At 39.6% G+C, this 248,081-nt stretch overlaps 1 protein-coding gene and 1 long non-coding RNA gene across 9 annotated transcripts; one reads left to right on the plus strand and one right to left on the minus strand.

The window, feature by feature from the left end:
- Window positions 1-5,961: 5,961 nt before the first annotated feature.
- LOC128851320 (uncharacterized) lies at window positions 5,962-12,510 on the minus strand. Of its 3 annotated transcripts, XR_008448660.1 has the most exons (5): window positions 12,118-12,255; window positions 11,471-11,951; window positions 11,027-11,306; window positions 9,200-9,365; window positions 5,962-8,026 (listed from the first exon to the last, which is right to left on the minus strand). It is a non-coding gene; the product is annotated as an uncharacterized LOC128851320 (long non-coding RNA). The 3 variants fall into 3 exon arrangements; XR_008448659.1 differs by lacking the exon at window positions 12,118-12,255 and adding an exon at window positions 12,374-12,510 and having other exon boundaries at window positions 11,027-11,951; XR_008448658.1 differs by having other exon boundaries at window positions 11,027-11,951.
- On the plus strand, window positions 12,131-212,006 carry NOL4 (nucleolar protein 4). 6 transcript variants are annotated; one of them, XM_054059343.1, is made up of 12 exons: window positions 12,131-12,266; window positions 49,847-49,996; window positions 61,078-61,189; window positions 61,700-61,812; window positions 65,766-65,898; window positions 124,544-124,827; window positions 159,527-159,706; window positions 160,462-160,653; window positions 171,181-171,294; window positions 195,128-195,308; window positions 197,309-197,389; window positions 203,369-212,006. In XM_054059343.1, the coding sequence occupies exons 2-12, from the start codon at window positions 49,925-49,927 to the stop codon at window positions 203,560-203,562; spliced, it is 1,656 nt and encodes a 551-aa protein (XP_053915318.1). In that variant the 5' UTR covers window positions 12,131-12,266; window positions 49,847-49,924; the 3' UTR covers window positions 203,563-212,006. The 6 variants fall into 6 exon arrangements, with proteins under 6 accessions (XP_053915318.1, XP_053915314.1, XP_053915315.1 ...); XM_054059339.1 differs by lacking the exon at window positions 12,131-12,266 and adding an exon at window positions 12,311-12,580; XM_054059340.1 differs by lacking the exon at window positions 12,131-12,266 and adding an exon at window positions 12,311-12,523.
- The last annotated feature ends 36,075 nt before the right edge of the window (window positions 212,007-248,081 follow it).

The raw sequence follows: 248,081 nt of genomic DNA on the forward strand, positions 1-248,081 counted from the left end.
ACTATTTTATATAGCAATGTATTTTGTAATGGCTTCAGATGAACTATACGGAACTGCCCAGAGCTACACTTTGAAGTAATGTTTATTTACAGTTCTCTGTATAGTTGGTCTCCATGACTTACCATCAAAATATAGAAAGGGTTCTCCTGTTCCTTGTAAGCAGTAATTTTCTAGGTCAAGTAACATTTGCATTGAGCACTGCTCAGAGACAGACACTCTGCTGGATTTAGATAGTACAGTTTGATGCAGTGGCTAGGAAGACATTGAACAAGTGTTGAAACAAAAAAATCTCTGCCTATTTTAAAGTAAATATTTCCTTTTTGTTTTGTACACTTCAATGAAAGGTGATCAGGAATAGAGAGGTCCTGGTCACAGAGGTCCAGTTGTGTCCTATTTTACATTTAGTTCTGCATAATAAAATCCATGGAGAACTATTAATTGATATTTTGGCAAATGCAGCATCACTGTGGCTCATCCAGTGGAATTCACTGAAAACCATGTCAAGGTGCCTGGTGGCTTCAGCTATGGCAGAACCTCGTTCTTTAAATTGGATTTGGGGTGTAATTTACAAAAGAGGATGGAAAAATCAGGAGCTCACATTCCACTGAGAGAGAGAAGGAGTGAGGCATTCGGCTTCCTCCTGCACCTCCGTGGCAAAATATAACCCACGAACCCTTTGAAAGTGGCTGCCATCAATTAGAGGTCAGATCCTCAAGTAGTAGATGAATGGTGGGGTAAAATGTGATGCTCTGTGCTGGAGGGACTCAGACTAGATGATGACTAGGAGTTTCCCAGCCTTAAAATCTTTGAATCCATATGACAAGCAGAATGTCCAAGATGAACAGCAAGCACTTATGAGGTCATAGTCCTTCACTGTATATTTCCCAAGCAAATGAAAATAAAGGGAAAAATGTTTGAATCATGTTTACTAGTTACAGTAGGTGAATATAGGACATAGATAGCTATACATTAGCTATGTGATCCAAGTTTATAGATCATAGATCTGGAAAGACAATTTGTGATCATCTATTTTTTTCCTGTATTACACAGGTAACAGGACTTTCTCAAATTAACTCCTATAGGAACTAGAGCAGTTCTCTGAGAAAATCAATCATTTTCAACTTCAAAATGGCTAGTGATGGAGAATCCATTACAATCCTCGGTAAATTGTTCCAATAATTAATTACCTTCCGTGTTAAGATGTCTAGTTTCAAATTTCGCTCTTTCTTGTCAGACTTTTTCCCACTTGACTGAAATGCTATATATGACCAAATTCCTACTCTTGTATTCTACTTCTACAGGGAAATGAGAAATTTATAAATTATAACCAATTCTCTCCTCAACCTTGTCTTTGTTAAGATGAATATATTGGTCTACCCAAGCCTCTCATTGAAAGACCTCCCTTTCCCTCCTGTAGCCCTTTTCTGAACTCAGCTCTGTTGGCTACCAGTCCCCGGTGGTGGACTCAGAAGTGAACACTACTTCAGTCACCACTGCACCTCTGACCATACAGAGCCAACACAGCTTTACTGTGAAAAATCCTGCAGCAGATATGGTGTGTTGACCCTTCGACTCACATCCCTGGACTGAGTATTTATGTTTAGCAGATTATTCACCACTATGCTTGATTCTTTTTTTCTTTTTTTTAGAAAGCCTTTGTATATATGGATAAGATTCAAGTACTATACATGTAGATATCAAGCCCTGACATGAGTCTGGAGAGCCTAAGCATAATTCTGCTCCATCTGAAACAGGGCTGATAACCCTCCCCATAATGCAGGAGGAAGCAGCTAATGGCCTGCTACATACCTAGACACTCACAAGTCTATTGGGCTGGGTGAGATTCACCTGAGAGTACAGAGTGAGCTCGTGAAGGAGCTTCCCAACCCACTTTCCGACATTTAGCAGCAGTCTTGGTTAACAGGAGAGGTCCCAGACATCTGTAGGCTTGCCAGTGTGATGCCTATCTACAAAAAGGGCCAGGAGGATCTGGGGAACTAAAGGCATGTTAGGTTGACCTCAGTACCAGAGAAGATTATGGAGAGGTTCATCTTGAGTGTGCTCACCAGGCACTTGCAGGACAACCAGGGAATCAGGCCCAGCCAGCAGGTATTTATGAAAGGTAGGTCCTGCTTGACCAACCTGATTCACTTCTATGACCAGGTGACCCAACTAGTGGATGAGGGAAAGGCTCTGGAAGCTACTTACTTGAACTTCAGTAAAGACTTTGACACTGTCTCCCACCACATTCTTCTGCCAGAGAAGCTGGTAGCTCATGGCTTAGACAGGTGTAGACCTTGCTGAGTTAAAATACTGGCTGATTGGCTGAGCCCGGAGTGTTGTGGTGAATGGAGCTAAATTCAGTTGGCAGCCAGTTCCAGAAGCATTCTTTCCCAGGGCTCAGTTTTGATTAATATCTTTATCAATTATTTGGATAAGGGATTGAGTGCTCTTCACTTCTTTGATGAATCCAGATATATAAATAAAAATGATAGAAAAAAGCACAGTGAAAAATTGGGCCAGCCAGCATGAGCTAATGTATGATGGACAAGTTTTGGTCTAGCCTATGTTCTTTTTCTGTTTCCTCTGATTAATTAGCAAAATGAACACACAAAATAGAAAGTCAGTAATATGCCACCAGATAGTTTTCCGCCCGTGCTAAGCACAACAGAGCGGGTGACTACAGTAGGGAGTCTTGCAAGTTTGAAGGCAAAGGTTGAAATTGCATTTTCCTTCCCACAAGAGACTGAGAAATACCATGGCCATACTTGATCTTACAGACAGAGTAAACATCTTTTAAGAAAACCAAAACCAAACAGTGGAAACAGTAGCATATCTTCCTAAGCTACCCTGCCTATGGCCATCATGTTGACCTCCCCAGTCTCTGGTATGACTGAGAGTACTGAAGGCAAGATGTTGCTTTTGAAGTTGAGTGCATTATGCTATGAGTAGAATTCCCCTACTGAGCCCTCATTTCTGTAGCATGTAGTGTCTGTATAACAAGTTGGCCAGAATTTCAACACCGCATATGGCTTTTTCACACATGAACACATTTTTTATTGCATATTTGTTTGAATGAGGATATCAACTTCAGAAAACAGAGTACACCTCTGGTTCAAAAAATGGCTGTGGAAAGTACGAGGAGCTTCAGTCTTACTTTCTTTCACAAGAACCACGATGCAAAGCTCAATTAGAAATGTATGAAAATACATAAAGCTTAACACTACAAAGTTCATATGTGTTAAAAAGAATGAGGACTTTGCTTAGGCAGCATTGTTCTCTATAGGCTAGAGGTCATAAATACAAATATTCATGCAATCCTTCACATTTCAAGCATACTGCTGTCACTACTGAGGTTCTTCGCTAGCCATTCTTTTCTGTTTCAGAGCCTTAAAGCATTATCCAATTGGCTGGGTTTTTTCAGATGGTCTTTTACTTTTGGGAAGACAGAAACCAAAATTATATACGAGCAGGCTGGTTCAGGTGAATTCCTCAGCCTTTAGCAGTGGTGGACGAGCCTTAGAGGTACCTTGGAAATGTGTAAACATCTAAAAGATAAGGCATCAGGATCAATTTTGCTACAGCCGCTTTTGCAATGCTTTATATACTAAAGAGTGGTCATTAAATGTTTGAGGACAGAAGGTGGAGAAATGTCAATGGTTAAAATAAGTCCTTCCTGAAACAAAACAGGCATTTTTGCTGCCTCACGCTCCATATCTACCTCTCTATTTCCCAGCTCAGCATGAGGGGCTCTATCAAAGGGCAGAGTGATCACAATGATGTTTGGCTCCATCTACACTGTTGTAAGCCTGTGGATTTCATTCTCAGTAATAAGAATATGGGAATAAGAAAACACACAGGCACACTGAGGTCTAAATAAACCTGCTTCTAACAGCAAATAACCCACAAGGTTTGGATAAATGCTGTGATTCTGGCAGATCTCCAGAGATGGAGCACAGGGGGGCAGTCCTGGCCTCCTATCTCATTTAATTCCTGAGTGCTGTCATCTTTCATACTTAGTGCCTCCTTGCTAAGCTGCTTGTGGTATGGCACAGCTGGTTAGAAATCAGAAAGCCACGACTATTTCACTGCTGTTGCAAACTACTGTGGATTTTTGTCTCCTTCTGCAGGTTTTCAGAAGACATCTCTTGGGAGAGTCCTGGAGTATGGGGGAAACATGGAACAGGTGTTTTGCATCTTTGACTAAATGTTGCAAGGTACTTAGAGTAGGTGGGACCAGTGAGGAGAGGTCCTGTCCAGGCCTGTATTCCTAAACTGGGAGACATGTGGGACACAATGACAACTACCCTTGGGTCCCTATCCTGGGCATCATCTACATATAATGCCTCAAAATTCTCTACCTAACTGATTTCTGGTAGGGGACTCAACCTATAGGTGACAGGGACCTTCCTAGGTCAGAGTTCCTCTCCTCACTCCTGAGGGGTGAGGGATAACCCATTCAGGCAGAGCACACAGAGAGTAGCAGACCAACAAACAAACCAAATCAACCAGTCAGGAGAACACTCTAAACCAAACCTGCTCCTTGGGTCTGAACCAATTGTATTTGCCACAAATTAATGGATACCTGCACCCTGCTTCTACTTACAAATCCCTAGTTGTTCTGAGAATTTTTTATTTAATCAATTCAGTTGTTTGTGTTTGCTTTTTAAAATTAGCGATCTTTCTTCTGTTGTTATAGTTCAGAATGGGATTATACTGAGCAAAATTTATTCAGTATTGTAACAGGAAGAGAGAAACCAGTGTAAGGAGTGTGCAATAGATAAACAGCATTTGATGAGTGGGGAAAAGTCACATGAGAGCAGATACTATTTGTACTGCTTAAAGTTGATGCTAATGGCACTGACCTGGTGTTTCGGTGATAACTTTATTCAGGACATTGAAACAGTGCACGAATGTTACCAAGTCAAAAGCTAACAGTAATGACAATTTCTGAAAGGGCACTTCTTTAACGATCATTCTGGAACCCTACACATATCACTGCAAAATGTGCATGGTGTTTTCATTTAAAGAGAACAGCTAGCTTATAGTAAAACTACAGTGGTAAAAATCTGGGAAGTACTTTGAGCAAATTTCACTTGTGAAGCAAGATCAATTAGGTTAAGGAGCTGAAACCCATAAAATACTCAAGGAAATGAGGAAATAATATCTGCAATGGGAGGTAACACTTCTGTTTCGGTCTTTAGCTGGCAATCTCCTGAACTTTTTGAAGTGGCAGGAGGACTCCATGCTGCTGATACAGAAGTAAAATGTGGATTTTACTTTTACATCAGATGCAAAATTATACTAGGGAGGGATTAATGTTGCATTTTGCCAAGTATTTCAGATTGACTAATTCTCCTCTTCCTTTTTTTCCCCCTTCCTCCACAGTTTCCTCCTGTCATAAGGACAGTGCCAGCTGGTTAACCACACTCTGCTCCACTGTTGGCTCTGACTAGTAGTGCCTGACACTACTAGATGGCTGTAGAGATGGACCTGGAACTTTATGGAAAAATTTCGAATTATCACATTTTCCTCAATGGCAATAGAGTTGAGAATGCTTACGGGGATAGGCTGCTAGCATTTTCAGCACTGCCTCACAAGTTCTGGCTTGGTTTAGACAAGACACTGGGTAATATTACAGTAGCTGGTTTATTAGCATTGCCCTAGCTGAGAGAGATACACTGCTTGTAGAAAGAATAAGAAATCCTACATGAACACACCCCAAAAAATCCTTTGTGCACACCTTCTCTTTTAGGATAAAAGCAAGAAAGGTTGAATGTAAGGCATCATTATAACATTAAAAACCATTCAATGCCCATAAGTAAGCCTCAACACATTTGAAACATACCCTTTTTTCCACTGTATGTCACATATTTACTCCTTTTTCCTTTCTTTATTACTAACAAAATGAGGGCATTTGCATGAAAACAAGAGCTTAGATTCTTAAAAGTTTCTCTATTCCTGCTTATATTTTCCTGCTCTGAAGGGATCAGAGCCTTCTGTAGAGGGTACTGTAATTGCTTCCAACCCAATGAGCTGTGATGAATAAGAAGCAGGAACTTTTAAACAAAGATCCTGTTTTCATGCAAATATTCTTAGTAATAAAGCATAAAGTAAAAGAAATATGTGAAGTTATGGTTTGCAGAACTGCTACTTAAAGCAAAGCAGCTTTGTAGAATGAAGCCGAGACTGAATTTTTTTAAGTGCGGTAAGGGAGAGTGAGTTTGAGTATTTTCCATAAGAGATTCCAAATGTCTCCAAACAAGATCGTTAAGAGGCAAAGATGGAATATATCCCAATATTACTCTCATCAGCATCACCAAGACCACTCTTTGTTCAAAGATCCTAACCAGAATTACGTCACCATGCTTCCATTTCTTTATAAATCCAGGAACATACAGCCTCTTTCCCCCAAAGATTTAGCAATCATCTAGTATGTTCCTATAATCCATCTTTGAGTCACTGCCTTGGTCTACCTCTTCTTAATTTTCCAAACTCCAGCAGTAACTGACCAAAACCTGATGAAAAAAATAGAGAGGAATATTGGAATTTGAAACAAAAGAAAACTTGCAGGAAACATTTATATCCAACAATAATGTAAAGTTTAGGCTTTGCTCCATGATAATTCACTCAGTAGGTAAATTAAAAATCAAGAGGTGTTCATTTGCTTGCAGTTTTCATACATTAACACTACCAAGTATCCACCTCTAGTTTCTGATCTTTTGAGCAGCAAACACCTTGGAGTTAATATTAAGAACATCTTTCTAGAGTGATCCTTTGCCAGTAATACTAGTAGATGGAATGGTGACTATTTTCTCATGAAAGCTGTGTCACAGCAGAGTCCCACCTCCTCAAACGTAATGAGGTGACTGATTATTCAGCCAGTCAGGGGATTTTGTCAAGCATGTGAGACCAAGGGAAGGCAGCAGACAAGCCCATGCAGTGCACTAACATTGACTTCTGTCTCTACCAGCATTAAGGCTGGCAGTACTCCTTGGCGCTGCCATCACAGGGCTGTAAAGAACGCGACAATAGACTTCCACTGAAATTCTCTCCAGGAAAGACAAAAAGTGCTAGCAGGCACACAGTTTAAAGTAAATCATTGGGAGCTGTGGTTTCTTTATCCCTAACTGCATCTTCTCTCGGTTCAGCAAGGAAGATTTTCAGTCTGCACAGAAAGCGGAGTTGTAACTCATGCACATGGCAAGTTAGAAGCATCAAAATTATTTTTCTAACTATGTCGGAGAAAAAAAACTACTGATAGAAAATTCTTACCCTCAAAAGCTACTTTCAACCATCCAACAACTCCATATCAAACACTATGCTGAAATGCGGTGCACATTTTCTCAATATTCTTCTTTGCCAGAAGTTGAACGATCGATTTCAGCCCAAAGCCTTCTCTTTTTTTTTCAGCAAGTTTTAAAAACTTGTGTCTTCTCAGCTTTTTCTATGGACTCGGTGCTTTGTCATCAAAATACTGTAATTTCATCCAAAACCACTGGTAACTTTAACGGGAGACATCAGGCCACTTTCTGCCTAAGCTTTCGCTTTCTGTTGCCAGTGGACTTAAAGAGCTGATAATTCCAAAAATACAATATTTATAACTTATTCATGATTTATTTTAAACCTCTTTCACAGCCCGATGCACATGAGGCAATTTAAATCGACAAAATTCTGTTTTGCAACTAACACTTCATTACACTGAATGGAAAAGTTCACACATCTGTTGGTGGTGTATTGTTTTGGGCTGGCTGCAGAGCAAACAATCCAGCCAGGCACAGATTTGCCATAGTAAGGCTGTCTCCAAACCCGAGGACAGAAACTTTCATTTCCTGACAAAGGCAAGTGGGTTCTGCAGAATGCGGAACAGAAGAGTCTCAGTCCATGGCACTGAAGGACCGACACACTCCCTTTCTCTTCAAGCTGAGTAATGGGGTGTCACTGGAAGTCTTGACAGAAGGAAGGTCTGTACAAGCCTTTTTCACTTCAAGGAGATTCCAGTCTGTGTAATTAAACCCTGTCAATTCTGATACCAAAAAAAAAAGACAGAAAGGTGAAGCTAACCTCATGCAATTTTCCTTATTGAAATATAATCTTATGCTACTGATTTCAGAATCTCAGATGACTTAAAAACTGGGGATTAAAAGTCTGCATTCTAAACTCTCCATATCAATTCTGCTGAAATTACTGTATACATAGAAGACATATTGAATGAGTACAGGTTACGCAGATATATCCTACAATGTACATTTATATAAGAGCGAGGTTATGCACCATACAATCAAACTTATTTAGATCACTAACTCTTTATGGTAAGCATCATTTTCCTGTCCTGCACTGAACCACTGCCCAGCACGGTGGGGTTCCAGGATGCTCCTGGGACTTCTGGCCAAGTGGTTAATGGAAGCAGTAATATATACCCGTACCTTTCACCAAAGCTAATAAAAAATCCTAACCGTAAAACAAAGAGACAAATCCAGCTGAGTTAAATATTATACTAATTTCTACTCTCCATCCCCACTCCCCACCACAGTTGGTTTTCATCCACTTTTGTTTGTTCTGTCTCCTGTCATTAAGTAGTTTGAAAAAAATAATGAGTATTTCTGGGTTTTTTTAAGGCATGGTTCAACCTCTACTGAATTTAAGAATTTGTCTCTGCTGAGAAGGCATATAGCTCTTCACACGGTCCAAAGTGGTACTGCTGGATATGGAATTGTTTTCTGAAAGATTAAAATGCTCCTGCCTATCTCAAGCATTTCACTCATCCATGCTCTAATTGTCCGGATCACCATTCCAGGCTACATCACATCTTCCTTTTCCCCTCCTTGTTTTGTGGGCTTACTTTGGATTCATGCATAGCATGGTAGCAGTGTGATATGGAAGTGACTGAGACCCTCAGCGGGAGCCTGGTTTAAAAAACAATTATCTGAGAGGATTGTTTAGCGGTGCAGCCCAATCTGTGTTACAACTCCTTTTCTAAATGTATGTATAACGGCACATTAAAGTAATGCTACAACTCATAAAGCCTGCTGGGTGAGGGTTCAGAGAGGTTCCCCTTGTTTCCCTTCTCCACAGCAGTTCCTTTGTTACTGCCTCTCCTCCAGATCCTGTGATGGACAGGAGTCCCGTGCTCCTCAAACACCAAAACAGAGCTGCCAAGATAATTTATGGACCCAGTGGCCAACAAAAAGTCTCAGACCTGCTTGGGTTATCTCTAAGTCCTACTTTTCTCAGCCTATTGTGCCAGCTTGTCCTCTCAGATTTTACAGATGCCGGGAAAGGTTTTGGCAACACAAACATCCTTCAGCGGGCTGCTTTTAAACAACAGTCGTCTCCCAGCTTCGCTTGCTTCCGTGGCGGTGTTTCTAGACAGAAAGCAGAAAAACAGAGAATAAACACAGGACCAGGGGGAGGGAGAAAGGATGGGAGAGGAGCAGAGCAGCGTGGTGGTGCGTGCGAGTCAGGGGTCAAGCAGGGAGACAGATGGAGGCCGGGCTGAGGTACAGCCCGATGGACCAGTGTGGTCTGGCCGGGATGCGCAAAGAAGGGCTTCTCCCAGCTCCATTGGCACCTTCCCTTTTAGCATTAGAAATCCAGGCTCGGCAAACACCGTTTTCTTGGCACCACAGCCCACGACAGCCTTTTCCTGCGGGCTGCAAGGTGATGCAAGCAGAGGGTGCTCATCGCTGCCCAAGCCTGGGCAGCAAAACCCCACAGCTGCCTTTTGTACCGGGTCCTTCCAGGCCCCGCGCGGTTGGAAGCCCAGGCGCAGGCGAGATTTCTGCGGAGGACACCGAGCTGAAGCCCAGGAGCCTCGCATCCCCCCCCTGGTTTCCGCGCGGAGGATGAGCCAAGGGCACGTGCCCGGGGTTTAAGCCCATCCCGGCCTCCCGTTCCACCCTCTGCCAGCGCTGCCCGGGCTGCGGGGACCAGCGATGCGCGGAGGCTCCCGGGGGATGCGGGGAAAAGACCCAGGATGCGGGGGAGGCGGCTTCGCTCTCCCGTTTCCAAGGGAAAGCCCACCCCGGCGGCGGCCACGTGTCCCCGCGGGGACCCCCGGTGCGGCGCCAAGTGCGGTGGGGACACGCATCCCATCCCACCCCATCGCATCCTATCCCATCCCACCCCATCGCATCGCATCCCACCCCGTCCCATCCCCCTCCATCGCATCCTATCCCATCCCACCCCATCGCATCTCATCTCATCTTATCCCATCCCACCCCATCCCATCCCCCCCATCCCATCCCACCCCATCCCATCCCACCACCACCCCCCACGCCGCGGCCCCGCGCGCGCTTCTTGCTCCAATAAGCAATAATTAGGTCCTAAGCTAATGATGCGTCAGCTGATCCGCTCGCTCCGTCTGCGCGCGGGGAGGGAGGGAAAAGGGGGGGTGGGGGGGTGCTGCTCCCGGAGACATCGCCATGGAAACGCTGCCCTCGCCTCTCCTTCCCCTTCCATCTCCTGCCCCTCCACCCCTTCGTCCTCCCCCCGGCAGCCCGCGGCGGGGTCCGCGCCCGCGGAGGCGGGGGCGCCTGGCGCGCCATCCCGACATGGGACAGCGCTGCCCGTCACCGCGCCGCGCCGCCGTCGCCACAGAAACTTTTGTCCCGGCGGCCAATCAGGGCTCGCGGGGCGGAGGGGGGTGGCGGTGGTGTCGGGGCGGAGGGGAGCGGGGTGTGTGTGTGTGTGTGTGTGCGGATCGCGGAGAAGCCGCTGGGGCCCGGCCCGGTGCGCGCCGCAGCCGCCGCATCGCAGAGCGCGGGGGGCGCCGCGGAGCGTGGGAGCGCGGAGGCTGCGCACGGCGGAGGCGGCGCGGGCGGGCGCGGCCGCGGACACCCGGCCAGGAGGAGCGGCGCGGCGGGAGGCACCGGGGACAGCGCGGACATCGCCGCCGTGAGCGCAAACCGCCACCGGGAAGGGGACAAAAATCAGGATTGCTGCCTTTTTTTTTTTCTCTTTTTTTTTTTTCCCCCCCTTTTAAAAAAAAGGGGGGATTTTGCTCAGCATCCGCACGCAAACTTACTTGAATGCCTTGTAGCCAGTTTAGCCCAGAGAGCAAAGGATACCCCGCACCCGAGGAGTCCTACATGTGTGAGCACCATCATTACACTGGCAGAGCGACCGAGAGCCGCCTCCTTTCCTTTACCAACATCCTCCTGGGACTGATCTCTCTCTCCTCTGGTCCAATATCCGAGCCTGTCGCCTACACAATCTGGTGTTCCTTTTTTTTTTTTTTTTCTTTTTCTCTCTTCATCTGCTGGGATTGCTAAGTAAATAAACAGGAAAAAATCCTAAAACGGCATCTGAAAATTTAATGGGACCGAACATGAGGAATTGAAATGCTCACAGACCATTTCCCCCTCACCCACCCCCCCGCCCCTATAATTAAAAAATATGTCCTTAAAACCCGGATCGGATGTATTAGGCTTAGAAAATAGCAGGTAAGAACTTTCTTTCTTTCCAGTACCTTCATGCCCGGAGCGGGGATATCTAAAGCAGAGCCGCCCAGCCTTGGAATAAAGGGGGAGCAGAGAGACCCGTTTGCCCTTCAGTGCTTCCTCCATCCTGCGCGGCGAGGCGGCTTCAGGGAGAGGCGCAGCCCGCCAGGACAGAGACAGAAAAGCCTTCCGAGCAGGCAGCCGGGGACGAGGAGGGGGAGCTTTTTTCCCCCTCTTTCCTTTCCTTTCGCCCCCCCACCTTCACCTGCACTATCCAGAGCGAATCCGGGTGCAGCCGATGTATGGAAAAGAAGAAGGATCCGAGTCAATATTTTTCTTCTCTCTTCGCTAAGCCAAGGGATAGGATTTTAATTATTTATCCGCCCGAACCCTCTCCGGGTAAGACGCTGCTGGAGCCAGTGGGATAGTCCTGCCTTGCACAATTATTAAAGAGACTGATCACGTACAGTGGAAGGATAAGAGGAGCTTCTACCAGACTCGTTTTGCCTCCTGTGGAAAAAAAAAAAAAAAAAAAAAAAAGCAAACAAAACCAAAATAATGAAGAACATTGCCACACTATCGAATTGATCGCTGCCCCCCTCATCCATCCCTCTCCCGCCCCCCGAACCCGCCCGAACCACCACCACAACAACAACAAAAAAAAGCCCCAGCAGACCCGCTGGGATCTGCCTGCACCGGGACCTCCTTCGCTCGGGCTGGGAGCTGGATGCATTTTTCATGAGCGCTGGGTGAACAGGTGCAAAGTGCGGCGGGGCGGCCCCCGGCCCCGCACCCGGGCGCGCGTGTCCGTCTGTCCGTCTGCGGGTGAGTGTGAGTGCGTGTGCATGTGTGCGTGTGGGTGCTAGGAGATTATGGAGAGCAGCGACCGGGACATGTACCGCCAGTTTCAAGACTGGTGTCTCAGGACTTACGGGGACTCAGGAAAAACCAAGACGGTGACCCGTAAAAAATACGACCGGATCGTCCAGCTCCTGAACGGCTCCGAGTCGAGCTCCACGGATAATGCCAAATTCAAATTCTGGGTCAAATCTAAAGGCTTCCAGCTCGGCAACTCGGACGAGGTCAGTGGTGGTGCTGGAGGAGGGAAGCAAGTGCTGTACGTGCCAGTCAAAACCACGGTTAGTAGAGAATTGTCTTCCTTGTTCTATGTCGGCCGCCGCAGCCCCGCTCCGGGAGCGAGAGGCACAGGGGGAGCCGCAGCCACAGTTGGCTCCTTCCTCCCTCTTCCCCCCCCCAAGTCATCATCACCATGTCGCGTTTGCCTGTCACATTATACACCGCCGAGCTCTTTGTGGGTCCTTTCATTTAAAGCGATCGTGCGCACAAACACACCCTGCCGGGGCCGTGTCGTTCTCCTCCTCGCCCGTGTGTGTGTCTCCCCCCCCATCCCCACCCCCGCATCTCCCCGAGCCGCCGCGGCGGGGCCGCGCTGGGCTTTGTCCCGGCTATTGTGCCGCTCCCCGGGTACCGCTCGGTCCCGCACCGGGGGAGCCTCGCCTGGCGCTCGGCCAGCCCGGCGCCGGGCGGTCATCTCTGTGTGTGTGTTTCCTCGGGATATCCGTTGTTTATGCTGGTTTTTTTCCTCCCTCCTTTTAAGATATATTTATTATTATTATGGTTATCCCGCATCCCCGTGCGGGCTGGCTGCGATGGTAACGGCGGCGGGGAAGACAGGATGCTCAACAAAGGGAGGGAGAGAGAGAGGGAGAGAGGGTTCCGCATGACCGAGGGAAACGGTGCGCTTGGTTCTTCTTTCTGGGGGATGCACCAGCCTCGCAGCCATAAGGCTGGGAACTCCATTCCATGGGCTGAGGCAGCGGGGCAACCCCCGGCGGGCGCTGGAGCCGCGGAGCTCGGCGCGGGTCTGGCAGCTCTGGTGCTTGGTGGTGGCAGGAGCGACAGATTTTCTTATCTGAGAAGATGGGGACTGTGGGCTGCAAGTAGGTTTTGGCTATTGAACTCTCTTCGTGTATCATTATTCTTACTTCTTATGGTCTGGGTCACGCAAGCTAAGCTTCTTTTGTCTGTGCGTGGGGTGGGAGGGGAGCGGGAGCTGGGAAAGGAAACCCGGCAATTAAAAATATTCGTACTTGGGCATTTGTCTTGGAGGAGGAACATTCCACCCCTTTTTTTAAATTTTTTTAAATTTTTTTATTTTTTTTAATTATTATTATTATTATTTATCTTGTCAGCTTATTCTGCCCATTGCAGAGGGGATGATCTTTAAGGTTCCTTCCAACCCAAACTATTCTATGATTCTGACCTAACGGGAAGGTTGCTGGGTGGCGCAGCAAAAGGGGCTTCTTGGAAAGTATTCTGGGTTGGGTTGTGACGTAGGCTGCCGGGGAAATCTGCCTCTCTCTGCCTTGCTGAAGTCATAAACCTGGGCATTCCCGGGGGCCGCCTCGTATTTGCCCCCTTGTCATCACCGCCGTCGTGGCTGTGGGGAGGCAGAGGTGGGGAATTAATTTGAAGGAATTTACGAATATGAAGACTGAAAGTGAAAGAGCAGCCCTGGATAAAGCTTGTTCCCTTCTCTATGGTTTCCGTTCACTGGAGTGTTCTAGGTCTGCCTATAGGTTCAGGTTATTCAGGTTATTTATTTGGGAGATCCCTTTTCTGCCTCTAGATGACTGATTGCTAATCTCTGACCCCAATGGGTTATGTAGATACAGTTTATAATGAAAATGTAGTCTAAAGCAGAAGTCTACAATGAGGTCGGTATTTTTTAATATTTCTTCTGGTTACTGGAATAATAATTTTGGAGAGGCAGCAGGCAAGATTGTTCATCCCTAAAAGTATCCTTTTCACTGCAAGTTCAAAACTGTAAGCAAATAAAGTATTTTTTAGAATGACACTGACTATGCTACTAGATAAAAAGGCTAACCTTAATTTTACATGCTGGAATCTAAAAATTAAGTGCCGTTCTGGGCTTTGAAACACAAGATTCAGTGATGATCAGCTTGTCTATTTTCTCTCACCTTCGCTAGGCCATGAAAGCCTGATGTCCCACCTTGCATCCCCTCCTCTATTTTATTTTCAGATCAAATAATCAAAATTTCTCTCTCTTTTTTTTTTTTTTTTGACTTCAGAGATTTCACTCAGAGGTCAAGCACCTTGCTAGCCTTACCTCTGTACATTTGGGGCAGTCATACCCTCAACTGTGAATGTCTCTGTATGTCTCTATATATGTATTTATATTCATATAGAAGTAACTATCTTTAGCTTAAGCAACCAAGCCAATATCCTAATAAAATAAGGATGTCTGCTAATAAAATCAAGAAAGGCAAGGTAGTATGACATATCTGTAACGAATTCCTGAATATCTGTGCATTACTCGAACAATGACATATAAAGCCTTGCAGAATAGGTCCTGTATGTAGGTAAAAATTCCTTCTACTGGCCAATATAAATCTGTTGTCTAACATAAATGAGAAAAGGTGATATTCAGCATCTTTATACAATACTCAGCTCTGAGAACAAATGTTTCTTAAACCTATGAATCTGGTGTCACTATCCCATCACAAAAGGCAGAGGAGTATTTAAGTAGACGTGTAGGGTGGCAAGGGCTTGTATGAGCTATTGGGGCAGCGCCTGCTCGGCTCTGAAATCACCTGTTTGACAGAACAGGGATGCAGCCCCTGGCCTGGAGAAAGCCAGTGGCAAAGCTCGTATTGACTTTAGGAAGCCTAGGATTTCAACCAGACAGGAAAGATAAGTTGCAGGGGGAAAGATGGGATTTTCCTCAGACAGTAATCGTTGGTAGGCCTTAAAAGCCCATTCTCTCATGTCTTTTACTAATTATTTAAGAGTTTATTAATTTGTTACTGTTTAGAAACATACCCACTGTTGTTATTTCTCTCTCTCTTGTCGTTATCCCATACTATTCAGCTCATCCAGTCCACAGAGAGAGCCATAAACAACAATAGATCCCCAAACTGTGAATCTCTCCCTCATCTTCTCCCTTTTCTTGTCCATCACTTGATCTCACCATAGGTAAAAGTAATTTCAATTTAAAATTAATCACTGCTGGCAGCATGAGCACTCTCTCTGCAGTAACAGGATGGATGAAATTACAAGTTGGACCCTGCAGTCACAAGCTGGTCAAAAATAAGCAAATATTCAAATACTTCATTAGGAATTATTCTCTCCTTGAAGCTGTAAGATTTGCTGCTCAGCTTTGCTGTCAGCCAGAGAGATTTGCTCCTGATGGTGCTGTAATCCACTGCTGCTGGTAATTAGACATCATTACTGCTGCGTTAAAGGGAAAGAGAGAAGGAGAGAGGACAGGCTGGGGCTAATTAACTACTTGATTCTAATGAAAGAAAGAGAGCCTGATAGCAACTGGGAGGTTGCACTGGAACAGGATAGATGTACAACACAGACTTAATTGAAGCAGGGGTGTCTTGCAGTCTCGCAGTAGCTGAGGCTTGGTCTACTTTCATATTCTGTGGGCAGTAGCGTGTGAGGCATTATTCTATTTTTCTCTTGCCTGGTTGGCAAGTGGCTCAAAATCACAGGCCTATCTTCAACATCTAGTTTAAGCATGCCAGCAAGGAGAATGCATAGATCATTATGTGCTGGCTTAAGCTGTTTTATGGGTACGGTCTCCTCAAGAGCAACAGGAACAAATCAATTTCTGAATGTTCACATCCCTCTGTGGCCTAGGAGATGCACTTCTGGTCACCAAGCGACAACAGCCCCTGCAAAACAGCCATTTTAGGTTGTGGGACAACACACCGTAAGGTATTCCTTTATGCAGCCCAGAGAATATTTCACTTCTGCAACTTTTCAGATTGCTACGATTATCATCCTAAAGTCTTGTACTTTGTGAAAGCAGCGAAATTATGCCTAACCTAGATGCACTGTGGAAACACATCAGGCCGAAAAATATGTCAAATGGCTGACAGTATTGACTTTTAATGGCTGGTACTCACAATCCATAAGGATGTGTGGAACTAATATTTCTAGTGTAATATCTTTTCCAATGATACACATGATTTTTATGGTGGTTTTTTTTTGTGTGTGCATTTTCTGCGTAGTTCTTTAACTGGAACTATTTATTGATTGGAAACTTGAAAACCAATTTCTTTTCACTGCTTTTCTTTCTCTTGCTTGATGTTGTCTGTAGACACAAATATGGCTCTTAAAAATCAGTCTTGATTTAAAAAGAATTTATAAAATAATGGCCCAGGCTGTATCAGTGGATTGTAAGTATAACTTTCTTTTACAAGAGAAGGGCCAAGATAACTGCAGGATACGGCTCAAATATAGAATTTACACGGTATTAGCAAATTAATAGAATATAACCTCAAAGGCCAAGTTCAGATTGCTTTCATGTCATTATTAATTTGGAATCACTCCCCTGACTTTAGTGATATGACAAGCATGAATTTTCCTGTCTTTTTTTTTTTTTTTAATATTGTCCGGCTGTAGGCGTAGAATGAACTCTCATTCAGAAACCAAAATTTGTTCAGGTTGGTTAAATCTTTACCTTCTCTATGAGGATCTGGTAGTTCTTGGATCACCACTAGCAGAGCAGTGAGGCTTTCTGCAGGTGCAGGGCTGTACTACTGAATCTGATTACAGGATTTAGGGCTTAAAATTATAGGCCAGTCATGTCTATGGAACAGGCTATATCCCAGCCCACCTCTTATTCTGTTGGTGATGAAGAACAGTAGATGGACATACGCGTTTATGGTTAATTTGATTTTTATTTAAATTATTTTATGAACAACAGAAGAAACATCCCGGTACATATAGCTTATATGTCAAAATATGGTGCTTTAAATTATCTTATGTTTTAAATTGTTCAGTATTTTGGGGCATTTTATAGCAATCTGAAAATATGCAGGTTTGATTCATTGCGTTTCTCCCCATTTTTGTAGCTGCCAGTATAAAAAATGAGTAAAAGAGTTTGTCAAATATATATTGGTAGCTCTGTAGCCTGCTGAACTGCCAACACATAATGGCATTAAGTACCACAGAAAGGTGATGCTGAGGGTGAACTATAATTCATCTCAAGGTACAATTCTGCGGTAGTTTACAGACCCATTAAATGCATCTTCCAAGCTCAGAGCTGGTGTTCAAGCCCTGCCGTGTCCGTCTCTTTTAGCTGTCCGTCACATTTTCCTTAACCCCTGTTCAGGTCTGCAGAGCTTTGTCTCCTCCCATCACCGGCAACCTCTGCCCTGCTGTTTGCAGACCTCCCGGTGGACTCTGTGAGGAGGGATGCTGGTGAATCAGAGAGACTGTGCTGGAAAATGGTCATAGCAGATGGAACAAAACTGGTTTAGTTGGCAACTCTTAATGCAGGCATTCAACAAAGCGTTCATGAATACAGAGGATAACTCTGTCCTGCAATTTAAAAATGTTAAGGTGGCCATATGTAAGATGCCATCTCCACATGCATGTGTGAGAGAGAGGCAAAGGGAGAAGAGGATCTTGAGATTCTTAGTAACAATGTTGAGCTAGAATTTTCCGAAGGAATGTGAGCCAAAGAGAACAATTTTTTTAAAAAGGCACATTTAAAAGTAGTCCTCTGTGAAACTAGAAAATGTCACCATTACTTCAGAAAGATTAAATAGGTGTAGCAATACCATAACAAAAATTACTGCTGATACATCCATCCCATATATCATAGAATCATAGAATAGTTAGGGTTGGAAGGAACCTTAAAGATCATCTAGTTCCAACCCCCCTGCCATGGGCAGGAACTTCCCACAAAATATATACCCACATATAGCGAGAGACAGGATGACAGATTCAGTAGTAAAGGCCAGGCTTGTAGCTTGAAACCCTGAATCTTTTCCAGTGATCCAAAATAAAACTTCCCCCTTTTATTTACCTGCTCTTGGGAAGCTTTGCTGAGAATACTGAGGTGAGAGTGAGCTTGGTTCTCCAGTGCCTTACCCTCAGCCTCTCGTCAGTGAAGCTGCACTGTATTCAGTCATGATGCAGCAAGGTAGGGACTCCTGCTCAGACATTTCAGCCAAGATTTTCGTCAAAGGTACTGAGTGTTTTTTTCTGTGGCTGCACAGCTGTGTGATCAGTGAGAAACACCCAGGCGTTTGCTAGCAGGTTACTGCTATATGCTGACAGGCTGATATACTTCAATACAGCATAATGGGACTGTTTCTGATCTTTGAGATAGTTTCTTCTCCTAACTTTTGAGGTGATCACCATTGCTCTTGTTTAACACTGAATGTGTGCCTGCAGCCCAGAAAGTCAACCGTATCCTGGGCTGCATCAAAAAAAAAGTAACCGGCAGGTCAAGGGAGTTGATTTTCCCCCTCTACTTTGCTCTGGTGAGACCCCACGTGGAGTACTGTGTTCAGTTCTGGAATCTTCAGCACAGGAAGGACATGGATCTGTTAGAACAACTCCAGAGGAGGGCCAGAAAGATGATCAGGGGGCTGGAGAACGTCCCCTATGAGGACAGGGTGAGAGAGCTGGGGTTGTTCAGCCTGAAGAAGAGATGGCTTCAGAGGGACCTTATAGCAGCCTTCCAGTACTTAAAGGGGGCTACAGGAAAGCTGGGGAGGGGCTCTTTCTCAGGGATCACAGTGATAGGATGAGGGGTAGTGCTTTTAAGATGAAAGAAGGTAGATTTAGATTAGATATTAGGATGACATTTTTCACTGTATGGGTGGTGAGGCACTGGGTGAGGATGCCAGAGAAGTAAGTCATTGATGCCCTGTCTCTGGAGGTGTTCAAGGCCAAGGTGGATGAGGCTTTGAGCAACCTGATCTAGTGGGAGGTGTCCCTGCCCATGACAGGGGGGTTGGAACTGGGTGATCTTTAAGGCCCCTTACCACCCAAATCATTGAATTATTGTGTAGGTTGACCCTGATCAACACAGCCTCCAAAATAAATAGACCTTTGTAGGATGTAAAGATGTCTTTATCTTGTAGATGCCGTTTTAAACCTAACTGAAGCCCCTCTGACTTTACAAAACTCGTGAGATGTTAGCTGGTGCATGAGAGTTGTTTGCATTGTCCTGCAGCAGCACTGAAAGTGCTTTCTTAAATTACCTTTTTGTTCTGTTTAAATAGATGAGCCTCAAACCCTCGCATTTCCACTAGTGAGGTATTTTCAAATGTTTTATAAACCTAAAATATCCAGATAGGCATTGTCAATATCCAGGAAAGACTTGCTACAAGTTACTATGTTGAGGGTTCTTCTGTATGCAAGGGGGTTTTCTTAGTGATGGTCAACTTTATCACAGATAGTAGTATAGGCTTCTAACTGCTTATTCAATAACTCTGCAAGCTGCAAAGCCTGACAGTTACTATGTGCATCTGCAGGGATTAAAGCCAGTTGTTGAAATTGAATCGTAGGGTTTGAACGATTTAGTTGTATATGTGGGTACTCTTCATCTTAAGGGGCTATCTATAGTGAACGTTTTACTTAATAAATCTGATCTATGTTATAGTTAACCTCAAGGAAAGACTTTTTCAGTTATAAATATTCTGTATGGACTTGGAAGGACGAGTTTTATTAAATGACCTACTTGAGCCTAGGATGAAACGCATTCAACCTTTTTCACTGGAGAGCCTATAATTAAGCTCCTCTGGGAAATGAGAGGTTGTATATATATATTGCCAGTAAGGCCTGTGTATCTGGAAGCTTTGCAAATTTCGTTACCCCAAAGTTTTTAATACAACAAGAGATGCATACAATAGCCTTTTGCCTGTATTTAAAAAAAAAATTAGGGGACGAGATCATGTGCACTTGAACAATTTATGACTCTAAGTCACTATGCAATTTTAAATGAGTACATCTTGTGATTTCTTTCTTTGTTGCCCCTGGACCACTACGGATACTGCTAGGTGGACTGTAGAAAACTTTTATTCAAGGCAGATGCAGAACTGAAGTAGCTGCTGCTAAATCATGACCTGTCTGTAGGGTAGAGCAGCATTGTGTTGGCACGTGGGAAATCAAACTCTTGAATGGACTAATGCTCACTTCCCTGAGCTGATAGAAGATAAGTAACAAGCAAGCAGTTATTGAAATACATAAAGAGAACAGCTGAAGTATGGCCAGAGGTTTCAGCAGACAGGAAAGAATAAGGAGTGTAAAAAGGTTTCACAGATATTGTTTTTCAACATGTGTTTTCTCTGTTGTGGATGATGAGGAAATACCCATCCTTGGCTTTACATTTTTCAGGTGATGAAAGTGAGGAATGGTCCTATCCCTGCATAGGACAACCCCCAAATTTACACCGTGTGTCTGAGTGCACTTTCCAAATGCTTCTTGAATATTGTTAGGCCTGGCTCCGTGACTGCTCCCTTGGGGAGCCTGTTCCAGTGCTCCATCACCTTCTGAATGAAGAGCCTGTTCCTAATATCCAACCTAAGCCTACACAATCACCAAGACTAATACAAATATAATAATGCAAAATAAAATTAAAGAGCAGTAACTAAAATATTACTACAATATATTATTTGCCACCATATACAGTGGCAAATAGATACTGGAAGATTGCAAAAAATGTACTGAAAAGAGAAAAAAAAGGTAGTAAAGATAGTTCATAGAAATGACAGATCTGTGAACCGTATTTCAGCACTGGGGGAAAAAAAACAATAAAAAATTAAAAATTGAATTGTTAAGTGTCAATATGAACTATGCCTGGTTGGTGCAAGAAGTTTGGATTTTGTAAGGGTTAATTATGTTCCTATAACCTGTCATGTTCAGAAGTCTTTTAGGTAATTTTCAGGTACAATTTTGGTTCTGGCTTCCTTCTGGAATTAAAAAAATCTACTACTGACTTTACTAAAGCAGGGTGGAAAGTTTGGCTAGAATGCCAAATTAAAGCTGGTGAAGAGTTAGGAAATCGTAAGAAGTGTTTGAGACCCATATAAATGCAGTCTAATGTGTGTACACACACACAGATAAGTATATATGTACACATAAATATACACACATATGTACATAGAAAACACTAATGAAGGGGTTTCAATACTGGATGGAAATGCAAATTAATCAGGTTAAGCAACTCAAGGAAGAATTGGGAGGGAAAATAGAAATATCATAACAAAAGAAAAAAAGGAGAAATCATGGCAGGCAGACCATTGCCAGATAATTTACATTTTATGCCATTGTGACATTAGCTTAGGAAAGGAGGAATTCAAGCTTTTCCATCATGTTTAAAATGTATAGAATTAGTATAACATCTCAAGGGAAACATTTAGGAATAATTTCAAACAAATCAATAAGTGTATCTTCAATAAGCATAGCGGGGGTAATAACAATCATCATTAGGGAAAGTATAGAGAATAATATTGAAAACTTATCCTTCTCATTAATTAAATGGTATGTCCTTTCCTTTAATAACATGCTTAGAGTATTTACCTCCTCTCTAAAAGGTCACAACAGATGAAAGGTCCAGGGAAGGTAACTGAGCTAATTAAAGAGAAGGGGGTACTTAAATGAAAAATAGATTTTAATGGTTCTATCACCCAGAAAGATGAATGTTAAGAGAAAATGCATAGTAGAAAAGAGACACGTAAGGAGGGATAAAGAAGCTGAGAGAAATGATGTGGTGTAAATACTGGTGAACAGCACAGAGAGATCACTGAGCAGCCACCCTTTTAATCATATTCCATGTTCTGAGATGCTTTTGACAACCATCTCAAAAGGTAAATTCAAAGCTAGGCCATTGCTTTATAACTCACAGTGTTGGGAATGGAAAGTCTGCATTGCAGCCCCTAGAGAAACTCCAATTGATTCAGCCAAAATTTCTGCCAAGGATTTTACAAGAGAGTCATAGCTCTGTGGCTCTCCTAAGGATATAGTATACTTTTTACATCAGTCCAGCTTTGCTGGCGGGCAGAAGCGAGGACAAGGTCACATTCCTGCCCTTCCTCCTCTGTGCCCCTGGGAGCATGGGCATTGGTGATGGCACTTACCTGCCTTGCTGTTACCTGTTTTCTTGCAGCATCTCCCCAGGTATTTTCCCATAGAGCATCTGTCAGACTTATTCACGTTCCAGCCCATAAAGTCAACACAGGGAAAGACTTGTGAAGCGTGGTGAAATCCCAGCATCTTCCCTTCCCCTCTGTACTGAATTTTAGTTTTGCTGGTGATCTCAGTCTTCATGCTCTTGTTTCATGAATAGATGGTAAAGTTTTAGGTATGCGTTCTTAGGTTGGCTGAAGCTAGCAGAGGAAAATAATTCGGTCATTATTGAACCATGCACCTGGATGAGCCATATTTTCTTTAGAGATTTATTTGTTTAATTACTGAGATCTGAAACACGTTTTGCAGACTCTGAAACGTTTTGGAGACTGGGGCTAGATGGTTTGTTGGTCAGTTTGACTGTAGCACTTTCTGTGGTTTATTGCTGTAGTGATATTATTAGTCTGTAGGAAGCAAGGAGACCATTAAGTTTCTGAGCTCTGTGGATCAGTGCATGAGATTACAGTGATTTAAACGGGAAGTTTGTGATGAACCACCTCTGTTTTCCAATTTATTCCACTTGTCATGTGAAGTAATGTGCTGTTTTCACCTCCATATTTTTGTCTGCTTGTGCGAGGATTGTAATTTTTTTTTTTTTTTAATGCTTGTTGCAACTACTACCAATCTCTTGCTGTGGTGGGAAGAAAAGAAAAAAAAGAGCAGAATTAGTAGAAAATTAATTGCAAATATGAGAGGAAATTAGCTCACTCAACTGATGACACTTTCTGGAAGACTTAGCTTTTGTCCAGTCTGACCAGCAAAGGTGGGGTATATCTAATTCGATGACTTGTCCCATTACATATCTCAAGAAACAGCAGTGGAAAACAAGAAAGAATGCAACTTGTTCTTTTCTCCCTTAAGCTAGACATAGGCATATATTTTTTTTATGACATCTTTTGATAACCTTTATCTTTTTATATTTTGTGAGTTCAGCAAAGCCCTATGGCCATGGTTGCTATAATACTACAGTATTTCATTCGTAGCAAGCAAACAGCTCATCTTTCTTTTAATGAGTGCTTGTATTCCAATTCCTAGCATCTGTCTAAAACCTGTATTTCAGACAGACCACATCTATTTACCCATTTTTTGTTTCCATTTGGGCTTATCCAACAAGGAGATGGGATAATTAGTTCTATATCTACCCAGCAGCAAATCCCAGAACTTCTCAAAAAGACATATATCGTAAACTCATTGGACTCATTAACCCTGCTTTTTTAGAAAACCTACACAAATCCTTGGCTTTTACCAGTGCCAAAGGCCTGATTATCATTGTTTTGGTGTAACTGGGACCTGAATTTGGCATATTGAGCTTCCAAGGAGTTAAATTTGAACCAAAGCACTATAAATAAAGCTAGGTCTAGAGGCAAATAAAGTTAGTTAAAATAAAACTATTTTCTTCCCCTTTTAACTGCCTTTTTGCATCGCAAATGCTAATACTATTCTCTTCAAATCCGCCCAATTTTGGCGAGATACATTGGCCTTTGAGGAGACTGTGGAACTTAAAAGATTGTTTTACCCATGTTCCTGCTCAAACCCCTACATTTTCAACTTGAATGAAAGGGACCATTTTCAAAAACTGAGTAGGAAAAAAGCATTCTTAAATAGGTGAAAGCGGGTCAAATTTTATTAATCATAATAATAATAAGTAGGACAATTTAATTAATAGAATTCTAATGAACAATGTCTTTTCTGCTACTTATCGTTCAACTTTAATGAATGTATACATAATTACCAGATTTTTTTTTAAATTTAATTTTTTATAAACGTAAAGTCAGGAAAATTTTCACATGGACAGACTTGAAAAAATTTCACAAATTTGAATTACCATTCTTGTTGTAATTTCAAGGAAATAAAGTACAACATAGATGGTTCTGTGGTAGTATTTTAAAGTCAATTGTTAATTTGTCTAATAGATACAAAAAGTGAACTAGCAGACCTACAAAAGAGCTGAAAAACTGTAGCTGTAGGAAGTTGCAATGAGTCAAGCTGGTGAAACCTTTGAAGCTTTGAAGGACCAGTTCTGTCATCCTAAGTTTTTCTGGATAAAGTCCCTTCCTGGGATGGGACCAGCAGAAGGTCTGAGAATCATTTTTTAGGACAGATTATGCCCCTGTTTCGAAGACATAATGCAGTCCTTGGGTGATGCTCAGGCTTCATAATGGGCAGTGCCCAGATGGGGAGTCCACCCACAAAGCATCCACCATGAGTACTCAATGCCCCAACCAGTTGGTATCGGTTGACAAGGTGGCGATGACAGAGTTCTCGATAGGGTACATTCAGAAAAAGTTCTTTTATTTGTAGAGAATAATGTACCTGTAACTGCTCTCTGGTTTTGCCACAGTGTATTCCACTTTAGACATGTTTATAAAATGTGAAAGAATATCTACAGCAAGGACAAATTCAGCTGTTAAAATAATACTGGGAGCATACTGCTCCCACCTCTTTGGTTATAATATTCTGCAATGCCAGAGCTGCAGTCATCACAATACTCTGTACGGACAGCTTCCCATTGTAGAAATCCCCATATTCCGAATGTTTAGGGAGGGAAAAACCAAGCTGCAGAATGAGCTTGATCTAAGTCCTTTAAACTCTCTATATGTTTAAGTCAATTAAAAGCGCATCTCTCATCTTTTCCTCTTCCCAACGAAACATGCACAACAGATATGCTTACCCTCAGTTACACTCTTGAGGCCATTTTTTGCTCAGTTTTAAGTATCCTTCCCTTTCTATGGTTACTGCATTAGAACAGCTGTTATGGGGAGAATACAGAACTCTTTCCCTTTTCCCTCTCTCTTTAAACTATATTTGCATTAGAGCAATCCTGCTTCTAATAAGAGTGGAAGTGAGATGAGAGAACAACTGGAGTGAAGTGTTAAAGCCAATCAGGTATAAACAAACTTTGCCTTAATAGCTCCCTATGAGCTCATCCTAAAGTAAGAAAGTCAGCTTTGGGAGAGGTGGAGGCTGAGGAAAGTAAAATAAGCACGGAAAGTAAAATAAGAAAACGGATATTACATGTTTTGTAATAATAAAGCTAATGGAGTAAACCAGGTAAAAGAATGCTGTTTCCTGTTAATTTGGAAATAAAACTATTACTGATCTTCAAAACCAGCGTCTACGCAGCTAAGCATATCTGTTGACCACCTATAAACACTGAACAACCTATTAACTACCTAACAATTCAAACTGTCTGGAAAATGTGAGGAAGATGAAATGTGATGGTTTAGTTTAATTTCATTTTGCTGAATTTAATTGCAGCAAATTTTTTAACAAATTCTATGTATATTCCCCGGCATTTATTTCAAATTGGAGTTTATTCCTCAACACTTAATTTGAGTGCACGCCATGATATAGCAGACAGTAGCTAAGCAGGATCCTGATAGACACTAAAAAACTTGTCTTTATACAAATATGCAAACAATTAATATAGGTGCTAGATACACCTTGCAATTTGAATTTGAATGTGTTTGCCATTGTGTCATAGCCCCAATATCTGTTTGTTGTCCACACCACTAAGCATTTTCCTCAATCCTTGTCATCTGTCTTTGCTGCTGCAGATTATTATTTACTAATAGGCACAGAACAGGATTTTTCCTTGTGTTGCCTTTATTTCCAGACCTTGAGGCCTGCTGTTTCTCATTTTGAATTCCAATCCAATGGCAGGTGCCAAGATTCAAATGTGTATTATCTATGGGCAGTAGGATCAGCCTGCTTGCGTAACATTAGTTGAACTGAACCACTCACTGTGCTGGCTGCATTTTAATATATTTAGTCTTTCTTTGGATACGCATGCTATTTTGGTGAGCAACCAAATGCAGTCTAAGCTGCACACAAGAGGAGATCCACAAATGGATTTCTAAATGTAGGCTTCTGTAAAATTAAAAAGAAAAAAAGCCCTACAAACAAACAAAAAAATCCCCTTAAAAATATGAAACTGGAGAATCTATTTGGTACAATCCACCCACAACCATCCAGAGAAATAAGTTATCTATTGTATTTATCCAAACAAAACTTGGGACACGACATGAGCAGAAATGAGGTGAATAAGTTGAGCTGAAATAATTTGTACATTAATCTTTAAAACGTCCGAGGCTAAGAAGGCCGATTTTGACATTACCATAATAATGTGAAATAGACCATTTTAACGGCAAAAACCTCTTCCCACTGAAGTCAATAGCAAAATCCCACTGACTACAATAGTAGTGGGATTGGTCCGCTAAGTAGCAAACCATGCTTTAAAAAAATCAATACTTCCATTTTACAAGGTAATATGGATAGCGGCGTAGTTGCCAATTATCAAGACCCATAGTCTCTGGATTTTATCTCTCTAATAACGCCGAGGTTCAGCACCCATCTTATGAATCATTGAGAGGGAAGACATAAGCCCGTTCAAAGCATTTCCCCTGCCTCTCGCTGAGAAGGCTCTCCAGAGGCAGGATGCGCTGCACAGAGCGTGCCTCCATCAGCGCCGCGCAGCAAGGATTACTCTGAAATGAATGACTGCCTCACTCGAATAAAAAAAAAAAAATAGCATTAATCGCTGTGGATCTCGCCATAGCGTTTGATGCCCAGGACTTCAATTCCAGCTCTTAATACATGTCAACAATAAACAGAAAATGCCCTGAAATGGGTCAGGTTTTCATCTCAAACCAAACGACAAAAAATACTGGTGGCGTGTATTTTTCTTTGGCGTTTTCTGTTGGATTCGAAATAGAGATATAGTCCGTATATTGCTCTTGACACAAAGAAGATACGTAGATTTTATCAGAGAAGGACTTGAGGGAAGGGGATGGGGTTTTCCTAAGGGATCCAGGCTGCTCTTTATTCCCTGGAGCCACGGAGGGCTTTCGGGCCCGCTGTACCGCAGCTCTGTGCGCGGTGGGAGCGGAGGCGGCGGGATGCGGCGCGTGTCCCGCCCGGGGAGGCGGCGGGATGCGGTGACCGTGACTCCATCGGACATAATGAGCGCAGCGGCTGGGCAGACATCGCCCTCTCCCCTCCCCCCGTGGCCATATGGTGCCGGGAACAGCCGCGGCGCCGGGCGGGGACGGCGCTTCGCGGTTCCTCCCCGGTGTCTCCCGGGCGCACCTGCCCGAGGAGGGGACGGAGAGCGGGGAGCGGCGCGGGGTGCGGGGCTGCCCCGGAGTATGGTCTCTCCAGCCCGGAGGCGGCCCCGCTGCGGCTTCATCGATGGATGCGGGGCTCGGGCTGGCATCGAGGGCACCGTGGGGAGAGGGGGCGGCTGTGCCGCCATCGCCCCCCCGCGCGTTCCCATGGAAACCGGGCAGTGCCGGAGGGGGGCACGCGCGCGCTTGCACACCCTCGCACTCTTGCACACACACCCGCACATGCTTGCACACCCGCACACGCAGGCAGACACGCCCCCACTTGCACACCCGCACACGCGCTCTCACTCCCACACACAGACGCACACCCGCACACACATCCACACACCCGCACACGCATGTACATACACCAGCACACACTTGCACACTCGCACACACATGCACACCCGCGTACGCATGCACACAGGCACAAGTGCTCACACGTCCACACCCGCACACAGACGCGCACCTGCACACTTGCACACCCGCACACACTTACACACCCGCACACAGACGCACAGTTGCACACCCATGCGCACGCACCGCACGCACTTGCAGACACGCGCGCCCGCACACAGTCACACGCGCTCCCCGTCACACCTGCACACAGACGCACAACCTACGCGCGCACACGTGCACATGAACGCCCACCCGCACTCGCACACCCCCACCCCCGCCTCACTCCCATCGTCCGGGCTCGACCACGGCGCCCTGGGCACCGCCCCCCCCGCGCTGTTCCCATGGCGACGGGATGCAGCAGCACCTGTGCCGCCACCGCCTGCCCCCATCGCCTCCCCCTCGATCCCGCGGGGCCGCTGCGAGGAACACCAGCCCTTCAGGGAAAGGGCCGCGGGGGGGAATGCATCCCTGTGCCCCGCAGCCAGCATCCCGCGGCCTTGTGCTGTGCCCCGCACTGCCCTGAGCCAGCACCTGCAGGGTTAAACGTGTGGGTAGCTGATAACATGGGGCAAAATAGTAGCTCCGGTGTATTCAGTGCAGTGGTGGTTCCTGCTGGCACTGGTAGCACCCAGAGTGTTGCTAGTGCTGGAGATAGATGGGGATGCCCTGCCCTAACTGGAACAGCCGAGTGGGTGGCTGTGGGTTGATTTCTACCCTAGTCTGCCTTGTTCCAGGTAGAGGGATCTGGACAGGCAGGATCGATGGGCCAAAGCCGATTGCACGAGATTCAAAAAGGTCAAGAGCGGAGATCTGCACTTTGGTCGTAACAACCCCATGGAGAGCTACAGATTTGGGGATGAACGGCTGGAAAGCTGCCCTGCAGAAAAGGACCTGAGGTGCTGGTTGACAGCTGGCTGAACATGAGCCAGCAGTGTGCCCAGGTGGACGAGAAGGCCAACAGCATCTGGGCTTGTATCAGAAATTTTGTGGCCACAGGAGCAGGGAAGTGATCATGCCCCTGTATCCGGTGCTCGTGAGGCCTCACCTTGAATACTGTGTTCAGTTTTGGGCCCCTCACTCCATGGAAGACATTGAGCTGCTGGAGCATGTCCAGAGGACAGCAACAAAGCTGGTGAAAGGTCTGGAGCACAAGTCCTACGTGAAGCAGCAGAGGCTGTTTAGTCTGGAGGAGAGGAGGCTGAGGGGAGACCTCATTGCTCTCCACAACTACCTGAAAGGAGGTTGTAGTGAAGTGGGTGTCAGTCTGTTTTCTGAAGTGATAAGCAATAGAATGAGAGGAAATGGCCTCAAGTTATGCCAGGGGAGGTTTGGATTGGATATTAGAAAAAAATTCTTTACTGAAAGAGTGGTCAGGCATTGGCACAGCCTGTCCAAGGGAAGTGGTGGAGTCTCCTTCCCTAGGGATGTTAAAAAAAATCTGTAGACGTGGCACTTCAGGACATGGCTTAGTAGGCATGGTGCTGTTGGGCTGTTAGTTGGACTTTATTTTAGAGATCTTTTCCAACCTTCTGTAATTCTGTGATTACAGAGGATGAGTGCGGTTGTGTGTATATGTGATAAGGCTGGTACCTGTTTCATCAAGGCAGTCCCAGATGCCTGCAGCACACTTGCCCTATGGCCTTACAGCCCATGGCTATCACAAGCCTCCAGGAATTAATGGTTTAACTTAGGGAAGCCCTTATCTTTGGAAACAACTATTAAATAAATTCACCGTGCCATGACGTGATGCCACATGAGACTTTGCTGGCAGATGTAGGTCTGCCCAACAGCAGGGCAGCTGCAAATACATGCTGTAAATAGTGACATGCCATGGTTGGCAGGACTTGGAGTGCAAGGATGGAAATAGAACCTTGTGCCACTGCCAGTGTTCAGCCTTGCTTTCTGCTTTTGCTGGAACCCAGTGCTTGAGACACCTCTTGTTTACCAACCCTGGCACTCTGTTACTGTGTGTAGGTAGCTATATGGTATGTGGTATAGTATATAGGTATAACTGTTGCTGAAAAGTAGTTCAACCTTTGGCTCAAAAGTGGCTCAACCTTTGGCCTTTAAGGTGCTAAACTGGCTATTACAGGCAGTAAAAATATTTGCATGTGTTTATGAAAAGGTGTTCTTGGGTCCCTGATGTGCAAGTATTAATCTGATGTATTTTGAAGCTGGGTCTGTCCCTCTGAAGAAAGCTTGTGACTTCCTTCCTCCAGGTAGATTAGTGGGGTGGCACAGGAGGTGGGGAGAGAGGGTAAATAGGAGAAGTGTCCTTGGCCCCAGGTACTGGAAGAGGTTTTTCTTTTAGCTGTAATATGAGAAAACTCTTTTTTATCGGCTTCACTAAATGCTGGATTGTGTGTCATCCAATACAGATGTTTAATAGAACACAGCTGAAACCTGAAAAAAAAGTAAAATACCTGACCGATAATAACATCATCCATGAAAATAAAAATTGAATCCCTTTGTGAAAAACTAACCACAAAACATCTTTGTCTGTGCTGTTAATGTAAAAAAAAAAGAGCAGGAAGCTTTCTCTTTCTTTATAGATGTTCAAATAGCTTAAAAGTGGAGTGTTATCAACTGTTACTATTTCATTGTGAGTCTCAAGGTGTTTGTCATATTTTCTTGAGAAGTCCCATCTCCAGTCAAATGCTTGTGAAAATTCTGCTTTTGTGTTAAAAAAATCAGACAAAAATCATTAAGTAATCCCATCGCTGTATAGAAGAGATTGTCAGTTTTAGCAACAACTCCCTGTCAGTTCTCAAAAATCTCTCAAGGACCACGGGTATTTCATTATCAGCCTTTTGGCTGATGAGTGTATAAAATGCTAGTGGTTAGTGTGGTTCTGGAGACTGATACTGCTGATTTATAAACCCTGAATGATCTTGCAGGCTGCTGCTTGAGAACTTCTACTTTAAACTCTGTGAACATCCCAAGTGGAACCTGTAGACTTAGAAAGCAGGAAACAAAGGAAGTGTGGGGTTTTTTTTCCTAAATCATATAATTTCCCAGACCAATTTAAGGATTTTACATACTGTATTTCACGAATTCAAGTGCCAGTTAAATAATTATTCTTAAAAGCTGTAAATAAAAGATGAGAAAGCAAAGGACAAAATGTCAGTAGAATCCTTTCAATGCCTAGGAAGTGCTTCGAAAAAAATTTCAGAAGGTGCTCGAAACAACAAAAACAGTCTAAAATTTTGTTACAGAGATAGGAGCACTGAATACATCTTAGATTATATAAAGCTCAGCTTTATAATAGGGGAATCTAGAAGCTTCAGTTTCTCAAGTTCACAAATCAGATTGTAAAATCTTAATACAAAAAACCTGCGTGAATATACTGCACCATAAGCTCTGGAGAAGGAGAGCATTCTAGTAAATGACTGGCTGAAGACGGTATTTCCCAGGTGCCATCTCACCACAACCAGGAAGCATTCTTTCTGCTGCAACACAGAAGCGCAGGAGGATGAAATGTGAAAGCAACATCAATGCTGTTATTTCTTGACCCCATGATTTAATCCATAGGTTGACTTCTGTAGGACCAAAAATACAAAATACATTGCTACAATACCTGCAGCATCAATAATTTGCAAGAATTAATTCAGAGAATTTGTATGGCTTGAGTTATACATAACATCAGTTAAGTTGATCATAATAGTTCTTTCTAAACCATTATATTCATCAACACCATAAAAAGAATTATGGTCAGAAGGTCAAGGCAGGTCATTCTCCTACTTTACTTTGCACTCCACCTGGAGTACTATGTCCAGGTCTGGGGTCCCCAATACAAGAAGGATATGGACCTGTTGGAGCGGGTCCAGAGGAGAGCCACAAAAATGATCAGAGGGATGGAGCACTCCTCCTGTGAAGACAAGTTGAGAGAGCTGGGCTTGTTCAGGTTGGAGAGGAGAAGGCTCCAGGAAGAAATTATTGCAGCATTTCAATGTGTAAAGGAGGCTTTTAAGAAACATGGAGAGAGTCTTTTTGCCAAGTCATATAGTGACAGGACAAGGGGTAACAATTTTAAACGGAAAGAGGGAAGATTTAGAACAGACATACAGAAGAATTTTTTTGCGATGAGAGTAGTGGGACACTGGCACAGGTTGCCCAGAGAAGTTGTGGATACCCCATCACTGGAAGCGCTCAAGGCCAGATTGGACTGGGCTTTGAGCAACCTGAGGTAGTGGAAGGTGTCCCTGCCTATAGCATGGATTTTGGACTAGGTGATCTTTAAAGGTCCCTTCTAACCCAAACTGTTCTATAGTTCTATGAGTCTCTCTCTGTAACTCATGATAATGAATGTAACCGAGTTCTGGGAGTCATAGAATAGAATCATAATGTCATTGAAGTTGTAAAAGACCTCTAAGATCATCAAGTCCAGCTGTCAGCCCAGTAACACCATGTCTACTAAACCACATTGGCATGCTTTTTGATCACTTCCAGCGATGACGACACCACCATTTCTCTGGACAACCAGTTCTGGCACTTGACCACTCTTTCAGTAATTAATTTTTTCCTAATATCCAATCTAAACCTCCCCTCATGCAACTTGAGTCCATTTGCTCTCATCCTGTCACTTGTCAAGAGAGACCAATACTTGCCTCACTACAACCTGCTTTCAGGTAGTTGAAGAGAGCAGTAAGATCTCCCCTCAGCCTTCTCTGGTCCAGACTGAACGACTCCAGTTCCTTCAGCTACTCCTCATAAGACTTGTTTTTCAGACCCGTCACCAGCTGCATTGCCCTTCTCTGGACATGCTCCAGCAGCAAAATGTCCTTCTTGTATTGAGAGGCCCAAAACTGAATGGGAAGGATGAACGCAAACAATAGAGTGCTAGACTGGATGCTGTCATTTTAATAGATTTCTTTATTTCAGTGAATATGTGAAGCTGAAACAGATACACTGAATGGAGAAGGAATATTTGTAAGCTACAAGTAGTAACAAGGAGACAAAAAAAAAAAAGCCAAGGAAAAAATCCCCAAAAGGAGCAGCTGAGCAGAAAATCCAATGGGAGAAAATGAAATGGACCAACCCTTTTTGCTTCAGCATCCAAAATCTGAGGGGATTTCAGAATGATTTTTTGAGGTATCATCAGAAATCATAATATATCATTGTTAAAAAGCCTGAATTAAAAATACACCTGACCCTTGGAGAAGGAAAGTGCTGTAATGGCATTGTGTCATGAAGTACCCTCAGATGGCAGATTGCTGTGAAAAATGACCAGGGTAGATGGGAAATGGGCTTTAGTGATGAATAGAGACATGGGATAAAACCCTAGGTACAGAATGAAACCCCACTCTAAATGAATTGTACCAGCTGGTGACACGTACCTTAAGGGTCTGTTTTTCTTAGTCAATCTTTAGCCAGCTTTTCATGCCAGTAGAATGTTATTGAATTGAATTGAATTGAATTTCATACACACCCATACAGAAAAACCAAATACACTTATTTACCAGACATGCATCTGTGTCTGATGCCTCCCCAGAAAGTGAATTCTACGATACATGCAGGATATCCCCAATGAAAAGTTATGGTAGAAATTATTTGATTTGATGGGAAATGGCTGTGTCATTTCCTTTTAAAGACTGCAGAACTCAAAATACAGCACTGTAATAGGCTGCTGGCACAGAACAGGGCTTGCCTTTGTGGTCTTCTTAACACATTCTTGGTGATCCATGCTGATTTGGCAATTGTAGACATAGGGTTTTGAACTTAGAGTTTTTCTAGGGAGATAGAACTGGCCTTATGTATGGTTTGCTTAGCAGCATGCTTATCTTGGGCTGCATCAAAAGAAGCATGGCCAGCGGGTCGAGGGAGGTGATTCTGCCTCCCTACTCCATTCTGGTGAGGCCCCACCTGTAGTACCATGTCCAGCTTTGTAGCCCTCAGGGCAGGAAAAACATGGACAAAAATGATCAAAGAGATAGAACACCTCTCCTATGAAGAAAGGCCGAGAGAGTTGCAGTTGTTCAGCCTGGAGAAGAGAAGGCTACGGGGAGACTTTATTGCAGCCTTTCAGTACCTAAAGGGGGTTATAAGAGTGATGGGGACAAACACTTTAACAGAGCCTTTTGCAACGGGCAAGAGGTAATGGTTTTAAACTGAAAGAGGGTAGATTTAGACTACATAAAAAGAAGACTTTTTTACTGTGTGGGTGGTGAAATACCGGCACAGGCTGCCCGGAGTGATGGTAGAAACCCGGTGCCTGGAAACATTCAGGGTCAGGCTGGACTGGGCTCTGAGCAACGTGATCTAGTTTAAGATGTCCCTGCTCACTGCAGGGTGATTGGGTATTTAAAGGTCCCTTCCTAGCCAAACTGTTCTATGATTCTATTTCTCTTAGAGCAGACGGGGTTTAAATGATGTAGATAAAGTATGTATTCAGTCCACGGAGCTGACTCCATTTCTTGGTGTAAATGCTGCAAAGCCCTTTAGGTTATTTGGAGATAGTGGTTGCCATAAAGTGCAAGCAAATAAGTGATTTTGATTTTACTAAATCCTTGATTTTACTAAATGTTTCATACAAGATCTCCTTCTGCAGTGTGTCTTAGGAAATATAGTCCAGGGAGGATCAAGCCTATGGTAAAGAAAAGGTGAAGGTTTGAGAAAAGCAAATTGCAACTTCCTGTAGGCACAGCAGCATCTTAGAAGGTGCAGTTTAATATTACATTGTTACAAAAAAGAAACAGAATACTGCAAGGTTCAGTCCTCGTTGAAGTTTTGTTCAGCAGAATAAAATGTTGTTGTTCCTGTTGTCAGCAAGACGAAAATAGATGTTGGCTGTCCTTGTCACATGGATTTGAAGCTTTATTCCCTTAGCCATCTCTAATGTGTATGTCAAACTGTGATCTCCATATCTGTATCAGCTTTGCTGAGGAACTAAAATTGGTGATAGTGTGTCCCTGGTCCTTTGCAGGCAGAGCATAATTTTAGAGTGAATAGGACAGTTTAGAAGGTTGAACCATGGTTTATTAAAATCAATGTGAGTCTTCAATTGGATTTTTAATTATGTTATTATTTGTTAAGGAAAACTTTGCTGGAGCCCTTGCAAGGGAGGCTGGTTTTGGCAGGAGCAGAGCAGGAATTGGGAGCTGTGCTAGAAACAAGTCAGTGATCTGCCGAAGCTTTAGGGAAGTGATCACCTATTTCTCACTGCCGCCGAGAGGCCCTTGCTAACTCTTTCTCAGCAGACATTATCTACTACAGCAGAGAGACTCTGTTCCCCACATGAGTCCTAGACTGTTAGTGTCCTGTCTGTCTTCCAAGTGAACATAACAAAAGAACAGCAGCACAGCACTCTGCAAACCTTTTTGTAGCAGGTGGTTGACATAGGCTCAGCCAAAGATTCTGCATTCACCTCCACTAGTTGTAAAATAGTCTCTCAAAGGCAGTGGTAGAAGCTACCTCAGAAGAGTCATTTAAGACAAGATAGAAGGAGTACATCATGAGCAACAGAAGGCAGTACCTGTACTGTCAGGGAATGGGCTAATGGACCACTTGATTTTTCTTTAGTCTGTAGTATCCCTGATTTTGTATGATACTGTTCATCTCCAGAGATCCCATAGCACATTGCAAGCTAAACCATGCCTTACAGCTAGCTCTGGGTTGGATGGCTGTATCCATCGGACAAACTGTATACTGCATGTGTATGTAGTGAGAGAAACATCATTGTTATTATTACTGAAGACATTGGAGTGCTGTGTCTGATTATCTTAATAGAGCCAGTACACACAGAGGAGCGAGAAAATATGCTTAATATTGGTGAATTAATAGTTTTGCTACCGTTCGAATGCCCTAGTTTAAACTTAGACATTAGAAGACAGAGCACCAAATTCTAGTAAACCAGTTGCATAATATAGTTATTCTACTGTTTTTAATACACAAATGAATTCTAATATTATGTTTCAGCTTTTCTTCCTGTTCTGGTAAACAACAGAGAAATTTAAAACTTTATTCTTTTTATATAAAGAGAGAAAGTGCAACTAAGGATATGTACTCGAAGGGCAAAAATGTTAATAGTGTGCTTGGTTTGTGTTTTGAGCACAGAATTGTACTGATAATTACAAAGAATCATATAGTTTTAATATAAACTGTTACAGATATGAGAGAATAAACATGAACTTTAATTATACAGAGCAGACTATTTCATAGAATCATAGAATGATTTCCTCTTCATCTTTCATTTTCTTTCATCAACTGTGCTTTACATATACTAATATTAGCATGCAAAGCAATACTATGTGGTGGTAAATTTATGGGCATGCCTAGATTAAGTCAGAGACTTGCAAACATCTAATTAATAGGGAGTCTAACTTGCAAATACTCTGATTTCCTATCTTCTGTCACGCATTCAATGTTGGGTAAATCTGGTTACCTACTAATTCAAAATATCTGGTTTTGCAGTGCTGTTGAGGAAACAGTTTTCCTCATTATTTGGCTGGGTTTTTAGATTCTGTTAAAAAACAAAAAGGGGTGGTGGACAGCATCATTAGTGGTCAGAACCGGGGTGTACTTTTTACTTTCACTAAAAATTTAGAAGCTGATATTTATAAAAATTAAGAAGCCAAATTTACCTGGAAAAACAGCATTTGCAAACTCAATATAGTAATCTACAATTACCATTTATTTGAACTGTTTTCTGCTCCAGATTTGATGACGAGAACGAGTAAAATTTGTGTAACTGAAGATCTAATGCCTTTCTCCAAGGAGTTCAGGGCTCAGATTTCTATGTCCATTTCAGCTTCAAAGGAACATAATAATAAAATCATAGCATCATAGAATAGTTTGAGTTGGAAGGGACCTTTTAAAGATCTTCCAGTTCCAACGTCCCTGCCATGGGCAGGGACACCTCCACCTGACCAGGTTGCTCAAAGCCCCATCCAACCTGGCCTTGAGGGATGGGGCATCCACAACATCCCTGGGCAACTTGTTCCACCGTCTTCCTATTTCTTCCTAATGTCTAATCTAAATGTGACCCCTTTCCAGTTTAAAGCCATTCCCCCTCATCCTATCACTATTTGCCCTTGTAAAAAGTCTCTCCCCAGCTTTCTTGTTCACCCCCTTCAGGTACAGGAGGGCTAGGAAAATACTTCCATTTACTCTCCTGCTTTGTAATCAGTGATACATGTACATCTTAGGTAAGATTGTAATACGTTTGAAAGAAAACTCAAATATCTTTGAAGCATAGGCTTTAAGTGCAGGCCAATATTTTAAGTACAGGCTTTTGAAGAGGGGGGTGTCTATGAAGTAAAGGTCTGAGCGAAGGACATAAGAAGCATAAACCCACTGAATTTCATTGCCAGTGGCAGAACAGACACAGATTTTGATTTCCAGTGCTCAGATGAGTGGTGCCTGAACATGCCTGAAAGAACATGCACACAGTCCCTGTGGAAATTGATAACCATAAATCTGGTTAAGCCCTGAAAAATTGTTTGGACTGCATGAGGAGCTGCAGATAGACTGAGAGAGGAGCAAGGAGGAGAAAAATTAAAAAGTATTGGGGAAAATGCATTTTGTTTTACTGTTTTTGTAAGAAGAACCAATATTACACCCACAGACATTTAAATATTCTCACTGCTTTCAGAAGAGTATTAATTAAATAAAGAAAAACTCACATTCTTATTGTGCTTTTAGAAATTATTTAGAAAAAAACTGAGTCCAGTGGGTCTTCAAAGGAAGTTCAGGAGACAGTTTTAGGTGGTTGTATTCTTTTTGTGCATAAATGTACAGTCCAATTAGAGTTTGGTGGGCTTTTGTGAAGGTTCATCGTGTGTTACATTAGCAAGTGTTTTCTGTCACACAAGTGGCTTCAATATAATATTTCATATGGAATTATTTTCCTCCTAAAGGAGATTAGATTCGTAAAGGCTCCCTTTTTCAATCAACACCACTATTTCTCTCTTAGGTTCTTTTTAGATGTATGTTTCATTTACGTCACTGTAGCAAAAATTAATTGGCAAGGTGAAATTGCAGACCAGTGTTGAAAATTTCTCCTAAGCAAAGTCTGGCTAATATTGACTTCAGTGTACAGTAGCAACATGTTTGTGCTGAATGGTGATATGAACTCTCCATCTGCAGATGTCAGCCTCTAAACTATCACGCTGGTCAGGACTGAACATATGGTTGAGCAGTGTTTTTCAAAACTTGGTTCTGCTGGCAAGGATTGGCCTCTTCATGCTGTGGACTTTGTTTATGGTTGGGGAAGGGAGGAAGAAGAAAAGGAAAAAAAAATGCTGTAAATGATAATAACTACCTGCAACAGTGCTTCCTCACAGAAACACAGGTTTTTGTGTCTGGCACTTGCTCTTACCCAGGCTACCCAGGAGAGAAAAGTACTGTTGTAGAGTGAAAAAAAAACCCAAAGAAACGAGAAAATGTAATTTAATTCTAGAAAAAGGTTACTAATAATTTGTTAAAGAGCCTCACATGAGTAGGCTCAGATAATTTTATTTTGTAAAACCTGATCTATGCGGGTGGACACACATGCACACAAATGTTAACAAAACTGATACAAAAAAGGGCAATATTCTTGATTTACCAATTAATTTAATTTGATGGTACTTTGAGGGCATAAGCCCTCCGTCAGGTCTGAGATTCAATAAAAAACCCTGTTTTTTTAAGTGTATTTTTAGAAAGATAAACTTGGCACCCCTCATAATGAATTTTCCTGAAGAACATAGACGTTTGGTTCATGGCATTTGCTGGCTACACCAAAGACTTATTGCCAATACCTGACATGACATTTGTTATTTCTGTTTCAGACCTGGTGGAGAGATTGTGGATCCAATGTTTTGCCTGATTTTTGTAGGTGCTGCATTGCTTCATCTGAGAACAGTCTCTTTATTATCTCTACAGTTCCTACATTGCTTATGTTCATATATTGTCTGGGCTGTAACATCGCTACTGCTGAAACTGCCTGCAGACAGAAGTCAGTTTGCCAAGCACAGACCCATGCATTTAGTTTTGTACTAATCTGACCACTGAGTCCCCTATAGCCTGTATCCCTGGTCAGGTAACATTAGCTGTGCAATGACAGCGATCCCCTTCATGATCCCTGCCCGTTTGTCCTTGTAGAAGTCTAGTGGGTTCTCCTTTAGGGGCTCTTAGTTTATACTCCATGAGTATTTAGTTTTGGAAGTGCCTCTTAGTCCCCTGCAACAAACACGTTTCTTCCAGTGTGGGAAGTGCATTGGTAACGTGGTCAGAAAGGCAGGCCATGTGTGGAGAACAGGGTGCCCTGGAGACTCCCATCCCTTTTGGCACTGGAGCTGGGGACAGTTGTTGTTATTCTGTGCTTTGCCTTGCAAGCTAGGTTGCTGAACCAGCACATGGATTATATCAGCGCTGAGGTTTAGTACGGGTGATGCAAAGCCACTGATGTTTTCTCATCTGTCCCTGCCATAAGCTGCCTGTACAGCACCAGTGCAGCTTAACATCTGATCCCCAGTGTCTTTACTGATGTTGCTAATGAGGTTACCAATTAATGGCACCTAATGGTCTGTTGTAGCAGTGGTTTGGGTGATGGAGACAGCTGTCCTCTGGGAACTGTGCTGAGACCATGAACTCATTTTGTATAAGCAAGTGAACAGCTGTTGCAGAAACATCGATGGGAGAGATTAAGTCACACACTTCATCTCTCTGCCACCCCAAGTCTCTTCCTTGCAGTATGCAGCAGGTGGAAGGTGTGAGTAACTTTCAGGGACAAAAGCCCTCGCTGGAGTTGGACTGAGAGACCTAGGCACAACACTGTGATGTCCCATTAGCAGTCTCCTAATCAGTCCTGTTCTGCTGACTATTTGAAGTATTTGACTAATTATCTAGAATTTTGAAACAATTTAATATTTTTTTAGAAGTTTTGTCATTAAGCTGTGCTGATCCATGGTGCGGTATCTTCCTGGAACTTGATTATAATTTGTAACTCTTAGCACTTGCTTATCACGTTATTTATCAAAAATGTTCTCTCTGCGAACTTGCCCTTGCATCTGAGGCTTATGATTTTTTGGAAAACAATTAAAAAATATACATTTGATTTCACAGGCAGCACTTTGGGGTATTGAGTTCTCGTTGTTTAAGCTTCACTTTAGTCCTAGGTTACTTTTGGCATAGAGTAGTTGCATTTCATCGGTCTGAAAAAAGGTGGCATTATAGATCTACATTGCATTCCTCTAGTGCGTGAATACCTGTGAAGTATAGCACACTTAAAATGTAATTGTGACATTGTTCAGTTTTGGAATATGACAGGAATGTTAGGAATTAAATTTTAGTTTGTAGCTCGCCCATTTCTTTTTGCTGAACTGATGACAATACCAGATATTATAATTCAGGAAAAAACCCCAAACATACCAGGCAGGTCCACTCTAGGATTCACACCCACTCATTTTAAAATCCCCTGCAGCCAAAAGTATTTGAAGAGAAGTTGTTGTTTTATCCTGCTAATCTTATTTGGGAAAAGCAAATCTTTTCATGCTCACTGGAATACTGTATAGATACAAAGAACTGCCTGTTTTGAGATGAAAGTAAAACTAAATTTTGTATGTATTGCCATTGCTAGTAAATTTTCGAAACAAAGTTTGATGGAAATGAATGTACAGTGCCACGAGCTGTCAGAGTGGGCAGCTGAAGTCTTCTTCCCTTCAAAATACTCAGCAGAAGATTACCTGTGAGACTGAAAAGGCAGTTCCCTTGCTAAGCATTTAGCTTGGCATTGCAGTCTTCTCTGGAAAAGTCTTGGAGTGATTGTTCACAGCTTAGCAGATACAATTGTCTTATAAAATATATGAAGAGTAGAAAGACATGAAAAAGTATTTAAAGGGAATCTAATTCAGTATTTGTACACTTAGTGGTCACTTGTACTTCACTGAGTTGTTATCCTTCTGTTATGTGGCTTGGCCTGATGGTGTGTTTACAATTTTTTTGGACAACTAAAGCAATCTGCACACAGAAAGAATACCACCAGCCTCAGAATCACTACTTTGTACTTTTTTTGGTGTCTCTTAGATAGGAGAAATCTTATCTATCCTAATCCTTCTCTCTATGTTCAGTTTTATGTTAAGTAGAAGAATAACATGTTACTTTAACAGGATGCATTTTCACACACTTTCATCCTGTTTTCTAATAGAACTCAAGTCTTGGCAGCTTTGTAAGTTTAAAAATCTGCAGTTTCTTAGAATTCACACAATTACAGATAATTCTGGTAGAAATTCTTCATACCTAGATGAATCCTCTAATGAGTCATCGAGAAGGAAAAAATGCATCAAAACTTTGATCATTAATGTGAGCTCAAACTAAAACTTCAGTTAAATTTGGCTGTGTTGCATTACTCCGCTGTTCAGTTATCCTTCATGTCCTGACTAGGTTTATTATCTTTCAGCTTCTTATCAGACATAGATTTTGAAGTGGACAAGTGAAGTGTCCTGAATATTTCCAGAAATGTAGTGGATATTTTGAAAAAAATAAACTTCAAAGCGAAAACTTAATTATTTCTGATAGAAAACTAACCCACCAGAAAAGAGACGGCATCCTTTAGGGAACGTGAAATAATACAATCTGGTTATGAAAAATGGAGAAATAATTATAGTGCTTATCTTTTAAAATATAGACTTCTGAACAAACTAGTCAGAAATGGCCTAAAATCAAGAAACTATTTTCTAGATTTTTTAAAAATGATGAATTCATTGGTAAATTATAGCTAAGTTCAAATGAATCATGGAAAAAAATACAATTTGCTGAATTATTTTGGGGGGTTAGTGTTAGAAATTGACTGAAGTTGTTCACTTTTGAAGTGCAAAGTGCCGTCTCCCTGCAGGTTTTATGTATGCTCTTCCTTTCTCTGTTCAATTCTAGCTTTGGTTCAATTGGAATTTCTCATACTTTGTACGTAATGCCTGGGTTAGTTGTTCCTACATTAAATATGATGACCTAACGTACTTTTGAGGGCAGAACAAAGCATTAATTTGAAAAAGACCCAAACGAAAAAAAAAAAAGCAAAACAGGCCATCTGTAATAAGACTGTGCATCTCATGATGGAAAACATCATCTATCATTGTAATAGGCTAAGTAGGCAGGAATTTCTGGAGAGGAAGGCAGGTTGGGGGGTTTAATGTGGCATATATGGTTTCCCGGTCAGACGGTGTTTGGCTTCTCTCTGCTCTCTGCAGTCACATCAGCACAGTGTGTGTCGCTGAGCTGGATACCTAAGTATCTTCCTCATTGTTTTGGATAATGCTCATCCTAATGTGCCTGTGTAAAAAAATCCCATCTCTTTGCTTTACTAAGGAAACTGTGACTGCATCTGCACTGACATTCTAGTTTGGAAAAGGAATGTGGCTTTGAAACAAGGCTCCTGCCAAGCTCACTGTGCTCTGTTTCACATTGAGGTGTTTTTTTAGTGCATGAACCAAATTCCTTTTGGTGGAACAGAACTGGAGTTTCAGGCACACACCTACTGGATTGCAACCAGAAATGGGTGTCCAGTAGAGGGGATCTGGTTAGAACCAGCCTGAAATACGTATAATGTGGAATCAGCTCCCTGATATCAACTACTTTGCTCAACAGATCTGCTGCTCCTGTGGTGCCCTGCTTGCTCATGTAGATGCAGCTCATGGTGTTGGGTTAGCCTGCAGACACAAGCTTCATAAATAGTGAAACCTGTCTCATCTTGTGAACAGTTTTTGTTTGGGATGGTTGTGTAAATGTTTAAACACCTACGGAAAAAAATAATCAGTGTGCAGAAGGAAAACGATATCGAGACCTCAGTTACGAAATGACTTTTGGCTATGAAGAGTAAGCTGCATCCAGGGCTCTGCCTGTCTTGTATGCCTCACTGGGGTCTTCCCTGCCATTCCTTCAGGGCTCTGAGTGCATTTGATCTCGAGGTAGCTTTTTGAAATTGCCTCTTGCTTCCCACATCCATGCTTATTTTCAATAGGAAAAGGTAAGAGTTAGTAGATATGTTCAATGTTTCATTTCAAAGCTCTTAACCTGCACCGGCACTGATGATGACGGGTCTGCCTATCTATCCACACTTCTGAGGAAGATTGAAAAGGAAAATTTTCACCCTCTGCAATATGGAAAGAGGTTTAACTGTTATCTCAGAGACCACTGGCTAGGTTATTATCCTGCTCATGCCAAAGGGGCCTCTGAAGGGGCCTCTAAAGGAGTCTTGTCTAACATGAAATAATTTCTAGGCCCACTTTACAAGGAAGGAAAGCTGACAGATATTCCCTTTGCAGTTTCGCAAGAGAGTTTCACAACCTATTCTCTTGAACTGCTTGAGCTTAATATAATGGAGCTAAGGATTCACACCAGGTGATGGCCTCTCCTGAAATGACTCAGTAGGATACTCATTTTAGGTGGGATCTTTTAAACTGACATGACAGTGAGCCTTCACATCTTATTATCTGTGGACAGAGATTTTGCTTTGGTGCTTTGTCATCATCTGGGCTGGTCCAAGAGATAGAGTAGAAAGGAACTTCTGCTCAGCATTGACTTGGTCCCTCTTCCTGTTTGTTGAGTCTCTTGTACTCCATCAAGAAAGTCAGAGGACTTTTTCTCACCCATGGCTTTCATAAAATCCTCAAACTTTGCATCCATTATTTAGTTTTAGTCTCTCATCTCAAATGGCCTATTAATTTGCCATTTTACTTCATGTTATTCTCTTTATTTTCATGATCTATTTCCGCAATTAGTTTGACTCATTACTGCCATATCTTATATCCATAGCCAATACTATATAACCATATAGTAACTATACAACCAATAACCATATTGGTTTAGTCCTTTGTAGGTTTTGTTGCTCCAAAGGTTCCAGAGAGAGGACTTGTCAGCTTGAAATGGTTCTGATGTGTATCTATCTGCCTTAATATAACTCCGATTTTTGCTATCTCCATCTGCTGGTAAAAGATGAGATTTGCTGTTCAAACATAATATAATGAGTAGTAGAAACTATAAATATCAAATAATAAATGCTTCTTTTGTTGTTATAGACATTTTTACATTAGAAACTGGATAGAAATAATCAATTTATTTATTTTTAGGCTTCTTAATGATAGCTATCAAATGCTAATAACTTTTGATCTGCTATGGATTTGTACTGCACTGACAGGAATTAGTTAGACATTCAAATGGTTGTACTAATAACCTGGGAATTCAAATCAGTCTGCCGATGAAGCTAAATTTATTCATTTCTATAGGAGTAAAAGACATTCTAAAATGGTCATCCCTCTTTTAAAATATTAATGTTTTACAGTTACTGACACAAGCAGATAGAGGAAATAATGTATAATGGGATTTTCAATCTGATCATTTATTTTAACTTACTTTTGTGGACAGGTTTATAAGGCTTATGTTATACATAAGCTACCATTGGTTACTCCTAAGAGTTACAATACAAAATTTTCCAGTGTTGAATCCAAAGGGAGTAAAACATCTTCATACAATCATGTTGGGAGCTCACTATGTATAAGCTAACAAAGCAAGGGTTTACTTGTAAACCTTTTGGTAAGGATATAGTTCGTTCAGAGCCCACTATTTAAGTCAGCAAAAGACACTGCTTCCCATCCTGGGGAAATGCATGTACAGGACCACAAAAGACAATGCTAGTCAGCAGAGGTGCGGTGGCACAAATGTGCTATATTTCTGCTGTAGTCTGAACTAGTTATTTCAGAAGGTTGTTACATATCATATTTCTGCATTCAAAGCAAACTTACATTTCTGTGTAATTTATGTTATGTACTGAAATATTTAGGTTCATTGTTATATCCATCTACTCCTAATGTTTTGTAGATGCTTTTGGCTTTGATGTTTTCATAACAGGGGTTTTTATAGACCTGAACATTTTCTATAAAGCCGCCAACCGAGCCTTTACTTTTATTTTCTATTTCCATCTGTCATGTGTGTATAGGAATATTTTTCAAACACTGTAAAGATACTGATAGTTGTATTCATTCATGAATCAAGAGAGTGTCTTACGAGACCTGTTTTTCCCCGAGAAATTGCAACATGAGATGGTGTAGGTGTTCTCAGGCAAGGAACTGCAAGCACTTTTGTTTCAGTGGCTTTAATTTTAAAGGCTTGTATTATTTTTTTTCTCCAAAGTAACTATAGAAATGACAGACTTCCATTTAATAGATCTTTGTGCTGTCTTGACTAAGAATTTTATCTGTTCCCTTCACTGGCAAACTTTTTGCCTTCTTTACTCCCACTAGCTCTGTAGATTCCTCCTTGGTAAAAGATACTGACTCTCTCCTCAGCAGTCCTTGTTCAAAGGGATCCTTAGCACATTCTGAGAGGTGCACGACTCTGTAAAAAAAGTAGTTTCTGTTCAGAAATATATTCTTTGTGTAGATATCTGAAAACAAACAGCTTCATTCTCAGAGTTCAAATGAAATTTGTGTGGCTGAAAATGAAAAGAAACATGTATTTATTTGTATCCTAAGAACATCAGAAGAACGCTGAATAAACATGAAACCAAGTGTAAACAGGAAACCTTGCAATGCAAATTGTAAAAATAAATAACTTCTTGCTAGTAGAGAATGAAACCATTCCTGTAGCTCTAAGGATGACTTGTGTTTTGCCAGTGCCTGTCTTGATGCCGACCAGGGAGCAGTCTGAGACAACTGGTTTAGGATAGGGGCATACCTCTGTGATAGTTGGAAGAAGTGGGGTCAAACTCCACCTAAAATATTTTAGAGTCTTAAGTCCAATTTTTGAAGTGAAACATTCAGTGAGGCTTCTATTCCTAACTGATTTTTGAAAGTGGAGCTTTGACTCTTGTCATGACGAGTGAAAGTCCTAAAAATACTCCAGTGATTTATAAATATCCTCCTTGCTATTTCAGAGCTGTTAGTACCCAAGTTGCCTTGAAAGTGGCATTTAAGCTTTTCAGCCATAGAGTTATCAAAAAGGAACTCAATATCAAGTCTGTCCAAGACAGGATTTACTCTAACTGTCCCTGATAGATATTTGCTTAACTTGGTCTCAAAATCCTCCTGTGACAGAGATGCCACTGCCTCCCCAGGCAAACTATTACTGTACTTGACTATCTACATCAACAGTTTTTCCTACTGTATAATGTAAATCTCCTATGCTGTGGTTTAAGCCTATTAAGTGTCCTGTCCCTTGTGGACATTTCATAGCCTTTCAGACATCTGAATAGCTTTATCATGTATTCCCTCATTCAAATCTTTTTTAGCCTTAGTTGAGGCTAAAAAAAGTGTACCCTTAGGCACTGTGAAAATTTTTACCCGAAGCCGGCTTATAAAGTAGAGCTACTTTGTTAATGCCTTTATCAAGTAGAAATTTCAGGGTAAAAGTGTAATGTAATGACATATATCAGGAAAGGCTGATACAACTGTGTCCACTTCACAGGCTTTATGATTTAAATGGAGATTTGGGGTTGTATCACTTGCCCAGCTTTTTACATATTGGGATATCTGTATTGGAATATCAAAGTCTCAGTAAGTAGCTGCCTTATTCAAGTTACTCATCTAGTTATTGCTTCTGCCGCTAAGGGTTACACCTCTGAACAGCACTGCATGTTGTCACATGGGCTGAACAGCTTACTCACAGCCACTCAGCAGCTTCTGCAGCACTGTAGGCTCTCTGAAACATGGTCTACCTTGTTGCCTTATGCAACACCAAGCAGAATGAAGCCTTACCTAGTCGGGTCCAGGCCCACAGGCAAAGTTATGATGAAGTATAGATGTTACGGAATAGTACTGTCTTCTCCTCGAGCAGTTTCCACTCAGTGTAAACCCTTTTTTCCTTCCCATTTTGGAAAGTTTGTATTCAGTTTCTGGCACTTCAGTTAGGAGACATGACAGAGAGTTTGTACAGGTTTTACTTCCGTATATTTTCAGAAGTAATACCAGTGCTTACTGTTCCATTCAGGTGGATAGAGAAATGCAGCTTCATGAACACTCCCACATCATGCCTGTCTATCTTTGGGTATCAGCGTCCAGAAAGAACGCTGGTTTGGCGGTAGAAGCGCCACCAAAAAAGACCTCTGCACACTATGGTAACCAAAAGCAGCAGAATGAGTTTCCTTTGGAGTTTCTCAAAAGGGTGATTCTTCCCCTCTACTTTGCTTTCATGAGACTTCAGTTGGAGTATTGTGTTCAGTTCTGGAATCCTCAGCACAGGAAGGACATGGATCTGTTAGAGCGAGTCCAGAGGAGGGCCAGACAGATGATCAGGGGGCTGGAGAACCTCCCCTATGAGGACAGGGTGAGAGAGCTGGGGTCGTTCAGCCTGAAGAAGAGATGGCTTCAGGGTGACCTTATAGCAGCCTTCCAGTACTTAAAGGGGGCTACAGGAAAGCTGGGGAGGGTCTCTTTATCAGGGATCACAGTGATAGGACAAGGGATAATGTTTTTAAGCTGAAAGAAGGTAGATTTAGATTAAATATTAGGACGAAATTTTTTACTGTCAGGGAGATGAGGCACTGGAACAGGATGCCCAGAGAAGTAAGTAATTGATGCCCTGTCTCTGGAGGTGTTCAAGGCCAAGTTGGATGAGGCTTTGAGCAACCTGATCTAGTGGAGGTGTCTGTGCCCATGGCAGGGGGGTTGGAACTGGGTGATCTTTAAGGTCCCTTACAACCCAAACCATTCTATGATTCTATGATTCTTGAGCTTATTCCTAATGCTTACAAGTGTCAGCTCTGCTGAGGTGGCATCTCAGGTTTTAAATAAATATTGTTGTTATGCATTGAAAAAGAGAGCTCCCCTGTAGGAAATTTCCTAAAACAAAACTCATTAGTAATAAACAGATTAAATCTTTGTCAGTTAATCAACACTATAAACTTCTGAGTGTTCAGAGAGCAGCATGAGATAACACCGTCATCATCATAATAAGAGTGTTTGAAGTCATTAAGAGTCCCACCATGCCATTTGGGTGGTGAGAAAGTAATGATTGAAGATGCGCCCCCCTACAGAGCTCACGTAAATTCCCCTAAAGATTAAAACTGCAAAGATCTGGATTTTATGTTGGCTGCATCTCTAAAGCATTTTTTTAAATAGTGGGCAACGGTGGTGGGCAGTACCAAGGAAATTCTTAGCAATGCTGATAGCAGAACCTGTCATGATGGTACACAATTTTTGAGCTGATAGTTAGTGAAATTTTAGGGACTATTCATGGGATGGGAGACTGATCACCTACTCAGAGCAACTGTTCCCAGCTGAACTCTCTGAGGGTTTAACCTGAGGTGGAGACTGTGTTGCAAATTCCTCACCTTCCTCCACCATTAATCCTCAACACAGTCACTTCCATCAGGACTGTGTCAGTCCTCTCATCACACATGTGCAGGAGTTCTGCTCTGGTCCAGCTGTCTCCTGGGGCACAACCTGTGCAGGTGGGAGGGACCATGTAGCTTTGGGCAGAGACCTCTGTGAAGAAGGTTGGGCATAGTGGAGCTGGACAGGATGAAACTTGTCTGGCTGGTAGCGTATCAACACCTCCTAGCCTGATACAATTTGGAGTCATGGACATTTAGAAAGTGATGCTATAGAGGCACCGACATTTTCTCCATAACTGCTGGGAATGTCTGCTCTGTGTCACCCTGGGGGATTCTTGGAGACATTGGCATTATTTGGGTTCTTTCCAGTAAGTCGGTTGAAATAAAAATAAGGGCAGTGAGAAAAATAGATCATGTTTGTCCACATCCAGTAAACGTGCTGGAATAGGTTAGCAAGAAGTTGTGGGCAGGGGGATAGCAACTAAGTGTCATACATAATTATTTTCTTTTTATTTCTTATTTTTTGTCTTTATTTGGTTACTACAACCTTAATTGCATGCTTTTTGTCACAAAAGGTTCAGTGTAAATCAGTTTTGCTGTGGCACAAATTACAGCAGCAGTAATGGTATTATCAAATATTTTAAGTTTAGAGTGCCCTTATTGCTTAAAATAAACATTGAAGATTAGGTGGCACTGCTGCCTCCAGACGTCTAAATTCAAATACTGTGTTGGAGTACAAGTGGATTTGCCATTCTTATCTTATTCTTTATATACTTCTGTTGTATTACTAAACACAGCCTGCTTGATAGTTGCATGCACTGGAAAACCAAGGGTCCCAGTTCCTGCACCTTCATTAGAACTGAATCCATAGACAGCTATAAAACAACCCCCTGCCCCCCATATGAATGATCCTGTTTAAAAGGCAGGAAGTGAACAGCACTGGTTAATTTCAAAGACATCGGGGACTGTTTCGCTTTGTAAGACTTTAGCTACCATGGCGGTATCACTTTTGAAAATCAGATGGTAGGTGTCCTCATTGTTCTGTCACTAGTTCCAACTGGACATCTGCATGCAAAATTCACAAATTTTAAAAACAGTCCTTTCTTTTATTCATGTAGTGTATTTTCAAGCAGGTTTTGCAGGGGTAAATTGTTTGTATCAGCTTCCATTGCATTCATAATTACAGTCAGCTCTGTCACCTGTGAACTAAAACCTTTTATTAAATACCTTTATGAAATGCCAGGTATAGATTTACTGGGAGGGGAATGAGAGAATAAAAGAACTGTTGCGTTCCTATTAATGACTGCATAATGCATTTCTGTGCCGCGTGCTTGGGGCTGCTTTTGCCTTTAAATCTTGTTTGTGCATTTGAAGAAACAAACAGATAATTTTTGTTTCATTTTTTAAATACTGGAGTGAAAAACCTCTTTCTGTCAGTAGACCAAATGCCCATGCTTGGCGAAATGAACGGCTTGCAAGGGTCCATGGGATCCATCTGATCAGACAGCTTTCCTACAATACTGTTTCTGTCATTCACAGGGTGGGTGACCTTCAGGTGTCAGTGGAAGGGTCTTTAACTCCCTGCTAGAAAAGGAGAATGCGTCTCATCATTATCATCATTTATCTGTTCATCCTGTCCTCCTTACTTTTTTTTTTTCTCTTTTTTTTTTTTGTCTCTTCAGGATGGAGTAGGTGTAGATGAGAAGCTGTCTTTGCGGCGGGTAGCCGTCGTAGAAGATTTCTTTGACATTATCTATTCCATGCATGTTGAAACTGGGCCTAATGGAGAACAAATCAGAAAACATGCCGGACAAAAGAGAACGTATAAAGCAGTAAGTAGTAAAAACTATCAAATAACTAAAAGTGAACATCAGTCTCGGAAAGCGTAAATTGTTTGGGTTTAGTCACATGTCATGCTATTTATGTTTTTTTCCTAGCTGTTTAGTACCATAATCCTCACCCTCAAACTTAGTTCAGAGATTTTTCAATAATGCATGAAAACATACAATTTAGAATTCACATTTTTTGTGTAATAATGGCCACATCCTTTGACAAGCAGAGAATTTATCATTTCTATAATAGGTTGACAATTTCTTTAACAACTCTGTATTGGTTAATTGTTATTAAATGGGTGGAGTCTTAGAGAAGACTTAGAAAATATTGCCACAGATTTGCTAAACGAGGTGCCATACTTCAGCATATGAGGTTGCCTTATGGTTTGTTGCTGGAGGCTAAATGTACTTAAAGGTTTGATGGTATGAAAACTTGTAAATATCCTAAATTCAAAAGGCCAGAAAGCTACTGGGTACCATGAGAGAAGTACTGAGTGAACACTTCTCACTCCTGCATAAACAGCTAAGTAGAAAGACGTGATTATTTCTAAGATTTTTAATTACACATTGGTTCAACTTGACCTAACCAGTTCAGCCACTGCCTTAAAGCAGTTATAAGTAGCTTTTGTTGTTAATTGCGCAAGTATAACACTTTTCTTATGGAGAACTAATGAAACATTTTCTGCACTTCCTGAAGTTGCTTAAAACACATCTGCTTTCTTGGATTTGGATGGTGAAATTTCCATATGCAGCGCTGTGATAGTGCCAAGCATGCTCAGCAGCTGATCCACCTGCCCAGTTGTTTCCAGCTGCTGAAGCACTGAGGGCTCCACCAAGGGAGTAGGACAGGAGCTCCCAGCCAGGGCCCATCCCACCACCCCAGCCAGGGAGCAGGGCACCTGGGGCACCTCTCCCCATGGCCCCAGCAGGACACGTCCAGTGGGGGGCTCTGCACAGGGCTCTGAGCTGACTTGTCACCCTGAACAGTGTTCCTCACCTTAAAAACAACCAGTAGTTGTGTCAGGCATTTTTCATTAGAGGTCACCAAAATCTGTGGGAACTCAAGGTTTCTGGTTCCCACATCTGCAATTTTAGCCATAAGGAAGAATTATTTTTCTATGACTGGTGTTTTTGGGTTGTTTTTTTTTTTTTTCAGGTATATAACAGCCTTTACTATGTATCTATGAATCCCTTCACGGGTGTTTTATTTATAGGCTATTTCAGATGGTTTGTTGTGGGATAAGCTCTTGGCAAAATTTCTTATAATTTGTTCCTGATGGTATTGACTACAAGATAGATGTATGAAGGAAGGCACCAGTCATCTGGATGTGCTTTGTAAGGCTTCAAGTAATATTTCGGGGACAACAAACACAAGCTGTCTAAATTAATTTAATCTGTCATCATGACCATTTTATTACTTGGTCTTCTCTTTTAGAAAGCATTAGGAAAGTAATATTTTCATTGATCTTTCAATTTTGTTTTACTTCAGTAAGCTGCTCAAAGGTATAGGTCACAAACTTTGTAGAATAATATACAAGTATAAGGAATGCTGCCAACTATAACTACAATACTTCAAGTCATCATCCTACAAGTATGTGCCTAGTATAATATTTACTAGTATAAGAATCCCGTGATTGCAGGTCAGATAAGAAATCTGTTTATTGTAAACAGCATGAAAGAAAACTGGTGTCTTTTCTGTGAGGACAGCTATTGGTGCAGATTCAATAGCCTACATGAGTTTTATTTCACTGAATCGCAGAATCATTAGGTTGGAAAAGACCTCCAGGATCATCGAGCCCAACCATTCCTATCTACCACACAGAATCATAGAATCACTATGTTGGAAAAGACCTCCAGGAACTTGATGCTAACTTTTTTTGTAATAGAGACCTGAGCTTATTACATTGTTATGAGCAGAAGATAAAGAGGCCCAAATATAAGTTTGTGTCATTACCAGAGTCTGCAATATTTGTGCATTCATTGCATTGCATATTGTTTGTTAAGGGCATTGAGTCGTATTTCCCAAGGACAGGATTCACATAGATAGTTTTTAAAGATTTCCCTAGATTAAAAAAAGAATCATAGAGCAAAATCATAGAATTACTAAGGTTTTGAAAGACCCCTGTATCATCCAGTCCAACTGTCAGCCCAACACCACCATGCCTACCAAACCATATCCTAAGTGCCATGTCTACACGCTTTTGAATGCCTCCAGGGATGGAGACTCCACTACTTCCCTGGGCAGCCTGTCCCAATGCTTGGCCACTCTTTTGGTAAAGGAATTTTTTCTAATATCCAATCTAAACCTCTTCTGGTGCAACCTGAGGCCATTTCTTCTTGTCCTATTTCTTCTTACTTGGGAGAAGGAAAAGGAAAAGGAAAAGGAAAAGGAAAAGGAAAAGGAAAAGGAAAAGGAAAAAACCACTATCTCGACATGACAATTAAGTTGAATAAACTGGCCTCAAACTCTACTAGACTAACTGGGGAAATGCATGCTCCTTTACTGGACGTGCCTGTGAAACTACCTTCACTAAAAATGAAGAGCTGTATTATTGGTCTGCTCCAGCAAGCCATGCAGTATCTATCTCCTCTGTGGCACTGTGGAAGGAAAGAGGTAGTGTCTCGGGTAACAGTCTCACAAAATGTTGTACTCTAAAAGCTTTACAAATCAAACTGAAGTACTTTGGTGGAGTTTGATTTTATTAAGTGAATTGGGAACACGATTAATTTAGTCTTGTTCTTTATTCACGTGTCAAAAGTGAATCATCCTTGAGATCTGTGAATGTATTTGTCATGCATAAATATTCACCAAATAGTATGAGTGAATAATTTTTCCAGGAAGGATGGTTCACAAACTGTATGCTACAACTCCTATTTGTTATTCATAATTCATGGCATATGATGATCACTTTGCTTCTGGTCTCTGACTGGATAACCAAAACATTTTAGCAAAGAAATAATGTGGAAAAAACCACAACAATTTTGGTACAAAATGGCTAAATTTTTGAAGTTCATAAGTACTGTAATTGATTTTCAGTACCTTAGTACTAAAAAAAATTAATGCTGCATCCCTAAGAACTGCAACACATTGATTTCAAGTAATTAATTTGCTTATATATGTTAGTCTCTATTTTCAGTAGTGAACCTGCTCCACTCAAAATTCTGAATAGCACTCAAGCATGATTAAAAGGGTAATGAAATTGTCAAAGGTGGTTTAATTAACTACTGTTCGCATTTATATGGGGTAATAAACTTGGAATAGGTAGGATTTTTAAAATTTTTGATTGAGTCACCCCAGATGCTGGAGTGCTAAAATACATCAGTGTGTCTCTCTGAAAGCATGTTCAGAACAGCTTGCAAACTGAATTAGTGAATATGTGATCTGCACTGCCTTGTTCATGTTAACTGCATGGAAATGAATGGCATTTTTTACAACTGATTCCTGTGGGACTTCCTAGAGCGGTGCTGCACAGGAAAACAAATAGGATGTTATACTTGGTACTTATAAAAGAGCAGCGTATTGGGAAAAACTCTTTATATTTTGATTGGGACAGGAGAGTACCAAACTCAAGCTAAAACTTTATGGTTTCTTGGCACAAACTCTGGAGATTAATTAGGAAAGCATCTGTGCTTCAATATATAAGTTTACTATAAGGTTCCATTTTCTTGTTGTCTGCACACTAGCAAATGAGAAGGGGATTGCATTAAGTCTATGTAGATTATGTGCAAGAGTAGCTTTGACAATACGCAAAAACAGAGTGAGCTTCCTGTTTAACTGAGAGGTTTTGTGCTCATTTCAAGTGACCGACTTGTATGCAATATAAGATTGATGCTGGCAAGGAACACAGCCCATAACTGTAGGTAGATCTACACGAGCAAAAAAAAATAAAAAAAATGACCTGGCTTATATATTTAAAATGAAACCAAAAACTTTAAATCATAACTGGAATGTTGCAGCACTGACATACAAGTACACCAGACTGATGGAATGCTTAATATGACGTTTTTAATCCCAGCTAGTTGCCTGGTTCCCAGGGAAATTTGCAAACAAGGAAAACATTGAGAGCCTTAATCTGGGAGACAATTCCTTCACAAAGGCAGGATGTCTGCAAAATGGCCCAGCTAAGTCGGTTGCTCAGCAGGGTCACAGGTGACTAGGAAGGTGCAGAACGACCATGCTCCTTGGTTCCAAGGAAAGCAGCAGTGCCCAAACAGGCCCCTGTTTGTCCTGCATTCTTCCCAGGTCCTCTGCCAGCCTCCACAGGGCATGGGGTGAAATATGCTGATGCAAGGAATTGGTTAAGTAGTTGGGAGAAAGTGCCAAGGATCCTCGTAGAGGTGATTGCTAGCACTCACTCCTACAGCTCAGTGTCCTAGAGGAACCGCATTGCTTTGGGATGGTAATTTTCACTCTGTTTCCTAAAGAACTTATTTTCAAATAGGCATCCCACCCTGAAAGGAGAACTGCGATATCAAAGTGGAGACAGATGCACAGGAGAGAAGTGTTCAGGAGAAGAATCTATCTGGTGTATTCGGAAAGGTGTTCAATAAGTGGATAGCTGGCTTTCTGTGCCTTTGCAGAGCTGCATTTCACAGTTTAAATGTTCATCTGTGTCTAAAATGTAAATTCGAGTGCTCAGAGATATATCAGAAGTGGGAGTAACTGGGAGAAGTTGTGGCTACAGTAGCAGCATAATGCAACAGGCTCAAGCTGTTAGGACAATTCTCTGTGATTCAGTGCGAATCAGGAAAAAAATTATTACATTTTTCAAGAAACTCAAATGGTCTGTGATGAAGCTGAAGATGGAAAACATCTCTGTCTTTTCTCAGGTCCAGCTATGGGTACAGGTAGGCCAGGTATTGCAATCAAGCCACATCTTTCAGAGCAGATTTTATTTTCCTTTAGTAGTCTTAAAAAAAGATGTTAGTTTTTCATTCATTTAAATAACAGACTATGAAGGGTAAGTATCTCACCTTTGTAAGTTATATCTGGACAAAGTTACTAGTAGCTAAATGAATCATCTGTCTGAGAAGTGTTTGTGTAAGTCCTGTAGCCAGCCTTAAACACCTTAAATTGTATGTGAATATTCTACTTGCATATTTTTACTTGTGAAGGATGATCTAATATCTGCCTGTTGAGCCTGTGTATCTGCTGTGCAAAACCTTGAAATGTTACAGCAGTGAACTTGAGTTGTGAGTGAGGGTTGTGATGTCTGAGCAGGAGAAATGGGTCAGTTAATAAAACTCCCAACCCATGAATGAAAAAAGAGCACTGGGCTGATGAGCTGGAAGAGAAGCAGGCTTGTAAAACATGAGGGAGATATTGATGTGTCAAGGGAAAGTAGCTTGAGGCAAGACTCTGATCAGATAGGTAGTACATAAATATATAACATCTGAGGCATAACAGGAGTCTATTAGGTGTAAGGTAGTATCTGGGGCCCTGTGCTTCATCCAGCTATTGCGGTAGTAAATGTTTCTTGGTTTGGGAAGAAGCTGTGGGATCGCCTCTCTCTTTCCCATTCCCCTAAGAGAAACCTTCTTCAGATTGCGGAACATGCTGTGATGTTTTTCCCCTCTCAAAACAAGAATGTGCAAGTCCCCTCTGAGCATCACAATGAATGTGTTTCCTTGGGAAAGAATTTTTTGACAGGTTGCACTGTGCAATAGTATCATCTCTTTCCAGTAAAACTTCCCTGATCAAACAGGGTTAAAGTAGGTTTTGGGGCCTGGCTGGTTTCCATCCAAGGCAGATCTTGTCCTTAGGGAAGTAGAAGAATATGAGCTTTGTACAGGGTCTTAACATGCTTCAATACTTGCATCCGTGCTGTTCCCATGTGCATGGCAAAACAGCCAAGTCCAGTGCACTTTTACTTTCCGGACTTGTTCTTGATTCTTTGCAAAGGACGAGCATTGAGTATCCTGGTGCTGGTCCCACTAGCAGGAGCTCCCTGTTGCTTCCCTTGCAGAAAGCGGCTTCTGCTATGCAGGAAGGGAAGAGAGTTGTAAAGCACAAGTTCAGCACAAGAGAGAACAGCGTTTTCCCCAGTGTAGCAGGGTAGCAAGCTCTTGATAAAACTCCCAGCAATAACATATCCACTTTCCTATGTCAGCCTTCTATTTTGACCTCTTGGTGAGGGAAGAAGAGGACTTTCCTTGGCTGTTTTGCCCTTCTGTCATCAGGAAACGGATTTCTGCCACCTGGTTTGATGGCTCTGAGCCCAGGACAGATTACCATCTTCACTCTCTCTCCCTATCTCTCTCCCTCCTCTTGGAAGTCTTCTCTGGATTATCTCCTCACCCCTCCCTCCCCGCCCCATTAATTAAAAAAATTTACACGCATAACAAAAAAAAATCTCTATTCTGTCACATCATATCTTCCAGACTAGACATCCTCCGTGTTAATGCTTTGGGGGTTAATAGGTTCACTTGCAAAATTTCACTCCCTTTCCTCACACTTGTCTTTCCTGCTTTGCCATATGTGTCCTAAAATCTGCCTTTCAGTTTAGAGCTTGTTAATTTTCCACATAAAAACATAGCTCTGAAAGCTACACCATCACAATATCCTACACTTAAATCGTCTGAATATTTGCGAGCATAAAGGAGACTTTGCCTGTCTGCAGTGATGCAATAGGAGTGCAATACACTTCTCATAGACAATTAGGAAATGCATCCCTTAGCTCCAACGTAAATCAGATGACATGCTCAGGTACTGGATTACTTGCCTTGTGGTAGTTGTGCTCTTCATGGGATCCAGTAAACATGTTGCCTGTAGGTTATTAATAGTTCTAGAAGGCCTTTGTTGTTAGGCAATGTTATGGATGCTTTGATATGTGTCAAATTGTATTATACTGTAGACTTTTTGTGAACAGTGAAATAAGGCCATGAAAGTTTTGCCTCTGAAACTGCTGAAGTCAACCCTGTTTTTATTTTCCTCTGAGTTCACGGTTTAAACAAAATATGTGTATATGCACATGGAAATGTTCTGCTTCTTAGCCTATGACTAAGAAGGGACTAAAACCCTGGAAGTAAAACAAACCCTGTATGATTTTGGCACATATTGCTTAATGCTCTTATTAATATAATTTTTTCCCTTTACAATGTAAAAACCATTCAGTTGTAAGAGCTATATGCAGTACAAGATACCTAAACACCAGTCTGCTAGAATCTGTTTATTTTGTGATTTGTTCATGATACAGAATGCATCCAGGTACAAGATAGACATTTCTACAAGCGACAGAAGTTATACTAAGGTGCAAGCACTAGTAAAACCACTAGTAAGAATAAAGAATCACATAAGGATACTTACAAAGCATCATAGTTGAAAAAGAGTATACTTCTAAATTTTTAAGGCGATCAAAGCAATTTTATCAATATGGTAAATCAACAGTGATTATTCTTCAGTTAGACTAGGCATGTGCATGAGTGGTTTTTTGTATGTCTTGCCATGCTTTGTCAGTGTGTGGATGTAAATAGCGCAATATCCCCCACTTCAATTCACTTTCTGGCTTTATTTTTTCTTAACGTGTAGAAGTATGTGGGGTTTTTTTGTGGTTTTTTTTTGTGTGTGGAATTGCAGTAAAAAAATATTCTTTTACTGCAAGACATCACTGAATATTAATGTATCTGAATATAATATATCTGAATAATAATATATCTGGCTATATTTTTTGTTAACTCAGAACCTTGAGAGGAGAGCTAGGAGCAGAGCTGTTGAAGGCAGTGCGAATAGACAGTATCAGTGAGGACTGAGTTTTCATTGCTTGCTTTCGGATAGAATAGATACAGAAACAAATTTGCCTGGTGAAGTCAGTCCGCTGTCAAAAGTATTTCTGTATAGTTACTTAGAAAGTGTCATAAATGTCCAAATTGTGCTCTGAAATACTCATGTGCAAGCCAGCTCCATATGCAGCATCAGTTCAGCCCTGCGTACAAGCTGGTATAGGATATTGTGTTCAGCCTTGTGCTGAACACAGCCTTGTGCTGAACACTGTGATACTATGATAATTTGGTTAATGAGTTTCTCAGCTACAGCTGTTGCTAAGCCAGTGGGTTCAGAGCAAGGCCAGAGTAAGCAAGTGGCTATCTGCATCTTATAAAGATCTTATAAAAAACATCTCTGCATGTTTGCCTTGCACTAGAAAGGCAAACACGAGCCTGCAGCGTTGGGGGTGTGAGGTTTGAGGGGGGCATGTAAGGGTTCTGGCACTAAAAATTGGAAAAAGCTTTTTGTATATATTCAAGGAACAAGAATAAGGAAAACTGGGAGTTACATCCTCTACATATCTCTTTTAAACTGATGCTTCTTGTGTTATCCCAGTTTTTAAAAGCTGAAGTCTTGGACTATAAGTGATTGATTCAAATTATGGAGTAAACGGGAGGAATTTGATGGAAACTGGTGTTATTTAGGGAAGGGCATCCTTAAAACTGTGTTGCAGTGGGAGGTTGCAGACACAAGCATCTGCTATGTGGGCAAATTTAGGTATAAAACCCGGTTCCCTTATAGTCAGTGGAGCATATCTATCAAATCTGGGACCTGGCTCACTTCCTTTCCATGGAGGATTTTCATCTTTTATGAACAGAAGTGGAATTCTGACAGAGGTGCTTGATTAGAATAAATGGAGCATTCCTATCAAATGCAGGCAACTAATGAATCCATGGGTAAGCTCCATTAATTTCTATACAGTATTAAATGCGTAAAACATTATGAGAGAGAGGTTGCTGCGTATGTGCATTTACCAATTTTCTTAATACTGAATTCTAGCTGCTTTTAAGTTCTTTTTTTTTTTTTTTTAAAGATTCCTTAAAAAAATGAATATAGCCAATGTTTTCATATCCATAAAGGTAAATAAACATATGTTCTGTGGTATAAAACCCAGGAAAAATAATCTGAAAATACTTTTTTGTATAAGATCTTCCATTCCAAAGTGGCTTTATTAGTGCCTTGATTTTCAGGTAAATTGTTTCAGGCCCAGAGAAAATTTTTGCCAATTTTCATCACAGAAAAAAATTTATTTTTATACTGATCCCTGTCTCTCCCTCAATAAGATTTTTGTTATATATTAAATCAACAATAAACAACAAGGCCATAAACAGGTTGATATAATTTGCATTGTTGTTTTACAATGCATCATTTCCTGTATATTTCCATGACTAATGTCACATCAAAAACCTAACTTAAACTCCACCTATTTTCACAGAAATTGTTACTGTTAAATTTGGTCCATGGAATTTTAGGAACTGTGAGTTTCAACACAGAAAAGGTAGACAAGACAAGAAGAGAAGTGTTAGAGAGTTGTAACAGGCCGTTTGTCCTCCTTTTAATATTCTTGGGAAGCGCACAAGAGATTTGCACAGTATTTAATTCCATTTAGACCCAGTTAAAGAAAGGAATCTTTTCCTTTCTATATCCACACTTCCATGCACCCCACCTGCATCTTTCTGCATGTCCTACAGAAACTTGCATCAACACTTTATAGGAAATCAAATTCTGCTGTAGATTTTACAAGCAGATATCAGTTGACTCTTCTCTTAGTTCCTCTTGCTGGGACTTCACTTTTCTTTGGGGATTATATCCATTGCAAGACAACCACCTTGACTGGGGAAAGAAGTGCTAGGAGTTCCTCATCATACTTGCACTGTTCACTATATATATATATATATATATATATATATATATAAACTTGCATAATGAATCACAGAAAAGCCATGAATTTGCTTGGTAATGTCTTGACAACACTCAGGTTTAGAAATTCTTCCATCCATCTGGTAAACCTGCTCCAGCGCACTGGCTTTCTAGAGAAGTTATTACCGATGTCCAGTTTGAACGTCTGAACTCACTGTTGGTAGCTGTTGTCTCTGATTATACCCTCTGAAGAGTCTGTCTCTGCAGATGTTGTAACTCACCTTCAGGCAGTGGCAGGCTGCAATTAGATCTTTCCCTGCCTCATAACCTGTCACATGAAACAAATCCAGCTGCCTTAAGCACTCCTGCAAGTCATCTGCTTTAGGCTCCAGCTGCCACGGTGGTCTGCCACAGAGCCCTCTCCTGCTTCTCATCGGCCTTCTTGAGCTATGGAGGGAAAAGCCAAGCACATTCTTCCAGCTTCTTACCAGTACTAAGCAGCGAGGGATAATAACAACTTTTCTTGGTCTACTGGCTGTACACTTGATGTAGCCAGTATGAGATTTGCTTTATCTGTGGTCAGAAGGTATGCTGTTGGCTCATTTTCAGCGTACCACCAACTCCAGGACCTTTTCAGCAAGGCAAAAATGTCTATGAAGACAGATGCATCCTTGCTGAGGGGAGGAGGAATGCAGTCTTTAAACCCAATGATAACTGCTTCCTCCTCTCCCCTTTCAAAAAAAAAGTAAAAATCCCTCCGATGCTTTCTTCCAAGCGTGTGGTTGGGAAGACTAATAATGGTGAAGGGAGAAAACAACCAGAATCTCTTGTTTCATGATGTTTCCAGATAAAGCAGAGTGTCTAAACTCAAGCGACTCCTAAATTCTGTAACTGTTAATGAAGATAACTTATTTACCCTACACTTTTAAATCCCATGCTTTCAAAGATAACTTCTGCAAAACATTCAAATATGGAGTTAAAATATTATAGCAAGGAGACTCTCTTCGCTGATAATGCACTGAATCCTGTATCTGTCTATGTATTGTGACAATAAAAATAAATGGAGCACATAAGACGAGGACTTTCTTTTTTTTCTGGTATTGGTTGTGAGAAAAAAGTTACTTTCCAACTTTTTCTAGAAACATCCCTCGGAGGGATGGCTGTTATGTATTAATCCTTTTGCTGAAAGAAAATTGAAAAAAAATGTAAACAGAAAATGAAACCCCTTTTGATATAAGTGAAATTTTATTCAATGCCAACTGTTATTAGCCATTAGATGATAAGTAGGCAGATTGGATAGATGTTTCTTGAAATCCTACATAGTATGGAGAACATGCTTTCATTGTGCTTCCTGACATTATAAGATAATATGCCTTATTTGGAAATACAATGATCAGTTCTGTTAAATCATGTTCAATCAGCTTATATAATAACACCTATATTTTGTTATTCATTTCAGATTTCAGAAACCTATGCCTTCCTACCGAGAGAAGCGGTGACACGATTTCTAATGAGCTGCTCAGAGTGCCAGAAAAGAATGCATTTAAACCCAGATGGAGCAGATCATAAAGGTAGTTTTAGTGTCAAATAGTGGGCTGTAAAGTAATTCTATTCCTAATACCCATTTATATTTTCCTGGCTTAACTGAGGGTTCATAAAAATTTGGTAGACTGGAACAGTTCAATAAGTCAGATCATCTCATTTACTTAAGCTGGAAGGTAGTGAATCTTCTGCTTTTGCTTAAGAATGGAGTGTAATGCCATAAGGACCCTCAATAGAAAGATGGTTTTATCTGGAGGAAATAATTTATTTTGCTATGGAAATGTTTATATTGGGTTTAAACATAAAGAATAGATAGGATGTGTGTGCTGTAGTCATTTAGGATGGAAGAACTCATCACTTTTTAGAGTTTGAACCTGATTTTCATTTTTCTTTGAGAGACTTCCATCTGTACAGCTTATAAGCAATTGAAAATGCCAAAGTTAGGACTAAATGACATAACTATCTGACTTTGACTGCAGAATAGACTGAAGTAGCCTCCACAATTAACATGTAATGCGTAATAAATATATCTATTGCAGATAATGGAAAACCTCCAACTTTGGTGACCAGTATGATCGATTACAACATGCCAATTACTATGGCCTATATGAAACACATGAAGCTGCAGCTACTTAATTCACAACAAGATGAGGTAAAACCTGAAATCTTTTAAGTTTGTTTTTCTATTCTCCTGTGTTCTTCAGTGCTTATCTTTTGAAGTATCCAGGAAGCTGATGTGAAAGTGAGTCTTGATCCCATCTTTATAATTTCATTGCTAAAAGAGTGAGCCTGAAATCAAACCATGGTTTTGTGCAAGTAATCAGGTTGAGAGAAAATGTCATGACTTACCACCATTCCATGGTTCGGGATAATATGCTATACTGCTTCGAATTACTTGAAGGTGCTCTTTTACTGTCTGGGCAAGTGGAAAGGTTAAGGAGGCACCATGTTCACCTTAGACTTAGCGCTGTGCTCAGCAGTGACTTTCATTGTCTACTTCTAGAAAGCAATACTATCAACAGCTGAAATGAATTCCATGGTGCTTTCGAGGTTAGCAGCCAGGGCGCAACACGTTATAGTGAGATAGATGGAAGCCCCGGCAAGGTCAGTTGAAATCTTTATGGCAAAATCTTGATAAATAAGAGTAGAGGTTAGTTAGGAAAGGATGGATAAAAAGACAGAAAAAAAAAAAGGAAAAAGAAGTAGGCTGAGAATCAATCTTCTTCTAACAGAATTGGAGTTGAATTTCATTTATTTCTTATTAAAAAATATTTTCTTTCTGTAATTTACTCTGAGTTTTTCCAGATTTTAAGAAGTGTTTCATCAATTGGATAGCACCTATCAAATTATTTGTAATTTACTCGTTTTGCTAGAAATGTGTTCATTTACCATTTGAGCTGCCAAATATTTAAAAGGCTGGCTATGTACCAGCCAAAAAGCAGTCCTACATGCTGTGTCCTTCTGCCTGGCTACAAGGTTTTTTTTCATAAAGAAAGCCCTCAAAAACAACCTTTGCAGCTGGATTATGTCAAAGCCCCTGACTGACTCCTGACTTCTGTGAGTCAGCCAGATTTGGTTTTATAATAAGTAGATATGGGCTATTTATGGAGATGTGTGAATTTTTCAACACCCCACAGAACGGGGATGTTATCACTATTTTAGAAATATTAGGATCCTTGTTTTGCATCTGTCTCTTTTTTTCATTCGTGGAAGGTGTGGGGAGAGATTCTTGAGTTTTTCCCACACAAATACAGCCTGGTTGTCTTTCCCTCCTTTTGAGCCTGACCCCTGTGTGCCGCCCCTTTTCAGGAATCTGGCAGCAGGATTTCAAGAAATGGGAGAGAAGAGGCATTATCCCCGTAGTAGTCTTAGGAATTTAAAAGACTCTGGTTTTCCTGCTTCTTCTCTTTAAGAATTACTCCCCCCGCAACAGGGTCAAGAGCTCATACTGGCACAGGACCACCTGCTACAGTGCTTCTACAGCCTAAACTGTTTTGGTGTAGTCTTTCCGGTCTGATGACTGAAATTTATGTCAAACCAGTTTTTCATCTAGCTGAACTAGTGGCAACAATATGATGGCAGCAGGAAATGCTATTGCTTGGTATCTCCCTGCCCAGCTCTGTTTTGCAGCTCTGACATTCCTGTGTATGAAATGTTTGCAGCACTGGGTTTATGAAGGGTAGTCTTTGATGTGTTTTAGTAATAGTGTGTTTGATAGGGCAGAGTGGACACAAGGAAAGTTCTCAAGATAATCTTTATGTCTTTTCTCAAAGTGGAGATTTGCTGAGAATTTATTTTTTCTCTGGGCAATACATTTGTTGCTGTAAGAACAAAATGGCAGTGAAAATGTTGCAGTACAAAGCAGAAGGATTTCAGGTGCATGGATTCAGACTATTTCATGCACTTTAAAAACATGCTTGGGTTTGTAGGAAGGCTCTGTTTCCAAGGTTTCATCAGTCATATCTGTGTTTTTTTGGAGGGGGTGGAATTGAGACAGAAGTAAGCTTGGATCCCACAACTAGCTAGCACAGTGACTGAAAGCCTCCTCTCATCCTCAATTATAATTTTTAAGCTGAGGTCATCAATGAAAGGGAAAAACAGAGAACTCATCACTGTGTGGGAATTTACAGCTACGCTGCAACTGGTACAAGGATAGCAGTGTCTCTGAGCTCTTCTCCCCATACCTGTGTGTCCACACTGATTCAGATAAATGGTTGCATAGTTTGGAGAGTGGGGTGGAGATATTCTACAGAGTGCCACAGACAAACACAGGCATCCCATGTGTGTTGTTTTTCACTTATGCAAGCACTGGATAGCCAGAGCTCCCTTTCTGGGAGTCCATACAGAGTGTCTAATCTCAGAACTGGAAAATGTGTGCTGTCGCTTGCTGGTTCCTGCAGGGATCAATGAGAAGTACCACTGTGTCTTCACAGAGGCACAGCCTTCCAGAAAGTCTGGCAGAGTCCACGTTCTGGTCTTGCTCTTTCAGAAAGTAGTGTGTGTTTTCCCAAAACCTCAGAACCAGCTCAGCATGTGCCTCGACCCTATCTGTCTGAGTCAGGAGGCTACTGGGCTTCACATCCCACAGTTCTTGTGTGACGGCAGTGTTAAGTGTATTTGCTGCTGCTGTAACTGGGGTGCTCCCACTTTGGGCAAGGTAGACAGGTGCCCACCTGAGAAACTCTCACTCCTCCGTTTCATTTTTTTATAAAACTTTGTTAAGAAGGTATATTCCTTTCATTATTTGTCATTGTCTTGGTGTAACACTGCAGAATAGCTTCGTCTTGCGTGTTGTCCCACTCTCATTCCTGACCAGCATTTGGCAGTTCTTCCTCCCCATTCAGCAAGAGTTGTGACTGCAGGAAACTTCCCTTCTGAAAAAAACACCCATGCAAGCTGGAAACGTCACTGCGAACCAAGAGAGGACCTGATTTAGGGGCTAACTGCGCAGAAAGAAGAAAGTAGCTGTATTAACATCTATAGAAACCAGTTCATAACAAATACACAGTAAATCATAGTTTAAAGATTGCTGTTTTCCTAAGCACCTGTGGTCAGCGAACCAGAAAAAAAAGTCGGAATTCTGTTAGTTAAAGTTCTGGATTTAAAAATATATATAAGTTCGAAAAGTATTTTAAAATAATCTTCAGGATGTACAAAGTTAGCTGCCTGTATGTTCTTTAAATGGCTCTCCTTCATAACAGAGTAACTCTCTCAGAAAAGTTGTTTCTGAAAATGTATCACCATAGACTTGTGTGGTGCCTCAGCAGCTTCACGAAGCAAGACTTGTGGATGCATGATTTTTAATCCATGAGGGCACACATGAACTTCAGTGGGACCAATAAAAGTAAAGTTAAACACATATGTGATAATTTGCTGGACTAGGTCCAGACTTTTTATTTTTGTAGCTGGGGACAAAATATTTGATCAGGACTCTTTCTCCTCCCCAGTAAAGACTCTGTAATTAGACTTGATGGATAAATCATATTAAAGATGTATGAGGTACAATAAATTTGAAGTGATTCTCATATGATTATATTACTTTGGTTTGCCTATGACTGTTATTTAAGCATGCTCACAACTTCTGTAAGCTTTATCATTTTAACAAATGCTTCTTGAAGCACAGTAGCATTGTAAAGGTGACATCATATCAAGGGAATTTGGTCGTGGAGACTTATTAGGTCAAGTTGCCATTTGGAAATCTTACTGTGAGTGGTCATCACCAGGTTACAGACCTCATTTGGGAAAGGTACAGAGTTGAGGCAGGGAATGTAGAGAGATCTCCTCAACCAAATTTGAATAATGACAGCTTGGTATGGGGTCTCTAGTTACTAGCTCTCTTTTGCAAAATACTATGGAAATAGTTACAAGTGCGGTAATGGAGTATCCTAAGAGTTGAACAAATTACATTTGTCAGATTATCATATCATACAAACGCTGTGTTTTCCTGGCTCTTCTTTATGTGCTCTGCTTGTTTGCTTATGTACACAAAGATTTATCATGTTTGCACTCCATGCTAAGTGTGAGAGAAAGGAATGGGAATGAGTGAACTGCACATATAATATGAACGGTGTTTTCTGACACGTCTCTGAAACTTTCAATTTGCAGGATGAAAGCTCTATAGAAAGTGATGAGTTTGATATGAGTGACTCCACTAGGATGTCAGCTGTGAACTCCGACCTCAGCTCAAATCTGGAAGAGAGAATGCAAAGCCCTCAAAACCTTCAGGGCCAGCAGGATGGTAAGGCTCTTGTTTCATACAGAAAATGCAGTATCGCCTTGTCTTTCTCCCATTCTGTGCCTTCATTTAGTACCTGCTGTGTCCTTTTCTTCATAGTGTGTTTCATTAAGTAATTTGAAATATACATTCCCTATATCTCAGCATGAAGATGATGGAGTTGGATTTTTTGCAGGTTAATTTATTTGTTGCTTAGGCAACAGGTTAGTGCCTGGACCGCTATATGATAAGTATTATTATTTTACTCTTTTCATATATGTAGTGTGATCATACACAGGCATAAAAGAAAATGAAACTCACGCCTTTCTGAGGCAGTGCAAAAGGCCGATAAAGTTGTTTTTACTGGTTGAAATGAGGGAGAGAGGTACGACAGAAACATGGTTGTTTGAGATCTAGGAATTTAGATGTGATGTTCAGAAAAAAAGGATGAAAAAGACAACCTCCAATAGGGGAACAGAGATAAAAGAAGAGAAAACAGAATGAGCAGCACGGTAAATATGAATATTAATTATTTCTAAGTCAGTTATAACATAAAGTTAACTTCTTGGTGAAAGAGATGGAAGTTTTGCTTTGCATAGAAGATACATAGAAGTGTATTCTTTGATTTCAGCCCTTGTTACAGAATGAGTTAGATGAGTTGGGTTTTGCAGTGAACTTTCTCCTTGGCTGTAGAGCACACGCAGAGGCTGTCGACAACAGACAGTGACAGTGGCTCATGGGTGGCAAATGAATGTGCAACAGCCAAAGTGCAGGTCTATTCTATCTCTTTCAGAAGAAACATAATGGTATTCTGTATTTGTTACTCTGTAACTTCCTGATCATATGTGCCTATTCTGAAGTGCTTCATATATTTCTCTTGAACACTAAATATATGGAATTTGACAGTTAAGCCAGACTCTTTCCACTTTATGCTTCATTGTTAGTTGCTAGCTGGTCAGCTGTTTGGGTGAGAATGGATGTGCTGGTAGGATCTGGTAATAGGTAGGACCTTCTCCCGTGTTTCTCTTTGGGCAAATAAAGGAGGAGGATATCTATGACAGTTTGGTAAGGCAGATTCTAACCACAACTGCCTTTTGTCTGAGTGTCCTCAAGCTATCACAAAATTTGTGCAACTTTTGACTTAATTTCTATCCACATATCTTCACTAAAGGAGCAGTTTTAATGTGCAAGATGTAGGGAAAGCCAGTTCACTTCCCTGTTGAAGTTTGACATTTCAAGGCTAATATAGTAATACTGCTAAGTTGGAGTTTTCATGAATACTTTGAAAGGTGCCATTTTTGAGTATCTGGCTTTTAGTGCAAAACTTGCTTTAGAAGTATTTATTTACCTATATATTCGATCTCTTTCACATATGTGAGTGTTTAATCGTAATTGTGTGCATGTATATGTCTGAAATAAAAATTATACAGTAACATGTGAAGAAATGCCTGTCATGCGTGTCTTAATACCTGCCACAATGAGATTCATGTGCCACATCTAATCATATTAGAACATAAGTACAAATGCTAAAGTGCTGGAGATCTGTCACTTGCTATTTAAAACAAATGGGAAATAAATACACTGTGGTCTTTGAAGCGCAGGTAGTGTGATCTTACAGAATTGTTTTAAATCTCTCAGCTTACCTTCCCTTCCTCCCAGATGGTACTTGCTCACCTTCCTAAGGCAATCCTATTTTTTTTCCTGCATCTTCAGGCATCTGCTAATAGAGAGATTTGAAATAGCAGCTCCTCCTGCTTTATGGTTTTCCTCTGCTTGCTGTTGTAAACCTAAGTGTGGCCAGTTATAGCAACACTGTTTCTTCAGATATGGGAGAAGAGGCTGAAGGAGGAACTGAAAGATGTTAGAGAAGGAGGAGGAAAGAGGAATGTTAGGAAGAGGGCAGGAAAAAAGAAGACTGGAAGAAAATAATGAACACAGGGATAGAGGGATGGAGGCAGGAATGGGAAGGAGGGAAGTCAAAAGGGAACTTGGTCACAGACCGCTGTAAAATTTTATTAATTTAATACTTACTTAAAATGCATGCGCACATGCAGACCAAAAGTATCACCCAAGCATGAACGTGTGTCTCTAAAGTGATTCCTGCCCCCTCCCCTCAAGCTATTTTATGTCAGCCATCACATTCAGTCTGCAGATAAAGACACTTAGCATTTGGCTCACCTGGAATGTATTTGCTGCATTCTGGCAGGTGATAACCCAGTGCTGTGTAAGGTTGCCGGTGCAGGCATGGTTGGGAATGGTGGCTGTGGTGTGTTGGAATGGGACAGCACAGGTCTGCTGCTGTCCCAAGCATGCCCTCACTGGGAGAATGATTTGCTCATGGGAATCTTTAGGAAAACTGCTACCTAGAATGGATTAGTGGCAGGGCTAGCGTGCCAGGAGGTGATGTGTTGTATCACTGTGCATACAAAGAGAAATGAGAATATTTTGGACATATATTGTTTATTTTTCTGTGGATTTGAACTGATTTGGTACTAGGATATAAACAGAGTCTGTGTACACTAGAGGGACACAATAGTAAGCTCAGCCATGCCCCTGAGGGATAGATGGGGTTGTCTCTTCCAGTTCAGTTTATCTGAGAATAGTGGAATGCTGACACTACCTATGTAAAGGAATAAAATACTTTCATACGCTTTTCCCTTGGGGTTATACCTACGTTGTATTCTGATGGGTGTTTGCCTTTGGGAGTTCATTGCAGAGCTCACACTAGAAAATTTGACCTGAGGTTTCCCAATACCTTCCAGGTCAGTACTCTGCATGCAGTGTCTGATGCTTAAGTTGTTTGAACCTACATAGAATAAAGGCAAATATGAGAGCAACACACAGTATCAGCTGAAAGCAATAGACTTCTTCACCCAGAAATGTCATGGTAGGTAGGAAAAATGCTGGGAAGGAGGGCACAGGGAGGTAAGGTGTATGTGTGCTTAGAGCTGATGTGTGCTGATACTGGCTCTGCAAATGTACTGAGGCTTCATAAGATTCCTTGTATCAAGTGTATTAGATTGAACGTGAATAGGGAATTGAGGAAGAAATGAGAAGTGGGGAGAGTTGGTGTACTGTATCCATAGTACAAGAGATGCCACAATACTAGGAAGGACAGTTCCCACTTTAAATTACCCTTTGTATGATTTTAAATAACAAGGCCTTGAGTCACACCTGCCTGTGAATGGCTGAAAATAGCATCCTGAGCACCTGCAGGGCTGCTGCAACGATGGGGGTGGAGTTGGAAAGAAGCTGCTGCTCTTCCCTGGGGAGTTAGAAAAGGAAAGCATCTCTAATTTGCAATAGGTTCATTCCCCAGCTGGGAATGGAGTAGGGCTATCTGGTTACCAGCGTCTCAGCGCTGCTTTCTCTAGCAGCCAGCTGGATAGTAGGGCTGCAAATCGCTCGTGTGTTCCTTTCTCCTCTGCACCCTCTCCTCTTGCTTGCCCCTGTTTTCTTGCTTCCCTATACATGCTACGGCTCCCTTGTCATAAGCTGGTTCTTTGAAGCAAGCCCTGGGTACCACTTATCTAAGGGCAAAGCTCCCACTCGAGAGCTGTCTTTAATTCTCCTTTCTCCTAATAACGCTCTAGGGACTCTAATGTTGCTGGACCAAACCCTTTTGCCCTTATCTCAAACCACAGGCAGGCAAGGTTTGCAAACTGAGTTGAAAATAAAGGAGCTTGTCTATGTTTTTAATTAGTGCTTTAACCTGTACAAAAATGATTTTTGTACTGAAAACTGACCTCTAGATAGGTCTGTCAGGGGGGTAGCAAGAGCTTCTACCTTGAGGGAAAATGGGACTCTTGTTGCCCTTGCCTGTTTATCAGGAGCCCTGTGTAGAACAGCAGAATGTGTTTGCTCTCTCATTAGTTACTGGGACTTGAGAGAGGTATAGGAGAATGCTCTGGGTGGAGAAGATTAAGAACATGCACAACTCTAATATTAACAAGAGTTAGGTGTAAATTTTAATAAATGTTGATTTCTTTTTGGTTTTCACTATGTTAGCTCTAAAATAAACGTTAAGGATGAGACTATTTGCTGTAATTCAGTGCAAGATGCAGAATTAATTTATTTTTAGTGTATCTGACTGTACTCAGGTACATCAAAATATGTCAATGCTTTGTCTGGGTTTGGGTGGAGGGACTATGCTCTCTTCAATCTAGTTTTTAGAAAATGATGGTTATATGTTTATCCATATTTATATAGAAATTCCCCCCACAGGCACTGTATGGAACCTGTACTTAGTGACCTATCTGTCACAAACTATGTCACAATTCAACGTTTCAAAGGAGTTGTGCTACCATCTTAGACCTGGAGATTACTTACAAGCTTTTCCTGGTTGTATTTTTTTCAGTTTATAGAAAATTGGACAATAGTACTGTAATAGAATGTAGGATTATACCTTCAAGTAGTTTGTCGTCATTTGGATGGTGCCAGTTCTCTTTCCCTGGCATTTTCAAGTTGACAGGCTTTCCACAATATTGATATGGGAGATGTGATTGTTCATATTAGCTATTACCTTCACTCATCTGATTTGTGGAAGATGTGAGTATTGGAGTCAGTCATCTAAATACCTGTTTTCTGCATCAAAGCTATAATCATCCTCTACTCAACAGCTTTACCTGAAACAACACTAGCTGATCCAGGTGTCAAAACTGTGTGTCTGTACAAGGGTGCACAGTGTGCTGTGCCCATGTTTACTGTTGATTTGTTCTCTCTGAACTGAGTCCAAGCCAAGTGTGTAACCTGTCTTCCCATCCTCAACCAGCTATACTGTTGTACGTCTTTCTGCTTTTATCTTTATTCCACTAAAACCCGGGCTCCCGTTCTTAAAACACAAAGTCATTTAAGTGAGATGCATGAGTTCAAACACTAACTGCAGGCCAAAATGAAAACAGATTGGTGAAGGAGCAGATTGGAGTAAATTATCTTTGATATTGCCTATGTTTTGGCCCTGCTCTTGATGTTGGGTAAAGCAAGTAGTAACAAAGCCAACTTGACAGCAGACTATTGCCAGCATTAAACCCGTGGCAACCTTTTTGCTGCTAATTAAGAATATTCAGTGGAAATGTTATTTTGCATTAATTTACAAAATTAATTTGCATTAATGAGTATCGTGCCTTTAATTTCAGTTTGGGCACTGAAAGGTTTCACAAATATGCTTGTTTTGTATGAGTTCTAAGCTCATTTAACTTCAGTAAAGGCCCACTAAAGATTAGCTGAAATGTTTGGGGACTTTGGATGTCTTTTACTGAGTTCTTTAGGCTTCAAAACAAAGCACCTGACATTTCTGTGGGATATGGGGTGAAGTGAAATTACTGCATGAAGTCATGAAGCTTTAATAACAACATTAAAAATAAAATAAAAAGCAGCCTGCCATTCTTCCTATGTGCAACCTCACGTACTTTTAGAAAGCTTTTTAATTTTGGGGATTTTCTGTGGCTTGACTGGTTTTATTTGCAATTTCTACATCCATACTAACACAGCTGTAATGCTATAAAAGTTGCTTATTATGCTTATATGTTATACGAGACGTTGGACATGCAAAGTTAATAAGTATTGTATTCTGAAGTAAGGGGTAATTTTTTTTTATTCTTGTGAAATCACAAACTATTTAAGATTACATTGAAGCTAAGACCAGGAATGTTGACTGAGTTTTGTGATACATTGAGATCTTCCAGTGTTGCTCAAGCCAGTGAAACTTGCAACATTTGGGGCAATAATCTTCTTAGGTCTAAAGGTGAAACATTAAATACTAGTTTTCTTGAAGACATCTAAGATACCTGCAGGTCTCATGGTAGTGGAAAAAAAGAGTACAGTAGCATCCAGGCAATGCTAGCAATACAGCACCTTATGCACAGTCTTCTGTGATCTTGCTCTGTTTTCCCTGAAGAGGAAAGCCCACCTGTACAAACAGGTTTTATGTTTCCCCTATTCTGGGAGGTAGAGCAGAGGCAGTAGGGGCTGAATGAGGGCAACAACCACATCCTGAAGGTGAGGGCTGAGACAAGCTGGCAAGAGAAAATGAAGAAGGTCCCTGCTTTGGCTGCTCCGCAATCTGTTCTGAGGATAAGCAAAGATCTGTTGTCTCTGCAGCTGTCAATTTGCCACCTTTTCCAAGCACCGGCTTCATTACTGAATGAAGTAAAAGACAGCATAGTCACATATGCATGTTTCTTGAGCCTATGGGCTGCACTGAAATGTTACCTTACACATGTCAAAATCACAAAGGTTTCTTTAGACAGGCGGTTGGTTATAATATATTGCTCTATCTGAGAAAATTAGTGTCATCTTCACCTAAGCAGAGTTAAAGCAGACCTGAGAACCTGGCACAGAGTACTAGTATTATTTTGCTTCAGTGGAGCTGCACCTGGGGTGATTTGGCCCATCAGGTTTGCTTTGAAGTGATATTACTTGCAATAACCCATACATTTAAGAAAGAGAAAGAAAACAATGAAACAAGAACAGAGAACCAGTGAATTGTGGAAATATAGTTCCAGTAGCGTTTCAATAGCTTCTTTAGAGATGATACCTGATCAGTGCAAAAGGCACTATGGGTGACACCGCAATGAGACTTGATCAGTTTTACAATGTCAGCAATAATGCATTGTACTGAGCCTGGGCAAGAGCTTGAAATGTTGGTGCAGCTGCATTAGAAACTTTAAGTCCTTAACATCGTTAAGGAGAGCTGGGTGGAATTTTCAGCAAATCAAGTATTTTAATGTACTGGCTGCTATTGAAGCGGTTGGCATGTGCATTGTCATCAGAACACTGAGCTGATGTATGAGGCACTTGTATGGTAGTTGAAAACCTTGCTTTGACTCTCTGTACAACTCAAATTTGGTTAAGAATTAAGCATCAGTGTCTCTCCACGGAAAGTACCTTCTCCTTCCTCCAGCTTAATGGAAAGAACTTCCAGAACCTCACTAATTCATTGGACCTCCCTAGACAGACAAGGGTCTCAAATCAGGATTCGAACATAGGCACCCCTCTCACTTAACTGTAACAAATGAACTACTTCTACATCTGATTCTCTTAATATGTAGAGTAACTGTATTTTTCATTTGCTAGTTGCTAGCTGTGCTGAATGTCTCCTCTGGCTCCATTTTACTTCTTTGAGTCTTCTCTCATCTTTAAATAACTTGTCTTTTTTTTTTTTTTTTTTTGACAAGTCTTTGTTTGTTTTTTATCTTATACTGTAATTTGCTTTAGAGACTAAAATATTATTAAACATGAATTATGCATTGAGCAGACTCTCTGCTAGAGTCTGACTGGTCTGTTGCAACCAGAGACAATCCCTTTTCCCATACCACCCTCCCAGCTGCACAACTGTCACTTTCTATTATGCTTGCCTTGAACAATTCAGTGTGGCTTGTAATGACAATAATTGCTTCAAAATTGTTTGTCATGTTTGCCTTGTTAGCAACAAACTACTAACTGTTGGCTACAATCAAGTTCTCAGCTATTACTCCGTAATTGCATCAGGGAATACTTGCAGCCAATAATAGCTGAGAAATTAGTATTATCTTTTCACAAGTAATGCTAAAATGCTTGCAGACCATTCACTCTATTCATTGCCATTCTTTTTTATATCAGCAATCTAGTCGTAAGTGAAGCCTACCCCTGTGTAAAAGGCCAGTCGCAGACCTGTGTCTATTTGCACCTTCAAAACAGGTCTGTGGGTTGCATTGGTGTTGTACAGTTTCACTATCAATAGATATTTCACTTTGGTAATAAAACCAGACAACCAAGCTGTCTCTTCCTTACCCAGATACTGAAGGGAGCCAATTTGCTTTTGATTTCAGTATGCAAGCCCATGTAACTAAGCTTAGGAGGTTGTTGGTTTGGTTTTGGTTGAGTTTCTTTGTTCTTTTCTCTTATGTTAGCATCACTCAGGCTTTTTCACACACTTTACCCAGTATATCCTTTCATAAGTACTAGTTGACTTCAGCAGGGGCTATGTGCACAGACTGCTTTATTTAATTTAATCTACTTCTTCACAGTATAGGCAGAGGTTTTCTCATAACTGCCATTAAAATGCGTGCTAGGCATTGAGTATCCTTTTTTTACCCCTCTATTATGTTTAATATAGAATAATATATTAGAGCATTTTTGTTTCAGTAAGATGAATGTAAAATAATGTACTTTAAAGAAAATTAACTTTAGCTATTAATTCTTCACTGTATTATATTTTAATTAAGGAAGCTATTAATTTTTTTTTTTTCTGAACAAGAAATTCCCTGGAGACATTGGGCTGTCTTGTGAATGATATTTTTTAAATGGAAATTTCTTTGAAGTGTTTCTAGTTCAATAAAATACTTGTAATGATGAATGTTTAAAGTTAGTAGGCATTTTTTAACCAAATGCAAATACTTTGATTACAAAAAGAGAGTAGTACTTTTTCAGCACTATAGAGTTTTGTAATATTTAACCCATAAGAAGTGATTGTACGTATTTTCCCGAGATCTGAGGAGCAACATTTTTAAATAATTGATTTAATATTGCCAGATAGTAATCATATTTGTTATTCTGAGGCAGAGGGCTGAGCTGTCTCTGGCAGTTCTTAATAACAGGATGGAAGAAATGACATCACCATTCTGAAACTTTCAGGATAGGCTGAACTGTGGTGGTGTTCTCCAAGTGTTGGTGAATGCTGATAGCTTGCTTATTGTGTGGAAGACAGAAGCGATGGTTTGCAGGTTGACTGGAGACAGAAAGATACAAGAACAAATGCATTTAGCACCAACACAGATTAAAATGCAGTCCGGCTCTTTTACAAGTTTGTTTAGCACTTGATGATGAGTTAACAGCTTGCTGGGAGACTCCTGAGGCTCAAAGCAGTCTCTCCACTGCTGCATGGCAGATGGGACACTGACCAGTCCTGCTTGCTAAAGGAACAGCCTTCCAGACGGATGGGTAGATTTTAGTAGCAACTCAAACCCACTCTGGGAAAAGATGTGGAGAAGCACACCGTATTTGGTTGCCTTTGTGGGTTGTACTGTGTGTGATGCTGAGAAGCCAATCTCAATCTTACCATTGAGGTCTCTCAATTGTAAGGGTTTGCACTACTGTCAGAATCATATAAAAGTTAATATAAAGGAAGAATCCCAATTTATATAATATAATAATAATATATTATATAATAATATATACAATTTATATAATATATAATATGCACATTTCAAACTTATGTGCACAGAAATGAAGACAAATTGTTGCCTTAGGTCAGCTCCAAGAAGTTCCTGTCCATTTCCATCAGATAAAAAAGGTCATTGGTGCACTAGTCTTGCAGCTGGAATAGGGTTTTCCAGCAGAAATACATTCCCTGAGATCTGTCTCTATTGCAGAAGTTCCTGGTTACGAGGTTAGCTGCATCTTTCTATCTTAAGTCCTTCCTCAGTGCTTCAGTTTAATTTTGCAGTTCTTACAAATCTGCTTTGTTATGAAATCAATCAAGGAGTCAGTTTAATGATCTCTGAGAGAGCTCGTGACTGCTTCTATTGAACTTCTCACAGTCCTGATGTCTCATGTACTTTACTGAGTAGAGTTGTTCCCTAAGCAGAAAGTAGTTAATAACCGTGTTAATAATCACTCTGAATCCCTGGTATAAACAAACTATTAAACTTGTGTAAACCAAATAATTCTGACTGAATGGAGGAGTTCACACCTTCATGTTTAGTTTTTTGTACTCTCAAACATGGATTTCACATAAGCATAGACATTGGCAAGGAGATTTAAATGAACTCATAAACCAGAATAAAGCATCTGATTCACTACTGCCTTTTAAATAAGGCAACAGTAGTAGGTACTTTGAGGCAATAATTGATTAGAAAATTTAATTTTGTGCTTTGAGAAACAGTGTGATAAAACCATGATATCAACAGACTAGTCTAAATTCTTAGGAGCGATAATTGCTCTTGCTGGTTTGATTGGAAAAGGAATTAGGAGATATAGACAGTGAATAATTTTTTTTTCTCTGCAAAAACAAAATAGTGGGATGACATTTCAGTTACACAAAGTTACTGTTCCAAGAAGAACCAAAATATGAAGTCTACTAAAATTTTAATGACTTGATTGGCAAAGATATGCAGTGAGTTTGTAACGTCACACTGTTTAAATGTCTCTTGGATGGTTATTCTGAAGGGAGCTGATGCTGCAGCCTGTCAGAGACAGAATGAAGAGACAGAACTACAACATGTGGGAACTCTTAATGGGGATTACCTACAGTGGGAGAAGTGGGCCCTCTTATAAAGGAGATGCTGCAAATAGCGGGAGCAGCCGGCTGGTCTAGAGAGGTAGAAGAAAGTAAGTGGAAGCAACCAGTGCTGTCAAATCTCTTAAAAAGGACTCCCTGTATGTATATAAAGAACCTGTAAATCATCTTTGAATAGTTTACAGGTCTGCATAATTCTAGGGTTTCTGTGTATCTAAAATCAATTGGTAACTCTTTAAAAATAAATTCTCTAAGGACCATGTTTTTATTAAAAGTTTGAAAGAACTTTGACTTTTAGTGACTTGGGATTGAGGACTTTTGTCCAGCGTGATCATGTCCAAAATATAGGAGTGCTATTAAAATCAATGATAGGAGTTTCTAGAAACTCCAGTGGAGACAAGGTTTCATCCTGCATGTTTTCGTAATAGTTTCTGCGCAGCTGAATGGATCCTTAACTAGTTAATGTGGGTGCTGAAATCGATACTGGTTATTTAATTAAACCATCAGTGCAGTTTATGCAGATATGATAAGCTTTAATTCAGTGAGTTAGCCAGGGTGTCTGTGTTCCTGTATCCTCCTTTTGTCTTTCTGCTATGTTGTTGCAATTACTTGTGCTGTCTAGGAATAGTGCATCTTCGATTCCTGGAGCAAACTATAATTCCTGGTTATTCCTGTACATCTGTAGTCACAGACATTGCACATATGGTTACATCTTCTGCAAATATGCCCTATTTCAATTAAAAGGATGGATGTTGTGAAGCCTGGTAGGAAGGACAAATATTTTTCTGTTCTCTGAATCAGCTACTCAGCAGCATGCTTCCATTCACTCCCTGGAAAAAAAGGGCCTAAAATAATTGCTTGCTCAAGAAGATGTAGTAATGGTGGTGACAGCATTAAAAGGCATGTGGCATGAGTAGATTTCAAAAAGAAGGATAACAGCATGGCCAAGTTTTCCACAGTAATTTAAGAAAGAGGGTTCTGTGGTGATTCTTGAACTCAATTCTTTCTGTTGGTGTTGTAAATGGTTGATTTCGATAGAAGCTTACTGAAATGCTGCTTTGCAAAGGAGAAGGTGGGCATGGCAAAACTGTTATTTTTCTGAGAAATAATTCTTCACCACTGTGAAGAAAACATGTACACTTCCATCCTTCTAGCCTTTTACAGGTGGCTCCAACACCGCTAGGGCCATGTAGAAGAAGATGTCTTTTCAGAAGAGCTTCTACTGTATGGATAATTGACTTGAGTGGATAGTGGCAGCCTATCAGTCTTAACATGTGGGCATGAACAGACACTAAACCTAACTGATCATCAAGTACACACGTATGATGGAGAGAGCAGATGTTAAGACTACTAATATCTGGGTTTTTGAATTTGTATGCAGATAGAAGGGAAATAACTATTTGGTTTTTAAACTGTTCCTGCCTTGCAGAATGAATTTCTCTGAATAATAACGAGTTTCTGTAAAGATATTCCTGTCTTGTGGGTCAGGAAGAAATCTTGTCTCCCATGCTATCTGACTACCTCATGGGAATACTGCAATTAGTTACATTTCGAACCTGAATGAAAAAATGAGCAGAAAACTGCTACCTGCTCAGAGTGAAAACTGTCCCCCTTCAGCACCCTTCAAGGCAGGAAAATTTTACTTATTCTGCTTTCTTATGTGACTATGTGGTGGATGTCTTACGATTTGTTTCTCCCTGGCTGTACATACAGATGTGGACAGAAATCAGTTTTGAGGAAAAATCCAGAGAGTAGAGGGTTAGGAAGGTTGCTTAGGGAGTAGCAGAGATCGAGCTTGCCAGCTTGACAAGGTTATTTTTCCGGCAGCTTTTATTAAAAATAAGGTTAGCATTGAGTTGTATGTTGGCCCTGGTTTATATTTCATTACACATATGGAACAAACACGAAGCTAATTCAAGTGTACACAGAGTTATCTCTTACTATGAATAGATTTTCTATTTGTAGCTTCTGTAACCATATTCAAAGTGTTTTCCTGATACAGGACAGTGCCAGTCTTAAGGGCTTCCTTTCAGAGCTTTTCTGGTGGTACATTGCAGGGCAAGTCAGAGACTGAGTGGAGAACATAAGACTGATGTGGACTTGATAAACAGTATTGGTGAGTAAATGGCCTCCTGAAGGCTCTTCTTTAGGTGGTTTTATTCTTAAAGACAATCATTGGCCATGTCCAAAGAGTTACAGTCAATGGCTCAATGTCTAAGTGGAAACCAATAGCAACTAGTGTCCCTCAAGAGTCCATGCTAAGACCAATACTATTTATTGTTTTCATCAATGACAGTGGTATTGAATGCACCCTTGGCAAGGTTGCAGGTGACATCAGGTTGAGTGGCGCAGTTGATTTTGCTAGAGGGAAGAGATGTCATCCAGGCTTGAGAAGGGGGTGCCTGCAAGCCTCATGAAATTTAGCAATGTCAAGTACAAGGTCCTGCACCTGGATTGAAATAATTCCCAACATCAGTTTAGACTGGGGATGAATGGATTGGGAGTGGAGAAGGACTTCGAGGTACTGGTGAATGAAAAACCAGGCATGAACTGGCAACGTTTGATGGCAGCCCAGAAAGCCAATTGTATCCTGGGTTGCATAAAAAAGAAGCATGGCTAGCAGATCCTCCTTCTCTGCTCTTGTGAAAACCCACCTGAAATAGTGTCCACCTATTAGGACATGAAAGACACTGTTAGAATGGGTCCAGAGGAGACCTGCAAAAATGATCAGAGAAATGGAAGACCTCTCCTGTGAGGAAAGGCTGAGAGAGTTGGGATTGTTCAGCCTGAAGAAGAGAAGGCTCCGGTGAGACCTTATATCAGCCTTTCTGTGTTTAAAGGGGGCTTGTAGGCAAGCTGGAGAGAGGCTTTTACAAAGACCTGTAGTGACAGGACAATGGACAGTGGTTTTAAACTGAAAGAAGGTAGATTTTAGATTGGACATAAGGAAGAATTTCTTTTACCATGAGGGTGGTGGGACACTGGTACAGGTTGCACAGAGAAGTTGCAGTTGCCTCGTCATTAGAAGTGTTCAGTGCTAAGCTGGATGAGGCTTCTAGCAGTCTGGTCTAGTATGTCCCTGCCCATGGCAGAGGGGTTGGACTAGGTGATCTTTAGAGGTCTCTTTCAACCCAAACCACCCTATGATTCTGTGATTGCAGTAATCAAGGTGAGAACTCATACACTCCAGCTTCTAAAGTCTGCGTCAAAAAAGAAAGGAGGTTTCTGGTTTATTATATGTGGATTTTTTTAAATTTTGCTGCCATGGCTGTTTGGGCAGCCAATAACATAGCATCTTGAAATGTCTTAAATGGAAGAGTGGATTGAATAATTTAAAGCTTGATATTCTTGTTGGTTGAAGACGATGAGGAGGCACTTCCCTCCTACTACCACCTTTCATTTGGCTGCCTTCATTGTTGAAAGGCTGTTTTTTTCTGTTATCATCTAAACATCAAGACAGCTGGAGAAGGAGATGGGTTGCTGTGTGAAAATCTTTGTGCATTGATGTCAAAGTGGTAAGGAACAGTTTTATCCATGGGTTCATGCAGTTACTGGGGAAAAATGCTGGGGTTTTTTTTTTTTTCAATGTTGTGGGTTGTGGCAGGAGAGAAACATAGTAATCCTTAGTTCTCAGTCTAAGGAAGTCTGAAATATTTCCCCTGGATACCTTGTATTTGGTTATTTGCCAGCTGAATCTATGTCATATTAAAGGAGAACAGTAGAAAAGAAGGGGTGTCAATGGTTGAAAGGCATGTAATTCCATGAAAACAGACTGGGGTAGAGCAAATATAAAGGTAGGCTATCTTCATGCAGATTTCTGGCTTGGATTCTGAGTATGAGAAGAGAAAGTCGAGTTGTCTAGCAGACAGGAAGAGAGGCAGTAGTGAGGGGCTTGGCAGAGGCAAAAGTGGTAGGTAGACCTCTAACTCCGGCAGAGAAGTAGCAGGAGAGAGAGCACTCTTCTGCCATTTGTGCCTTTGAAAGTGCTGTTCTTGGTGAAGGTTTGCAAGTTCACTTCTAGTCACTCCACAAAGAAGCTTTTTGAAAGAGTATTACTTGCCAGTATGTGAAAGGGAAATGTCAGTGCAGGAGAATTTAGATGTCTTGCATCATGTTCTCAGTGGGCCTAGACAAGTTTATAGCAAATGAGGTTCTGACCTTGTGTAAAAACACCTATTATTTTCCGTCTGCAGTATTGATTTCTGTGATAGTTGATAGTTGTTAGTGCATCCCTGCAAGTATGAAAAATACTATATTAACTTCAATCTTTATTAGTCACAATTTGTAAGTCCAAAGTGCAATGGTAATAAAGAAAACCTGTTGATATCCACCTGCTATCCATTCTCATGTTCAAATGGTGAAGTAACCACATAGATGTTTGTGTTAAACGCTTGCCTGATTTCAGTACAACAAAATCTGTTTTGGAATACCAGCGAGTCAGTAACATGCCATAAATGGTGTGCTGTATTATGTTGTCTACTTTCCAGAAGAAATGCTGTCACCTCTTCCACCCACCCTCTGCATGTGGAATATCTTTTCAAAGCAATATGAGGGTGTTTGCCTGTGCATTTAAATTGAAGGCCTGATTCAGTAGTTTTATTATTCTAAGTAGTAATACTAAAGGAAGCATTTTCAGTTGGGAGCATTTGGAGGAATACTACCATTTTTGTTAAATGTGCCTATCCATACAACAAGAATGACAACCGTTTCCAGTGACTCAGAGCATCATTAATCTAGAATATTTAAACTACTAGCAGAGACAGCAAAGCTTGGGAAGTTTACTCTCCGGTCTCCCTAGTTAAATCAGAAGACCAGTGGAGCTGGGGAATTGAAGCAAGGGTCGTTTTTGACAGAAGAATGTCCATTGCCTTGATTTGCAGCAATATATATTATTTAGAAGCTGGATGTATCAGAAATTGCCAGCAATATTGACTGAAGGCCAGAACATAGCTTGCAGACTATGAAATAAAGAAAACAAAATAATCCAAAAGAGATGGTCTAATAAATTTGCGTTATCAAGTTTGTGATTGATGCTGGAATTTATCAATGGCTATAAGAAATGTGTCCAAGAACTCTGGTGAATGGGTAAACAAGAGGGCGGATGATACTTTCATATTCCTCCCATGGGAGTGAACAGAAGCAATGGGGTTTTTTTGGCAACCACAGGCTCTAATGGGAGGGAGCTGTAAAGTCAGTGGAAAAAATTCCACCTTAAGTTAAATCTGCACTACTCTTTAATGAAATGTGAACAGCCTTTGGAAGAAAAGGATGGTTTTTTGGCTCTGAACACTGAAAATAATTTGTATTTGTTTTTTTTCTTCTGGATGTTCACACTGATTCAGCACGGACTATATATAGAACTTTTTTTTCTTTTAACAAATCCATTTCTTTGATATTAAAGAGGAGCAGCTTTTACGCTAGGCCAGAAATCTGGAGGATATTTTAAGAACCACCTACATCTTGTGAGATAATCTTTACTACTCCAAATTAGATTCCTTAAACATGCCAGTTATGAGAATGAGTAGAACATACGGATTGGTCAGAGGTATCCTAAGTAGGAGCCTGTTCTTTCTGCATGCTGCAGCTCGGCTCAGCCTAAAGTGTGACAGACACTTTTAGTGACACGTTTATGCAGGAAAGGAGAGGATAGCTGTGAACATAGGCCAGAAGCTTCCTCTCTGGTAAGAGCTTTGCTGGCTGCATGACATGATTACTTGAAAAGTCATAGGGAAGCTGTGAGATGCTAATGTTTTCAAGGTAAGTCTGAGGCCTTGCTCTTGGATTTTGGATCATGACATGTTTCTCCTTATACAGATCTTGTACAAGCAAGCTTCGGCAAAACCACAAAACACCAGAGAGTTCCTTTTTTTCTTTGCTTTAAACATGGTTATCAATGAACCCTTTAAATCCTCGGTTTAAAAAATAAATGTCTGTGATGTTTAAGTTTGAACAAAGGTTCAAGGTCTTAGCTAGTGTTGGAGTCTCGTGGATTGCACACCCACATCTTTAGCCCAAACTAGTTTTATATAACTGAAAAGTAACAAGGAACGCTGCCACATAGGATTTTGGTATTGGAATCTACAATAGATAGTTTCACCAAGTACTCTGATTCCAGATCTTCAGTCTTCTGCAGGGTCTTCCTTGGGCTGCAGTCCCCTTAGGATCAGCTGAGCCCAGAAAATACCTTGAAGACACAGGTTTTTGTTATTAGCTCTCAAATAGGAGCTACTGGCACTCTGACCCTTCATATTTTGTTTCAGGACAAATTAAAACACATGTGGAAGGGGATGCAAACTTAATTTCCATTGAGTTTACTGTTCCATATTGACTTTGCACAAAGGTAGAGGCACTCGTCTGCTTAGTTTCAATGAGAGGAACTCAGTTAAATGAAGCTGTTCTCTACTGTGCAGCTTCCCACTGTTCTGTTTCCAAAGAGACCGTAAGCAGGAACATACAGGAAGAGCCAGAGAGCTCTCCCCAGAGCTAGCTCTGAGAAAGCTTTGAAGGAACAGGGTTAGGAACAGGAATTTTAGCTGTTTGGAGGAAAGTTTTTCTTGGCAGGTTGTGTCAAGAATTATCTGAGCTGTAAACTCATCTCATTTACACACAGTATAGTTCCTTGGTTTGGAGGAGAAAGGAAAATACTGTTTTAATAGAGATTAAAGAATAATAAACAGTGCGCTTTCACTGTGTGTTCAGATCCTGAGGAGTGTTAAATGCTGGCAACTAACATACTTCTTAGATTCCAATTTGTAGCTGTTTGCTCAACAGTGCAAAGAATCCTTGTAAATAAATTAACCAAATCACCTGAGACTCTTTTCGTATTTGAAAAAAATACGTAACACTTTTGTTTGTATCATGCAACCAGCCTTGCAATGGCAGGTTGTCTCTTCTGGCACACAGCAGAAAGTTTCTGCCTAGTAATATTGCTTCGAGTGTTATCCAGGTTGTTCAGCCAAACTTATCATTAACAAGTTTGGCAACACCCTTAGGCAAAGAGATGATTTGATAATGAACAGCCATCATCCTATCTGAATAGACAGCTATTGGATACAGGCTGCCAAGAGATCATCTGTTGAACTCTTTGGAAGTATGAATGCCGAGCTGCAAATATTTTAAACTCTTTCTTTATGAACTGCTCAGGCTACCATAATCAGTCAAGAATAGCTTGAGTGTGTGCTGGCAGTTCTTCCTTGAGGGAGAGACGTTGCTCTGGCACACACATTTTATATCGCTGTTCTTCCCTGTATGTGCTCAGATCTGTTTGGACTAATTTCCACAGTTTTTCTTTTATCCAAATAATCTATCCTTGATTATGTAGGCCTTCCATTCTTTTTTAAATTCCTTTGGCATGGTAAAGTTTCAGCCTTTTGAGACTGTTGTGTTTTCTGTCTTTGTGTATATAAACATGTTCAAGATTATGTATAGAAGATATTTTATAGATACCATTTGGGTTATAAACCTACATGGGTGGTATATAATTTCATTTTTGTGATCATTCTAGGTTGTGAAAGTCAGGCACAAAGATCCATCAGAAGGCAGTAGATCTCATGCATACGTACATATGATTGTCCTTTAAATAAGAATTGACTTTTCTGATTTGTATATATGATTAATCACTTTTTTTCACCAGCATGTGAAGGAGGTCACACCAAAAATCCATTGAAAAATTTTGACTTAGCAGAGTTCTTTTGATTTAGTGGTTTTGTGAAAACGCAACACTGTGTGAGGAAGACAAAAAGATAGGTACTCTGAATCTAAATCATAGTATTATAGAATTATTAAAGTTGGAAAGGACCTCTAAGATCATCAAGTCCAACTCTCTGCCCAACACCACTGTGCCTATTAAACCATGTCCCAAAGTCCTACGTCTACATGTTGTTTGAACACCTGCAAGGATGGTGACTCCACCACTTCCCTCGGTAATCAGTTCCAGTTCTTCACCACTCTTTCAGTAAAGAAAATTTTTTTCTAATATTCAATCTAAACCTCCTCTGCCACAACCTGAGTCCTTTTCCTCTCCTCCTATCACTAGTCACTTGGGAGAAAAGACCAATGTCCACTGCACCACAATCTCCTTTCAGGTAGTTGTAGAGGGTGATAAGGTCCCCTCTCAGCCTCTTCTTCTGCACACTAAACAGCCCCAATTCCCTCAGCTGCTCTGCATAATACTTGTGTCCTGACCCTTCACCAGCTTTGTTGCTCTTCTCTGGACATGCCCTGGCAACTCAATGTCCTCCTTGTGTGAGGGTCCTTAAAATGAACACAGTATTCAAGATGCAGCCTCACCAATGCTGAGTACAGGGACATGACCACTTCCCAAGTCCTGCTGGCCACACCATTTCTGATACAGACCAGGATGCTGTTGGCCTCCTTGGCCACCTGGGCACACTGCTGGCTCATGGTCAGCTGGCTATTCACCACCCCCCCAGGTCCTTTTCCACTGGGCAGCCTTCCAGTCGCTCTTCCCCAATTCTGTAGTGTTGCATGGGGTTGTTGTGACTCAGGTACAGGACTTGGCTCTTGGCCTTGTTGAATCCCATGCAACTGGCCTCGTCCCATCAACCCAGCCTGTCCAGATCTCTTTGCAGGCCTTCCTGCTCTCAAGCAGATCAACACTACTGCTCAGTTTGTTGTCATCTGCAAACTTACTGAGGGAGCACTCAATCGTAGAATCATAGAATCATAGAATTGTTAAGGTTGAAAGAGACATGTAAGATCGTCAAGTCCAACCATCAATCCCCTCACCCAGATCATATATATAGAATCATAGGATCATAGAATAGTTAGGGTTGGAAGGGAGCTTAAAGATCATCTAGTTCCAACCCCCCTGCCATGGGCAGGGACATCCCACTAAATCAGGCTGCCCAAGGCCCCATCCAACCTGGCCTTGAACACCTCCAGGGGTGGGGCAGCCACAACCTCCCTGGTCAGCCTGTGCCAGTGTCTCACCACTCTCACGGTGAAGAAATTCTTCCTAATGTCTAGTCGAAATCTGTCCCTCTCCAGTTTATACTCACTCCCCCTTGGTCCTGTCCCCACAAGCCTTTATGAACAGACCCTCTCCAGCTTTCCTGCAGGCCCCCTTCAGGTACTGGAAGGTCGCTATAAGATCTCCTCTGAGCCTTCTCTTGTCCAGGCTGAACAAACCCAACTCTCTCAGCCTGTTCTCATAGGGAAGGTGCTCCAACCCTCTGATCATCTTTGTAGCCCTCCTCTGGACTCGTCCCAACAGCTCCATATCCTTCTTACATTGAAGATTCCAGAACTGGGCACAGTATTCCAGATGAGATCTCACAAGAGAGACCTCTATATATATATATGAAAGAAATAGTTTCTGCAAACCAACTAAAGTGGAAGCTCTTAAAGAGGCACATGGGAGGACCTTGGGCAAAGAGAATTTAATTTTTATACTGCTTTCTTACTAATACTGTATGATTCCAAGTATATCTCCTTAGGAGATAAAACCCCTCAGTTACCCTTAGATTCCCCAAGAGAAAAAGACAGGTAATACCATCTGAAAAAGCCATCAAGTATTTGTTAAGCCTAATATCATCAAAGCCTTTTAACTAGTCACATGGCAAGAATAGGATAGACAATATTCAGGTATGTTCATATAGATTGTCCTTTTATTCTCTCTGCCTTTCTGCATTTTGTTGAAAGTCTAACCCCTGTTTTTGAGAAATGTGGGAAAGATAAAGATTTTATATGAGTACCTAGGCCCCTGGCCCGCATTTTAGATAATCTAGGGAGATGGCATGTCGGGACAAAACTCTTAAATAAGCAAAATAAGCACAGGCTGACACTTTTAGTGTTGAGTGTCCCGTATTCAGGCATCAAATCCATATCTTTGATATCGCATTAAGCTAATGTAGCCTGATTTTTCAAAGGTCATCCAGGCCTGCCATATGCTGGTTCCTTGACTAAGTCATCACATGGGAATCTTATCTGTTTTACACCTGCTGACAGGCACTGAAATGTGAAAGTTCAGGCAAAATGAATGAAGAATCATTAAAATGGATATTCTATCAAATAGTGATAGTGGCTGATTCTAGCTATGGTTAGCCTAGAGCCATGGCTAGCTACACCACTAGACAATGTTCTGTCCCACAGCTCCCAGTCCAGACTGGGGACTGTCCTGAGCCTTCTGCAAACCACTTCTGACTTGCTGGTCTGAGGTCCTTTCCAGCAGCAAGCAGAATGAGAAGGAAAGGTGCTTGCGCAGGGAGAGGGCATGTGCCCCAGCTGAGGAGCAATGAATTGAGTGTTCGGCAAATATTTTTGAGCTAACCTCAGGAAATTTTGAAACATCAACTGCTGACTCAAGTTTGGGTTTTGATGACTGGTTTTGTAAAAGTATTTAGCTGTGTAATTTTTTTAAACCAATGAGAACTGAGCCCCTCAATACTTGTTGGATAATAGTTGTGGAATAAGACATTTATCATGTTTTTTGTGCTCTAAAAACATTTTATTGCTGTTTTTATCTGGGTTTTTTTTTCTGTTTTGTTTTCTGAAGAGAATATTAAAAAAACCAACTAATGCAATCATCAATTACTATAATAGCCACTAGAGGTCTACTGATATCAAAATTCTGCCAACATCAGTTATTTCTGGAAGTACTAAAAATATTTCATTCAAAAGAAAGTGCTTCTTATTAAACATTAATTGTTTGCTTTGTGAGGTGTATCATTTTAATTCTCTGAATTTTTAACCTTTTAGTGTTGTTTTTAATTAAATAGTATTTAACTGAAGTAGGGATGAGTTGCAATGAAAAACTAACAACTGAAAAGAAAAGTGACATAAAAGCTTGCAAACTATATTCACCAAGTGAGTATACTATAATGTGATTCACTAGATAGAATAAATTTCTTAGTGGTTAACCTGGTTCTACAATTAATGTCTTCTTATGGCATTGTTGACTTCCATCTGCCTTTAAGGATTTTTTTTATTTCTCAAAAAATAAAACAGTCTTCAAACCCTCTTTTAAATGACCTTGGTATCACTCTTTTCAAATTTTTCAAAACAACTGAGTGTTAGGTTACTGTGTTTCCTGTAGGCCTAGTTATGCATCACAAGAACAGGAATGTATTCACTGGGACAAAAGGGACAACATTACATTAATGAATTTTTTTTCCAGAGGCTTATTTGTAGTCAAGTGGCAAATACTGTTTCTTGATCAAAACAAACATAAACCAAACCAACAAAACAAAATGAGTAAGTCACAGTTTCCCCGTGATTCATGCGCTCTTTACATGAAGTTTGTAGAGAATTAATCTAAGGCACGAGAAGATCCATTTGAGACCTGGCTGATGGTGGGAGTTAACCAAGACTTTATCTGTTTCTGCTCTAAATAAAAGTTTTTAAATCCTCTGTGTCGTGGCCTATCAGGTCATGAAACAGTAGCCTGTGGGTGTCATAACAAGTGTCAGAGTCCTCAGATTTCATCTGGCGGTGCGTCCTGCTTGGTGTCTTGACAAGTGGGGACACTTCTTTTTTGAAAGAAGGTGGTGTCACAGTGTCACAGGTAGTGTTGCTGAAATTAGAGGCTGTGCTAAGACACAAATGAGGCCTCCTTCAGCACACTTGCAAAACTTTCCTGATGCGTACTTAGCTGAATGGAGGGCTTTGCTGAAGTCAGATGAATGTCAGTGGAAATACTGATTATGTATTGTGTACTTTATTTGGTCTTGTAATGAAATATTGTCTGTGTACTGACTGTATTGTGATGGCTGTGCTCCCCCTGTTCTTAGCGTAGCACTAACTGTTACCTTATGCATAGTTTTCATCACTCGCTGAAGGATGAGAGCTGTGACAGTGTAGTGACTTCGGTTAGTTGTGTGCATGAAGTCAGCAGCTGATGGCTGGCAGCTAAAGAAAAGGAAAATCTTTAAAATCTGTCTTTTTTTCAGAGTTTTTATTATAATCGAAAAAATTCTGTTGGCCACATCTGTAAACCTTAATATTTTTGAAGGTATCCAGACATGCTTCCTTCTGGTCAGAGTGCTTGGTATGAGTACATCTCTTTAATGAGAGGGGAAATCGTTAGTGTGATAGCAGAACAACTCAGGGTAAATCGTTATACTAAGGGATTTGGTAACTCCATGCATAAATGGCCTCTGTGATCATAAGGTATGCCAAGATAGTTCTCACTTACTGATCTTTATGGAAATATTTAGTTTTTCTCCCTCTTCATTTAAAAAATGCCACATGTAGAGGGCAATCCTTTCTGTAAGAAGAAGACCTGTGAAATCAGTTCTTTTAAGAATATCCTTGTTTTCTTCATTGAACAGCTGAAGAATCACTCAGGTCCTTTGTGCAAAAGGCAAAAGAGCAGATTCAGTCAAGGAGGTGCTGTGAGACATAATCCTGTCTCCCTGCACTGGTCTGTATCCAGCATCCCAACAGGGATTGCCCTCCAGGGAGAGCAGGTGGTGGAGCTGCTCTGCCCTCCCTGGGGTTTCAGTGGAAGGGTAATTTTGAGTTGCTGTCAGGGCTCGCTGTTGAAGCTGGATAGAGCAAAACAGATATAGCCAGAATAGCTGAGAAAAGTGAGAACAAAGGGCATGTTCTCTAGACATTTGTCTATTGTATTTGTTAGAGTTCATTCACCATCTCATATCTCATGTCGTGAATGAAGAATTATTTTATCTATTTTCATCTACTGTTGAGAGACTTGGTTGGAAAAAAGCTATAGATTATTAATATTTATTATTGTTATTGTTACTATCATCATCATCTCTCTCTTAACAGTCCCGAGAAATTGTTCTGGTGCTAGAACACCAACAGCCACCCAGACAGACTTAGTGATGACTGTAGCTCCCGTAGAACCCTGAGTTCTTAATGCACTGGGCAACAAGCAAAATGCTGGTACTGTCTGGCTTTCTTCCTGAACATCCCATACTTGAGAGGAATGAATGCTGAAAGTTAGTAGTGTGAGGGACAGAAAAGATACAAGATTCATCATGAGCACGAGCTATTAATATTTTTTATGTTTAACTAAAAGCAGATGCAAGCTGTGTGAGACTACTAGGGCATTACTTACAGATTCTCAATTTAGCAAAATGGAAAAATTTTTCTTTTTAGCTCTAAAATATAGTGTTTAAATGGAATTATACAGCAGAAGGGGTGGAGCGAGCATGGGATTTTTTGCAGGCATTTGAATTCCTAGTTATCCTTGCCCTGGAACTGGCAAGTCACCTCTTCAAAGCTTTATTCTCTCTCTCTGTCAGCAGTATGGGAACACCTTCACCACTTCTTTTTTACTTTCTGGAAGTAGTAAGTTTGAGGACAAAGGGGATATCTGGACTAGGAAAAGGTACATTTGTGGGCAGAATGTGGCAAATTTCCACCCTCCACCTTCCTTTCCCTAAGAGGAGAGGATGAGAAGTCAAATGACAGTTTATTATCACTCACTATGCTCACCACTGTCTCAGGCTGGGCCCTGAGCCAGAAACACGATTCAAGCATTAGGAGTAAATGAGAGGAATATTGTTCCCTGCAAGATTCCCAGCCCTTTGTCAGGCTTGCAGATATATCCAACAGATTTGACTGAATTCACAGTGAAAGAGTCTTAGGACAAAAAAAAAGCTTTTTTGTTTCATTTTTTTGTTTGTTTCAGTTTTCTAGAAAATGAAGTTGGCTTTTAGGAGAGCTGTAAGCAGAAATATTTATTCAAGCAAGACCCAAAGAAACACCTAAATGAAATGCAAGAATCCATTTTGCTAAACAAAATGCAAATTACAGGTTATATCTATACCTACATATATGTGTATTATTTCTCTAATAATTTTGAGAATTTTGGGCTTCTAATTTGGGGTACTTGATGTCACGAAACTGAAATATGGATAAATAACTCAAGTTGCCGGAGTTCTTTTCACTTTATGTGTGGGATCAGAAACCTTGGCAACTTACAGTATTTAGATGCTGTGTTCATATTAATATTAAATCATTAAATCCCAGGGACTCGGTGAACTGAGTGTGGATAATATGCTGAAGAAAGCCATCTATGGTGCTGGTTTTATTAACTGAGTTGACATACTGTGTTTTTTACTTAAGTCTAGGGTGTCTATAAATAGAATCGCCCCAGGCCTGTGGCTTGGAGACAGGACCTGGGTTTGTGTGCTGCAAATTGGGTGAGAGAAAGCCTTGGAAAGGGTTTCTTTCTGGTGTTGAGTAATATATATAAAAATACATGCAGGGAAAAAGTGGGTTTTATATATACCATAGAATCAGTGGCTGGAATACTAATATCCCTCTGTATCTGAAGCCTTTACTTCCTGTGACAGCCTAATAAGACACTGACAGTGGCTGTCTGCTTGTCCTGAGTGAATGTCCTGCATTATGTTGTTTGTGTTGTACTGAAGGATGCTGAAGTCAGGTTGTCTGACTGCTGTCCCCTTGGGAAGCTCAGGAAGAGATGTACCAAATCTCCCATGAGGCTATCCTCAGAAACAGTTTTCTACCTAAATAAATACTGTCTCCTGGGGATCTTCTATTATAGTAACCACTGTATGACTGCCAGTATCTCTTCATACTGTGAAAATCTGGAGCCTGAACAATAGCATCCTTAATATGAAGGCACAGTTAAGATGCGTCCCCCTTTTGATGCTTTATTATTTACTGACTGAACAGCATTGGCTTCTTATCTGTTTCTATGTGTAACTTCAGTTATATACACTTCATTCTGTTTGGGAATAAGCTTTTTTAGTGACTTTTGTTCACCTTGTTTACTATAGAAAAGCTGAGGCCATCTGTGTTCTCTATTTCTTAGAAATGTGTGCTAAATAGACAAGGGAAGAGTTTAAAGTATACTGCTCTATCCCTGTGTGATATTTTTTAGCTGGAAATACATATATGTATCCTAAAAGTAAAAAATGTGCATCCAGCCCATCTGACCCACTGATGTGCCCCTGTACTTGGCAATGGTGAGGCCGCATCTCAAATACTGTGTTCGGTTTTGGGCCCCTCACTACAAGAAGGACATTGAGGTGCTTGAGTATGTCCAGGGCAGGGGCTGGAGAACAGACCTTATGAGAGGTGATTAAGGAAACTGGGGTTATTTAACCTGGCGAAAAGGAAGCTAGGGGGAGACTTTATCGCTACAGGCAACAGGATGAGAGGAAATGTCTTGAAGTTGCACCAGAGAACGTTCAGATTAGAAATCAGGAAAAATTCCTTCTCTGAAAGGGAGGGTTATCGGGCACTGGAACAGATGGTTCCAAGTTGTGTTCCAGAGGTGGTTGAGTCAACATCCTTGGAGGTATTTGAAAGATGGGCAGATGAGGTGCTCAGGGTTTAGTAGTGGACAGGTACGATTGGACTTCATCATCTTAAAGGTCTTTTCCAACCAAATGATTCTATGATTCTTCTGCAGAATAATCTTCATATTATTCAAACAAAGAAACACTATTCAAACAAAAGAAACAACTTTTGTTTGATAGCTTTATGTGGAAGAGTAGCAGATTTGAACCTCCGAATCTACTGCTCCTAAATCTTTTATATATAAATTGATCTCATACTTGTACGGTTAGGAAGAAATGCTAGCTAAATATCTCTGCTGCTTCTTCAAACTCTTTAAACATTACAAAAATTTATGTACAGAATACAAACTCATTATCAAATTATGATATGTGTTTCCTTCGACTTTATTGCATTATTATGCCTTGAAACCTCATGTTAAAAACGAAATACTAGCACAAGATACTCTAGGCTTAGAGAACATATAACAAACAAAGATCAGAATAGGAATTAATGTGGAACAAAGAGACATCGTATTATTCAACACTATTTCTCAAACTGTAGAAAATTGGGACACTTATTAAAATGACTGGGCAGTAGAATGCAGGAATCATAAGGCATTTTTGCACATGTGACATCATTAAGTGGTGGTATTATTGTCAGAGAGTGTTGCAAAAGCTGAACAAATGAACAGTTCAAAAGTGGACTGAACATAGTCCTGAAGCATAGATTGACTGGTGGCTATTCAATACAGTTTTAAAAAATCTTTACACAGAGATGGTCGTAAAGTATTGATTGCTGGAAGCTGCAAGGATGTATTAGGAAAAGGATCATCATATTTTACTTTTCCTATGGTGTTTTGCTCAACATCTGCTTAGAATTGGGATACTTGGCAAGATGAATCTTTTTTTGACCCACTATGATAATTTGTACTTGTTTTTAAATTTCCAGGTATCACATCTGTGTGTCACATACCTGATGGTATACACTTCATAGTGTCAAGCAAGCAAAGTCCTACAGATAAAGGCAGTGAGGGGTTTCCCTTCACCTAACAGAGCATCAGAAAGACAATCTGTAGCAGAACAGGAAGAAAAGGCAGTATTGAGTTTCATGCTGCATTGCGACCCTGCTGTTTGGTTTTTGGTCTACATGGTGCTAATTGTTGTCATGAACCAACATAAAGGCTGAGTGTTACCTGAATCTCTGTCTTTCCTCCCCTAATTGCCTAATATACTTTTTGCCATCAGATGAAGCAGAATTCATCACTGAAAAGTATCCGATAATTTTGTAAAAACACACTCAGTTCAACCAGCCTGAGGCCTTTTAGAGTTTGTTACTGCTGACAATTTGCTACTCTTTTTTTTTTTTTAAAGGAGAATATATTAGTATTTCAGAAAGAAACAAGTAGGTGAGGCAAAAATGAAGTACCTCTGAAAAGATTAACATTTATGAGGAGGAAAATGGCTATGCAGCAAAAATAGCACTGTGGAAGCCACTAGTTCACAAACCCTGCTCTGGTTGTGATAGGGAGGGATACAGAATTGGGATTCAGTGGGTTTGCATTTCTTTCCTAGTTACCTTTGCCCTGGTCAAGCCTCTGATTTCTCTTTGTCTTACTTCCTGTCTGGAGAGTGGAGGGGATAACATTGCTTTAAATCTATTTATTTTCTGTCTTGCTTGATTAAGCAGTATGATTCTAGGCCAGGATGTTTGTTACTATGTACAATGAGTACAATGGCTGGCATAATGGTGACCTGATACAAATTAGAGCATGTAAGTGCTAATGCATTTACATATGTATGTACATTAAGCAAAAATACTTTAAAAAAAAAAAAAAAACAACCAAAAGAAAAACTACTTGTTTTTACAAGGCAAGTCCTTGGTTCTTCACTTCTGCCCTTTTCTTGCTCTTTATTTCCCCTCTTTTACCGTGCTGACACATTCTCACTTTATTTTCGTTTCTCAAGTGGCAAGAAGAATCTCTCTAAAACAAAGGCCTGACTCTCTTTCATAGTGTTCTTTAAAAGAAAAAATAAACTGTGAGGGAATCACTGCCTGAACTGCATGTGCCTGCCTCCTCCAAACATGCACTCAGACACTTAGGTGTGCTCCTTATTGGCTGCTCTGTGCTGCAGCTGGACCCACCACCTTGTCTGCTTGTGCCATCCTTGTCTCTGTCTTCTGTGCAAAGGATGTCACACTCAGACATGTTTGGAGGCAGAGCTCAGTGGAGACGCAGGTGTGGCTGGCAGCCCTGCAAGACATGCCTACTGGCAACGTCAAACCAGTGTACCAGCTTTGCATAAACAATCCGAAAAGCACATATTTATCCTTTTCACTGGGGAACCAGTACCACAGGACTCGGTCTCTTGAAAGCAATTCTCTGAGCATCCGTGACCTTTTAGTCATTTGGTGTCAAGAAATGTGAACAAAAATTAAAAAAACGAAATAAAGGGGACTTGATTCTTTCAGTGAAAATCTTTAGTCCTGAGATGTAGGGGAAAAATGTTACCATTCTTATTTTGATGTAATCAAAGCCTTTATGTAATAAGTGTTGGTGGGGAACCGTCTTCCTTTGCTAGTGGGAGTTTCAAAACTGGTGTGTGAGTGGGAACTAACAATAATACCCTACACATCTCACTGCTGCACTGCATGGATGGGGCTAGGCTGATAGCAAGTGTAGCCAGCAATGTCAGCCTCACTAATTTTGACTTGCAAAGGGCACATTAGACTTGCTAGCTTTTCTGTTTCAGAGGCACCAGCTATGTGATTAGGAAGGAAGCAGCTCTTGAATTCCTCAGGATTTGACTTCCTCCCCCCACTCAATACATTTAATATAGCTTTGTGTATTTTTGGTTTCTTACACTGGAAGGTCATAGTACCATTAGAGTCACCCATTGGAGCAGGACTCACATGAGCTGTGGTGCATAACTGGAATTTCAGCCCCTAGTCTTGGCCATACAAGTCTCACTGAAATCAAATTTGCACCATGGGACCCCGCAGATTGCTCTGGCAGTGCTTTGGTTAGGCTTTCAGCAATGCTTTTGTTGTTGTTTGTCCAAACATCCTAGTGCAGTTTGTAAATCTCAGCCCAGCCATCCTGTATAGTGAATGTTAATTCATTGTCCCACTCTACAGAAAAAACACTTGAACCCTGGTGCAAACCTTCATGACATCAGTGATCAGTGGACTAGATACTCGGTAAGCAAGGTTAATCAAGGTATTTGGAGGTCACGTACACAGAATTTATTTATTTTGTTGTGACTAGAGAATACAATTAAGAGCATGTCCTTGCCTTTTCCGTGGTGAGTGAACTGTACCTGTTAAAGCATTAATGTTGTTACCATACCTAAAACCTGCTGAAATCACTGCAGTAATTTCCCACATATTGAAATGGATTTTGCCATAGGGCTTTTTCTGATTATACAGGTAGTGCTTAATCTCACAGAGTACTGCAGACCAATTGTGCACCATCATTACGAAGAAGCAATAGAGAAAGTTTTCACTTCAGCTGAAACTTAAAGACTACTTATGTTTTTCATTTGATGCTTTAGGGTAACCAGTCCATAGAAGTTCATTCAGGTAGTGCTATTCCTTCCTTTTGTGCAATATATTGGAATTTTATTTTCATGAATTTACTGGTTACATTTGTTTTTCGTAAATCAGAAGAGGGAAAAAGATATCAATCACTGTCTTGACACGATTGTTTTTCCTGCTATCTTACTAGGCACATGGAGTGTTGTGCTTTGAGTATTAGCGTGCTCTGTAGATAGTATATCCTTTTCCCCCCACTTTCCTCATCTAACAGTGAATACTCTGGTATCATATTTATGGTGCCATCTCTGTTCTGTCCTTATAAAGTGTTCCTCAACTTTAACATCTGTCTGTGAGCTGTAGCTAGCAGATGGAGTAGGCAACCAAGGTTATGACCCAGGTAATGCACTCAAGTCTCAACTTCTGTTTATTTGTTTTTCTTATCTGTAGTGCATGAATGATTTACTACTGGGTAGGTGTCCTTGGAATATTTTCTTCATATAATTCTCTGAGACTAATGCCAGCTGAGATATTGAATCAGTCAAGCGCTGTCTCTTCTGGTGAGAATGTAATATAACAATTTAAATGACAGTTTCATAATTCCCCACTGTAAACTGACTTTAGCTGTTGCTCTTGCCAGGGCCAAAGAATTATTCTTTATACACCTGCTGATGAAACTTAACAGAGCTTTGAAACTAGGTGGAAACAGCAAGAGGAAGTAAAGTTTTTGTCATACTCTTCCTCATGTCCTCTTGACAAACCGTTGCTTCAGCGTCTCATACAAGTCTTCTGGAGGTGCACCTCATAGCACAACAAGGAACCGGTGCAGGTATTCCAGTACAGATTAGCTATGCTTAAAATGTCTTAGATATAATTGTCTAATGGTGTTTTTGAAAAGCCTGTTTTCCAGCTTGCGCATTCTTTAGCTCCACTTTATTATCTTCTTCATTTTTCAATCTAGCAGCCATGGGGTAATAGGGGTAAATTTCTTACAAATATACTAATGTATACTGAACTAGAATGAAAATTTGAACAATCAACTCTTTTCCCATACAGTGTGTTCCTTAATTACAATGCTTTGTCAAGCCAGAGCTGGCTTGTATATCTTTCTTGCCTCTTTTTATAGGTATGCAAGAAAAAGAACCTAAACTGCTTCACTTTTGATTTTGTTAGTCTTGGTCTTATACCAAATATTTGTCCATAGACAAATTCCACTTTAAAAGATAAATAGCTGGGATATTTTTTTATCACTTTGCTAGCCATTAGCATGGTGTCATTTTCCTTTTTCCCTCATCCTGATTTCTCCGTGTGTCTGCCATAAGTGGCAGCTCCTGCAGAAGCTTCATCAGCCAATGTGATTTACGTAAACATCTTTATTTTCTGTGATCTTTCTTTAAGATAGAAATTACCTAAAATATTTTCTCCTGCTCTGAATTAATAAAGGTATTCAGGGAGCATTAAATAGAACTTCCTGCCTGATGTGATTAGAAAACAGGCATTTTTGTTCTTTCAGAGCTGCTTGTTTACTGACCTTTCAGTCATCTCACTATGTTTTGTTGCATCCTGTTTCCAGCTTTTTTAATTTCAGTATCTTTTTCCCTAACTGTAACTTAAATTGATATATTGAAAAAAGAAGCTATAAAAGTCTAAAAAGACCAAATATTATGTCAGGGAAAATCAGCCTTCGTGTTACATTGAGAACAGACCTAAACACATTCAAAACCAGAAATGCACAGTAGGTCATCCAAAGTACGGTAGTGACATGATTTAGAGTAATAGAGGGAAATTCGATGCAGCTTCTAAAATTAATTTCATTTGAAACCATGAGCACTATAAAAAGCATTTATCATACTGATAATATCTATTGCAATTGCATTATGCTGTGGGGTGTGGGGTTTGTTTTTTTTTTTTTTTTAAGGTAATGGAAAAGAATTTATACATTTAGAAGATATATTCCAGTAGAGCTATTTCTGCCCCTGGATAGGAAATAAACAGGTGGGAAATATGCACAGAAGAATGAGATGGGAGAAGTAAGCCCTAACATATTTACTGGTAATCCTTAAAATTAATCAATATCACGTAATATCAAAAATATCATCAGTAAAGCAGAAATTCCTTCCATAACGCTAATTTAGATTAGATTTTCTTTTCTTAACTAAAGATGGTATTTTAATTTCTTCAGTGCTTGAACAATAAACACTTGGATTTCTTGGATTTTTAAAATCAGCTGGAAAAGTTAGTCTGAATCATGTGGCATAGAGATGCTGAAATTATAAACACTAAAAGTATAAAGCTATAAATACACTGATCATCTTATTGTTGCTTTTGTCTGACAAGCCCAACATAATGCTTGCCTGGCCCATTTATATAGATTATGCTAAAGGACAGAAGGTTGTAGAGTAAAATTTACATGAATAAACAGAAAGCAATGAGCTTCTTTAAGAGCATTAAATGTAAATATTAGAAGTAACAGATACAGAGAGGAAATAAATTTAGAGAGTGTACTTTAACACTGTAAAACAGGAGTGACGGTGAGCTCAGAAAGCACAGAACATTTGGAAGTGAGCTCGGTTATCTCAGAGTGTGAATAGGTTTTACATTACTGAACATTTTCATTTGTCCAAATTTACATGGTGCTAGATACAACCTTTGTGAGACAGTACCTAGGTAATATTCAATATAACTATTTTAAATGCCTGTACCTTGAATTTCCTGTTTGGGAGACGTATAGTTTAATGCTCACACTTATAAAATAAAGTAGATAAAAATGATCTGACCTTCAAAGCATCTTGCATTAAAATGGAAGGTAGCAAATCTGATTCTTGCACTGTTGCAGCTGGTGTTCAGGGAACTGCGAGTGAAAAAATCAGAGGTCTTCACTGGTCACATCAGTAAGAACTGCCCTGAAGAAGACGGTTTCTGTGCAGAAGCATATCATAGTGTAGAAAAACTATGTGCAGAGGAAGAGCCAGGAGCTCAAACCTGTTGGGATTCAAAACTGTTAGTGTGTAAGAGTCACTGAGCTTGTGGCTGATGTAGGGTACATCTGTGTAATGTCATCTGTGTAAGGGTCAGCGTCTGCCAGTTTGAGCACTGGAACACACAGATGTTCACTCAGCTTAGCTATAACCTCCGTCCAAGGTCTGTGCTGGACCATTTCAACTCGCTTGCTGAGAAGAAACTTCATCAACTATGACTCTTTAGCTGGGAAAAGGTTGATTTAAGAGGACATGGCTGACAATTGTGAAGTCGTGAGTGGCATGGAGAAGATGAAAAAGGACAAATTATTTGTTGTCTCTTATAATACAAAGTGTATGTGCCATCAGAGGGAATCAACAGAGGTCATGACCAGAGTAAGTAAAAGAAGATACTTTTTCATGCATTGCAGAAGGATGTCAAGATGCCAAATGCTTGCTTATGTTAAAAGAAAATAGAAAAATCAATTGAGGGAAAATCCTTGAAGAGCTTTAAAAAACAAGAATAAGTCTTTAAGCTATTCATTGGCTTTCTGCATTTTTCAGACCCAGGTCTGAGATCCAGATCATACACACCATATCCACGCAGTTCACATTCAGGCTCTTCCTGGGATCAAGACAACCAAGTCTCTCCTAGGATTTGGACTCTGCAATGCAATGTCATTTTTGTGCTTTTACAACCACTGCTGTGGAGGGCTGTGCTATGTCTGTCTCATCAACTGGTTGATTTGGGGTTTCCATGCAGCTGAGACAGGTTAGGAGTTATGCAGTATGGACAAAGCTAGTTGACCCAAAGACCACAACTGACTTCCTAGTGTGGTCCACAAAGCTGACAATGTAGCCAAGATATGTAAGGTCAGGTTTAGGAAAAGTCTGACCTAAAAGTCCCTGGGTGGTTAGAGGGTAAGGGAGGGAAACATGCTTGCTCTGTTCTCAGTCATGCTTCTACCTGTTGGATGGTGTCTGAGTGAGGAGAGCATATCTGTTCTTGTCCTTTTGCAGGAGGGTGATAAGGGCTTCTTGCTGAAAATAACACATATTTTGAAGTCATTCTTATTTTCTATATATCTTCTTTTTGAATAAGAATGTCTATCCGACCTAAGTGTGGTGTAAATGTCGGTCTCACTCACTAGGGACTGTACTGCCGCAAAGTAGCCTGTGTAACTCACAGAATCACAGAATAGTTGAATTTGGAAGGGACCTCTGGAGATTGCTCTGTCCAGTCCTATTGCCTGTTTAAGAAAGATATGAAATTTAGTTTTTAAAAGATGTATAAGCAACAGATGCTTGAAAGAGTGTTTTTATCCTTGTTATGCCACTCCATTCCTCCCAATCTGATAAACTAAACTTACGGATTTAGAAAAAAGAACATCTTACTGAGAACATCTGACCACATCTTGGGTTTATGATTTCAGTGTAGAGATAATTCAGTTTAATGTTGTTTAATGTTGCCCATGTGTCACAAAGGGGTAGCTTACCTCTTCAGTGAGTACTTTGGAAGTCTATTCTCAAAATGCATACCATTTGCTTAAGACAGAATTATATTATAATTTTACAAGTATAGGCTGCTTTAGTTTTTCTATATAAATTACTTCAGCTATTAGAATGAGATCATAGTAATTTTTGCCATTTTGCATTAAAAAATCATATCTCCTGAAAAGTGTCATCACTTACAAAATAATTTGATTCAAAACTCCTGTATGCTGATTCTGCCAATACCTTACTTACTTGTATTTATAAAATTAAAGTAAAGTCAGTGAATTCAGAGGGACCCCACGTGCAGAAAAAACAGTCTAAGTGCTACCAGAAATAGGTCCCAATTGCCCATGTGATCCAGTGGATATAATTACAGGAGAAAAATTCTTAATTATATGACACATTTCCAAAAATAAAATGTTTGATTTTAAGATCAATTTTGTTGCACTCTTGAAGTGCAAAAGCAAAAATTTTCTTTTCCATCTACCTATTTAGGTATATTCTGTTTATTAGTTCTGCACTGTTAATTCTGGTCTTAAAATATGAAAACTGTATGTTTGCAGTCAGAAGGTGGTGGTACAGCTTGCACTGATGTAGGCTACTTCTTGATTTATCACTGCACTAAGACTGAAGGTCATTTGGCATTTTATGTGAGGAATTCATCTGACAAAAGCAGGATCTGAGTTACTGAGATAGATTTAAAAAGAGAAAGGAAAGGATAGGGAATTAGGAGTTTTAAAACCCCAAATCACAGGTTTGATCCTGTAAAGTACTGGGCACTGTTGCTCTATTTCAGCAAGACTTACACGTGCTTAAACATTTTGTTCAGGGCTCACCATTTAGCACTGTTTAATCTCAAATGAATGGTTCTTAAAAAGAAGATTGATATTTCCTTTCATCCACAGATTTCAAAGGACTCAGTGAACAGCTATGTAGAGAAAAACTATGTAATAAAATTGAGAATTCAATGGTGATTTCACAGTTAAGCATAGTAAAAAAAAAAGAGAGGAAATCAAAACAGAGACCCTCACTTTCTTGTGTCAGCTTTTCATGTTGGACCTATATATAGTTTTATTTTCCTGTCTTTTTGCCTGAAATGAAATCCTCAGGCTCCTCATTTGTGTCTAAAGCTGTGAATTCATGCAGAAACGTAGGACAGTATGTGTCTTCTGAGCTCCCACGTCTTGTCTTTAAACTGTGGGTGTCCTGTTGAGAGAGAAAAGTGGCTGTTGTGTATTCACCTCTCATCCTCCCCCCAAGCAAAAGGGTGGACAAATAGCAAAATTCAAACTCCAGCCTTGATAAACATAGATTGTACTTTAAAAAGGCAGAGCAGACTTCTGAGAGCAGTGAAAGCACCTTGTTTCTGCTAAGGACGTAGAGGTGGTTATACTACTTGAGCCTAAGAAATGTGCTGCTTTGCTCCTAGTATGTTACACATATGCTTTGTTCCTTAGCTGCAGTACGTTGCTTAAATAAATGTCATCACCTTTCATTTTATTTTGTTCCTTGTTCTGGCAACCTCTACCTGGATTAACTAAAACAGTTGCCTTTCCGTGGGTATACCTAGGGATATACATATGCAATAGGGATACCTGTGAGCAATTTGATGTTCTAGATCTCTGAATTTTGCACATTTGAAGCGCTTCTGTTTCTTCATGTGTGTATGAAAGAGTGTGTTCCTGCTAAGGGCATAATTGGGGTGTTCATCTGAAATAAAATCCAAGAAGTTTCAGCCAAAATGGGAAGAAGGTGGTTAGGGTTAACTTGGACCCGCTTTAGCAACTGGGTGCTAATTGTTTAGCGTGCTGGCAGGGGAACCCATTTCCTCTCTAATAACTACAGGAACATTGTACTTATATTTTGTGTTTGGTTGAAAAGCTGAACTTCCAGAAACACAAGGTTCAGTAGTATTATATGGAAGTTCTGCACATGAGCATTCAGAAATGAATGTTTGCATTGTAAGGGCAATATTTACTGATTTCTACAGTCATAGTTTGTGAAACGAAAAAACCCAAGAACTTCACTTTCATTAACCGTAATAGTAGTCTAGCTATTTTCACAGCATTAATCTTCCTGTTAACTGTTCTTTTCACATTGTGAGGAGACAGCATATGACAGGAAAAATCTGTAACATCATTCAACATCTGATTATATGCCCTTTTTCCTCGAAACCAATTTGCATGCCTACAAATATCAGTGTTTCCCAGTGGAACCGAAGGTGCAAAATACTGTCTCTCAAGCTGAAAATTTTTTAGTCAAGGATTTTTCAGTATTTGGGAATTCTGGATGGATGAATTCAAAAGCAAAACCATATGTGGCTTACATGATTTGGCATTTCTCCAGCTGAATAGAACATGAGTGGAAAAGTGAATAAAAAGGCCCCAAACCCAAACAAAATACTAAGACTAATTAGATGATAATAAATACAGGTGTTATACTCTGTGGTGTAATTCATCATCATAGCAAACTGTGGGATGAGTCAGAGCTAGCAGACTTGGAGGATACTCTTTTGTGCATGTATATTCCTGACGCATGCTAAGATCCAAATTAAGGTAAAACTGAAAGGGTTGTGTAACATATTTTTCAAGGTTACAGAAGTGCAGCGTTGCCTAACTATGGAAAATAGATTGTATAGGTTTTGTTTGGTTGGATACTGTCCAAGGGCTTCTCACTGTAAATGCAGTTAATGGAGCACCAGGAAAAATATAGTGATTTGATTATAGTTTGGAGATCCAGTCTGGGCTTCCTCATGCCCCATCCCTCTATACTTCCCCACAGTTTCCTCACTCATTCCAGGCAGTGAGGTGCACCCCCTGCCCCCACCTAAATGCAGCCTCTGGACTCTTTCCCTTTGTGTGTCAGAGACTGTCATGGAGGTTGTTTTCTTCTAAAATTTCCAGAGAGAGGAGTGGATTCAGGTGGTGCAGATTTGACTCATCTATGGCTCTTTCAGTACTCAGATGGGACAGGCTGTTACAGGCACTGAGGGGACTGGTGTATCTTGCGTTCTGATGGAGTGTTGTGTATGCAGCCACACGTTACACGTTTGGGAGCAAAGGCACAAAGGAGGAAGAAATGTGTTCTGTGCAAATGGATGGTTAAAAACATGATTAGAGACTGGCCTCAGTTGCTGCTCCTTTTATGTGGAAGCTCACTGGGACATGCTTGTGTCTGAATTAACAGGAGAAGACGCAGTCGTGCACCAGCCTCCAAGAATTTACCACAATAATATGCTGTGTGGTTTTGTAAGAGGAATTAAAACACAAAGAAAAAACCCTTTACACGAAACTTTGATTGAACATTTAAAAATGTGTAAATTAATGAAATGCAAGGGCTATAAAATATTTCTATTATTGAGAAAAAAATGGTTAAACCGTAGGATTCAGACATTCTGGGGTGGTAAATAGCTGGTATTTACAGTATGAATTACTCAGTTTTCTTTTGCCCGATGAGTAGGGCTCCCAAAGCTTATTGTGCCTGTTTTGTCATTTATATAAGACACGTGGCTGCTGTGATTTGCTTTTCTCTGTATCCCCTCCCCCATCAGCAGAAACCTTTGAGCTTCAAACACAGATGTTATACTGTGCTCTTTGTGTCCATGCATGTGTACAAATGTAAAACCATTAAAGAAAGACCGTGTGGCTAATATGCTGGAAAACCAAAGCTAAAGCGCAGGGCTCAGCTTGTGACTTTATTTCTTTACCTTTATTACAGTCAGATGTTAGCATGGACTAAGTGTAGGACTAATGTGTATGAACAAGTAGCGCTCTAAAAGCAGCCACTCTGCTTATAAAATCAGCAATTTCACATAAGCAGGAATGGCAGTTTCATTAAATAATGCTATGATCTCTCAACCATATTCTTAACTAGTAATCTCCCCCTAGCAGAATACATAGCTAATCAACCTCCTAGCCTGTCAGTAAACTTGCAGGGGAATTAAATCCTGGAGGAAGAAGCCCGTAGCCCCGGAGGAAGGCTGAGTGCATGTTTCACTGTCGTCTTTTCAGCTCATCTCAGTGGTCCCACTGCTAGAATGTGCTCTGTTGTCATGGCAACCCCATCTCCTGCTTCCTACAGGAAAGATTAGCTCGTACTGTGCACTGGAGAGAATTTAGGGGAAGTCAAGCTAATCCCTGGGTGCACTGCGAGAGAAAGGTTGGACCTCGCCTGAGGGATGCTGTATCTGCAATGATAGAATTGGCCTGCCACAGACACTGGTATTTAAGTTGAAGAGCAGAATTCACAGTAAGTGTCAGATCCTCCAGAGAGGAATATTGAATGAGGTTTTCTAAGTCTTGGTGAAGACCGTCCCATGCCAACAGTGGAATGACAGCAGGAGGCTGTGTGTGGAATACCAATATGTTTCACCCGTTCAGGTGGTATTTCAAATATAGATTCAAAGCCTCAGTTCCCTGGAACCTAGGTGATAAAATTTTAAAACATCATTGTGAGATGCGCACCTAGAAACCTGAAGCGTGTCTCATTTGGTGCATAAAGCTGAGCAAGTGACGATGAGCATGCCTGACAAATTGTGTATGCACTGTGCAGCGTGCTTAAGAATTCCTGTGTGCTAAAAAATAAGCGGGAAAGCATGAGGAAACCGATCTGTGTGTGCTGCAAACTCAACTGCAAAAGTGCTGAACTATCAAATTAAGCATGAAAATTTACAACTCCTGATTCGACCTTGTTTCTTTCTTCATATTAAAACCCAAACAGAGAAAACATGAGCTTTTTAAAGGTATAGTCATAATACAAGCTTTCTTTGAGGAAAACTCATTTTAATGTAGCTCAGTTAAGGTGGTGTGTGTGACACGATGCTGTGTGTGAATGTGTGTTTGTTTTCTTGCTGGTAGAGTTGAACAGGGGGTATTCTAGCTATTCCATTTCTGGTGATTTTAATGCTCTGGCTTTCTTTGATATGGTCCTGTATTTTACTTTAATAGGTGCTAAAGACTCCCAGCTTTAAACTAGACTATTTGCAGTAAGATTTTAACTGTCTGCTTTTTATTACTGTCAGCTTTTTCTTATTTTTTTCAGCAGAGTTTATATATGTACAGCCTATGCATTTTTATATTTTTAGTATATATGCTTTTTCTGTTGAGGTTTTCATAAAAAAAATAACTTTAATATAATTTAATGGTAATTTACTATATAGTAATATTCTCTGACCTAGATCTATTTATGCATGTATGTGTTTTACATGTAGAAAATGTATGTGTGCATGTGTGTTTCTGCAATGCGTACATGCATATACATACGCAGACAAACGGGGTCTTTGTTTTAATGAGGCCCATTAGTAATTCATGATAATGTAATAGTGAGAAAGTAAGAGACCTGTTTTCACCTTGAAGGAAGGGTATTTTTCTCCTATCAAAAATGTTTATTGCAAAAGCCTAATAAACACACTCAGTCCACTTAAAGAAACAGCATATATTCTGTTTGTGTTTATAGAGTAAAAAGGGAAGGCATCTTGACTGATATTTGCCTTTCCAGAGACCTGGGTCCATGGAATAGATAGTGAAGGGACAGTTGCTTTTTTTCTCCTCCCTCCCAGGGCAACTCACAAAGGGTCACACAAAAGCTCCAGATTGGTTAGTGTAAGAGTAGTCTTCCCTGGAAACTTCCTTTTCCTTGGCTGATTTACCAAACAGCAAGTGAACTGATAATCAAAGATAATGTCTGTCTTCTTTGTAGTTTAAAAACTCGGTAGCCAGTGTACATCTATTATATGAAGGACTATAGAAATAAACAAAAGGTATGGAAGCTTTAAGCCTGGGTTCAGGCTGGCCTTTGAGTCTGTGGTAGACATATGGGTGACAGGGAATCCACAGAAGTGCCAAGCATAGCAGTGTTTGGGGGAGGGAAAATTCATTGAATGTCTTTAATTAGAATGAGCGCTAAGGAATTATTGTTTGTGATTCATCAAATTAAATTACTGATTAAAAAGTCCCTTCTGTGACAGAATAACACATGGAAATATTTTTCAGAGAATTCATTGGATATTTTCACCACCTGTGTGAGGCTACATTTTGGAGTGACACCTTTTAACATGGCTGTATACACCTTTTAAAAAAAATTTAGACTGTTAACTGCACAAATTTTCTACCTTGTCTACCTTTTTATTAAATTAATTAACCAAGAAGTTGGATTTATCATCTCAAGGCCATGACTTGTTTCCTTTTTTTTCCTCTGCCATTTAACTTGAGTATCAAATACTGCTGGCTGGTCAGACATTCTCTGAGCTTTTTTTGTCTTCTGCAAAATGTATGATTTTAGGAAGTTGATCTAGTTTTTACTAGGACTGAGTTTTCACAAAGGAACTTGGATGCCTTACCTGCATTTGCAGGCAACTTTAAGCACCAACTGCAAACAGGGCTTAACTGCATGTGAGGAAGTGCAGTGAGGTTCAAAGCACCTGCCAAACCCATAACTTGTCTTCTCTTCTGAGAAAAGGGTGTGAACATTCCTTGTAGCAGTGGGACCGTCCTTCGGCAGGGTGAGTCCAACTGGCAGAGGATGCTCATGCTCAGAAGTCCAGACCTCTAAACTTAAGGGAGTTTCTGTGTAAGCCCTGTTTTGATTAAATAAAAATAATTTCCTTGAGTTAACAGACCTAAAAATCAAAGGTGACTCTGCTGACTGTATACAAAAAGTCAGAGTTCCTAAAGTCCTAAAAATAGTAGGTGTAGCATGTTCTGCCAGGGCTCCTCTGCAGCACTCTCCTGTTGTGAAAACTGTTGGCTTCCCCACAGCAGTGGGTCACTCCTCTGCCCAGGCTTTTCTATTTATTCTCTTTCTGCCCGGCATTCCTGCACTCCGTAGTCCCAGGCCCTCTTCCTGAACTGCCTTCTCCTTGTGCCACTGTGTCCTAGCGTTCAGGCTGTCTACTGGCTGGGTGTTGAACTGGTGAACGTGATGCTCTCTAATGCATCTTTTCCATGCATAAAAGTAAGTAGGATGATTTAATGGATATAATGTTTCACCAGATCAAGGTTTTGAATTATGACACTGATGAGAAAGCTGTCGTTAACAGTGTGTCACTCTATCTCCTAGAAACATTTCTCACTGTTACAAATCACCACCCCCAAAAAGCCCCTTGTACAGCATCACTGCTGCCTTCAACCTCCATTTGGAATTCATGACTCACAGTTTGTACCTCTTTCACTGAGATATGCATTCAGGGAAAAAGAGGTAAGATGTACTTCCCAGGTGCTACGTTGCACCTCACAGGACCTGGCTGTCTTTTAACATCCACGTCTGATCCACGCGCAGGGATCTTGCTGCTGGTATTCTTATTAAATCAATAACAGAACCCAAATTTATACTATATACAAGATTTACACAAAAAGTATGTGTCTATCCACATCAGAAATTTATCCTTCACAATTTAGTAAGAAAACAGTAATAGTGATGATTTGATTTTTTTTCTTGGTTGCAGGGCATTTTTTTTTTCCTGAGGCATTTTTAATTCATTTAAAATGTATGTATGTCATATTTCCAAAGAGGCTATGGATGACTGATTTGGTGTGGATTTGAAGGTAGCAAATGCAGACCCCAAAGAAAGAAGCATATCTTCAGTTGAAATAGGAAGTTTAAATCTACCGAGACTTTTTTGTATTTAAACATAAACTGAAATATTTTGATTAATATTTGTATTTTTCTTTTCTTTAAAAATATCTGCAAGGATGTAAAAAAATATCTTTTGAGTTGACAGTTTACCCTAATTTGAGACAGTAATAGCCAGCCACGTGAGAATGTTTTGATTATTTTAAATCTCCTTTATCTTCCTTTTCTCCTCAAAAGTAAAACTCTGAAGCTGCTAATTGTATGTAAATTGCATGAATTTAATGGACTAAATTATTTCCCAGGCTGCACACACTGGCTTCTGTGGACTCAAGTGAGATTAAGATCGTATGCATACAAAGGTAGATTTCAGCCCTGTGCATGGTGTTCTGGCCAGCTTTGTAGCAGTTAATTAAAAAGTGCTTTCTCAGTGCTGTGCTGCTGGCTTTGTGGCTTTCTGTGTAATAAGTTCTTTAAATTCGCTGGGTAGCTAAGCAAAACAGCAAAGCTAATTTTCAGCAGGGCCAAATATAAAGGGAGAGAAATGAAGATTTCCTGGGCAAGTCCTCTGTTTATAGTGATAGCTGAGGTACTACGTCCTATCTAGATGACAGCCCTAATATTAAAAGGAGTGGAATGGTTCTTGTTGCATCTCCATTATTATAGTTCTGTATGCTTCTAGCCTTAGCAAACTGAGTTTTTCAGTCTTCTCCAGAGGTCATTCATGAGGCTGTGACAGCAGGCGGCTACAAAGAACATGATGGGTGTACATGCATCCTCTAGGGAAATGCTGAGGTTTGTCTTGGGTTCCAAATATCAAAATATCAAATGTTAATACCAGTAATATTGAAATTGCAATTTAGTAGGAAGTTTTACAATCAGAATCAAGGGTTTCTGTTCCTCTATTACCAGATGAGTCCACCTGGAGTTCTACAGGGGATAGGAGAATGAATATGAGCTCAGGATTTGAACGATCAATCTTTTCGCATGTAGTGCCTTTTAATTTCTCATTGCAAATTTGTTCTTGACAGTAGATTAGTTATTGTATCCTGGTGTGAACCCTTTTAATGGGCTGTCTTTAGGTGAATAATCAGTCATTTCGAGTTTGTCATTTCTCTAGTCATTATGGTTGAAATTATTTACTGAAACATACTGAGAAGACAACTACTATATGTGTGGGTTGATGGCAACAACAGCAGCAATCCTGACTGACTGTGATTTGTGAATGCTTTCAGCCAGCTGCAAACCAAATGGGATCTGATCAAAACTATGTTTTAGATATTCAAGTCCAAGGGCAAGAGTGTCATGATATTCACTAATGTTCTTCCATGCTGCTCTTTGCTACTGCATAAAGTACTGAAGATTGGTTTTGATGGCTCATGCTGTGGTTACCATGATGTAGAAATTGCTTTAACAGTACCAGTCCTTTCACTGTTTGCAAATGTGCTGTCAGCGTAAGTTCACTTCCAATTCAAAAGCTAAACCTCTGCTCCCTGTATTTTAACTTAATTTCCTGCAGCAGCAGTTGTGATGTTGAATTTGGGAGGGACTCATAGTGTACAGAACTTCGGAAACTTCAGATTTCAGGGCTGAAGTTTCAAATAAATGCATTTGGGCATGTATCATACAGTATGATTAGTCATTTTGTGTCAGTATTTTTCTGTATGTTGGAGCCTGTCACACTTACTTAATCAGGGGTAACAGACTTATGCTTTCCCTAGATTGTTTTGTAATTTTTGGATCAGTTAAATATCTAGCTCTGAAGCTTTCAGTTGATTCCTATCTGCACAATAAGGAACAGTCTCAGAAGCTGTCATACCTGGAGCACCTCTAGGTGCCATTCTTCACAAACTTTCTCACCAAAATTTGTGCTTGAAGTGCAATTAATAGATTTGCTCAGAGTGCATTTACCTTAGCCAACTTGCACTTAGGTTATATTTTTTTTTTGTTGCTTTGTGTCATTTCTTCTGACGGCAGTTATTTGCTTTTGCAGAAAAGGAAAAATCTGCTGTGAAAGAGGGAGAAGTAGGCATTTCATGCTGCTGAGTATTGGTATTATTGTTTGCTCTTGCACTGGGTATGAAAGATAGCAGCCCACCAAGTTTTTAATAGTTATTGTAAGTAACATTCTATACATGATCAAGCCTGATGCCACGTGTTCACTTTCAGCATGCATAGCTTCTCTGCTTGATGCAATGGTAGCAGCTTTCCATCCAGAAGTAATAAACTTATTCTATTCTCAAACCCAGCTTCAGAACCATGTCTGGCTTCTAAAAAAATTTAAACTAAACTTCTGGAGAACACATTGCCTTCAGGATTGATACATAATTGTTATTTAGAGTGGAAGATGATCAGTTTACATAAGCGATTCTAGGAATTGCAAAGCAAACCTGGGATTTGGAAGAATTTCTTAGGATTCTGTTGTTTTGGTGGGCATTTACAGATTATTTAAGCAGGAGAAAGACTGTCAGTAAGAGTTGCTTATTCTCTGCGTTGTTTTTTGCACACACTCTATGTTTTCTAACTTCTCTGGAAGTTTGGGAACAGATTTGCCATACAGCTGTTTCTGTTCCTGATGTCTATTTCAGTTACATTAAAGTAGCTATACAATGATGATCCCTTCAAAATACAAAATGTATTGTGAGTCATATGAACTTGTTTACAGATTTTAAAGGGAAAGCAAATTATATAGGAGATTTTGCAATATCACTGTCCTTTACTTTGTTATTTAAAATAACATCAAGCATTTCTGTGTGTGCTCTTGCCCTAAGCTCCTCCTTCCTCCCCTAGCTAGGTTTGCAACAAGAGAACTTTATCTCTTGGGCAGGATGCTTTGTTTACCGTGAGCAGACTGCTGATTTCCACACATAGATCTGTTTGGCCAGCTCAGCAAATGTTGTGTAGCTCATCATTTTACGCTGCTCTTCACTCTTAGCCAATCCCGTATTATAAGGAGGCCTTATAATGTATGTATTACAGCTGAACTCTTCGGTATGGTTTTGTTCTTTCCCTTTCTAGTGCTCTGACCTTTAACGTAAGTAGTTGTACATAAGTAGTTGTTGGAATTTTAGTGAGAATACATAACTACGATCAAAACATTCTTACATTTCATTGATAGTGGTAACTCATCAATACTGTAAAGCACAAGAAAAGTGCATCCTGCAGATACTCAGTGTGTGGACTATCCCATTGCTGAATCCTGCTGGGCTACCAGAAGCCTTTATGTGAATTAGAAACGTGTACTAGTTACATTGTCTCTTAAGAAATCTCTCCATTCTGTGAAGAACTGCAAAACAGTTCACGGATTCTCTCCATTTGCTCTGCTTTCTGGCCTTGTTCAATGATCTGGTTTTGAGACTAGCTCTTGGTGATGTTTCAGCGAGGGCAAGCTGACTGACTTTAACAGAAAGAAAATTTTTGGAAGTTAGCAAAATAATATTGTGTCCAAGAACTTGTTGGTGCATCTGTTTGCTTTATCTTCTCAGAAAGGAACTGTAAAATGGTAGTCTTTGTGCAAAAGTTTTCAAGTGCGAATAGTTTTTAAGTTTTCCCATCTTTCATTTACACTTACATTGTAAGTGTAATGCACCTTCTTATACGTGCTCTGTTTCCTACCCATGTGCAATCCGCTGCATTGCAGCGAGAGAGGATGTTCCAAAAGAGATGCATTACTTAGTCAGGTGGCTTGGTAGTGAAGATTTCAAGTCCATGGCTCTGGTAGGGAATAGCAGTGGATATGCCAGAAATATCTATCACACACTTCGGGCTTTTTGAAGTTTCTGGTCTATCATAGTTACTTGGTTTGCCAGAGACTTTATGCTGACAGACCATGTAGCAAAATATTTCTTTTTTGTCTTCAGATATCTCTTATTCAAGTCAATTTTTATATGATGTGTGACCGAATGCTCAGCTATATTTTGGGTATTGTAAAAAATTTATTAATTTCCATGCCTGTGCCGAAAATAATTTCTGATAATGAAAGAGCATGTTTTACTTTTGCTGAACATTTCTGAAAAGGAAAGAGCATTTTTTAATTTTGCAAGTCAAATTGGAAATCATCATGTCTATCTGTAGTGTTATGAGGCAGTTGGTGTTTCAGAGTGATTAGTTTAATGAAAGAAGACGACCCCTTTCTGTGGTATTAATACCTCATGGGGAGTCTGCTGTTTTCTGCCTGATATCACCCAACTGGTGGCAAAACCCTCAAATTATGGATGTTTGTTGATGGAGTTTGCAAATTTGCTGTTTTTCAACTAAAGCTATATTATATGATTCAGGATTCAGCTTTCTTGGGATATGCAGTTTTTTTAGTAGGAAAAAATATTAACTGTTATCAACTTCCAAACCGATTCTAGTGCCTTGCATTTGATCACACTGTCATAGCTTAGCCCTCACCTGGCCAATTTTGGCAGCTAAACTCAAACACCTGAATTCCCTAGCCCAACCAGAACAAATGCTTCGACGTCTCTCATGACAATTCTGATATTCACTGTGTGAGATAGATTTTTCAGACTGATCCAAGGGAGGCCAATCATCAGTGCTCTTTATTTTTCTTCCTTTTCTTTGTTGTTTACAACTGTAATCAACACACTTGGAAGACTCCCAATATGCTTATGGTCATTATCCCAGTGACAATATTTTTATCATTAGGTAAAGCTTCCTTAGCATTGATGACTGTTACCACCTTTAGCATTCTTCTGCTGCTGTTTGGGCTGGTGCTTAGCCTTCATAGAAGCTGAATATTTTTAACTTTCACTTAATACAGTGTAAAATAAAATGAGGAAAGCATAATGGATGTAGCATTCAAAGATGATTGCTTGCCAGATGGAGAAAAACCATAGAGTTTGTTATCTTCAGTTGAAATAGGAAGATTAAATCTATTGAGATTTTGTTTGTACAAAACCAGAATACTGTTTTCACTTAAGCAGTGAGGAGATCACTTGCTGTAGCTACCAAACACATGTTCAAATCAGGAAACGGTGATATGTATGCTACTATGGACATCCTTAAATATTTTAAAGTGACAGGATTGAAAAGGGACATATAATTTACACCCCTCAAGCACACTTATATATTCAAGGTTTTAATAGCAGCTTTCCAAGCTCTGGAATACTTCATTGACTTTCTAAACTTACAGTCTGTAACAGAATCCTACACTTGACTCACTGCGACGCTGTCTCAGCAAAAACAATAATTACATCACAGTAATTAAAAAAGGAAACAGCATCCCTACTGGAGTCCTAAACTTGGATATTTTAATGCTTAAACATGTGGACAGAGATGTGCACAGTGGGATTGAGTGCACCTTCAGCCAATTTGCAGTGCCACCAAGCTGTGTGGTGCAGTGGACACACTGGAGGGAAGGAAGAGGGACCTTGGCAGGCTTGAGACATGGGCACATGCAAACCTCATGAAGTTCAACAAGGCCTGGTGCAAGGTCTTGCACATGGGTAGGGGCAATCATCAGTATCAATACAGGCTGGGGGATGAAGGAAATGAGAGCAGCCCTGAGGAGAAGGGCTTAGGTGTACTTGTGGATGAAAAGCTGGACATGAACTGACAATATGTGCTGGCAGCTGAAAAGACCAGCTGTATTTTGGGCTGCATCAAAAGAAGCGTGGCCAGCAGGTCAGGGGAGGTCATTCTGCCCCTCTACTCCACTCATCTGATGAGACCTCCCCTGGAACACTGCACCCGGCTCTGGAGCCCTCAGCACAGGAGAGACATAGACCTGTTGGAATGGGTCCAGAGGAGGGCCACAGAGATGATCAGAGGGATGGAACACATCTTCTATGTAGAAGAAATGCAGAGAGAGTTTGGGTTGTTCAGCCTGGAGAAGAGAAAGCTCCAGGGAGACCTTACAGCAGTGTTTCAGTACCTGAAAGGGGCCTATAAGAAAGCTGGAGAGGGACATTTTACAAGGGTGCATAGTGATAGGGCAAGGGGTAATGGCTGTAAGCTGAAAGAAGGTACATTTAGATTAGATATAAGGAAGAAATTGTGCACTATAAGAGTGGGAAGGAACTGCAATATGTTGCCCAGAGTAGCTGTGGATGCCTGATCCATGGAAGCATTCAAGGCCAGGTTGTATGAGGCTTTGAGCAATCTGGTCTAGTGGAAAGTGGGAGGGATTGAAATTGGATTATATTTATGGTCCCTTCAAACTCAAACCATTCTATGATTTTATGATGTTTGGTGTTCTTACTTCTCAGGTTCACTGATGTCCACTTTCCTAATGTATCAAGGAATCTTTAGTTTACTGATGGTGATGACAGGACTATGATGAAGCACAAAAGCTCTAAGTTCCTACTTCATATTCCACATACTTTTCTTCTAGTTCTTCCTGATTACATGTTTATTACCTATTTTTATACTGAATTTCATTATGTGAATGTTAGGGGCACTTACGTTACTCTTTGAGTTTTCCTGAATGCCTGTGTTTTAATATGAGTGGAGAGAACCAATGGAAAGTATGTGACAGAATTGTTCTGGAGTGAAAATAAAGTCTTTTGTAAAAAAGCAGCTAATTTTGCCAACATTATCGAATGTGAAAACTAGGAAAAAAGAAAGTGAAAATGGTAGGAAATGTTTTCACTTTTAGGTATGAAACATTTTTCATGTCCCAGCTTTTCTTATACAACTGTGAATAACAATAAAATGGCTTTAATTCACTTGATGGAAGTCTTTAAACTATGCTTTTCTGTGTAAAAAAAAATGTTTTTAAATAGATTGTCATTTTGAAATCTTGAACTACAAAGCTACAGACCTGATGATGAAGGATCTAATGAGTCTGAACTATTTGTAGGAATAATGTTACTGAGAGTTATGCTGTCAACTCAGTTATTTTCATTATTATAGAGGTACCCAATATAGAGGCATTTTGAACTTAAGAGTTTCTGTTTATTTTATTCACCTAAACAGCTACTTTATAGTCACTGAGATAATGCATACATTACAACTATAAAGCAGAGAATGTTTGCAAGTCATCTTCAGAACGGTTCTAAAATTAAACTTAAAAGATAATATCTCTTGAATTCAGCAGAACTCCCATTTTTCCTTCATCTGGACACATATAAATATGTTTTGCCAATTCTTTTTTTTTTTTTTTTTGGTATATAAGATTTTTTTCTTATTTCTATTTCGTCGTAGTCTTCTAGTGACAGGCAAAATGTTTACAGATATGATTTTTTTCATATTTCAAGAGGACACTCCTGCTCAGTTTTCTCCTAGGAATATAACAGGCAGGCAGACACAGCAGTTTCTGCTGAGGGGCCCAAGCAAGAGTTTGTGGGCAAGAAGAGTTTAGGTTAAATGTGTCTAAGGATGTATGAAGCTCAAAGCAGTCATTTCTGTTTGCTTTGAAGGCTTCTCCCCTCTTTCTCTCATAGTTTTACAGATGGAGGGTGTGTAATGAGTCTGAGGTTATCCTCCTCCATAGCCTTGTTGCCTTTATAGAAGAGCAGGCAGCAGTTTGCTGAGTGGGTGCAGAGCTGTTAAGCGATCATTTGTCTTGATTGTGCTCAGAGCTTCACTCTTCTGGAAGAAGGAAGTACAGTCTGATACCATCATTTGAACCCACTCGACACACCAAAGCTGGTAGGCTAAATTTTAGACTTTAAAGGGCTTTATTAAAAATGCCAGTATCTGGGATATCTAGTCTGCAGAGAATTTTCTTTGCTGACTCCAGTTTGATCTTTCCACTTTGCTTTTTTCTTCTGTCAGATCCTGATGCAGTAAAATAAGACATCACGCGTACGCACTAGGTCCAAGCAGCAGATAATTTTAACGTAATTCCTTTCAGCCCCATTTACCTTGATGTTTAGATGCCAAACATGAACCTCATGTTACTCTTTTGTCTATTGCTGGCACAGCACCAGATTCTTCTTGCTGCCAGGGATGGCGGCAGCTGCTGCTGCCCCCAACAGCCTTTAGCTAGAGCAGCATAAAACGCTTCCAGGCTGGGCAAGAGAGAGAAGGGGGCAAGGTGTCTTAGATCACTGCTTTTTTGTTTTAAGGAAAAGGCTTCACATTTCTCCTTCTCTTAATGTGTTACTGTCTCAAATGTCTTTGTCGTTGTTTTATTTTGTACACGGTTGGAATTTCAGTGATTCTCAAAATTCAGAGTTAGTTTGTCCTGTACCCTGCTTGCTTTCCTGTCTCCCAGCCTCCCAGCTTTGTATCAATAAACTGGTTTGAAGTCTGGAGTCCTTTTTGGGGTGAGTGTAAGACAATATCTCTGGCATCACTCATATATTATCGGGCTAAGATCTTGTCCAGGGATGGAGCTCTAAGCTACAATTCTTAATGCCAGATGACATTGACACATTCAGATACAATCCCAAATTCAGCGTAAAAACTTACTGAAGAATTACAGGTTTTCTATATTCAGAACTGCTTGATAGAGCCTTTGCCATAGAAAGTGCCCTAGAGGTTTCTCCGGAGTAGAGAGAAAACCAGAGATTTTTCTCCCCAGAGGCAGCGAAGGGTATGTCTCTTGAAGTGGAAATGCCAAAGCACAAGTACAAACTAGATGCTTAGTGATAATAAGACTACTGTGCACCCAGCGAGCTATTCATTGGATTATTTACATGTGCAGTACCCCCCTAACGGCCATTCTGCTTCATCTCCTTGTTGTGTATATGCTGGGACAGCAGATCTGCAGGCAAAGTAAGCATGCGATTACTCACAAAGCTTTATAAATGAGCCTTTCTATGACACTGTGACTGACAGGGCAGTATCATTTTTCTGATAGCTGCTGATGTCATGGAGTGGCAGTTGTTCACTGTTCTGTTATTTAATGTTATAATTGAATAAAATATCTGTCTGTTTTGTGCCTCCAACAAGAAGAGACATTTATCCATGGAACAATTGTGAATTACTCCGGGGTTTATTTAATAATGAAATAAGATTTACAGCCTGGGTAATGCTGATTCCACTGTGTATATGCATGTGTATATCAAACCTGTAAAATTTACTGTACTCTTGTTCACAATGCTAGGGGTCAGTTTTGCAGTTTGCTTTGTTACTTTTTCTTTTCATAAACACATGCAGTGAGTGATTATATGCAGTAGCGGCTGACCTATTCCTTCACCACTGAAAAAAACAGTGAGGGATTCATTGATTGGCATTGCACTGGAAGAGATGGACATTCCAGGTTCAAATTTTGGTGCAGAGGGTTCCATAGATGAATTCATGTAAGTCAACCACATCAAGAAGGCTATGTGTATCAAAAGAAGAATAAAAATTGTTAACATTACTGAGCTTAGCTGAAGAAAACAATTAATGCATATTCTTGTAATGGAGCAAAAGCTCTGTGCTCATCGTCCTGCTCTGGTCCTCTGGAAATGCTCTTGTCCACCTCTGAGTTCCTGCTCCTCATTTCCTTCACACAGTACTGACGTTCTAGTAGAAACAGAAATAGTGGCAATGACTTTTTGGTGGAGTAGAGAAGTGTGCTTGAGTTTTACACAGGTTCAATGAGAGACTGGATATTTTGCATGAAAAATAAATCTGTTGAGCATCAGTGTGTTGCTAGACACCACATCCATTTCTAAAAGACCTTGACTTGAAACTTATTGAAGGCTCAGCAAGCCATAAGAGGAAAAATTGTACATGCTTGCCTTATTCTCTTCCCTAGACATCTCCTAATAGCCGCTGCTGGAGATAGGATATTTGACTAAGTGGATTTTTAATCTGACCAACTATGGACGTTGTTATGTGTTATGAAAATGGGAATAATAGAGGGTCTGAAATCACCTTTGTACCTCCATTAATTCAAGTCCTGTTCTTTATCATAATATGAAAGGAAATGGAGAAGATAAATAGATATAGTTGATTTTGATTGGCTTTTAACTTACATATTGAACTTGTGCTTGAAACATGACTTGTGATGTAAATGAAGCATAACTGCATACATAACTGCGACAAATTAGTATTAAATGATCATTGTGAAAAGTGGTGGGAGTAAAGTGTGACCTCACCTTTTTTATCAGTTCTTTCAGAAAAGTCCCTATAATTATTTCATACTGCAGAAGCTTTTCTGAGTTAGTGTTCTATGCCACCTTTTGTCTGATTCATGGTGTTCCTCTCCCAAAACTGCCTGCCGTCATTTGCCACCAGTAAAGCATTTTTTTTTCAATACCTTCTGTTAGGAGTGTTTGCTAGCATGCCCTAGGTTTGTGGAACTGAATTGTAACTAATTTTGTTTTAAATGTTTGCTTGTGTAGTATCATTTTCATTAAAGTTATATTTTAACATAGGAAAAATAAATCAGGTGAAATAATGAAGCCAAAGGTTAAAGAGAAGAGGATAGTAACACAAAACTGGTCTGGAGTCAGCCACTCTTTGGTCTGCAATAATATCTTCTGCAAATGATCCTGTTCACATGAATGAGATCACTAAAGGCATAAGACACTGTTTAGCAAGACCTGGACTGTTGGTATCTGGCCCAAAGAATTTAGAGCAGCCTTCATTGTACAGGACTTTGTTAGACAATCTTTAAGAATGGGTTTTAATGATAGTCTGCCCTTACACAGACAGCAGTTTCAGTCTCATCCCACTCTACTCATTCTTTTAGAAAGAAGTAACACATCTTAAGTAACTGCAGCTCTCAGAATGCTCTCTCAACAGGCATCCCACTCAAAGTGTTTGTTTAACCTGTGTGCATGCTACCGTGGAGTCTGTAGGCATCAGTGAATGTTTGGGCTGCATATGTGCCTCTCCCATCTCAACTTCTTAGAACAGGATGAGCAAAGTGGCCCCCAAAATTGCCTTCTTCATTTGATATGATTAATCAGACTCATTATCACTGGGAACGGGTTTGGCTCATGGGATGCCTTCTTGTAGTCAGAATGTCTCAAAAGAGCCAAAGGTGCTGTAAGGTTAATCGCCTTTCCCTTGTTTATTGTCTGCTTCCTAAGTAGGCTCTCTGTCTTGCTCCATGGCAAAAAAGGGAACTGTGTTCGAGCTGCTTTGGTATCATGGGGCTCTTGCTTCATTCTTTGTGTTAACAAGAGCGTTCCTTAGCTCACTGACCTACCACCACATCTATAGTTTCAGCAGATCTGAGATTCCTTGTGGCTGTATGGTCGTTGGACTGTGCTCCACTACTGCTTTTAGAGCTGAAGGCCAACACTATGGATTACTGACTAGTAAAATATGCAGCAAGCTTCAGAAGGCTGAAATCTCAGCTGTATAAACTGTTTAAGCATACTCTGAATATTCTTTGAATTCTAGCTTGAGAAATAATTTGAGAAAAGTAGATTTATTCACAGATCTGTCTTTATGTAGATTGGCTTGTTGACTCCTTTCCTACTTACCTGCAAGGAATATGAAAATTTTGAATGATTTATAGTATGAAAATGATTGGTAAGAGTAGTGCAAGAGATCCTATAAAACACTTGGAGGTTTTTCTCTTAAGGAGGCAAGTGAGAGTTTTGCATATATACCTTGGTTTGTGATTCACAGTATTCGAGATGCTGGAGCATGTCCAGAGAAGAGCAAGAAAGCTGGTGAAGGGTTTAGAGCAGAAGGCTTGTGAGGAGCGGCTGAGGGAGCTGGGGTTGGTTAGTCTGGAGAAATGGAGACTGAGGGGAGACCTCATTGCTCTCTACAGCGACCTAAAAAGAGATTGTAGTAAGGTGGGGTTTAGTCTCTTCTCCCTGGTAGCTAGTGACAGGACAAGGGCGAATGGCCTCAAGATGAGCCAGGGTAGATTTAGGTTGGATATCAGGAGGAATTTCTTTACTGAAAGGGTTGTCAAGCATTGGAAGTGGCTGCCCAGGAAAGTGGTTGAGTCACTATCCTTGGACGTGTTTAAAAGATGAGTAGATGTTGTATTTGGGGACATGGTCTAGTAGTGGACTTAGCAGGGCTTGATTGATGGTTGGACTTGATGAACTTCAAGGTGTTTTCCAACTGAAACCATTCTGTGATTCACTGACACTTATATCAAAGTTCAGATCTTAAATTTGTGCTCTCAGAAAACTTTGAGGGACTTGTTATTCCAGCCAGATTTGGTGCACACTTCAACTTGCTTTCCTTTAAGAAAGCATTCTTGCTAAGACTGGTGTGGAACATTTGACGTATCTGGTCTGAAGGTATTTCTTTCTGGGTGGAAGGACTGTATTTTAACCTGTAACTGAAGAATCTCTAATTCTGTTATAGCAATATATGTTGTTTGCCCATTCATAAATCGAGGCATTGTTTGATAGAAGAAAATAACCCTGTGAATTAAGACCTGGTTTCCTACTCTACATCAGAGTGCTCTTAAACTATGATCTGTCATGTAAGTCACCTTGCAGAATCCAAAGTGTTAAGTACAGAGAAACTGGATTTTGGCAGAAGTTTAGTCCATGATAATATGGTTGTCTATAGCAGATAATTGAAGTATGCAACAGTTCTGAGAATCAAAACTCATATTCAGAGCATCTGTTTGCTTGAGCTTTCTTTGGCATTGTCTTTCCTTCCACCATTTCCAAGTTTCCGTCAGAAGCAGGGAGAGAAGCTAACCCAGTGGTGACTGCAATGAGCTTGGAAAGTTCTTGGGCAGAAGCCTAGACTTCTCTAGTCTGAAAAAACAGAGCTGGTGCCACTTAGTGTCTAGTTGGCCTCAAGGTAATATAGTAGGATGAGCTGAAAGCTCTAATGCAATGTGTTGAATAACAAGAAAATAACTTGAAGTAGGAAAATTACTGCAGTTCTTGTATTGAGAACTATCCCTAACATGGAGATTACTTGGACTGAAGGTGCTCAAAGGGTGTTGGGCAGGGGACCAGCGTGGAGCTCTGTTCAGAGGGGAAGAAAAGAGGTCTTGGAATCAGGAGGTTTAAGAAATACCGGTCTATGAATAAGAAGTCTGTGCTGAAGCCTCGACAGTGCTCATGGCTTCAGCAACAAAGAAGGCTGCTGCCCAATTCAAAAGTACTTTCCTTCTCCTCTTCGAGTCTTTCTCTGAGGAATGGTGCTCTTTAATCCCTGGAGAGGATTTCTGTGTAGGTGAGGCACCAGCTGGCTGTTTTTGAGAAGTGAAACTGATACATGTTTTGCAGTCAGACTCTTATTTTTCAGGCTTAGGTAACAAAACCAGTTGTAGATATGCTTCCGGTCTTGCAGTGTTCTGGGGTAAGAGTTTGAAAAGTGTTTGAAAATTTAGCTTAAAACAGCTGAGCTACATAAACTTTTAAAGCACCTTTTAAATAAATTATTGAAGTTCCAGTCAAAAGCACTTAAGGATGCCTCTCCTTTTAAACTGGAGCAATAGGAGAATGGCAGAGAGAGAGCGCATGCAGTTAAGTGATGCTACACAGTGGAAGGCCAGAAGAACTAGGTGGTGGACTACAAGCAGTCCCCCCTCACATGACAGTACACCATGCAGTGTTAGTACAGCACACGATACAAGGACTCAGAATCCAGAGGCAAGTTCCCATCAGTTCAAAAATTAAAATTACCAGCATCATTAGAAAACTAAAGGTGACCTGGGGCCCATGGAGGCTTCAAGGCACGTTCCTCTGTGACCCCCTAAGGATGGACAGGCAGTGATAAGAATCGAAAGAACAGGAGAAGCCAGAATCTCTTTGGCCGGACAAGCAGAATGGGGAGGAGGCTGCATTTATCCCTAAAGGTATGTCCTGGCCTGAGGAAGCAGCAGCGTTTGGTGAGGCCATCATTCACTGTCATGGCTGGTGCCTGTGGAGAGCAGTAGTCCTGGGGAGTGGTAAAGACATGAGCTCGTCTCACAGCCTCTTTTGTGACTGCCCAGATGCTCAATGCAGGGCAGGGAAGCCCTCTGCACCTCCCTCTCAGCTCCCAGACTGTGTGCTTTCCTGGAAGTCTTCCTATAAAACCTGCCCTGCGGTGGCAGTTCAGACAAGAGGCTTGTTTTGAAAACACCCTGTCCTTCTTGCATGAGTGGTGGGGTCAGTACCAAGTACCCAGATGTAGGCTGTTCGGGGTGGGGTTTTGTTTCCTCCCTCATTAGGCAGTTGTGGGAAGGGAAGGCTTCTGTGGTTTGCTCACCCTGCAGGGGGTTGATGGCTGCAGCCCCACATACCCCAGTGGGATCCCCAGTGGTGGAGAGGGGCTGGACTGGGCTGGTACCATGCAAGCCCTAACTGCCACCATGAGGTTAGCAGGTATGAGGTGGGCCACTGTGTTCCCCAGCTGCACTGCCATAGCCTTCTCTGCTGTCCCAGGAATGGGTCTCTCCCCTTGGTGCCTGCCATTAGGGGTGTCCTTGTCCTGAAAGAAGAGCCATTGGCAAACTGACCCGGAGAAGCATGGTGATGGCCATAGCTCTGCAAAGCCTTGGCTCCCCTGGCTTGTGTGCACAGCTCTCCCTAAGCCGTTATGCCTCTGCCTCTGCAGGATGGAGGGAAAAATATTTGGTAAGGGAGCAGGCATTCAGCTTTAGCCTTTTATTGTGGCTGAGGAGTTGTGGTAAGTAAAGGTGAGACAACTGTGCAAGCAATCTGCCCGTCACTACCCAGGTTTCAGCTTAGGTGCAGCCCCTGTTCGTTCACCACCCACACCAGCCGTAGTGAGGAGGTGAGATCTCATTTCCCACCCTCCGGAGAGGCGGTTGCCACCAGGATGTGTGCTCCAAGGGTGCTCTGGGGCCAGATCTGCCTGCCCTTGCAGGAACTCTTCCTTTAGAGTAACCTTACTCTTGGCAAAATTATACCAGGTGCCCAGGGATGAGGAATGTACTAAACCTTGTACTTTATTTACCTTGGTAACATCTGTAAGGAACTACTAGGTCTGAGCCACTCTTTTTTTCTTGATCTCGTTTATGGCAATACATATTTATATTTAGTTGGCAAAAGTGTGGTTGATAACCATCATAGCTTTCTTCTGAATGTTATTGTAACAGATAATAGTTACTGTTTTTAAGCAGCAAGGTTAAATGACTGTAAAAGCAAGTATTTGACTTTATAGTAGAAACAGAGATTTGCCATCAAGTGATGAAGGTTTTGCTAAGCAAAGCCAAAGTAATATAAATACTTTGTTTCAAAGTATTATAATGCTTGATCACATTTACTCAGCTTAGGAATTTTTCAATGGTTATGTTTTAGAACAAACATAAAATAACTTATTTTTTTTTTAAATTTTGCATTGTAACATTCTCACATGAGTAAGTTTTAGTTGTCGACCATTCATCATTCTGAGGGAGAAAAAAAAAAACATTATTGCTTATGATTGCAAGCCAAAACTAACAGATTTGAATTTGATTGTTCCTGGATCTGTCTTTAGGCAGACCTCTTTTCCTACTCCATCATTCCCATTTAGCTGTCCTGCACTGTATTACCTGTGATACTTTAGTGCCAGCACACAGAAGTTTCCTAGGGATCAGACTTGTGTGCTGCAAAGTAGGCAGTGCCCTCAGCTTCTAGGTGGCTCTTCGCATTCTCTGGTTACTTGTTTCTCTCCTTGCTCCCAACAGAAGGGAATTCTGAGCCCTTCAAAGGAAGGAGCATCCCTCACTTGGTGACTGTTTCAGTAATTTATTTAATTATTTTGAAACTAAATATCACTTGTTAAACTGATAATCAAGAAGCCAATTATCTGTTAACAGTCCTAAGATGAATCAGCAGTAACGAACGTGTTTCTGTCTTCAATAAAGAAATCTGGATTCCTTTCTGATACCTCAGAGCTTTTGAAATGAGTTGTAAATTTGGCTGTTATCTTTTTCAAAAAAGAAGACCCTAGATTAGAATGCCATTTTCTAGTTCAGAATGATGAAATTGCATATTTATTTCTGAAACTGCGTTTAGAATTTTAAACCTTCTTAATATGTTATGCCCTGTAAGAGATAAGTCTCAGGGCATGGTAGAAAGTTTATTATGGATAAATTCTGCTCACTTCATTCATTTATGTAGCTGAAATCCTCAAGTAGCCTCAGGTTTTTATATCACAACATTTCCATTACTGTGTTTCAAGTTGGCTTGGTGTACAGTTTAAAAAGTGCCATTGTCAGAATGCTATGTCTTTTATTCTATATACATTCATATTTGTAAGTGGTAATGTGAAGTTTGAACATATGAAAATATAACTTTTATTTTTCATTGCAGCCATTAATAATTTTTTTTTTTAAGACCAAGAAATATTTCTTAAATAAAAGCTTTTAAATTATGATTTTTATTTTGTATTTTCATTAAACTTGATTTTTTTAACAGGTTTACAAAACAAAGAAATTTAAAAAAAAGATAAGTTCAGAACGTGTGCTCAGTCCTGTATACTTTATAACATAAAAGTGTTGGATGAGTACAGTGAACAAAGCACTGACGTATGATGGCTTGGCTCTCTTGGCTCTGGCTCTCTAAGTCCATAATAAAAGTAGATCATTACCCATTCATACACTATTTTCCACACTTTTAAAATTCTAATCTGAGGGTGGTGAATAGTTGTTTTATACTATGTTACTGCTGGAGAGTCAATAATTTGATTTATCATGTAGTTTCAAGCATGAGTATTTCTGAGCACATGCTTTAAAGAATATGTCCTGATTTTTTTTTTTTTTTTTTTACAATTCCACATGTATGTAAATGTGCTTGTTTCTTTTCCATGGAAGTTGTCTAGAAGGGCCCAAAAGCAGATGGTATATCAAGGTACTAATATATCAAGGTCCATCTCATCCCATATCTTCAGTTTCAACCTGTACAGATTTCTGTCTGCTAACACTCCAGTTTTGTTTCCAGGTTCCCTGTAGAGCCCTGGGCAGGTATTTGCACGATTGGCAAAACCATGTTAGTCGCCAAAAAAGAGGTGCTTTACAGAACAATAAGTAAGGAAATTGAAGGCTGAATTCTGTTGCCATTTAATCCATTGAAGGATGAATTGTTTTACTAGATAGCCTATTGGCCAAAAGATTATTTAGAAGCAAGGAAGGGCTGAGTAGTAGCACAAGTGCTGACAAACACATGATACACAAACTTATAAGCACATGAAGACAGATGCATTTCAGCTCTAAAATCCAGAGTTTTCAGATGTAACATTTAGGTTGATAATGTAATCTTTTATTGCGCAGTACTTTTAAATATATTATGATGTATTATGACACCTGATGAATGACCAAGGTGAATGAGCACCTGAACAAAATGAAGAGAGGATCTTTCTTTGTGTTGTCAGCTTTTCCAGTGTAAACTCTACTTCCAGCAGTAAATACATCAGATGTATTTGCACCATTATCTGTGCAAGAGGATGTTTATGGATATGACATATGCTGCTCTGCACCTTGAAAACCTGAGAACTAGATTCTCTCTCAGTATCACGTGCATCTCCATTGATTTCATGAAATACTGCAGCAATGAGCATGGTATAAGTATCTAAATAGATCCATAAACACATGGACAAATAGATGGATTAAGGCAGACTTTTGTCACTTTGTCCCTAAAAATCCTATATGATACTTAGCTTTTGTGTAAACAGTGAGACTACGGTGTCAGTCCAGATAATTTCCCATTACTTAGGAATATGTTGTGGGTTTACATAAAGTTTTACTTGAAAATGTGGAGGAGTGTGTCTGTACATTTAGCAGAAATGTACTGGTGCTAGTAATAATAAACCATTTTCATCCTTTTTTGAAAAACATTGTGAAGGTGTAAATTATGTTTGAACTGGACAGAGATGATGATGTGGCATGTGACTGAAAATATATATTTTTTAATAGATGATTCAGCCGCAGAGAGTCTTAATGGCAATGAGACCGTGGGACACAGTTCCAATGCTTCAGGGGGAACACACTGCAGGGAGATGGCAGAGACCAACAGTAATGGCAAAACAAATCTGGAGCAGGATGAGCAGCCTCTGAACCTGAGTGACAGTCCCCTCTCTGCTCAGCTGACTTCAGAATACAGACTAGATGATCACAGCAGTAATGGAAAGAACAAATACAAGACTCTCCTAATTTCTGATCTCAAGATGGAACGGGAGGCAAGAGAAAATGGAAGCAAGGTAAGCTGCTTCCACTTGCTCCACGTATGAGGTGTGTAGCTTAGAAAAGGAAAAGATTTGCGAGGCCAAACAAAAGGTTATTCCCAGCTAAACACTTAGTGCAATGTATCTAATGTTTGTCACATCATTTCTCAAATGCTATACATAGATTTGTATGCTCTGTTACACTTATATGATGCATACATACATGAAGTGTATGTGGATGTTCATGGGCGAATACATATATATAGACATATGTTTTGTTCTGACACACTGACAAAGACCAGTGCAGTTCTCCATCAGGCATGAATTTTATCAGTCCATTTACTGAGAACTGTCTGCATTACCCATTTGAAATATATATATATATAAATATGTATATGATGCAATATATATATGTGTATATATACTGGGATACATATATCTATATGTACTTATAGATGACCATCTCATTACATGTATTATGTATCTGTAGAGTGAATCCGTATGAATGTTAAGTGTGTATGCACAAGCAAATTTCTACGTCGGAATTATCAACAACTGAAAGGAGCTGATTTGCTTCCTTCCTGATTGTTAGTGTTATACAGGCACCTAACCTGAATTAAAACTGACAAGTTTACTTTAAGAAGCTATAATTCCCTGAGGGCTTTTCTCTGTATTTTCTGTTATGTGGACAAGGAGAAGCAGGAGTGGTTGTATTGTAGAGGAACACAGATCCTGTAGATATGACAGCTAGCTTTTTAGGAATGTGTTTGTCATGAGGGCATACTGTAGGTAGGGTGAATAAATGTCATGGCATTTGTCTATTGATCTTATTGATAACAAGTTCCTAGGTTTTATCTGATAACTCTGAACTGGATCACTGCTTTTACAGCAACAATAATAGGATGTTACTACTGGATCCAAATACTACTAATGTTAGTCACTAGCTTTCAGTAGCCCACTGCAAAATAACATGACATAGATGCACTTTGAATGGCCACGTTTTTTTGCAGGGCTTTAAAATAAAAGAGATATGGAATGTCCAGAAAGGGGCTGCACACAACTGATATCTATAGAACATTTATTTATGCTAAAATTTTAACTCCTCTCTTCATTGCCTGCAGAGTAAAAATAAAAGCTTGAAATGTTTTTTTTAAACTCAAGTGTTTGGTTTTGGCGGGTGGAAGAAAGGGAGACCAAACAGGAGATTGTTAATCTTCCTCTTTCTTGACCATTCCAGTTTATCAAATCATGTATCCCAAAATGTTCTCCATAAAATCTTGATGAAAAGCTGCTTATCTGCATGGAATATTTTTATTTCCACAAATTTTCATTTTATTGAAAATGCTTTGAATAGCTCCAGTTTCAGAGTGTGTATACACTCCAGGGCTGGATTTACTCAGTATTTTGTCTGTTGCACAGTGATTCCCAAATTGGTTAATATGAACGGTATCTTAATTTGCTTCCGGGCACATTGTTCCACTGAACCTTTTATAAGCCAGTCACCCAAATATTGATGGACACACAGGCTTTTTTGCCCGAGGTTCATTGCAGCTTCTGCCATTCTCTTGCAAATATACAAATAAGATCAGTTAAGAAAGGGAAGAGTATTAATGTGGAACTCATTTATGGCTAGGAAAAGAACATACTTTAATGTTACATTTCCAATTTTAATCAGTTCCAACTCAGATGCTGAAGTTATATCCAAAAAATGTTTAAAACTGTTTTTAGTGAATTGAGATGACAATCGAAGCCATCTTATTCTTTGTTATTCTACGAATTTTAAGAGGCCTGACTCATGCCCCCACATTGATGTATTCTTTCATCACTGTCATCCTGCCCTCTCTATACTGCTAACAATATGCAGATTTTTCTCCTCTTTTTGTTGTAGTGAAACTCATGTTTATGTTTACAATTCCTTTCAGTCTATGATGCATTAGAAATTTGGTAAAGATTATTAAGTATGGAGCGAAGACTTCAGGAACAATACGGTCCTGGGATAGACAAAAAATCTGTTAGAACTTTGTGAGCTGAGTGTAGAGTAAAAATACGTTTTTGTGGCAAATTTCATATTTTACAGATTAATTCTACTCTTACTTTCTAAATTTAAAAAGAGTTGTAGAATATTTTTAGAAGAAACACACCCCATGAGTTTATTAGAATAGAAAGGGACTGTACAGCACCTCAGTGTTCATACATTTTCTCTCTTGTGAATCCTTACCGCTCTTTTACCTTAAGCAATATCTTACATGCTAAAGAGTCAGAGTACAAGCCCTAGATCTGATAAAGGAGATCCTCCTACCTTCCCTGGTTATTCAGGTTACCAGGCCCCTTTAGAAGACTGTTCTGGCCATTTTTGAGCTGATGAATTTTAAATAATGCAGAAAATTGAACTCTTAGCTGTGTGCAGTACCCACTGGATGTACTTGGGCAAGAGTATCACAAGGAACTAGCCACAACTCTAATTCTCTGCCAAAAAAAGAAACAAAATAAGGAACAAAGAAGGTTAACAGAGTACTATCATTTACTAGAAGCCACCTTGCATGTATTCTTTTTACCAGAATATACCAAGTATGTGGGCTGGTTTGTGAAGCTGTTTAGGAATTCTCCTAGCATTCTTGCAGTATCCACCTTTTCAGAGTTGTACAGTTGTCAGACATGATTAGATGTGACTAATGGCATCATTAGTAGTGATGGGTAAGCAAATGTGTTCAACGTAACCTCTAATCATGTTTTCATAAGAAAAATCATCTGCAGTGTTCACCCATTATCAAACTGATATGCTGCTTCCTATAATATAGTATTCTTAAGGTAACCTTATGTGACAGAGAATTGAGAAAAGTTATGTGAGAAGTTAGTGAAGAAAATATCTGGTTTTTAAATGAAGGTAAATATATTTTAATTATTGGGTTAGCATTACAGGAAGTAATACAATATACTTCCTCCAGCTTCTACAATGGCCCATTCAGCCTGCAGAAGATGTTACTTGCTTGAAATGGCCAGGACTCTGTGAAACGTCCAGGCAAAGGGCTGGAGCTGGGAAGATCTGTTGGCTAACGTTTCCTGTCTGCTCTGTCTGAATCCCCTTTTTGGATACTGCAACCTATATGTTTTATTAAATTTGAAGCCACAATTTCTCTGGTCAGCTTGCATCCATTCCAACCTCTTTTAAGTGTTTAAAGGTCGAAAGGTTCATCAGACCTGAGTCTAGCCACAAAAAGCCACAAGATTACTTTTCTTTTGGCTGAAAATGATCAACACATTATACTTCCTCCACCAAACCGCAGATTTTTTTAAGGGAGTTTATTTCTTTCCTGGAAACAAGCAGTCTTGTTAAACCATGTTACGGGTATTTGCTTGTACATTACTATTTACAACACCAATGCTATCTTCATGTGTGTGGTAGTGGGCTCCACTATTTGACTATACAGTTCGGATTGATAATTTTATACATGCTGCAGAAACATGATCAGAAGAAGCAGTTGAGATAAAATTAGCAGTTTTCCTAACATTTTTTTCTTTGAAAACCTGACAACTGATAGGCAAATGTTTTTTGAAAACGGTTACTTCTTTGTGGAAATCTTAGACTATATGTCTTGTCAACACCTGTTTGATGCAATTATATTCTTGTCTTATATGGAAAGTTTGCTAGATAGTGGCCTCATTCTGCGAAAGAGTCTTGGATGTCAAAACAGGGTCACTTAACAGTTCCTAAAATCAGGCCTCTCTAATGTGCACAGAGTAAGTTATTAGTGCTTTGTAAGAAATATAGTTTTGGGGAATAATGAATCAAGGTTTCTTGTTTGAAAAGACTCTGATGGATAACTGGAGATCAAATAACCCTGTGAATGAATTCAATTCAACTTGTCAAACTACTAAAGTATACAGCCATACCTCACTTTATTGCACTTTGCAGAGATTGCATTTTCTTTTTGCCATTTTTTAGCAATAAAGTATTTTTAAATTAAGCTGTGTGCATTGTTTTTTTAGACTTAATGCTATTGCACACTTAGTAGACTGTAGTAGAGTGTAAACATAATTTTTATATGTACTGGGAAACCAAAAAATTCATGTGACTTGCTCTGTTGTGATATTCACTTTATTGCAATGGTCTGGAACCGAACCAGCAATATAGCTGAGGTATGCCTTTATTACTTAAAGAATACTCTGTTCAGTTACTTCAGAATATGACTTTTTAAACTGATTTTGATAATACTTTTAAAATAAGAATCATGTTTCTGTGGACAGTGTAACTTTGTTCTTTGAATCCTCAATGTCATGCAGTGAGTATTTGTGGTGACTTTTCTGTAAAAAGTGCACATGCTGAGTGCAGTGGAGGGAGTTACCAAATTATAACATAAGCTTAAAATCTGCTCCAGAATGTTTTACCATCCATTGAAAAAAAAAAAGTTATGCAAGAAAGAAGTGGGTTTTCATAGTCTTAAGTATATATATGTTAGTATGTGTGTATGTAAATACGTATATGTATGCTTTTATTAAATGTGTATTAGGGAACTGATCCTTCAGTAGGACTCAGATGTTCACAGCAGTAGACCTTTTGTACAGTCTTTTAGGGCTAAACTGAGGTTAGTGAAATTTTGCATAGCTGCAAAAAAAATATACACATAAATTTACCTTAACAGGGCTGGGTCTTTTTGCTAGGAATGACATAAAGTACTCATCTGTAAATGCTCTGCAAATGCAGTTCTATGAATTTAAATAGTTAAGTGCACATAAAAATTCTTTTAGATCATCATATATTTGCATGTGAGACTACTGGGTTCCTGAATGAAGTCTCTGTAGCACTAAGGTTGATTTCTGATTCTTGTGCTATTGCTTTTTTCCTAACAATATATTTTATTTTGAGAACTCATTATATAACTTTATCTCTTCCACAGAATTTATTTCATGAAATATAGCAAGCCCACTTCTTTTACGTGATTTTGTCTGTTCTGCATTTGGATACAATGTTATTGTGATATAGTATGGGAAAATAATTTTTTGAGCTAACTAGCCATACTTACATTGTATTTTACTTGAATTAATAAATAGTTTATGTCTGTATTGCAAAAGGCATTCCTAATATGCAAAATTTCTCTTTGGAATTTCCCAGATAGAAACATGTCCTACTGATCATGAACGCCTAAGAGATGCATTAAAAGTGAGGCAACAAGGAGGACACATACCCTGTGTCCATTTTGTCCAGATACCTACTAATTGTGGACAGTTGGTGAATATCTTCTTTCTTTCTTTCTACCAGAAAAAATTTCTGATAGAAAAATTGGACACCTCCAGGCCCTTTGGATGTATGGTAGGCTAAGTTAATATGCTTTATGTTTAGCTGGAGTGTGCATTTGGCTGCATGGAGAAATGCAGAAGATAAGTATTTTTTCTCTAAGTCTGAAAAGAAAAGCAGTTTTAAAGGAGAGAACAGTAAATAATGATTGCTGCACAACACAATCTTTAATTATAATACTGCATGCCATTATAGTTACAGTGGATCACAAGGCAGAGCTTTCATGTAGGTTCTAAAAGGAAGATCCAACTTTCTGTCACTCTTCTACTGCTGCGCTTTTGAAGTATTTCTCAGGCATTTCTCTTCAGTCTAAAGTAAAAAAAAAAGCATTATTGCTTTGGGCCAGTACCACGGGCTGTTTTCTCCCAACTAGTGCAACTCCAAACTAGTGTCATAATGCTTTTACACTATGGCAGTTTAGCCTGGCAGATTGTCCACTTGTAAGACAGGGACCACTCTAAGAAGGTGTTGTAAGACTATAACCTTGCATGGGATCTGAAAGCCAGAGCATATGCGAGATCGTGGGTGTAGAGAGGCATTTGAAGTTCCTGTGTGCTGCTCTGGTTAAAACTTTAGTCATCTTCAGTGGCTAGTCTAGCTCTAGAGTCTTGTAATATCTGCTCTGCTGGAGCTCATCATTACTGAAGGAAACCAAGCACAACCATCCAAGCATTGAATAACCAAATATACAGATAAGCCTGTTGTGATCTGATGGTGCATCATTAATCCAGCTGGTTTCCAAAAGCGCACATGAATTTACCCACAGATAGACAGCATCTCTGAGGAGTAAAGTAGAGTTTCAATGTGTTTCTTTCTCACTCTCTTTCCTTTTTAAAGAAAAGAGATTTTCCTTTTTAAAGATATGATTGTACCTTAGTAAAATATGAAAGGTCATTCCTGACATCCAGTGAACACCATCACATCTGACATTGTGTCTCTGAGGCATGTGAAGTCACTGTCTGGTTCCTCTCTGCCTATATTTTTGTTTGCAGGTTTGCTTGGTGTAATGTGCAGAATATAAGGGGGCATATAGCTTTTTCAAAGCAAGTGGAGTCCACAGCGTTTGCAGTGGGAAGTCATTTATTTAAAATTTTTCTTAAGAAAACGTGAGACAGGTGCATGTCTACTTAAGTGAGAGGTAAAATGCAGACAGTGAGGGTTTGACATGTTGAAGAACAGTATTGGAGACATTATTTGCTTTTTTTCTTTCTTTTCTTTACTTCATAACTAAAACATTTTTCATTTGTTTTTTTCTTTAATCATCATTCATTATTAATGTTCAAGTGGCATTGGTTTCAGCTGAATTGGAGCATTGTCATATGACGCTTATATGATATGGTTACCTCAGCTCTAAGCAGGAAGGAAAGATGGAAAGGGCGAGCTATAACTGTCTCCTCTTTTGAGGATACCCTTCTGTAAGCTGGCTGCTTTGGTACAGAGAAAATACCCTTTTTGCCCTTCTAGTTTATGCCGCCAAGTGCTCAAGTTACAGATAGCTTGGAGTTAGTTAAGCCTTGGATTAGGATTTAGTTAAGCCTTTCAGAAAGGAGTTTTGACACCAGTGTGTCCTCTCCACAGAACTTCTTCCTCATCTCTCTTCCTTGAAGTTGGATCTTACAGCCTAGGTATGGCACGAGAGGACAGTAGATTTATTTTTTTTGAATTGTTATATTTCATTTCTTTTCCGTAGTCAGATAGAAAGTATTAAAGCAACAGCATATTTTCCCGATTGCTTTTTTGTTAATGCAAATATCTTAAGAGCCTGCGGTCCAGGTGTTTGTCAGCCTTGTTTTATGTCTTAATTATTAAGACTAGGAAGAGGCTTAGCATGAAATTCTGTTTGTTGCTGTAATGAAGAATGTCAAAAGGAGAGAAACAAAGTCTGGTGAAAGATATAGACAGGGCATGTTGCAACAGTTCGTGGTATACTACGTTTTGAGCAAACAACAACAGAAGAGTGGGGTAGAATACAAAGACAGCACTCTGGCTTTGATTTGCACCCTACGAAGCAGCAAGACAGCACAGACTGAGCTTGCAGTTCCACAAGGGTCTAGCCTGCTTCTACCATTCCAACCACAGCACCAAGAAGATGACAGTCACTTCTTCCAGCTGTGCCTTTATTGTTATCCAATGGATTCCATAATTGCTGCTTTTCACTAAGTCATTGGAAATAGCTTGTACTGAGATTCAAAAGTGAAAATGATGAAAGAAGTGAACTGAAGGTGAAATCCAGCCCTGCTGCCATTATGTGCAGGTGGTACAAAGCTACAACATCTTTTGAATGGCATCTCATGTCTTTCGTGTAGGAAGACAGGCTCAAATGTTCTGTTGAAGCTTTGTGCAAAGGCAGCAGGCATGCCACAGTTTTTCACAGCTCCTTGCAGGATAGATACACTACAATGGAAGCAGACGGGACCCTTCTCTTCTCCTGTGCATGGAAACATTAATGAAAGGAGTATAAAAAGTGTATGCAAGGAATTTTGTGATCTTCTCATTTTTTCCTACCCACTCACCTACTGAAGAGTGTGACAACCTAGCCTATTTTCTCTTTCCCTAGTTATTCCTGCTTCATACATAGGATTTTTGTAGACTGGTGTTGTGAAGACTGATCCGTAAATATTTGCTTTACTGTTTTATCAGATACCTTGGCTTTACTTTTCCCTACTTTTAGAAAATGAGAAAGCTGAGAAAATCGCAATTAGAAGTCCAATTGGTTGTTTGGGGAAAGTGGTATAGTTCTATGAAGACAAAAAGGTATTTCTTTTTTACTGTTTTTTTTATAGGGGAATTGTTACAGGCAACTTAGAAGATTTTTGGTTCCAAAAAATTTGATATTATTTAATGGTTTAATAAGACCTTTCTTTGAAAAAGAAGTTGCATTTATAAAACACTGTTCTTTTTGTGCACTTAAATCTTCTGATTTAGAGGGTTATCCCTAATAAATGGCTACATAGAACATTGTGGCGTAAGAAAGCTACAGATGCATAAAAAACCCCAAACTCTGCAGTGTTCATCACAAAATATGAATGCTCTAGCATTAGCTCTGACAGTCACATTCATCAGAGCCCTTTGTCTATGGTAACATCAGTTCTATGTCTAATTCCTTCCATTGGAAGTATATTTAGTAGCAGGTTTTCATGTTTAGTGAAAGCTCTTGAAAATAAAATTGGTTTTCTGCAGGGCATTCATTACAGTGATGTAAATCCAGAACAATTAAACTGAAGTTGATGATGCCACTCCCGGTTTACATATGTGTATTGGAGAACACAATCTGGCTCCGTATGCATATGAAATCCCAGCTAATGTAAAACTGATGTGGAAAAGAATAACTGTTAATGTGACCTTTTATAAATTTTTTCAGAAGGTTTTTTTAAGGGAACAAATGCACATTGGTCAAATATCACACAGTGGTGCTGTCGATTCAAGACTGCATGTGTATTACTCACAGATCCAGCTGTCTGTCCTCATTCACATTGACCTTTGGAGTCATTGGTCCCTCATACTGAAACAGAAGCAGCTGTACCTGCGAGGATGCAGGACTTTATCCAACTTGGTTTTAGTGGCTGGACATCTGTTCAGACAAGAGAGAAAGCTATCAAGTGCATCTGTGGTCAGCGAGGTAAGGTGAATGAAATTACTGCTTCCCTCTCTGTTTACTGCCAAGAACTTTTTATAACTCAACAGCTTGGGAACCCAAGTCTGTATCTTTCAGGCAAATTCCTGTTGACTTTAACCAGGGTTTGATCCTGACAAATACTTTCAAGGCTGGGCCTTATATACAATTAATATCTTCAATCCCTAATTCTTGCTTTTTTTGTTTTGTGTTTGTTTGGGTGTTTTTTTCCTTAAGAGTGAAATGGAATTTGCATGGAAGTCCTACTAGGTCAAATGGTTCACTGCAGCTTTTTCTTCTGTTATCACAAATACTCTTCCACTAACTAGAAAGAGTGAGAGCAGATCTTGCTCTTGGAAGATTAAATACATTTTGATGGTAAATTGAGCAAGATATAATGGGGCAGCAGTAATTGCTACCTACTGCAGTTGTAGTTAGTCTTAATATTATTTACAGCTAATGAACTGTCACTTTTTTATTTTTCAGATGTAGAGGCTGAAGAGCTGATCCTCAAAAGTAATATGTGATGAATGGCTTGATAATTGGCCACTTTCTACACACATTATACTCCTCCAAAACTGTATTGTTAGTTAAGAAGTTGATAATCCTGAAATGTTACCCCTGATTTTTTCTTCTGGTTTTGAATTACTTTCCATTCACCAAGTTAGCTGCTGAAGAAAAGGAGGAAAGACGTCAAAGACTTTATTTCTTTAATGACTTTTATAACAAGATATTGCTGAGGTTTTAAAATAAATATAATTTTTATTAGTTGTCTTACAGACATCTCTCTTTCTTGTTTTTTTATTGAATGAATGCTGGTAGTCAAATGTCTTGCTGAATACTTGACACACCTTCAAACTGTGTTTTTGTATGTCCTCTATTTTCACTCTATAGCAGTTGATGGGAATAATTAGCTACACTAGAACCCTGAATGTTTTTTCGGATGCTTACTTATTCACATAACTGGATTTGTAAGGTGATGTGAGAGAAGTGAATAAGTAAATTTTTCAACAGGAAGAAAGAAGAAGTAGAATTCAACTTTAAATCTGACTATCTTTTTCTCTTTCATCTTCCTTTTTGCTGTTAGTATTTTAACCCTCCTTTTGCTGTTTCTGCTTTTTCTATTTATTCTCCTCTGTTCTCCTCCATTTATCTCCAAAGATTCCTAGGAAGACCTAGCTGAAATTTTGTTTCTAGGAACAAAATAATAGATGTAGATAATAATATCAATTACCAGAAAAGAGGACTATAAAGAATCACCTGGATTACTGAGTCCAGTCCTCTGGAAATGGCAGCTAAGGTAATAGCCATTTACTCCAAGAGGAGCTGCGATAGTTCAGCTCGCTAAATGTCACAGCATCCATGAAGTTCTGATTAATAAACTTCAGCCTTATAGGAGAGAACAATGGTGCAGCTGTAATATGCCACAGAAAAAAAACTGAACTACTGGAATCATTGTTCATGTCCTAGATCTGTGCAAAAACAAGGGATTTGCTAGGTGGATCTCCCAGATGGTCTCTAGCACTATCTTATTCCCTGCAGAAGAGGGAGTGCAAAAGAACAACCTCCAATAATCCCTATCAGTCTGCTTGAGGTTTTGTTTGCCATATGTTGCATCAAAATACTCTGCCTTATATTTCACCACTAACAGTGTCTGTACTTCAAAGAGACAATGAAAAAAGGAGCATCAATACCAGTTATTGAAGCAGGGCAGGAATGATAATTGCATTGAAAGCTGTAAAATGTGTGCTATGTTTGTTAAACACAGTTAAAAACCAGTGATCAAATAATTTTGGTAAGCATGTGGTAATGAATAAGCCACTGACCGTTACGAATATTACAGAACAGTATTCTTGTGCAAAACAGCACAAGATTCTGGAAACTGGTATTTGAGAACTGTGTAATCAGTCAACATTTACTTTTTACTGGGCACCAATGAAAGAGTATGAAAACATGTGCAAGTATGAAAATATGCAGCCAGAGTTAGGGGTCTGCAACTGATGTGAGTTTTCATTCCACTCATGTAAGTGTGGCATATCATGAAACATTTTTATACTGGATGAATTCCATATGCATCTGTAGAGTTTTTACTAAGCTGCTGCTGCTTGGAGCTCATAGTGTTTCAATGAAATGCTTCAGCTGTTGCTTGGATCTTGGCATGTTACGTCTGAATATTTCCCACATAGATGCTTCTCATCAGCTGTGTTGGTCACAGACTGTCATTCTCAGTGTCCTTTCACACCTTTTCAGCCTGTGTTTTCTTAAGTCTTCTCATCATAAATATGCTGAGAGCTACTCCCTGGATCTGATGGGTAATGACACATGCTGTTCTCTTCATATAAATGCACAAACACATACATATATATGTATATATATTTATATATTCCTTTTTTCCCCTTGTCTGATGAAAACAGTCCTATCCAGTGGCCATGACCTGATATTGATGGCATCATACAGATGAATCAGGAGCATACGAATTGCTCATATCTCTTGTTGAGGCATCTGCAGTGACACATACCTAACCTTTGTGTACAGGTGCTTCAGTAGACAACAGTGGGTGATTGACTTTCATGTGAATTTTAAATAATATCAGGATGATATCTTGCATGTTGCTTCTAACTCCAATTTATATTTGGGTAGAAGTCATGAAGTAAGTTGTTTCCTCCTCTTGTGTTTCCCATGGCATTTGGGAATTGACTCCGTCAGGAAGATCTCTTGCAGAACTATTCAGAATTTCTGCCCTGTACCTTCTGCCTTTGAGCTCCTGGGCTGTGTGTTCTCAGGATGGATAAGAAAATCAGCATGAAAAGCAGGGAAAGGTGAGTTAATTTCCTTAGGATTTAGCACAAATGGCCCCAATATGGCCTATCCTCAGCAATTAACATTATACTTTGTGCTCTATATAAGCTGTTAGAGACACATGGATATTCTTTGGGCCTTTTGTACTGAATCAGAGATACATAAAGGGTTTTTTTTTGGCCCTCTTGAAAGCATGTATCTTCGTCTCACTTTGTACAGTTAGTCATATGCTCTTAAAAAATCTTTTGCAGATGGAACTCCGTGGGACTGGACCCATATCAAAAACTGTATTAAATGACCAAAATAAATGGATTTAAAATTCCTATTTCTCCCAGTGTGTTGTTTAGAGGGAATAGCTGTGTCAGATGAATCTGGGGCATGTGTGCCACCCTTTTACTCTTGGCTCAGCAACTGAGAGATGAACAGAGGAGTGAGATAACAAACGTCTTTTGGAATGCATTTATTTTGTCTATTGCACCTTAAAGATGACTGTCTCACAAGAGTAATGCTTCATTGTGGTTCATTGGATGGTTTTCAAAATCCACCTCTATACATAATCATTCAATTAAGTGTCCATTCTGCCTTCAGGAAACACATAATATACAGGTATATGTAATATTGGAAAAAGATATTGTAAGCCACAGTGGATTTGAATAAATGACAAAACGTTGAGAAGCTGAAAAACTTGCTACATACACAAAGAGGGAATTACCTTGTTAGAGATAAAGCAGTGACAACTTTATCACAGATCTTACTGGTTCTTAACAATTAATAGGTTATATTTTATTTTAGAAGATGAAGTTACTAAGACATTTGTCGAATTAAACTTTCTTTTTTAAAGTTAGATTGGAATTTAGAGAAAACATTTTTACAGTGATTATAACCAAACATTCATATGGAAGTAGGTAACTCTTGCACAAAATTTTCTGCCTAAGCTAGTCGTTCTTTTTATATATATATATTGGCTAGAATTAATCTGCAAGTTATTTGGTGTGATTACGTTCTGTAGGAAAACAGTGACAACTACTCCTTCCTGTTCAGGTCATGTTCTACAGTGCAGGCATCCTCTTCTGATCTTAGCAGCTATGAATCTCTAGAAATGCTTTGAATGCTTAAAGAGCCAAAAAGGCTTTTAGCCTCTTGGGCTGCCAGTTCCCTGGCGTAAGTATTTGAAAAAAACCTGGACTTGATGCCTGTATTTGATAGTCTTTAGTACTTATCCCTGTGTACATCTGGTTGGGGTATAAAACCCGTGGCAGGATATTAATTTTTACTGCACTTGCTATGCGAGTTCAAGATCATTCTGGAGGTAGGTAGTTTTTAAGACTGTCTATAACTCTGTTGAGATCACTTTTTTCCTGCTTAGTTTTCTGAGATGTTTTTAGAGGAAATTGTCAGGGAGTCTGCTGCTTTGCTTTTACTCTCTTTCTGTGTTGAGATTTTTTTCTTTTTACATCTTTAATGCTTATTTTATAATGATGTTTACGGTACCAAGAGCTTATATCTAGGGATATGCATGACAAATAACAAGTTAAAAAAATTAATTTAGGCTCTGTGAATCTACTGTTTGACTGCAAGAAACTCCATTATCTCTGCTTGAACCATTCTGCCATTGCAAGGTAGGCAGTGTCAGCACTGGCAGGGTCTTCAAAACTTTTGCTCTACCTTTTACTATCTTTTCCTAGTTGAGAGATATGTCCTTAACTGTATATGATGCTGTAGTGTTACTTTTTACATTTGTCATGTAACATCTGTAATTCATACAGTTAATTTACATTTTAGGATATACCATTTCTAATAAGATAATTCTGTGCATAATAACTTTATACAACATGAATGAGATATTTATACCTTCACCAATACGTTAATTGCTAGATGTTCCTGTATCTTTTTTTTTTTTTTGGATTAACATAGCTTCTTTGGGATTTTGAAAACATCAATAAAAATAAATCAGCTTAACATTGGATCAGTCCCATGGGGCAGGTGTATTCCATCACTGTATATTGATTAGCAAATACAGGCATGACATAATTCATTGACTTTCCCAAAGCCAAACAGGCTGTAGGAAAGCTAGAGGAGTATTTGTTTTCTGCATGCTATACCTGAACAGTAATCACAGTACTAATCCTTGTTTCTAGACATTACTGTTCAGTCAGGGTAAAGAGGCAGTGTCGACTTCCAATTAGCCATTGGAGGGTTTCTATAGCTTTATTAGTATAGCTAAAATTCAAAGCAGTTTAGAAGTTCATTTTGGTTTGTGGTTTGTGCTTTGCTGGAACCGTGAGGGTGACATTTTCACTGATTCTTTTGATAAATCTCTGCAGCCCTCATCATCGTGATAACATGTATATGTATGCATAGGAGATCCTATGGACTGCATTGTTAATACTTATGGGAGTAAAGCTTAGTTTCTTTGATGCTGGATGCTTAGCTCAGCTTTAGTCAGACAGCTTCCCTGTGTAGTGTACGGAAGTAGACAGCTGTGGCAGTTCATCCTCATTTTAGATAGCAGAATGGGATTCAGTTACATAGAGGTGGGCATTTGGTACCCTTCTAGGGATAGCCTGTGCCCAGCGCACATCTCTGGAAGGATCTTTCACACTGGCCTTGTGTGCATATTTTCCAGCACTGTATAGTAATTCTATTCTGTTCTAAAATAGCCTTGGAGCTCAGTTCCCTTTCATCTAGTCATCTAGTTCCCCTTTAGATTGTCTTCTACATCCATATAGGCTCCTCCTCCAGATGAGTAAATTCAGAGTACTTTGATACAAACTGCAGTTAATTCCACTTACATTGATGCTGTCATCTTTTTTTTTTTTTTTTTTTATATTCCTGAAGATAGGAGACCAACATTTGGCCACTGAACTTCTTTAAATGTGTCTGAAAATGTGGTCCTGGCCTTGCAGAGTTGGAATACAGGTGTTAATTTGCTGATTGGATCATTGATCGAACTAAGTAATAATACGTAGCCAAAACTGAGAACTACAGGATAATGAGAATGTGGGAGTGTCAGAATAGATGTCTGAAGCTGTATATCAGTGTAGTTATTTCCACTTAATTATGGAAAAAAAAAGTCAAAATAAAAATAATAGTTGAAATCACTGAAGTGTTGGACTTTAAATCAAGGTTTTCAATTTGTATGCAAAAGGCGGGTATGCATGTGCATCTGTGTACATGTAGCAAGCAAATTGGTTGACTTCCTCATTAAATATTACTTCTTGCCACATAATCCTGTCTCAGTGCTGGTATATACAGCTTACTTGGCTGAGTGCTCTCCCAGTTGCTAAATTTATGTCCTGCTTAATAGGCCTATGTAATTTCTATGTGTTTCTGGCAAGTGCTTTTGATAGCGTGCCTTTATACACACTTCTAAATTACAGATTCTTTTTCCAGCAGCCCATTTTCTAAAACTTACATCCTTTAGCCAGCAAAGCCACATGACTAATGCTGACACCAACAGCTCCTGCAGTAGCTTACCACTTACTGCTGTTAAAGCAGCTGGGAACTGTGTTTACATTTCAGTGGGTTTTGGGCAAGTGTTAACTGAAACATGTAACATAGAAAACATAAAAAAGATTTAAAAAATAAGAACTTTTTTACTTTATATAGTAGTTGCAAGCAAAAATTAACATCAGCTAGTCCTCCTCTTGTAGTGCTCTGCATTGTCCTTCTGCTGCAGGTCAGAGGCTGTGTGCAATAGGCTCCCTCTTCCTTTCTTCTTTTTTCAAATGGCTTTGTAACAAGGACATGAAATTTCCAGTGCCATGCATCCAGCTTAGACCCTCACTTAATCTGCCCATTCATTCTAATTGGCATAAATGACTTTTTATATGATTACTTCCTGTCTCCTGTGTTGGAACTCTTTCTCAATCATCTTTACAAGTTAAACCAAGTCAACCATGTTGCGACCTGCTATACAATTACATGCTGAAAGAACTCTGCTCAAAAAGTGGATCCACTCTGTTCTGTGATCTTCTCTCCATACAGGATTATCCCAACAGATGATCTCATGAATTTCAATATCTCTTACACTTGTGCCACAGAAGAAGTTGTCTTTATTGCTTCTGCTACAATATATGGAGGCAGAAAACCGACAGAAGAGTCAGAAAATCTGCCCATTCAAAACCAGGTTCACAGTCTGAGTTTTAGCTTACCACTGCCTTAGTTCAGTGATCTTTTCTTGTCATTGTTCATTTCAGCAAAAAAGGCTCAGAAAGACTATTTAGAACAAATGGTGATATTGGCCAGAATAGAAGACATTCCATATCTGATCTTGGGACCACAGATTTCAGGTCATTGCTTTACCTATGACGAAGTATCAAACGGAGGAAAAATTCTGAAACTGTGGAGAAACCAGCATAGTGCTAGCAAATATGATGCAAAATGAAATTGGTAGTATTTTCATGGAGCAGATTTGCTGTAGATATTGTTGAGTATAGGATTAGATTGGACACAATAATACTTTTATGTGGTACTTTTGAAGAAGCTATTCTGAAAGTTTTTCTAAGTAGAGAACAAGGAAGGAAATGATCCTGCATGTACCAGTTCAAAAGCGAGACTGGAGGCAGAGCACTGAAGGGAACTATTTCTGCAAGTGGCATATCAGTACTTACAGCAGATTTGATCATCAGCATTGTTGGAGAGCAGGAAAAGTGAGGCTCCTCCACAAGGGAAGGCAATCAGGGAGCTGAGGGCAGCTGTTACCTAAGGGCAGTGTCCTCCCTGATGCAGATATAGCCCAGCAGCAGATCCCACCGACAGCTCAGTGACCAGCAGACAAGCAGGAGGGGATGGACAAGTCCCTGCCCAGTGTTGGAAGGGCAGGCAAGAAGCCAGAACAGCCTGGAACAGCACTGGCCCCCACTTGCCTGGAGTATAGCTCAGCTTCAGTGGGGCTCCTGTAAAGGGAGCACAGAGATGGAGGTCTCAGGAAACGTGGCTTGAAAAAAATAAGGCCTGATGGTGCATTCAAGGTCCTGAAGGGGTTATGGATTAATGACAGAAAATGTAAGAGGTTTTTAAGTGGCAGTGGTAAAAAATGGCATGTTAGCTTCAGACCTCATTCCAGTCTCACATGGGAGGACTTGTATGAACTCTGCAAGGGCAAATTTCCATGGGCTGTGCTCAAGCTACAGCCAGCTGTCTTACACAATAGAGATGTTTACTTCTGTCTTTGATAGAAATGCAGAATCCAAGATATGGGAAAGCAAAAGGACAGCATTTAATTTAAAAAATTAATGGGCCTCACTAATCCCACCCTATTGCCTTTCATCCTTCCAGAAAAAAAATCATGTTCTTACCTTGAATTAGTTAATTGAAGGCCATGCAGTTTTCGGTGATCAGATCAAGTGAAACACTAGCCAAAGTAAACCATTTCTTGTGCACAAAGTTAGGGAATAAAGACTGTTTCCATAGCTCCAGTTATTTAAAGCCTATGAAACATGAGCTTGCAAAACATAGGCAGCCAAGCTTTAAGTTTGGTCCCATGATCCTCCTGTCAGCTGTAGATATTCAGAGATGTGCCAAATCATGGATTTACCTGTGGCCATTCAGACTGATCCCTGCTGTTTTTTGTTTTGGTTTTTTTTTTTTTAGGAACAAAAAAATACAAAATACAAAAATGAGTTGTAGAAACATTACTTAAGAAGTATCAGGTTGGATGCTGATTTATTTGTCCATAAAGAGTAGATGAAAAGAGAATATGAATAACCTTCATGTTTATTTCAAGTCTTTTTATAAAGCAGCTACTGAAATGCCAACCTTGGAATAAGTGAGTGTAATCCACAAAGCAGTACCAAGCCATGTAGTGTTTCCCAACACTTCAACATCCTTCATGGTGTGTGTGTGTGATTACACTATTTTTGCTTCTTAATTTTAACAAGATGATAAATAAGGATTATTTTCTTATTAAAGATATTAGCATAAACATATTAGAAAATGTTTGGGCAAATAGTTGCTTGTGTTTGGTTTTCAATGAGAAATCCTCTGGTGAGGAATAGTGAGGGATCAAAACAGAAGCTTCTCCAAGAGTTTGAAGTCTTGCAGCTGGATGATTTTGCTCCATCTTCTTTGCAAGTTGAGGGTAGGCCTGCCAGACTTGAGTGATATTTTTTGTAATCCCACTTTTGACAAAGAATCATGAGCAGAAATGTCGAAGAAAAAACAGCTTTCTTCATGCTCCCAGTAGAGTTGGTCTGAGGGTTGGCTTGCAGGGAATTCTTCAGCGAATCAAGAGATCTGAGGTAGTAGAAAGCCAATGGTCTACCAAAAAAAGTCTCTGAGCTCTGTAGTTTCCTCACACTGATAAAGTTGTTAAGGGGAGTGGTTTGTGTATATATTTCCCTGACATTTGAAAGGCTGAATGGCAAATAGTAGAATTTTTGCTTTCACCTTATAAACTTGGATTTTTGTGGTTTTAAAGAAAGTCAGGAACTTTGATGAAGCGTATCATACAGAATTTATTAGCAATTAAATACTACTGGATGGCCCATTTGTCACACATAGTGTCTTAAGGGCAGGGCCTTGGGAGGCAGTGTATCAAGAGGAACGTGGCTGTGCACAAACATTGCTTTATACATTAGTTAACCTCTCAGAGGTTTGTTAAATAAAAGTAGTTGCTCAGAAATTTGAATCTTTTTAAGAACATCACCTTGTCAAATCATTTTCATAAAAATTATTTCATGCCTTCAACAGATTTTGTGTAACCATCACTTTTTCACATTTCTTGCCTTCTGTCAGGCTGTGAGGTTAAATTGTATTAAATAAATTAAAGAAAATTATCTCACAGTCTTATTCAGTATTGTGGACTGCATAATAATGCCACAGAATAGATTCATACTTGTACATATATATGCAGAAAAATAATAGTACTTGCTCAAAGTGCTATGGAAGTGGCTAATAAATATGGGGATCTTCTGTATATGGATACCTCCCACACACCACTTTGAAATTCATTCTACCTAGAGCAAGAATTTAAAATATACTTGTTAGATCTTTTTGAAGTACAACTTCCATAAAAATACATTTAGGTGCAAAAAGTGTTATTTAGGGGTTTTGTGCCACACTGTTTCTGTTTTTCTCCTCTCCCAGGTAAGAAATGTTTGTTAAAATCTTGATTACAATTAGTTTATCCAGAAAAAAATAGCAGTTTCCTATCCATATGGTGCAATTTATTTTGTCAACATGAAAAGATGTTTGTTGTGGTGCTGATCGTTGTCTTGATTTTGTTTCATAAGGAAGTGTTTTGTGCTCTGTCAGTTTACCTGTCTCTGCCTAACCTTTGAAACTATTGACCTATTTCAATCTAATTTGATAAGATATGAATCTTGACAGTGTTGAGTTGCTACAAGTTCTATGAAAAATCTGCTTTTGACTCAAGCAGAAAGACCCAGGTTACTGCCTTCAAGAGGGCCTTTCATTTTGAGAGGCAGAAGCTGGTAGGGCAATGAGTACTTTCCCAGCCGTCAACAAACCATGAATACTTGCCATGTAAGAAGAGAGAGAAATGTGGAGTGAAATAAAGAAGGTGTGCTGGTGAGGACTTGGAGATCTAGAACTTAAGTCAATAGGATGTCAGGTTTCTTCAGTTCTACTTTTTGAAAATAAACCTGTTTAAGTGTAATATAGGAATCAAGGATGCTAAAGCTACTCCTTTACAGGACTTGTAGAGACGAGCCATGACTGCCAGAGTGAGTCACATCTCTGTATTTTGTATGTTGCTTATCGCACTGTTGAAAATACTTACTGCATAGAAAAATTCAAGAGCTGGAATCCATATCATCACGTTCATATAAGAGCAGTTGCACTGGAGTTGCAAAATTTCTTGACAGGACTGAAGAGGTCATATTTACCAGAGAAAACCAGTTCCTATATACTTTCAATGCCTGCATGGTGTTACTTCTTAATAACAGAAAACAGAGCTATTAGTGTTCTGAGCCACATGTGAACAGATCTTTGTGTTCAAATAGAGCCCTTCTGCAGGGGTTGTAGGCCCAGGAATTACAAGGGGGAATCCTGTTGTATTTACTTTGTTGACTAGGAGATTGACTGGTAGGTTAGCAAGTCGGAATGGAAAGAAAAATATGCAAAGTAATATTACAGATGTTGCCTTACAGACAAGTAGACATTGCTGGTTTATAAGGCATTGTGAATCTTAATGGTATATATATATTTAAAAATTGCACCAGTATGTAAGCGTGTCAGGAAACCTTCTATCTGGGAACAATTTTCTTTGTCATGAACTTCTTATTTGTATTTTAGAAAATCTGCCTATAATCCTTTAGCTACAAAATAAATATACTGTACCCTTTTCAGACCCCCTAAAAATTCCTTCTAGTGAGATGAATCACAGTTTCATTGAGAAATCTTATATATTTAGAGACTCATGGCTCATGTCCAGTGCCTATCTAGATAACCAGCTGAGATGCTTTCTAGATACACATCAGGGGATCACATAAACTCTTAAATGCAAAAATCAGTAAGACAAGAAGTTTGGATGAGTTTGTTTTCTGTTTTGTATAACTATCTTTAAATCTACAGAATCTTGACTATACCTTAAGCTTTAGCACACGGACTGTTGACTAAATAGATCATAAAGACCCAGTAAAGATCTTGGGATAAAAACTCATCATGTTTTCTTGGTACATAGATCACAGTGCAAATCCTGGCAGCTACACCAGGCTGGGGTATATGAGTGCTTTTTTGACTCCACATTACTTTCTGCTCTGTGTAGTCAGCTCTAAGCTGTCCCTGGTGCAACTCACTAGACAGAAAGCAAGTTTCATTCAGGAAAGATCATAGAGCTGCAGGGATGCCAGCACCAGCTGATGATGCCAGGTGCGTGCAGCAGGTTTGGTACCCTAAGGGAGAGACTGCAAAGATAGTGCATGTGCAGAAGAGAAAATTCTACTTAGGTTCATTAAATCTGGTTGCTCACTAAGGAAGGGTGACTTTACTAAAGTTATATTTGCCTCTCAGTTTTTAAAATCAGTCCCTGCTTACTGGTTTCCTGGACACACTGGCCTGGACACACAACAGAGCAGAGTCAAATGCTGCTTCGAGTGACAATAACAGGGCGTGTTCACAGAAAACGCTTCTGTCCCACACATTTGGTGCATCTTGTATTTGGGTTTAGTAAAATACAACAGGTGAGGTTTATATTGCCCATTCATGCTCCAAAAGGATTTCTTTGCCTGTAGATCACAGCACTGCATGTCGTGAACTCGGGCAGAACTCTGTGAAAGAGGAGAATGAGTGATCACATAGTGTAGGCAGTTGCACTGGGGACGACGACGACATTTTCTTACACAAGACATACGATGACTTATTTTCATTTTAAAAAACATATTCTGTTTTGTTTTCCTCATTGTATGTTCAATTCCATCTATGGAAGCTAAGGATATAGTAGTAGACATATCACATAAGGAAGCAAACAGAAATGGATACAAACTTTTAGGGCATTAGGGGAGTTCAGATCTGGATCTGAACTGTTCAACTTATTTTTGTCATGTGGTGAGCTGACTTACTATAGGATCAAATCCCTTTTCTATGAGTTTGGGGAGGGGAGGAGGGCAGAGATTAGATCATTTGGGTTGGAGCAAGGTACAAAGCAGTTTTCACAGCTGTTCACTGCTCCATAGTCAGGCATCGAGTTGTGGTATCAGTATGAGAAAATACACTCTCTGCTTTGATGTATTCCATTTTTTCTGGTATATTTCTACCTGGTTTTCCTCACAGAACTCTTTCTCTACAACACTGTGATTTTTGGAGGAGGTGGAGATTTGCCAGACAGGATTTTCTAGCCTACTAGGGGAATTCTCCATTGCTGGATGGTGAGTTCATCCTTGTGCACTGATTTAGTAAGCTAAAGTAAACACAGATAACAAAGTGGTCCTTAGAATTTCTGAGTTGAAATAAGTTTCCTAGTAGAAGATAAAAATATTGTTTGTTGTAAATGAGTTTGAGCTTTTACTGACAAAATCTATTAGGTCATCTCAGAAAATTCTGTGCTGCTTAATGGCTGTGTGGTTCCCTCTATCTGAGCTATGAGTGCCAATGTGACAGAAACATTTCACAGTAAACAAAGATTACGCAACTACAAGAAATCATAGAGAATACTGGAGCATGGAGTAAAGTTTGGAAGTGCAGTTCCCTTTCCAAACAGCAGCTGTTCTGGGAGCTTACAGTATGCCATGCTATTCCAGAGCAAGCAGGATGATTCTCTTCTTACAAGTCTGAAAGTTTAACAAGTGGCATAAAATCTCATGGGTCATTTATAACCAGGCCATCCAACATTCTAGCTCATTTTTGTATCAAATATTTACTAAAGTTTGTGCAAGGTAGAACGTGCTGTACTATCTCAAGTAGGCAAACATGGATTACGGTGAGAATTTCTGGTTTCTTCAGAGTGGGACCATGATTCAACAGAGATCCTTGGTGACAGTGGGAGGGATTCAGGAGGCTACTGTGATCTCTCTAGTTCTTATGGGAAAGAGCATTTGCTCTTCAGCACAGCTCTGTTGTGTGCTGTAATTGGTTCCCTGAACAATTTGATCAGGAATTGCCTTTTCTTTTGAGACTCCTCTTAATGCTTTTTGTAATATTGTCCTCCATCCCCACTCTCAGAATGTCAGAATGTTTCTTTAGCAGGAGCACAGCCAGCATGGCTATAGGACTTAAAGGTTCTTCTGTTTCTTGGTGCTCTTTTTATGTGAGTACAAAGAATGCATTGTTCTGGAGGACTAATGGGTAGTGATTGCCTTTCTGAGGAAATCTGCGGTATTTTTATGGTTGTCATGTGCAAACCTCAAGCAATACATCTGGCTTACTTGGATGATAATTGGTTTATTTCTCCTTCCCTAAACAAGGAGGGTTAAACTACAAGCACTTCCTACAGATCAGTCTACAGACTTATTCATGGTAGATAAGTAAAGAACTAATCAGTAATCTGTTCCGTTAGCTTCAGCTAAGATATTTCACCTGATCCCCTGTCACTCAGACTATTGCAAACCAGGAGCAGTCCCCCCTCCTTCTCCAAGTTCAGGAGCCCTGTCTTCATCTCTCCCCTCTTGGTTGGTTTCAATTTCTAAATCTCCCCACCTGGCCCTTAAGCAGTAATTAAGGCAATTATCAACTAGCCCTCAGAAGCGGAGGCTAATGCAATCCAGCTGATCTACCTCAGGTGACATTTCGTAAAGCTCAGCAAAAAAAAAAAAAAAAAAAAGAATAATAAATGGTTGCTGCTACAAGCAGATAGAGGCAAAAGACAGAAAGAAAGAGCAAGCTAGTCCTTCATTCTCTAGTTGTGCCTTATAGTTTTCTGTAAGGACTATGCTCCTTTTCTGCATATGCAACAAATTTTTGTGGTGCCCCTGTTGTATTCCTAGCTTCCTCCAAAAGAACTCATTCTTTAATACATCACCTCATTATTTGGATCAGTTGTAAATGGCTGTTCAGTACTGAACAGATTATTTTGGGTTACATGCATGTAATCAATTGGCTTTGGGATTTTTTTTTTGCATGAGTCTGTCTCTCAATATGTTGCCATTACTGTCTCTTTCCCTCTAATCTGTATTTCTGAAGATTTAAATGATCTTTCAAGTCCCTCATGATCAGAAGAGGAGTGACAGGACTGTCTCCTCTCACCCGTTCTGGCATGCTGAGTTCCTGAACCTCAAGTAGCACTCTTTTGCTGAAGTCATCACAAGAATGGGACAGAGGCATCCTTCGTCTTCATTGCTTTCTTTCCCTTTACCTAGTGAAAAGAAATGCTCCTCTCCTTCACTGCTGATGCTGTTGCGACACACAAACTCTGCTGTGCTATTGTATTGTTATCCATACATCTGTCTCTGCTGTTACTCTGTGGAAGTTTCTTTTGAAACTTTCTATAGCCTAGAAACCTCTTGCATAGCTTTTGTCTTTCCTGGGAAACACAGAGACAGATGAGCAGGATGGAAGTAAGTGTGAATCTTATCTCCTGACTTCCTGATACAGTTTGAACTCTTTTGCCTCTGAATGTGTTTGCTCCTTGGGAACATTACTCTGCAGGCAGAAAAAGCTTGCATATACTTGAGCTGCTATGGAGGATTACAAAACTGTCATAGTAACGAGTAAGAGGAAGAAAAGGGTAGTGGAATAAAGGGGCATGTACAAAGTTTTTGGGTTCCCTGTGGTTATAGTTCTCTTGGCAAGGGCTTCACCTGTAGCTGACAGAGGTAGACTCAAGGGATATTATTAAAAAATAAGCACATAATTTCCACATGTAGATTCATGCTTTGGGACTTGAGAAAATGGCCTTATGTTTCATGTTTGTAGTTGAAGAAAAAAACAGGTTATTGAACCCTTTTGATGACTTAAGTTGAATTTATGGCAAGAGGGAGCAGAGAGAAATTTAGGGAGGATGTGAAGAAAATAGGAAGAGAGTCAAGAGAATGAAGCAATAACAACTAAGGTATGATGAGTTCAAAGAGAAAAAGAGAAAGATTTAAGGAGAAAATAGCTTGAAAAAATGGTTTACACTGAATCAAGGGGCATTAACAGAAGGAATAGCAAAGGAGGAAAAGAAAAAAGAACAAAGATTGTGGCAATTTTCTAGTTTGTTGTGGATGTTTGACAAGGGGCCCATGACTAAACTGGTGAATTGCATGTGGTTTTTGTTCCTTACTGCTAAAGTGAGGAAGGGGATTATTCTAATTAAGTTTTCCAGCAGCAATTTTCTCAAGATTAGAATAGAGCATGTGATGAAGCCGTGTTGATAAGAAACCATTCCATTCTGTAGTTACTATAACATTCTTTGCCACGTACCCCTAAGAAATTGAAATCCAGGCAATAAAATAGTAAACTTTGGACACTTAAACTACTGCTCAAAAAATTGTTTCACTCCTGTATTTAATTTCCTGCTTTTTCTGAAAATAACTTTTCATACCTAAGTCAGACTTCAGAGGTCACAACCACAGTTGTAGCATTCAGCAACTTCTTTTTTTTTGAAAGCTAACAGGAGTTTGGGTTATTTGCTAACAATAGCGGTAGCGCTGTTGGCCAGTAAGAGGGCTCTTTGAAGGATAGATTGAGTTTTGTGAGGGATTTCACTGCAGGAGAGTTCCTATGAAGTGCAATTGTTTGTTGTACCTCCGCTGATGTGATCAGTTATACTTTACTCCGCTGTCACTTAAATGACAAAAGGCAGCAAAGGCAGGAGTGAGAGTCTTGAGGCTTGCATTATGATTGTCGTTGTGATATTCAGGCTTATACAGACCATCTCCTTAGTTACTTCCTAAATGTCTTGCCTGTGTTAGAGGTTTAATTCTCAATTTAAATAAAATTAGGGAAATTAAAAGCCCAGTGTTTTTGCAAAATAGTTTGTAGTTTTTATCAGCCAGTTGACCAACAATTGAACAAAGAATTGGTGGTCAAAAATGCTCTGTACCTGCCTGCAATGTAAACCTCAGTAGTCATTGAAGTACGTTTCATAAGAAAAGCATTCCCTAGTCCCTATATAAACTGTCAGTACTTCATTTAAGAAAAGACAATAAAAATTAAAAACTCTGACAACTGAAAGGCTGCAGAATTTGGGCAGAAATTGTAAAGGTTCTTGGTAAAAGGTCCAAATTTCACCGAAAATTAGAAATGGTAGTTTTCCAGTTGAAGTTTTTGGTTGTTGCATTTTTACAAAAGCACCAAGACTACATGGGACACTCCCAGGCTTTTGGCTTCATAGAGATATGGTAGTACCTCATAGTATGCTATTGCTGTCCTTAGGAGACCACTCATGAAGTTTCCTTACCTTTAATAATATGATAGGTTTTCTTTTGTTTGTAAGGTAGGCTCTTACAAGAGTATAACATCTTCATTCAGATATTCTGGTTTCATTGTGGGTGAACATTTAAATCCTCCATTGGATTATGGTTTGCAGAAATCCAGAAGTTTGTGATGGAGCTTTACCATGTGGCAGCCTCTGTTTCCCAAATTCACAGAAACTCTGTCGGATCCTCTTAAAGCTTCAGAATAGCAGTGTGTGATGCCAAAAATAATTTAGGCTTTTGAGTCTGTCACTATTTAGCTTTGGCTTTTTAACTCCCACAAAGGACATTGTATTTTTTCCAGAAACATAGTAGCCCCATTTTGCAATACGACCAATTATTGGGGCTTATATAACTAGGCTTTTTTAGCATTTGATTGAAAATGCCCATCTTCCTACGTCAGTGACAGGGTTCTAGAAGTCATTAATAAAACAACTTTGTTAAATAAAAGCTGTGAGACATAGGCAAATCTGCTCTGTTAAATCATTACTCTTGACACTAGTAGACTAGGGAGGTTTGGACATGCTTATTCTGATCCGCCAAGAAATTTCCTCCTCTAAATGGGGAATGGCGGGGGAAGGAGCAGGAGCCTTCCTGAAGGTGCTGAATGGAGTAACAAGAGATTGGTTGCGGATAAATTAGAAAGAAACTCATAAAACTGTTGCCTCTAAATCACAGAATCATAGAATCATAGAATCATAGAATAGTTAGGGTTGAAAGGGACCTTAAATGTAGTCTAGTTCCAACCCCCCAGCCATGGGCAGGGACATCCCACTAAAGCAGGCTGCCCAAGGCCCCATCCACCCTGGCCTTGAATACATCCATGGATGGGGCATCCACAACCTCCCTGGGCAACCTGTGCCAGTGTCTCACCACTCTCATGGTGAAGAAATTCTTCCTAATGTCTAGTCTAAATCTGTCCCTGTCCAGTTTATACCCATTCCCCCTGGTCCTATCCCCACAAGCCTTTATGAATAGCCTCTCTCCAGCTTTCCTGTAGACCCCTTTCAGGTACTGGAAGGTCACTATAAAATCTCCTCAGAGCCTTCTCTTCTCCAGGCTGAACAGGCCCAACTCTCTCAGCCTGTCCTCGTAGGGAAAGTGCTCCAGCCCTCCAGTCATCTTTGTAGCCCTCCTCTAGACTCGTTACAATAGCTCCATATCCTTCTTATGTTGAGGATTCCAGAACTGGACACAGTAGTTTGGATGCAGTCTCACAAGAGAGGAGTAGAGAGGGAGAATCATTTCCCTCGCCCTGCTGGACACGCTTCTTTTGATGCAGCCCAGGATACGGTTGGCCTTCTGGGCTGTGAGTGCACGTTGCCGGCTCATGTCGAGATTCTCATCGACCTGCACCCCTAAGTCTTTCTCTGCAGGGCTGCTCTCAATCACATCATCCCCCATCGTGTACTGAAAATGGGGATTGCCCTGACCCAGGTGCAGCACCTTACACTTCGCCTTATTGAACCTCCAGTCTGTCCAGGTCCCTCTGGATGACATCCTATCCTTCCAGTTTGGCAACTAGACCACTCAGCTTGGTGTCGTCTGCAAAATTGCTGAGAGTGCACTCAATCTCGCTGTCAATATCATTGATAAAGATATTGAACAGCACCGGTCCCAATATGGATCTCTGAGGGACACCACTTGTCACGGATCTCCATCTGGACTTTGAGCTATTGACCTCTACTCTTTGAATACGACCATCCAACTAGTTTCTTATCCACCTTGTTGTCCACCCATCAAATCCATATCTCTCCAATTCAGAGAGAAGGATGTTGTGGGGGACCATGTCAAAGGCTTTACAGAAGTCTAGATAGATCACATCCATCTGTTTAGCCATGTCTGCTGCTGCAGTTACCCCATCATAGAAAGCCACCAAGTCCTCCCTGTCCTCCCTGTGCTTTAGTGTAGCTTCTAGTAGGATCTGTTCCATAATCTTCACAGGCACAGAGGTGAGGCTGACAGGTCGGTAGTTCTCAGTGTTGTCTTTTCTACCCTTTTTAAAAATGTTCACAGTATTACCCTTCTTCCAGTCACCAGGGACTTCTCCTGATTGCATTGACTTTTCAAATATCATGGAGATATATATGATCATATGGAGATATATATGATCATATCATGGATATAATTTTCAAGTATCATATCTTCTTTTTTAGTTTAACCAGCAGGTCTTGACTCAGCCATGCCAGTCTCTTCCCTTTCCTGCCTGATTTTCTACATACAGGGACTGAGCACTCTTGCGCCTTGTGGAAAGCATCCTTAAATATTTTCCAGCTCTGTTCTGCTCCCTTGTCTTGGAGGACCATGTCCCAGGGGATCCTACCGAGTAATTCCTTGAAGAGCTGGAAGTCTGCTTTCCTGAGATTTAGTGTCCTGACTATACTCCTCACCTGTCCCATATCCCTCTGGACCTTGAACTCCACCAGTGCATGAACACTGCAACCCAGGCTGCCACTGACCCTAACATCACTGATGAGTTCACTTGTATTGGTGACCATAAGGTCCAGTATTGCTTCTCCTTGGGTGGGGGTCTCTATCAGCTGGACTAAGAAATTATCTTCAATACACTCCAGGAGTCTCCTGCATTGCCTACAGCTTGCCATGCCAGTTCTCCAGCATATGTCTGGGTGGTTGAAGTCCTCGAGTTGGGTGAGAGCTTGTGAGCACGAAGCCTCCTGTAGCTGGAGGAAGAAGGCTTCATCAGTTGCCTCACCTTGATCGGGTGGTCTGTAGTATACACCAACCACAAGGTTCCCATTGGTTCTTCCATCTTTAATTTTTACCGACAAACCCGTTCATGGCTACTCTTCAATGACAGCTCTTCACATTCTATCCCTTTCTTGAGATAGAGGGCAACATCTCCACCCCTCTTTCCCAGTCTGTCTCTCCTGAACAGCCTGTAGCTGTCCATAGCCACATTCCAGTCATGGGACTTGTCCCACCATGTTTCTGTGATGGCAACCAGATCATAGCTTTCAGGTAGCACAGTAGCTTCCAGCTCTTCCTGCTTGTTACCCAAGCATTGTGCGTTAGTGTAAGGGCACTTCAGCTGGACTGACAGTTGCATCACCTTCCCAGTGGACCTTCTATTACCTATAAGGTGTTTTTGAGAAGTATCCTCCCTAACACCTGACCTCTGACAAGTGTCCTTCCACCTCTCGTTAAGGGCTAGCTCAGTGTTATTCCCCTCCCGCTTCGTATCTAGTTTAAAGCCCTATCTACAAGCCCTCCAAGCTCCTGGGCAAAGATCCCCCTCCCCCTCTGAGAAAGGTGGCTCCTATCTGAAGCCTGTAATCCCGGTGCCATTTAGGCCATCCCATTATCAAAAAACCCAAAGTTCTTGTTGTGACACCAGCCACAGAGCCATGTATTAATCGACTGGACCCATCTGAGCTGTTCTATGTCACCACCTGTTACTGGGAGGAGGGAAGAAAAAATCACCTGGGCCCCTGATTCCCTCAGTAGCCGTCCCAAGGTCTTAAAATCATTTTTAATCTCCCTTGGGCTTCTCACAGCTGCTTCATCACCTCCCACATGGAGCAGCAGTAACAGGTAATAGTCAGTTGTTCTCCCAAGTTTCTTGGTTACATCCCTTACCCAGGCTCCTGTAGGCAAGTTCCATGCAATGTGGAAAACTCACAGTTTGTGCAGGAAGAAAGTGGAATTCTTAAGTATCCAATATTCATTTAAAAAATAATTTTAAGGTGAAGATATAGGACATAAATTTTCCCTTAACCTTACAAGCTTAGCCTTTTCATTTTGTTTATATGTCAACGTGTTTCTTATTCACAGCCAGTTCATCCAAAGAGTGTTAAACTTTTCAAAAGCCTTGTGTATGTAGAATCAGTTAAAAATTTTTTTATAAAAAATTAAAATCAAGTTCTAATATAATTGACAGTTTGGAAAAAAATAAGTCTTCAAAGCAATCAAGTCTAGTGTCATAAGAACATTCTAATCCCATTCTGTATTACAGGAATGTTTTCTATAAAAATATGTATACACAATAGCACATGGGAAAATAAGTGGAAAAGCACATTTAATTTGCAAGAGCAATTGCTGAAATGGTACACTTTTGTGGTACAGAGTGAAAGAGTGAGATGTAGAAAGAGATAAAAAAAGGGTTGGAGGTGCAACAGAAGGGATGAGCAGAACTCTGTCAGCTTCAGACTATGGTTATATTTGCTCATTACAAAATTTTATTTAGTGACTCTTTTAGGTATGGAAGCAGATTTCAAGAAGAGAATGATGCCGGTAAAGTGTTTTCATCTCTGCCTACTTCACAACTCCTTTCCTTTCCATGCACCATGGGAACCTGTGCTACTGTCTTACTAGCTCTTCCGATCTCCAGATCTCTTCAGACCACAGGAGTCCTGTGGTTTACAAGTGTCTAATGTAACAACTGACAGAATTGCACAATGTCCAGCTAAATGTAAAACTGTCCAACTAAATGTAAATATAAAATGTAATGTAAAAGTGAAAAATGACACTTCATTTTAAAAAAAATCTGCTATGCTTTCTTCAGAGGCTTTTTTCCCCTGAAAAGGTGTTCTTTTATTTGGTTTGGGTTTTTTTTTTTCCCCCTTTTTGGCCTTTTTAGTAAAATCACAAACCCCTGACTTTCCCAGTTTTTGGCTGTTACAAGTAACTTGTTAATTGCTGGGAGAAGCCTTCTGCAATGAGTTCATTTGGCATCACCCTCCAGACCAGGTTTGATGGTCATACACCAGTGTCTGGGCCTACCAGGCTTTGTGTCTCTATGATAGACTTTATATTTATTAATGTTCTGGATTACTCCTGATTTATTTCTCATAAAATAACAGCATGACTTCTGCTGGCAAATGTGGGGTTTCTGTATTACCGTCTTTTGCCTGCATGGAGTATTCTTTTATCTTACAAATCAAGTGATAAGACCTTTCTGCTGTGAGCATATTAGAAATCAGTCAGGCAATAAAGGAATATGTTCTCCAGAGAAAGGCCTCATATAGAATGTACTTGGAGTGTTGGAGTTGCTCTTTGAGAGAGTTTCGGATCAAATAAAGAACATCTTGAGCAGACCAGTAGGAATTATTATGAATCTGGAAAATGGAAGTTTCACAGCATGAATGAATTTATTGGGAAGAGAAGATTGAGGGAAGGGAACATGATAACAGTCTTCAAACATCTGAAAGAACCTTGTAAAGAGGCCAGAGAATGCACTCTTCTCCAGGTACACCTATACTCCGTTGCAATATGAGGTAGATGAGTGAGGAAGAAATAAGCTTAGTACTGTTTTTGAAAGTCAAAGGTGGGTGTTGAGAATTTTTTATCAATTCTGAAGACAGTGAAACACTGTTGCCTATAGTCTGGGGGTTACATAGCATCTCTGTCACTGGAAGTTGGAAGATATCAACCAGACAAACAGAGGTCAGGAATGAACTACTGACCTTGTTCTGTGGCAGCAAGATGAACTACATGACACTCCTAGGACTTTTATTGTATGATTTGAGACTTCCTTCAGGTGACTTTAGTTGCTGATTATTAAACGTATTGAAAAGATATTGTTATTTCATGTCATAAGCTCCTGAAGGCAGATTGTTAGGCAAGAACCTTTACTTTCAATTTTATAAGCCTCAAGTGTTTAATACTTATTGTTGCAAGGAAGAGATTAAAATAATGAACTTGCAACCTTCAGAAAAGGGCAAGGACAAAGTTGCCAAAATATATCAACATCTCAGCATTCTTAAGACAACTTTATAATCACCTAAGTGTTTGGGGGAGGCAATACTCTTGGCCATAGCCTTGGCTTAGTTTGTTCTCCTTGAATAATTTCTCATTTTACATTGCTGTCACTTTCTTTTCCGCCCTACATTTGTTAAGCACAAAGGTTTAATGTATGAAACATCTTGTGTCTAGTAATGCTTCCACTTGATAATTGCTTTAGTCTTGCATTGCTGTCAAGAGAGACGTGTATGCTTCCTCTGTCCCTTCCATGCTCACACTCTCCTGTCATCACAAAGGTTTGTGATATTGGGTCATGAACTGCAGCCAAGAACTGATCCTGGTGTTGAACAGCCTGTCAAAAGAAAAAAAACCCAACCAAACAAATCACAACATTTTAACGAGGATCACTTCTCCAGTCTAGTTCACTGCATGATCATAAAAATGTATGTGTCAAAGGGCGTACAGGACTCTGAATGAGCACTTTCCTGTCTCGCGAAGGTGGGAATAGCCTTTTGAAGGGAAAGAATTAAAACTGCGAATGTGTATTAAGGAAAAGTAGCCCTCTGCTGTCCTATTCCATGATTGTTAGGCCCTGCAGCTGCTTAACAGAGTACCAAAAGAAATGCTTATCAGCTTTTGCATAAAGCAGAGTCAACACAAGTGAGAGAAATGGTCTGCTCTTTCTCTGCCTCAACAGTCACCTGTGTAGGAATACAAAAAGGTATAAATTTTATTCTTAACTGAGCTTTTGTAATTTGGTCTCTTAATTTGCCAATATAACAGCTGGGAAAAAAAAAATGCCTCTCTTTCCTGGTACTGTATACAATCTCCAAATCCACGATTAATAAATATGGATTCCTGCCATGCAACTTTCTCAGAATATGTTGCTCTCCACAGTTCACTTAAGATGCCAAAGCTGTTAAAATTAAAAAATAAATATTTTGTAGAGGACGTTGGACAAGGCTCTCTTTGCAATGCTTTCTTTAAAAACAGAACAAAACCAAAAACAAAACCAAAATGAAAAACTTTTTTGAGAGACATAGATAACCCACTTTGGCTTGAGTGACTTTCCTTCACAAAAGCAAGTCTTGGTACATAATTTACGATCTTCACATCCAGCCCAAACATATGTACATACTGAAATGACTTTTGCATCTGTTCGATTTTATGCACATGAGTAGTCTAATTGGGTTTAATCTGATGAAATGACTCATGCGAAATCAAGTGGTTGTAGAACAAAGGTTTCATGTAGTAGGGTTCTTCAGGGCAGTAGCTTCTACAACTTTATATGGTGCCTAGCAATCAAAATGTCTTTTGATTATCTAGAAGCCCCCTGCATGCTGTATAGCTGTAGTAGGAGGTAAAACAAAAAGTCATGCAGCCTAGATCAGACCTTCTGCATAGTACTTGGACACAATTACAGTAATTGTAGGAATTAATTAATTGTAATTTTTTAAAAAAATTTTTCTCTGTGAATCTCTTTGGGATCAAGGAAAATCACTCTTCTTATTCCTTCATAACAGGCTACAAGGCTGCAGCTGTTGCCCTTCTGGTAGCTGTTGGCCAGGTTAAATACTGTTGCTTATATGTGCTAGACAATGGTAAGTTACAGGCATCATCTCCTATGAGGATAAAACCATATTCTTCAGCAGACTAATAATTCAATGCATTGAGCACCTCCTGCAAAAAGACTTATCTCAATGGCCAGCAATGTAGATATTCATCATCTTCCCAGAACAAAATATCAGTGTGTCAAGAAAAGAAAGAGGGGGTTTTTTTTGTGCTCTCCCAAGTCTTCCCATGCCATTTCACATCTGCTATTCTGAACCCTGGCTAGTTTCTTGCCCAGTAACAGTGCGGTCATGGGCTGTAGGAAGAGAAGAGGTGATAGTGAGCTTGTTAATTGTTGAAGGTGTTTGTATCCAGAGGCTGGGTCTTCTGCTTTCTTTTGATGTTTTCTCATTTTCCCTACATCTGTTATAAGGGTCTAAGGAATGGAGAGTGGTCTAGAGAGTAAAGACACTCAAGGAAGGGAATGAGGGAGGCTGCAGGATCTGGTGTTAGGAGCATTAGGGATTAAAAAGTGGAATTCCAAGGAATTTGTAATGTGATAATATGTACTGTGGAGGATGGATTGAAAAGGAAGGCTTCGTGTATGGGTGCTCACAAGGCAAGACAAGGAAATGCATGGGCATGACTCCAAAACTGATGACATACAGAGGACCAAAGTGAGATGGAAATGGAAATAGGGAAAGAAAAAAAGAAGTTGGAATAAGAATATAAAGCAAGAAGTGTGCCTTAAAGATGAATGGTGTTCTTGGCCTTTCCCTTGTACCTCACTACCCAGCTACACTCTGTGATTAGTGGAAACATCTGAAATAAAGACAGTTTTAGGAAGCTCAGAATGTAAATCAAGACATGATTTTAAGTATCTGAAATGTGGTTTTGGTTCAGGCATTATGTTCCTGACTTTTGGTGACATTTAGGCAGGAGGTACCTAACAAAACTTTATATGTTAAGTTCATTGTGTAGCACCTGATTCAGAACTCTCTAATAGACTACAGTATGCTTTGAAGCAAGAGAGGAAAATATTGAAATCTTACAGGATTAAAATGTAGAAGTAAGTTGTGATCTGAATGAGTTAAATGTGAATCTGATGTCTCTGGTGAAGATACTTTCTGATACTTTTTCATGACCGGAAGAAAGCTTTGATCTTAAAGTCTTAAGTCATAGAAGGCTTTTTATTACTGATGTCTTTTTGTGGTCTGAAGTGGGAACAAGTACCTGAACTGTGATATTGCAAGGAAAAATACAGAGTATTGACTTTTGATAATTGAAAACTTTTTTATCCTAAAGTGGATAAACTTTAATGAGATGGTCATCTGTTTTATCCACCAAGCTGAATTTCTGCTCAGGGGAAAGTTCTGAATGCTGATAAGCAAAGAGAAAATGGTTTTACTGTATGATTATCAGAAGAGCATTCAAAATGTTAACAGACCTACATATCTTTAATTATTTCTGGGGTTTTGCGAGTGAAACTAGGAGATAATCATCTCTGTGTTTTGAATAACTTATTGCAGCTCTTGGTAATATTTCATATTGATTGGATGAATATCAATGTTTCCGATTTAAACCTCTTTGCCTTAGATCTAATTTTTAATCCTTTGGAGTTTTGTGCAAATCCACTGCCTCTTAATTACATCTTGGCTAAGACAAAGAAGTTGGTATTTGTAAGAAACTTCTGTATGTAGAACTTAAACAAGCTGTATGGCAAAGGTCTCATGTTAACTATTTTCATAGATAATTCATTTGTTAATTGATTTACTGAATTTGCAGCCGGTCACATTTTTCTAGAGTACTGAAATGAATATTGATACGAAATGTTTGCTCTGACAAGGATTATGAACACTTTATGTTGAACAAAGGATAAAAAGAAATCATAGCATTCTTTAAATATTTATAAAGTATTTTTGATGAGTAGACCTTATTTCCATGGTGAATTTTTACAAGTGTGTGCTTTTTGTCTATTTTCAGTCCCCTGCACATAGCTATTCAAGCTATGACTCGGGCAAGAATGAGAGCGTAGACAGAGGTGCTGAAGATCTGTCTCTGAATCGAGGAGATGAGGATGAGGATGACCATGATGAGCAGGAAGATCCTGAGAAGGTTAATGAATCAGATGGGGTAGAAGCTGAGCGACTGAAAGCTTTTAATGTAAGTCCTCTTGAACTCATTTTCTTCTTTACTTCTACTATTCCTTTTACACTGTTATTTATGGGTAAGTTTGACAATATTAAAGGCACATGAATTTAATTTGCACGATTTATTTCAATTATTTTTTTAATACACATTAAACTCTTGCTAACAGATGACAGATTTACTGTGTTTTATTTAGAATTTTAAGGCAGAGTGCCATCTTTACCAGTGAGGAAAATAAAGATTTGTTCTGTATGTGTGTGTGTGCACCCGTGTGAGTGTGGATATGCGTGTGTGTATGTGCATGTTCACTCATTGAATGGAAAGGGGCTGTAGTTAGTTTATCAAAAGACCATTCCAGTGGTCACCTGTTCTCTATTGCTTTCCCAATGATTGTAATTATGCATGAAAAAACAAGCAATTGTTCAAACAAAGAAAAGTGAGAGTCAGTTCAATACAATGATTAGCAATCACAGCTTATTGTTAATAATGGAACTTAAGTAGTGCCTGTTTTCACAATCTGTTGTGGTTTATCTCACAAGTTCTGTGTCCTATAGACTATTCTTTTCTTGTCTTTTTTTTTTTTTTTCTTTAATCAGCCCCCCTCAAAATAACCCTTTAAAGAACTGTTTGCTTAATATTTCTGGCTCCCCATTACAAAACTCTTCAGCGGATAGAAAAAATGTCTTCCTATCAGTAATCAAGACAGGAAGCTAGGAAGCGAAGAGAGCTGCCCTCCAAACCCATCTCCTCTGTCTCCCTCTTGCCAACAGATGTTTGTCAGGCTGTTTGTAGATGAAAACTTGGACCGAATGGTCCCAATCTCTAAGCAGCCCAAAGAAAAGATCCAGGCTATCATTGACTCATGCAGGCGACAATTCCCTGAGTATCAAGAGCGTGCCAGAAAACGCATACGTACTTACCTCAAGTCCTGCAGGCGGATGAAAAGAAGTGGTTTTGAGATGGTGAGTTTTGATTTAAAACCCAGCCCTAGTTTCCATCAAAACCCCATATGTAAATCCATGGCACTATTTTGTTTTCATCTTAGTGTCTTCTTTTTGTTTGGTTTTTTTTTTTTTTTTTTGGTAATACAAGGTCAGAGATTTCTTTTTCACTCCTCCATTCTTCTTAAATTTATTCCCTTTGTTCAATGGTTTAAAAATGCTACGAGACACCAGAGTTCACAAGATGAGCTAGGATGGATGCATAGGAAAAGAAGAACAAAGCAAATCATAAGGGAACCCAAATGATAGCATGTAGAGTGACTTATTTCCTACTTTAAGTTAACATTTGAGATTTTTGCCTGGAAAAATCTTGCAATGAAATAGATTTTTCTTTAAAATGCCTCTGCTAACTGTATTTCTGTGAGCGCCGTAAAAACTAGATCCTGCTAAAGAAATGCTATACCCAAGAAAATGTCCAGTGTAGTAGCATCACACTGGCAATGGCTTTGGCTTTGTTATTTTTTTCTTGTACATTTTAGCCTATTACTTATCAGTAAAAGTTACTCCTTTGAAATCTTTCAGTTGATATACAGGTGTGCAAAACATTAAATGCTTTTAAGAGACAGATGTCAAGATTACTGTTTGAGCATCCCAATGGTTTAGTAATTGTAATAGAACAAAAATCCATGCAAATTTTGATGGTACGCAACTGTCATTGTTTCCAGACATTGATATTTTAATATTACTCAGTAGCACAGAAATGGGTAAATAATAAGTCTTCTTACTAATTGGCAGCTTTGTTATCTCTAAAAAACTTTCGTATTTCCAAAACTCAGGAAAGTCAGAGGAAACTAGGTAGCTACACAGCTTACATTTGATGTGTCTTACCTATCTCTCTGGCCTTTAGATGACAACAACATCACCTCATCATTACAAATAGATATCATTTAGTGATTAAACATATCATTATTTTTTTAATTAATCATCTGCAAAACCATTGATTACCTCAAAGAATTATTGGAGATTATTGAATTTTACTGTTTCTCTGTTTCTCTCTGTCTTTCTCTTTCCTGCAGTTTTTGCAGAATACTTGCAATTTCCATGTGTTAAGATGTTAGCTGTCAGTTCTAAGAGCAAAGTATCATGTTTATTTGTAGAGTTTATTTGGCCACTATTGGTTAACACAAAAAGCAAACACAGAAACTAAATTTTTGTATATGTTTGTGATTTTAATCGAGTGCATGGTTTTATTAATTAAAACATTGGAAGAACAATGTTTCTGAACAATAGAAACTCAGTTGAAGAGAGACAGGTAGAATAAAGGACATCTGTACAGATAAAAATGCCAAAGATTGACCGGTGGTGTACATGTCAGATTGTATAGCCTTCCAAACTAAAAGATGGAAAACCAGAAAGTAAATATTTTCTACGATACACTAAATAGCATCAAATTGCATCTACTCACTCTGGCTGAAAATAATTCTGCAACATCAAGTTCAGCTTTCATGATGCCAAATATTTTTATTTTGCTGTCCTTTCAATTGAAAATACTTACAAAATTAGCTGATGCTAGCAAGTCTCCACACCATTCCAATTTCTGGCCTCATCGCTGTCATTATTCACAGTGATGAGCAGTTATGTAAACTGGCTCATTTTTTGTCATCTGAAAGACTTGCACGAGTGTTTTGCAATATGAATAAGGCTCTTACAATTTGACCCTCAAGAGCTAAGTTGGCTTGACTTCAGTGCACATTTGCAAATGTTGCTTCCATATGAATAAAGGTCGCAGGATTAAATTTATTCCTGGAATAGGAGAAGGAGCCAAGATTACCAGGAACATGATCCAAATACGTGATCTTTATAGTTCAGAAATATTCCCTAATTTTATAATGTTCCGCAACATTTTGTGTTGGGCTTTATTTCTTTCTAAATGAACAAATTACCTCTAAAATATTGACTTTGCTGCCCCATGAATGAAAGTGACAAGGCGCTGGAGCTCATGCCAAAGACTTCAGCCCTCTTGGGCCTGAAGGGAAATCTGTCCTGCTTCACCGATTGCAGGTAGGAACATGAGCCAAAGACTCATCTAAAGTCTTTGGAGGAGCTCCCATTAACTTCCTAAGAGATTAAGTGGTGTTTTATCTTTATGTCTTGAATAATTCTAAAATGTAATAGGTATCCATTTGTTGTTTTTAATTATTTTCTGGTTCCCATATTACAGCGTCGGCATCTTTTGATTATGAGCAGTTTTTAAAATGCTACCATAGACAGAGGTGCCTGACTGTATGATTATTTTAAATGCGAGAGTGGGAAAGAATCGCTTTATTTAGATAATAACATTTGCTCAAAACAATAAGGAAGGGACACGTTTATGTTGATTTTATAAAGGTCTTACCCTCAAATATAGCAGAAAAGAATAAAAATCTCCTCAGGAGCAATAGTGCTACCTATGTTACGTTAAATAGGATGTCAGACAGTCTCCACAGAAGATGTCTTTTCCCATGGAGATATTAAACACAAGGTTTTTTTATTTTGTTGAGGTTCAAAATGCTGCATTTGGAGGATTTACTTGCAAGAAGAAAAGAGAATAATCTCATTTATGGCATATGACAGTTCAGACTGTGTGGAACAGTGCAGCTATCACAGTGAAGTGTAGAGAAAATGTAAACACTAAGTTAAATTAGTGTAAGACTGCATGGTAAAGATGAAAAAGAATGCCTGAAGCCTTCTTCTGTCAGTTATTTGCCATCTGTAATCCAAACGACAGTTCTTGCTGCATAACAGACCAGTTATAGCTCTGAGGCAATGGGGAAGTCTCAGTCTCATGAGTGTTCATATTGTTAATTAATATGTTTCTTAGTATTAGTATTTTTAAGAGATTGCTTGTAGGTATTCTGCTTCTACTTATGACAGATAGTTGTCCATGGACTCCAAGGCAGCTTGCATAGCTTCTTGTTACAAATATTCCTTTGACGAGTTTCTTTTCTAGATTGGAAATGCTTTCCCCATTTGACTTTTCAGCTTGTAATTGTGCTGTTTTCATTCTGACACAAGCATATCCAACAAGGCACTACTAAAGTTTTTTCTCATAAATTGTAAGATTGTTTTTCTCCTCCCATTTGTCTCTTGCTTTTGGACTGTTGAGAATGTTCTCTTACTAAATTATATGATCTTACTCAGAATCTTTCACTGGGAGGGAAATTTATCATGTCCTGAATCCGCTGGCTTTTGGATGGAATCTCTGGCTTGCGCTTCCACCTCTTTTATGGTGTAGAACTTTGTGAACTTCTTAAAGATCTTGATATTCTTGACAAAATTCTTTCTTTCTCTCTTCATTAGCACATAAACAAAAGAAAAAATATAACTACTGCCATTTTTTCAAGGACTGATGTTAATGAGGATTCCTTTATATACATTAGATGGTTTTTGACCTGTATATGTGACACAAGAGAAGTTTTCTCTCTGAAATGGTCAAATGAAATTTCTCGCTAATGTTTTTAAAACCCCTCGTTTAGGCTTGTCCTAGCCTCTGTATCTGTAGAAAATTGCTATTTAAAATGATAGACAGCTGTTGGGGATATGTGATACAGGTTTATTTAGTTACAGTCAGAAATAAATTAGAGGTTATAAAGCATCGAATGAGGTTGAATTGACTGAATAAATACGTTTTCTTACTACTGTCTGGCTTGTCCCGTCTTCTTTCTATCATCAGTCTCACTGCATTCAGTTTGAAACTGCCTGTTACAGTATCTTTTCTGCAGTTCTGCCATTTTTTTCTAGGTGCATCCAATGCGAGAGCAAGGTTCTGCTATATAAAAAAACCCCCTTTTTATGAAAAAAAAAAAATCTGGGAGTAATCACCCTGATTACTTCTAAGTTTGAAATCAGAAGACAAAAAAAGTAGTACATGTGTCAGGTTTTTTTAATGCTGTGATTCTGAATTAGATCGAGACCTCTGCTGCAGTGTTACTTGACTAGGTGTGTTTTGCCTGTAGCTTAAGAGTAGGGCAGCCAGATCAGTGTATTTGTTTAGGAGAAACAGGAAATAAATCAGACTCAGTTTTGACTAATCCTCTGAAGTTTTGCTTCTAAACTGTTCGCTGTTGGAGTGTCCAATCCAATCACCACCTAACTCAGAAGGAATTAGTTCAGCATATTAATTCCCGAGGTCCTCTGTCACTCTGAAATCCCAGATAAATTTGGGGTACAGATAATCTTGCCTATGCTTGCTAGAGAAAGATGACTTGGGCTCTCTCAGCAATCAGTGAAATGTGTAGATGAACCAGTCCAGAGACATTAACCCTCAGCTGTCTCATGAGTCAACTTCTGGAGATACCTGTCTGTATGAAAGGAAAAAGAAGCCTATATGACTAGTTTAGACAAAATACTTCAGTTTTAGGTGGATAAAGTCAGATGGATCTTTGTTCTGTTGTTCAGATAAGCTGTTTAAAATTTCCACCAGCCTGAATGAAACTGCTCTCTGACTTAGCTCTGTGTGTAGGCACAGCAGTGGCAGCAGCAGCAGAACAGTGGTTGATAGGATTGTGTCAGTTACTCAGCATTTAGACAGGAATATGGATATGTTCATATGGATTTATTTGGGTACTGTTGTAATCAAGGTGCGACCTGCAATATTTCAATTGAATGTACTATAAAGCTGAAAACTTTAACTAGTAACGTGAACATCACTGAACATTTAAAAAGCCTCTTCTACCATTTTAGAGAGTATTTCTTTTTATTTCTTTGAATACCTTAATAGGTGTTACAATCGAGTATTTATCACAAGACTGCAAGACTGAGCAAAATATATCAAAACTCAATCCGAAATGCAGTGTCACAAGCATTAAAATGCCAGTCTGGTTGTTCATATTTCACTATTCTGTACTAAATAACAATTATAAAAGTACATCCAACAGAGTGCAGTGCTGTACTTCAGTCTGTAAATTTAAAAATCCTCTGTGGAAAGGTATCTCAGTCCTTTGTGACTATGCTGTGTAGGACAGTTCTGTGTAATATATTTCACTGCATTACAATGACTAAAAAAATCTCATTTGGAGATAATGTGTACCCTGTTTTGTGAAGTGTTTTGGGTGTTTTCTATGAAAAATTGTTATTTAGGTGTGGCATACTATTATAAATATACTGGGGATTTTAATACATTGTGTTAGATCTTAATAAGTTATTACGAAGAAGTTGTGCCATATTTGCAGTTAATTTTGTATATGAACTGGACTTAGGATACCTGAAGAAAAAACTGCCATGCAGGAATTCCCTGGGGAGTATCATGTTATTAGGAGCCCAACATGCAAAGAAGTGTTTAGTGATACCTCTGGGAAAACTTGGTTACTGTCAGAGAGGCATCTTAAGCATTCACCTTCACCTTTGGATGCCTCATCACTTTGGAAAATTGGGAACTATTTTTTTTCAAGTTTGAGTTAAATAATAACTTTAACTTAACAGTTAAAATATTTCCTCATTCACACATTTATATTCAAGTTCATACATTCATACTAGGGTCTCTATGAACAAAATGAAGTGGCTTGTATGTTTATGTGCTTGCAACTGACTTTTACTGAAAAATCTCCTTTTCAGTGTTAATTGGCCTAACCTAAAAGGTAGCATCTATGCACAAATGTCAAGTTATAAAGTTTGGCAGTTTAGCAGGAGTGCATGTGTGCCCATTGTCTGACATAATAGATAGCTGTACATTTTCAGAACTGAGTTAAACTGGTGTAATATGTAAGAGTATCAGGACTAAGCTTCTGTATGACAACTTTGGCTTTTATTTATAAGTGAATGCTGGATCTCACAAAAAATGCCGAGGTAGTAACTTTGGAGACAATAGACCTCTAAGCACAAGACAGCAAGTAGAGCAGATTGCAAACTTCTTTTTGGCGAATATACTGCTCCTAGATTATATTTCAGGCTAAACCACTATCTATTGTATCAATAAATGGTAGGTTTATACCAAAAATGTACATTTGAAATTAGAACGTAGCAGGTTTTTAGGTTCCATATAGAAATACAGAAACTGTGTGAATATGCCAGAAAGGGTATTTTATGATTCCTGTGAAGATACTGCAAAAGTACCTCACTTTAAACAGAAGGTCTGATGATGCTACAATTAGTGTAATGCAAATAGCTGTTTACAGCATATTGAAAGCGCTAGTCTGTTCTATGTTAGGGAATCATAGATTATACTAATAGAGCTAATTTCTAGAGAATCTGGGCCAAGGATTTCTGATTTCATCTGCTAAAAAGTTAGCAGGACTACTCCATAACTCCAGAAGACTTTTTGTAAGAAACTTCATTGAGAGCCAGACCAAAGACATAGAAGGATCTTTATTTGCTTTAGTATTCTTCAAAGCAGACCAACAGATACTTGACCACAAAGAAGTATCAACTAATTTGATTTTTCATTAAGAAATCTATAAAAGTGTATTTGTCAAAAATTTGTGCGCTCTTCAGAAATAGATAAGGGGATAAGTGTATAAAGACTTTATATCAATTTGCACAAAAACTACTTCTCTTAAACCCGTGCAAATGTTCCTGTCTCGTATGCTAGTTAAGTGTGGTTGTTGCTTTGTCATCATCATCGTCATCTACAGGCTCTGTGATGGTCTCAAGAATCAGGTTTAAATTACCTTGAAATGCACTGTCAAATGTAAGAGGACTGGAGGTGGTTGGTCATCTCCCGTGGGCCACTGAGGGAACTTCAACCACTTCCTTCAGAAGTTGTTAAAAACAGAGGCATCCTCGTGTACATGAAATCTAGCAGATTTCCCGTACATCTTTTGTCAAAATGCTCTTCGCCTGCATTGTGTTAGAAACTGAATGTTAGTTGTGTTCAGGTGAAGAGATGTTCCAAAAGACAGAACGATATGTGTTTAAAATGTGGCTGCTGTTTTAGTGTTGTGTTTCCAAGTAAATATGAAGGAATTCTGTGTATTGCAGCTGTGTGATGGGCGGAGTCATATAGTCTTCTCAGAAGATCTGTATTAAGCTATTTACCAGATTCTCTCCAAGTTTTATTCATATCTTCACCTGAAAGATACTATAAAATTTTCATAAGCTTCTTTTCTATCTGTGTTGTTTCAAAATGACAAAAATGGTATCCTGCCTTCTAATTTTGCCATCTGAATCGCTTGTTTTGGTAGACTGACATTTAGAGGCTTGCTTCTTTTCTGTTGTTCTACACACCAGTAGTTCCAGCATAGTTATTTCCTGGTTTGCATTACTGCAAAATGAAAGTAATACCAGATTGGAGCTGTGGAAGTTGTGTATCAAACAGCACTAGGTGCATTCTGCCAATTAAAGCTGTTGAAGATTTTTTTGACCATTTTTTTTCCTTTAAGAAGTGTTAATTTGTCAAAGTTTTTCTATTTTGACATACTGCAGTAAAATGATACCTGGCTTCCTGCTGGTCCAGTGCACAGGTTATGAATCCAGGGATTGTGGGGGGAGCCTAGGAGCCCTTGGAAATAAGGATTCCTTGGCTCCCACATTTCCTGCTGTAGTCCCAAACATTCAGGAATCGTCACTCTGCTTAGCAGAAGAGATCCTGGGAACCTAGAAAACGTTGGTTTTACTCCCTTCTGCAGAACTGAAACACTGCTTTTGTGATGTTTCCCAAGGCCTTTGTGTCTCACCCTCAGATAGAGTTGAGAAATTCTCAGAACCCCACAAGGACTGGGATGCTTGAGCTTCTTATGGACAAGATTTTATATCAGGTAGTTATGATAGAGATCGTGAATAAGAAATATAGAACATGAAGAAGTTAAACTAAGCCAGAAGGGGCCTCTGACCTTAGAAGATGAAGCTATTAATTCAGTTTATTTAAAAACATCTTTTAAAAACTGGTTATTTCAAAGATTTTTTTCCTCTTAGGCAAGGCTTTTCAAAATTGATCTTCTTGACATTTCACAGATATGGCATTTCATGGAACAGAAAATCTTCTTTTTAACAGCTTTGCTGCTAGTGACAGAGGACAGTGTGTGTCTTCTCAGTCAATGTCAAACTAGTGCTCTGCCTGAGTTAAGCTGATAGAACCTGAACCTTAATCAGATGATTTTTCTTTTGTGCTTTGTTGTAGTGTTTTACTCCCCAGGTGACTCAAGTGTGCATTCATTACATTCTCCCTACGGTTCATTTTATATAGTTCTTGCCATACCAACAGCCATGAGTGAGAAAAATGATGGGTTAACATATTTCAAGAGGAAGATATTGCATTAACTTGGAGATTTCCTCTTTTTTGAATTCAGTATTTCAACAGTGAACATAATCGCTGCACTCATTTTCAGAGAAAAACACGTGACTGCTTACTTTTTATGGTAGCTTTTATTTCATGAAACACATAAGTAAACCTCTTCTCTCACAGAAACAAAGAAGCTGGAGGAACCTGGTTTGGTTTACTTCTTGTTCAGAACATTATTTTTTTTTTGGCTCATATGTAGTGTTCTAAAAATCTGTTGATGTATTGGTATGGTTATAGCTCTGATTAAAGACCCCATCTGGAGGAACTATCCAGGTGTTTACTCACCATTTTTCAAGAACGTCATTGTGCAGCCACTGCTAGAGGACCACTCTGAAACTTCAATTTGGCCAAGGTAGTCAATGTACCTTGAACATAAATAAACTAGTAGCACGTACAGTGATACTTGGCCACCACATACGGGGAGGAATCAAGCATGGTTAAGTGATGCAAAAATATATTCTGAGTAGCATTATCATTCTAGGGAGGCAGAAAAATAAATGTAATGTTTTGTCAGTGAAAATCTTCTGCAAAGACTTACTTCCTCCCCTGAAGTCTAAAGAAGATGTCCGTTTGTACTGTACCGATAACCTCTATAATGGCATCAGGGTTAATATCAATGTCCCTCATCTCTTAGACTGATTTATTTTCAAAAGTGCACGGGAATGTGTTGTTGTGTGAACTGGAAAGAAGTTCAATAGTTTGTTCTGTCAAATCAATCCAAGTGTATTTTATTATAGTATTGCAGCCTCTGATTGTCTCTCTTCAGGTGTTCTTCAGTCTTCATCAGCTGTTAGACTGATGCCAGAGCGCTCGCTTTTGGGTGACTGGGGAGAAATACCTATTGTACTATTGAGGGAGACCCATAAATCCCTGTCTATTTCTAAAAGCTAAGTCAGCTTCTGATCCCAGACAGTCTGTGGTCCCATGCATCAGAGAAAGTACAGTGTCAGATAAAAAAATTGGCATTCTGCAGAGCACATCCAAAGTCAATAAATGGACTTTAATTTTTAAAGGTGAAAATGTAATTTTAGTAATGGTTGGCTCCTCAGTTTCTGGAATGTTATGAAAACCATAAAATTAGTTGAGCCAATATAATGAATCTGTTCTAAGGTTGTCCAAGAATTGAATAGGAATTCATCAAAGCTTGCTTCCAAATCTCAGTGACATTTTATAGCAGGTTCATATTCATGCTTTTAGAACTAAGATAATGTCTCTTAAAAAAAAAAATCCCAAACAACAAAACCCAAAAAAGCAACAACAATCAAAAGCAAAACCAAAAACCAACCCCCCCCCCCCCCCAAATATGGCCAATTCCTAAATAGGTAGAAATTTTACATAGTACTTTTGGGTTCATAGAAGCTTTAAAAATGTGTGAAAGTCTAGAACTGGTTCAGTGAATTACAGCCTCTGGAATGGGCTTATATGTCTATCAGTATGTGTTACTATCCTCGTTTTCTTTATTTTCTTGCTACTTCAGGTATTTCTTAATCTTAGAGAAAGATTGTTTTGCATGTAAATAGGAAAAAAAGGTGTGTAAATATTCTTAATGAACTGGTTGGGAAGACTGTATTGGTGTTCATAACCAGTGAATATTAGAGTTCGCTTTAGCCTAAAACATGTAAAGTTGATGAAATTAGTAGTGAGAGATTCTGATTCAGAAAAAACCCACCCCTTATCTGACTGAGCCAGAAAATATCTACGTTGTTGGAAGGCTGACATTATCAAAAGAAAAACAGATTTTTTTGAAGTAATTTTAATCACATCAGTCATGTTGCAGCAAGGAATGCAAATATTCATATACTACAGATTGAGACTGCTCTGAAATGTCCTAACAATCTGTTATGTTTCGAGTGATGTTTCAACCCTATCACTTAGGGTTTTTGTTTTGTTTATTTATAGTCATAAAAAACCACTACGCATCTCTGTCACATGCTGTACAGGATAAAAAGCCTTTCAGTTTTCTAAACAATTATCAGATGGCCAGGGTGCTGCTGGAACACAGAGAATATGCCACTGTCTGTTCAAAGTACAGCTTAATGAGCCAGACTAAACACACTGGACAATAGAGCTGTGGAGGGGAAAAGGCTTCTCATGGATCTATGGATCATCTGCAGCTTTAACATCTAACTAGTTTTGTTTTTCATCTTTACAAGTTCCATTTCCCTGTTTTGTTGGTATAAACTACATTTCAATGAGCGGACTTTCCTGCCTAGGTGATAGTATTGTGTACTTTGAAAAAGGATATCGTGGATTATGCTAGAAATTAAATTCCATGTTTCTTTTTTCTCTCATAGTCACGACCTATTCCCTCACACCTTACTTCAGCAGTTGCAGAGAGTATCCTGGCTTCTGCCTGTGAGAGTGAAAGCAGAAATGCTGCAAAAAGGATGCGGTTGGATAGACAGCAGGTACTGTGTTGTTGGGGGGTCTCCACATCCATATTTATAAATGCACTGGATTCATTTACATAGGATGCCATGCAGAAGGGTGGTGCAGTCCCTTATGTGTTTCTTTATATCAAGAATAATTAAAATACAAAAGCTGTTCCTCTTTAAATGAATGCACAAGTATGTCTTTGTCTATATTTACATAAGCTGTATGAGGTTGTCTACTATATTTATGATGTCCGGTTGTATAAAGCTATATGTTTGCTTTTTAACGGTTGTAGATTTTGAAAGCACAGTGTGTAATCTGCATATTAGAATTAAAAGGAACAGAAAATGGAGTATATCTATAATTTACATAAATAACAGAAATGATGCATGTATCCATGAGTCAGTGTGTTTATCTGTGCACACATTCTCTTTCAAAATTTGTATGCATTGGTAGATGTAAGGTGAAATAGTCTAAGTTTCTGAAAATGCCTGCTTGCCTGAAACAAAAAAGTTATTATGATATATAGCAACATGCTATAATTAACTTACTAGTGAGTTTTTAAAGCTCATATCAGTATTTATTTTGTTTTTTCTTATGTGATTATTCACCTACTGTAGTGCATGTTAGGATTTAATTATTTTTATTTTGCATAGAATTGCATATTCTCTTTCAGTTTGTTAAAATCAAACTGGTAGATTATTTAGTTATTTCACAGATACAGTTAATGTCTAACATTCTTATGGCAAAAATTATTATGCTTTGTTTCTCTTCATGATTATCACAAAGTCAGGTTTTAGTAATATCTCAGTTGTTCCGAAATATGCCTCTGTCATGGTAGATGAACTTTTTTTGTTGAAAAGAAAGTTTTTTTAAAAGAATATTTTCCTTTTATATGTAGACCATTAAGTTCCTCCAGGCTGTACCCTAACCAAATAAAGGATTCCTACTACTGTCTCTAGATTTGCCTTAAGATTTTCAAATCATGTCATGTCTTTTCAAATTTTTTTCAGATTTTCAAATCATGTTTTAGCCTTGAGAAGAGGAGGCTGAGGGGAGACCTTATTACTCTCTACAACTACCTGAAAGGAGGTTGTGGAGAGGAGGGAGCTGGCCTCTTCTCCCAAGTGACAGGGGACAGGACTAGAGGGAATGGCCTGAAGCTCCGTCAGGGGAGGTTCAGGTTGGATATCAGAAAAAAATTCTTCACAGTAAGAGTCATTGGGTACTGGAACAGGCTGCCCAGGGAGGTGGTCGAGTCGCCTTCCCTGGAGGTGTTTAAGGAATGGGTGGATGAAGTACTTAGGGACATGGTTTAGGGAGTGTTAGGAACGGTTGGACTCGATGATCCAATGGGTCCTTTCCAACCTTGTGTGATTCTGTGATTCTGTGATTCTGTGAAAACACTGTAATGTTAACTATGGTTTAGTTTAGAAGTCGTGCTTATTCAGATTGCACAGGTTTTGTATTCCTACATTTGTTCTCTAATTTTTCTGTAACAATTAAAAAAAAGACAAAGTTGATGTGCTTACCCCAAGGAGAACTAGGAAAGACTCGTGCAAACATAAGGTTTGTTTCATTGCACAAAACTGGTGGCTCAATTCTTTGGTCTAGACAGGGTGAGGCAGAGTTTTTGAGTGATTTAAATGAGAATCCCATAGTACTCTCAGGTAGCCAGAGAGATGTTGAAACAAAACCAATTGTAGACAGAAATAGAAAAGCATATTAATGGGAATATTCTTCTTTTATTTGTGGTGTTAGTATCGCGGAAGTATTTGGTAACAGTTACTGTTGAGAGGAGGGGTATTTCTGTACTTTCATTACAGAATGAAAAATCTGTAGGCAGAATGGCTCTAAACTGACCACATTAATTACAACTGTGATGTTCAAGTAGCAAATCTGCCTACGAAGAACAGGTATTGGGTTCTGCTTCCTTCAGCTCTGCCCTTTTTTTTTTGGCAGTGAGTTCTGGGAATACTGTTGAGACAGTTTCAAGAAGCACCAGCCGTTTGATTCAGCAAGCAGTAAATTAGCTGGGTTGATGTAGCTTTGGAGCTTGCAAAACTATTTGTGAATTCAGGATAGCTTTGCTGAATAGTCTTTGCTGGAAGATATTATGAGAATATGTGTTAAGTAGCTTCATAAAACTTATATTGAGAAATTTGCCCTGCAGGGCAAAATAGTTAAGTCATTAGAGAAGCAGAAAAACCTTGGTTCTAGCCACAGTTCTATTGAAATTTAATTATTTATTCCAAGAATGTGACATTAACAAACTAGACTGAGAGCAAAGCATTCCAGAATATTTCTGAGTAGGGCATTTAACACACTACCATGCTTGGTTTTTTGCTGGGATGGGAAGTGGACCTATATCCTCACATCCAGCGAAAGCCCCTCATAGGTTAAAAGACTCTCTCCTTCTTTTCTTCCTATTTTTTTTTTTCATTTTGATTAATTTTAAATTTCCTTCACTTTTCCTACATATATCCAAAATGAAATATTTTCATTGGATTTTTTTTCTTAAACAGAGTAATGTTGAATAAGCTCAGTTCAGTATGTGTTTTTTTGCTGTTACATAGCTCTAAAAAAAACCCCAAAAAACTATTTTCTTCTTAACAAGTCCCTATTTTTCCTTTAAATGGAAATTTACAAAATTGGACATTATACCAATGGGTAGACCCAGACTTTGAGGGCCCTTCAGTGGAAATCTGGGAGGACGAAAGGGGAAATAAGATTTGGCAAATGAAAATTACCACTTCATAAATTATGACAAGAGATCTTCTAATGGCGGACAAGCATTAGATAGCCCTGGAAAGTAGATAGATAAGAGGACCGGGTAAGAGCCCTCATTCAGCAGTTTCCTTCAAAGCTGGATGAAAACATTGCATTAAAGCTGCTTTATTTTTGCATGCTGCACAGTGAAGGTCTGCCTTTTGTTCTTCGAAGGGGTGGTCTACTACAAAATGATGTGTAATTTTCATCTCCACCACCACCTTTTTCAGACTATTACCCCTAAAACATGAGTGTATTAAGAAAAAAATGAGTGTTTGCCCAATCCTGAAGCTAAGGAAAAACCTCAGCAACTTCCTGAGGTCTTTTTGTTGTCTTGCTTATACTCTTTCCTCCATTTGTCCTCCTCTCCCTGGCACAACACAGTCTCTGAGCATGTTGCATGGGCATCCCTAGTGGAAGTGTGTACTTTCGTCAAATAACACGAATTTCCAAATGAAATATGATTTTGCCTATAGTGTTAATTTTAACAGCTATTTGATGAAGACCTATTTCAATTATTGCTCAGCAAAAAGAACCAGCTTAAATGTCAAAACCACAGAAACTTCTAAGAGCTCATTTTTAATTTTGAACTGATAGGACATTGGCCATACTCGTGACTATTTGCTGTTTCTTTCACAAGTATTAAATGTGGAAGATTGGCTTTACATTCTTATAATCCTGTGCAGTTTTGTTCAGAAGAAACTTCTCCAATTGTGTTTGTGTGTCTGCATGCATTCAAGTGCCACACTTTATGAATGATTTTCTAGAATTATTTCTAAGACCAACAGTGCTCAATATAGCCCTGAACCAGTAATATTGTTAAGTCTACTAAAGTTAAGTTGGCAGCAGGACAAAGAAATATTCTACCTATATGCTTCAAATTCCACTCACATGATCTGTCTATTTCTTGAATAAATTTTAAAAAAAGTCAATGAAAACTGGTCTCGCTGGTATCAATTACTCATTTTCAAAATTAGATTTTTTTCATGGCAATCATTAATTTCATTTTGGGAGTTTCAATATAATTTTGTCTGTCAGGAAATAGTGCCTTCCTATAGTTTTTGAAACTGTAACAATAAAAACATTGTCTGTTTCTGAGACTCCTCTGTAAGAAATATAAATGTGTTTACTCGGTCATGGTAGCTTGAATTGTAATGCACAGCTGTCTGACTCTTAGATTTTACTCAAGTGCTCTCTTTAGCTTCAGTGCATTTTCATTATTTTGAGATCAAGCTCTGTTGGTTGGCCTGTAGCTTAAGTACCGAGAAGTTACATATTTGACACCTATTACCTGACTGAGGCATTCTGTTGCATACATTTTTAAATTCTGCCTGATATTAAAAATAATTTATTCCCTTGCATGGATTTTGTAGATTTATATATTGAAATTCTGTAGGTTTACTGATACACTGCCCAAAATGCTTATGGCATTGGGCTGGATTTGGTTGATCTTTATACAGTCCAGATCAGGCACTGGGTACAGAGGCAATGGCAGAGCTTTCATGTTGAGTCTGGATACTGAAGATGGGTGTCTCCAGTCCTGAATTTTGAACTTTTTTCATCACAGTTAATTAAAAAATGTAGAAATAACAATTGGATGGACTTTTTATAACTTGCTTCATTCAGAGATAGAAGTGACGTTATATGAGTCCTTAAGATTTTTTTGTGATATCATGTGAGCGATATCTTGGGATCCTCTCCTGAGATAATCCTTCAAGATCCTTATTACATCTCTAGCAATATACTGTGTGAAGCTGTTGCACTGAAGTGGAGGTTCTGGACTGCTATCAACAAGGGAGCAATCAAATAAATGAAGTAGAGCTGAAATACAGCCCTTTTAACATGAATTCATTACACATGGTGAACAGGATAACTTCTTTTGTTGCGTCCTTCACTTTACAAACCAAATTGTAACTTGGTTGGGTGAAAGAATAATGGTTAAATAAGTAGGAAAATCTGGAAAAAGTCATCCTGTCATTACTGTCCTGGGCAGCGAACAGAGGTTTGGAATGCTTTTGTGGGCTGTGGCTGCATACATTCTGTGGCTCTGCTTGATGTCAGTCACAAAAAAGGAAGTGTCATTTTAAGAACTTGCCTGTTGTCAGTTTCTTCTTCTGAACAGGTATACACGTCGTGTAGTTTTCACAGAATCACAAGGTTGGAAAAGACCTCCAGGATCATTGAGTCCAATCATTCCTATCAACCGCTAAACTATGCCCCTGAGCATCTCATCCACCCGTCTTTTAAATACCTCCAGGGATGGTGACTCAACCCCTTCCCTGGGCTCTGCCAGTGCCCAATGACCCTTTCCGTGAAAAATTTTTTTCTGATGTCCAGCCTGAACCTGCCTTGGCAGAGTTTGAGGCCATTCCCCCTTGTCCTGTCCCCTGTCACTTGGGAGGAGAGGCCGGCTCCCTCCTCTCTACAAACTCCTTTCAGGTAGTGGTAGAGAACAATAAGGTCTCCCTTCAGTCTCCTCTTCTCAAGGCTAAACAACCACAGTTCTCTCAGCCACTCCTCATAGGACTTGTTCTCCAGCCCCTTCACCAGTTTTGTTGCTCTTCTCTGGACACGCTCCAGAGCCTCAACATCCTTCTTGGAGAGAGGGACACAGAGCTGAACACAGTACTCAAGGTGCGGTCTCATCAGTGCTGAGTACAGAGGGAGAATAACCTCCCTGGACCTGCTGGTCACTCCGTTACTGATACAAGCCAAGGTGCCATTGGCCTTCTTGGCCACCTGTTTTTTTCTTAAAACCTCATCGTAAAACAGCCTGGAACACTTTTTGGCTATGGTGCTCTGTAGAAAGTGGAGGTCAATTAATCTTACTGTGCTGTCTGAAATCAGAGACCAATAATAATTCTTCAAGCGATGACCTGAGGGGAAATACTGGTTTGCATACATCAGTATGAGAGAGGATCTGTGCCTTTATTTTTACTAAGGAAGATGAAAAGGGGAAATATTCCTTCTGAAAAACAAATAACAAAGATGCTAGGAAAAAATTGCCTTCACCCTTATTTAGACATAAGTCGCTTTTACAGCAGCTGACTTTTGTTTCATCATTTAGTTGTTTAGAATTATGGATATAAGGGAAAGCAGAAGAACTGAATCATAGAATACCATGTCTGTAGAAGTGTATGAACCTTTTTTATGGACATGTTGTTTATCATTGGCCAGATCATTTAGAAAATTGATGTAGCTTCATTGGCACTACATTGTTTTGTACTAGTTAGGAATCTGGTCTTTTGAGAACTCATCATTGTGTTTGTAGATAGGAGAGTTGTGATCTTATATGCTTGCAAAACCACTGGACTGGATTCTCTCCTGGATTCAGTTGATTTTATTTTAGCAATTTGACCTCCATCTCAGTCAGTAGTATCATTGAAGGCCTACCATAGCACGCACAGGGTTTTGGGTAGTCAAAGGAGTGAGCTGTATGTGCTTCTTTCATCCTTATGCTCCAAGTAATCAGACATGCAATGTATGATTCTTTTGTAGTTACGTAGGCAAATGACAAGTTGAGCCCAAAGAGATCTTAAACTCAAGAGGAAAATGAAAGTTGTCTTGCATGTCTCCCAGGCTAACAAAGGCTTTTCTCAGCCCGAGCTGATGCTTTTTAAACTAGTAGACTCTTCACAGAGTGCTTTTTTTATAGAATATGTGTGACAGGAAAAACATTTTCTGCATTTTTATTTTATTTTTACATGTGAATTTAAAAGGTACGTTTTCTTTTCATTCCAGAGACTAGATGAAAATAGCAAGTCAGACAACTGTAGAGCCTGACAAAGGTGTTGTCCTTATACCTTCACTGCACAGACATCAGAATAGTACTTTTCTTGTAACATTTGTATTTGATTTAATTCAGCTGTTCTTCATCACAATTTACAAGGCAAATGGGAGTAATACAATGAAACTGTTAGAATAGGATGTGTGTATGTCTTGAGACAATTTCCCTTTCACTGAACAAACTAGTTATATGCAGAATGACTTTGATTGTTCACACGTGATAGTGTTTAGAGAAGGCTGCAAGGCAACTTTGCAGTTGCGGGAGTATTACTTCATTTCTATCTCTGCTTCAAGCATTTCACTCTCTGCTAGACATCTGAAAAGGGTTCCCTCCATATAAATGTTAAATGTCTTATTTTTTATATTCATAAGCTTAAAGTATATGATATAAGATTAGGATAAACAGGATTAGGATGAATGTGCAGATTATATTTCTGAGTCTTGTGGAAGCTTCCAGTTTATTTAATTATAAAAGTTAAACTCAGTAAAAAAGGTCTTTGATTATTTGATCTTTTCAAGTTGATAAGATATCATGCACTACGATGCTGTGAAGGAGCTCTTTATGATAAACACCGAATGCATTTTTTAAGAAACCTCTTATCAAAATGACAGCTATAACTTTTTTCCATGCTATGATTTGTAACCAGGCAAATTAAACATCAATAATCATCGTGGTGGAGTGAAAGATAATATCTAACCCCCAAGGAAGAGAAAGTTTAATGATCCCAGGTTTACACTGAAAAATAAATGAACACAAATTTGCAAGTAGTCACTTTAAACACACTTTTAACCCTCGATCTAGTTTGGGGGATAAAACAAAGGCAAAACAAAAGTTTTCAGTGCTTTAGTAGCATATAAAGTTAAGAATATTGCAGCATTTAATAGTTTTAACAGTATTGTTTTAGCTGTTAGAGGAGTAGGAGTAGGTGGCTATTAGGTTTCTGAAAAGCAATTATGGCCTAGATGCATATGCTGGGAGCTGACCTGACATTTGCCTCTGGATTGTTGTCATAGCAGCAACCTGAATAGAGCAGCTTGAGACAAGTGCTGGTTGCAGATTGGGTACAGGTTCTGTGCTAATGCGAGCATATGTACTGCCACTTGGAAATCACCACTACTCTGTTTCCTTCCATTTATATTTAATTCTTAAATGTCCATTTTTAAAGAAATTGAGATTTGTAAGGAGATGCTAATGATCTGCTTCCATATGCTATTTCTCTGCACGTAACGAGAGATTTGACCTAAAGAAAGTCTCTTCAATAGCAGTTTTTTTAAAAAAAATCCCAAACGTCTGACTGTTTTAGACCAGGCAGAGTTTGTGTGTCTGTTAAGAAGAAAGGAAATTACTGGTGGACAAATTACGGGTAATTGTAAAACTGTTTTGGAAGAAACTAATTAAAAATCTGAATTGCAGTGAGGGCATGGACCTCCATGTCAGGATCACTGTATCTGGCTTTCAGCAGTGAGGGGGAAGAGACCTTTAAACTTTTGTATCTGAAGACAGATAATTTGTGTTTCAGCTATGCCAGTAATACACGGCCTCTAAATCTTGACACTGAGTGGTTATTTCCCCTGTTAGTCTTCACACACAGCAGGAAAGAAGGATATGTATTTGTATCCCTGTGTGTTTGCTGTTCTCTTTCCTGATCAGCGCATACTGCAGCTCTCAGGGGGAAGGAAGAAACAAATTTTAGGGTTCTTAAATGCTCTCTTTATTCTCTTATTTATATTTTCTGGTTTTGTATCAAGGGCAGATTTAAACAACATTGGTTACAGAAAGGGAGTTATGCAAAAATATCTCCCAGTGGACACTAGAGAATGACCTCCTGAGGTGGCATTTCTGTGGCAGAAAGATGAGAATCAGAGGGAGTGTGAAGAAGTGGTTTTGTTTCAGGTAGATGGAGTCCTTGCCACAGCTATTCACTATGCAGGAAAAGCACATCACATATACGTCCTTGTTAGAGGTGAAGGAGAAGCATCGGGAGTTCCCTTCCTCTGGGGTTTAATGGAGGCTAATTTGCTCTAGAGGATGAGAAAGAAAAGGCACTTTGTCCATGCTGACCACAAGCAGCAGCAGTGCGGAGGGATGGGGCCATGTACTCTCTCTGCTGTATATTTACATAAAACCTGAAAAATTTCAGCTCAAAAGCAATTTTTGCTTCAAAATGGGAGGCTTGCAGAGCCTTAGATAATAGTAAAGAGCAAGGGGAAGCAGATAGTTCACTTAACATGGGGCAAACAACAGAAATTGGAGTCCCAAAATCCTCAATAGGAAAAAGTCACTTTAACTTTCAAAGAGCTCAATGCCTGTTACACTGCAGAAATTTTATTAATAATAGCTTTTTGTATTCAGACATCTCTTTGTGATTTGATATTTAATAGGATCAGAGTAATTTCTGTACTTTGGTACTTTATCCTCTTTCATCTCTGTTCAAAATGATCAGTGATGACTGTAATGTCCTTGGATACCCACATGCTAGTTTGCATTTCAGGCCTTGTTCACTTCCATAATTTCTCCACCTAATGACTATTTTACTTCTGAGTTAGTCTTTGCCTTCCTTTTATGGTTCCAAATGATATGCTTTAACCAGTGAGGCACAAAATGTTATGCAGGCACTGTTTAACTGCATGTGGATTATTGTCAAGAGATCAAATTACATACTAGTATTGGGGAACTTAGCTTCCTACCCAGAATGCACTGGCTATATTGTCAAGGGGAAGAAAAGAAGTGGTATGCATTGTAATTTTAAATCCTGCTACCTTTCAAGACAGTGGCAAAATTCTTGATTTCAGCAGTGCTGGATGGGGTTCTGTTATTAGCAGATGCAGCTGGAAGGGACTGTGGAGTATCAAAGGGCAACCCCTTCCCTCCACGCTCCAGCCAAACTTACATTGCATTTGCTACATGTGTTGGAAAGGAATAATGTCCAAGGCATGCAATTGCAAATAATTTCATGCCTTGGATTTACAGTGAGGCCGTAAGGTGAGCAGCTAATTTTTCACCTCAACACAGAGATCATTAAATCAGAAAATGCTTTAATTTTCCAGGCTCTTTGTGCTGAGCATAGGTGGTTGAATTTCAAGCTGCTGATTTCAGAGAACACTCTAAACACTTCAAGCTGCAATAAAGTCTTGAATGTGAAGCAAAGTTGATGCCAATGTAAGTTTTCTGTTCTAGAGGTTGTTTAATCTGAAGGCTCAGAAATGGAGTGTGGGGTTGTTTGTTGGTCAGGAACTTCCCCTTCCTATCATAGGTGGAATGAAAATGAACGGACACCAAAACAGCCTTTCCTCCTGTGTCTTCAATATCCATCACCTGTCAAGAAGGCAGGAGAGGAAAGGCTGGTGGAAATGTAGGTATAAAAATGCTCTTCTCAGACCCAAAGATGGAGGCTTTGGAGTCAGGGCTTCTGTTCTTCCTGCTCCCGTAATGAAAGCCAGGAATAGAGAGGGTTTTTTTTCCGTATCTCTCCCTTTCCTATGGCAAGAAGATATTAAATGTGAAGCATTTTCTTGCTCATCAGATGTTTCTAGCATAGAGACAAGTATGTTAATATCATGATTTTTTTCTATCCTTTCCTGTGTTTAACTAATGATTTCATTGCACACACCCTCCCTCCTGCCTACAGCATAGGCAGGGAATGTTTCTGGTGAGTAAATCCCTCTTATCATGCAGAGTTCGGGCCAATTTAATAAAATCAATGCAAACACAGCATGCAAGTGCAAACTCTTATTTATCAAGAGTGGCATATTTTGTTTTTTGTTAATGACTTAGTAGATTTGGAAGACTTTTAACAATCATAAGTTACTCCTAAATTCAAAGCATCAGTTGCACAAAGTATTCAGATGTATTGCTTGGTTACGACAGCGCAACTCTCCATGCAGAAAATATATATAGAAACGTATGCACAGACTGCTTATGTTTGGTAGCAGGAACATGTTTGTGATTCAACAATTGGCTTGATGTCCCCAAACTAAATTTAGAAACATATTTTTCTACGAAAAAAAATGTAATAAGCTGTAGGAGTAGGAGCTGGGAGCAGCACCAGCTGCTAAAGAGGCTAGGCACAGGGCAAGACAGCCAAACAGGCTGTAGCCAACAGGCCGGGCACTGTGCCAGAAGAATCCTCCCCTGAAATGAGAATATTTGGGGAACAGATTTGTAATGCAGTGCACAAATTTAATGCTTATTACTCATGGTGTTTAATATTAAGCTTCAGTTTTACTGTCTCCATTAATGAAGCAAATCAGAAAGTGCATCCTCCAAACGCCAGCTGAAGTTCATGTCTTTGTTTCTTCCAATGGATGCTACTCTGGTTTGATTATTGTGGAATCAAAAGGCCATAACCCAAAGCTTCACTTCTTATCTGCTGAATCTTTTGAAATATAGAACCCTCATGGTACTAAAGTTAAAGGATGTGCACCAAATTCTGTCAAAAATTTAGAGCAGGTCTTCTTCAGTAGCAAAGCATTTTCTTTCTACTCAATAGTTTGAGACAGGGTGTGGAGGTCAGGTTTTTTTTAAAAATACCTTTTATTTCTAAAAGATTTTTTCTTTTTCTTTTAAACCATAAAAGTCAACTTATACCTGAGGCAGTGTTCAAAACCAGACATCCTGCATTGAATGCATGGAAAGCATTGTTTTTCACAAACACACAATTCAAGTTTTAATGCATATTTGAAATGAAGTAATTAGTAATCAAATGTATCAAACACTGGGCAAAGTAGCTTTAAAATATCTCAACCTATGGTTGTAAAAAAGCACCAGTCATTAAGTGCATGAAATAAAGTAATTGCTTACTCTCTAACAGACAAGAAAACTGTTATGTTTGTGTTTTTTTTAAAGACAGCTATCCATAACTCTCACTAGAATTTACCTGTGGAAGAGACACCGTGCTGTAAATACAGCAATATGCTGGAAACTCAAGCAGACTTTTTTTTTTTCTTTTTCAAAGCAGAACACAGATAATTTTAATTAGTTGAAGCTAAGGAAGTTAATTCAACATTGACCTCAAATGCTTTGTATTTAGGCTATCGTATTCTGTTTCTAAATGAAGGAGAATTTCACTTAGAATCTAATATGAAGTACTTTGATTCATTCTTCCCTGCCCTGGAGTTGAATATATGTAACGTTAAAAGAAAATGTAAGGCAGAAGAAAAATAGGAAAAAACACTCCAAGTTACAGCCAATAACTTCCCAAAAACATCTTTTTGAATAGTTACATCTCCATACCCCAGAGCTAGCAGGTGTATGGAAAGCTGATTTGTGTCAAGAGAATACGCTGTCAGGGGTGGGAGTGTTATCAGTTGTAATGCAGTAGATGAAGAGACCTATCGTGGGAGGTTTAATTATGTTGACCGTGATGATATTGTAGTAATAAATCTGCTAAGCTGGCACAAGTATTGCTCCAGTACTCCCACACACTTTCCTCTGTGTGCTCTCTAAACATTTGATTCACGAGTTTAAAAATTTTCTCTGTTGGTGCTGTGGTGCCAGAGTCCTCCAGCACTGAAAGAAGTAATGCTAATCTAGCCCATCATAGTCACTAAAAAATGGCATGTTGGCAAGGGGAAACAGAAATGTCTCTCGCTGTAGGAGTCTCTCACTAAGATAATTTCTTGAGGACAGTACATGTTAAGTATGAAAAATGCGGAGAAAAATGTTTGATTGTCATCATAAAAGTGGAGCTGCCTGAGGAATAGCAGGGCTTGTTCTGAATGAGAGGCATGCACCGCAACGGAGGAATGTCTATCGCTTTGCATCCTTCTGGTTCAGCAGGGAGTACTGCTACGCCTTTGCCACCATGCATCAGTTTCAGCAGTACATTGATTCATTCAGCACCATTACCTGCAGGCAAAACTGCTCTTGGGGTGGGAAAATATTACATTGTTTTCTTGTGGTTTATGTTGTTTCTGTTTGGAAGAAAGGTCGGATATGCAGACCTCTTCATTTGTATCTCTCATCAACGAGGAAGCAGCAAAAATGATCAGTAGCCGTGTTCTTCTGTAAGGTGCTGGCCTCTGCAAAGAGATTGGCTTTGAAAGGACTAGAGGGGATATGCAGCAATGCAAGAATAAGCATGACATAACCTGTACTTCATTTCTACTGAAGTTTTACCTTTGTTTTCTTCAGATTTTCAGCTAATCTAATTTCATCAGGGGCATCCTAGGTCCTGGTGTTTGTTATGCAGTGCTTCACTTTTGGGTTCACACACGTTCCAAATGAGCTCTCTTAGGAGCAGCTTGCTATTCCATGGTCCTGTGCCTTGAGCTTTCTTAGGCTGAGATCTAAGGAGGTGGCACAGGGAAGGAAATGATCCTTTCATATTCTCTCTGGTCCCATCCTCTGTGTCAGGCTGAGGGAACTGGTGATTCAGGGAAAATGGCTTTCTTTCGAAAGAAGATGTTGGCTGATAGGGTTTTCTCAAGGTTGACTACTGAAACAAGGCCTAAATCAGTAAATTACTGTAAAGTCCAAGGCAAAGACCTTTTTTCTGCCTATGCTGAGAGGAAGGAATTCTGTATGAGGCCTGAGCCTTAACAAATCTCTTCTCTCCGTTGATACAACAGAGAGGAATAACAGTTCCATCTGCCCCCTCTCCTCTCATGTTCCTCTGCAAGGCAGAAAACAGTAGCCCTGAAGGCTCATCTGCTCTTTGCATGGCACCATTGTCTGAATTTGTATCACTTTCTCCACAGGAAATGTCACGTGTGTTTTGTGAAATACGCCGTGAGCACATAGAGTTTTGCCAAGACTCAAAGGCACTGGTACAATTCATGTATTCAAACCAGGTCCAGTTCTGCCTCTTAACATACCTGTAGCTGTTTGTAATCTGGTACCAGCCATGGTTGGTTTAGTTAATTAAAATTGCATTGAGGAAGACCTTGCTGTGCATGCACTGCAGTACACTGTGCGGTCTTGGACTATGCGCCTGCCTTGTATGCTGAAACAACTTTCAATTAATAGTGGTGAAACCATTAGCTAACTGATTTTTTTCATACACTAAAATTCTCTAGAAAAATGAAGAGCATGACCATGTCCAATTTAACACATGGAATACCTTGTGAAGGACAATAACTGTAACCTAAGACAAAACCAGCAGGAGCTATAGAGAAAGTTACCTTGCAGGACACTTTCTATCATTACTCCTCAAATGTGATTGCTACATTGAGTTACAGTTTTTAATATTCCCTTGTCCCTGTTGGAAAAAATCACACCAGAGAAAGCACATTCAAAAATCAACTTTCTAGATATTCACTAAACAACAGTAAGTTTATCTCAGGTGCCACAGAAAAAAGATAAATGCTATCTTTTTCCATTTGGACTGAGACGTGGTCCTTTAGCAAAAACCCAGTTTCTCTTTCCCCAGTGAATTTGCATCACAGTTATCTAAACTGTAGGAGTAGCTCATTTGTGTGTTTGTGCTCAACCAGCAGCACTGGTGACCTCTGAAGGCTCATGTTGCTGTTTTGCTATCACGGTGGATAATGAACTGGCTAAAGTTGGTAGGCTATGGAAAGTGATCCCTCTGCTTTGCTATTGCTCCAACAAAAGTGATTCTCTGACAACTCATTGCAACAGCTATATGAGTAGTTCCAAAAAAATTTACTGTTCTGTGGGTGAACTGGCAGTGGTGAGGAAAACACAGCTCAAACACTGCAATGTGAAAACACTAACCTTTTATATAAGGTTAACATAGCCATTCTAGTCTATAAATAATGTGTCATTCTATCAGAAATGCAGAAGAGTGAGGTTCATTTTTCTCTCTTCTACAGAATAGCACCTTTTTATTTTGATCTGCTTTTGCCATGTCAGTCTCATGCTTTCATTTGCTGTGAACGCTGGCTTGTGTCATTTTTGATGGCTGGTAACAGCACTGATGCTGGCAGTTCATTTTGGTGTTAATAACCTGAAAGCAAAAGGAACCCACTGCCCTTCAAGTCTGAAAGCGAAGCACGATGCTTTCTTTTCTTCACCTTATACTCTGTGTCAGGAGGACAGTTTGAAGATCCTTGAAATTTTGGCAGCTAACTTAACATTTTGATAGACACTCTTCAAGTTCTCACATAACCACTGACATTACAGGGAGTTTAGATGCTTAAATGGACTCTGTATTACACCTGATTTAGCTCAATTAGACTGTAACGGTATTTCCTCACCATGTAAAAAATTACATTTAACATTTTTTATCTAAAATATGAGAACCATTTTTATACTGGATTTATTTCACAGCAAAATTGTTATTAATGTGTAGGCTTCAGGCAGTAACATGTTCAATACAGTTGTATCTGCATGCTAGGAGCACTGTCATGATGTTATGTCTATGCCAGAAAATTCTACGCTGAGACTGATGTGCTGTTCATGTAATGGTGAGATGACAGCAGCAAGGAGAGTAGGATACAGGGTATGCATTACTAGGTCACAGGCAAGGGAATAGCAGCAATCTCTAGGTGTTAAGAAGGTGACACCGTCCAGATCCTGCAATGGGAACCACAAATCCTATGACTTATCTTCAGTTAAACACCCTGCTCCGTGCAGATGGTCATGGCTCCTTACTCTGCCAGCTACTTCTCTGTGCAGGAGTCAGGAAGCTCTAAGCTGAGACTGATGACTCTCTGTGTAATGACAAGATGATAGACTCAGAGCTAAAGGATGAATGTTAAGCTTAGCTGGAATGCCTAGCTCCAACTGAGCTACAAATTGAGTAGTACGTCACGCAAGAACAGGCTTTGTCATTTTTTTTACATACTTGATTTAAGTAAGTAAAAGTGAAGAAAATAATGCAGAGAGAGTAGCAAAGAAAAACGTGGTTTAGATCTGATAAGAGAGCATAGGAAATAGAATCTGCAGTCCCCCAGATGTTCCTTACAAGAGATGAAATAGTGTGCATGCCCAAGGACAGCAGTTATGGCCTTGTTGATCTCACTGCTATGTCCTGTCCTGAGTTATTGAAATACTTCCCAATCTGAAGAATATCTGGCATGAGTTCTGTGATATTATTTGAACTTGACTTTGTGTTCTATTTTAACTAATTTTCTCAAATACAATCATAGTACTTCTGGGGAAAACCCAGGGGTGTCTCTGCTGGTTGTGCATAGTCCTCATCCATAATTCTTGTGCCTTATCCTCTGACAAAGATCTGGAATGCTGTTTATGAAAGGCATTTAAACTTAAAGGGAAGCACTCTGTCCAGATATGCAATTATTTTTTAAATCTATCAATCCTGATTATTTTGGACAACAGGTTATGGGACTGTCAATGGATGCATCATCTTAGAAAATAATGTGACTTGCTTGAGAGGTGGAGAAGTACCCTCGTATGGTGTGTGTGTGCATATAATTTATATATATGCACACATATATGTAAAAAAATTATAGATATGTCTTAGAAAGTTATAAGAGAATAACTGTGCCCCTCAGATAAAATATATCTGGGATGTTTTAAATATTTTCCTGAACAGACTATGAAGATTTTAGCAATTCAGTTTTCAGGTTTCAGCTATGAGTCTGATATGCTGAGTTGAAATCTTGGGTAGGTGTTAATTTTGGATTAATAATCCCTTAATAGGAACTGGAAATTCTGTAGAATTTCATTCAAAACACTTTGAGAGATGAAAACACGATGTAGCCTGGCAAACCGGTGACAAAAATCACCTTTCTGTGCAAAAATTCATCAGGGAACCTGTAGCAAGTGCTTGGCTTTTCTCATTGTGAGTACTGAAACTGCTGACTTCAACTGAAAATCTGGTTTTTGCTCTTTGTGTTGTAAGAGAAATAAGGGAAGAGGGTATTTTACTAGATGAGATTCTGGGCACAGAAGTTCTTCTGGTCTAAGAAAAAGTATTAGCTTTTTCTACAAACTTTACCTTGCCCCCATGCTTAACATCTCACTCGAAGAGCTCCTCTTACAATATTAATAGATGTTGTCTTCTTGAAGGACTATAAATATTCAGTACTTTAAATATGAACGTCAGCCAGTGCAAAGGACTGCTGTGAAGCTTCATTTGGTTTTCAAACTCAGTGAATTATGTAGGTCTATTTCATTTTGTTCAGGCCTCCCTAGTCTTGAACAGGTTTTATTTAGTGAATAGTAACCCCAATACAAACCTTAGCAACTGGAGCAAGGAGAAGGAATGTGCAATGGATACCAAAGCTGAAACCAAAGCTTACATCCATCATTCACAAAAATCCCATTTCCACTATTGCTAAACACACTGAGTCAACAGCCTTACTGCAGTGTTAAAGGAATATTTATCCTCCTATGTGATGTGCCAAAATAAAGTTTAGCTGTCTAGGCTTCCAGGATATTGGTCATAAAATTAAAAGCTGGGTCAAACACTAGGGAATTGATTTAATGTATTTAAAGCTCATAGAAGAGCCAGTGTTCTCTCAGAACAATGTGTGTCATCCAAGCAGTTGGTAGTATCACTTATTAAGATTACCCAGCATTTCCCATTATAATATGAGGCATGCAGTTTGGTGATATATTCATGACCTTCAGCATCAGGGATTACATTTACTGTTTTATATGCCTTCCATCTATTGAACTCTTTCAGAGAAAACTTCAGCTATTGTGAAGAATGAGGAAAAATTTGTCCTGTAAGGATAGTTTGATCTTTTAATGTATTTACTATTCCTTAAAAGAAAAAAACAACCAGGCTCTGGGTTTGGTCTTGACAATATAGTGGTGTTGTTTATGCCAGCAATGTGGTACTGGATGCATGTGCTTACATAGTCAAAATATTTTAGTTGCTAAATTCCCAGATTATTCAAATTTCAGTGTGTTGACTAGGAATCTGATCTCAGTGCAGAAAGGAGAGGCGGAATGTTGGACAGTGAACCATGACAGGAGCAGAAATAACAAGGGATGAAGGAAAAGTGAGATTATGAGATGGGATTGCATGAGGAAGTGAGTAATTGGGGCCAGTGGTGTGAAAGATACTGGTCAAGTATGTTAAAGAACTAGTGGTGAAAGAGGATCAGATACCACTAGTGAAAAATAATAAAGGTTGATAGAAAGAGCTGCCTTGGCTAATTGTGGAAACTAGCTTTGCACCCTGTGGAGCAGGATTTTGGGGGATTAAGAGGCTACCAGGACTCTGAGGAGGTAGAGGAAATCTCAGATGAGACCATCAGTGTATGTGACACTGATTAAATATGAACAAGAAAACAAGAGAGCTTGAGTTGCCAAAGCTGCTCATGTAGTAGGGGTCAAAAGACTTATTTGGAAAGGAAAGGTTAGGATTTGCTAGGCAAGAAGAAATAAACTGAGATGGAGGGTAGGAGGTAAAACTAAAGAAGCAAAGAAAATAGGATGGAGAGTCAGGAATTTTTAAGAGACAGTATGGAATAAGCTTGAAGAGACAGAGCATGAAGTATATATGAGCAGGTCATGGGCCCAGAAATGACGGTGATCTCCAGGTGTCTAAGAAGGGCCCACTTTCTGTGCCCTGCAGTGGGACCCAGGAATCCTGTGGCTCATCCTCGTTTAAACACCTTGCTCCATGCAGAGGGTGATGGCCACTTAGCCCTGCAGCTGCTTGTCTGCGCAACAGCTGAGATGGGCAGAGAGCTCCCAGCCCCACAGTCCCCTGAGGAATTAGCAAGGTGCCCTGTGGTGGAATTTATGAGTTTCTTCCTATCATTTTAAAAATTAAGTTACACAAAGAGAAGCCCGTTATGTTGTTATGGTTGCTGAACTCAAACACTATACGTATTAGGTAATGCTAGCTTAAGGTTTTCTTTGTTGCCAGAATCTCACCATATGAAAAGCAGTGATAAAAGTTCTGTCTAACAGGAGTATTGCGAGGATTAATTGGTTGTGCTTTGAAAAGTGCTATGTGGTTTTATCATGTGTTTCTATTTATTTTACTTTTGATTCAAAAATCATAAAAATAAATTGGTGAGTTACAAATGGAAAAAATATATGAAACATTATCTCCTTTCTTCTAAAGCCATACTACAAGCTATTGAGGCTAACAAAAAAATAAAGAACATGAAAGCATGTTTTGTTTTTTCATGTGAGTGCATTCTTTTTCATGTGCTGGAAAAATGGTAGACCATATGCAAATATTGGATCCTTGGCTTGCCTATTTGTTCAAAAACTAATCTGCATTTGAGTTTTTCTAGCCTCAAAGTGGTATTCCAAGAGAAGTGTTTATTGACAAGAACAACAAGCAATCCACATTTTTCCATTTAACATACTAAGAAGAAAGTATCAAGATGAGGCAAAAATGTGTTTGCCTTTTTGTCTTTTTTTTTTTTTTTTAATTGAGTGGGAAAAAATCACCTTGACATAGGGGCAGTTAAAAGCTGTCATTCTCAGAGTTGTTAATTTGTCAGCCTGGCAGACACTGTATTTCATGAAAGCAGTAGTTAAATGCATGTTGCCATCTTTGCTGCTTTTAGATTTTGCCATTTATTTTCGTGTCACAGAAGTTTCGTTAGCTTTATCATCTGCTAGTATTGTCCATGTGAGTTGGTCTGCACGCACACTCCCTTTTGGGATTTACATTTACATGCTAGCAATGCCTATTTTGCACTGCTCTCTCTTAATGGTACTACACAGAATTTCCAACACTTATGTGTATATATGGGATCAAAACTCAATGTAGCACAGATTTGCCAGGGCTTTTTATTTTGACAAGCTATTTTTTCTTTATTATTATTATTTTGGTGGTGGTGAAGGAAATGGGGAACTGAAAGGAACAATGGCGTTGTTAGAGTTGCTTCCACAAAGGACAGACTTTCTGAAAAGAAATCTGAAAGCTGTGTCTCCACTGGGGTGGGGAGCAGGAGTCAGGGACGCTGCCGGTGAGCCTCACTCTTTGTACCACACTCGTGAGATTCTGCACCAGCATCTCTGTCACTGTGGATGGTATTACTTTTTAAACTATTCATTAGCTGCTCAAAATATCAGAGAGAGGTGAGTTTGTTCAATATCCAGGTTATGCAATACTTAATGCAATCTTTTCTTGGTATGTACTGTCCTTAGAGGTTTACTTAATGGCTTTCATGGCTAAAAATAAAATAAATAAATTGCTCTTTTAAGTAAAAAAATATGTTCTCCTAGTATAGATCTGGGCCTAAAAATGAGACATCGATATCTGTGATATATAGCAAGTTGAGGATCAAAGTAGGTATTGCATGCTTCCACTTGTTCAAGCTAACAGACGACTTTGTAATTTAGCATGCTTTTGTACCTAAAAGGTATTTTGGCATTTCTGTGATATCCATCATTTTCCAGAGGATACTCTCATGACCTAAACTACTTCTTCTCCTAAATAAATTCAAGAGAGAAATATTGTTAGAAGGATGACTTATTTCCATTGCCATATACAAAATGAAGCTGGATAATTCAAATTCTAAATGGGCAAATGTTTTATCCACCTCTTGTTCATACTTCTTATTAAGGGTAAATTATAAATAGTTTAAAAATTGTTACTTAATACTTCACAGGTTTTATAAATTTGTTACAAATTGCGACAGTATATGTTCCAGGTACGTAGATCAAACATATTAAGAAATGGCTAGCTAATTATTTATGGTTATCATTAAATTATTTTTTTAAATCACATTTTAAATAAATTATTAAGCCTTTCCAGTTTAAACATAATGTAAGGGGAAACTAGAAGTGCTGAATGACTAACACAGTATTTAAAAAAACCTCAGTTCTGAAACAATGCTATGTTTGTTTAATTTCTAAATTACTTTAAATGAAAGGCAATTAAGCTGAAAAGAAAGAGAATTATTCCATGTGGACTAAATCTCAGGTATACAAAAGTGAATATGATATTTATGTTCTCTCTCTGCTTCCCTCCCCAGAAGAGGCCCTGGCTTCTTTATCCTGAAGGCAAAGGCAAAAAGACGTGGTTTGCTTTTTGAAGTACAAAACATTCCTGAAAAATGCTTAAATCCCAGGGGTATGTGCAAGACGTAACACCAATCCCCTGGGACCAGGCTAATGGTTCATAATCCTGCCAGCAGGGCTATCTGACACCTGAGCCTGCTCAGAAAACACTTCTCCAAAATCCTGCCCTGCTTCTGCGTTTAGTCCTCCTGAAGCACTGAGCTAGGCGCTTAGGTGAAGCCTAGATTTCATGTCTGAAATGTATGGCAAGTTATTCATCATTTAGATACAGGTGATTGCTCTGCCTTATATAAATATATGCAGTATTTAGAGGAAGCCACCTTTTGTATAGTGGCTGAGAGATTAGAGTTCATAAGCAGAACCAGAAATCCTAGGCTTAGCACCCTCCTCAGCCTCTTTCACCCCTCCAGAGGGTGCCTTCCCCACTAGGATGGAGCACCACAGCTGTGATTATTTTGATACAAAGATCCCCATTTGGCAGCACAGCCACAACCTCAGATTCCCAACCTCAGAGCAGCTTCTGAATTTTGTGTTAAGGCATAGCTGGAAGGGAGCAAGGCTGGAAGCCTCCCAGGGCAGCCCTCCTCTAAAAGGGAACTGAGTCATACTCCTTTTCTGTTTGCTATCTCTGTAGCCCTATGAACTGCGCATTTCTCTCCACACAGTGGCACAGCTTCAGCTGTGACTCCCACCAGGTTTTGAGCCTGCTTTGAGCCTGGTTGCTAGGAGATAGCAGCTCTGAGTTCAGGTCCCCTCCTCACCACAGCTAGCAAAGACCTTGCATCCCAAATTTTCCGCCTCTTCACCATGTATTCAACAAGAAGCCAGTACTTGGTCTCCGACTTCTTGGCCATGTGCTCTGATGCATGGGCTGGTACGTGCCAGCGTGCATTCAGCACCCTTGCTGTGCCCTCTGGGCAGGTGCTGCTTGCTGTGCTCTGCTAGAAGATCAGTGCATAAGCTCTGCAAAAAATACACTGTTAGGTTTTCAGTGCACTGACTTAGAGGGGGTTTGGAGGACATGTAAGTCCAGGGACAGCAGATTTATGATTCACAGACAGTAGGGATAAGCAGACAGGCCCTGAGGTACTCTGCTCAGCTATAGGAATTAGTCCCCTTGGCACTGCACCCCTTGAACACAGCGTGATCCTTGATAAATTTGCAGGAGATCCCTGACTGATGTTTGCAAGAATAAAATGAGATTCTGAGTGAGTCTATGGCAGGAAGTATCATCTGTTTTATATATAAAGATACAGAACATCTCAGCTTTGAGAGTGTTCAAGATTTGGATGATGAGTTAAGCTTTGTTGCCAAGATAGAGCTTTACTGTATGGCTTATGAATATTTTCTCAGTGAAAATAATACATTTGCTCTTATAAGAGACAGCAGTGACCTTTGGAGATGAAAGGTGAATGATACTAAAGTTGAATTCCTGGCAAAAATACATTGCCATTTTGGCCCTTTGTTTAAGGCTATGATTACTTAAGAAAGTGTGTAGGAGAGGAGTTTGGCCAGCTCTCTTGAAAATGCAAAGCTTTGCCTCAGCTCATATTAATGCCCAAGAGGCCCCTTTCTGATTGTTTATGGAATTAATTATCTGATGGTTCAGTGTTCTGTATTAAATATTTAAAAAAATATTAATAATATATATACCTTCTCCTGAGTCATCTCAGTTTTGCCCAGGTCTCTTTCACCAATAAGTATCTACAAGACAGGAATGTCTTCATCTCAGAGGAGTTGGTGGTGCCTTATTTGAGAGGTAGAACTGACAGTGGTTTCTAATGCAGATAGGAAGGCTGCTTCAGAATCCTTTTTGCTTCAACACTGAGAGACAAGACACAACTATTTGATCCCTCTGACCTGCTGTATGTATTCTTATTATTAAGTAAATACTGTAAAAAAGGTTTGAGATCATTTATAACATTCTCAATAAGTTTGTTATATTTAACAACCATAAAACGGTTGTGCAGAAGAGAACGACATAAAATGGGCAAAACCTTACACAAAGGGGAGATAATTCTATCAGATAATTTTTAAGTTAACTACTCCGAAGAGGTCTGCCAACAGTCTCACCTCTATGTTTTTAAATACTGATCTTCCATAGGTCCATTTTATTTGAAATCATGAAACATATTTTCATCAGATAGGAGTGTAAAATCAGGCCCATTAAAAAAGTCTACAAGTTAAAAGAAACAAAGGACAAGTTCAAACACATTTGCAGACTAAATCAGAAATTCTGGCACTCTGGTCCCTGTAGTGGACTGATCAGTCGCACATTGGTAGTTTTCCTTGTTTCCAACCACTAAAATGCATTGAATCTCTTCATGCTTTTCTTTTTTTTCACCTGTGTTGTGATTAAAATGGCCACATGGGCATTCTGGGCTCATGAGTGGAGGTGGGGTGCTCTAAGCAGTAGCTACAGTAAGCACGGATGGGGAAAATACAATTTTACCTGAAACATGATCTCCTTTAGCGGAAGGTTGGAGGGCCGCTGCACTAAAGCCTGTTCAATAGTATGTCAGCTTCTAAAAGGCAAACAGGGGACATGAAGGGAACTCTTGGTCTATAAACAGTCACTTCTCATACACGACAAGATAACAAATACTTTCAAGTCGCATTTGTAATGGTATTTTTACCACTTGGCTCTTGTGTGGACAGACACACACTCAGCCCTCTGCAAATGGAGGAAATGCTGGTTTATTCCTTTGCTCTGTTCCTTCTCGGATTGCTAAGGCTGATACATCAAAAGTTGTTGGTGCATTCTGGTTTTGTTTGTATTATTGAGAAAGATATGATTCTCTGGCTTGGAGGAGTCATTCCTGTACTCAGAAAGTAATGGTTTTTTCCTATCCTTTCCCATGTTATTTCTGGACAGAGTTGGGTTTTGCAAGAGACTGTGAGCTCTTCAGGGTGAGAGGAAGGCTTGTAGTGATAGGTCTAGGGGCAATGGGTATAAACCGGAGAGGAGCAGATTTGGACCAGACATAAGAAGGAATTTCTTCACTATGAGGGTGGTGAGGCACTGGCACAGGTTGCCCAGGGAAGTTGTGGATGCACCATCCCTGGAGGTGTTCAAGGCCAGGCTGAGTGGGGCCTTGGGCAGCCTGATCAGGTGGGACATGTCCCTGCTCGTGCTACGGGGGTTGGAACTAGATGTATGGTTTTATGGTTCTGATTCTATGATTCTCTTTTGAGAAACAGTATGATTGGCTTGTGGAGCACAAAGAAACAAATATTCTCAGACTTGCAGGAAACTTGTGTTCTTGCTTATTTCCATTATTTCTTTTCTTTTGATATTTGGTCAATCAGAAACATGTCTGTGCTTGTTTAACATGCATTATACTATTCTAAACCCAATAGATATAGAATCTTAACAATGGAAAAGACCCTGTAATGAATAGTGAAACATAAGAATAATTCAAAACCTCTCGTTGTTTTTGCAGGATGAGGCTGCTCCAGCTGACAAACAGTACAAACAGGAGCCAGCCCAGGTCACTTACTCAACATCAGCTGTTTCCAGCACACAGGAGGTGTTGTACATCAATGGAAACGGGACCTACAGTTACCATAGTTACAGAGGGCTCGGAAGTGGGCTGCTAAATCTCAATGATGCTTCTAGCAGTGGTGAGTTTCCTTACAAAATGTGCCTGTGTGTATATATGCTCATGTGTACATTTACCCCTGCTGTAGAGAAAGCTAGTTCAAGGGGTTCAATATCCATAGGCTATTATCAGATAATGAGCAGGAACAGAATCCCGCAAACAGCTACTGCTGAGCAAAATACTTGCTCACTGCATGCTAGTCTCCTTTCATTTTCAAAGGACTAATTCACAATAGGGCGAGACTGAACCTGGAGTCTCTAACAAAGCTGAGTGAAAAAATGCTGGGTTGGATCTTCAGTCGATTTACATGACTTTGTGAAGACCTGCCCTGTCATTGTTGTCCTCTACTATATGGATCACAAAATGAGGCCATTAGTAGCTTTGTGGCTGGAGTCTGAAAACACTGAACTCCCTATTTTATAATAGAAATGAATTGACCTAGATATCTCAAATGGTCTCTCTAGCTGCTTTAATTTACTGCAGATAAGGATCTGGCATAACAAGTATTAAATAAGAAATCAGCACATCTGTCTAAACTCAAAATGATGTAGGCAATTATGTGTCACCAGAAGGTTGTATGCCCCTGTGAAAAAAAACAGTGGTGTCATTTGTTTAAACAGCATTCCTTTCTTCTTACATTAGCAAGCATCTGTAACAAACAAATGTAAGTTATTTGTATTCTTTGTTTTAAATAGTCCCTCATATTGACTTAGGACAAATTCAGAGTAAAGGAAACGGTTTGCCCATGCTGGTAACAGGGTATTGTCTGTCTGTCAGAGAGAAGTGATTACTCTGGAAGGCTGAAGGTCTCTTGCCTCCAAGAATGGTATTTTAAAAATGTTTCAGAGGGCAGAGAAATCCCTGGGTGTTTGTCCTGGCTGATCCCTCTCTGGCACAGAAGAGTGGTTTGGATACATGGGCTGACTTAGGCAAGACAGTAATTGTTTAGCTACAGCCTCTATTTTCAATCCGCTAAGCAATTTCAAAATGCTGTCAGGGCTGTAGCCTGCAAGGAGTTACTGGTATGTGGTGCCCTGGCAACCTTCAGTCATGTCTGCTTCCTCATCTTCCCATGAAAATCCTCAAAGATCTGTGAATTATTTGTGTTAAGTTTTCAAAAGGCTTTAAAAAGATAATATTTTAGTTGTCAAAATTCTCTGACTTAAAGAGAGTGGGTGATGATTACGATTGTTTCCGTATGCAGGAAAAACACATCTGAGGTACTGAATACAATCTCTGATCAAATATTTTCATAAGACAAAGACAGGCCATGGAAATTTGGTTTCTTGGGAAAATGCACAAGATCTTTAAAATTATCTTTTACATTGTGGCCAGACAAGGTCCAAGCCAGTTCCCAGAGAAAACAGTTGGCACTTGCTCTTTTGCTCAAGTAAGAGTAGGATTAAACTCCTCATGTGTTATTTGTTAGCAGAAGCCATCAGAATTGTCCTGTTTTACATAATCCTAAAATGTGAGGAATCACAACTGTTTTGTGTACTTGTTCTTCCCTTCAAACCTCTTGTAATAGGATACATTTTTGTTAAGTCCCATTTTTCAGTGAATTGTGGAATTTAGGCCGAAGTATTCTATGTCACTTTAGCATGCAAGATTAAAAAATGAGTTACAAATTCAGCATCATAAATTGGTGTTACTTTCTCATTAGAAACAGCATTTTCCTTGTACCTTTAACATAGAGGACTCTAGTGCTATTTCACAATTAAAACTGGGTTTCACAATAAAAGTTGGGTTTTGTAGGACAAATGGTGATTATTCAGAAACTGCTGGATGCTGCACAGCTAATGCAACCAGGGAAATGTGCAGTATTGCACCCTTTGCTGGGTTTCCTCAGGGTGATTTGGAGTTGTTTCTTCTGTGCCATTGCCTGGTTTTCTAGGCAGAAACTGCCTTTGTGTGTGTAAAAAGGGAAAGTGTTTCAGACTCAATGGCAGGCTGGCCATGCAGGACATGCCCTCATGTCATGGTAAGACAAAGCAGCTGTTGTGTCTCCATGTTTCTACACAGATCTGCAGCCCACCTCCACCACAGCCGCGACTCAGCACTGCATCCCAGGCACCACAAACGCCCAGTCCCCTTCCAGCTCAGGTGAGTCCTCCTGTCAAATCCAAAGGTGTTCATGTTGCAAGCAAACCTGGAGCCCTGGTATACTTCTCTTTCAACCTCCTCACCCACAGGTTGGCCTTCAGACTGTGACTGACAGCATCATGGTCCAGCCAGTAGCTTCCAGAACCCCACCAAACCTCTCACCTCTCCCCACTGCCTCTTCCAGAGGCCCAGCAGGGTCCAATGCACTCTCCCAGCGGTTCCCTGTTTAGCAGGGCCTCTTGCCAACACGCAAATCAGCCTTCCTGGTTCTTCAGCCTCCTGGTCCTTCAGGCACTGAAATCCTGCTGAAGGTGGAAGAGTAGCTGGGGGAAACTCCTTGAGCTGATGATGTCGAGTCCCAGCAGTCAGTATGGTCATGCCGTTCTGGGGCAAGGAGAGGAGGATGAGGCACCTGTGTCCGCTTTTGCATGTGGCAGTAGGGAGTGTGCTTTATTTCCTCACCCTTAAATGTGGTGAAGTTGTCACTTTCCCGTCCCCTCCCCTTCTCTCCTTCATATTGTGGCATATGCAAGTATTAGTCTGCCCCTACCATAGGAATGGAGGTGAAATGTCTGTGAATACATTGGGTAGTATCCTACTTTTCTACCCTTGCATGAAGCTCAGGAGGCTGCCTTTAAGGCAAGAAAGGTGTATGCCACATAATTAACCTCCTGTGGTGGATAGGAAACATTACTGGAGGACCTCATGTAATCTTTTCATCACAAACCAGTTTGTTTACTGATTGTTGAAAAGGCATGATGTTCACTAGCTATAGGCATTTCTGTGTTTTCACATCTCTTTCCTCAGGCAATACTGCAGTTTTTTCTGCTGTCTAAACTAGCTGAATGTATGTTTCCCAGAGGGAAAGGTGTAGAAGGGAGAAAGAATCTTAAAAGGTTCAATTCATTAGTCCCTGTTTCCTTGATCTGACATCTCCTGGCACTTGAAACAATAGTTTTAGGTTCATCTGTTCTCTGTTTGAAGGTAGGAGGAAAAGAAACATTAACAGATGCATAATATCACAATAAAACATTCTTGCAATAATAAATACATCTGATTTGGAAAAAGTAGCGTGCTTTGATAGTTCTTTCTATTTAGTTTTATTGGAGTGTATGAAAATCTAGTACATACTTCTAAAGCCGCTTATGGGGAGAAAAGGGGAGAGGAGAATAAGTGCAATAGAAAAGACAAGTGAGAGATTTCAAAGCATGGGCAAATATATTTTGCTATAAATAAATGGCACCGCTTTTTACATCTTTGCTGATGAAAAAGATTGCTTAAGTGTTAAAGAAAATGTTCAAGCAAAGATGCTTAAATACATACGGCTTTTAAAAATTTTTTTTCTCTAAATTATTATGTGCAGTAGTGATAACCATTCTGAGAGTCCTTGACACATTTATTATTCTTTCAGTAGTTGTTAATTATAAGATTGGTGGTTATGCAGTGACAGCATACAATTCTTAAGGGATTTTTGCTGAGACAGTTGATAGTATCTAAGCAATCAGTAGCAGCACATCTACATCTGACCCATATTTTGGAATTTGATATAAATCTTGTTGCTAATCAGTAGTGCGTGAGGCAATAACTAGTTCCATTTAAGTCTTGCAATTTACAGAAAAGCCATTTGTCCAACAGTGTATTTAATGGCAGGTATTCCCAGCAGCTAATTTGATAAATGATTGTCTAGAACGTGAAGAGTAGGTTTTCAAAGTTCTTTTATTCAGCTTGACATGGTTCCACCAAGAAACATTTGACCTCTAGGGAAAATTAGGTCTATGTAGCTGGACTGAGGTGGTGGATCAAAAGCATTTCCGCGTTAAAGTGTCAATCAGGCAGCTTCAGCAAGAGGCAGAGGAGCTTCAGACTTCTGAAAGAGTGTAAAAGAAAGTATGTATATCAACAATTTGTTTAACTTACTGCCTAAAAGAATGTTGTGCTGTTATAAAAACATGAGAGGTAATGATTGTGAGTTATAATAGTATGCACAAGAAAAATAAATAAAAAGAAGTATCCTGTCTTCATCTTTGTGCTATGTGCTTAATCTTGGCCTGCACACTGTCACAGTCAGTGTGGAACCCAATAATGTTTTCAGTCAAGATTTTAATTATCCTGAAGTACTCTAGGATAGGAAGCAATGTGCTAAAATGTGCAATATCACCTTGGAGGAACCTGACACTGCAAAATTCATTGCAAAAATATTCAGATTTCCCTCTGGATAATGATGAACTTCCTTCTTCCTGGCAGCTTAATAAATAATGCTAAGTACACAAAGGGGACAGTTCTATTTAAATTAAGGACAGTTATCAGAAGAAATAGTGGTGAAGCTGTTTGATTTTCTCCATATTTAGTCATCTGTAGCGATAGCTTCTGGAGATAGAGTCACATGAAGTGTCTACCTTAACCAGCTGTTTTAAGCCTTCAGAATATTTGTGATTTACTTGTCTGGTTAAAGAAGTGTGGTGGATATTTATTAGTAAGGTTTAAGTTCGTGTGTTTCAAAAGCTGGTTTTGCATAAAAATACAAAGGAAAAATTTACGCTATAAGGATGAGATCCATTTATTCTTTGTGTTATAAATGACCAGGTATGACTGATGAAGCTACAGATAAGTTAGGTTATGTGCACTTTTAGCATATAACACCCTAGAAAATCTTTAAGAATCAGTAACACTGCCAGTGAGTGTCTTTCATAGCTATTAAAAGGTAAGACCTTTTAATAGTCTCCAAGTGAGGCATTCTCCTAGATGTAAAGCTTGGCTGTCATAGGAAAGCTTTGGAGATGAGGTGTAGGGGTCACATAATTAAAAGAAGAACTAAAATCCTTATCCCCTGCATCAAGCATGGCTTGTTCTCTTCCCGTTTTACTCTCTGCCAGCACATGCAGCTTCCCTTCCTGAAAAGGCATGGGTGTACTCGGTGTCCTGAACCTGAAGCCATGAACGCTGTTCCGTGCATCTGGATTTCTTTGCTTTTTTGTTCAGGGGTTTTTTTCTTTGAGGGCAAGGAAGATAGCACTGTTATTTGTTAAGTACAAGGCAGGAGTCTGGGACTGAAGGAAAATCCTGTTTTACTACTATATAGAAATAATGATAATTAAAAAAAAAATCTGTTGAAGTAGCTGGGGTGAGTTAAATCTGAGATTTTTTCTTTCTTCTGTATGCAAGAACTCCATACAACAGAAGTCTCCCAGACCAAGACGAGTTCTGAGTCCTGATGGTTCCTTGAGTGTGCAGACTGCAGTTTTGAACTCCCACAAAAACTTACTTCCAGTGCGTTCAAGGACTCAAACACATATATTCTGAAGAGTTAAAGAACTTTCCTCATGATATCTGATCAGGACAGCTAGAAATACAGGACCAGATCTTCGGTTTGTGTAAATCACTGTGACTGCAGAGACTTGTGAGGAGTTACACTGATTTATGCATGCTAGACATCTGGTCTTCTATTTTTTTCTTTCAAAGTCATGCTTTTACTTTGTGCCATCAATTTTTGTAAGGAAAACCTCAGAGATGTAAGCAAGCACATTTGTATGTATTTTCTACTTATGAGCAAAATAAACAATATCACTTAGAAATTTGGATCACCAATGAGAAAAACCCGTCAGTTTCATTTCAGAAAAAGACATGCTCTGCTGCAGAAGCTCTGTTCTGCCATATAGTGTGTGTGATCTTAGCTGTGACATGAATGAGAGTCAAGAAAAGAACATAAAAGTTAAAGTAGGTTCATATGGAGCACAATGCCCTCAATATGTCAGTGATAGCTTTTTCACTACCGCTTCAGTAAATATAGGATTCTTTAATGGCTTCTTACAGACATTCAGTCCAGCTAGCTTAATGATTTGTATACCCTTCTACTCTCTGCTGGCTTAAGATTTTACTTAGAAAATATCCTCTGAGCATCTTCACACTGTGATCGTTTCCCTGCAGCGTACAGTCACACTGAAAAAAACCCGGTGCGCTAATTGTCCTTTTATTTATCCTTTGTACACTGAAAGTCATTTAAAAGTCAGTTCATTTATGCCAGTGTAGAACTGGAAATACAGTTATAAGGCTAAATGCTGTTCATGCGAGTTGTGTAGTAGGAAATAAGAAGATCAATTAGGACCTTTTCTGTTGGAGTAGTTTCTTTTCATAGTCCCAGTTCTGCTTTCATTCACTCAAGGGGAGATTTTCATTAACTTCACTGAGTGTGGGGACATGGCAATCTCCACACCCTTTGTGCTCTCAGCTGTATCTCTGCATAAACATAAAAGAAAAAAAGAAAATTAAGTAAGGTTTATGTCCAAATCTTCAGCCTGTGGAAATGAGCACTACTCTCCATTAGTCCTAAAGATAGTGAGTCTGGCTTTGAATCTTGTGATTTTTGGTGGGATTATTTAGGAGAAGGTCTAGACTATGAATTGTTGTGTTCTCTCTTCTATAGTTAAATATGATAAATTTTACAATCATTCCAGTCTTTCTAGGAAGCAAAGTCCATCCAGTCAGCCCATGCTGAGAGAGCTTTGGCATTAACACACATTGTCCAGATGGAAGTGAACAGTGTCATTTTTCTAATTGGAAAGCAAGATACATTGCTTTGGATAATGTGGTCCCAGTTTCCAGGAGAGTATTAAGATTAAAATCAAGCTAGGCTGATCTTCTGCCTGCCAGAAGTAGAGATTTGCTACACTGTCAAAATGAACAAACAGTGTTTTTCCAGATTTGTGCATACCAAAATGCTTGATGATAGGTATACTTGCCATCTGTATCAGCTACTTTTAAAAAAATGAGTCATAGAATCATAGAATAGTTCAGGTTGGAAGGGAACTTAAAGATCATCCAGTTCCAACCCCCCTGCCATGGGCAGGAACATCCCACTAGATCAGGCTGCCCAAGGTCCCATCCAACCCAGCCTTGAACACCTCCAGGGGTGGGGCATCCACACCTCCCCTGGGCAACCTGTGCCAGTGCCTCACCACTCTCATAGTGAAGAAATTCTTCCCGTAGTACCTGTACAAAGCTACACTCCAGGAAGAAAAAAAGTATTGCATTAAGTGGAAAATGCAAACACCGTTAAAGCACCATACGTCTTAGCTGACTAATAACTATGGTGAAACAACCAGGGAAATTCCACACAAAGCCATACTTGATAATGGCAGATGGTTTTGCCAATTGTGGTAACCTGCAAACTGCCCTCAGGAGTGCTGTCTTCACACGGCATACCTGGCTTTGAGACTATTCTTTGTTGAAAAGTGCTAAGCATATTCATATAAGCTGCCACCCAAATGTAGTGATTGCTGCAGATTCTCTTGTCAGTGTTCAGGCCTTACAAGTTCCTTACTGTATATTGCCAGCTGTACGCAGCCCCCACAGATGACAATCTACTCCCCATTGTAGCAGCCAGATTGTCACCAGCCAAATCTCATTCACGACCAGCTATTTCTATAAAAGATTACATGGCATCAGGGCTAGTTCAGTGAATGACCATTTATCTGTGTCTGTAAGGGATTCACAGTCTGGCTACATGCTGATTGAAGCACAAAATGTGAAAATAGATACCTAGAGAACATAAGTTTGATATTCTGTGATAAAAATTGCAAGTGTGCAGGATTGCCATGAGGGCTACGATGGCAGCTGGAGCTGGAGGAGGCACAGGAGATGAACCTTCTGCCTGCTCACCAGCATCAGGTCCCAGGGCAGTGTTGGGCTGCAAGGAGCTTACACTGTTGAGATATCCCACAGGAGCTAATGTTCTGCTGGCAATGGATTTGCCCCTCGTGTTACGTAAGTAGAACTTACAGGGCATGTGTCGTACATAAATATAAACCAAAGTGGTTCCTGTCAAGGCGGCTGGTAGCTGAACAGTTATCGCTTGTTTCTGCTGCTTCTCACTGGCACACAGTTGAGAACAGATTTTGCTACTCTGCATTTGTAGCTACGAACCTGTGAAACATCTCTGGCAGCGCATCTGAAGCTTCTTTTCTTTTCCTTTATTATCTGCAGGTCCAACAGATCTCAGTATGAAGAGGCAGTTAGCAACCAGCTCTGGATCCTCCAGTAGTTCAAGCTCTAGACCCCAGCTGAGTCCAACTGAAATAAATGCAGTGAGGCAGCTTGTGGCAGGGTATCGAGAATCAGCCGCGTTTTTATTGCGTTCTGCAGATGAACTGGAAAACCTTATTTTGCAGCAGAACTGAGTCATGTGACCTTCACACTGGCCTGGTCTTATCTCAGAGTTTCCACTAATGACATTTTGATTTCCCAGAGCACACACTTCAGTTACTGCACAGTCTTTTAGGAGAGTTAATTAACATAATGCCACACTGTTCTTGATCCATAAAGTGATGTGTTAAGGTGCTTCAAGTGAACTTCGACCTCTGGTATTTCCGAGGTACTTTACTGTGTCCAGCCTATTGCTTTTGTTTTAGTGTGTCAGCATAAATATCGAAAAAAAGTGGCTAGAAATTAACTCGTTCTAACAAGTGGAGGAAACAGAAGATGCTGTGATGGCTTAAAAAAATCGTTCAAGATCCAAGTGCAATATTAGTGGAATGTGATACTGACTCATTGGACTTAAAGCTGCAGTATATGGCAAAACATTGCCAAATGTCCTGTTGCTACAGGGCACAATTGCAATTAAAAGGATCTTGTATTTTAAAAAAATGTAATTTTTATAAAAAACAAAACAAAAGATTTTTGTTTTCATTCAAGATTTTTCATTTTTACTTTGGTAAACTTTTTCACTGGTCCTGAAAACGTTTTGAGGAGATATTGTAAGTCCTCCCTTCCTCTTTTGAACCCCTGACTGTGCCCTTCTCCCTAACTTCATATTCTTTCTACAACGAGTAACTCTTGATGCTGGATAATTCTTCCCCCGTGTACTGTAAATTGTCATCGATGGAATACCTTGCAAAGGAAGCATGCATTTCCTGCATTCATACCATTCTCAACTCCATTCTGTAATATATTGCAGCTTTATTAGCAATTAATAACGAGTTGAGGGTTTTTTTAAAAAGACATATCACTGAGAAAAAGAAAAAAGATAAATTGATTTCTTACGGTGAGCTCATCTTACTCCATGACACTGCTGCTGTCCTATACAAGTCCCTCTAGTTGTGATTGGATGTAGATGATGAATGTTAAGAGGTTGCAAGTGACAATCTGAGAATTTGCACTCTTGTGTGTATTTATTTTGTTTTCTTTAATTTAAACAAAATTCTAACAGAGGAAGGTCATTGACACTTCTGGTATGATTTGTATAATTCCCAGGCCTAGCTAAAACCTGTACAAAACTGTAAACGGATGCAGCTGCAACTATAATAAAACTCTTCTCTCCCCTCCCTACTCTTCCCAACCCCTCTATTTCTTATTTTATAATATTGATTACACATTAATGGTGTTTTCTTTGTGCACTACGGCAGGCTTATTTTTAAGTATATAGAAAAAAAGTACTTTAGTTTATGCTTACTGTACTATCTGTTCTGTTGTTTAGCTTTTGTTGAATAACAAGTTTCTTGTGCATTCCTAAATTTGCCTTATTTCATGTACAAAATTTTATGTAATTCTGTTTTTGACAATGAGTTTAAGGCATCAGTGATATTTTATATCTACTTGTTACATATAGTTTTCCAAGTAATGACTGTGATTGTGACCAAGTAATGTGCACTTTTTCTTGTAACTGTGGACATTGCTATGCTTTTTTTTCTCTAGTGTTTCTAGAATTACTGTTGCTTACAGTTATGTAAAAGAAAAAGAACTTTTGTGATACTGTTGGTGAATATTAATGTGAAAAAGCCTATGAAATATGAGTATTTTGGAGGTACATAGATACACAAACATCTCTAAGTTGTGGACTGATGTTCACATATTTAAATGAGAATTCAAAACCCGAGGGCTGGAATCATTTCCTCTGTTTTGTTTGGGTAAATAAACAGATTTCTGTGTTTAAATACATGATTGTGAAACATTCTAACATTTAAATTTATGTAGCATTTAAAGCTATAAATATTATTGTCTTTAAATGAGAAAAAAAAGGGCCTTCTTGCACAATTCATGCAGACATGCAAACTTCATTTCTCAAAATTATTGAGTATATCCAGTAGACTGATCTAGCTGGAGCTTTGTATTAATGAAGAATTTCCTCAATAAGAGCAGAGGCAGGTGGTCCATAAATCATGAGATCTGAGTCACAAGCATTTTATGATTTTAAGTTGGCTGGAGGCAACACCATTTTGCTACTCTACATTTATTCTTAAAAAAAAAAATGTTGAATGTCTTTTTAAAGGCACTTATTCTTGGATATGCGAATATTGTTGCAAATTCTTACTAGTTGCTACCAATCACTTGTGAACTGCATTTGCTCCTAACATCTTCTTATCTGCTTCTAACATCACATGCTTGTGAAAGGCTATAGCTTGTCTCTACCACAGACACGCAGTGAAGTAGACATCTCTACCTCAGCTTTTGTCTCAGCAGGCATTTAAAAGCCTGTTAGGAAGCAGCTGCCTCTTTCCTCTCTTCAGCTTTCGAGTATCTACAACTTCTTCTCTCTCTCTTGCATGCCAGGAGGGGAAGAAGCAAGTACCTTGTGCAAGATCACTACTTTGTCTTCATCCAAAGAAAAGCTCTGGTGTACATCTTCTGGAGAGAAGAGTGACAGCTATGTCTAGGATTCAAAGCTTCCTTAGCCCTGTTGTGCAGGGCAGTATGCCTCAAACTGCCAACTAAATAGCAACCAGCAGTTTGCCTAAGAGGCTGTTTGCCAGCCAGGGATTCTTGCTGCTTTTCACACTGTCTTGCTAAATCCAGATAAGGACAAGGCTAGAGGATAAAAGGTCCTACTTCAGTGTCCTACCCTCCTACTCCTCTTTCCTCTCCCCAGTTACTGTTTCTCTTGAGGGAGAAGTAGGAACGTTGCAGGTCACCATATGAGCTTCATGACCTGTAGCTTGTCTCCACTTTCTCCTGTTCCATCCCCAGCCTTCTTTGATAGTTTTCCAGGTATATCTTCTACAGCAAACAGATCCTTTTCTTCTAGCTCGCTTTTCTGAAATATTTAGGGCCTTCTTCAGTTATAGTAGCACTTGATGTCCTTCCCTAAAGGCTTGTAGAGATACTTAGCTTTCTGTCCTCAAGTGGTTTATCTATGCCAAATTCCAGCAGGCTGGTGGGCATTTTACTCCATAGCTGTTTCTTCCTCCAAATACTAGATTTTTTCATCTCTTCTTTGGAACAATCATTGATTCAACTATGGTTTTAACTTCCTGTTCTTCAAAGAGGGTACTGAAATTCAGACCCATCCTGTGAAGGAGAGACCACAAATCTCAGTCCACTTTGTGTGTGCAAATCTAGATCCAAGCATTGCAATTATATTTGCCCTCTTGGATCCAGTATAGATCTCAGAACCATATACTCTCTGCCTGCTTTGAACCTCCTAAGGAAATAAAGGCACAAGTGGAGAAGATCTTGCTCCAGCTATAGACTGAGTCGGGTATCCTTAAATAACTTTGTTAATTATTGCTTTCTTTTATCCACATCTTCTATGAACAATGCCTGATCACCTCAGCCTAAATATTGCTGTTGGGATAAGGCCAGTCCCTTCCAGCATGGGCGTATCTCCTGAGCATGACTGTTCAAGGCTGCCTTCAGAAAAGCAATGTCCTTATTTCCAATATCTTTGTTAAACTAGTACTTCAAACAGATGGAAGTGTCACAACAGAATCTCATCATTGCAGACTGGCAGGTGCTGTCCTGAGACAGCCTCATGTCTTCCCAGCTATACTGGAGTTTCCTTGGGAGTAGTCATGTAAGATCTTCAGTCTTCAGGAGGTTGCTGGAAAGGGAGAGATGGTGGAAGAATGTCATAATGTCTCTAAATTCCCATCCAGAGTCAAGTCATTTATCCATTCTTCTCCCCTCGATTTCCAGAGTAGTTTTCCACAAGCAACTGTGGGTAACAGCTTTAGATGCAACCTTAGGTTGTGAAAGCGGACAACGCAAACAGTTTTGCAACTTTACTGCTTTCAGTGTCAGCTGGGAAACTGGAGTCAGAACATATGAAAAGAGATCTGGAGTCAAAAGTTTATGTTCAGATTGGCGCCTTGGTGCCTGACATTGAGGGAGATAACCACCGTATCAGTCATTGTGAGTATCAAGAGCTACAGAAAGACAATGCATAGGTAAGCAAGTGTTTGACACTTTAAAAGCTGCCCATCCTGTATGGAGAATGGATTTCTGAATTTTGAAAAACAGATTAACATTACATGACATTGCTATAATACTAATTGGAAAACAGTTATACTGAAGGCATTGGATATTCTTGCTGTAATGACTTGGGTCCTTGCTGAATAGAGTTTAAGTGGAGGTAAGTTTTGTTAGTAAAACTCAATTGAAATAAGGAACAATTTCATTTCTCTCAAGTTTCTAGCACTATGTTAAAACCTTCACATGAATTTGTTGAAACTCTGTGAATTTGGCTTTGAGTGGCTTGTGAGGCATACAAAAGATGTGGGTTTTTTTCTGCATAAAGAAAAGATCATCTCAGTAGATCCTGGAGTAAGGATCTAGCCTTGACTCCAACCACTGCAAAAACAGCCGCTAGCGCATGAAAACGGTTTGTGAAACAGTGGCACAACTCAAGCAGTGCCACACAGATGGTTACTGGAGTAAGTCTGTAAGAATATAAAATGCCTGTACTGGCCAAGACCAATAGATCACATAGCCTTGTACCCTGTCTTGAATAATAAATAAAACAGATAAAGATGTAGCAGATATAGCAGAATGGAAGAATAGAGTAAGCATAGAGCAACTCTTTCTAAATGCGTGTCCATGGCCTGCAACACTTTGAGGCTATCTGAAATTGTCCCTGGCTGGCAGGGACGTCTCCACCTTGTCACTAACTTCTCACAGTGGCACGGGGAGAGAATCAGGAGAACCAAAGTGAGGAAAAAAGTGGGCCAAATTTAATAAGTGAAGAATAAAAAAAAAAAGTGTTGCAAAGGCAATCACTTGCCACTTCCCACTAGCAGACTGATGCACAGCCAGACCCTGAGCAATGGCAACTTCAGACACACATCTCCCAACTCCCCCCATGTCTGATTGCTGGGAATGATGTCACATGCTATGGTATCATTTTAAAAAGTGCCTGGCATGAAAGACAAATTAATTGCCTGAGGCCATACAATCTGTGAATGCCCAAATCAGGTATACTGACTCCTTTCCAATGTCCTGTGCCAGTAAATTGCACTCCAGATGTGCCAAGTGTAGTACGTAAAGTCCCAAAACTGAACCCTCTTTTTCTGCTAAGCTGTCCTGAAGACTGGATGAAATGTTGAGGAAGAGGGAGCAGAAATGTTTTTTCACTCTAACCAGAATAACCTGATCAAATCTTTTTCACCACTCTAAAAAAGAGCACAAAGGAGCTGGAAAAGCTGTATAACTAGTAACTGCTTTATGAAACGACACTATGTTGTGCCGCCTAATTCAGTTAATTTCTTTGAGGCTGGAGAAAGATATTTTGTGAAAAGTTTTCTTGTTTCCTCTACTAATAATGATCGGTAACAAAGTGGAAAAGAGTTCTAATTATTGCGATCTTTTATATACAAATATAATTTGTTTTGTAAGTACACCTTTGCTGTGGTAAGCCAACTATAAGATTATGGAGTAAAGAGAGTTGGGAGAAGGATCCAGTCTACTAATTGCACATAGATAGGATTGTCCTCATTTTCCCTGAGAGTCTGCACAACTATTGACTCAGTAGGGGGATGGATCACAGTAGCTAATTAAAAAGAAAGTGTTTTTCTGAATTTTCAAGGTTTTCTAGAAAATAATTTTGATTGAAGGTTTTACTAATGCTCCCCTGGAAACTTAAATCAGATAATGTTTCCCTTTCTCCTGCAAGGCTGCTGTTTTGTTATTGTAGGGATACCAATCTTGATGCTGGTTTCTTTTTTTACACTCAGTCACAACACAGTCAGGCACTCATAGCAGGAAAAGCACTAGGAAAAAGTGGAAAAAATAGAAAGGATAAGTATTAGTAATTTTTCAAACATGTCTGTTTAACTGGTTTAAATTAATTTTATTTGTGGTTGCAGACTCAGTGCTTTAGCACTTCAAGCTTGATCTATTTTTTTCCGCTCATATTCTGTAATAGGAAGGATTTGCTATATGGAGGAATAGCTTCTTGCTGAGAAAACTCTTCTGCCCTAGCCAGCAGGCAGCCTTATCTGTGTTCATTGTTGCCACAGATATTTGAAAATTACAAGTTACAAGGCATGCTTAACTTGTAGATCTGTTCTCTAATAATTAGAGGCACAGGCTAATTTTTTAAAAAGTCTTTGTCTGATCCTATTTTTTCTTTTCAATGTAAACAATAAAAAAAAACCCAAAAAAGACTATAGATTTAATATACATTTTTAATATCCAGCATACAGTTGAGGTCCACAGTCAGAAAATTTTAATAGTCAGCGCTAAAGTACAACATCATATGATTGCTCTCCTCTTTAATGTTATTATTAACAGTATTTGTTTACAGCATATAGAGTACATATTTCTTCTGCTATGTGGGAAAATCTCTGCAGTGGAAGTCCACCCTCTTCTTTAGACTATAATGTCAGAGGAGGCGACACACCTCTATCTATTCTCCATGCCAAGTTCCTTGTTACTCTGTGACCTTACAAACAAAGAGCTTGAATTCACACTCAACTAAAAAAACATCACATGGTTATTGAGTAAACTTTAGTGGTCTGAATATCAAATCTTTTAGATCCTAGTAGAATCACAGAACGACTTAGATTGGAAAGGACCTTTAAAGATCACCTAGTCCAATCCCCCAGCCATGGGTAGGAACATGGGTAGGTAGATGAGATTGCTCAGAGCCTGGTCCAACCTGACCTTGAACACCCCAGTGATGGGGCATCCACAGTTTCTCTGTGCAACCTATCCCAGTGTCCCACTGCCCTCATTGTAAAAAACTGTAAAATCTTTCACTTAAAAAGTATTGTCCCTTCTCTGGGCCCACTCCAACAGGTCCATGTCTTTCCTGTGCTGAGGACTCCAGAGCTAGACCCTAGTGAGGTCTGATAACAGAAGACCAGAGGGGGAGAATCTCCAACCTCAACCTAATGGCCACATTGCTTCTTATGTAGCCCAGGATATGATTGGCTTTCTGCGCTGTGAGTGCGCATTACTGTCTCATGTCCAATTTTTCATCCACCAATATCCCCATGTTGTTCTCCAGTCTTGATCTATTCAGATCCCTGTCTGTATTGACATTGTAGGTTGCCCTGACACAGGAGCAAGACTTTGCACTTGACCTTGTTGAACTTCATGATTTTCACATTGGCCCTTTTCTCCAGCCTGTCAAGGTCCCTCTGGGTGTCATCTCAGAGGTATCAATGTCTTGACCCATTACTACAGTATGTGTAGGACCGCGCTGTTATGAGTCCTGTATGATGCTATAGAAAATCTCTCTTTCCCTATGGCCTTTTAAGCTGGTCATTGCATTCCTAATATTTTTGAGCTGAAGAGTTCGTGGGAAATCTCCTTGAAATGCTATAGCTCAGGTATTGTGGGCAATTTGGGGATGTTTCAGTAGTAATTTAAACAACCTTCCAGTGGCAGTTTCTTGTATCACTGTCACTGGGGCTTCATACTGATATTTTTGATCTCGAAAGAGAGTTTTATTGTAAAGAAATTGAGAGAGAAATGTGTCTATTAGCAGTCTCTTTGTACATCATGCTAGATGGAGCATTTTTATGATATAAAGAAATGAAAATGAATTTTCTTTTGTTAAACAGGGCTATCTGCCCATCCTAGTCACTGTAAAAGACTATGAAGCCTTTTTTTCTTCAGTAGGGAGAATGAGAATACTAATGGGGATACTGATATTTTTTTAGTCTTCTATTGCTCCCTACCAGTAAGAGGATGTTATTCTTATGGTAATACAGTGTGGATGACACGGTACAATGAAAGAAATCAGTAGGTTTTAGGTGCCCTGATGAGCACCAAGCCCTGAAAGGACTCCATGAGTCCAGGTCTGGTAGTCTTAAGTTACGTGAGTCAAGACTAAACTCAACACATTTTGAGTGGGCACAGTTTACTTGTCAATGTTTTGTTCACTAAATTTATATTAGTGAATTGTTAGAAAGTTTTACCTACAGCTGAAATGTTACGGATCTGTCCCAAGCTGTGAATAGCGACTATTGGGGCCTCTCTAGAAAGGGAAAAGAGATGGCACTTCTTGAACAGAGAGCAGCTCTCAGGCTAATCCCTTAGAAAGTGTTCATGAAAATGAGAAACATTCATCCACACCATAGCTTCACCCAATTCAGGCTTTGGCAAACTTCCATAACAAGATGCTCCTACGACAAGGTGGAACTTCAGTCTTAACTGCAACAGTAAGAAAGATATTCAATTAAACCAATCACGTCATTTACCTGGATGAAGTGCTGAGTTGATTATGCATCTCTCATTATAATAATTCTTACAGTGATCACAGCCATTCTGGGAGGCCCGTACCAAGTACTCTGACTCTACATTGCTTTCTAGAAAGCTGACAGCTCTAAGATGAAGGTAAAAAGCTCTTTCATCTCTCACTGATTTCTTCTCTAATTTGAAGAAAGATAAGCATGTGGTCTGAGTGACCAAGACCCTGTGTTCATCCACTGAAAGCTGCTACCTAATTTGCTAATGCTCATTTGTAAAATTTAGTTCAGAAGTAACAGACTCCATGTGAACACAAATAAAGTGATTGCTGTTTGTGACAAGCAGGTATTCTGTGGTAGCTTCTCCTTGTGAATATTTCACTGTTGTTTTTTTGTGAGAATATTGCTTTGAAACTGAGGCCAAAGTAGAGACAAGTGAGAAACTGGCCCAATCTGGCACCAAACAACCAAACTTGTGTTTTTGCAAGCTGCTGAGCAGCTTTGAAAATCAATCCCTGGAAAGGTATCCAGAAGATGGTAGCTGCTTTTTTCTCTGAGAAACACTTGGGTAATTAGGAATAGTAGTTAAGGTAAGTATTGCCGAGATTTATTCTTTTGTCACTGTCTTCTGTTTTCCCCGAAGTGTCTTTAAAATAAGTGTATTTATGGTAGGAATTCTACAGAGACTAAACTTCTCTTTGGAGTATTGAGATACCAAAATAATGCAGTGATCTTGTCTCTTTTCCTTCAAGAAAGACAAAATGACATGTTGCAGGTGTGCTGTGTAAAAACCCACACTTGTCAAACTAAAGAAGTTTTAACAGTTTATAAGCAGTTTCAGTTCTGTTCTGCAGATGGCAGTGCTTATTGCAGTGCTGTGTTAAATCCAACGCTCAAGTAAGTCTTGGGTGATCAGCCCCTCCAAGTCAGAGATGCAGGAGGATTTCTGTGTGGGTAGGTAGTGAGTGTGAACTGAAGAGTTCAGTCAAATCTTTGCCTTACTAGAGGCCACCGATAGGCTCCTTGTTGTTAACCCTGTACATTCATATGGTGCCTTCTTAATGTCATTAGATATTGGCTCTTACACTCTCGTTTGGCTCATTTACTGAATTAGTAGGGTTGGGGTTTTCACCAAAAGGACATGCATATTCTTATTTTTGCTTCCTTCTGTCATTTGGAATCCATTTAATCAGACTCCATTTTCTCATATTAACCCTTTAAGAATCTAGAAATTCAGTTGTAAACACAGTAGTAGCTAAAAGTATGATTTGCAAAAATCATTAAAAATACCTAAAATGGGTTTATATGATCCTTGGATCTTAAGGCAAGAACTTTGCTGAGAATGTGAGGCAAGGGTAGAAAAAGGAAAGTTTATACATTTCTAACAACATTTTACACTCCAGTTTTTCTTCCCTCACTGAACAGTAACAGGCCTTTTCATGTAACATAATAGTTTTTTATTGTGTAGGGCTTTTTTAGTTTTGTTTTGGTGGTGTTTTTTTTCTTGAGACCACAGTATTTAAAGGGCTAAGATAAATACAAACAATGAAAAAAACCCCGAACACAAAACACTTTAAGAGCTGCTTTCATTAGGAGCAGGAGACATGTTTGGGGAAGGCCAACAATTGAATCAAACTTGAAAACATTGCTACTTTATTCCACTTAAATTGCAACTTATCTGTACAGGCAAAGACTTGAAAACTAAACACTTAATCTGCAATTTGTACTCACTGATTGCATGGACATCCGTGAGAGCTGAGAGTGCCTGCTGCTTGGCTGGCTTGATATGGGAAAGGTGAAAGAAACCAGATGTCATGCTGTAATTTGCAGCAGCTCATCTCCATGAATACAGGTTTGCCTATGCTAAAATGTTTCCTCCACTCACTGGTCATTCACTGCACTTCAGTGATAAATAGGAACATTAGTGAAAGGGAATGATCCGAGTTAGCCCAGGTACCTGATTCACTATCTGACATATTACCATTACTTTTAACTTATTTCACAGACTAGACAGCTTTGTTGTTGTTGTTCCCAGAAGGATGAAACCAGCATCATCGCAAAAAATGCACATGGCTGTAAGGGTGCTTTTATGTGTGACAAAAAGATCTAAGTGACTGTTCTTAGATGTAGTGAATGTGTGTGGCATTTGTTTTGAATCTCTTTCTTCAAAGAAGAGGTTATCACGAATTTCTTCAGAGGATGTCAGTTCTCCATCATTTATCCACCCCATTGTTAGTTTGTTCCACTGAAGGGCAGGTACTGTTCCTGGAACAAGGGAAAGGAATATATTGCACAGGCATCAAAAAGAAAGTTTTGAGGCAGTAACAGAGGTTTTCATTCGCAGTGCACCCTAAACAAGAAGACTAGTAGCTTGGTGATAGCATCTAGCAAAATTAAACACCCTTTGAACCACTCACATACAGTAATTTAAATAAAATTCCATAATTATTTGTGGTTATTGAACTACTTTGTCTCCCACTACACACAGAATTTTCACAGGTTGCTGTATCATGACACCTACTGGTAGAGATAACCAAAATAAATAGATGTAGCTCTTCTGAATGATGAAACAGATGTTTCTGTCTATATTGCAACTTTTTATTTCACATTGACGTGATTACCAATGTATAGACATTCACACGAGCAGCTCAATCGCCGTGGCTTGGAAAGGAATGAAGAGGAGAGGAGGGTGATGTGTTTAAACACCAACAGTGTCTGCAAGGGGCAGGTGCACCCCAGACTGGTGCATCAGGTAAGTATTGCTTATTCAGCTCCTGTGCCCTGAAGTCTAGACAAATCACTTTAGTTTTGAGTTTAACTTCAGTTGAAGCTATAATTCATTTCTGGTTTGTCCAAGTTAAAAAATCAGGGCTATCATGTGAAAGAAACCATCTCTATCTGAAAAGTATAGCTGCTGGTTCAGACTAGGTTTTTGGAAAGCAGTAGCTCATCACCAAGAAACAGCTTTAACAAACTTATTCTACATGGGCTGCCATAGATAAGCATGAATTCCTTTTAATTGAGGCAATGTAACAGATGATGGACTATTCTGAAGACAGCTAGGATTGGATTGAAGTTGATGTGAAGAGAAGAAGTAGAACTAAGCTTTAAATCCTTTTGTATGGTTGTCACCATTGGGTTTGGGATTTTTATTTTTACCTACAGTTCTTCTCACCTTATACTCATATGAACAATACAGAAAACAGATTTGTATGAACTATAATCAGGCACTAGTGAGATGAAATTAAAATACTAGATTTTACCATACCACTCCAACAATGGATCCAGATTTTTCCAAAATGTTTATAGAACAAATAACTTTCTGACATGTTTGCATAAATGAAGCATCTTTCCATTCCTCAGTGCTAACTCCATTGAATTCCAGCCCTTTAAAGCATTTTATTCCAACTGAGACCCACACTTATACTTCTGTTACCACCTTGAAAGCCACCTGCTTCCCTAAGATTTCTTGTGTCATTGTCGAATAGATTTTCCCTATCTGACGGTACACTGGCAGCACTTTCATACCACGGGATATGGTTTACCAGTGAGCTATGATCTATGTCTACTCAAGCTTTTGAGGTCTTGGCTAGGTTTTGTCCTCTTATTAAATTACTGTAACAATGTCTGTTATCAAGTTGTCACCCCTATTAAGTTCTTCCACTGTGCATAAATCCATTTTCACACTGCACAAGACAGAATCAAGTATTTTTTACAGCAGTTGACAAGCGGAATGTCTGGTTAATACTTCAGCTGCATAAATCATCTTATGTCACACAAATATGAGTGGGAGCTTAGGTATGTGGGAAGAGAAAGAAGAAAAAGATAGTAAGGATGCCAGCATTTCTCGATTGTGTTTTGGTCTTTCCTTCTGCGAAGAAGGAGCACAACAAAGGGAATGTTCTCCTGTTGTGGCTTCCAAAGCAGTAAAACAGATGGCACGGTTTCCCAGTAGGAAAAGTACCTTTTGCTTTAACCACTTTTGAGAGTTCTAGTTTGAGATGTCAAAATATTTTTTCCCACATGACCATCCCTTTAAAAGCTATGATTGTATTTTGGCTCCATTCAGTTGGATTTCACCTGGAACAATTCTTCAGTGTATGTTTTCTTATTAGCTAGATGGGCTCCTAAGCAGATATCCCACATTTTTTTCAGGAAGGGAAGGGCAGGTCTGAATTTTGTGGTTGGATCCCTTTTTACTACAGCCCTGTGGTCTCACTGGTTTGTGCATGAGGAAAAAACACCACACTTCCTTCATTTATATTTTCTTTCTGCAAATGAGGATTTGCTCTTGGATGTTCGTTCCAATGGCAAATTGCCTCTCACCTGAGATAAGACAGTGGCAGGAACCTTTGAGTTAGATCAACCTTTTCTGAGCTTTAACTGATATATTTGCCATGCATTGCAGCCAACAGAGGCTGAGCCAGGAAATTTGCGTCCTAAATCCTTGCAGAATGAGACTGGTTTTTTCCACATTCATTTTTACCAGGTAAGGTGATATCTAAGACATATTTTTCCTTGAAAAAAAAAAAGCTTAATTGGGTAATTAGGGCTGCAATACCACTTCCACTGTCATCTTTCCTCCTGAGTAAAATTTTGTGCCAATTCACACAGACAAGTTACTTAAAAGGGAGTATCGTTCCAAGAACCAGATTTGCAGCTATTTTTCAGTTATGAGGAATCCTTTCCTAGTGCCATACCCTACTGTGGTGCTATTTACAAACTCAGGGGATGGCTTGCAAACTCAGTGAATTGATTGTTCAACAGCATCCATGTCCCAGCACAGTGGCATTACACCACTACACCTTAGCCAAAAAAACAGCAGCCACTTTGGGTCTTCTGAGGGTTTTCTGAATGTGGAGCAGAGCATCTGCCTGCCTTTATGGTGGAAACGGATCTAGGTATTAACAGTCACTAAACACACAATAAAAGGAAAACAAATTTACACATCTACATTTTCTGACCATTTACACATCTACATTTAACTGTGTGTTGCCTCTATATTTGACTCACTAATCCTCTCCTTAGTAGGGTATTCTCTTTTATAAAGGTTGTGATACAGTGGCCCAAATCCAACAAAGCCTTATTACTATGGTCCCTTTCCCCTTCTGTCCCCCATATCTGAAGGGAAAGGGATCTCGGGAGGGAGGCTCAGTTCTGGGCTTCCAAACACAACACAGAGCAGCCCCACCTGCTTTTTCCACGCATGTGCAAACTGTGCCCTCAGGCATCCCAGGCTCCTGATACAGCAACCAATTTTTCACCTCTGTTCAGACAACCAAAATCTTAAGCTTATCCTGAACACACAAAATCTGGCATTTCTTTTCTTCATGTGCCATTGTGTGTGCAAGAGGAAAGAGTATGGATCAACAGCTGCCTTTAGTCAACACAGTCAATCGGCTTAAGAATGTAATCATCTGGAAAAAGGAAGGGAGGCTAAACTGCTGTCACTTGCTGCTAATAAAAGTTACAGCATTAAGCAACAGCAGGAGACAGGCTTTTGTTCACTCTAAGTGAGCATTTGGCTCTCTGTGTGCCTCATACTGTGGCAACACTGTATATTGAGAAGGGCTCTTACAATGGAGCAAACTTGGAGGAGACATTCAACGTGCTACTTACTCTGCCACTCATTTTCAGTGTCCCTGCTAGTTTGGTGAACATTAGTGCCTGAATAAAGCTTCCCTGTCCTCCAGCATCTAGTTCTGCATTGTTATGCACAGTCCAAAGGGTTTGTTTCTTGGATTTTGGGGGTTTTCTTTTTTAAACAGCAGCTGGTCGGGCTTGGTACAGTAATTAATGTCATGTCATAAATTCAGCATAAAGGCTGCACTGCAGGACCAAGCAGACAAGCTGTGAGGCAGCAAGCCCTTGCTTAAACAAAAGAGAGCTTCGATAAATAGTAATATTGGCCAGGAAAATGATTAAAATATATTTGTAACAAAGCATGGGCTCAGTGACCTGACACACACCATATTTACACGTGCCCTTCCTTTTAAATATATTATTCCTCCTTGTTTATTTCAGACTGTGGGGTTGGGGGGGACAGGGCTAGCTGAGTTACTTCTTACGTAGTGAGCACTAGGAAGGATGCTAGAACCCTATTCACCCACAGAACAAAGGAACATTATTTCAGACTTCTGCATTTCCCAACATGGCTAAGTACTGATATGGAAATTCACACACCTTGGAACTAGACACCTACCGTATGATTTAGGTGTTTTTGTCCTTTCTGAGACCTTCAAGGAGGTTGCCAGTGTTGCCCATAACTGTAATGTCCACTGTAAACTGCAAGAAGGGAGTAAAATCACTTTGGGCAGATACTGGATACTTACCTGAAAGTTATTCCCATTTTCAGTATTGCTAATGTGCTGGGATGAAGCAAGAAAACCAAAGCTAAGACAACCGATCAAGCCATGAATAGAACAGAAGTTCAATATCCCAGTACAAGACATGAAAATGCCAACATGCAAAAATGAAAAGCATTCCTAACTAAACCAACAACTCTTATTCAGCTACTGGCTACCACTAGTTGTTTCTGTGAGGAATCTCGAGTTTAATGGGTTCTCTACAGACTTAATAAACTAAGCAAATACGAAAATAGTGCTCTGTTTACATTGTAGAAATGGTGATTGCACCAAAGCTCTTGACTTGAGGCAAAAAAAAGGGCAGTCTTTCCTATAAAAAATGTAAAAAAGAAGAAATATTTTTGTCTGTCAGTGGACAAAGTTAGACTCCTAGACTTTAGCCTGCAATTCATGCTCCTTTTTTCTCCTATACTATTCTCTGTAATCATCAATAATTGGGGAGCTTGGGATGACAACCTACTAAGATTCAGTTAAGCATCTGTTTCTCTGAACCAACTCCGGCACTCCACCCTTATACACTGCACTTGGGATTATTAAAAGCATTTAACAAGCATTTAATGCAAGCCAGCATTAAATGTATCCAAGATGATGGGATCAGCCTTGAGAAAAAGCTGTGTGTGGTATTTCAGATAATGTGAGATGCTAACAGTGGGTGAACGTGGACTTTAAACGTAACTCTCCGTATTTTGCTGCCCTGAATTGTTGGAAACTCCGGTCTGTGCAAGTCAGAAGCCACAGCAAGCCCCGAATGCCCAAAGGGTAATTGGAAAAGCAGCAACCAAAACCTTCTCTTTTGAGTTACTGCTCACCACTCAGTGCTGTCCAGGTTAGCAGTGCCAGAGGCCTTTCTGCCAGCAGAGAATGACAGGCAATGGACCCACCAATAACACTATGCTGTAGTTCATCCAGGAAAGGGCAAAGCTGATGGCCCACAGAGACTTGGGGAAGGAGCAATGGCATCACAGTCACCTTTGTGAGGCCTTGAGTTTTCTTACCTGAGTGCTGAGTTGCTAATATCTTGCTGGATAAGGTATGCATGTTAAAGGGTGGGGTTCGGCAGCAGTTGGATGTAAGGTGTTGTTCGGCCCAGAAGTTTGGCTCTTAGCCTGGAATCCTGAACTGGAAGTGACAGCCTGAGTCCGCAGAGTCATTCAAGGGAGGAACGAAGAGCAGCCTTTAAGCCTGACGCTTATGTGCCTCTCTCGTACAGTAATACCAGAAACATGTCATGGGAAGACTTAAATAGAAAATGTTCCATTTAATGGGATTTTGGTCACACTACTGTGGATCTCTTTAGTTGCATAAAATGTAAATTTGAAGCACTGCCCCTATGCCTTAAACTTCTGGCTCATTTTTCTTTGCTATTGGCTTAATGATCGGCACTTTTTTCCGAAGGGAGAAATGATCTGCAGCACATAGACAATTTGATGGCTTAACATATTGCACTGCAGCTGCTGAAGGCAAAATACCAACCACTGCCTCTATGCTTTATCTGTGTTACATGCTAATTGATGTAACTGCAAGAAAAAGGATTTAATTATGGGAATGTACAGTTAATTTCATTAAACAAGAACACTACATAAGATAACGAATATGGCATTCCTCCTTCAATTGAATATTTTTTCTCTGATTTGCCTTTTGCTTCTTCAAATCCCTTGTTAGTCCAATCTCTTCTTACTGTACTGAAGATGAAGCTTTGTGTGCGAGACCCAAAAGGGGGGCAGCTGAGAAGGTAAAATAGATGAGAGAGTAACTGGCAAAGAGGATGAAGGAAGGGAAGGCTGGTGAGAAGGGGGGAAGAAAAAGAGTGAAGATATGTGCCTGCATTTTACATCAGAGCATCCTTTGCTATCACAAGCCTCAGTTCCCAGTGGGAAATGGGATAGTTCATGAAGGAGCTGCCCAGTCCCACTGGAGAGAACCATATTTCTTCTGTTCAACAACTTGCTCTCTTTTCTGACCAAGAGTGGATACCGCTTTCAGCAGTGCTGCAAAATTAAAACAAAAACGAGTTTGAATAAATTCAGGGTATACAGTTCTACAACCACAAATATACAAGTCTTGATCTAGTCTCACTTACTATCTAGAGGTCCTTGGAGGCCCTTCCACCCCTGAGCTCAGTTGCGAGTTCTCTCACCGCACAGAAATCTGTGATAATGAATTTATTTGCCTTTGTGGGGCTGGTCATCACCCTTATAAGCAGAAGTCAGTCTTCCTTACCCTACTCTTCTTCCTGTTTCCCTTCCAGAGCTGAAGCTCTCTTTTTCTTATGTCTTCTCCTACTTCCGCACATCCTTCAAACATTTGCTAACATTCCTGCCATTAACAAAAAATGTGTGTGGTACTGTGATTAAACGGTGTTTTTAGTGAAACTAGTAGTTACTGAACATCCAATATTTACTTATAGCTGCAGCATATCTGAAATTTTTAAATGTGGGAGGAGAAACTAAGTGGAATTTGACAGAGTTTCTCACAGCATTCTGCTGCAGAAACTGTCAGCCTCTGGCCTGGGTTGAAAACTGGTTGGATGGCCGGGCCCAGAGAGTGGTGGTCAATGGAGTTAACTCCAGCTGGAGGCCAGTCACAAGTGGAGTTCCTCAGGGCTCAGTGCTGGGTCCAGCTCTGTTCAATGTCTTTATCAATGACCTGGATGAAGGCATTGAGTGCACCCTCAGCAAGTTTGCGGATGACACTAAGCTGGGAGGAAGTGTCGATCTGCTGGAGGGTAGGGAGGCTCTGCAAAGGGATCTGAACAGGCTGGACTGCTGGGCCGAGACCAATGGGATGAGGTTTAACAAGGCCAAATGCCGGGTCCTGCACTTGGGGCACAACAACCCTATGCAGAGCTACAGACTGGGGGAAGAATGGCTGGAGAGCTGCACGGAAGAGAAGGACCTGGGGGTGCTCGTTGACAGCCGACTGAACATGAGCCAGAGAAACTGCAGCCATAGTTCCCACTTCACTTTTTTTTCTTCTCTAACTTTCACCATCTTGCTTTTTCTACTTCTCATGCTGTATCTATTTCACTTTTTCTCCTTTTTCCTTACCACTGAGTCACAAAGGCCACTGTAAATAGTTTCCAGCTCAATGCATTGTCGTGCACACTCTCAGCACAATGAACTTCTCCAGCTCATCTCTCACCAGCAGCATTGAGAGAGGTCAGGCTCCACATGCCTGCCCAAGTGCAGCAGAAGGCATTTAAGCTATAGTTCAGCATGGACCTGTAAGGTCTCAGATACACTTCACTTCTTACAGATGATCACATCGTCTTAGTCAATTTTCGTTTGTTCTCCTCTGTTCTTCATCTCAGCACCATGGAACTTATCCATCCACCCAACACATAGTAACACTCCTGTGGAACAGGTTAAGAGGTAGCTATCAACTTTCTTGGGATTCCTGAGCTACTGTTTCCTTCTACCCTTGCAGCCATCCACCCTCTGGCAGAGGGGATGGGTCACTCTGTAAAGCTGGACTTACGTTTTGTCAGCACAGTGAGCAGAAAAAAAAAAATCCTGTATACAAAGGTACTTCTCTATATACAAAGGTCCTTCTTCTTTGGTTTCTTGGTTCAACTGCAATTTATGCAGCTGTATTCCTGAAAACCCTCTTCTCGCAATGTGTTCTCACATCCTAGCCTTGATCCTGTGCTCTAGTGTCCATATGGCATAGAACTATATTGCTAAATAACCAAAATAAATATTGTTACTTGAGGCTGAAATAATGTTAGGTTCTCTGTATTCTGCTGACTGAACGAGTGATTGTGCTTTCAGCCTCAGTGCAGGCATATTAGCACTGCCTTCCACTTTGATGTGTAGATAAGCTTCCTGTCTTCCCATTCTTTTCGGCGGCTCTCCTTGCAAGACACTCAGACATGATTGTACACTAAAGCCTTTTGCATGCCTGCAATGACCTGCCCAACATCCCTCCTTATCTCCCACTGGAGTTCCAGTAGCTGGTCCAGCTCCTTTGGCAACTGCATGCCTGAAAAAGGGGGCATTCCCATGAGCCTTGCGCAGCTAAGCTGCATGTGCTTTGTGTTGGTAACAGTTTTGCAGCTCTTCTGTCTTAACAACAAAGTCCCAGCAGGTGACACTTGCTGTCTCCAGTGGTGATGCTGCTGAGGTCCTTTGTAGGTTCAGTTCTGCATCTGTTGAAATCTTTGTACTCACTTCAATGGACGTAGTTTTGATGATCAGAAAAGGCATGACTACACTTGGTGTATTTAATGATTCAAAGATTTCCTGGTCTGCGATATGTAGTTTACCCCCAAAAGCTTTCACTTGAGACTTCCCGATTGCTTTTCCCATTCCACTTTAATCTTTTTCATCGACCTCAGTTGTTCTTCACTTTGATACATCATCTACTTCCAGAGTTTCTCTGTTCTGTTACCCATTTTATTTTTGTCTTTTATCTCATGCCAGCAATGGCATTTTCTTGACCTGTACACAGAAGCTCACCTGAGGACTCTATTTCAGAATGCTACCCTGTATTTTGTTTAAAGAAAAAGAAAAAAAAAAGTCACAATTCACAGCATTTGTTAACAGTTACTATTACGTGGTACTAGCATAACACAAATTTTTCTCCCCTTAAGAAGAGCTACCAGCAATGAACCTTACTGTCCCACTAAGTTACTGACTTTTTACAGGTGAGCTTATTTGATCTATTTTAATGGATGCCCCATCTTTCTGTTGAAATCTTGTCTCTTTGCCCACCTTCCTGCCACAGCAGATGAAGAGATCATATGTTAGAGGGCAGTTGTTAGCGTGTTTTCTCTTAACTAAAAATAATAGAGTAATTCAGGAAGACTCTTATTATCTTAAGTAATTTTTTTAGAAAAACACTAGAAAGCTGAATTTAGTGGACTAATGACTGGGAAGCTTTTCTGAAGAGCATTAATCTGCACATTGTCCTGTGATGGTCCTGTAAGTGCTACCTTAATCACAAATGGCGCATATTAATGAAGGTCCTCGCCAGATGAAAGAGAATGATGCTTGATGGAATTAATACAACCGACTTTGAGTCGTGCTTAGATTGAGTCACACAGCTTCTAGCTACATTTCTGCAAGAGGGGGAGGGGGAAATCCCAAGATGACAGATGCTCTGTAGAGCAAAGCCCTTTCTAAAGAAAGAAATAAATCATTTATGTACAATATTCACTAAAAACTGCAGGGGGCAAGAGACTGCTGGTTTTCCTTTCAATACAGAAGAAAAATGCATATATAATAATTGGTGTTGCAAACATACATAGTACACAGAAAGTGAGTCTAAGTTAGAATCATTCCCTTCCCCATGAAGGAACGTGTCTAAGTCACCCCGGTGTGCTCACCTGCTAATAGTACTGGGGTTCTTTTGTTGCAAAACTAAAGGAATCTCTAATATTATCTTTTAAATTTGTGAATTTCTATTATTAAATTGAACAAATCAAAGTGCACAATTACCCATGCTAACAGGTTCAGAGAGACATAAGAATTGTGTACAGAGTTGCGAACAGAAGTTTTGGGTGGGTTTGCAGGAAGGGGGGGAGGTTTTTGTCCTGCCACATAGTCCCTTTGGTTGAACTAGTTAATTCAGTAATGTCAGTGATGTAAGCAACCGTTGCCACAACCACATTCTGAGTGAGATTTTTTGTTTTATTTTCAAAACAAAACACAATTCAAACAGCAATCCAGCGACGGTTTAAAACTTCATAAAGCAGACCACAAATCTATGCACTTAAGCACAAAGGAAAAATAAACTCTTATGGATGAATGTATGGCAGGGAGTATAAAGCATCCTGTGTATTGATCACTCCTCCTTACGTTATGATTGTTATGATTGTTGGACTCTCTCTCCAGCCAGAGAAGCCTCCCAGTGCAGGAGCTTCTCTGCAGACCGGCGCTCAGCGTTGCCAGGGCCCAGACCTCCCTCTCTCTACTCCAGTATTTCTCCTGCATCTTTCCTGCACTCAGGGTGGGAGGGCAGGAGCCACTGTGATCCAGCCCTTTCTGGCTGGTTGATGGTCCCATGAGGGCTATTAGCCACAGACATTGCGTAGAAGAGCTCTAAGAGTCTACTATGACTGAGTCATGTCAAAGAAGACACAGCCTATAACTCTTTTTTGGCCTCTTTCTCTGAGTTATGCACTCAGAGGATGACGGCAGAAGAATATCTGAGTGTCTTGTACACCAAAGTGATAGAAGCACTATTTATCATATGCATTCTCAGAAATATATTAATGATTGTAAGATAAGTGTTTAAATATTCAAAAAATATGATTTTTTCAGTAGTAGCATCTGTTCTTTTCTGGGGGAAGTTTGTGGCTAATGACAGTGATTGTACCAATCTCAGTTAACAGAGCAGAGATCATACATGCACTTGCAAATCAATTAAGTGGCTAACTTACAAGCCTGCCTGCCATGTAGTGGAGGCAAGAAAGTCCATCCAAATCCCAGGTGCCTAGGGGAAAAACAATGGTGCTAAAAGATTAGTCTGTGGTTGGCATGGCTAGTCCAGATTAGAGCTCCACCAAACGTGCTGTACCTTTTTCCTGCTGTCAGCAACGCAGAATCAGTTCGCTCCACTTACAGACTGGGCCCTGTGTGTTTGAAAGGGTGAAGTCAGCAACAGTTGATGGTGTTCCTCAAAGCCCCTGGCCCCACATCTGTTGGAGGTAAAGAAAACACTGGCCCACCTTATCTCTTCAGGCCCTTGTTGCAATAGCTGGTATGCACATGTTGCTGTCAGCTAAACCCACAAATGGCTTAATGGCAGGTACATAATAACCCGTTAGTACAGGTTTGCCTGGGATGCTGGCAGGTGTTTGCATGAAATTTTGCCCTGCTTGTCACAGCATACAGGACAGCCGGCACCTGGCAACCTCCTACTGAACAACACATTCTTTAATTGCTCTGAAGCAGCAGCAGCAGCAGCTGCCACCAATCTTGTTAAATAAACAACAGGTTCTGCACCTGCCTGAGCAATATCCTGACCCAGCTCCCAGCCACCCAGCGGGTGTGCAGGTAACCTTGCCTCCTTCCCCCCAGCAGTGGCCTCAGGGATTAGTGGGAGTCTATCAGTATTGATCTGTCCTTCGGCTGCAGAGGTTTGCCCTGCCCTTCTCTCAGGAGTATTTTACTGAGATGGGAGACGTGAAAATCTTTCTAATTAGATTCCTGGTTTATGGATGATTCTCATCACACACGCACACACAGCCCCCCAAGATATACAGGCACAATGGTAATGAGAAAAAATGACTATGGCATGATAGCCAAATGTGTGTCCCTTGTGGAGCTCTTTGATATAGTACAGAACAATTATGAGTGGTTTCTTGGGATCCAAAAGCTTGGACAGGTCTTTTTATTCTGCAAGCACTAAAACTGTGCAAAAAGCCTGATTTTTGTTAGGTGTAGCCAGCAAAGACAAAAGAACTATGTATCCTGACTTGTAACAGGTGACCTTGTACTCTCAAAGTCATAAGTGATTATTTTATCATTCCTTTTTCTATCAATTTTAATTAAATCTTGGCATCTTATTAGATTCTACAGTAAATACAGTAAGACAGCCTGGTTCCACAAATTTACCAGATCTAGAATAATAGTGGAGAGGAGGAGTTAGTTACCTGCTGCCAGGACACTTCCCCTCTGGCTTATTTTCCCTCCCCTTCATGCTGTTGAACACAACACACTCTGAGGGACACCATGGTTATTCTTCCAGCCTCCAGCCAGCAGCAGGTGCCTGAGGAGGCTGCATGTGAAGCACAAGTGAGTAAAAAGGAGTAAATACAAAGGTCCTTGTTATTCATACATAAGACAAAAGACACTGTAAGACACAAAGTGATTACAGCAAAGAGAGTGGAATTCCAGGTGAATGTTAGGGGAAAGAAAAAAATAAAAATAAACAAAATAACTGCCCCCCAAAGCAGGTGACAATAGATCAAGTTGGTCCATTTAAAATCTGTCTGGGACTTAGTTTGGGACAGCATTCTGAGAGTAGAGAGCCATGCTAATTGTACTCCATTCTTTTGATTGTAGAACAGTATTTACTCCATTTACATGTTTTCTTGAAAATTAAAAGGCAGAAAATACGTAGTGGCAGCTTTTACACTACAGTTTTTGCAAGAGACACAGAAAGGACCATCTGTTGAGTCTCTCACCTACGAGAGAGATGAAAGGAAAAAGGTGAAACAGAGGCATTGCGTCTGTTTTTTTTATTTGTATATCCACCTAGACACAGGGATATATTATCTATGCTTTGGCAGTATTAAACTCTTGACAGGGATAAGTTATTTACTACTTACAGTCTGCAAAAGCAAGTTGGCACAGCGAATCCCCTTCATACAGTCATATGGAAGTAAGAAACCATTAATGATTATCGAGAGACTATTATTTGCATTTGACTATTTTCTAATTAATTGCCATGAGCCTGCTTTGCAAATGTAGTTGATTATGAATACTGTAAATGCTGTTAAAACACAAGACTGAAATGCCTGTATGTTAGCAGTGACTATCATTTCTTCTCATGCTCTGCCTTTCAAATGCCATGGTGCTACAATCGCTGCCCAAGAAAAATTCTATATTTTTAATAGAACCCCTAATATTTACAAATATGAATGACAAATGTGATTTTATTGAGGGGAAGTGCAAGTTTCAGCTTGAGTAGCTTCGAGGGAATAGTACCTTTGGCTGTTTGTGGGATCACGTTGCCTTCTAGTGGCTGGTCCCACCTCCCTCGTACCAGAAAAGTTTCACGATACTCTTCCACAAACATATCCAGAGTCCAGGATAGTTTCTTAATCCCTTCTAGAGGAAAATCAACTGTCTGATGAGACTTGTGGTTTGTATTGCTTAGGAGGCAAGAAAGAATGGTCACAAGAAAAGTCCCTTTTTTGACACACTGTTTACTTTGAGTGTCTTCTATGAGAAAATTTGAGTAGGTTTTAAGATCTCTGCAACTTGCAGCAAGCCAAAGTAATGGAAGTTTATCAACTCGTGGTGCCGAATAGGCCTGTTTCTACTGCATGAACACAAAGACAGGAAAAAAGTTCAAAAAAATCAAGAATAGCAAAGTATTTCTTTCAAAATACAGATTGCAAAACATCCATGAGAAGTGAAGCTGAAGGAGAGCTCCAGGATGGGGTTTGCTTATTGGAGTCTGAGAAAGAGGGTAGTCTCCATCTTAGCAAGAAAGGGAAAACCAGGTACTGCTGAAAAGTAGAAATAGAATATTAAACTATGTAAGTCAGTAGATTCAATAATATGGAAAGCAGGAGGGAAAGAGACATAACAAAGCCAAATGAGGCAGTCTGCCCTCCCAGACTTGCTAAAGGGAGAATTCACTACTGAGGCAGTTAACTAAAGCTCTTTTTATCTGCTTTGAAAAACATTTTCGTCTGAAGCAGCTGCACTTGAAAGGTGTTGGCTGCTTCAACAAAAATACGTCCTATGGGCTTAATGTTGGTGGTCCATATTGCCTTCAGGATCATTTGCAGGGCTGGATCCTAAAATGTTTATCGGCAAATGCAAGAAAAGCTGTTACAAGAAGAGGAATAACAAATTATGGCAAGAAAAAAGTGAATCAGCTACTTCACATGAAAATGGCTAAAGCTGTGAACTATTTAAAGAAACACAGATATGGAAGAAAATTTTTACCCTCCTTTGATGTATAAAACTAAGGCTGGGTGGGGGGAGGTTGAATAGAAGTTGGACACAAAGAACAGAGAGAGAGGAAACAGAATTACAGCTGAAAATTAGAAGCAGAAACCAAATCAGTGGAGTAAAGACTGGATCAGAGGGTGAAAGAAAACTCGACAGTAAGTATAATGTAAGAGGCCTGTTACAAGAGAGTAGTAGAAAATTTAAAAAAAATTGCAAGAAATTCAAAGGAAAGACTTCCAGTTGCATGGACTACAAAGAGCAAACATTGACAGCTATGTGGGCCTGGAGAGAAATCCAGCCATTGATGGGGTGGGCATTTTCCAAAGTTCAACACCCCATCACATCTCTCTTGCTTCAATAAATAAAGAGTTTATTATCTCAGGGGAAATAAGGTCCTCAGTATTGAGGACGACTGATTAACATAGCTAAGGAGATAAAGGTTTAAATCAAAACAGGATGTTTCTCTGCAAACTGTTTTATGAACATGAAGAACAGCATTACATATGAAGCCAGATTAGACTGCTGCAGTCCTGCCTCTTGGCTCCCTAATCTATGAATATATTCACAACACATGGCTGTATTATTCTCAACTGTTCTCCAAAACTCTGCTCATGCACACATTGCATACTTAGTGGGGGAAAAAACAATGCATATGTGAGCAGCAACTGCTTTCAGTGCAATCTGTATGAGATAAACATGACAGAGATGAGTTTAACACATGACTACACCATGCAAAATCCAAGTCCGTTTCTTTTATTCAGACTTCCAATTACTGACTCTTGGGGAAACACCAGTTTGAAACATGCAGCTAATCTGCCTTAAATATACAAGCAGTAGGCTTGGTAGTAACAAAGGTTTCCTCTTCTCTAATCTATTTGTTTTATAAGTGCAACTCTGAATCTCCTGCAAAGTATAGGAGCATTAGTTGGTATACATTGGTACACCTCTTTCCTAAAACTCAATAATCAAAAATAGGAGGCTCTTCATAGCTGTAGATTTATACATAGTAAGATCCCATGTCTTATTATGATCCCTTTCCCGAAGACACTGCCATACAAATAAGTTTTGTAGAATATCCCTTTCTCTTGGTCCAGTGAAAGAACAGATGCATACAAGACTGAATTTAACCTTCTAATTGCCATTTTTTTAATTACACTGAAGTTCATCAGCCACTTATTTTCTGTCTTCTTAAATTCTTGGGTGACATCTCATTGCAAGAAAAATGCAGAATGACTTTTAACACACAGAAAGTCTTCCAAAGTGCTACCTGTAAACTGAGATCACAAAAAGAGAAGGAGAAGGAGAAGGAGAAGGAGAAGGAGAAGGAGAAGGAGAAGGAGAAGGAGAAGGAGAAGGAGAAAAGTGTTAAGTTTTACTAGCAATTGCTTTATTGTTTTGGTGCTTTGAGGAAGCTGTGGCTCAAGTTTTGACACCATTTTCTAATAAAATATCACCTAAACTATTCAGAGGACTACCTCGTGGAAAGAAAAAAATATCCCAGACTACTGTGATCACTGTGTGCTACCTAATGAGATGATCCTGAAGGTAGTATGGACCATCATCATCAAGCTTGTAGAAAGTATTTTGTTGAAGAAGCCATTGCCTTTCAAATGCAGCTACTTCAAGTGAAATTATTTTATATGTGGATAAAAAAGTTTGACTATGGTAAAAAGAGAGAAGAATTTGGTATAGGGTAATTAATCACCGTAACAGTCTGCCAGTAACTGGAACCAGTAACCAGCTCTCTTAAAAAACAATAAGCTTACACCTAAACCTAAGAAAAATGTCCCACTTTAAAAATAGCAATTCTTATTTCTTCAAGAAAGACAAAAAACTTCCCCTCTAATATGTTGATAAGCCTGATGTGGCAAAGGTACTTATATTTGATAATTCTACAATATGATTTTTCCAGAAAGTCATAGCATAGGTAAAATGAACAGTATGCATGAAACAAGTTGAAAATAGAAAAGAAAGTGGAGTTGAGATTTTAGACATAAAGTCATTGGGATTCAATTAGATGAAGTAATGCCAAGGGAGTATTCGAAATGTCTTCAATATTCTTCAGGTTCATCATTGCACATTGAATAAAAATCAAAATGTCTGTTCCTTAATCTTCAAGAAAGGATTGATAATGAAGATAGGCTATGTGGAACAGTATTACTGTTTGTTTCTATGAATTTAGATATTCATACTGCCATTCTGAATTTCTAACTTTAATAATGAGGTTAGAAATTAAACATTTATTTAATGAGAGACAAAAATAAAGGTTGGGAGCACTTATGTCAGCATCCCCAGCTATGTTTCACAGAGGTAAGCTTCCACCCCATTGTGGATGGAGGCAAAAGCTTTTTGTTCCCAAGGAGGTAGTTCTTATTTTTCAGTGTAAACTGGGCTAAAGCCACTATGTTGCTTAGTGTGTATATAGAACTTCATTATTATTCTTCCCATATTTCCATCAAGCAAAAAAGCTGTCTCCTGGTACTCTGTGCCTGAAATCGTATTAGCCTCTCTTATTTGCAAGCAATGGGAAATTAATCTCAAGACCATGAAATGCTATCTTAGATGCAGAAAAAGTGACAGCATGTGGATGACTGATTTCATGTGAGGTGCCCTAAAATATAAACCAAGCAGCTTTTCTAGGAGGAATTCCATTCTAAACAGGGGAGATGATTCATTGGTTTACTTCCTTTTAACTTAATCATTCACTCTTAACTTGAACTGTTAAAAGAACATCATGTTTTTAAAAACCATGAGGAACTCAGTTATGTCTACATGGCATTTTCTCTACCGACATTATCTTATTCTGCCCACATTTGCAGTTAGTTAGAAGCAAGAAAGCTCTGAATGAAAGCTAGACAGCCATGCTTGCATAAAGCTGGGCTCAACCTAATAAGCCTTGCTGAGAATCAATATTTTTTTGTTGTTGCTCTATGTTGGCAACACATTAACATGGCCATGTAACTTCCATGGCTATAGCATCAGTGAAGAAAGCTCACGCCTGCTCGGGGTATGTGCAGATGATATTCATGGAGTGGGGGTGTAAGAGAAGGAAAACAGAGGGGTTTGCTTCTTACAAACGGCAAACAGTGCCTGTGCTGCAGTCGACCCCCAGTGCATCAGTCAGAACAATCAGCTTGCTGTTAGCAAAGAAGCACTGACTAATCCTTCTAAGTCATGTCTTGTGGAGCATGGAACCATATGACAGCTTCCAGAATCACAATTCCACCTCTAGTCGGCTCCCAAGACAGCCCAGCTGCACCCCATGAGTGCTGCAGAGACCGTGTGTTAGAGCTGACAATTGCCTTATGATTAATCTTAATTCTCTCCTACCAGCCATAGATTTGGTCTCTTCTTTCACAAATATTGTAATTAAGGTGATGTGAATGCTTAGTAATCCTGATTTACAATAATGACATGTTATTGCTATTCAATCCTAATTGTCTCCTTTGAACCTGTACCTGATTAGGACAAGTTTCAAAGGGAACAAGCAGGGCAACTGCTTGGGAGCTCAGACCAATGAGGACAGGGCAGGAGAAGGTCCATCAGTTTTAGAGGAGGTACTAGTGTGAGACAATATCTAGAAGAGACACTCCACCATGCTTCTGCTTCTGCCTTGAGACTCCATAGCTGTAACATTAGCTCTGCATCCGATGTTAAAAAAAAAAGAAGTCACTCTGGAGTGTGAGACACCACATGTCATAAGTGTACTATGAAACATATGTTCATGTTTTCCCTTTAAGACAGAGTATTTCACATTTCGTTTTTATATATACTTCAGATTACAGATGAATCTATTGTACCAAAATATTGGCAGCTGCTTTCCAACATGGGAGACTGCATTTCACGTTCAGCAAACTCTCCATGCTTTTGACTATAAAACATTTGAGCAGACTCTTGTATATTGATATTCATTACCTGTACAGTTTGTATAACAGACATGGGGACACTGCAATCAATAATATCAGCTCATATCGACTAGCTATTTCTACCCCGAAATAGGAATATCAAGCTTCAATTGATTCACATTCATGCACTGTGTAAAAGTAATTTAAAATTAACGTGTACTAGAGAGCACATACTATTTCACCATGTGGAGTAACCTGGGGGATGCAATATAGCACAAAGCTGGTGTACTAGACAGAACTAGTCAACAAGATGTAAGTTATAATTTGCCACCATATCCCATAAACTCCAACTGCTGTTGCCAACAAACTCCCCACAAGCTGCAGAAGGTGCAGTGAAGAGTGTGAAATACGACTAGCCAAGATGGGGCTGCCCAGGAGGAGGTGCTGCAGCTAGAGAAAGTATGAGAAGGGATAGTGCCTGGGATAAAGGAATGTTTTGAGTACCAAAATACCTCCCTCTTTGCTCTACATCACACCGAAGAAACACGCTCACACCCACCTGGCACAATTGAGTTGAACAGAAAAGGTAGCTTACGTGACATGTTCTAAATACTTGTACAACTTCATATTATAATTGGCTTCTCCACCTGCGTATGCTATTTTTTTTCACACAGTATCCATAGGAACATGTCTCAGTTTGGGCAAGTATCAGCTTCACGTTTAAGCAAACAAGCGCTGAAGATGCAGGAAGACTCTGCTCACCCTCCATCTAAAGACCACTTGTACCACCCTTCGCTCTTTCCTCTCTAGGCACCTACTGCTGTCTGGTGCCTTTGTCTTTTGACTACCACAAGGAGAAGAAAAGAGAGGTGTGTGACCTTTTCCTCGCTCCTGGGCAACAGAGGCACAGAGGTTTCCCCAACACAGAGGAAAAAAGTGTGGCGAAGTAGTGCAATCCTGAGTTAATAAGAAGACCATAAAGCTCCTTAAACACAGACACACACACACACTTCTAGACATCCACAGAACTTCCAGTGCCTGTGCTGTTCGGTGATTCATGGCTCACCCTTTGTAAGGTTTTGAAGTTCTTGTGTCAGTAACCATGGCAGAACAGAACATACAAAAGATGTTTTTGCACCCATGTCTGTTATATTGGCTATCCTTGCCCTCATATCGCTTTGTCCATTCTCTGCTGCCTTGGCAGTGAGTTCCCTAACCTCTGTATTCATAAGGTGGCCCAAGGAGGGATGTTGCAGAACAGACAGACGATGTTTAGCTCAACATAGAGGTAAAAACATACATCATTCTCTTTTAACTAAGCTACTATCAATTAACTGAGGGGAGAAGAGTGGGCAGAAGTCTCAGTCTCTAGAGATAATAAAATAGATAAAATTAAATCCTTTCTACAGGGAGTCACTATTTGGTACTAAAACACATTTTGAATCATGAGACAGTCATTAAAAGCTGTAGAAAAAACAGATTTTTTTCACAGTCCTGGGGAAAAACAACAACAAATTAAAAAATCAGGACAGTAGTCACAAACTCCTCAAGAGTTTTCTCTCTCCTTCAGTAGCACCAAAGAACCTCTCACAAGATTTTCCAGCTGTCTTCAAACCTGAGTTTGCTTTTTAACAATGAAAGACCCATAAAAAACAAAGGCAAACTGCTCTGCACAAACACTGTCCTCAATGATGTGTAATGACAGCCTGAATGAAACAGTAAAAGAAAATCAAAGAACGAAGTAGTATGTTTTACAATAAATAAATAAATAAATAAATAAGTAAATAAATTTGGGAGGAGAGAAAAAGGCATTCAGCTGTCTTCTTGTCAAGCTTGGACTAGACACTTGTCCTGCATTTCTCCAGTTCTATGAACAAGTTGCACTGACACTCTCCACAGGTGATGAGAAGGACCATATTTTATCCACCAGCACCCTGATGCTATAAGATTTCTGTGCCCTACATATTTATCTATTGAGTGTTCATCATCTAGTGTTTTCAAGGAAAAAAAATGAAGCTCAACAATGAGAAGAAAAAGAAACCATAGAGCAGCTGCAGCTGTAATTGGCTGAAGGGCTAACAAATGACCCAATATTCATCTAGCTACGGTTTATCCAGCTGCTCACTGTTCTGATTAAATAGGACTAATCCATCAGAAGAAAATTGCTTTGCTGATTCAAGAAATAAACTTACCTATTTCTTAATTTTTTCTTAATTTCATTATTAGAAGATCAAATTCCACTTCTCCAAATCTAAGGTTTGTTCTAAACTATTCATGGATAATTTTGTGAATTAACACATAAACCTACTCCCACAGATCTCTTTTATGAAGCTACTGTACCTGATCTTTATTTAAATCTGTGAATTAAAACAAAGCACAAGATTAACCACTAAAACTCCCAGGCTTCTCTGTCAGTGAATATATTTCATACAAGGTACAGAGTTTCTTGTGGCATTTGACCTCAGTTACTGCAGTTATAATTAGCATTTGATAGATTGCAATATATATGTATCATTGTTATCATTGTTTCACTTCTGGTAAATATTTTGCATTCCAAAATAAATATTCCCAATTAAATTGTAATCAATTTTTTTGGAATCATTTGGTCCCCATTATCACAAATAATATGAAACATTTTAAAAATGATTGAACCTTTGACAGTAACCTTATTGCAGTCCTCTCTCCTGATTCAACTTCTCAGCATCCTGCTTTTAAATCCTGGCTGGCAGACAGGCTCCCTTTTCCCCTGAACACCTCACTGTGAATGCTTCAGCCACAGGCCAACACCTTTTGGTATTCTGCTACTGCAGTAATGGAACATTTTCCATATCATCATCTTTGCCTTAAACTTCCTCAAATAGAGGAGAAGAATGATTCAAAACCCTGAGTGTGCCACTGTCAAAAGAACTAAAACTTTTAGTATCAGATAGTGCACTACAGTATATTATACACTTTTGGCTACCGTTGGTGTACGTCAACCAACATTATAGATTTTGTGCCAGTAAACATCACTTGATCTGCTACTAACTCCTGACAGCAGAATTAGAAAAAAAAAGAAAAGGACAGAGAAAGAGAGAAAATAAGAACACAGAAAAGTACAGAAGCTTCCACTTAGAGGAGAAACCTATGAACTTACTCAACGAACCGAATGTTCCTCTTCTGGTGACATTTGTAAAATCCAATTTCCAATACTGCATGTCTTTTTCCACTGAAATACATGACAAACCTTCCCTATGAAGTTATTTAAGAGCTTAGCATGCGTGCAAACAGACAAAAAAATATTTACTGGGACAGCATTTTCTTTCCCCCATTGTTCAAGTCACCTCCATTGATATGTTTCACTTCTGCTCTTTATGGTTGTGGTTAATATTTCAGGATCTTGCTTCCTTTCCATCAGTGTGGAGATTGCTCCGGCTTCAGTTTTGGGACCGCTTTGCTACTGAAACGAGGAAAGAGCATTGAGATGCTGGAAAGTTCTTCAGATGGGACTGCTGGAATGAACCCTTAAAAGAAAAAAGTCCAAAGACTGGAGTTAATGAATGGCGGATCCAACTTCCAAGTCCCTCTTAATTTACAATAAACGATGCGGTTTAGCTACGAGAGAAATGGAACAACAATCAGAATTATAACGTGACTGGCATTTCACTGAATGGCAGTATCTGAACAGAAGATCTAACTGTTCCAGTAAAAGAACAGGTTTTGGTGGAATTCTGTTTTCTGCATCTGAAAGAATACATTTTACAAGGCGCGTGTCTCAGCATAAGGAGAGTTGACTGCTTTACTCTTTTTAAATCAATACTCCCAAACTCACTATAAAATGATTGCTTGCAAGTATACAAATAATCAAAAGAATCGAAGGAAGGGGTATCAAAATGTTTACTATTAAATGTAATTCATAGTTTTGTTAATGAATCGAAAGTGTGAATTTGGAAAAAAAATCAAACTCAAACCTGCAACCTTGCTTGCTCTGATTTCCCATCTGCTCCAAAAAAAAAAAAATAAAGAAGACAGCATTAACAAAAGGTACAAAAGGTACTACACACGTTAAGTGCAAGTGAATATTATTACTGAAAGAGAGAAAAGGTCCTTTATCAAGAAACTTAGACTTACACAATCCACTGTCTTGCCTGAGGGACTTACTCACCAGCCACTGGTTCATTTTAACATTTCTGACAATCGGTCTTTAAGTCTCTCTGACATCTGGGAGCCCCTTGGGACTGAGCCCTCCTGGCAGAACAGGAGAGACAGCAGCAGTTCCAGGGAATGGGCTTCTCTGGGGTAGAGTGAGCATTTTCTGCTGCTGAAATTTGTGGTAGTCAGCTGCCTGCTATCACTCCCCATCTCCCATTTTCGTCTTGAGGCTTACACGAAACCTGTGCTCTATGTAAGGCTCTGAGAAGCTGAACTAAAAAGAAATGCCAACGCTTTTATCATCATTAGAAATAGAGCTTTGGAAAATTGTGATCATTAAGTCTCCTCAGTCAAGTGAAACAGGGAAAAAAAAACCCTAAAAGTTTTAGTAAACACATCTGAATTTGCCATCTTGGATAAGCAAGTACTACAATGAAGTGCCAAGTACAGACTAATACACACTTACATGCTACTAATTTCCTGGTTGCAATAAATCCAACATAATAAAATTGACAGATGCTGTTTTACCTACTCAAGTGATTCATGAAGGGCCTGGGACTGTAATGCTGCAACAAGATATGCCATCTGTGCTAGGGTTTGGGTTTTTTTAAAGAAAAAGAACTGACTGGCTGAAGAGTGGTGACAGCTCATGATTTGCTTTGCACAGAATGAGAAGCTTGCCATCTTTACCTATAGAGGTAAGAGAAATACTGGACTTGGCTACTACTTTCCCATCCATTGTCTACCTGGAGTGTTATTTTGCAAATGCTAAAAGAAAGAGGAATAAATCAAAGAAATAATTGAAATTTAAAGAAAAATTACATATTTTTTCACTCCTCCTCTTAGTATTTTGTTAATTGGCATGCATTTTTAATGACAATATTAGCAGCAAGTAATAAAAATGCAGCAGGATCTACACAAGGATAAATAATAACACGCTAATGACAGTCACATAAACCTTCAGTGTAGTGACATGTGGGTCAGGAATAGAATTTGCACTAAAATTAAACCATCTATGCGGTCCCCACATCATCAGTAACAAAAGTCACTGGTAGGTTTCATTCACTCATTTTCAGAGTGCTCTCACAGTTCTGTTTCTTAACATTCAATGAAAGATAACGTTTCAAGGCTGAATCTTGACACCTAATGGTACTTAATGGGAGTGTTGATTGCAAAGGGGTAGCAATATTTGAGTTTAAAAAAGCACTTCCTTTGGAAACTTAGAGAATGTAATTTCTGCTTTATATTTAGGCACTTAGAAGGGACATTCTGATAAAAAAGGATCAACTTCAGTACACGTGTTTATAGTTATATACTGGCATAATTGCCTTGTTGAAATGGGACTTTTTTTCAATGGGTTACTTTAACAGTGAAGATTTAAAGGCTCAGCGAAGAGTTTTTGAATTACTGAGATCAGGGCAAGTAAGGAAGGATTAAAATCAAATGGAAGGTTGCTTTTAGTTTCAGACAAGTTACACATTTTTACATCCTTTTTTTCAACACAATGGCATACACTTTCTTGTCACTATAGAACAGGCTGACAAAGTAGCTGGAAATAATTCCTATAAGATTAGTAGAACATGGTGCTTCCAAACAGGACTTTATTCTGCAGTACCAGAAAGCATTCAGCAGAATAAGTCACATAGCATGGGCTGTTTGGGAACCCTGAAAAAGGCAGCTGCTCTGATGCATGGAGCAGCCCAGTTTAGCTTCAAACCAATAGATTTTGTTACATCTCCAACTAATAGAGTGAGCTATTAATAATCCATGTTCAAGTTAACTTCCTTAACTACCTTCAGTATTTAGATACTATGAACCTTCAAATTCATTTATCTTTGGATTGACTAGTTTTTAAATCGTTCTACAGTTACTTGGTAATCGTACCAAGTTTTCAGAGTTATTCATTATTTACAGACACCCAAATTGATGGGTTTTAGCAGTGGAAACAAAAAAGCCAAAGAGGTAATAAAATCTCTGCATTCCAATATCTAAACAAGATTGTCTAATGCCAACAAAAATACATTAATATGTTAAACTCAGTCTATTAAAGTCGATGATTACGCATGGAATCATAATACATTTTTAACTCAGCCTTTGTGCTTGTGATTTTTACTTTGGACCAATATTTGCTGTGTTGGTTTGATATGATTTTACCCAGTTTTCATTGAGAAAATATCAATTTGATTTTGTAGATAGTGTAGGTACACAAACGGGTGAAACCATAGTTTCTTGAAAGTTAGGTTATATTTTTGAAAGTTCAGTGTGATTCTCAGAAAGGATCAGTTAAAAATAGGGTTAATTCTGTATCAAAGTCCAATATGCATTTAAAGTTAATAATGGGGAAATGCAACAAGACAAATATTTCAAAGCAAATGTAAAGAATTAGCATTTTCCTCTCAGAATAACCTGTCTACTTTTTTTTTCTACAAAAGTAGCTATATTAAGTATGTACAGATCATTAATACCTTGAAGAGGAATGCATAAAGTCTAATACTCTAATAAAACACCTCTAACCTTTTGGATATTTCCTGGCAATGTCAAAACTCCATCGGAATAACTTCGGATTTCAAGAAGTTATTCTTATCCTGAAATCATAATTCCTAATGTCTTAGTAGACTTGGGAAGCCAAAGTTAGATTCCTTAGCATGGACTAGAGAGAAAGAGGTGGTTAGCCAAAAAGAGATTGCTTTCTTCACTTAAATATCTTCCTTAAGTCTAGCCACTTCTCCCAAAACAATGTCAAGGAATCAAAAAGAGGAAGAAATTATGGAAGATTCTTGCCTCATTCAGCACTGTGTTTCCGGAGAGGCACGTGTAAATTCATTAGTAGTTACAGCTACACAGCTAAAGGAATTTTAAGTTAAATTAATTATTCCTAAAGTTATGCGCCCTTTCATTGCTTTAGAGCGTTTTATCGGAATTTACATATCTCTGAACTATGGATTGAATTTTTCTTTTACCAATGAAATCCTATACAAACATTTCTTACAAGCATTATTCAGGCTTATGACTCTTGGACAGTGTATAATGTGTGCACCTTGATTATTTATACCTGGTTTCTGCCTCTTAAGCATACCGAGTGCACCTTGGAAACCTGCTCATCTAATGTCCTCATCGGGTGTTTTCAGAGGCCAAAGGGGTTCTTCCAAGTCTTTCACAAGTCAAGGTTTTCTTTCAATGAAAAAAAACAGCCACAAGTGATGTTGATGCATGACTACAGTAGGAAACTGAGATGTGGACAGGGTATGTATTCAGCAGCACTGGAGCCAGATGTAAATCTTGGTGACCAAGGCTGACAGTCTGATAATGACCCAGTTAATGCCCAGGAGAGTGACTCCCTTGAAATATAGAACTTGAATAAATGAGTCCTGAGAAAAGCCGGAGATAGTATGAACAGAGATAGTCAGCAGTGGAAGCTTCCTTTTTTGTTCTTCACGGAACGCTCTTTCAGCAGAAGTGTTGAGACTGCACTTTCACACAACTCACATAAGCCAAGAAGGAAAATTATTATGGTGGAACTTGTGAGATTGCATAAACAGTTCGTAATTAAGAAGCAAACAGAATAATGTTATTCAAAAGCTGAACAGTGAAAAGCAGAAGGAGAAACGAACAATATAATTAAAAACTAGTACTAGTACTGCTTATAAATAATAATAATAACTACTAACTAATAACTACAATAATCTTATTTTCTTTATCATAATGCAATTTTAGTTTACTGTTAAATGGACTTTCTTACAAATTTCCCTGTGTATTTTTCCATCTGAAACTCCAAGGACACAAAATTGCAGAAACAGAGATCAAATGAAGCTGGTATGTGACTTTTATGTACTGTTATATACTGGGGAGTCCTATTCAGAGACCAGAATACAGTGAAAAGTCCAAAATAAGCGTAAGAGGGAGGATAGCCTTTGTGTTATAATATGAAATTTGAAGAAAAAAAAAAAGGATAAGACCCTGTTCCTATTCACAAACAGAGGAGCTCCTTGTGCATCCATGCAGGTCTTCTGCTGACTTTGCTTGATTTCCTGTTTGTAGGGATGGATTATTCTTGAGCTTGGACTAAATTGTCCTTGAAAACTAGCCAGCTCTCCTGAACCCTTCTTTTCTCCAAGGCTATGTCCTATAGGATTCTCTGAACTAGGTCCTTGGAATTCTGGATGTATAAAAAAAAATCATCCTTCATCTTGAACATATCCAACTGGGTCTCCATTATCCTTTGGAGATGAACATCACTGGGAACAAGGACTTGTCTCAAAGACCAAATAGCCCCTGATTTCTTTAAAATGCCAGAAGCTAAGAAGCGTTGAGCAACTAAACTCCAAGGAACCAAAAGGATTACAGCAAGAGCAGCAGGTGCAGGAGACACAGCACCACTAGACAAGTAAGAGCAGTAAAATGAGAAGGAAAGCAGATATAGAGGAGATACAGTCATAGGGTTAGAAAAGCAGCTGCAGAAAGGTTACATTTGTGAGACAGAGGGCAGGTGATGAGAAGTTGAGTGTGTTTACACTATGAATGTATTGAGATTTTGCTGAAGATAATGCAAATGTCAAAACGTTTTTTTTAAATATTAAAGAAAGGAATTCTTTCTCTATTAGAACTTTTCATTCTTCTTTCCGCCTGCTGTGAAGTAAATTCTGGCTTTCAGAAGTACACTTGACTAACATAGCAATTTAGAGAGAATAAACAAGTTATACTGGAATACAGTTCAGTTTATAGATGTGTAAAGCCAAGGCCAACAGTACAAGCAAGCCACACCTGTATTTCCATTTCAAGCATGCTAAGTTGCTGAATGAAGGAAAAAACCTATGAAATACAAGAAGGAGATTGTGAATAAAATCTGCAACTATGTTAATCTTACATCTTTTCAACAAAGCAGAGCAGCAAATGGTAGAAGGAAGTGTACATCCTTAAGATCAAAAGGCTAAACATGTTCTTTATACAGACTCATCCTCAGTCTTTGGGTTACTACATTACTGCTGCAGATTTTCAGGCTAAAAATGTGTCTATAGCGCACATGCAGCAAGTCTGCTGTGCTCAGGATCCATGAAATTTACTGATGACTGAGGTATGCCTGTAAATGCAATACATCTCAAATTCCTTGAATACTCTTGCCTTCACACATCAGCTATGCAACTCATGTATTCATGAAATAAATCCTATACATCTTGACGGATACCTTGGCTGCATCTATGATAGTAAATTAAGAAGTGCACAGGACCTTTGCCAGCACTTAAACGTGATCAAGCCTACTAATACACTGCAGGAATATCCTCTGCTGAGGTGCTGGCCTGTGCCAAGAAGCACCATTCCAGGAAAGTCTCGAGGCTGACTGCCAATTGGCTTGACAGCATTCCCAGGCACCAGTAACTCAGCAGCTTAGACAGAGCCAGGATGGCCTGCTGGACAGTAAGAAACTTTGAGTAAGGTCTTCCTATCTAACAGGCTAATACTTTCCAGTAGGAGGGCGTTTTTGGGCAGATATGCTCTGTAACTAGAATTATAGAATCATAGAATAGTTTGGATTGGAAGGGATCTTCGAGATTATCTAGGCTGTAACTTTTATGCATAGTATACCCAAATGCATATATAATTAAGAAGAAATGATGATTAGTAGTACCCACATACTTTGTGACAGTTTATGTGCTTGTGTTGTGTAACACACAAGTATTCCCAGTTACTTCAGTGTGAGTACCATGAATTCATGCATTTTTCAGCAGGAGGATGAGTATAAAGTATGTTAATAACTTTGAGGGTGTAAGCAGGCAAACAGCTAAATAGTAATAATTTTAAAATACAAGAAAAGTTTATTGTGTAAAACCAAGTACTTTATTAATAAACCTGTATCATTTAAGCAATAATAAACCTATTCTCTATGCTCTTGAACTTCAATGTAAGAAAATCCATGTGCATAAATCCTACACTCTTTAATAACATTCTGTATCAACCGGTAGAAGGATTATTTTTGAGGTAAAACCAAGGACTGTTTACTTTTCTAAATGTCTGATTAGCATTTATTTCTTTTACACTCCTGCAGACCCCAAAGCTGAGACCTGTCCTGCTTGGTAGAATGATAGAGAATTTATTTATTTTCTGCAACAGCCACTTCTTGGCGAAGTGACAGGGGGCATTACTGCACTGGGCTGATAGCTTTGGTTGGATGTACAAATTTGGGGTTCTTCTGCATATGCATGTCAGTTCCAAACAAATATCAAGATATTCTAAGCAAAAAATATAAAATCAAAACAAAAATAATGCCAGTGGGCTTCTTTCTTTTCTGTGTACGTGCTTTGAATATGACTGTCTCCCAAACAATATTTTTCACTTTACACACCAGTAATGCTTCTGCATGAAGTGGCCCAAAACTGTATATTAAGACTAGAGGAAATAGTTTCTTTCTTTCTGACAAGTGACAGCAATTCCTACACAAGTAAAAAACCAAAACATTAAATTGATTCTATAATTGTGAACTGATGGCTGCTTACAGTTTCTAGCATGGGAACAAATAACTACAAGCTGCACAGTCACAGAAAATCAGTTAAAAAATACTGAACTCTGTAGCAAGTAGGAAAGTACAGCTCATTTTAATTCCCTGTGAGAGGCTAATTAGGCCTTTGAAATGTATGTTTTTGCAGTGTCTAAAAGGGACTTGATCTATGAGGTTCTCCAGTTTTTAAACTACACTGACATTATGCTCATTATTACTTTCTTGTTTTATTACAGTTAGTATTTTAGCTCATTTTCTTATGTTCAGTATGGATGTATGGAACTCTTTTTTGTGTCAGGACTAGCTTTAGCTTGGTAAAAACACATTGTGTCAAAGTACTGTTTTCTTCATAATGTCTCTTTATGATCTTAATGTCATAATTCATCTCTTGTACATTATTGATCTTGAAAATCTTGAAGTCCATTTGATCTTAGAATTTTTAGAACCTCTCAATAATGGTTGGCAGGTATTTTAATGTTTAGCTTAAAATTAATTTATGGGCTTTATTCGGTTCAAACTTGAAGAAGCAAGTCAATTTTACTGCAGAGAAGGGATAACTATAGCCAGACGGCAACTTTTAATAATGCTTCCTCTCTGTGAGCCTTTCTTTCCTCAAGAAATGGTAGTAACGCAGAAATGCCAACCTATAGTACAAGCATATGAGGGTAAAATCAGAAAGGCCAAGCACAAAAGGCACAAAAAAATGACAAAAAATGTCACTCTTGAAATACATCAGCAGTAAGAGGAACACAAAGGTTGCAGTTGATCAGCTACTTAATAGGGAGGAAAGCGACCCCTAAAAAGGCCAACTGTAATCAGATGCCTAAAGCAATCGGTATCAGAGACAAAAGGGTACTATCTCAGCCTTGAACAGACCACTTAGAGACCACTTTCATGAGCAATCTGTTTTAGAATGACATGAGCGTGGATATCATTGGATGGTACTTGAGGGGGTGGCTGATTCAGTCACAGGGCTGTCAGGAGTTATCTTCCAAAATGTAAGGAAGACTGAGGAAGGACAAACATAATACTCACCCAGATTTCAAAAGAGGAGGTGTGAAGGGAATTAGTATCATCAGCTTCATTTCACTCTCTGGAAAAATCCCAGCACAAGCTCATGTTTTATAAGCACCCTCAGAGTTAAAAAGTAAAGCAGCTATGCTCAACATGAATTTGTTGAGGAGAAGCTCGGTCAATCCTGCCCAACTTCCTTCCATGAGAGAATAGGAGGCACTGTGGACTGAGTAGCAGTAGATGTCACATCCCAATTTTAGTAAAGCTTTTAGAACTATTTCCTAGATGTTTTTAGAACATTTTCGTAAGTAAACAGGAAAAGTATGGTCTAGACAGAACTGTTACCCATCTAGTCAAAAGTGGGTGGAAAACCATTCTCACACAGTCGTAGCAGCAACCAGTCAGTTCTGGCACAGCTCCATTTCCTTCCAGAACTTTAGTTGATGAGATGAGGGATGGGACAGTGAGTTCTGAGTGGGAGGTTGGGCTCAATAGTATAATGAGGGCCCTTCCAACAGGAATTATACTGTGCTCTTCTTTTCCGAATTTGCAGATGATGCCTATCTGGGGCATACTATCAGCTTGTTGGCAGATAAGATTGGAATTTAAGATGATCTTAAAAAGTTCAAGTTACAATTTAAAACCCTAGGATAGCTTTAAGTCCTGATAAATAGAATATTCTACACTTACAAATACTTCAGTGATCAAATACAGGATGGGGAGGAAGCAACTAGAAGAACCTTTACTGGAAAAGATGTAGGGATTACTGGGACTAGCCTGAGCCTGAGTCAATCAGGCCATGGAGAACCCAAACACTATTCTGGGACACAGGAGCATAACTTTAGCCTCGAAGGCACACCAGTCTCTCTGCTTGGCCTCAGCTGAGATAACTTACTCACTCTCAGGAACCAAACGGCAAAAAGGATTTGAACTAACAGAAGATCAATGAATATGACAAAAGGTTGGAAAACATGACCTATAAAGAAAGGCTGAAAGTTAGAATTGTTTAGCTTAAACAATGGAAAAGCAAGAAAGAAAAACTAACAGCCTACCTATCTAATAGACTGCTGGGAAGAGGAAAGGAAAAAGTTATTTTCAGTGCCTGTGAAGCATAGATAAGACTGAATGGGCTTAAACTGCACCAAAGAAGATTTGGGTTAAAGAGTAGGATACAGTCTCCAATTGTAAGGACTTCAAGCACTGAAACAGTCTCGGTGCCTGGGGGCCATGCAGAAAGGGTGAGGTGCACCACCCTCCATAGCAAGCTGAGTCTACGTGGGGACAGCAGGAATAAGGTGGCCCTCAGAGTTCGGACAATCCTAGTTTTCAGATTCTATAATATACGAATAAAACCAGTCTTCCTTTTGCAGCACCAGAAATACCATAATACTAATCCTGATTTAAGGCGTACATCATAGCCCACTTGCTTAAGGCCTTTCTCTCCTTTGGTAGTCCTTAAATATATACATTAACCACAACATAATCCTGAAATGTCACAGAGAACAACCCTTGTGGCTGACACTTCACACATATTTCACAGAATCATAGAATCAGAATAGTTGAGGTTGGAAGGGACCTTAGAGATCATCTAGTTCCAACCCCATGCCATAGGCAGGGACATGTCCCACTAGATCAGGCTGCCCAGGGCCCCATCCAACTTGGCCTTGAACACCTCCAGGGATGGGACATCCACAGCTTCCCTGGGCAACCTGTGCCAGTGCCTCACTACTCTCATAGTGAAGAAATTCCTCCATATGTCTAGTCTAAAACTGCCCCCTTCAGTTTACACCCATTCCCCCTCATCCTACCCCCACAGGCCTTTACGAATAGCCCCTCTCCAGCTTTCCTGTAGGCCCCCTTCAGGTACTGGAATGTCGCTATAAGATCCCCTCTGAGCCTTCTCTTCTCCAGGCTGAACAGGCCCAACTCTCTCAGCCTGTCCTCGTAGGGAAGGTGCTACAGCCATCTGACCATCTTTGTAACCCCCCTCTGGATCCATTCCAACAGTTCCATACCATTCTTGCGCTGAGGATTCCAGAACCGGACACAGCATTCCAGATGAGATCTCACAAGAGAGGAATAGAGGGGCAGAATCACCGCTTTCAGCTTGCTGGACACACTTCATTTCTTTCTGTTCCTCCCAAGTATTTTTTCATTTTCTGCCTAAGACTCTAGAAATCCTTTTTTAATAAATATTCAAGTACCATTGGCACTAGTGCACATATCATTCCTCTTTACTGTCACCTATAGACTTCATAAAGGTCTTGATATTATTTCTCTGAAAATTTAGAAGACGCAGAATGAAGGTGGTCTATTCTTCAGGCCTGGTAATACTCTGTACAAAGTCCCTTGAATCTCACAGCTATTTTCATTGCCCTTTTATTTGATTTTAAAGGCATCTAAAAGACAAATGCGTATTTTCCTCACTTAGATTAGTTCTCTTCTGACATACTTAACTGAAATAGGTGACATTGCCTGTATTTCTAGATTACTTTTTGAACTGTCTTTCTTACATAGAGAAGAATATAAATCAGACTTCACTGGCAATGCAAGCAGGGACATTTAGAATTGGGAAACCAAAGTAAGATTGTGCAATTCCTATTTTAAGGAACCAAAGTAAAGACATTTAGTTTGAAAAATGCTTAGCATAAGTAACTTTTAGATTTCCTAACTAGAAATATGGTAAAATACCTATAAACAGCCATTTTTAAGAACCTAGCCATCAAGTTTTGTAATTTTATACTACTGACTAGCTGTGGATCTGTTTTTTCTTGAGTATTTAAACTTATCTACCAATTTAGAGCTACCAAAGATGTTCTTAACATTTGCAATTCTATATAGATACTAAAATTTTAAAACACTTGGCAGGATCACTTTTTCATTAGTCTTATGCTGACTCCTTATTCATGCTTCTTTTCAGTGGCAGACTATCTGTGTTAGCTGTGTTTTCCTAATACTGTGAGGTCATTTATTTGGACTTGCTGAACTGTAAATGCTCACTTCTGGACAGAACCCAGAACTATGGTTTATTCTGGCTGCTATGGGTCAGCTCCTGCTCACACTCATTAAAAACTCTGAGCCTCAGACTTTTCCATTCTATAACCTAAAGGAAGTCAAGAAACCTGTGTTAGAATTATTGCGTTTTCACAGCTAATTTTAATCTTTTCCCCAAAGGCTACGTACCACGCTGCACAATGCATAAGTTAATAAGTAAAGGATGAGGCACTGCATACAAGTCTCTCCACCATCCCCCAGATTTGCTTCTTTATAAGCCGTAAATGCACACATCAGTAGCAAAGATTCTACACGATTGATGCTGGGCTGAGTGTTCACAATCAGGGGGCATGAATATGTGATTTGTAAACCAGATCTGAGCAGTTGGGAAAGAATCAGAAGCAAATAAAAACATTTACATCACGGCCCAATATTTTCTAAAAGAAAAAGTGTTGTCTTCCTTATATTAATATCAATAATGATTTATTTACTCAATATAGCAAGATTTCTCATTAATTGCTGTCAATTATCCAATATATTCAGATTATTTTCAGGTGTGCCTTTTCTCTCTGGGACCTTAAACTGTACTCTGCCTGGCTGGTGTATTCATGAGGATGCTCAGAGGTATTGGAAGAAAACTTTAATCACTTTGTTAGAAAGACACGGAGATAAAAGTCTGAATCAGTTTATGAGACCAGAACAAATGGCACAGAATGGAAGGGCTTCCGAAAGGTGACCTGACAGAAATTCACATTTATCTTGGGCATCATCAGCTTGCAAACAGTATAATCCAAGTATTTTTTCGCCATGGATTTGTGGAATGACTGTTGATTTCATCACTGCTGGTGTGGCAATAAGCACCCCACAGGCTGGGAGCATGGACTTGCACTAAACATCTGTCATTTAACAGATATAACAAACTCCTCTCATCAGTGTCTGCTATGCATTTGTAGAGTATCAGTGTCCCGGTGTCTGAATTATGTCGACAAGAGTTCCTTTGTTTATATATCTCACTTGGTTTCCATAAAAACCAGCCATACTAATGCAGGTATCAGCAGGTATCGATGCCTGTGACTCGTCCTCGTCCGCCTTCTATAACATGTTAAGCTGTCACCGCGGTTGTGGAGCACAAAGGAATTGCTATTTGATGGTCCTTCAGCTGTAAGCCACATCATCTGACAAAGGCCAGGCTTGATAACAGCACACCTTCTGACCACCAAGCAGTGATAATGCCTTCGTATTCATTGTGAAGTGCCTTGATACAAGGAGCTGTGTTGCTGTCTCTCTCCATTCATGAGTGGCAAAGGAAACAGCAGGAAAAAAAAAAAAAAAAAAAAGGAAAAAGGAAAAAGCCTTGGTTCTAGCCTCGGGAAGAATTTTTTCCAGTGTATCAGTATTTCACTTCCATAGACTGCACAACTCGGACAGTGCTTTCAAAGGTTGCCAAAGTTGCCAAGCACAGGAAAGGATGATGTGTGCCTAGGGGCATCACTTCTATTGAAAGCCAAGTTCCAGACTGGGATGGGGGCGGAGGTGGGGGAAGGAGGGCTTGTTCTCATGGCTAAAGCTCGGCACTGAAGAAAGAAAACCCCCCAAACCCGACTACTCGTGGCTGTTTTTTTCCGTGCTCTGTGCCTTCGCTGAAGGCCAGGAAAGCTGAAGAGGAGGAGACCGCAGCAGCGTGTTTTCTCCTGATGCCATCTGCTGGCTGAGCCAGCACCGTCAGCACACGGGCATAAAACAAAGGACATGGCTTCAATTCCTAATATTTTTAAAGATCGAATCAAAACGTGCAGAAATATTTTACAGGCTTTAAAAAGAA

The sequence above is a fragment of the Cuculus canorus genome, chromosome 2, assembly GCF_017976375.1.
Source record: "Cuculus canorus isolate bCucCan1 chromosome 2, bCucCan1.pri, whole genome shotgun sequence".
Classification (NCBI taxonomy): Eukaryota; Metazoa; Chordata; class Aves; order Cuculiformes; family Cuculidae; genus Cuculus; species Cuculus canorus.

Excerpts from the sequence above, each read along its gene's own strand:
- NOL4 (XM_054059339.1), top strand. The coding sequence starts at position 12,314 with ATGGAGAGCAGCGACCGGGACATGTACCGCCAGTTTCAAGACTGGTGT. Across the intron at positions 159,707-160,461 it reads AGCGACTGAAAGCTTTTAAT|ATGTTTGTCAGGCTGTTTGT; the intron begins GTAAGTCCTCTT and ends TCTTGCCAACAG. Across the intron at positions 171,295-195,127 it reads TGCGGTTGGATAGACAGCAG|GATGAGGCTGCTCCAGCTGA; the intron begins GTACTGTGTTGT and ends TTGTTTTTGCAG.